The sequence below is a fragment of the Motacilla alba genome, chromosome 10 (genome assembly GCF_015832195.1).
Source record: "Motacilla alba alba isolate MOTALB_02 chromosome 10, Motacilla_alba_V1.0_pri, whole genome shotgun sequence".
Taxonomy (NCBI): domain Eukaryota; kingdom Metazoa; phylum Chordata; class Aves; order Passeriformes; family Motacillidae; genus Motacilla; species Motacilla alba.
This window is the reverse complement of record NC_052025.1, coordinates 3,989,273-4,228,010: the sequence shown is the minus strand read 5'-3', so window position 1 is coordinate 4,228,010 and position 238,738 is coordinate 3,989,273. Positions and strand designations below refer to the sequence as shown.

At 52.3% G+C, this 238,738-nt stretch overlaps 1 protein-coding gene across 8 annotated transcripts; it reads right to left on the bottom strand.

The window, feature by feature from the left end:
• Window positions 1-45,372: 45,372 nt before the first annotated feature.
• LINGO1 (leucine rich repeat and Ig domain containing 1) lies at window positions 45,373-200,504 on the bottom strand. Of its 8 annotated transcripts, XM_038146996.1 has the most exons (6): window positions 200,270-200,504; window positions 185,729-185,900; window positions 149,291-149,333; window positions 108,456-108,613; window positions 104,069-104,154; window positions 45,373-47,691 (listed from the first exon to the last, which is right to left on the bottom strand). In XM_038146996.1, exon 6 carries the CDS (start codon window positions 47,677-47,679, stop codon window positions 45,838-45,840), a length of 1,842 nt encoding a protein of 613 aa, XP_038002924.1. In that variant the 5' UTR covers window positions 47,680-47,691; window positions 104,069-104,154; window positions 108,456-108,613; window positions 149,291-149,333; window positions 185,729-185,900; window positions 200,270-200,504; the 3' UTR covers window positions 45,373-45,837. The 8 variants fall into 8 exon arrangements, with proteins under 8 accessions (XP_038002924.1, XP_038002925.1, XP_038002926.1 ...); XM_038146997.1 differs by lacking the exon at window positions 108,456-108,613; XM_038146998.1 differs by lacking the exons at window positions 185,729-185,900; window positions 200,270-200,504 and adding an exon at window positions 173,201-173,336.
• Window positions 200,505-238,738: the final 38,234 nt, after the last annotated feature.

Here is a 238,738-nt window from a genome sequence, read left to right as displayed (position 1 = left end):
ATTCTGAAGGATTAGCTTCAGAAGAAGGCTGAAGGACAGCTGGGGAGAGGTGTGCAAGCAAGGAGGAATTGGGGGAATGGTTCTGATGCATTGCTTCATCTTTAGAGGAGAGAAACCTCTGCAAAAGCCTTAGGACAAGTATGGATGTTGGATCATTTGAACAGGAATGGCTCAGGAACTGAAGGTACACTTTGCTGGGTTTGTTTTGGGGGTGGTTGTGGCTGGAGAAGGGGCTCTCCTAGCCCTTGTTCCTCTCCTCTCTGTCGAGTTGGATTGTGATGATGGATGGAGCGACACCAGCCCTGTAGCTAGGGCTGGGTGTGGGCTGGGGGCTGCAGGTGCTGGCTGGTGTCTGGGGACAGAGGTTCCCTGGCCTTGGAAAACAGGGAAACACAGGCTCTGCCTGTGCTGTGTCTTCAGAGGACAAAGAGAGCTGCACTGCCCAGGGCTCTGGGCTTGCTGCTTCCTTGGCTCAGAGCAAACATGCCTGTTTTTCTGTGTTTGTGGAAGTCACATTACCAGCTCTTCCCTGGGAAATGGCCTGCAAATTCAAAGAATAAAGAGGAAAAAAACTTGTAAAGTTATTCTATCTGGCTTGCAGTCCTTTAAGGGCCACTCTTTCCCCCTGTAGCCATGAGGATTAGAAGCATCCTGTCCCCTTCAGTTGATGCAGAAAGTGAGGTTAAGTGCAGTGCCAAAGACTCCAGGACCTGAGGATATGCAATTCCCTGAACTCATAAAATCATGACTTGGCAAAACTGTGCTAGCTGCAGAGCTGTTCATGCTCTTAACCTGTATGTTCCCTAAGCCAATTAGGCTGAGTTTCTGGAGAGGGCAATAATGGCTGGGCACACTCCTTTGAACCAATAATGAAGGTGGCTGGAGCTGACGAGGGGCCTGCTAATGAGGCAGTGCTGCCTGCTTGCCGTGCATAGCTAATGACCCGGGCTCCAGTTGCCCACGGCCAGGCAGAACAAAAAATCTATTTCCACCCAGTCCTTCGTTACAATCCAGCTGCACTCGAGTGAACAGCTTGTTTGGTGGGGAGAGGGGACAACAGCATGGCTGGTTTTGGGAGGGGTAGAGTGGTTTTTCCTGGGTCAGCCTCAATTCCTCTTTAGGCAGTGCTGTTCTTTCCCCTCCCTGCCTTTGCAGTGGTGTTACTTCAGGGATGGTGTCGGGAGTGAAATGGGTTGTGATACATGCTGCAGGTTATGGTGGAGAGAAGGAATGCCAAAATACAGACATTTTAGGGCTCCAGTTTGGAGATGCCTGCCTGGGTAGTGTCTGTCACCTCTCCAGCCTCTTCCCAGGGGATAATACCCTTCTGCATTCGGGAAGGGAGCTCAGGAAGTGGGCAAGCCCCCTGCCAAAAGCTTTGTAGTACTTGTGAAACAGCGATTTCTCCAGGATTGGTCCTTGTCTGGTGAAACCAGCCCCAAGGGTACAAGCAGGCCTGGGCTCGTGTGCCTGGGCTGGGTGTGCTCCCATCTCTGCAATGGGAGAAGTGCCCACCTCTGGAGCTGGGATGGTCTGGTGTGGTGCAGGGGCAGGCACTGGTACCTGTGTGCAGAGCCCGGGTGTGCAGGAGGCCGTGTCAGCCTCCTTGGAAGGCCTGGGCTTGCTGAGTGTGAACCTCCTGATGTGTGGTGGCAGGGAGGGTGGGTAGGTGGGCAGGGTACAAAATCTGCTGAAAGAAATTCTTCCTTTCACTAGATTAAACTCTTCTTGCAGAGCTCCTGTGCGTCTTCCCTCCCACTTGAAATTATAAATATGTTTTTTCTGTGAGTTAGTGAAAAATTCAAGCTTTCTGCTGTAAAGACCCCATCTTCAAACCAAGCCCTGTGAGATGTACATGTGGCAGTTGATTTAGCTTCATTGGGCTGCTGTGGTTGGTACAAATGTATTGAGATGCTTCCAAGATGCTAAAGAAACATAAATGATTGCTGTTAGGCTAATTTATTACCATTTAGCAGAGAACAAATACATTTTTAAAGGGGTAATGGCAAATTAAAATTCCTGTTGGGCAAATTTGCTTATCTAGTACTTAGTAAGAAGTTGGGCTAAGATCCTACAGTCTCTTAAATGCACACACAATCTTATGCAAGTGTGTAGGCCCAAAGAAATCTTCTATCTCTGTAGGATCAAGAGCATGGATATTAAATAGAAAGCCCCCACCAAATTAGTCTTTTGCTCTTGGCACTGCTAGTCTGCTCCTTACTCACTGCCTTTGCTTGGAAAATGATAGTCAATGAGGTCAGTGTTACTGCTGCTTCTAGTCAGTGTCAAATGGTTGCCCTCAGCACTGGTTTGAGCAGGAGTGTGGTATTGATCCCACCTCTGATCAGCAGCCAGGGGGACACAGGCAGTGCCTGGGTGGGCTGTGCTCTCCCTTGGAAGTGCTCTGGGGATCTGCAGGATGTGATGCTGTGCCCTCAGTTACACCAGGAAGGATTTGGGGAGCTGGCTGCTGCCGTCCAGCACGGGTGGGCTGTGCAGCCCAAAGCATGATTCACTAATGAAAGGTTATCCTGAAAACTCTTTCCTTGGGCTGCTGGATGAGCACAGTAACCTGCTTCAGCTGCTTCTTGACTTACCTGTCACAGCCTGTGCAGCCCAAAGCATGATTCACTAATGAAAGGTTATCCTGAAAACTCTTTCCTTGGGCTGCTGGATGAGCACAGTAACCTGCTTCAGCTGCTTCTTGACTTACCTGTCACAGCTCTGCAGCAGCTACAGCTCCTCTTCTGCTCTGAGTCCTTTCCACATCCATGCTGAATGAACTAAAAGGGTGAGAATTTTGGTGAGGCCATGGCACAGGCTGCCCGGGGAAGATGTGGCTGCCCCATCCCTGGAAGTGTTTAAGGCTGGGTTAGATGGGGTTTGGAGCAACCTGAGGAAGGCGTCCCTGCCTGTGGTAGGGCACGTGGAATGATTGGATCTTGAAGGTGTCTTCCAACCCAAACCAGTCTGGGATTCTATGATTCTAATTAGTAGAAATTGGTCTTGCTTTCCTTCAAGTTCTAGTTTGTACTGCAAATCAAAGCAATTGCCTTTCTGCACTCCTGAATTGGAGACTGGCATTTATTTATTTTGTTAGCTACAGTTCTTCATGTGTCCTGATGCAGATAATGGAACTGACATGGTTTGCAGTTCAGTTGTGAGCAGGCTGCTTCTTGGGATGGGATGTCACAGAGGTGGCCCTGCAAGGGACTGGCTGAGGTGTGCTGGGACACCCCAGAAGTCAGCACAGGTCTGTGCAGGCATGAGCAGTGCAAAGCTGGAATACTGCTGGGATTGGTAACCCTGAACCAGGGAGCATATCTGGAAGTGTTTGAGCAGGGATGTGTGCCTGGGGTGCTTTGTTGTGAAGGCAGCTCAAGAAGGTCCTGTGTGCTTGCCTGGGTTCCACTGGAAGCTGGTAGCTGCACATGAGGGCAGGAAGGAGCTTCTGGAGGGGCTGTGATTGAACAGGAGCTTGTGGGGGGAATTCCAGTGGGCTTTGCATGGCCAGAAGTGGTATGGTCTGCACCTGCACCCTGGGATTTGTAGCTTGTGGCTGGCAAGAGCTGACATCTGCTGAGACCTTTTAGGTGATATCTGGCCTAAAAAAGGAACGTGTAGAGCAGTGTCGTAATACGACATGAAAAGACGACACGGACACTGCTGCTCTCCAGGTGAACAAAAAGGAGGGACCTTTATTTTCTGACTCCAACATTTATAGTTTTCCAAAAGTGACAGTGGATTGAAGGGTGACAGTGCCACCTCTCCAATGACACTGGACAGACCAAGAGTCCATCAATTCTCTCCTCCTCCATGAAAGAATGCAAAACATAAGTTGTTTACAGAACTGTGTGTGAGAAAGTTTGTTACAAGAATGCAAACATCAGAAGGCTTAGCAAAGTCTTAAAAAATCAGGGTGACAGAGCAGCCCTTATTTCCATTGATTGGAACATGAAATTGTGGGGGCAGTGTGAGTAAATGCTCACCTGAACCAGCCACTTACCTGTGCTCTAGTCCTGGTCACCAGCAGATTGCTTTTCTCCACCTGAGCCTCATTCCTCGCAGATCTCGGTGCTCGCTGGACCTGTCCCATTGTGCCTGTCACGCCAGGTGACAGTCTGAGGCAAGTCTGCCCTGCCCACACGGCTGTGGGGGCTGCTCCCCTAAGATGGGTGCTTACCAGCTCTTCATTAGCAGTTGACTTGATGAGGAAGGCCTGGGGGGAGCCGGAGGCAATTCTCGCCCCAGGCACCCACGGTTTTGTGCCTGCTCTGACCATATCACAGATTTGAGATGGGTAGTGCATGTTCTGGTTGGAAATGACATGTGCTATAATTCCTGTAGCAAAAAATATACTTGTGAATGTGTTCCTTGGAAAAAGTGGTGAGTTCAGATGACGACGGCTTTCAAAAATCCTTCCTTGCTACTTGTACAATGACTTCTATTTATGTGAAAGTACAGCTTCTGTGAGGACCTTAAATCTGAGAGGGGTTTGGTTTTTTTCAGCAGAGAGATGAATTTCTGATAGTCAAAACACTTTGTTTCAGATTTATGAAGAAGTTCTAAATTACTTTTTTTGTCCAGGTTTCCCTGGAACGGCTCCTTTCTCTTGGACATGACATAGTTTGGGGAAATACTTGGATGTTTTGATACACAAATGTTTTTCGGTTGGGAACAGCCTGAGGTGTTTTTGGGAAGGGAAGCATACTCATTCAGCAGTCAAGGATTAATATAGCTCTGCCTGCATCCCTCTTCTCTGCCAACCAGTCACTGCCTTCCAATTCCACAGCAGTGGTTATCCAGGCAAGGCAAAAACCACAACATCTGAAGTGACCCACTGCAGAGTGTAACTACTGGACCCAGCTTCATCAGTGTGATTCTTACCCGGCTGCAGAGATGCTGTGTGGCCCCTCATGGCCCTGGTCATGTAAGGACTGTACCTTAAATTTCAATTCATGGTAATTCAATGTGATAAAAGTCAAACTTAGAGATATTTTGATGCACAAATAACACCTTTCTATGAAAAGGAACCCCTCTTTTTATTTTTTAGTGTGCAACAGTGTCATTGCAAGTGTCTTTGTGATGCTTTTGTTGTGATATATCCACTGGGCAAATTTATTTCAAAACAGACTTTTCTGTGCTATGGGCAGCTGTTAGCCTTGGTGTGCAGGACAGCAGAGAGAACTCTTGTGGGGAGAGCAGGAGGCCGTTGGTGTCTGTGTCCTTGCCAGGCTGGTGGGGTGGGTTGTTTTCCGGGATGTGGGAGTGAGGTAGGTGTGAGTCATGCCTTGCCCTTGTCATTCCCTTGTTTCCTGAGCCATGCTCGCTCATCTTTCTGAGCACAGGATGTGGTTGGCTTTATTTGGAATGTTACAAGCATCCCCGTCTGAGTTAATTGACCAAGACAAATTTTGTTAAAAAACCTTGACATTAATAATGTGAAATAAGAGCTGGGAGGTAAAATACACACTCTCTAGACAAGCATTAGCAGTAACCCCACCCTTCCAGACTCCTCCTGAGGTACTGTGGCAGAGAGCTTAGGTCAGTTAGTTTTAAAATTAACTTCTAGTCCTCAAGGCAGCCTTTAAATAGAGTATTTGAGCTGTGACTATTGCTAGTCTTTTTTGGCTGTGTAAGGGAGAGTGGAAGCGTGTAAACCCAGAGAAATCCATAACTGCTGGTGACTGGTCTAATGACTGATTGTGGGCAGACCCTTCATCTCAAACCCCCTGGCCCTGCAAGCTGAGCTGGGATGTGGTGCACTAGTTAGCACCAGGAATGGGAACGCTCCTCTCTTCCAAGGGAGAGTCTGCACATGCTGTTAGTCTGCTCTTTGCAGCTGGGATCCATCAAGGCCTTGCTGTGATAATGCAATCCAAATGGATGTTCCTGTTTCTCTCACCCTGGGCAGGGGTGTGCTGATGTAGCTGTACAGAAGGCTTGGCCTTGCATGTGTGTGGAAGGACCCACTGATCCTGCTTTGGGTACCAAACATGCACTGAGAAGCTGCATCAGTCCATCTGAGAGGTGCACAGCTGTTCCCTTCTCTTGGAACAGTGGGCTAAGCCCAAGAGATATGCTGGTTCCTTGCCTGAGATAATTTTAAGGTGGAAAAATTAATCAGGTGTAAAGGGGAAAAAACAAAGTACCAGATACTCTGAATGCCTGGGAAACAAGGTGAGAATCCTGAAAAAACACCTGTTTCTTGGCTGGGGCAGTGATGGGACAGTCTAAGCTGCAAGGACTCAGTGTGTCCTGTGTCAAAGCACGGCAGCATTCTTCTTCTGCCTCTTCACCTTCCCTTCTCGTGGCGAGGAGTCTCCAACAGGACAGGTGGCTGCTGTGCTGCAAATCATACTTTTCTCCAAGGAAGCAAAGCTATCCCTGTTCCTGCTTCCCGACCCAGACAGGACTTTGTGCTGAAAAGATACTCCTGAGGCTATCAGGACAGCAGCAAAAGGAACATCTTTATTTGCCTCTGCAAGCGGGCAGAAGCTCAGTGCCTGGGATAGCTCCGGCCCGGAGTCGCGGCGCTGTCCTGGCTCCTCCTGGGGCGCTGTGCTCCCTTGCCCTCGCCGGTGCCGTGGCCTTGCAGGCGATCCATCAGCCGGCGTCTGTGCGGAGTGGCAGGGCTGCAGCCGCGCATCTGATCGATACCGCCCAACCTTGACACGGGATCAGTCACTCGCGGCCAGCTCATTACTGCTGCCGAGCCGCTCGCCTGCAGCAGCCGCTTAATAGCCCTGCTCGGCTGCTGCCGAGGCACAGCGAAAGTGTTTGGCTGTCTTATTTACATGCAGCATTTCACAGTCCCTCCTTCCCTTGCTCGCAGCTTGCCATCTGCTCCGGAGCCTCGGAGGAGACAGAGGTTGCAGAGTGGGGACAAGAGCAATCGTGCCTGTGCTTTGTCTCTATGGTGACTGAGTGCTCTCCCTTGTGGAGACTGGGGGGCTGGTCCCAGGCCTGCCCGTTTTAGGCCTTATCCGCTAAAAACCTTTCTTGTCCAGAAGATTTTGGTGCTGTGCTTGGCTTTTATTCTGGCTTTGAAGCTGATTTTACTTAGAGCTGTTTTAATCTGCTGTGTGTTTCTTGTCTCGTCACTGTGTTTGCACTCTCCAAGGGGTGGCAAAGGCTTAGGATAGTCTTCCTAGACAGCAGCTTTGAAATGGCAATTTATTATTTATAAATTAGGGGATGGATGAGGTCTGGGAGTCGAGTTCCTGTGAGTCTATTAGCTGGGCAGGTTGTGCCCTGTGTCACTGCAAAGATGCTTTCCTCTATATCAGCAACAAAGTCGTAGACTTGACTCCTGACCTTGGTCATGAGCCATTAATGATCTCTGAAGGAAGAAATGCACTGACACATGCACTTTGGGGGATATTTGGTACATCTGCTAGCATGCCATTGATTTCCATGAGCAAACTCAGGAGGACAGGTTTCTTTTTAAATAGCTTTTACTTAAACTGGAGTCCAGTTCTTAAACAGGAGATCCTCTGATTTTCCTCGGAAACAATTTCACCCTGGGGAGCGAGGATATGGAAGGTGGCAAGAAATGAGGTGTGTGTGTAGCAGCAGGGCTGGAGAAGCAGCTGCACCTGTTGGTTGGTGGCGCACTGTCAGGGACCTCTCCTCTTCCTCCTCATGCAGTCTCTTACAGGGCAGTGTCACAGGCTGAGGCAGCTGTGGCAGATAACACAGACAGAGCAGTATGGGTGTTTGCTGCTTTGCTGGCTGTTGTGGTAGTTGTGATACTTATGAGACTGGTGTGAGAAGCCCAGTCTCCAGCACTGCAGTGGCACAGAAATGAGGTTCAGCCCTGCCCTCCAACTCCCTACATGAGCACTGAGGGTCAGACCAATGTATGTGCCGTGGCTACCAAATAAAGTTGAGGTTTCTGTGACTCTTAACTAGTTCACTAAACTATTTCAAGTGATTATCCTGTTTCTTTCCTGATTAGGGAAAAAATCTTTAAATACATGAGACTATTCTTAGATGTTTGGGGAGGAACCAACAGTGCTGTAGAGTGAGTTGTGTTAAAGGTATCTTTAACTGGAATGAACACAGGAAGGCTTGCTCCAGGAAGCTTATGGGCAAGGAATGTTTTCTAATCTTGTGTTTAGATCCACTATCTTAGGGCCTCTGTTTATTTTCGGTGGTGAGAAAGAAACGAGTGGTTCAATTGTCTTATTTCAGTGTGTTGTGGTTTAACCCCAACCAGCAAGCAACCCGGGCAAGCAGTGTCTTGAGTACCGAGGTGCCCTGGCCAATGGTTTAATGCCAGGGAGGGAGAGGCCCTTTGCCCAGATCTTGAGCTTGGTGGGGATTGGAAATTGGAGAAGGCTGGCAGCTAAATGTTTTCCTCCTTGTCAGGGTTTGTGGTCAAGCAGCTGGCAGACTCTGGGAGCTTGATCTTTGTAAAGGATCAGAACAGATTTCTCCCTTTTGGTGGGGGACAGCCCCTGCCAGCAGCATGTCTGCACTGCACTCAGTGCACACCACAGACATGAGGCACCTGACTGGGTGAAGGGAGGTTTTCGTGGCCATGCCTTCCCACGTGGGGGTAGACACAGTGCTCCTGGGAAAGCTGGGTCTCTTGGAGTGTCAGCCAGTACTGCCAGCCTCTGGGGATTTCTGCTTGTCCGGTACAAAGACCAGGCTTGTGCAGAGGCCATGCTCGCCTGGCTCTCTCTGCAGAGCCTTGGAGCTGGGAGTGCTCCCGCCAAGGGAGAGGCTGCGGTGGGAAGCTGTACTGTGTTAGCTTACAGGATTACAGAGAGGATTATGGAGGGGACACTCTGAATGCTGAGATCACAGGAGCCCTTCAGTCAGCATTTGTGCTTCCTGCCAGGGCACTCATTGAGAAATGGGGCGGGTGCAGGAGATGGGGCTGAGCACGGTGCCCTGAACCTGCCTTGGTCCTCTTCTCTTACCTGTCTGCCCTGCCCTGAAGGACTCTCTCTCACATCAGATGCTAATGAAGGAGAGTTTTGTGTTTCAGAGTAAGATTTGTAGGCCTCTGTTTCCCCTCTTGATTTCAATAGCTGGATATATGGTTTCACAGGCAAGGACTTTGTGCTGGCTTCTTTTGTGTACAAATGCAGCTCCAGAGACTTGGAGGACAAAAGCAGCCTGCAGTGGCTTTGCAAACCAACTTCTGTGCAGCAAAGACTGTCTGCAGTGAACCAAAGCTATTTATTGTGTTTCTTTCCAAAAAGTTTCCCCCATCCAAGTTTGAATTAGATTAATTTTCTTTTATGTGGGAGAAGTTGGAGCTTCTCTGTGGGATGAAGTAAAAATAGATCATTTTGACTTGTTGCATCTTGCATAATTTCCTGGAATTTGTTCCCCTTGGAAAGGTGGTTGGGAAAATAAAACACTCCTCCTTGGCTGGCTGAATGGCATGAGGATGGAAGGGCTGGACTGGATAGAGAGAAGGCCAGGCTAACAAATCCCCTTGCTTCCCTGGAGACTAACTGAAGGTTGGCCAGCTGAAGTGTTCTGGGAATGCCAACAACCTCATTAGTGGGCAGCAGTAGGTGGAGGAGGTTGGAATATCTATATATATTTTACTTTTTTTATTCCAGGGTCAGAAATTAAACAACCAGGTTATTAGGCTTCAAATCTTCATGGTGCCAACAGCTGGATTGGTACATCCTTACCTGCAGGCTGGGCACTCTGGATTGAGTGGGGCTGCAGCAGCACAGATAACACAGAACTGGGGTGTAGTGCTCTTCCTCTCACTGAGGCTGGGGAGGTCCACGCAGTCCTGGGAGCCAAGACATCAAGGTCTGAAAAGCTGCCTCGTCCATCTCCTCCTCAGCCAGACCTCAGCTCCCTCCACTGCAGTAATCCAGATGCAATCAATCTGGCACTTTCAAATATTTATGAATCATTGATGGATTTTTTTGAAGTTTGAAGTTGTAGCTTTCATGGAATTTGGTTTGATTAGCTGGAAAGTCAATATTTTCACTGCGCCGTGGCTGAGCAGCATTAATTCCAGCCCAGGCAGCAGCAATAACAGCACTGCAGTGCTAATGGCTCTCTGCTTGCCTTGACTGGTATTTAGGTAGCCTGGGATGAGCTTGGAGCATGTGGAGGAGCCTAAGAGAGGTGATAATAAAGCAATACAGCTCATGGTGAAAATTGGCAGAGGCAGGTAAAGAAAAGGTCTATAGCAACATTTGGGAGTCTGCAGGGTGAGGTGTTGAGGCTGCCTTTCTTCATAAGTCGTCTGTTCCAACACATCCAAACAAGGTGGATTGCTTTGTACCTCAGCTCCCATTAACTTGTCGTAAAAGGATAAGGCACCTTCAGCAGAGTGAATCAGAACCTCATGGGACCAGACCTTTATTCTTTTTAGCTGATGCAAATAGGAATTTGATAGGTGAGCCAAGTTTTCCTTGTCTTTACAGATGAAGGAGCAGAGCCATAGGGGAATTGTTTGAGCTCAGAAGAGGCGCAGACACTACATCTTTCTGTCACTTCATGCCATGATAGTCATTGCTTGCACTGGAGAGCCCACCTCTCCCTTCCATGTCTCTAATACCTGTCCTGTTCCAGATAACCTGTCCCAGCCCTGTTCCAAAGGAGCCAAACAACTCCCATGCTAATTTGATATGACTGAACAGGCTGACTGAGAATTTATAAGCTCTTTGCTATTAGTGTGGGCTGCAGACAGAGCTTCCTGTGCTCTGAGGATGTCTATCTGAGAGATTTGAGTTGTGCATGACAGTGAATGTGTCTGCATCTGTCAGGGTCTGGATATTTCAGTGTCATCCCAGGGGTTAAGTGCCTGCAGTGGAAACTCATGTTCTAGGATATTTCTTTTAAATCCGTGTCATGGTGCATCTCTGTCACACCAGGTAGCACAAAGAAACCCAGGGGTTTGCAGCAGGAGATGTCTGATAACCCGTGCTCCCCGGGCAGCAACAGCTCAGCAGGGACTGAGGAGGTTCTGCTGCGTATGGATGGGATCAGCCCTTGGGATCCTGTGGCACTCTGCGGTGTTCCATGCTGACTCCATCCTGGGAGGCAGCCTTGCCTCTGCTGCTGAGGCCACAGGGACATGAGGGCCAAGGCCTTGGATCAGATTCCTCCTGGATCAGGACCTGGGAGGCAGCTGACCAGCACAGTGTGGAAATGGGATTACAGAGCACTCAGGGTGCAGGGCATATTTCGGATAGAGCTCTTTACACACTGCAGGGCTGTCACATTGCTGTGGTCTTGCTGAGAGGTGGCAAAAGGCACGAATAGCTGTGGCTGTGCTGCTGTTCTCAGGCAGGAATGAGCTGACATGCTGGTGTTAATGGTGTGGATCACAGGTGCTCTGACGGAGCTTAATGGCAGCAAGGGATGTGAGGAAGCCAAGAGATGAACTGACTGCGATGGCACACTAACCCTGCCTTCCAGTGCTCAGGGCCATTTTTGAGGTGAATTTACATAGCCTGTACCTTCCATTCAGCTCCCAGCTGATCCTGTGTAAATTCCAGGGCACCCTTGTGGTGTTGGCATCTGTGAGAATGACAAAAGCATGACGATCCTGCTTTAAACTTCACGGGCTTTTTGGCAACGCTAATGATGCCCAGTCTCTTCTGAAGGACAAAATGCAATGGCAGGCTGTGGAGCCTCACCAGCCTGTGCCAAGGTTGTCAGTGCTGTGAGCCCTCAGTCTGAAGGAGAGTGATCAGATGTGTACATGCACAGCCCATCCTTCAGGAGAGAAACCACAATAAGTACTGGTGGGAGAGATGGCAGATGCTCACAGATTGATTCTGACCATAGAGGTGCTAATGCCTTGCTTTTACACCTTGATCTTGTTTCTGTCTTGTGGGGGGGTAATAAATACAAGCCACTTCATCCACTTTGTCTCTTCTTTGGACCTTTCTTTAAATTTGGTCAAGTTCCTGATGCATGGATTGTCTTGACCTCACCATGAAAAGACCTGCCCTGGGATTACCCTGAGTCTCACTATAATTTCTGCTGCAATGCTTTATTTCAGTCTTCATTTTGGAGGGATAAGACTGCATTCAGTCATGCTTCACACGGTGCTAAAAGCCTGTGGTCTGGGTAATGCTCCAGTGGAGAGGGTTTTGCCAGCTGACTGGGTACTTCTGAACCTGAAGCGCCTTCCCTGACATGATTCTCCTGCCTTCATTTCAAGTATTTGCTTCCCATTCTGGGTTCTTGGAGGGCTTGGCAAAATGTGTCCATGGGAGACACTGTACATGTGGGGAACATGGTGCAAGGATTGCCTCCATTACATGTGAGGGCAGTGTCTCTGTACTAAGGCAGCTGTGGGGGGCAGTGCCATCGAGTCCTCTGCCATAGCTGTGGGATCATGTTCCCGTTAGTCACCTCCACAGGAGCCAGATCAATCCCCTGCTGCTTTGCAGTCTTCCCTGCAATTGCTGCCAAAGGAAATGTCACTTACTTGGAAACTCTGCTTTCTTATTCTGACAGTGGATGAACTTACCTGGAACATCAGAGTTCCCAGGGCTTCAAGGTCCACTTCCCCACCAGCTCACACTGAGATAAACCAAATGTGCAGCTGAAGTGAAAGCCCAAGGATCATTTGGAGAATGGCTGCAAGTGTATCTTGCCTTCAGGCTAAAAATGCAGCTCATTGCAGGGGCTTGGCCATGGTTTTCCATAAAAAGACCACATGTGGAAATGCTAGCTCGTTATTCTTGTGGGGCAGTTGTGCTTTGCTTGCTTCCAGTGGCAACTGGAGATGGGAAGTCCTTGTCTTGCAGAGTCTGTGGGTTAAAATGCTGTGAACTGTCACAGGGAAAGAGGAAGGGCACTTGACAGCAGAGCTGGGTGCAGCTGGTAATGAGGAGGGTTTGGGCAGGCAGTTGGGACAACTTTGTGAAACACGTATGGCATGTACAGCGGTCAGATGCAGCCTGTGCTTGGCTGTCATGATTAGCATGATGTGCTGCTGGCACAGCAATGCCTTCCCTGCTGAAGCAAGAGGCACTCAGTGTGCCAGTCGCAACGAGGTGACAGTGATGCAGGAAATAAAAAGCAGCCTGGGAGTGGGAATTCTTGTTTTCTGATCCTGTTCTGGGCCTTAGAGCTTGATACTGATTGTGTTTGCATGCTGCCAGGGATCCCTGATGCCTGCCTAATGCAATGTGCCTTGAACCCTACATGGTACTGTCATAGGGTTAAGGGCAAGAGGTCTCAGTTCCTTGCAGCATCAGTAACCCTTGATATGCAAGAGTGGTGAAGCAAGACCCTGAAAACTTGTTCTTTCTATTTGGACATTTGTTCTTGGACAGCTGATTATTCCTGCTGGAGAGAAAAACCTGGCCCTTGTATCTGCCTTGGGAAATAGATGATTTCTTAAGATACCAACATTTTCTAATCCTATCTTATAAAAGAACCTGCCAGTTCTTCCCACCTCCATGCTACCTGTGAATTTAATGAGTTTCCTTTCTGCGCCTTCATCCAGCTCTGTAGCAAAAGCTCTGAAGAAGGCAGGTGTGTGACAGGCTCCTACAGAATCCTGTTTGTCAATATGCTCTGCCTTTGAAGCAGAGGAGAGTGCTGATATCTGCTCTTTACACATGGCTCTCTGAGCAGTTTTGTGCCTGCCCTGTCACTGTTTCTCTTAAGACCCCATTTTGCTGGCTGATGGGAGTGGCAGCCTGGGCACTGTCAGAAGCCTTACTGGAGTGGAGGTGTCTGGCAGGGAGGGCTCTGCCCAAAGCCTGTTAGGCTCTTGGAGGAGGGAGATAGATGGGAGTGATGTGATTTGCTCTTGACAAATCCATATTGGCTGCAACTCATCTCCTTGTTATCTCATTGATTTTTGGAGGGCTTGGAATTGGGTCTTTGAGGAAACAGGGCAGTGTGTATGAACGTGCAAGAGTTTCCTCTCTGCAGTAGTGTTGTGTTGTGTTGTTGGCCACTGCTCTTGAAGGGTCTCTCCTGTACCCCCGATAGCTTTTTGCTCCTCAGCACCCCCGTGGTGATGGGGTGGGTGGTTGTCTGCGTCTCCCCCCGGTGGGGTTTTGTCACACCCTAGTGGCCTGATGGCACAGTGGCCATCAAGTCCCCTGCCACAGGCTTCAAGGGGACTTGCTTTTCTTTCTTCCTTTGGAAGAGTGGTCTGGGATTCAGTCCCTTCTTGCTCACAACATGCCTGGTTGTCTGCTTGGGAGCACCACCAGTGTTCAACCCCCAGATTATCCCGCCTACAACATCCCTTGGGGTGCTGACCAGCTGTGCCAAGTGGAAGGTGAGCTTGTTTGTGCTGCTGTAGCTGCAGTTCCTTTCTCCTGTGTTAAAGATGCTGCTTTTCTCCCTCCCTCATGAAGAGGCTTGGTTATGGAAAGGCAGGATGAGGTATGATTTCCTTCATCCCTTTTTTCTGAGTTCCTATCATAGCCATTACAGTGCCGGAAAGTGACTCCTGACAATGCCAGCAAAAATGGCAGCACCAATTCCTGTCCTTTTGGAGGAAAGTCTAGCTAAGACAAGTTATTTACTGTTCTGTGGCTGCTGTGGGATCTTCTGCATGGTGCTGGGTGAGATTCCCATGGAGGGGATCTGCTGAAGGCTTGAGGGGCTGAACCTAAAGCCCATTGCTGGCTCAGGACTGTTGTAGGGAGAGGATGGGGACACTTGTACATGATCAGCTGATGGGTGGGACCTGGTGGTCTCTGTGCTTTACCAATCCTGGCCTCTCCAGGTCACAAAGCAGCAGAGGGATGCACAAAGCTAGCTTTGTTATGTGGGTGTTAATAGCACGAGGAGTGCTGGCAGGCAGTGGGGCCCATCTCTGAGAGCTGGAAGTGACTAGATCCAGGGGCCTGTGGGCAGCAGGGCAGAGGAGAAGGTCATTCCTCTGTTTTTTAGAGTCTCAGAAATGTAGCTGAATATGGGGCAAAACATTTGGGCTGTGCTTGCTTTGTTTATGCTTTTTCCTACCCATATCTGTGATCAGAAGCACATGATGCTCTTGGCTAGAAGCTCAAGCTATGTCTTCACACAGGTATCACCAGTGGTTCAGGTTCCCTCAGAGATGGCTGAGGTGACCTGGCAGACTTGCCCTGCAATGGTGCTCAAAAGAAATGTCAGCAGCTTCAGGGTTAGGGAGGCTTCCTGCTGTCCCCTGTGGGGTCAGTTTGTGGGCTTGCTTCCCTCTCCTCCTTAGCCACTGGAGAACAAGCAGAAATTCTGCAGCTGCCAGCCACCAGGGAAGGAAAGCACTGGAATACTTAAAAGGCAATTAATGTTTGCCACCACACACCTAGCAGAGCATTGCTCTTTCCAGTGGCATTCCCTGCCTCTGGCCCCCTCACCACCTGCTGCATTCTGTGGGTTTTCTTTTATCAGTTGCTTTTCATTTTCACTTGAGCTGTCGGTGAGAGCTGAAGTTCAGATTAAGTTGCAGCTGAGATGTGCTTTACTGGGGATTATGGAGCTGGCTCTGTGTGTGTCGCTGCCAGGTAGGGCTGGAAAAACAAAGCTTTTCAGCAGGCTCTGAGCAGACAGAAGCCTCTGCTTTCCAGGGCTGAAAATGGTGCTCCCAGGCTCCAGTCTGGACTGGTGAAACCCAGTACCACTTCCTTTATGGAACTGGTTGATTCAGTCTAAATGGGACAACTGGTCTGTGCTGGGATGGTGAACTGGAGCCTCTGGGCTAGCCCAGAGAGCTGCCAGCACTGGTGGAGGCTCAGGCAGCACCTGGAGAAGAGCAAACTGCTCCCACTGATGCATTTTGGTCTGATGCAGGTTCTAGGTGTAGCAGAGAGAAAAACTGAGGCTTAGACATGTATCTCAGCTTTATTTTTTTTTTTTTTTTTTTTTTTTGTTTAGGTGAGTTCAATTTCTCTAATTGCTTCCTCCAGGAAGCTCTGTGGCTATGTCTGTGAGAAGATGAGGCATCACCTGAGGCATAAAATGTAATTGCTATGATCTGTGAGGGCCAGAATGGGCCAGAGCCATCCATGTAGAGAGATGGCTTGGACACCAGGAAATGGACTTGTAGGGCTGATCTGAATTCGTGGAATGTACTGAGTTAAAATAACTAACACTGAGTGGCTGTTCTTTTTCAAAATCTTAAAAATATCCCAGATTCTTCATAAATCCAAGGGATGCAACCACAGTTGCCTAGCACAAGTGTGGATGACTGTCCTCCCTCAGAGCCCTGGTGGGAGCTGCAATACTTGTGCTGAGTTGATATTTTAAGGACCCTTACAGAGTAAATTGTCTGAATCTTTAGTTGGGCAGCTGAGCTGACCCCAGTGAGATGAAGAGCAGGGGTTCAGCGTGCCCTGCTCCTGCTGGGGACAGGGTGAACTCACCTCATTCTTTGCTCTTATAGGGCACAAGTCCACTCCATGAACTTGCATGTGGCTGGTGCCACATGTTTTGGGCAGACTGCCATGTTTCCCAAAGAGTCCCACTGACTTGTGAGAGCTTTGCCATCCCAGGGCGGCAGGCCCAGCTCTCAGGTTTCCCATCCCACTTCGCCCACTCTGGGGCTCACTGGGGTACTCTGTCACCATGCCACAGCCCTGGGGTTTATGTTGCTGCTGTATGACAGGAGCACAGTGATGCTCTGCCGTAGCTCTCCCCTCATTTCTGTTGTGTCATTGCAGCCTGTTGCCAGTGTCACTGGCATCCCCTCTCTCTGAGCCCTGGATGATGGAAGCCTGATTTCCATCCTGCCACCTCCAGGCCTTGCCTTGCTGCTCTCATTTCCCTGAGTCTCTCCAGGAGAAATTCACCAAGGAAGCCTGCTGTTGCTGGAAGGACTGCCATTTTCAGAGCTGTAATCACCCACCTGCCCTGTTCTGAGCTCCCAGTGTCACAGGCATAGCCTTGCTTGCTGGGATGCACTTGGCAGGAATGCTGCCCAGCTTAGCAGTGGCCAAGGTGATCTCTAAAAGCATCTGTGTGTTGTAAGATAGCACTTATCTGTTGGGAGAGAGTGAAGGAGTGAGCAGGCCTGACCTCCAGAGCACAAATGAGACTAAAACCTCATACCTGAATCTCTCAGATGATCTCCCAGATCTCCTTCCACCTACAGAAACATGCAGAAAATCAGTAAATATGATAGCCAGCTGCTAAAAGATGCTTGGTGGAAAGATGCTTGTGCTAATGGGGAGCAGTGTGAGGTAGTGTGGTGCTTGCAGCCACAAAGGATGCTATAAATTGGGTCCTGTGTGGTGATGAGCCACTGTCACAACATATGGCAGCCAGTGTGGGCTGTAAAGTCTGAGCCCCTCAGCAGGTGCCTGCTGCCACCCAAAATGGCTCACAGCCATCTGCTGGGACTGCTCCCACCTCCTGCTGGAGGCATGGCCTGAGCCTGTGTTTCCTGCTTGGAGCCTTCACAGAGCAGCTGCATCCTTCTCTTGGAAGGGTTTGGGAAGCTGGATGCCCAAATGTTTCATGTAAACCTTCATGTCAACAGCATGTCCACATATCCATGTGCTGGAGATGTAACAGATGCTTCCTGCCCTCCTCAGCTGTGTGCTCCCTCCTGGAAGGGGCTGGGGTGCTACACTGAGGGTTCATATCCAGTCTGAAATTCCTCAAACAAGGCACAACAGTGAAAGTTTGTTTAAAATTCCCCACCATCTAATCTCCCCAGATGCTGGTGAGATAACAACATTTTTTGCGGGGTTACTCAGCAACGAAGAAATATTTGGGTCAAGTTGGGCTGTTTACATTCATCTTGGTTTATCCATCTTGTAGGGAATGAAACAAGTTTCTTGTTAAGTTTTTCCCTCTTCATTTTATTTTTATCTTGATGCTTTGTATAAAAAGAATTCCATGTGAATCATGGATATTATGATTCCAGTCATGATGAAGGCCTTGTGACATCTCTCTGCTGTGGTGGTGGTACACGAGGGATGAGTAAGCTGTGCTTAGTGTAGTGAGACCAAGCCTGGTGTGCATCTCCTGCATTTCCTTGGCCTTCTGGTTTTGAATGAAGAAGCCCCAGATCGTGAACCTGTGTTGGAAATAGGAGTACATTTATCTCCTGTCTTCTAATGAGGTGCCCAGCGCCTCAGGGTTTCACACGTGGTTCTCCAGTCTGTCTGTGAAAATGCTCTTGAGGGACCAGACCTGTTCTTTACACTCATATTATGTTTTCATGGACTCTTCACTTTCTCATTCAAAGTGAAGGTTCAAATAACAAAATGTCTTTCAGAAGTCAATTTCTGATTTTTGTGTGATCACTAAGTCCTGAAAAAGAGACTTACCAAAGGATTGCTTGTGCTGGGCCTGCTCTTATGGAAGGCTTAGTTTTCTATGGGGATCCTAAAACCCATAATTTGACTGAAGATTGTGCCATAGCTTTAGAAGCAATATCCTATGCCTGTTCCATGTATTGGCCTCTGATTTGTGCTCTGTGTCCTGGGGCTCTGTTGGTCTCATTGAATTACCGTGATGGAGGCTGTAATACTAGAAATGAAACCATCACTGAAGGAGCTCATCCTGTCTGTGAGCCCTCTGTGCTCACCAGCCTGGGAAGTTGTTCCTTCCTTTGGGCCTCTTTGGAAGTGTTGCCATTGAAAAGGATGGAGAAAAAGCCCCCCAAAACCAGGCTGGAGATGGATGATGCTGCAACAACTCCAAGGAAGTGCCAGGCCTGGCTGAGTAATCTGAGAGTGTTTTGTGGCATTTAGGTCAAGGCTGTTATCCTGACACCCAGGGGCCTGCCCCATGCACTGAGCTCCAGGAGTTGCCCCAGGGTTCTGGGTAAGGGGTGGATGGCTGCTTCCAGGAATACCTGGGACTGCCATGGGAGCTGAGTGTGTCACATGCATAGAAATGGGAAGTAGGTCAGCAGTGGGGAGCAGCTCTTTGTGTGGGCATTAATATGTTTGTGTGACTCAGGGAATGAAAAAAAAACCCTACCAAAATTGTGTTTTGTCCTTTCCTTCCCAGTGCGTGCTGCGAAGGGAAGAAGGGGGATCTTCAGGGACAGCAGGACAGATCCTTCTCTGGAGCAATTCTTTGTAGCTCTGTTGATTTAGTTGGCATTTCACTGATTAATACCAGTTGAGAATCCAGGCTGGAGTGTTTTGTATGCTTGTAAATAATTGAACGCCATGTGAATACAATGATGTAGGGGAGGATGGGAATAAAGCAGAGACACTGAGAAATTTCAGATTTTTTGCAATGAGGCTTTTATGTGGAAACACATTGGCATCTTGGCTGTAAGGCACTATGGTCGAGTGTGAGGGTTTTTTCATCGTAATTATAAGGACTAGAGCTGGAGAGCTGTTGAAAATGTGAAAAATGGCAAGCACATGTCAGATGGGGAGAGGGAGGCTGCTGCCAGCTGTTTCCCCCTCCCTCTGCCTGACTAGGTTTGATAAATATGCATTATTTTTTAATACTAAAAATGAGCCCTAGCTCTGGCAAGGTGCTAAGTTGGGAAACCTGGAGATTAAAGCCCTTGATATCCAGGGTGAAGCAGCAACTGCACAAGCCGCCCGTGTGTGCTGAGGGACCAAGTTAATGAACATCTGCTTCAGTGGAGGCCAAGAGATGCTACTTGTGGGGATGGTGTTTTGTGGTGTGGGCTACAGGCTCCTTTTACACACTGGCTGCCAAATCCCCAACCATAAAAGATGTCTTTTAACAGCCGGGGTTGGTGGAAGCTGATGTTCACCTGACCCTCCTCACTGGTCTGGGAGCAGTTCCCAAATTCATGCCTCTCCTGTTTGCCCTGTGTAACATGGCTGTGACAGCTCCAGTCCCTGCTCCCAGGGAGATGTGAGGTTAGGAAATCAATGGATGTGTTTAAATCCATCCACAAGTGTGATTTAGGGGCAAGACAGGAGCCAATGCAGTGGCCTGGGAGCTGCTGGCTGCCCTCGGCTGTGACTCAGGCACTCGAAGGAACCTGGATGGAGGCTGCTACTATGTGGATGTGTGCTTCAAAGCCTGGAGGCTTCCCAGGAGCTCCCATGGGAGGAGGTGAAGCTGTGAGGACTGAAAGTGGGCCTGCAGATCATGTATGAGATTCCTAGAGCTGTGGGTTCTGCACGATCTGGTCACCCAGCAAAGAAGGGCGGCATCTGCCTTGTATCACAAACCAGGAGGAGGAAAATGTGGGTATTTGGAGAGAGTTAGTCTTCTTTCTACAGATGAATGACCGAGTTCCAGAAAGACTTGGGTTTGGTTGGAGCCTGTGGGCTTGTCTTTTTGCCCATCACAGAATAGAAATTAATGTCCCTGATTGCTCGTTCTCTCCTGGGCTGGGGCTGAGCCAGCTGTGCAGCAGCACGAGGCAGGAGCTGGCTCTGCCTGCTTGCAAGACCTGCTGCTGCCATTTCATGTCTTGCCCCGCTCGGGCTGTTGGTGAATTTCTGTGCTCACTCTCTTGGGGAGGCTTTATATTCTTCTTTTCTTTGTCACTGTCTAGAACTTGAAATAAAAGTCAGTTGGGAATGAATGAGGGATTTGTGCTGGGTGTGGGGCAGTGTAAGAGTGGTGACAGATGCCCTCCGTTTTTTGGACGATGGGAGCAGCTTGATGCCATAAGCCATTTTTATCCAGAGCTTGGAATTTTCTCCATGTAGTATTTATCAGTTAGCTATTCATTACATGGCAAATCTCTTTCTGCTGCAAGATCTCTGCTCTGCTGGTCTCTGCGTTGGGACAGCCTGCAGAGACTGTGGTGGCCCCCCTGCTGTCTCCAGCCCTTGTCCAGGAGGTGCTCAGGTGGGAATGGAGTAACACAGAGTGGTGAAGTCAAGATTAAGATGTGTTGGTGACAGATCCTGAAATCCCACAGATGGTTGCCCTTGGGATAGTGGTGCAGCAGGAGATGAAGGAGCAGAAGGGATGGTGCTGTGAGCGCAGACTGCAGAGCCCAGGTGAAATCCCAACCCTGAAATCCCAGGTGTGATCCACAGTTCTGCTGGAGGTCAGGAGCTTTGCCTGTGTTCTGAGGGGAGGTGACACTTTGCACTGCTCCTTGTGTGGAAGCAGCAGTCCTGTTCCAGGCAGACAGGATTTAGGGGCTGCAGAGGTGGTCAGACCTCGAGCCTGTCAGAACATTCACTACAGGGGTGAAACCAGAGCCTGTGGGGAAATGTCAATCAGCAATTGTTAGAGAATATGGTGCTGGGAAAGAGCTCAACCGTTGCCCTGCAGACTCATTCCAAAACACGTATTTAGAGTTACCTAGACAACTTTAATACCTTCAGCAGTGGGACCTTGAGAATCACCTGGAGAGCAAGGTACTTGCAGACAGTCTCCAGTGCTGGCCACTAGCACTAGCCACAGAGTAATGTGCTGTATCTCTCACCTTGGCTTCACTCTGTTGCTGTAATCTGAGACCAAACCAGCATCAGGTTCAGCTCAGAGACTTATTGCTGCTTGGGGGGTTCTGGTGAGCCATTGATGCAGCATTGAAATATTTATTTCATAAGAATCCACCAGGAAAACTAAATTTCCAAACAAGCCAGCCCTGTGGGGGTACTCTTCAAAGGACACTGAAGAAAATGTTGCACTCCCTGAAAAGCAATTTTTTTTCAGTGGTGTTGGGACCATTAAGTGGTCCCAATAGGGACAAAGGTGGGTGCAAAGCTGCCTGTGGCAGGAGTGCCTACCTTTCCCTGAAAGGCAGCAGTGAGTCCATGGGCCAGGGGGTTCCTATCTAATTTAAATATATTAAAATGCAACTGGGTAACTAAATCATCATCATGACATTCCTCCTATAGCAAAGACCTGATTTCTTTCTAGGGATCAGAGTGAAACACCAGTGGGAATTCTATGCCTGAAACATCAGTGCTAGGGCATTGCCTTGGCAAGGAAGGAAAACAGCAGTGAAATGCTAAAATGGCAAGAGCAGCAGTGCTTTCAAACCCTCCTTTGTAACTGGTGTTTCATTTGTCTCAGGCTTCCTAGGGTCTGCCCTGCCCCATGAGCTCCCTGGGGTACATCAGGCTCATTCACTGGCCAAGGCTGGGGACAAGAGCCTGATGTGTGTGTCCTGTTTGTCACCTGTCTGTGATTTCATCAATGAGCCGCTCTTAGGAGTCCCTGGGACCCACCCCACACTATTGTCCCCACAGGGGAGGGACACTGGGGTGCCTCCACATAGTTTGCTTGCATTAAAGCATCAAGTCAAAGAGGGGATGCTCTGGGCTGGTTGATGGAAGGGCTGTGGATATCCAGGAGGGTCTGTCCTTGTGGTCCTACCTGTCTCCCAGGTTCTGGCAACCTCTTAACCACTGCTTGCCTACTGCTGAGAGATGGTGGAAAGGGTTAGGAGCTGGAGGAAGGCAAAGCTTTTTTACTGAAATAGGTTGAAAATGCTCAACTGGTGATGTTTTTATGCCTGCATGTTGCATGGGCACTTGTAAGAACACTATTAAAAAAAATCTTTCTAATCTATTATTCATTCAGGAAACATCATTTCAGTGTAAAAATAAAATATTTTCCTTTTCTACCTCATTCTTAATATACTCTCTTCTCTCCTCCTCTCTGCCCTGCCTCCCTCCACCCTGCAGTGCTCCAGGGAACAGTGTGTATGAAATTATTTTGTAAAATCCAATAAAAATTTTAATCAGGTCAACATCGTTACAGGAAAGGAAAGTGATGGAGCTTTCCTGATCCATAAAAAAAAAGCATGTAGAGGAAAAAAAGCAATGTAAACATGCAGTTGTAGAAAGAGGAGCACACAGCTTCACACCTGGACACCATGCAGAGCCTTCTCCTCCTCCTGTCTCCATGGAGCACAGTCTCAGTTTCAGCCAAATGCCTGCACACATCTCTCATCCCCTTGCACATACACCAAATATATGCCAAAATAGGGAATCAAGGCATATTCTGAGTAGGAAGGGATTCATAAGGATCCTCAAAGTCCAGCTCCTGGCCCTGCACAAACATCCCAGCAAACCCCTGTGCCTCAGAGCACTGTCCAAATGCTCCTGGAGCTCTGGCAGCCTCGGGGCTGTGCCCATTCCCTGGGAAGCCTGGGCAGTGCCCAGCACCCTCTGGGGGAAGAGCCTTTTCCTGATATGCAACCTAACCCTCCCTTGGCACAGCTCCAGCCTTTCCCTTCGGTTTTGTCACAGAGAACAGAGATCAGTGCCTGCCCCTTGTGAGAATGCTACAGACCCCATAAGGTCTCCCCTCAGTTTTCTCCAGGCTGAACAAACCAAGTGACCTCAGCCACTCCATTCATGGCTTCCCCCTTTAGACCCTTCTCCACCTTTGCAGCTCTCCTTTGGACACTTTCTAATAGCCCTATGCAGGCAAAAGTCTTTGGCCAGTGCCTTCTAGGAGAGCACCCACCTCTACCTGGGGGTCTTTACAGACCCTGTGGCCTGTGTGTCCCAGTATTGGTTATAAACCAATTTGGTTTGGTTGGTAAAGCAGAGGGACCAGCCATTGCTGTGGCAACTCCTCTTTTTAATCCCTGTCTCTCCAATTACCATGGAGGGGAATTAAAAAGCCCTGGTAGCACACGGTCATGCTCTGAGGATTTGCATAGTGTATTAAGGTTTGCTAAGATCTCCTTGTCCTGACATTTACAGAAACTGCAACTGCTGAGGCTCCTCTCCATCTTCCCTCTTTCAGATTAAATCTGAACTTCTGAATCTGCCGGGGGGAGCAGAGGGAGGGATTGGGACTATAACTGCCTCACCCTGACCTGGGTTTGTTCCTGCTCTATGAAACGAGGAGCTGGGCCGAGCGATAGAGTGATGGATGTCCATGCAGGTCAGAACCCCTGAGGGAGGGGACAGACATACCAAGCCCTAAAAGTAATACACTGTTGACTTCAAGGGATTTGCAAAAGCCTCTAGGAATGAGGGCTTGGAATAATATATTTTTTGCCATTGGATTCCTTAAGTGCAGGAGGGGCTGGCTACCTCCAACACCCTTCCCGCTGAGGTCAGGGTGGTACTAATGGATGAGAATGGAGCTCTGGAGATGAGAGCCATCCTCTGAGGAACCCACCTATGGAGGGAGAAATGTGATTCCTAAGATCAACACAGCTCCTGGTAGATATGCCCATCCTTGCACTGCAGGGACTTCTCCCATGGAGTGCTGCTTTCCTCAGGGAAGCTGGGACCAATTAAATAACCACAGACCCTTGTGCTTTTCTGATTCTGCTGGGACAGAGGATTGTCCTGGAGGACTAGGGATGGTTTTTGCAGTTCAGAGAAGCAGAGATGGGAGTTTTAGCTCTTGGGAATGAGGATGCCTGGTGTTTTCAAGCTGGAGACAGTTGAGGTTGAGTGGTGGTTGAGTTTACTGGCAGGGTGACATCAGCAGGAGCAATGCAGGGACTGGTGGGACTATGAGATGCCCTACAAAAGGTGGATGAATTCCATCCTGGGGTAGGAGGTATCTGTGGGGGCTGTTCCCAGCAAGGGTTAATCACTGAGGTTTGTCTGGTGCCAGCACTGACTGGCATGAGAGCATGGAAGTGTCCAAGGTGAGGCTGGACAGGTCTTGGAGCCACCTGCTCTAGTGGAAGGTGTCCCTGCCCATGGCAGGGGGGTGGGATGAGATGGTGCTTCAGGTCCTTTCCAACCCAAACCAGTCTGTGATGTTATGTGGTGCAGTTCTTCACATCAGCTGTCCCCTCTGTGCAGTGGTGTCCCCCTGCATGGTGGTGTCCCGTGTGCCTTGTGGGGACATGTGCTTGAGCCTGTGAGCTGGAGCCTCCACTCTCTGCCGGCAGATGGGCTAAAACAGGAGTCAAAACATTCAGCGCTTTGGAAAGAAAAATAAACTCCCAGGCAAGTGCCAACTGCAGCAGCCATTTTGGCAGAGCCGTGGTGCAGGGGGATGGGGTGACAGCCTCGGGGTCCTTGGGAACCTCCCTGAGGGGAAGCAGCCCGACCCAGGCTGTGTGCCCGCACCCACCTGGCAGCGCCCGGCCGAGCGGGCGGAGGCGGGAGAAGGCAGCCCGCCCACGGCACACGGGCTGGCACCTCGCCTCCTCCCCGGGAGGTTTCTTTGCCACCCTCCGAGTACACATGCACAGGCGTCATATGGCTCTGACGTTATTCTCCTTGGGTTGCTGCGAAGGACTCAAAAATGTCCATTTTAGGGTTTTTATATTTTGGGAGCCAGACTGAAAAATTTTTTCATGGTCAGTGACAAGCAGCTTATGGGAAACAGATGAACAATACTCCCAGGAATTTCTCTTATTGCTGCCCGTGTTTAAAATACAAAGTTAGAGAGGGAAGGGAGGAAAAAAATAAGTTTTTTAGGCTGAATTCCAGTGGAGTGCTGCAAGATGTTCCCTGCAGTTCTCCGTGTAAGGATGTGGATCTCAGATGATGGAAGTGGGCATGGAAAGCTTGGCTGGGTACAGATCTGATTTGGAGTGAGGCCCTGCTTGGCTGCTGGGAAGTAGCTGGTCTTCTCGAAGTGTTTGGTCTTTCCTGGAACTCAGAAAGAAAAGGCAAATGCACCCTGAGGCCAGTGGCCATGGGAGTCTCTTCATGGTGGCCACAGCCAGGCCTGGTGGCTCTTTCCAGAGGAGACCACGTCCTTCTGATCTTCCCACTGTGGAGAACTGATTTGCTTCCAGAGGAGCTGGTGGTGGTGGAGGACTTGGTGAGCACCCTCAGCTGCCACTGGTGCCTGCAGCACCAGTTTTTCACCTGCACTTGGTTTTCACCTTTCCCAGTGTTGTAGATGTGGCTCTGCAGGTTCTACAGGATCAGTGTAGAACCTGCCTTGTCCTGGAAGCTGGAACTGATTTCTAAGCCCTGTGCTGCTGCCTGCAGGGCTGTACTGGCTGTGTCCATAGGCTGCAGCTCCCTGTAATAGATGGCCAGAGGGACAGATGGCCCAAGGGGTAAATAAATCTTGTGGGCTGGGTGATATAACAAAGCACTTGACCTTTGCCCTGGTGGTTTATTTTGTAATCAGTGCCTGGCGATTGATTTATGGGATAATCAATCTTTGCCTCCCTCCCTTCCTCTGGCCTTGGCGTTGCCTGCACCATGGTCCTTGCTTTTGAGTGATGACTCCAGGCTACAAACAGGGATGAGGCTGCCCACCCCTGCCTCCTTCCTTCCCCCATGCCCAGCCGTGCTGTTTGCAGCCCCTCCTGCCCAGTGAGCCTTCATGAGGTAACTCTCATCCCTCTGGCAGGGGCAGTCCTCCCCGCCTTGCCAATCTGCAGCGCCCCTGGCCTGACAACTGCCTTCCCGGCGCCTCTGTTTATAACTCCTGCAACAAATTGTCCTCAATGAAAGGCTTTCATGCCTTGTGATGGATTTCTCTCACATAAATTGAGGCTGTGACCATCCTTACTCTTCTCAGGGATGCATTCCACTGGGAAGCTGCAGTTGGAACAGTAGGGCCTGTGCAGGGGTAGAATTCATGCCCAGGAGATGCTCGTCCTGATGCTGGTGTGTGTTCAAAACACACCTTCAGGCACCGTGCAAAGCCAAAACCTGCTCAGTGACAGGTAAGTAACTTCTTCCCTGGCTATCATGCCAAATTTTTCATCTTTGTGCTGTTATTCTCCATTATTTTGTACTGGCTTCTGTTTACTCAGCACCATGCTGCCTGATAGCTGCATGAAGCTGTGCTGTGGGCTGGGGGCAGGCAGAGAACAACTGTAGTGTCCCTTGGGATGGGGCTAGAGAGGGTGTGTCCCACATCCTTCACTGCTACCCAGTAAATCTGTCCTTCCTGGGCCCTGGCTCTCCTCTGCTCCCTGCCTGAGAGGCTGACTCGCTGCTCTGAAAGCTGCTGTGCCCAAGGCTGCCCAAGGGGTTGATGGGGACCGTGGAGTGATCTCATAAATATGGGATTGGGAGGAAAGAACAAGTGAGGGAGCTGGGCTTGTAGCGGGTGTGTGACGGGGAGCAGGTTCACCCAGTCAGCAGTAGCCTGAGGAAGGCGTCCAAGTGTCAATTCCAGCAGCAGGCCAGCTGTGATAAGCCACGGAGATAGGAGCTGAGGAGGAAAGCTCTGAATCTCATCAGGCTTTACTGGAACAGAGGTAGCAGGGCCAAGGCTCTAAGTTCTTGAAAAGCTCTGGGAAATGCTCCCCAGTTTGGATAGCCTTAAATTTTGGCATTTCTATCAGAGGCCCATCCTAGCAATGCGTGCTGACTGAGACACCTGCACATGTCCCACCTGCCCTGAGGAAAGGATGTCGTGGACCCTTCTCTGAGCAGCCATGGGGACATGGTGGCACCAGGAGAGCTGCTGACACTGCTGGGTACCTGAGGGACAGACTAAGGGGAGCTCTGGTAGTTATAAAGTGCCTCAAGCGGGAGGCTGCTGGAAGAAGAGAGCCCCAGTCCCTTGGCATGTAGGGCCAGCTCCGTGTGTATTACTGCCTCCATATTCCTGAGGTGATGCTGTGTAGGATGTGGGGCTGGGCTGGCTGTGATCATTCTAGTGATGGCACCTTTCCTCTAAGGTGTTTTTAAACATCTCCTTCTTCCCTATGGAAAGTCTTTCCTTATAATCTATTCTTGTCCTTCTCTTATTTAAGATCATTCCTTCTTGTAATGCATCATCCTTGGTCAGCCTTAAAGGTTGGCAAAGCCTGAGGGAAGAGAGGAAAGAGTTATAATGTCTGAGGGACTAAAGGTTTGATTTGGATGCAACCACATTTATTCAGCAGCAAATTACATCTTCAATCAAACCAATGCAAATCAGGCTCCCAGTTCAGTCTATTTGTTTGGACTTAGTGAGTGCAGGGGGAATAATTATTTCCTGTGCTTCCCCCATCCCTTGAAGTTCCTATGTGCTTGTCCAGACCTCGCACACTTGCCTGTAAACCCTCTTGCCCCAGGGTGCTGTGCTGTTGGGAATAGGTACATGATGATCTCTGGGTTTGGTAGAGCCTGTATCCCTTGGGAAAGCAGTAGAAAAACAGCAGTTTGCACCCAGTGTGGTGCTGCACCAGGGAAGGGAAGGGTACCTCGGAGCTGCAATTAGAGCTCTCTGAATAATTCAGTTTTTCAATGTGGTGTCTGAAGTAGAACAGTTAAAAGAATGTCTCTGGGAGACTGACAGTGATCCCTTTCTCCTCACACACACCCTGAGGAAGAAACAAACCATGAAAATCCATTTCATTTGTTTGGGGTCATTTCATTTTCCTTCTTGTTTGTGCATGTCTGCTCACTTCTTCAGTGAAAAGTCCTCTATTTTAGAAACATCCAGGAAAAATAAGTCAGGGCTGAAAATTTCGTTTTAACTTCTTTTTTCTGAAGTTTGTCTCCAAATTTGACCTGTATGTCTTTGGATTTGAAACTTGCATTTTAAGGTGTAGAGGTGAGAAACGGTAAATCCATTGCTTTTATGAACAATTTCCCTTGCCTTCGTCCCAATCTGCCGTGGACATCTGTGTGTCTGTCCCTGCCTGAGTCTGCTGAGACACCCCTGTAAGTCCTTCCTGTGTACCTCATGCCCTACAAGAGGGCTGGGGACTTGTCCAAGCCCTGAGTGGGACCATGGGCAAGCCATCCATGCCATCGGCAAGCCATTCATGCCATGTGCAAGCCTTCCATGCCATGAGGAAGCCATTCATGCCACGAGCAAGCCATTTATGCCACGCTGCAGCCATGCTGACTTGGGAGGCATCGGCACCCAGCACGTGGATAGGACACAGCCCAAACATGAAAGCAGTGATCTGATTTCCCCTGGGCAGAGGGAGGCTTCTTCCCTTGTAATTGTCCTTTGTTTCTGGAATGGCCATGGCAAGTGTGTTCAGAGAAGAACCCATTTGTGGGTTTGTGCTAGATCTGCCCTGACACACCAGGGGAGGTGAGCTGGGTGCCTGCTGTGTCCTGCAGTGCTTTCCAGCTCCTGGGTGTACGTGTTCCTCCCCAAAGCCCTGATCCTGCACTGGCCTATGCTGCTAGATTCAATAAAACTTGACCAGGAAGGCTCAGGAGAAGGCTGCAAGGTCTGCACTGAAAGTGGTAAATCCTTTGAGGCTGGAGGCATCTTTATGCTGTATGTGTGTCATGAGGGATTTTTGTTCCTGCTTGCAGCCTCCTGTTATCTTGCCTACCAAGTCCAATCTGGATTCACTGCACAGAACGTTTTGAGCTGAAAACAGCTCAAAGCACCTCCTGGAAATGCTAGGAAAAATTTCCATACGGGGGATAATGAGCGGTGAGTGCAGAGGAGGGACACAGCGGGAATTCCTTACTCCTAGAAAGTTGCTCTGAGCCTGCATTTCAGTGCCACAGAAACCTTGGAGGATTTAATACATGGGTCTGAGTTTGTTGTTTTTGTTCACTCCTGAAATGGGTCAAAAAGCTTTGCATTTTTTCATGGATCCAAAATCAGGCAGTGTATTCTCTGAGAAACACTACAGCTGCTGTGTGCCTGGTGCTTTCCCGGCTGCCAGGGCTGCTCACGGCTTTGAGACCGGTTCCTTGGGGTTGGTGTTGTCTGGCAACGATGAGTTTTTCAAAGATGTGTTCAAGCAGTGCCAGGGAGGCTGGAGGCAGGGACACTCCTAACAAGTACAGCACACAAGAGGCTGAGATGTTTGCCCTCTCCTTCAGCTGAAACCTGCTGGTACAAGCAGGGTGGTGGGTTGATCAAGCCTGGCTTTCATGCGTGAGCACAGAGCTCCAGCTGCTGGACCTTGGTTCCTCCATCATAGCCAGGTTGTCTCCTGGCAGAAGCAGAGCTGAGGTCACCCCCTGACTGTCAGCAAAGCCCACTGTGAACATCAGGTTCTGCATGCAACCAGCTCCAAGCTGGCCTGTGACAGCTGAGAAAAGACCTCAAAAGCACCAAACGAGTGCCAGTGCTTTCAGAGGGGCACGTGGCTCCCAGTGTCAGCTGGTTGCCCAAGTCCCTGGACCCATCCATCTTTCCCAGGGACCTTGCTTATGTGGGGCAAGAGGGGCTCTCCGAACTCCTTGTCTCTGTCCCAAGCAGCCTAGAAGTTGTTTATCTTTTGTAGATTCTCTGCCCTGTAAATATTTGCATGTAAAGCCAGAGTTATAGACCGTGTTATTTATGTGGAGGAAATGGATATTTAAGGCTGTTCCTTTGTTATTGCCCACATTATTTTCAGGATGCCAGACCCCTTTTTGTAGGGGAGCTGCTGCTCTGATCAGCATTTCAGAGCTGGCTGGTTTAGGGCTTTAGCTGCTGATGCCTCTCAGCTGGTGCCTGTGGGAGGCCTGGCTGAGCTTGCAGAGGGGGTGCAGTGACTTTTTCCATTAATTGGAATTTCCTACCTCTTTCCCCTTTGATCTTCCCTTCCCAGACAGGCTTGGAGTTTTTTCCCTTTTACCTTACACCCTGTCCGCTCTCACACACCCCTTTCTTCCCCCCAGTTCCAGTAGGTTTTTGGATGTGCTGTCAGTGCCTGGTGGCCATTTCTGGTCCTCTGGTTCCAGCGCAGGGCTGGCCCTGTGCCCTGCTTCCCCTGATACTGATAAGCTCTCCTTGGCAACAGCTCCACACTGGCAAAACATTTCCCTCATCCTGCAGACCTCCTGAAGACCTGTCCTGCCTTGGTAACTCAGATCATCTTTCCTGGTTTTCTATGTACCTCTTCATTTGCCTTGTCTGCCTGAGGACCCTTATAATGCCACTAAGATGGTTTGGGTCAGGGATGGCTCCCCAGAGCCCATCCTCTACCTGGACTGGGATCTCAGCATCCATGTGCAAGCACCCCATGGGTACCTGAGGGTTACCCCTCTCCCAAGGGCCAGCGAAGTGTTGTCTGTGGAGGGGGCTATGCTGGCCTGCCTCGTTCCCTCACCTCAGGTTGCTAAGGTACAGCTAAAACTCTCATCCAGAGTGTCATCATCTCACGGCTCAATTCCTTCAACATCCTTTTCTCTGGCCTTGACAAATGCAATCTTCTCCCACTCCTGCCTGTTCAGAGCTCTGCTGCAAGGATCATTTTCTGCGCCTGTCATTTTGCTCATGTCACCCATGCTTTACTTGCTTTTGCTGATTCCTGCTGGCAAACAGCAGTTACCTGTATCTGCTCTCCAGCCCTTTCACAGTTTTCTTTGCTGTTAACCTTGTAGTCCCTTTCCACACATGGTTTCTCACTGTCACTCACCCTCTGGTGACAGCCTCTGCCAGCACTCGCCGTTGTCTCCCAGCTCTCTGCTTTCTGCTCCGGTGCCTCTGGGAGCTCCTCTTTGAGCAAGAAGAGCCCCTCATTTGCCAGCTCCTGTCCCAAATTGGTGACAATGGCTTGGGTGCAGGTGTGGGAACCACCTGTCTAGGAGACGGTGATCCTGGCTTTTTGTGCTATTCTTCCATCACCTGCTTAGTCTGATGACCTTTGCAGCAGAACTTTTCTTTAGCAGTGTTTGCCTGCTAAAGAAATGCAAGCTTGCAAGACCCTTCTGGCTTTGTGCCTGTGTGGTGTGTGCCTGTCCTGCTGCCATGCTTTGTGGAAGCAGTGGTGAATTCAAGCTGAATTTGGCAGGCTGGGTGGAGATGTTATGTGTAGATGCTGGAGAGGGACCTTCTCTGGCAGCCAGGCTATGGAAGCTGGGTTTGTGCTGGGTTTGTACAGCTCAGTGCTGATGCGGAGCAGGCTGAGCCCCTGCCTCATCTTGCTTGATGCCTGCTCCACTGTGCTTGGTGGTTGCCCAGGGGAGCTTTCCTGGTCCTGAGCCTTGCTAGGAAACTTCCCTGTACACCTCAGGGCAGCATTTGCTGTTGCAGACCAATTCTGGCCCCAGACACAATGTACCTGGACTAATCTGGAGCAGGGGCAGGGGCAGGGTGGTCCTGAGGAGCACACGGAGCCCCGCTCTGTACTGCAAGTGCAGGAGGGAGAGAAAAATGCATCAGTGCCTTCATCTGCCCTTATGGATTTTTCCACCATATTTTATAAGCATTCATTTTTATTTATGTGAGGTTAAAGTCAGTCCAATTTAGAAATCAACTTGTCTAAGGAGCTCCCCTCAGATCCTATTAGCTTCATGTTGTATTCCTATTCATTTTTGCTAATGCCATTCACCAGGCTGGCTGCGGTGGTGGCTGCAGGAGCTGATAACTCTCTCCTTGCCAAGCTGCTGGGGCCGTGAGCTGGTGGCTGTGGGGACAGCAGGATCTGGCCATGCAGTGAAGGGCTGGAGCTCCCAGGTTTTCAGCTTATAATAGCATGGGGTGGTCAGTTTCTGACCTCTGCTCTCCCTTGCTACACCCTGCATCGCCAGGATCCCACTTATCACTGCAGGCATGGAGGGCACTTCACCTGAAAATCAGTGGCTGGTTTGGACAGAGAAGAGTTAAGAAGTGCTTGGGCTATCCTTGTAATTAGAGAAATTCCTGGAAGAAAATAAAAATAAATCCATTGAAGGCTTTTAAAGGAGAGATAGGATGCCTAACTCAGGAAGTCTGTCAGCCGCAGATTGCCGGCGGCTGGAGGAGTGTCCTGGGGAGGTATCAGTGCACGCTTGGCCAGCTTTCACACCCATCCCCTGGCATTTGCTGCTGGCCCCTGCCAGGGAGGGATTGGCAGGATGGATCTCTGCGCTGGAGCTGGATAAGCACCGTGCCCTTTCCAGAGGCCACATTCCAGTAACCCCAAATCAGCTGCCAGGATTGCAGCATGGAGGCGGGGGTCAGCACCAAGCAGGAGCAAGGGTGGCTGCCAGGATGGGATGCATCCCTTCTTTCCATTCCTATTTGTCCGTGCAGGTAGCACAGCCCACCTCTCCTGAAGCATCCTGGCTGCACTGTCTCCCCCCTGCCCTTAATTATTTATTGAAGTGGTCTGATACCAGGCGACTGTAATTAAAAGAAGAAAAATACACACAATAAAATGATTTCTAAAATGGCAACACACTGGATGCAGTGAAGCAAGCAATGTATTAAATATTTATAGCCACTGGTCTGCTGGGGGGAAAAAATTAAAATTATTTAGCCTGAGAAAAGCATTTTAATTATTTAATTTGAGGGGAAGCCTCCCCCACAGTCCTCCTTAGTAGTAAGCCCCAGACAAATGACAGCATAATGTAAGGTTTGATTAAAATCTGAATGGTATAAGGGCCTGGAGATTGGAACAAGGAGATAGGGAGCCACGTGGTTATCACACGAGGCAGAGGTCTCCTTGCTGTGCTGTGGCAGGTCTGTCTGTGTGATCCTGCATCTTGCAGGGGAATTCTTCCTCTCCAGGTGTGGGCCGTGCTTGGCAGCAGTTAGCCAGGGGTTCGCTCTGTATGTGGGAGCCTGGGAGCTGGGCAGGAGTGCAGGGACAGGGTGAACCATCATGGGGTAGGACATGGAAGTGAACTACCGTGACCCACCCCTGCAGAGGGAACTCTGTGCCCGTGGGTTGCTCTGAAATGCCTTGCTGGGCCAGGAGCTCTGATGTGTCTGTCCCAGCAGTGCAGCTGCACCGGGCAGGTTCTGCTGGGCTCCCCCCACGCCAGGCACAGGGCTGCCTGAGCCGCCAGGTCTCGTGGCATTTACACACTGCGTGTGTGCGGCTTTTCCTGGGAGTCTCCATGCCCCTCTGCAGGAATGGTGCTGCGGCTGGCATCCCTTTGGCACCTCCAGTCGAGGCTGGAGCAAAGGATATCCCAGCTGCATATCAAAGATTGAGAAGAGCAAAGCGTGAGGTCTGGCAGAGGCTGACTGTTTGCTGAGAGAGGAGGGGCTGCAGTCTTTTCCCTTGTGCCTCCAGACTGACAGTCTCTCATTATTAGCCCCCTAGAAACAGGCACTTTGACTGAAAGAGCCATCCCAGCCTTCGCTGTAACAATCAAAGCGGCTCAAGAATAAACATGGCTTGGCAAGAATAAACACAAATTGCAGTGCTTGCTGTGAACAGCGATATCCAAGGGAGCAAACATCAAATGAAGGATTATCCCTGTTTGCAAGGAAGCTCTTTGAGAAAGAGATTGAATAAGGACCATCTGCAGCCCAGAGCAAAGGGACTACCAGGAGAACCTGCTTGTGCCATCAGGAGCTCTCCCCTTTGAAGCCCACATGGTCTCCTTTAGGCAGTGTCTGGTTTAACTTCATATGCTCTGTCAGCTGCTGGAGCCCTGAGCTCTTGCAGCCACCTCCGGCTTGCAGACAGTGTGGGCAAGCCCAGAAAGCACAAGGAGGGGTGTTAAGAGGGTCAGAGAGGACGAGGAGAGCTTCCCTGATGTGGGCAGGTACTGGACCTGACAAAACCTGTGGGAAAAATGCAAAGCACCTGTAGGAGCTGGAGGAAGATCACATCGGCCAAATGCTGCAGGAAGCTCTGCTCTCTGCCCCAACACTAATGCTGCCAGTCTTAGAGCAGGAGCCCTAAAGGCAGCTCTTAACCAGTGACTTTCCCCTCACTGTCCATGGGAAGTGAGCACGAGCAAGCCCTGCTCCCCAAACCCTTGCTGAGAGGCAGCCCGCATGGCATAAATCAAATTTGGAGGCACAGAGGTTCCATAAACAAGCTTATTTTCTGAAGCCGGGTCCCATTATGTTATCTGTCACTTTATTGGGGTTTCTGAGCCGTTTATTTTTATGTATATACATCAGAGCTGGTGAGCTGGCGTTGGCCTCAGAGTATAAAGCTGACAAGACACAGTAGCAGCGTGTGAAACCTGTCAGCAGAGCAGCCGCCTGTGAAATGAACACCGGAGCCGATGCAGATGATTTTATTTATGGGGAATCTTGGGTAGTGCGTGCTGGAGTGGTGGTGCTGTCCCTGGCCCTCTGAGAGGGACCATTGCAGACAGGGATAATGTCTCCAGGCAGCTGGTAATTAGATTTTCTTCTTAAGGAATGTCTTAAGCTGCTGAAATACTTTGGTAGCCCAGAATCTGTATAAAACTGATAGATTTTCTTGGGATGGAAAGTTGTGATGGAAGGTTCTACAACCCTTTGCTTTCTGGTGTTGTTCATCTTGGTAATTGTTCTCTTCATGTTTTGTTTGTTTTTTTGTATTTAAGATAAACTCCAATTCAAGGTAAGTATTTGTTCTGAAATAGAAAAACCAGAGTTTCTATATTAAAAAAAAAAAAACGAGAAAAGGAAAAGGAAAAAAGTAGGGTTTTGAAATGTTTTTGAAACTTTTTTCCCCATTATTTTGCCCCTGGAGCAACATTTTGCCAAACTCAATAGTCTTTACAAAAGCCTAAATGAGTAATTGCTTCTGTCATGTTCCAGGAAAAAAGTATTTAGCTCAGCAATTTTTCCTCTCAGTCAGAGCAAGCATTTCGGGTGTGAGATAGTTTTATGGGTCATTGACAACCCTACAGAATTATCTGGATTGTTATCAGGGTGATGGTACAAAACACGGACCCTGCTCTTGAAGGCTGTTGTGACCTTGCTCTGAGTCCTCTGCTTTAGCACAGAGAGGATGTTGCTGTCATGTTCTGGTCCTTCCACAGGCAAGAAGGGCTCAGTGCACTTGGAAAAGCAGCCAGAGGTTGTCAGTGCCATGTTGCACATGGAAGTTGGTGCTCCCTGCCTACTCTTGCCAAATGTTCAGCCTGGATGAATAACTTAGGCTTGCACTGTGCCACGTGCCAGCCCTGCTGCCCAGGGAGAGCAGGGACCCTGTGGGGCTGCTGCTGCCTGAGCATAGGTGCATAAAACCCGGATGCATTCCGTTTGGCAGGAATAATGCTGCAAATCTTAATCTAGACTCCAGTCTGTCGTCATGGTTCACAAGCAGTAGCAATGCTACTGGAGCAATTCCTAGAGCTGTCCAGGGAAATACCTCTGGGTTGGCTATGTGTCCCATGGCTGCCCTTGGAGAAGGCATGGGTTAGATGGTGGCATGTTTCTTCCTCGAAGCTGCAACCCCTGACCAGCAGTAGGAAGTTTCTGGTACTGCTATATTGTCTGCTGAAAAAACAAGTGGTATTATTTTAATCCTCAGCTCTCTGGTTTGTGTGAGGAGCACGTTTCCTTCCCTGGTTTCACTCACAGCCTGCTTCACCAGTGTATCTCCTGCTGGCCAGATGCAGGAAAGGCCTCTTCACCCTTCTCCGTGAGCGAGACAGGCAGCTCTGCCTGATTGATCTGCTGCCTTCCAGCCCGGATCATTCCTCTGCAGGTCTGTCTCTCACCTGCCTGGGTGCTGCTAAATCTTCCCTGGAAGGAAGAACTATTTGTCAAGTGAAATAGGAAGGTTCAAGTCTCATGTTCCCCAAGGCCACTTAGCAGGGCTCTGGCTGCTCTCTGGACACTCTCCTTGTTATGCTGGAGTGGCATGAGCAGGAATGAGGGCCACGGGGCTTTTCTGCCTGCTGTCAGCACCGCTCCTGTAAGCCCTCCTGGCAAGCGCTGTGTGTGTCTTGTCTTCCCCAGCCTGTGAAGGTGCAGCATGCCTTGGCTTTGCCCACTGTGGAGCGATGCCTGTGGTCTGCACGTCATTCTTTGTGCTTCTCTGCACCAGCCCACTTATTGACTAGGAGTGTAATTGTGCTGCATCATGTCTAATTGGTTTGCTGTGTCGCTCTCCATTTGCTTTCCCTGCGTGCCCCCCGCTCCCTCCGTCAGCGCAGCGAGCTGTGAGCGTGAGCGGGGCACAAGGCCACGCTCCTGATTGCTGCAGGAAAACAAGGCACCCAACTTCCTCCTTTCTTCTCCTAAATTCAAATGACAAGAAACAGAGGCAAACCATTTTGCCAACCCTTGGCAGAGGGCCAGCGCTGATAAAGAGCCGTAATTAATCTCCCCAGCTTTATTAGAATATCATTACAATTAACTCGGCAATCTTCTGTTGATCAAAGCCATTGTTCCCTGCAGAGCAGAGAAGCCAGCGTGAGCCTGGATTGTGCTGTGCTTAAAAGCACCTAGAGCTGGATCATTCCTACCAGCCCAACAGCAGCTCCATCCCTCTGGCTGGCAGCACAAGGGCTGGCAGAGCTGTGGGCACAGACCTCTGTCCTCAGCTGGCCTCTTGAGCCTCTTGCAGCTTTGATTTATTTTTTTTAGCCTCTCTTTTTTGTTGAGCTATTATAGCCCAGCTCCTTTGCAGGCACCTGTGAGTCCCTGATTCCCTGTGCAGATGTTTTTGGGTCCAGCCTTCTAAGCACCAGGTTGAATCCTTTGTGTGTGTTCATAGAGCTCTTAGCATGCTTGCTTCTTAGGCTCAGCTGGAGCTACAGTGACTGCTGCAATGATTCACCTAACAGAGGCAGAGCGGGCAAAGAAACCAGGGGAAACGTTTGTAGAAGCCACATCTGAAGGAAAGGAGAGCTGTCAGAATCAAGCTCCATAAGCTCTACAGTTAAATAGCCCAAGATGTGTGCTGTAGAAAAGTAGGGAAAATGAACACCGTTAAACTTTCCTCCCTTTCAAACTGTTCTTTTAATATCGGGTAGTTATCTGTAATTTAAGCCTGTGATTAGTTTTATCAAAAAGATAGTTCTGAGGCAGAGATCTTAAAAATGATTAGATGTGTGTTTGAAAGAAAAGAACAGCTCCACTTGCACTGCAGGATAAAGATGTCTGTCTGTTTGCTGCCTTGAGCATCCGTCTGTGAGGGCCTTGCGCCAGAAGAAACCTCCGGTTCCCCACAGATCCCAACCCATCTCAGGCTTTCAGGGCACTTTTAATTCTCCTTAAAAGATGCCAGAGCAGGATCCTTCTGTCACTGGGCAAGATTGTCTCAGGTGATTTTATGTCTCTTCTTCCTCATCACGCTTCAGCTTTTGAGGAATGCTCTCAGCTTTGGTGCTGTTGCTGGGGTCCTGACAGCACAACCTTGCTGAATGTTCAGTTACCTGCACCTGGAGCCACCAGCAATGTGGAGACACTGGCAGGCTGGCTTCCAGAGCATCCTGTCAGAGGGGTTTACTCTAGAGGGGGCTGGAGGGCCTGCAGCCCCTTGCCCAGTCAGTCCTGCACCTTTCTGCCTGGTGGCAGCCCTCTGCCAGGCTGGAACAATGCCCAGGGACTCCTCTTGTGCAGAACCAAGGGGGTTTGCTCCCAAAGCAAACAGCCTGGCCCTGCCTCTGCTCTCAGCTTGATGTAAGATGGCTCAGGTGGAGGTTTTATCCCAGAACTGACTCTGCCACAGAGGATTTACATGCTGTGAGCAGACTCAGTGGATGTGAAAACATGTTATCCAGGTACACAGAGAGAGAAGCAGGGGAATTTAAAAAGCTCTGGGTCTCTTTCCCTGTGGCTTGTGGAGCAGGTTGCAGTGGGCCACTGAGCTGTTGTGGAGCAGGCGATGCTGAGCTGCCTTGCCAGCCAGCCTGGGAAGGTTCTTAGATGAAGGTGTTTGAATCTCTCTCACTTTTTGTCCTGAATTCTCATCCGTTTGAATAGTCAACACTTGTGAGCCCTGGGAGAAAGAAACGAGAAAGAAAAGGCAGGCCCAGGGTTGGGTCTAATTGACCTTGGCATTGTCCCTTTAAGCAGCCACCCAGGAGAAGGGAGCAGCTGCTCCAGTCCATTTGAAGGTGCAGATATAGCATATCCAACCTTGCCTGTACTGCCGGGCTTCACCTGCTCTCTGCAAATCCTTAACCCTTCAGGGCTGGAGAAAAGGGAGCTGTATTTGCAGTGTAATTTTATCTGCACAGTGCTGGGTGTGCTGAGTAAATGCACCTCGCTGGTGGCAGCAAGCACAATCTGGGGGTGGCACCCACTGCCACAATTCCTGCTGCAGGCAGGGGCATGACTACATTACAGAATGCGATCACATGAGGGTTGGTTTGATGTAGGCCGCCAAGTTAGAACCCTCTTCCCACTTCTCCTTCCCTGCCCCTTCTGTGGCTGGGGATCTGAGGCACTAGAAAACCCTAAGAAGAACAAACCAAACCCAAGAGGCCATAAGACCTCTGATGGAAGGGGTTGTGGCTCTGTGTGAAGTGCCAGAGTGTCTATGAGGTCCTTTGGTGGTTGGTCCCTAAGGAGAGAACTTGTCCTTTTGGCCACCAGCATTCCTCACCACAGGCGAGGGCAGGAGGGGCTGCTCAGCCGGCACTGAGCAGGTTCAAAGGGAGCAGGAACTGGAGAGGCTCTTCCAAAGGGCTTTAAGCAAGGCTTGTCTCCCCATGCCCTGCTGCACCTTCCCCTGCTCCTCCACAAATGGCTGAGCATATTATCAGGCTCCCTCGGGTCTCTGGGTAAGATGTAGGGTCTGAGTGTCAGGTTGTTATTAAATGTCATTAGTAAGTGCCAAAACTGTGTGTAGCTCCTCAGGCACAAACAATGACGGGAGGAGGGATGGTTCACAGTGCCAGGAGATGAGTGAATGCTGAAGGTCAGGGACACCTCAGTCTGGGCTGCCTTCAACTCTCATTACCTGCTCATTACCTGGTAGAGGCAGGAAGGGAGGGTGTGTGTCACCAGGGAATTCCTTGTGCTCATGTGAGGATTCCCAGCATGGTCTGTTGTGTGAGGAAGAAGGACATGTGCAGCCTCCAGATCCTCCTCTTGCATCACTCTGGTCTGTAGGGGCTCCAATATGGGGCAGGGCAGGCTCCTGCCCATCACAGTGGAGCTGCCCAGGGGAAAGACTGTTTTAGCCTCTCTTCTACCCAGCAGAGGCAACTGAAAGATAAATTTTGCAAATGTTTTTCTTGCTATTTTCCATGCTTGGCTCTGTCTTTCCCCCAGAGAGAGCTGGAGATGGTGCACTGTTGAGGAGGCGGCACCAGCATCTCCAGGAAAGCTGCCTGCTTGCTTTTGTGCCTGGCTAGCTGTGGAGATCTGGGGAGGAGCTGGCTTTAGGTGTAGGGACACGAGCCAAAAAACCCAGAAAGCACCTGCCTAAAGGGTGAGATGGAGGCAGAGGCACCTCTGGTGAGCACGCCTGGAGCGGGAGCCGAGGGACGGTGAGTCGGTAATCATGTGCCCGAAGCAATCGCGGCCGTCAGCGGAGCACAGAGACGTTGGCTCGCGTTTATTTAAGGCGAGATGCCCTAGTTCTGTGCTTTCCGTGGAGTCCCTAATTATTCCTCAATCTTTGTAGCGAGCTAATTAGTTTCGCAGCACTCAAGGCTAGGGAACACTGATAGGCTTGGGAAGCACAAGCTGGAGTGATGATGAGGAGAAGAGAGCTGGTGGGAAATGGCTGACTGGCAGATGGGAATAGCTGAGAGCAGAGCAGGGTTTGGAGAGCTGGTGGAGGATGGTCTGGGAGGATGATGGAGCAGGGAAGAGCCATAATCTCTTCAGGCAGGGTGCTGCAGTGTGACAATAGGGAAACAGCGATGAAGCGGCAGGGGGTAATTGAAGGGGGCTGGAGGTGGGCAGGGAGTGAGAGGGATGGCCTGGGGCAGAGCAGCCACAAAGCCCAGGGCGCAGGGTTCAGGGGAGGATGGCACTGAGCAGGGCAGCAGCTGCCCCCTTAGGTGGGTGCCTTTCCCAGGGTGCTGCCTACAGGACCAGCAGCCTTTCCTGACTGTCCCATCATTTTGCTAGCTTGGTGGTGACACTGAAGAGCTTTGCTGGGAGAGGCCAGCCTGGTCTCCAAGCTGGATGCTCACCATTCTGCCTGGTCAGAGACGCTTCTTTCAGAGAGAGCCACCACAGATAAGGCAGCCTGCACTGATACGCAGGTGCCCAGTGTTCCCGTGTAGATGTTCCCCTCTGGCTGGTCTGTGTGCATGGATGCCTCGTTGCTCTGACACAGGGCTGTGCTCCAGAGCCCACGCTCCCTACATCTGCACTCTGAGCCCCAGGAGCACAAAGGTCTCATTCCAGCTCTCACTGTCATTGGGAAGTTCCCAGTGGCCACCGAGTGCAGTGTGTGACAACTCTGAAGTGCCCAGGTGGCCACAGATTTATTAGGGTATTATTCTACTAGTGCTGCAAATGGTGTCATCTGTCTTCTAAACTTTGCACTTTATTTCAGGGACAGAATTTAGTATATCCAGGCAATATGCTGTTGCTATAGCATATGATAAAGCCCTGCTGGGAAGTGTAGTTTAATTGATTTTGTTATTAAAGTGCCACTGGAATAAATTTGCTCATTTGAATGAAATGTCTTATTACCTGGATCGTAACAGGCACATGATGAAATCTCCAGAGGGGCTGGAGCTACCCACTGCCTGGTGGTAGAAGCTGACATGGAGCAGCTGACAGGGACCCACATCTGCTGCCCTGTTCACTGCAGGCTGGTCACCCTGAGACCCTCATCACCCACCCAAATCTGCAGGGAAAGTCTGCTTGGAAACCTCAGGATGGGCACAAACCACAGTGGCAGGGCAAACTGTGTTTTAGTCACAGTTTGTGTTGTTCCTCTAATCCTTTTCTCAGGTAAGGACATTGTTTTAAAGGGAACTGAGGAAAAATCTCTTTCACAGGACAGTATTTCTTCAGTACCACCAATAATGGGGGTGGATTGAGAAATGAACCATTCCCCATTACACTGGGACTAACAGCACAGCCCATGCTTTCCAGTTAAAATTTGATTGCCTTGAATCCTGAGGATTATGGAAAATAAGAAAAAGGCCTAGTAAAATTTATGGGTTTTAATCATAAACTGATAGAATCACAGTAAATCTATCATAAGCATGCAGATACAGATTCAGGATAAGGAGGGGAAAGCAATAGGCTTTTTTTAGAGGAGCTATGTGTACCTTGGCAGAGCCAGGGAGAGGGGAAACAGGGCTGCTCCCCCAGCCATCTCCTCTGGGGCTTTGAGCCCCTGCAGCTCAAATCCCTTCTCCTCTGCTGTGTCCTGCAAAAGCCTGGAAGCAGGGATTGCACTGCAATGTCCCTGCCCTGTCTCATGGCAAACTGGCTGGGCAGGGCTGGAGAGCCCATGTGGAGGTGGAAAAAGAGAGACAAGGCAGGAGATGGGGGAAGAGAGGGAAGGCAAAAAGGAGAAAAGGGAATCAAAGCCCAAAGATCTTTTTTCTCTCCACCTCTCTGTGTGCTGCTCGCTGTGGTGGAAGCAGGATGAGACCCTGCCAGGGGAAGGAGGGAGGCAGAAATGTGGGGGAGAAACCTGTGTGCAGAGAGGACTGCAGGAAGCACAGCCATGGTGGAGACAGGAGAGCTCTTGACAGAGAGAAATGGCAGGAGAGCGAGGGAGCAGCACAGAAGGCAGAAAGTATTTAAAAAAAAAAAGAAAAGAGCGATAAGGAAGAAAAAGGGAGAGAGTAAAATATTGGCTCTGAAGCTGAGATAAGAGAGAGAGGGCAGTTAGTGAGAGAAGGAGTAAAATTAAGTGTGATAAGGTCTGATAGAAGTAGGGGAAGGCAGCAAGCCCAGGCAGAGAGCCAGGGGGCTGTGGCAGAGCAGAGGGACTGTGGGCAGAGCTGGGGAGCTGCAGGCAGAGAGCAGAGGGGCTGTGGGCAGGGCTGGGGGGCTATGGGGAGAGCAGAGGGGCTGTGGGCAGAGCTGGGGGGCTGCAGGCACAGGAAGGTGAAGGGCCAGCCTGACCCCTCTTCTCTGGTCACCCTTACCCCTGTACATGCTCTGTGTACCTCTGGTGATCCATGGAGAGGAGCTGAGTGGGCACAGGGATTCCTGGGGAGGGTCAGAGAGTGGGTGGGTGTAAATGTGTCCTGCAGGGTGCTCATAACTCTGCTCCTGCCTCAGAGGCAGAGGGCAAAGCTGACACCTGCCTGCCAGGCACCTGCCAGCCATGGGCCCTGGAGTGGGGGAACACATGGAGCTGGTGGGGAGGGAAGGGCCCGGGTGGGTGATGTTCCCAGGCTGGAAGTGCTGTTTAACTACTCATCTTCCTCTCTGCTGTGTCCCCACACACGCTGCCTGTCATGAAGACCCCCATGGGACTCCCAGTCTCGGAAGAAGAGGAGGTAAGGCATGTTTGCCCTCCATGCCCTAAGCACAGCTCCCTGAGGTTTTTTTGCTACCTATTTTAAGCTGTTTTATAAAGGGCTTTGTATTTATTGTGATTCAAAAGAAGCAAGTGGAAACTGCTGTCTGGCTCTGACACATGGGCCACGGTTCCCTGAAGAGCAGTGCTGGAATCCAGCCTCTGCTTTCTCACCCCTGATTAAACTGCAATAGAAACAGACTGTAAATTTCGGCAAAGAGAGAGAGTCTATTCTTTGGGTTTGGTTTTTTTTTCCTCGTTTTTACCAGCTATGAAAATGGCTGAGCTTAGTCGCTGGCCAGTCTGAGATGCTTTTCTTCTGCTCCATCCATCTGCTTCAATCACATGGTGACTGGAAAAAAATTATCTAGTTCACAAAGCATCGAAGATTAAAAAATCAGTGGGGGTAACAAAGTGTGTGGCAGTGCCACAGAGCATCGGGCATAGTCACTAATGAGGCATTTGAGCAGCAGCTTGGGATTTAGGGCAGCAGAGTGGCCTCCCCCAGGAGGGTTTGGGCAGCAGAGGTGGTGGGGCCAGGGACAGGTGTTGGGCTCTGTGACAGGGCTGGGCTGGGAAAATTCCTGAGATGTTCTATGGAAGAGAAATAATTTGCTCTTTTTTTTAACCTATCTTGACAGTGAAAGACTTGGTTTCCCCCTTTGATTGCTGGGGCTCTGTAATGTGTTGCAAATTCCTCATTGGACTTGGTTATTAGTATTTTTTTAAGTCTATGTGTGTGGAATTAACTCTTTTCATTACAGCATTAAAAGTGAAAACTGGAGCCAATTAAGCAGCTCTTTTGGATGGCCAGTGCCTGTAGCTGTCCAGGGTCATGGAGACTCCTATCCACCTCTCTGCTGAGCCACTGGTTGAGTTTGTGTCAGTCCTGACATCCAGGCTCAGACTGAGCTTTCTGTGCCTACAGTTCTTTCTTGCTGGGCTCCACTTGGCTCGGCATCATCCTCCAAGGGCTGAGGTCCTTGTGCATCCCTGCCTGTCCCAGGGGAGTGCTGCTCTGAGCCCCTGGAACAGGATCTGCAGGCTCTGGAGCCTGCCTTCAGCTTCAGCCCTAGGTTTGTGTGTTGCTGTTGGCAGTTTTGTGTTTGGCTCACTGGAAATATTGGTTAAACACTGGTGGGAGGGGAAGCTCATAAAGAGCATTTTGCTTTGGCTCTTTTAAAAAGCAAAACAAAGCCAAAGGCTTTTAAAAAAATGTATTGGTTTCAAAGTTACAAAGGAAGGATGTGTTGGAGATGAGGAAAGAACAAATCAAAGCCTCTGAAACTTGCTGTGAAGAAAGAAACATGAAATGTTTTGTTTGAAGATGAACAGAAAGCTGAAATCAGCAAAAACTCCCCCTCCCCACAGCACAGATGCTTCAGGTTGGCTCCTCTAGGATGGCACACTGCTGAAAGAAAAGCAAATCCATTCTTTCCCCTCTTGGGGCCCCAGGTTCCTGGCACTTACATTTTACCATCTTGTAGTGCCTTTGACCCCTGGAGACTCCTTAGGTGACTTACAAATCAAGAATGAAAATCTGGGCTCACCTGCCTATGAGGTGTCACTGAGGCTGGGTGGGCCAGGGGGGGGATCAGTGTGGTGCCACCCTCTTGGTGGCCAGTGGGAAGGTTGGGAAGCCCCTGCTTATTCAGTAAGGATGGTAAAACCTGCAGTGCTCATATTGACACCATTTGCAGGGATGTTTTGTGCTTCCAGCCCTGGAAGCCCAATGGCAAATTTAACCCCTATTTCTCTCCCCTTTTCTTGTGGAGATGCGATGGTCCTTGAGGTCTCTTTCAACCCAAGCCATTCCATGGTTCTGTGAGGCAACACAGACCTTCCAGACCTGATCCAAGTCTCAGAGCAGAGCAAAGGCAGGATGTTGCTGTGACCAGACCCCATGGTGATTGGCTCACTGCTGTTAGGCAAGGGCAGTGTGTCACAGCCTGTGCCTGTTCTCTGCCTCGGCCTATGCTTGCATCTACAGACCTACGGAATTCCATTATCAGACAAGGTCTCCTGTGAGCCTGGAAGCTGAATTCCCTTGGATGTGCCTGAGGGTGCTTGAGACTCTGGCTGCCAGTGATCAGGTCCTGAACTACAGGCAGGTGGGAAGCAGTGCTGGAGCTGCTCTAGACACCAGTTGCTGGAGGCACCCAAGTGGATGCTGCCAATGGATGTGTCACATCCCTGTCCATGGGGACAGCTGTGCAGAGCACAGGAGCCAGCTTGTCCCCTATAGGAGAGGAGACACCCTGGTACTGCTGCAAAGGCTGGCAGAAGATACTCTCCCCACGTAAGAAGCAGAAGGATCCCCAGCCCTGCCCAGGCAAAGCCTGTCCCCCTGGCTCCTCACCTGGAGACTAGGGGCAGGGCCAGCCTGCAATGGAGCTCTGCATCCTCCTCCCACACAGAGGGCAGGAAAGAACAGCCCTGCTCCATACTGCTCATGGACATCAGTGTCACAGCCCTGCTCCACAGGCTTTGGGGATGGGCAGGGGGACTGACTATAAAACCAGGAAAAATAGTCAGACCCGCCTTGGTGCCACACCGGGCACTGCGGGAGGTGCCTTTGATGTCAGCATGAGACTCGCCCTGGCCTGGAGCTGCTCTTGGCAAGGCATCTGGGAAGTGCCTCTGAGGCAATAAAGCAAGCGCTTGCCAGGTACAGAACTGGACAGATCAAGAAGTCAAAATTTTTCATTCCAACTATCTATAGGAAATAGGGTTTTTTTATTATTTCAAGTTTTCATAAAAATCCATAATTATTGAAATCAAAGTTACAGAAGAAAGTTTGTAACTTTTTTATTGATTTTATTTCTTTTTTCTTTCTTTTTCCCACCCGCCCCCCCCCCTCCCCCCCGTTGTTTTTCCCCTCTCAGAGTTATATCTGACACCAGAGTCCATCAGACAAAGTCCTTACAAACACAGGAGTCCTGAAGACATCGGCTGAATGTTTTCCTGGTATAAAGAAGAGGAGGAGGAGGTGGTGACAGTGCGGGCGCAGTGAGTTTGGACAGGGGCAGAGGGCACGGTGGAAGGAGAGAGGTCGGTATGTTTGTAGCAACATTTGTTAATTATTTTTTATTTGTTCATTTGTTCTTTTTTTTAAAAAAAACAAAACAAAACAACACCATTATTATTTGCAAATTGTTGCCTGGTTAAATCATTTTCATATTAAACTTGCGCGGCGCGTCGGCAGAGCTGATGCCCGCGTCAGACTTCCGTGGCACGTACTCGATTTCAATATTGTGCTTGGTGTTGCCTTTCCCACGGCTCCAGAGGAAGAGGAGCACCAGACAGAAGAGCACGACGCCCAGGAAGGAGATGAAGCCCATGGTGGTGGCGATGATGAGAGTCTTGATGTCAAAGGGGAAAGGCACGGTGGCGCGCGTGCTGTTGGCATCGCTCTCGTTGGGCTGGTTGGAGATGAACGCGAAGGTCTTGTTGGGCTGGTGGGGCCAGTCTGGGGAGTAGCTGCGCACGTGCAGGTGGGCCAGCATGGTGTCGTTGCCACCCGCGTTGCTGGCGATGCATAGGTAGGTGCCATTGTCCTGGATCTGGGCGTAGCGCACCTCCAGCGTGCCGTCAGGGAAGACAGTGAGCCGCCCGTTGGTTTTGGTAGAGATGAGGTGCTTCCGGGGGGAGAGCCACATGATGGTGGGCGGCGGGTCCCCATCTGCCCGGCAGACAAAATGCACCGTGTGGCCTTCGTCCACGAAGATCTGCTGAGGTTTGCGGTCCCGTATTCGTGCTCGGCGGCAGGTGAAGTAGTTGGGCAGGAGGACGTCAGGGAAGTCCTTGAACTCCTTGCCCTGGACGAACTCGGGGGTGGAGCAGGTGGGCTGCTGCTTGTTGAAGTTCAACCTCCATCGCCGCCGGAAAACCCAGAGCAGTCGACAGTCGCAGGCTAAGGGGTTGTTGTCGAGGATGAGCGTCTCCAGGTTGCCCACTGAGTGGAAAGCTGACTCCTCCAGGGTGGTCAGCAGGTTCCCTGACACGTTCAGGATGCGCAGGTAATTGAGGCCGCGGAAGGCAAAGGGCTCGACCGTGGTGAGCTGCCCTCCCACCAGCTGGATCTCCTGGAGCCTGAGCAGGTCATGGAGCATTGAGCCCTCAATGGTGACGATGGGGTTGTAGGACAGGTTCAGGAACCGGAGGTAAACCAAGTGCCTCACCGACACATACGGGATGGACGTCAGGTTGCAGTGGGTGATGGACAAAGAGGTCAGGTTCAACCCATAGAGGCAGTTGGATGTCATAGTATCCAGATAGGGCCAGTGTGAGATCTCGAGGACCTTGAGCCGGTACAGCCTCTTGAATGAGTAATCCCGGATGGTGTTGATGTTCAGATGGCGCAGCCGCAGCACGATCAAGCCGTGAAGGTGAGACAGGGCCTCCGTGGGGATGGAGGTCAGGTTGCATTTCTCCAGGGTCAGCTGCTCCAGGCTGTTGAGGCCACTGAAGGCCCGGTGGGAGATGTAGACAAGGTCGTTGTCACCCACCTCCAAAGACTTCAGGTTGTACAAGTCCTGGAACATGTAATCTAGGAGGATCACAATTTTATTCTCACTAATGTCTAGCTTGGTAAGGTTGCTGAGTCCAGTAAACACCCCCAAAGGGATCAGCTTGAGTCTGTTACTCCTGAGCCCCAGCGTCCTGAGGTTGAAGAGGTTGTTGAAAGCCCCAGGTTCAATGGCACTGATAATGTTCTCGTTTAGCTCCAGCTCCTCCAGGTGAGGGTAGTTGGCAAATTCATCCTGGTTGAGCGTCTTGATGCGGTTCTTGCCCAAGTCCAGCAGCCTGGTCTCGGTGGGGATCCCCTCTGGCACGACCATGAATCGCTTGCGGTGGCACAGGACGGCGCGCTCCTGGGCAGAGCACTCGCAGCGTGGCGGGCAGCCCGTGGCAGAGCCGGACAGGATGGATCCCAGCATCAGGAGGAGAATCGGCTGCCAGCAGGCCAGGATTGGGCTGCGCATACTCGCCTCCCCAGCTACCATCCTATCTCTCACCTGCAGGTAACAGCGGGAGAAAGAGCAAGGGGCACGTGAGCAAACAACGGGCACAGCCAAGGTAAAAGGTCTGGTGTCCTGGCAGAGGTGATGGTAAGGCAAAAGGCACCACCGATGCACAGCACAGGGTCTAATTTTCCAGCTGAAATGCAGCCCTTTGGCTTCAAGACCCTCTCTCGTCACCACTCCCTGACTTTCCACTTGATGACTGAACGTGCACAGAATTTTGAGTGGAAGGCCTTGAGGAATCTGTGTCATACAGCTTCCTCTGCTTCTTAAAAAAATAATTTAATATGAAACACATCTATCTACATCCTATTTTAAGCTCTTGAAATTATTCCGTTCCCTGTAGATGGAGCCTGAATATAAAGGCTGCTTTGCAAACAGAGGAGCTGAGCAGAGGATGGAGCATCTAGGGGAACCCTGCTTGGGGCGAGCAGCATTTACAGCTCAGTGGGAGCCAGCTCCCTCCTTCTGTGCTCCCCCTGGCCCCAGCTGCTCTCAGTGCGTCCCCAGGGCCAGTTCCTTGCCTCCCACCATGCCAGCCTGCAAGGGCAGACCCAAACCATTTTCACCCCACCCAGAAACAGCAACTGGATAGACACTGCCTACAAGAGCAAGCTGTGGCCTCAAGTCAGGTCCAGGGGGGCTCTGGATAACGAGGGAACTGCCTGGTGTCAGCAGGGAAAGACCCAGCCTCCTGCTGATGTCCCTGGGGAGCGCTGGGAGACCTCCCTGGGGGCTCATGTCTGGCTTGTGCCCCAGCCCAGAGCCATCCTGGCCCGGCAGAAGCGGATGCTCCTTGTCACTCTGCCTTTGTTGCATTTATTTCCTTGTTCAGGCTGTTATGTGGAATCAAATCATATCAATATTGCATATTAGATCTCCAGCTACTCCAGCCCTTGTTTGTATCTATTGTTATGTTACTCTCTGCACTACTCCCACTAATGCTATTTATGGCTATCACCAAACACACCCAATCCATTACTTCCACTGGCTCCGTTTGTATCCATCACTGTATATCCTGTCCATTACTTTCCCTGCTCTAGCACTATTTATGGGGCTGGTACACGTTCTGCACATTCCCGCCATTGCATCTGCTCATATTCATCATTTCATACAGATATATGACCCAAGGATCACTTTTGTTCCCAAAAAATTATTCAAAATTTCTTTGTAAGATACATGGATGGGAGATGATGGACTGGCCATAAAAATGTCCACCAGCACCATCTTGGAAACCACCAGCCTCAGCACAGCTGGTGGTGGGCCTGGAGTGTCCCCAGAGCAACCCTCTGTGGTTTCCTCCCATTTCACTGTCATTTTCCACCCCCCCACCCCCTTTCCCTGCTCCCTCCCAGTGAGGCTACTCCGTGGGGATCACACTGAACACATCACCCCAAAGTGAAGGGGTGCAGGGATGGGAGCTGGTCCTGCTGAGCTCTCCTGGCCGTGATGCTGAGCTCCCTCCTGCTGGCCCTGGGCCAGCATGTCCCAGTCCGATGGAAACATTTCCAGTGGGAGTGCCTGGGCCCCAGCCAGGCTGCAAAGAGCCATTTGCTGGGTATTTACAATCCATCATCTCCCATGTCATCACCTCCCTGGTGCTGGGCAGCAGTACAGATACAAGGGGGGTGCTGCTACCACTGCCACGCCGCTGGGGTAGGGCTGGGACTGGAGCAAGGGTGGCCCCCTGGTTGGCATGGCTCAGGTTGTATATGGATTTGTTTCCCAGGCTCGTGCTGCAGCCCCGGCTGGGGCTGGGCTGCCAGAGGGTGCCCATGGCCAGGAGCCTCTTGGGCGCTGCTCTCCCACCACATGCTCGTTACTGAGCGCTGGCTCGCCTGCAGCCTTTTTTCTCAGAAACCGATTCCTGCTTCTCAAAGCCGTGCTGAGAAAGCCATCAAAGACAGCAAAACACGGCATGCAAAACAAAATACAGTCTGAGGGGCTTAATTATAGCAGGACTGAAAACACTCAGCTCATTAAGAGTGCCAGGCACCAGTCTTGTTTGTGTGCTGGGCCAAAAGCTCCACTCTGCCTGCATGTGCTGCTCTGTTCTGGTCCCTGCTGGGCATGGGGAGGGGGCAGAGCTGAATCCTGCAGACCAACTTCCCCCAGGCTCAATTCTGCCTCTCCACCAGCAGGAAGGGGATTGCACCTCCAAAGCACCTTGTCCAGTGCTGTCATCCCTCAGCGGAGCCAGAGCTGTGCAGTATCAATGAGTAAAAAATCTGCAAAGAGGCCATAGATGAATGAAGCAGAATCTGTGTGGCGTTACCAACGAGCACAGCCCAGAATTAAAGTCTAGACACACCTCACATGTTATTAGTTCTCAGCTAAATTTAAATCCGTGATAAATACAATCCCTGACAAAAACATCCGTAATCTTAATAGCCAGAGTCACAGAAGAGCTTTGGGAGAAAGACAATAAATAAGCTGGAAAATTCTGAGCTAAGATGAGCTTTAAATCACTTCTGGCTCCCATTTACCTCTGCCTGATTCGGAGAGAAATAGTTGTGCCTCAAGGTGATGTGGAAATTAAGAGATGCCCTTCTAAAAATGACTCAAACTGTGATTTTTGTATGAGCTGTGGGCCAACAATGCATGCATGGCTTTACAGCCCCTGCACAACTGCTACCTGCAGGAAGGGCTTTCCACAAAGCCCTCCCAGATTTACTCTGAAGAAGACCCTCAACATGCCCAAGCTCCCCTCCAGGGTGCCGGCCATGGCCCAGCAGGAGCTGCCAGGCAGGAGCAGAGCATCGGGCCATGGCCGTGATGCACAGCCCAGCCCTTGGCATGAGCGTGGTTCTCCTTCTCAATCACAAAAAAAGAATCGACAAAAAAAGCAGCAGCTGCCAGACTCGCTGCCTTTAGGCGACGAGCAAACCCAGTGCAAGCCAAAGCAAAACTCATGCTCAGAGCCATGGCAGCCACTGACCCCTGTCCTCACCACCTGCTGCCCAGGGCTGAGGGCTCCGAGTACAGTCTCTTCCCGCGGGAAGGTCCCGGCCTCGGCCCAAGAGGCGCAGATGGACGCACCAGAGCGCTGCCTTGGTGCTAAATACAGCAGGACCTGCCCAGTGTGTCTGCCTGGGCTCAGTGCTGGGAGGAAAGATGCCATTCTGGGCCTGTGCCTGGAAATGCAGCCTGGGGCCAGACTGAAGCGCTGACGTGCGTGGGGTTTGCTCCAGTGAGACAGGCACAGGCTGCCCTGGTGTGGGAGGAACAGCCCCAGAAAGCCAAACTTGAGTGATGACCCAAAAGGGAGCCCTGGCTCTGCCCCTGAGGATGCCCCAAGGGGTGGGCAGCCGCCTGGCCGTGCCCACCACTGTCACTGCTGTCCCTGGGCTGTCCCCTGCTCCCCACCCCACCGAGCAGGGAGCGATCTGCTGTGCTGACAGGGAAAGATCGGGAGCAAAAATCCCCGAGTCAGCTCTAAGCCCACCTGGCAGCCATAAATTACGGGCCGGGAGATGTTCACCCTTGAACCAGATGCTTCTGAGAGCATCGAGCGACAACAGGCAATTTAGGACAGAGCGAGCCCTACCCCAGCAGGGAGGGGGGCCCACGGTGCTCTGGGGGCACAGTGTCCCCATCCTGTCCCTGCAGGAGCCAACCTGCTGCTCCCAGCTGTGCACAGGAGTGAGTCGGACAGTGCTGGGCATCCTCACTGGCCTGCAGTGGGAGGGTTCAGCCACGGGCTCACCCCATCTCTGCCGTGATGGCTTCGTACAAAGCCAATGAGACACAGCTCCCTGAGTCCATGCTCCTGTCTCCTCTAAGCTGCTCCAGCTAAATCAAATTTTATTGAACTTCACTACATTTTAGAGACAAAGACTCCAGGTTTACAAATAAATATTTAACAACCTTTCCTGCTGCTTGAGGACTTTCTTATCCAGGCCCCAGGCTCTGCACAGTTTCTGTAGCTATCTGCAAAGCAGCAAAACAAAGGGAGCAGCTTTAATTTGCCAAACACGTTTGTGCCCATTTCCTCCTCTCATCATTTCCCCTGTGTCCAGCGTACATTTGTGGGCCCTTTTGCTTTGTCTCTCCCTCCTCTCCACCCTATCTTCTCCCTCCTCCTCCTCTTTTCCCAGCCAGTCCTAGAGTACAGGCATTGCAGTAACACCCTTTTCCCCCTGCTCAAGGATGGGCAGCAATGGGTGGGAGCATCAGGCAGAGGAGGTGGTTTCCCCTCTGGAATCACCATGCTTCACATGGGGAAGAAGAAATCAAAGAGGGAGAGCATAAAGTGATTCCTGAGTGCTGTCAGGGCTGGCGGGTGGGCACAGCCAGGGTGGCACAGCACTGGCCTGGGCAATGGAGACCTGCCACCAACACTCCTCTGGACCTTCATTAATGGATGGGCGTCTAGCAAAGGATTAGAGGGCTCTCCTGTGTCCTGGCCTGGCCCCAAAATCATCCAGGAGCAGCACAGGAGGGTGAAAGAATGGGGTAGAAATAGGCAGAAGATGAGAAGGACCCCTCAGGGTGGTGGGGACACACGAGCAAGTTGTGCAAGTTAAGCAAGTGAGCCAAGGCAGGTCAGCCAGAGGAGTGCCCACCCCCAGCCCACCAGCCACCAGCTGCCGGGGTCACCGCTCCCCTTCCCACAGGAAGGCACAGCTCTCCAGCTGGGAGCTCTTGCTCAGCCTCCTGGAGTATCTGCTTTCAGCAGCTCCGAGGTGGGAGCCTGGAATAGGTGTGAGGCAACCTGATCTGCTCTGGCAGCTGCTCTGGAGCTGTAAAAGAGCACGAAGAAGTACTGAAGATGCAAATCCCCTTCCGGCACTGACACCGCCGGGCTGGCACCAGATTTCGGCCATGGCTGGCCCATGGGAGTGCCCTGCAAAGGCATTTCCTCATGGAAACAGGCTCTGCCACCCAAAATGTGGTGTCCCCAGCACTGCAGTCAGTCAGGAAAGCACCAAGCCAGAGCACAAGACGAGCAGAAAAAAAAAAAGATGCCATGGGGAGAAGAGCAGTTCTAACATGGGCTGAGGGGCTGGAATGCTGGTAAGGGGAGGCTTTGGCCCAGCTGTCTACTGGTTTAAACCTGGGCTGTGGATCTACCTGACCCCATGCAGGGACAGCTATGTGCAGAGGAGGGACAGCCAGCAGTGGCCCAGAGCCAACCTGGAGAGTGGCTTCCAGGAGGGTTACTGGAGCAGGACGACGGGAAAGAGATCCTGGTTGTCTCTGCAGGACACTGAAGCTCAGTTTTTGCTTAGGCTGTTTCTTGCTGTGATCACATCTGTGCAAGAGCTCCTCACCCTCCTCCTACCTGTGCTCCTTCATTTTGAGCATCTTTTCTCTCTCTGGCTGCACATGCCTCAGCACCCCATCAGCAGAGAAAACATCCTGACAAGGGATCAATAAGTAATTGCAAAGGCAGCTGTGGATGTCAGGGGGTGTAAAGCCCTGAGCCAGCACAAGATAAACAAGGGGGGTGAGGGTGCAGTTCAGAGTGGGGCTGGGGCTTAGGGCCAGCCATGTCCCTTGCTCATGGGCAGAGGTGGCCAGGACATGGACTGGTCACTGCTGCCACAGCCACTACCTGAACTGGTGGTTCAGTGCTTCCCAGGTCAGGTGAGCCTGGAGAAGGCTCATTTTTTATTATTTATGTGAGCCAAAGAGCAGGGGAGCTGTGTTTGCCAAAGGAATAGCTCCCAAGGGTTGGCTGGAGACTTCTAGGGCTGGGTCAGGAAGAGATGGCTGGAGGCTGGTAGAAACTGGGAAGGACATGCACCATTTGAATGGGGATTCCTTCTTCCTTTATTTTGGCAAATTTTGTTGGGATCCCTACCTCTGTGGATATGGGCTGGGTCACCAGGATGTTTTAAGGGCTGACTGAAGGCAGGCAGCTCACCTTGCACTCTGATCCGTGAGCACTGTGTACAGGAGGCTCCAGTGTAGCATGAGGGTCTCCCTAGAAGGTTCTTTTTCCCTGCCTGTAGCTGGGAGAGGGGGATGGAAAAACCCCAGGCTCTTCTCAGGGCAATGGAAACACTTGCCCTGAAGGGGTGAAAGAAAGTCTAAGGAGTGTGCCTGCTGGGAGAGCCGCCAGGGTCACAATGACATTGCAAAGGCATCCCCTGCGACGTGCCCATGGCCCAAATGCTTCTGTGCTTCCCTGAGCTGCCCTGAACCTCCCTGCACGGGGTGGCAGTGCTGGGGCTGGAGCTGGAGGATGGGCACAGCCCTGCAGGCAGCCCTCCCTCCCTCCCAGCAGCCCCGCAGGGCTCAGCACACGGCCCCAGTGCTGCTGAATCAGCCGGAGCCCAGCTGCACGGAGCCTGAGCTGGACCCACGTGCAGGGCAGCACAGCACCTGACATGGCATAAAAGCAGCTGGAACAAAGTCACCCCACTGCCAGAGCGCCTCTCGGCCCACCAGGAGCAGATGGCATCTCTGTGTGGGCTTGCCTTGAGGGCTGGGCAGGGGACAGGGGCTTCCTGCTCCCCCAGACCCAGGCTCCAGCCTGGGCCACGGGCAGTGCCCCAGCAGCGAGGAGGACACAGCTCTGCCAGGCTGAGACACGGCTCCTGGCCACCCACAAACCACACCTGAGGGCACCAGGAAAGACGAGCTGCTCCCTCCTATTGCTCCTTGCCTGGGAACACCCAATCCCCTCCAGCTACCCAAAGGCATCCCATGGCTCTACAGCTCCCTAGAGCTCTGCTCAGTGCCCACAGAAGGGCTGGGGCACCAGCAGCTCCAGCAGCACAAACCCAGGGCTAGCAGGCAGAGCTGGGGCAGCCCCACCAGTGCCTCCTGCCCTCATTTACCCAGGGCTGCATCAGGACAGCAAATGCCAAACCAGCCCAACACCCTGGTCCCAAGGGCCAGAGAGAACAGCGCTGAGGGTTTGGGATGTGACTCCCCCTCTAAATGCCACCACTCCAAACCACTGTGTCCCTACTGCATCCTTGCCACTGCTCAAAGGTTTAAACCCCAGATCAAAGTCCCAAAGGCTGGGGAACAGCAGGTGCAGGGACCAGTCCTTACATTTAATTTAAGCTAAGACTGTACTTACAGCACCACTTTGGTTCCCAGGGCACATCCCTTGAATCCCCCTACAACCAGCACAGGATACCAAAAAAAGTACAAGGGCTGCTCCTTTCCTCTGGAAACCTTTGGGATAGTGGCAAGAGAACTTCAAAGGACATAGGACATAAGCAGGCAGCTTTGCTGACCTCAGTGAAACCTGCTGATTTACCCCTCTTTAGGACAAGCCCTGGTATTTTTATACTGCTGCCTAAAATAAGTGGCCTGGGAAACCTTTGGGAGAAGCCAAGTGCAGCCCAGCCCAGCAGAGCTGGCTCTGGGATCACCCACCAGTGACACAAGTGGCAAGGGTCAAGGGCCTGTGTGTGCCATGCTGCCAGGGCTCCCAGGAGCACCGGTGGCATCAGCAGAGCTGTCCTTGCTGCACACCCCACAGGGACACGGCGCAGAGCAGGGTGCCAGGAGCACAGCCGTGCTTCAAGGCACTGCGAGAGATGGAAGCCCCAGTTCACTCCATCCACCTCATTTCCCAACTCCTTCCCGCAAGCCAGATCTCTCTCTCTCCCCCCCCTCCCATTTATTATTAAGTTTTGTTCACATAATCACAAATTTGGTGCCGCAGGAAATTCTAGAGAGAGAAATGGAGAAAAAAGGGAGGCAAAGAAAGCATGAGCAATAGCAAGTGCAGAGGGAAGATTCTTCTTCCCAGCCTGGTTTTCTCTGGGCTGGTTTTACATGTATAATTCCTTTTTCTTTCCCCCTTTCTCACTTGTTTGATTTTTGCATTATTTATGGCTTGTCTTCAGGGCCTGTATTTGCTGTTATTGTTTCATTCAACAATAAAATGGATTAGATAAAAACAAACTGTGCTGAGCCACGGCTGAGCCTGCCCGTCCTCCCTCCAGCTGAACCCACACAGCCGAGCAGGGCAGGCAAGGGGCTACCAGCCCTTCCCAGCCCAAATCCTGCAGGAAGGAAGGTGCTGCTGGATGTGGTCAGGACAGGGTTCGGGCTGATAGAAATCCTTGGCAGGTGTGGGGCTGTGCAAGGCACAGTTGTTCTAATGCCCATGACAGGGGGTGTCAGTGTCAGCCATGCCATTCCTCAGCTTTTCCAGCACACACTGAGCCCATGGCCATAGAAAAAAAAGAGGGAGCTACCACGGGGTTGGAGCAGCTCCCCACTGCCCTCAAAAGAAGGCAGCTGTGGGGTGGGTTTGCTGTGTTGTGCCTGAGCTGAAAGCAATGCTTTCTGCCCTTTCTCCTCTCCCAGCACTGTGGATAATGACACGGAGCCTGCGCTCTGGGCTGTACGTGAGAACAAAAGTAATCACGGGGAAATCCAGCGCACGGGAATGCAATCGGAAATGCGAGGCCAGGGTTTCCATTTCGCTGCCGCTCCGGTGCCGTTTCCCATTGAAGAGGATAAACAGGCTGAGCACAAATCAGTTTAATGGCAGCACCTAATGGCAGCGCAATTCTGCGGTTCCCGGAGCGAGCCGTAGCTCAGGCCCAAAGTGGCAGGGAGATGCCAGCTCTGTGGGACGGCCACCCCACGGCACAGCCCCAGACAAGCACTGGGGGTCCCCCAGGACTGGCTGTCCTGGGCAGCAACACCGCGATCACCCGGTCCACCACGGCACAAGGGGACTGGCGTCCCTCTGCAGCCCTGGGCATGTCCATGGACTGTTGTCTGCCCAATTCCCTGCAGAAAAGAGGCGTCCCTGTGGGTGTCCCTCACATCCCCAAGCTGCTCAGACCCACGGGGGGGCCTGTGGAGTGCCGTGCCTTGCTCTGTGCTAGAGCACACAAAGCACTGGCCAGCAGAACAAGGCACCAGGCCAGTGCTCACTGTGATGCCTCCCCGGCTCCTCAGGCTGACATTTTGGGTAGACCAGATGGATCTGGCTCTCTGTGACTATTCCCAATCCAAAGGAGGGGTGGAGAAAGGCTGGGTTTGTATACGGGAGGGAGAGGTTTGGCTGCTGGAGGGTGAGAAGTACCTCTGGAATGCTCAGGCTTTGCTCACCACCCCCAGGTTGCCTCTGAGGTCTAAATCGGTTGTTTCCCATTTCACACTCGACATCTCAAATCCAAACAAAGAGCTGAAAGAATAGATCACGTCAAAATATTTCTGCTTCTCCCTCCTACGAGAATTCCCCATCAGAGACCAATCCAATTAAGGTGCAGGTTATGAAATTAACCATAATTACCAGAGCGATATTTAATGTTTTGCATTCTGATGAAGAAACATAATGGAAATGACAAAAAAATGAGTAATTGTGGGTCCTACTGATATAACTAAGAGCAAAACTGGGGGGGGGGGAAGGGCTGCTAGGGAAGTGAGGGCTGTGTGGGGTGGCAGGGGCTGGGCTGCATTAGGAACCCTACAACCCCAAGGGCAGGGCTGGGTGCTCAGGGGCACATCCCCCTGGGAGCCATGGCCAGCCTGACCCCCAGAGCAGAGGTCAGCCCAGTCTGATGGCAACCACAGGCATTGTGCTATTTGAGCATCCCTTGCACAATGCTGGACCACAGGAATCATGTCCTGGAAGGCACAGCCCAGTCCTGCACCTCCTCACTCTGTCCCCTGCTCCCTCCAGCTCACCCAAGGACTGTCCCCAGCTCAGGACAATGACCACAGCCCTGAGACAAAGGGCATGAGTGCTTCCGTGGGGAAAGCCTTTGGCCTCTGCCAGGACACTTCTGTGGAGCCCAGGAGAGGAAAGCTCGTTGTACACACGTCCACTGCAGGATGCCAAGGCACTGACCAGCACTGACATGTAAATAAAATGATGGAAAAAATCATGCAGGATGGTTAAACAGAATCATGCCTGTGCTTCACCATGAGAATGAGCAAAACAAAGCCAAGCTCCCCAGCCCCTGTGACAGGGACACCGACCTGCTGTCCTGCCTGATCCTTACTCAGGTAGGAGATGCTGTCTGGGTGGGGCATGGGCATGGGAGGGGCAAGGGATGGTGGCCAAGATGTTGGTGAGGCCAGAGGGAGGAATGAGCCACTGGTGGGGCTCATGGCAGGGCTCCCCCACCATGGCCATGCTGCACCAATACACTCCATGCGCCCCATGCAGGCCCACACAGGTCCTGTTGGCCATTCCTGATCCTGCTCCTGAAGGTGGCAATCACCCAGGATTTACCCTAGCACAATGCTTGGGCTCTCTGCTCAAGGCAGGGCGCTCCCCCCACTGTCCCCCCTTCCCGAGCCACACTGGTGGGACCTCCTGCCCCCAGGGATGGAGAGAGCCACACACTCCCTGCCTGGGCTAAAGGGGAGATGATGATGTCACTCTTGGTGACATTTATCAGCATTTATTCAATTGCCCAGGTCAAGTTGACAATTAATGCTGCTCAGACACAGACACCTCTGTGTGACCCAGCCTTCTCCTGGTGACAAAGGGACAGAGGCCACGCGATACTGCTAACAGTGCCTGGGGGCTGGGAAAGCACTGGGAAGGGGGGACTCTGGCTGGTGTTTGTTCCCCTGCCCACATAAACCCCATCCCCAGACACCCCTGTCTCCCTCTGTATCACACATGCCCTGGCACCGCCCAACAGGCAGCAGGTTCAAACAGCCACCAGCACTGGCTGTGAGTAAGGCATGTCCCCAGGCATGGTCACAGGGTGCTGGGACACCCAGCAGAGGCACAGAGATCTCTCTCCCCACAGCCATTCCCTGCCAAAAGCTCCCATTTTTACTCTCCTGGATGGAAAGAAAGTGGAAAAAATTGACTAAGAAGAAAATTGAGGTCAAGGCCTTCCGTTTCTTTCTCCCTTTGTTTTTCTTGGGTTGTTTGATTTGAGTTAAACATTTGGAGCCCTTTTCTCTCTCATCCCAGCCTTCCCTGCTACCTGAAAAGCTCTTCTGGCTCTTTTCCCACCAAAAACCATTTCTGCTTGAACCCTGCTCGAGGCTCAGCAGAGAACAAAGGAGAGCTGCTGACTCAGTGCACTGGGTGTGTTGGAGAGACCAAACACCCATCCTGGCCAGGCTGTGAACATTTGGGTGTTTTCCACCCAAATGCCCACAGAGATGTGCCCATTGCCAACTCTGCCTCCAAGGACAGGGTCCCACCAAACAGCAGCACCCAGTGGTCATCCAACGTACCTCACTGAGCCCCAACAGGCTGTGTTATGTTTTATATTTCAACAACCGTAATTACACTATAATTGTGGTGTTATTATAAAGTGATTTATCAACCCCTGAATTAAAGCCTCAAGTTAGAGGATTTTATACTTGTCACTTACATGGAGCAGCACTAACTTAAGCAGTGCTACTGTGGCTGTGTGAAGCAGGACACTAAGGGAAACAGAAGTCCTTCAGTGATGCTGTTAACCTTCCAGGAAACAGTGGTAATTAGAGGTATCACACAGTAATTACATTACAGGTGTAGAGTAACTGCAGCACAGTACGGTGTTACAGTGGTACAGCCATTTGTTGAGTAATTAATCCGTCCACAAGAAGGCCTGGAAAACCTGATGCTTCCCCAGGAGCCGTAAAAGCAGCTCCACTGTCTCTTCCAGTCACCTCCTGCCCGTTCCATGAGACCCAGCGAGAGCTGGGGCTGCCGGAGCCCTGGAGCAGGCAGCTGCCATGGGGAAAACGCTCTGTGGGAAGATGTGGAGGCTTTAGCCCTGGGGCACATCTCCCTCCTGGGCTTGCTCATCATGAGAGCTCCAGAGGCCCCCTCTCCTCCATGGCATTCAGCAGCTGTGCCAACGAGATCCAGGAGGGAGCCAGGAGCAGCAGGTGACCAGGCACAGCCACGTCCTCCGACCGTGCCCCAGCTGACCCTGCTGGGAGAGGGAGCTGGCCTGCTCCTGGCACCTGGGACAGGCACGGCTGCTGCGGCCATCTGACCTGCAAGAGGTCCAGGGCGGGGACACAACGTGCTCTTGGAACCAGGGGAACAGACGGGAAGAAGCAGGGGGAAGAAAGGTTTGGGCAGTGATGCTGGCTGGGATAACTGGTGTTAGGGTGGGTAAGGGCTGGATAGGTGCTGTGGGGTGCAGACAGGCTGGGATAGCAGCTGTAAGGTGCAAATGGGCTGGGGCAGCTGTCATGGGGTGGGGATGGGCTGCTGTGAGATAGGGATGGGCTGGGAGAGGGGCTGGGATAGCTGCCTTTGGGTGGGGATGGGCTGGGATAGGGGCTGGGATAGCTGCCTTTGGGTGGGGATGGGCTGGGACAGGGGCTGGGATAGCTGCCTTTGGGTGGGGATGGGCTGGGACAGGGGCTGGGATAGCTGCCTTTGGGTGGGGATGGGCTGGGCAGTCCTGTACGGTCCGTGCAGCCCCTGTGCTGGAGGAGATGGCCGGAGGCACGGCCACACTGCTGCTCCAGTGCCATCCCCAGCATGCGTGAAGGTCAGGTCAGGGCTGCTGCAAGGTGCAGAGCAGTGAGGAGAGGGTTAAGGCTGGCAGGAGGGCTGGGACGGGGCTGTGGAAGGGGTATCATTGCAGAGCCACAGCCGGGCTCTGGAAGGTGGTGCAGAGGAACGGGAGATGGAGGGAGATCCATAGAGTGGGGCTCTTCCCGGGAATGCCTGAACTTCCCCCGGCGAGCCGAGACCCCGGAGAGCAGCAGGGCTGTCACACCGATCCCCTGCTGCCGGCCAGCGGCGACAGTCGCTTGCTGGAGAAGGTGTTTGCTCGGAAGGAGCGCGGATGGCGATTGCTGGGGCGGCAGCTGGGGCAGGGACAGGCAGGGAGAGGCAGCAGAGCCTCGGCGACGCCAACCAGCCCGAGCAGACCCGATCCCACCAGTGCCCACGCTCGCCCGCTGTCCCTCCCTCCCTCCTCGTGCAAATCCCTTCCGCGGCACCAACGCTCCCATTCCTTCTCGGAGGTGGCATCTCCAGCACCTGGATCGAGTCGTGCCTCTCTACCCATCACTCGGGCTATTTATACATCCGAGGCACAAGGTGAAAAATCCAATAACCTACACGCAGTAACGGAGAGCAACAAGCACCGGCACCACCCGGGAAGGCTCCCAGAGCCCTTCTGCCAAGCAGGCTCCTGGGCATCCCCACAATCCCCACAGCCCTGTGGAGCTCCTTTAACATTAACCACTTATTTTTTTCTGCCAGACACAAACCGAGGGCACAGCCCGCACCCGCAGCCTGACCCTGGCCCAGCATCTCCAGTTCTCTGGGTTGGCTCCTGGCTCCGGGTTATGGAGCTGAGCCCAGGCAGTGGAATCCTTAAGAGTCCCCCGAGCCCTCCTGGAGCCTGAGGAATCACCCCACTCGGCATCAGGTCCCCACGTCCCCGACTCACCTATCTCCAGGCTGGAGGACAGGTGACAGAGAGGTAAACCCCTGCCATGAAAAAGACCCCTTCCCCATGACTCCTGCCTCCGATCTCAGGGCTGGAGAGCTCTCCCTGCCCGTCTTTAACCCTTAATACCTCTGCTTTGGGGATGGGCAGAGGAACAATTCCTCCTCTCGAGTTAACCCTTGTTGAGCAGGAGATGAGGAGATGGGCACGGCCAGCTTGAGGCTGATCCCTGCTCCCCTGCCAGTCCCGGAGGGTAGCGCTGTCCAGACTATCCGTTCCCTACCTGAACAAGGCATCTGCTCCAGGCCGGCCAATTCACCCGGGAACTACCGGGAGAGGAGGAGGATACTCCCCATCAGGATACAGCCTCAGTCCCGCCGAGCCCCAGCCCCCCCGCTGGGACCCCGACCCCGCCTGGTCCGTAGCTCCCGCACGGGCTGCGCCGATGCTGCGGGAACGGTGCGGGGAGGAGACGGGCAGAGGGGAGCGCCCGGGCAGAGAGGGGCGAGGAGGCGGCAGCATCCGCACCGGGGGAGTGGAGGGCGGCAGCTCCCGGACTCACGGCTCCCCCGCACCCCCCGGGGCACGCACCAAGTTCCCAGCCCCGCGCCCTCCGCACCGGCGCGGGTCCGGCCCCGGGGCAGCGCGGCGGCGCCGTCCCGGGGCCACGGAGCCCCCCAACCCCGCCGGTCCCGCCAGCCCCGTGCCCCGCTCCGGTCCCCGGTCCCGCTTACCCGCATCTCATCCTCGCCGGCGATCTCCTTCGGTCAGAAATGGCATCTCCCCCGGCCCCCCCGCCAAACCTCCACCTGCAGTAGCGCAGCTCCCCCCTCTCCGCAGCGACAGCACACGGAGCGGCGGCGGCGGCGCTCCCGGGGCCGGGCCGCCCCCCAGTCCCGCGCCCGGGGGAGGGAGGGCCGGGCCGGGCTGGGCCGGGCACGGGGCCCCGCCGGGGGCCGCCCTAGGGCCGCGCGGCCGGCGGCTCCCTGCCCTCCGCGCCCGGGCGGCCGGCGGCGCTTCGGGGGCGGCGGGCATCGCCCCCGCGGGCGGGCGGGCGGCTGGCTCAGCCCGGGCTCCGCACGCCCGCTCCGCCGGCCGGGTCTGCCGCGGCGGGGCCGGGCCGGGTGCCGCCGGCCCCCGCCTCCCCTCCGGGAGGAGCCGCCGGCGGGTGCGGGGCGGTGCGCGGAGCGGCGAGCACGGCAGCGGCGGCCGGTCCCTCCTCCCGCCGCCGCCCCCGCTCCTCGCGGGGGGTGCGGGTCCCCGGGGCTGCGGGGCGGGGGGGAGCGGGGATGGCTCCCCCGCCAACCGGGGCCGCTCGATGGATGGGGGCCCCCGCAGCCGCCGCCTCGCCGCCGCCGGTGCAGCCTCGCTGCCCGCAGAGGACGGACCAACAGAGCTCTGCCCGTCACCGTCGCGTCGGTGCCCAGCCCTCCCCGCGTCCGCCGGGAGACGGTGTCGGGCTACCCTGAGGATTCCGGAGGGTCCGTCCTACAGCAGCTACCTCAGCGCTGCGCTTTGCTCCTCTTTACACTGTCCCCCACCCCGGCGCATAAGAGGGAAAGGGCTGCAAGCGCTGAGGGGACGCCTCCGAGGACAGGTCTGGGAGCTGGTGATCCCAAGGCCCCCTCGGAGGGTCCGGCGCATGCTGAGCCGATGTCCTTTCATTCAGGACTAAGTGCACGACTTCCCGAGCACTGCCCACCGCTTCCCCCCTTCCATAATGGACACTCTTCATCCGGCAGCGTTAGATTTGCCCGGCGCTGGCTCTCGCAGCTGAGACTAGTTTCTCCAGCAGTAATGGACACAAACTTTGCTTGTAACGTGCACTTTCCCTTCCTGCTTCCTCTGGGCTGGGCTCTCCTGGGGTGCTTCCTGCTCTGTCCTGCTTCTATCCAGCTGTCCCTGGCTGCCGGCCAAGGCAGACCCGAGGCAGGGGCACCAGGGCGCTCTGCAGTGGCACGGGCTGGGGCCACGAGTCTCTTCACTGGGTCCCATGAGCCTTCCCTTGAACGGCTCTTTGAGCAAGTGAGAGCTATTGAGCCGGCCCCAGGCCTCTCCTGTGCGATGGCCTCCCCTAGCCTGCCATGGAGCACAGGAGAGGCCATCCCAAGCTCATGTCCCTGCAGTGGGCTGTGAGCAAGCCCCGGGAAGCTCGAGCCCCTCCTGGCACTCAGGCAGAGGCTGCTGCCTCCCCGGAGCCCCGTTATTCTCCTGCTTGGCACAGGCGAGCTTTTGAGCAGAGGAGGAATAAACAAAGGGTGGGCACGGTGCACTCGCCAGCTGAATCACTGCAGCTCTCTGCTCCCGCTGCTGCCCACCGCTCGGCTCCCGCAGGCACAGCCCCGGCTCGGCCGGGAGGGTGGGTACCCCTCAGGGGTGCATCCCTGCGTGGGCTTGGGCACCGCATCCTCGTGGCAAGAAACACAGTGGGGTGACAACGCGTGTGTTCGTGCACGAGCTCTCCTCCTGCCACCAAGGAAACTCAGCCTGGCCGCTCTCAGTGGTCCTCAGACCTTTACTCAGTGCGGATCGATGCCTCTTATTGTTACGGCCGTGGCAGCAATGCCATCGATGTTAATAGCACTTCACAAACACAGACAAAGCCGGCAATCTGAATGCGGCCAGAAGAAAACAAACAGAGGACAAAAGACAGGCTAAGAGCTCTGAATGCCGTTTCTAATGCTTCCGTTGCCCCCGCCCCGTTAAAGCCCCACTAAAGTGCAGGGCACCGCGTATTCAGTAGTAACACTCGGGAATAATTCCTGGAATTGTTGGTGTGTGAGGGGGGGAAATTTCACCTCAGCCCTTCCACAAAGACACGGCAAGTACGCCATGCACGCAGCACTGGTGGCGTGTGAGAGTGATGCTATGCACTGCCTGGAAGCAGGGGGCCTTCCAAGACCGTCTTTCCCACCTCGGCTCCGACGGCCATCCCGCCCTGGGAGCGAGCCGAGCGGCAGAGGACGGGGGACTGGGTGTGCAGGAGCAGGGATGAGCTTTTGGGCTGAGATGGCATCCGTGCACACCTCTGCTACAGAACAGTCCTGTGCAAACCCTGCCTATTGTGTACCCTCAGCGTGTGATTCCCTACCCTGGAAGTGTCCAAAGCCAGCTTAGATGGGGCCCTGAGCAACCTGGCCTAAGTGGAAGGTGTCCCTGCTCATGGCAGGAGTTTGGAACCAGAGGATCTTTGAGACCTCTTCCAATGCAAACCCTTCTATGGCTCCATGATTTTGGACCTGTGTGGAGGGACCAGGGGCAGCAGGGGAGGTGAGGGCAGCATGGGTGCCCCAGGAATGGCAGCCGGGTACAGCCCTGGTTTGCTTTGACAGCTACACTGTGCATTTTGGCCAGCAGAGGGAAAGGATGGAGAGTGCAGGGAGCAAAAAACATCACCTAAGAGCTGCTCCTCAGCTGGAGCCCCAAGGCCCTTGCCCACAGTGCCAGAGTGTAAAAGCAGGCAGTGCAACCACCCTGCCCAAGGAGCAGCACTGCCAATTGGGTTTTTCTCTCTTTGACTCTCAGCCCACCTCATGGGCAACACTTCCTCACCCCAGCAGCCTCAAGGACACTTTGGGCAAAGGCAGATCCTGGCAGCAGTGAACCCTGCCGGTCTCTGCTGGAGGAATTGTGTTGGCCCCTGCTCGGAATCCCCAAAGGCTCTGATGTTTCTGCATTTATTAACCCGTCATGACTGGTGAGCTTACTGTTCATGTCCCTGAGGTGTTGTAGCATGGGTGACAGCGTGCTGGGGACAGCCAGAAGCCCACAGCCAAGCCTCACTGGAAGTACCATCCCCTCCTGTCCCCACTAACAGCCCACAGCTATGTGCAGCTGACAGCTTTGCAGCTAGCCTGCCTTTTTTTCCTTTCCCATCACCTTTACTGGCCTCCCCCATGTTGTAGAGACCAACTCCAGCTGTTTTGGGCCAACCCCTCCACTGGGTCAACCTCCCTTTTGCAGCACGGAGTGACCCACAGTGCTCCAGCCCTCCAGGTGCCACTATCCTGTGCTGACCTGTGTGCAGCCCCTGGATGCTGCAGAGCAGCTCACACGCCCTCGTTGAACATGTTCCTCTTTAAAACCTGCAGGGAATGGCAAGAACATTTGGGTGTCCATCTGCAGGGGCTCGTCCCTCAGACAGATGCTCCAGCTATTTGCCACTGCCATCCTGGGATGATAACGGGCTGTGGCAGATGGTTCCCTTCTGCTGGCATGAGGCAGGAGTTTATCCCTGCTCTCAGCTCCCTCCTGGGGAGGCAGCACCTGCACACTGCTGAGGGACCTGGGCAGTGGGCGCAGACCTGCCCCTCAGGGGAGAGACTCGGGACCTGCTCTCTCCTTTGGTTTCGGTGCACGTGTCCAGGAATGCCCAATAGGTCCAGAAAGGGCCAAGCTGGCAGAAGGGAGATGGATTTTAATTACTCCCATTATTATTATCGTTCCTTTTCTTTCAGATTTTCACACTTTTGTTGTAACAAGCTGAGCTGAGAAAATACACGCAAATGCCAGGCAGAGATAAGATGTACCACACCTTGAAGTACTGCCAGCTCTGGGAACGCCAGATCGGCTGTCTGCCCCTCCAGCCTCCTCCCTCTGGCAGCAGGAACAGGGGAGGGGCTGTCCCTGCTCTGCCCCTGCACATCCGGAGAGGAGGGTACCTCACATGTCCCTGGGCTCGACCAGCAACCAGCTCCTTGATCCTGCCCAGTCCAACCAGTCCCTGGAGAAGGCACCATAAACTCCTGGCTGCTTGGGACAGGGAGGAAAGGTCATCCTGATCTCTTGTGCATGCCTTGCACATCACATGGACACAGACCTCCCCTGCCCTCCTCAGCACTGCTGGCAGCAGGACCTGTTCCTGAGGAACCCTCGTTGCTGAGGAACCCCTGTTCCCGAGGATGGCTGTTCCACTGGGCCCCTGCGGATGCAGTCAGGGGGAAACGTGCTCCCAGATCACGTTCTCCCTTGGAGGTGGTGACATTTCAGGGTGTGTGGGGGGAGTGGGATGAAGAGGCAAGGCAGGATATTCCTGCTCCCCCGTCCCCACGGCCATCTGGATGTGTGCTGATGCCTCCTCACAGCAGGCTGAGTCAGTCCAGTGGCTTCTCATTATCAGCTGGAGGGAATCCAAATTCTGCATTGTATGGCTGCTCCTCAGTGAAACTGAGGATCCTTATCAAGTATCATCATAATGCTTTCTCTCTGTACTGTCTTGTACTGCTCCCTGCTCTGGTCAGCTTATTGATTTGGAGCAGAATGACCCAAAAATTCTTTGACCACCAGCCATTCACTTGGGACAGCAGTGGCAGGAGCCACAGAATGTCCCCCTGGACATGGGCTGGGGCTGTGAGGCCATGGAGGGGATCCCTCCACTGTCCCACCCCCAGCCTCACTTGCTGGAGGCTGCAGGGGTGTGGCTGGACCCATCTCCAGCTCTCTGTCCAACTGAAAGTGAGGTGAGAGACAGGAGATGCTGTGCTCATGCCTCGCACCTCCGAAATCATGACATGACCTCCACGAAGCTCTGGAGAACAGGGATAAAGAGGAGAAAAAGCCTTTCTGTAGGCCCCCTCAGCAAGTGCTACTGAAGATTGGGTAAGTTGCTGATACACAGGGTCTGCCCCAGCTCAGCTCATCCACGTCTCTGCCAGGGCACTGTCACCATCCTGACCCATTGGAATTCTGGATGTGGAAATTAGGCCTTTCTAGGCAATGTTCTGGAATGGAGAGAGGCCACATGTCCTCGTGTCAGCCTGAGTCAAGCACTGATAACTTGACTGCTCTGTCAAGCAGCCCAAACACGTGGCATGAAGGGCTGAGGGAAAAGGCTCCATTAAGTTCTTAAGCCCATTGACACATATATAGAAGGTATTAATAATATCAAGCACCTCAGTGCCTATTGTTGCCCACGTTCAGGAGATGAAAGATAATTTCTGGGACAAGAAATTTATGACAGTGACAGCTTTTTAACAGCTTGGTGTAAGAATAGGAGCTGCACAACAGGACAAAGAGCAATGATTAAAGAATTTGGCACAAAGGAGAGAGGGCTTGGAGAGAGCTGTGAGTGTGGAGGACAGGAGAGTCCTGTCAATTGCCCACACTGAAAAAGCAAAGGCTGTCCTGGGCATGGAGGATGGGGAGGTGATGTGGGCACCATTCTGCTGGGGCTGACTCACAAGTACTTGGCAACTAAGAGAAAGGGGGCAGGGGGCCTGAAGGCGACGAAATGGGCTCCTCATCTTAATGCTCAAAAGAAGTTTGGCCCCTGCCTGGTGTGGCAGGCCGAGATGGGCAGGGCTCAGCTGGGGCTGCAGCCGCACTGGGGAGCGGCATGGGGAGCAGGGGGGAGCTGGGCTGCACTGCACAGGCCAGGGAGCAAACACGTCAGTCAGGGAAGGGGGGTCTGGCATGGGTGGCAGGGTAAGGAGGGAGCTCTGCTCCCTGAAGGCCAAACTGGAGAAGCAGCAGTAGCAGACCCAGCACCAGGACACTCTCAGGGTGTAATTATTACTAATATCTTCAGCGTTCCTTTGCACACATACGTGCTCCCCTAATGTACACTGCACATGTAAACAGCCTCCTAGTGACATTTGCATGCCCAATTACATCTGCATATAATTGATTTGCATGCCCAGTTGGAGGGCGTTTAAAACACTGGAGCCTGCTCTGCTCTTTCCCACAGCCACCTCCCCGAGCCCACATGGAGGAAAAGCTCCTCATGTGGGGCCAAACCCCATCCCAGCCCCACAGGGGCCGTTCGTGTCCCTCGCTGCGGGGTGTGCCACGTGCCGAGCGGGATGGGCTCACAGCCATGCCCCTTTCCTGCATCTCCATCATCTGCAGTGACCCCAAACCCAACCCCAACCCAGCCACAGCGCTTGCTGTTTGCTCAGCTCCTGTTAGAAGTGACTGGCACCATTCCAAAAAGGATTAAAAGCAGGGAGTGAGAAACATAAAAGCTCATGTAATTACGTGCAAAAAAGCCCCTTAATAATTTATAGAGGGAGAGGGTAAATATCTTCGTGTGTTATTCAAGTGTAGCTCATTGTCCCGTCTGGCTAATACCCAGCGTACACGCATCACAGGCTTTATCCGGGAGGCTGTTTTGCCTTTAATACCTTTCATAAATTATTGAATTTATAAAGAGGAAAGCAGGTGTCATGTCACTCCTATAAACAGCTCGTTAGTTAAAGCTAACGAAGTTGGGGAGCAACAGTTTTCTCCTGGCTTGTCTACCTCCCACCTCGCTGTCTGTGCTGTCACCTGTGATGCACAGACCCTGAGCTGGGGCAGGCCTAAATTTGGCTAAAAAAAAAAATCTGGCAGCAGATAGATGGCCTGTGGCAGCCCTATCCTCTGGCTTTCTAAGCCCTGCTTGTGCCCTCGTGGAGGTGTGAGGATGCAGCTATGGAAAGGATCCTTTTTTCCAGCTTGCCTGCTGCAGCATCACCACTTCCATGTCACCCACGCTCTTCTGGGTGCAGCAATGGACAATCATCAGCTCCTGGGGGTACCTGAGGATGCTCTGGGCACTGCTCCCGGCTGGAGAGCTACACGAGGGTGAACTCTGAGAACAGGACAGGGCAGGAGGCAGAGATATCTATGGCAGGAGGGCTGAGCACAGACCTTTCTCACTCCAAAACCCACGCCTGTCCCATTTCCAGCAGCCGAGGGCCAGGACAAGCAGCCCAAGAGTGGCTCCTGAGTGCAGGGGATGTGTTTTCAGGCTGGCTGGGGGAAGCACAGCATCTCCCTGGTTTCTGCTGAACGAGGCAGGGTGTTAGAAGGCCGCCTCTAAAAACAGCAGAGGTGTGACTGAGTCAGCAGCACGTGTCTGTGCGAGGGAGTCAGTCCAAGCTCAGGAGAACCAGCGTGCGAGCATGGCCACGCAGCCCCCGCCGGGCAGCCGGGCCCCCCCAGGCTGTGCCCCCCATCCCTGCGCTGCGGGACGGAGCTGCTCAGGGAGCAGCTGCTTCAGAGGCTCTGCTTTTGCTTTCACACCCAGGAGAGAGTCACCAAACCCCCACACGCAGCCTCTCCAAATAGAATACATATGCATTAAAGAACAGCCACAGAAAGGGGAGCCATCAGAAGTATTTTAGACAGTTTCGAGCGAGTGCCAAATCTGGATGAATAAGCTGAACGCAAAAGGACCCACGCGGAAAATGCTGCCGGCAGCGCCGGCATCACGACGGGCACGGCACGGAGACGGGGATGCACAGAGCAGCCCAAGCTGTGACTGCAGCAGCGAGGCACGTCCCAGCCTCATGATGAATGCTGGCCCCCGAAGAACACCCAGTAGGGCCTTGTGGGCATGAGGAGAGGGAACTCAAACTATTGATAATCAATTAACTCCTTCAATTACAGCAGCCTAATGAGGTAGCACCAAGTCAACTCTAATGAACATCAGTTTAATAGAGGCAGTTCCTCAGGCGCTGGTTTTTGACTCAATCTCTACAAGGTAGGAACACTGCAAAAGTATCGAGCAATGAATGTCACAAAATGAACACGCTCTGCTCTCCGCAGAGCCCACAGCTCCTGGGGGGCTGTCGTGGCACGGGGTGTCCCTGACCCCCGGGGAGGTCCTGCCTGTGCCCAGCTGGATCCCCTGTGGAGGGACGGGCTGCGAGGCCGCTCTGCTGGCAGCACGGAGCTCGTTTGTCCCGGCACAGAGCGCACGGTTCCTGGGGATGCTGCCGGCTGCGTTAGCTGCTGTGAGATGAAGCGAATGTCACCAGGCCCAGCTCTCCCCTAGAGGCAGCTATTTTTTAGGGTTTTTTGGTGACGACAGCGTAAGTGACAAAACAAATGTCACTGCCCGCTGGCCCCAGTGCCTCCCTGGAAACCTGCCGGGTCCCATGTAGCGCAGGGGGAGAAGGGGGAGTGGAGGAGGGCTGCAAAGCACTATCCCTAACACGTGCCTGTCACGGGGGCTGTGCCAGCACCCCACTGCACCACGGCTTGCAAGCAGGGCCTGGGGAAGCCCCTGCCCAGCAGGACACTGCTGAGCAGGAGCTGGGGTGGGGATGCCCAGGAAAGCCGGGATCCCGGAGGTGCCATCCCTTCGGAAGCACCGTGCTGCACCGTGCTGGGGAGGGATTTACATACTAAGGAGCCTTCAGTGCAGTAAAGACAACCTGACATCTATTTTGGGTCTCAAAGCCAAAGGCTGTATTTCAAATCCACTAATCAGGTGAGAATACAGCAAACCCATGCAGAGCAGAGCTGGGAAGGAGGGGGAGCCTCTGGCTCCTTGCAGCATTCCCCACTCCACAGCAACGGCCCCATGGAAATGGTCCCCAGCATCCCACCAGCACCCACCAAACTGGGCTTCCAGGGGAAAGGACCCCTTGTTCTGGTGGGGGCTGAACCTCAAACTCCTGCTGCACTGGGTCTGTACAGAGGGGCCCTTTCAGCACCTAAACCTCCATGGGCAGGGCCTGCCAGGACCCTGCCTTCACCCAAGGCTGTCCAGAGCTGAACTGAGCTGCTGGAGGGGCGCTGGTGGTGCAGCCCCACTCCCCACAGACAGAGCAGATGGAGGGCACAGGCCGGCTCCCCAGGCCCAGGTGTGTGCTGCAGGGGCTGCCTGTGCCTCTGGATGCCATGGCAGATGGAGGTGGATGTGGACTGCCTGTGCTGCCTGCTGGGACCACACAGGGGCTTGGCCACAGCCTCCCTACCCTGCTGATGGGCTTGGGAGCAGGCTGGGGGCACTGTGGATGGCTGGAAGGGCTCAAATGACAGCAGAGGCACAGGTCAGGTAATTCACCCACGTAGATGCGTTTGTGAAAGCTTCGGGGTCTGAGCACCGTTCCCAGGGGTGCAATGTATGGGTAGACGACCTTTGGTCTAGCTTGGGGAGGGTAAAGGAAAAAGACATTCCTTCTCTCTCTGCCATTCCTGGGCAGAGCTGGGCCACACTTGCATGGGAAGAAGGACCCAGGAGGCCCAGGATCAGTGGAGCTGGCCAGGATAAGCCAGAAGGGAAGTGCAAGGCAGAGGACTGGAGGGAGAAGGAGAGACATGAATAGATACACAGGGAAGGTAACAGCCCTGCATGCCTGGTAGACCCCCACAAAAAACTGAATCTGGCCATCTCTAGTTCCCATGAGCAATTTATCTGAGACCAGTGTAACCAGCAACAGCCCTCAGCTCTTCCCAGTCTAACAGCACTGACTGCAGATGCCAACCTTCCTGTGCCCACGAGGATCTGCACAGATCCCCCTGGCCCTGTCCAGCCCCTGGATGAGCAGGGGGGGCTCGTCCCTTCCAGTCCTCCCAGTGCCCATTCACCCTGCAGTGTGGAGGGGACACAGGCTGTGGCTGGTCTGCCCCAGAGCACTTTGTCACCATTCCTAAGGGCCAGAAAAGCTGCTGAGAGTGTCCTGGGAGTGTGAAACACTGGGGGAGATGGGTGCAGGCTGCTGCACTGAGGATGCTCACAGAGCTGCTTTAATGAAACAGCCCCGCAGCTCCAGGCACCGGAGATTTATTCTCGTCTCTTTTCTTGTTTGGTCGACTTATTCAAAGACTACTAGTGGATTAACTAAAATTCTTATGATGCTGGAGCAGCATCTTGGCAGGGTTTCAGGGAGGTGGAAGGGGCAGTTTTCATGGGCAGCTCTCATGTTACCCTGGAGCAAGTCTGCAGCTGGACAGGCTTGCCAGAGGAACAAGAAGAGGCTCAGAGTCCTGGCAGCAGCCGCTCTCTTCTCCAAGCTGGCAGTGCTTGAGAGGAATTGTCTGGAGGGCAGCAGTGGCTGGCACGCCCTGTGGTCCCTCCTGCTCTCTCATGTTTGTCTTGCAGCTTCTGGGCTCCATTTCACAGGGAGGGCTTGAGAACAGGGGACTGAACCCCGGGATGGGGGAAGTCTCTCCACACCTTCTGTTGCTACAGTTCCTTCCCACAGGTAACTCCCCCATTGGGGCTGTTGCTCTTACAAGCTCTGCTTCCTCGTCCAGAAGGTCCCAGGCCCATGCCCTGGTATCCCCACAGCCCACAGCCAAACGACCTCGCAGCATCCCTTGTTTTCCCAGGCTGCCTCGGCGCGTGTGGCAGAGTCTTCCCCCTTCCCACCCCCTCCTCATCAACTGGCAAAGCCCCAGCGGTTTCCCCCAGAGAGCGCGCGGTGAGACACAGCATGAAACAACTGCACATAATTAGAGGATTGAATGGGGTATGGGAGCAGAGCAGGGAGCTTGCAACATCCATAAATAGCTCGTCTTGCCGAGCTGCTTAACTCCTTGCTTGTTCTTGCCAAAGTGCAGACCCCAAAGGGATGATGCCTGTGCTTGAATAGGGGTGGAAAGTTCAGAAGCGTATTTTTAAACCATTCAAGCTGTACTCGAGCTGAGTGATACCTTATTGTCTCTATGTGTCACTTGAAATGTCTTATGAATGCAAGAAATAAAAAAAAAAAAAGCCACCATTTTGCCTCTCTACACTCCCACCCCTCTGCTTCTACCCAAATAATGTCAGGCTAGAGCTGACAGGCAGAAGGAAAGCACCACAGGCTAAAAAGAGCTGAAAAGCTCTTCTCTGGCAGGAAGAGCCCGGCTGGCGGGGCCGGTGGGCAGCAGAACTGGTGGCAGGCACAGGCACCCGCAGGCAGCAGTGTGCCAGAGCCTGCCAGGACAATCCTGGGGTCCCCAAAGAGTCCCCAGCAAGGACAGCAGGGCTGTGTGTCTAACAGCAGGGTGTCAGGCTGGATATCAGGAAAACGTTCCTCAGCCAGAGGGTGGCTGGTCACTGGTACAGGCTCACCAGGGAAGTGGTCACAGCTCCAAGCCTGACAGAGCTCAGGAAGTGTTTGGAAAACACTCTCAGGCATCTGATGTGACTCTCGGGGATGGTCCTGTGCAGGGCCAGGAGCTGGACTCAATGATCCTTGTGGGTCCCTCTCAACTCAGCATATTTTGTGATTCTGTGACTGTGGGCCAACGAGTCTTTACTATTGTCCCGTAAGAACAAGGGACCTACCTTTGCTACCCCACCGGGGTCAGTGTAGGGTGGCATCACCTCAGTTCTGCCCATCCTGAGCTCTGAGGCCCCTCTGGGTGGCTGGCACTTGGTGACAGTGACAGTCCTCAGTTCCTGGGGCTGGCAGCCAGCCTCAAGCTGTGGTTGGAGACACAGATCCCAAAGAGCCTGACAAACAGCTGGAGCCATGGTGAGATACAGTGGGACAGAGGGAAAACAAACCAGAAACTCACTGGGAAATCATTTTTCTCCTAAATGGGGCAGATATAATTAAGCAGCACGGGCTTTATGAATGATACCAGCTCTGCCTTGAAACACATCATTACCCCTCTCTGTTAGAGCAGTGGTTTTAAATACATATTTCCTCTTCCAGTGCTAGAGGAGAAGGCTCTGTGTCTCGGATCTGGGATCTTTTGTTAATCACCTCTCATTTCACCAAGTGGCCAGGAAGTGCCGAGCTCTGGCTTTCCTGTGCACACACCTCTGCTCCAAATCACTTCTGGCCACTCTGCCCTTCCTCTCCTCTGCCACCATGGATACCAGAGGGGAGGACGGCGCTGAACCTGCATCCTCCAGCCCCAGAGGGTTTGAGCCTCCCTGTGCCAAACCTGCCTGGGATCCCAATACCAGAGGTCACCCCAAACCCCTCTACCCAAGCTATGTGAGCCCCTCAACATATTGTTTTCCTTGTTTTACAGAACCTGGGGCTCCAGGGGATGACATATTTCACTGACTGCTGACACAAGCTGGTTTCCCCCATGGCACCCTCTGCACCCAGCAGGGTCTGGGTGTTCTCCTTAGCTTGGTGCAATTTGGGCCTCTCTGTTCCCAGATGAGTCCCCAAGCCCATGCCATGTCTGCCATGAGTGCTCACTGCAATGGATTAGAGAGACCCGAGCAAGAACGAAGGGCTTTTGTACTAGAAATTGAAAGTTGATGGAGTGTGTCATAGGAAAATGACAACAACCTACTGTACCTCGAAAGACAATTATTTTTCCCTCATTGGAAGTGATTGAATTTTTCCATCAGTGACACCACCAACATCAGTGACACCAATGGCTCTCTTATGGAAAGGCTCTTTCCCAGCTGTACACCTGAATTTTCTTACACCTCCCTTACCTGCTCTGCTTCCTGTGCTTTGGCAGGACATGCTCAGGTCACAGCCAGTACAGAGACCACCCTCAGCTGGGTGTGCTCTCCCTCCCTACCCCTGCACTCCTGCAGACCCTTCTTCCCTCAGCTCTGCTCCTCTGGACTAATTCTGAATATTCTGTGATCCTGTTAATATGCCAGGGCTGGAAATCACACAATTAAATCCATGTTGCTTCACTGTGACCAGCCATGGTAGCAGGACCCGCACTGAAGTACTGGGGTCATGCTCAGTGTCTGATGTAGGTACTCACACTGGCAAAAAGAAAGAGCTGGGAGACATGGTGACCTCTCTAGAGCTGGGGAAAAGGGTCAGGCAGCACCTTGATCCGCTGTGGGATTGCAGGGTTTGACAGCACCCTGGAGAGCCTCTCTGCTCTCCCTGCAGAACTGGAGCACTGTGTCCTGCTGGACACTGGCCTGGGGACACCCTGCAGCCACATCTCACCCCAGGGTGAAAGGTACAGCCAAAAGTCCCTTCTCTGAGTGATTCTGGCCCAGAATCAGGCGTAGCACAAGCCCCAAGGGCTTTGGGATAGGTTCCTGCGTGTGCCTGGAGCACAGCTGTGCTTTCCACAGGCTCCTTCCCATTCCCAAGGTGCTTCCCCCACATCCCAGCCCGGGTTGCTCCCCGCTGGCAGAGGGCCAAGCTGGTTGATTAAGACACACGAACTAATGAAGGAGCCACAGTGCAGCACCAGGAGCCTGCTACATCCCACTGCACCCACCTGCACTGGGAGCTGTGCAAGGCTCCTCACAAGCCTCGTCCTCCTCCCAGCACAGACCAAACCCTGAAAGCCTGGGAGCACAGGAGGGTGCCACCACCCCACACACCGTTTGGGGGACAGCGGTGACAGCGGGACCACGGCCACGCTGTGCAGGGTGACAATCCCAGCAGGAAGGATTGGGAGGGCAGTGGCAGGTCGGGATGAGCGGTGAGGCTGGCACAGGCAGGACATCACCCCGCCCGCTCCGTGGGCGCCACGCGCGCCGGGGCTGAGGAACGCGCAGGCTCCAGCGGCGTTCAGAGCCCATCTGCTGTGTGGGCTGGGAGCACATATGTTAGATACACACACATCTACGTGTGCCTGCGTATATATATACACAGACATACATGAGAGAGACTATTATAGATACACATTTACATATACAGTCAACACCAGCAATTACTGCGGGATTTTGAACAGCAGAATCAGCCCCAAATATCAGAACATGCCTATCTTTATCCCTGCCCTCTGAGCCTGTGCCTTTGGTCGGGCTGGCGAATGCCACGTGCCAGAGCCCCAGCTGAGCAGGGTGCTGGGGGGAAGCAGGGCTGCCCACCTCCCACACCTGCACAGTGCCCCAGAAAGGAGCAAAGCATCTTCCCTGGCCGTGCACAAATCCTACAGCCCAGCAGGGATCCAGGGCGATACATCTGCCCATACACAGCCTGCATCCATGGACAAGCTGGATGAACTGCTGTATCGCTAATGGAGAGAAAAGGCCTCTCAGGGGCAGGATTAATCTTGTTCTAAGGTGGCTGCCTGAGAAAGGTCAGATGAATTTTGCCTGGACGTGCCTTTTTTCTCCCTGCTGACTATAAATGTCATCCAGCCAGTGGGCTCCAAGGCAGGTACCTACAGAGAGGCCACATGCAGACAAGTAACAGGGATTCAAGTCCATAGTTGCTGCCCTGGATCAACCCTGGTGCTGCACGGATCCACAGGCAGGACAGGGAGACAAACCCGGCTTGGGATTTGAGACCCTGAGATTTCCCCCAGACACACAGCTGAGCTGGTAAAAAGTTCATCTTGGTAAGTGAAACTTTTCCATTCATCGTCTGCCGTAGCCCCAAGCAGCATCACCCAGCTGTAAAGTACCTCAGAGTTGACTCAATGTCACATTTAAGTGCTGGAGGCATCAAAATTCAGGATGCTTCAGAAAGGTTATGTAAACCATTACATCAAATCCTAGGAGAGTTATTAAGGTGAGCGGCAGAGCATAGGAGAATGGGTGATTATCTCACAGCAGTGCTGTGGAACCACACCAGCAACGGCCAACAGAAGGATGTAACTCATTCTCCTTACAAGCCCAGTTTTGTTTCCCCCTAATGTGTCTTAAAAAAAAAAAAAAAAAAATCTGTCCACCAAAGAATTCTCTGCTCTGGAATATAATTATTTGAGAGAGTTTCCAATGAAGCAGCTAAAGCACTAGGGAGATAAAAAGGTATGAAAAGGGGAAAGTTTCTAACTATTGGACAAGTCTTCTATTCCCCCTCCCCATTTTAGAAATGTCCTATTTCAAATTCAGTGTGGTCTATTAACTCCAAATTTATTTTATTCATCTGAACTTGTGCCTTTGAGGGCTTAGGGAAGGCGTGTATGGTTAACTTTGGAGTTATTTGCTATGGACTCATGAACCTCTCAGAAGTGCCTGGGCTCCCCAGGGAGGTTCTCCAGTCGGCAGAACTTGTCCTTAAGGACATGAATGCATCTGCAGGGGCCTGCAATTTTTCAGAGTTTGGAATAGACCCAGCCAGATTGAAAGACATTTAGAAATCTTCAGGATCAGCAAATGTATTTTGTAAAGTACAGAGCTGACCTGTTTGGGTTAAATAATGGTAAGAATTTTGTGGGGGCAACACAACTGGGAATTGCAGGCCCAAAGCAGCCAGCTGAAGGACTAACATTAAGTCAGGAGTCATCACACTGAAAACCTGTGGTGCTGGTGGCATAGAGCAGCCAAGAAATGCTAATTATAACAATATCCCTGATGGACATCCTGCAGCATCCTGCCCAGAGTGCTCTCACATGGCAATGCTGCCTCCCCCTCTCGAAAAGCCACAGAAACCACAGGGAGACAGCCAGAACTGTCTCGTAGAACTCCTAATCCCACAGGATTTATCCCACAGGATTAACACACCCCATCTCCATGCCAGCAGCCTGCATCCTCCGGGTGAGCCACTGGGATGTTGCTGAGTGAAACGAGGAGCAGATCCTGTGGCAGACTGATCCATACCTAGCACACAGCCCCAGTCCAAAAGCTTTCACATTGGAGTCTGGGAATGCAGGGAAGCCCATACTGGAGTCTGCACACAGGAATGGGGACAGGGTGTGTGCTGGCAGGCACGGCAGTCCTGGCAGCGTGTCCTGCACAGGACACAGAGGCTCTGCAGTCACAGTCCCAGCCCCCCAGGCAGAGGAAAATGAGGCATTGCTGAGTAACTGGGTGAATTCTTGTGCCAAACAGGCAGCAGGAGGAGCACCGGGGTGCCACGATAAGGTTCAGCCCTAGGGCTGTGCTGCTGTCACCCCCTCTGTGGGTTATGACTGCAGCACGTGCCACTGGCTTCCCTCCTCAGTGTGCTCAGCCGTGCGTGGCCGGTGTCAAACACGGGGACAGTGACTCACAGTGGCTCTGGCAGCACATGGGCAGTGTCCGGGCTGAGTGTGACAGTGCTGGAGAGCTGTGCCTTTCAATGCCACCGTAGTACTCCCCAAATCCTGAATAAGCTGCTACTGAATAACTCCTGGACGTGAGCTTGGCCCAGCCATGCCCGAGTGAGCTCTTTGCAGGGTGCTGGGGTCCCAGTCACGCTGTGAGAAGGTGCTGTTGTAGGTAGCTCACCCAAACCCTTGAAGAGGGACATTTGTCCCCAGAGGTGACAGGGGACCTGTGCCTTTGGGACACATGAAGGAGCACCTAGGTTGGCATCAGCCTCAACCTGCTCTATGCACAAAAGGAGCCCTGACTCTTGGGCTACCAGCTGGCACCTTTCACTGGGCTATGCTATGATGCTAACATTCATTTAAGAAAAATTACAAATACCCCCAACATGGGCTAATTAGCTAATGACATTATTTTGGCCTGATGTGCCATATAATTAAACAACTAATAAACGGCAAGAGTCCTGTGTTGCCGAGGCTCCTGAGTCAATACCATGCTATTACCACGGTGTAATTGAGTTTACTGAGAACCTCAGCACAGACATCCCAGAGCCCATGCAGGAATGGTATTGAAACAGCCACCAGAGACCCACCTGCTGGATAAAGGAGAAAGACAAATCTTTTAATCTACAATACAGCCTGGAGTCACACACAGAGAAGACAAGTTTGTGCTTCACACTGTGGTAAATGCATTTGCTAGAGGAGGGTACATGCCTCCCAAGAGGGGCTACCTGTGCAAGAGCTGCTCTGGCAGCACAAGAGGCTTCCACAGCTCCAGGGAGGGTGGGATGAAATGTAGCTTGTCCTCACTTCCAGACTTCCAGAAACCTATTTCTATTTCATTTTTCTCCATCAAAAAGGTGCCTTTTTGGATGGATTTCTGATGACAGAACCAAAGGGTGCTCTGGGGCTACTTGAGAAGTCTCAGAGGTGGCTCAAAGCTTCCTCCTGCAGCCCTGACCTTTGTAGACCAAGTGCCCCAACCTAATACTCTGCTGGCAGGCTGCAAATGGGCCAGGAGCTGGATTTAGGGCTGCAAAACCCTCTTTGGGTTATTTTAGCACTAGCAGGGAAGAAGGAGAGAAGTAGGTTGGCAACCAAGCTCTCATTTGAGTCATGAAGCATCTACAGATGTCTCAGTACAATTTGCTGTCCCTGGGGCGGGGAGGGTGATTTTGAGGTGCTCAGAGGTGATTTTGCTGTATGGCCATGTTGTCAGGCAATGACCGCGTGACCTTTGCGCACACACACACCGCCCCGAGTCCAAGCTCCGCTCGCGCTCCCCTCCCCGCAGCCCTGCTGCCGTGTCCCCAGATGCACCCGTGCTCCAGCTCGCCTTCCTCTTTCTCCCCACCTCCCTTCCCTGGCAGTCCCAGGCAAGAGCTCCTTCCACTCCAGGCAGGGCCCAGAAGCTTTGCTGGCGCACGGCAGCATCTGTCATCCGAAGGCACAGGCACAAGGCTCTCGCCCCGTGCTGCTGTCAGGTCCCTGCATGGCAGCAGTGGGCAGAGCCGAGTCCTGCTGGCAGGCTGAGGGCTCGATGGCCCCGCAGTGGCATCTCCTGGTGACAGTGCAACAGGAGGACAGGCCACTACAAGGAATGGATGCGGGGCTGCCTGGCCAGGAGCCACGGCAGGGCTGGGGATCTGCACTCTTCACACAGGGTGAGACAGTGGCTGCAGCTCAGTAGGCGCAGCTCACATCCAGCACCTGCATCCCACACTGGATGAACTAAGAGCAGCCCAGAGGAGCAGGAGCCTGGGCAGGCAGCCCCATCCCAGGGGTTGCAGCCACAGTCGGTACAGCCTCAGCGCTCCTGGAGAGTTTCTGGGAGTATGAGGAGGACTGACAGGCTGCAGCTGATGGGCTGGGTGGGCAGCACTGCTCTGAGCAGGGCCCTGGCTCTGCTGCCACCTGCATCCCACCATGGACCTGCTCTGGTAGCTTGTCCTCATCCAGCAGAGTTCCTCAAGAAAAGAGGGCTAGAGACAGAGATGAGAGCCCAGAGAGACCACTCTCAGCCTATACTCCCAGCTCTTGCTTAGCACAAACTACACCATCCCCAAGCAGCTCCGCAGCAAATCCATAAGTGTTCCTCATTTCACCCGCTGCCAGTATTTAAAGCAGACAACTTCAGGAGTGAGGCTAGAAGCAGACTAAGCCTTGATCCTGGTGCATGAGGAGCTCCCCAGGACAGTGGGAGAGGGATGATGGCTGGGGGATGGTGAGCAACAGGGCTACATGAAAAGAGGGGCAAAAGCTGAGCTTGCAGGAGGGCAGGGAGCGGGTGCCTGGCAGCACCGTGGCTGCAGGCAGCAATGCGAGAGGTGCCAGGAGCAGAGGCTGGTGGAGCCGCCTGCAGCTCCGGGGAGAGGTGGGTGTGCAAAGGCTCAGCGACGGCAGAGCTGCTGCTGACAGTGAGAGGCAGCTCCTGTCATGAGCGTGAGCCAGGCGCTGCCAACACAAACACCCAGACTGCTGAAAACAAGATGTGCGGCCACGCGTCTTGGCTGTCAATCAGCAGCACGCAGGGAGCGCGCCGCGGCCGCTCCGGCTGACACGGGGGAGGGCTCATGCTTTCCCTGAAATGCCTCCCTGATGGTCGTGGGCAGCCCCTTCAGGCTCTGGCCAGGGGACAGCGACTGTGCCCAGGGGGCAGGAATGGTCTCCATCCTCCTCACTGGTCAGGGAATTCCTCGCAGCTCCCTGGCTGCAGCTCGGCCGCTTTCCTCCCATGCCACAGCTCAGGGAGGGAGCGAGGAGGAACAAGGAACACCCGCTGCTGCTTTGGAGAGGTGCTTGTGTGGAGAGTGGTTCCTGCAATCGAGAATTACTCACAGAGCACTCAAAAGCCACGCCGAGGGCAGGCAGGGCGTACCTGCACAGACAGGAGCCCACCACGGCGGGGCCACTGCCTGCCAGTCCCAGTGGCTGCAGCACAGGACAGCCTTGTGCTGGCAGAGCAAAGAGGCTCAGGGCATCCAGGGCTGCTTCCTCACATGCCAGAGGAACACCAGGTGAACAGAGACCTCCTCCAGTGCTGGGGTGGACATCTGATGTGACCCCAGGGACCCACCTGTGCCAAACATCAGGAGTTCAGCTCCTGGCGAGAAGATACCCAGACTGCAACCCGCTGGGATGGATCCTGGGGAAAACAGATGGAGAAGAGCAGGCAGTTTGCACACCAGTGCTGGCTGGAAGTCACCACTGGAAGTGCACCCATCACAGGGCAGCATCCAGACCCCTGAGGCACCACCAACAGACGCCCCCAAAATGGCCTGCTCATGGCTGAGCGCCAGTTCCTTCCCACTGAGCCACACCACTCTGCTTTGCTGGGAGTTTTTATTTTAAACTTTGCAAAGTTTAAGCAGCCCCTGTGTCTTCCCTTTTATCTTTCATTTCTACGCTGACATTTTGAAGGAAATTTGCTCTCCTCCTTGAAGTACGGAAATCCGTGTCCAAGAGCGCTCGGGCCCAAAAAAGCTGGGAAGATAAACATATTTGGACGTGTGATTTCACAGCAGCTACGTTGATAGCTCTCAGAGGTCGGGTCCTGTCCATCAATTACCCACAATGTGCATCCAGACGTGATAGGGGAGAACAAAACTCGACTCATTAGAGGGGAAGAGAGGTGAGTGAGCACCAAGACTGGTTAAAGAGAGCGGCTCATGTTTCAAGGAGTAAAGGGAGGAACTTTTCTCCTGCTCTTTTTCCCCACTCCAACAAAAGGCTTCAACATCTGGGAGACACAGCCCAGCCTGAACAAGCCCACCATTGCCCGACAGAGCATTGCCATGTGGTGTCACCATGACACAGAAGGCACTGGCAGAGCTGACTTTTGGGCATGAGATGTGGCATGGAACAGAATTTGCAGAAGAGACTTTGAAATGGAAACATTTAGAATGGGATTTTTAAAGATATTCAAGCCCCCCTCTCTTCCCTCTGGCCTGCAGGTACTTAGGAACGCTTTGCACATAAAGAATTATTTGTCTAATATATCACGTTAGAATGCGAGATGACATATCCAGGACAGACTTTTGTACAAAGCAGACTTTTAAAAGCAGAATTTTAGCAGTCCCAGGCAGGACCAGGGCATATAAAGCACGCAGTAGGACGAGCAGTGATTTCTCTTTAGCCCAGGCAAGGATTTTTGTTTGAATTCTCTGTCCCTAGGAAAGGCAATTATCGCTGGCACCTCTGAGTCCAGTGCAGCCCCAGAGGGAGGTTGCAGAGAGCTGTGGTGGGTGCTGGGGTGGTCCCAGGGGGTCACAGCAAGGTGGGGGGAACTGGATGATAATTTCAATGCTTTACAGATGGGAACAAAAGGCAGGGAGTGATGGAACTGGCTCTGGTCTTCCAAGCCCCTTGCCTCCCCTTGGGCTTCCAAGAATCAAGTGCTAACTTGACAGCAGGATTAAACAAAAAGAATAATCAGAGTCTCAGCCTCATCACTTTTCCCTGAGGATGTGACAGGTGATGCAGGATAGACCACCCTGTGCAAAAGGGCCCCACAGAGTGTGGGTGGGGCTGCCTGGCTTGGGGACTTCCCAAGCAGGGGATGGACTCCAACCCCATCCCCCTCTGCCATGGGGGGAACCTTCCCTTCCCCTCTGTGCCTTGGCATCCCAAACCTGGGGCCAACATGGCCTCAGTGGACCCCCTCTGCAGGTCTCTCCTCCTGCCCTGCTGCCTCTTTCTCCTCTCCCACAAGTGCTTCTCAGGGTGTTATTTCCTTTCTAGTATGCTAATCCCTCTCCTGAGTACAAACTGCTGCAGTCTTCAGAGGGACAGGGAAATATTTCTGTTCTGCGTACTCCACAGATCCTCCTCTGCATGGAAACGGACACTATCATTATTGGGATTTCTCTTTTCTACATCTCGGCTGAGGAAATTCTTTGTCCTATTGAGCGTTTGCTAAGCAGAAATGAGGGAGAAAGGTGTAAACCAGCCAGGCTCCTGCAGTGAATCTCTTTCCTGCCACTCCATAGGGAGTCTCCACTGCTTTCAAGGTGGAATTCTATACTGGAGGCGGCATGTGACATGCCCTTAGGCCCCTGACCTTGTGTGGGGACAGTGTGGACAGAGGACATGAACGTGCCCAGGATGCTGTGGCAGGGCAGGTGGGCTCCAGGGCCCTGCCATGGTCCCAGCTCCTCAGGGAGAGTTGGAGGCTGGGATCTTGCTCGCAGACCCTCAGTGCAAGGTGCAAGGGGTCCTGACTGAATGGCACCTGGAGTTAAGACGTTTTAAAGGCCGGTCCTGGTGGGGATAATGCTGTGTGAGGGTACACTTTATATATACACATATATATATATATATATATATACACACACATATATATATATATATATATATATGAATTATTTTCCCATTTACCTTTCCAGGGAAAAATGGGAAAACAATCCTTACATATATATATACACACACACTCTCTCTATATACATACATAGAACTGAGCACTCAGACCAACACAAACCCACAGGAGCCCTCCCCTCATGCCAGCAGCCCCCCAGAGTGTGGACAAAGGCTGCCCTGCTTTAACAACCATGGCACCAACCTAGATTGCAACTAATTCATCAGAAAATGGACTAATTGGTTGAGGAGGAATTGAAATGAAGCGATTGCACACATCCAGGCTCAAGGGCCCAGGGTCAGGCAGTGCTGAATGGTTTTGCCCGTTCTGGACCTGCATGGATTACCCTGGCCAGCGTGGGGATGGATTTACTGGAAGAACACCCAGATCCCCACCTGGCAGGGAGCGTTTTGCAGGGATGGCAGTGCCTGCAGATAGGCAGGTGGCTGGTTTGAAGTTTTGAGCTTCTCAGGTAGAGGATCATATTACTCTGGAAATGGAGGATCAAATTATTCCATTATTCCCCAGGGAGGGGATTAAATTACCCTGGAATTAGAGGATTAAATTACTCGCCAAGGGAGAGGATTGAATTACTTTGTGAGTTGTGGGATTAAAACACTCTGCAGGTGGCAAGCTCAAAATAGACCTTCACACAGAAGGCAGGATTAAATTATTCTATGGCTGGTCAGGGAAAAAAACCCCAAACCACCGTACTCTGGAGGAAGCCATATTAAATTATTTCTGGAGATTAAATTGCTCCACAGGCTTACTGGATCCCAGTGCTGTGGAGCAGACCATCTGCTTGGGAAGGTGTGTGGATACCCAAGCATGAAGAGCCATATGATGGGGTCCCGCTGGTGGTACCCAAGCGCCTCCTGGCACGGCGGCACCCGGCGCCTGACAGTTTTGACTATATTTATTTGCACGTCAAGGTTGGGAGCCTGGCAGGGCTGGGCTCTGCTCCCCCGCACCATCCGGGAAATCCAGGGGGATCCCAGGTCACCTGGGAGCACGAGGCAGAGCCGGGGAATTGAGCCAAATCTTAATTTGGTTTCTTAAGGGAGGTTTTATCTTCTTTTCCTTTTTGCGTTGATGACTGCCTTGAGCAATGGCACCGCTGCGTATGTGGGGCAGCAGATCAAAGCCCTCCTTGCTACCAAGCAGGACCAGCTCTCCTCCCCAAATTCCTCACTTCCAGCCATCACCTCCTCTCCCCTCTCATCCGTGGGCTCAGCTCTCCACCTGGCATCTCCCACGGGAGCCGGTCAGCGGTGGCTGGAGCGTGCCGGCGCTGTCAGCCCTGACTCACTCTGCTGTGTCTCCTTTCCCGGTGCCTGTCACTGCCTGTTCCCAGTGATGGTGACAAATTGGCATTTGAAACTTGTATTGGTATTTTTTATGCTGATTTCTTTCTGAGGCTCCACTGCTGAGAGTTCGAGAGAGAGAAAGAGAATGAGCATTTTAGGATAATCTTAAAAGCAGAAAAATTATTACATGTCAAACACCGAATGGGGACTTTAAAAGGCTCCCAGGTGGGCCGCAGAATTAAATGTTTGGAGGCTTTTTTTTCCCCCAGTGAGGTAAGAAATGGCAATATCACCATAGCAACTGCAGGGCACATTCTGGGCAGCAGCTCAGGCATCGTCAGGAGCTGGGGCCGCCCCAGCCCCTCTGCACAGCCTGAGGGGATGGCTCAAACCCTCACACACCTGAGCCCTGCAGCCAAGGTGCCTTGGGAGCCTGTGGACTGACTGGCATGAGATGCACCATGGTCAAAGGCTCCCAGAGACCCATGGGATGGGGTCTGTGTTCCTGGTGAAGGACACCCCTGACCACCTCAGCCCCTCCTGGTTTCTCCATCCCACCTGCTCCGTTCCCTTGCACCAGGGCTGGATACTCCCTGTATCCATCTGGCTGGGTTCTTCCAGGGATGGAGAGGCAGCTGGAACCTGACACTCCTGACTCAAAGAGGGGCTCCAAGGTGCCCCAAATCATCAGGGAAAAGCAGCTGAAGAGCTCAGCTGTGTGGCCTGGGATCCCTTGGCTTTGTGGCTTACAAACCACACAGGAAAGTTGTCACCTCCCCAGCTGCACAAGAGGCTCATCTGCCTCCTGCCTGCCACTGTTTCCTTGTTGAATTTCTGATGCTGCTGTGAACAGGGGAGATCATCACGAGCAACCAGGGGTTAATTGAGTGTTAGTTAACTCCTGGTGCTCTCACCGGGCCTACCAGGGTTGTGGTAATTAGCACAACCTGAGCTGGCTCATTAATGAGCTTTGCAGGAGAGTCACAGGTAGCAGGGGGGTTAAACTGGCTTGATTACTTCTCTTCTCCATTAGTACCAGCCACTGAGAAAGGATTTGTGGGAGGGAAACAGGTTTCTCTCCGGATGAAGCAGGATATACCCTGGGAACAGGGCTAATCCCATGGGAAGGGACAGGGACAGGGACAGCAAAGCTTTGCCCATGGCTGGTGAGGAGGGCTCATAACCAGCTCAGCTCTGGGCTGACAACTGCAGTGATCCCTGTCAGAGCCACAGTTTAGCTGCAAGTGGTGATGATGATGGTGATGATGATGAAGGAAAATGTTCAGCAGCTATGAAGGGCTGTCATTTTCCAGGGGCTCCAATTCGATTTGTGATGTGCACCCAGGAGCTCGCACGGCAACAGCAGCATCGATGGCTCTGACCGTGGCAGTCCATCAGACAGAGGGATCACTGCCAGAGATCATCCTGACATCCAGCTGGTGGCCACCAAGTGAGGAGGGTGGCCCAGTGCTCCACAGCTGGTGGCCTCCATCACCACCTTCCTCCTTCCCCCATAACACATGGCTCCACAGGCTCCCTGGGAAGCTGGATTCCAACTCCTCTTCTGCCTGCCTTGGACTCAGATTTCCCATCTGCTGGGAGATGACCCCGAACTCTGGGTCTTGTGGGGCACTCAAAGCCATGCTGGATATCCCAGACTCACTGGATCCACCACCTGGCCCCAGCAGTTGCTCCCCAGATCCCAGGTCAGCTCCTCTGCTCTCCTGCCCTGCTGCTGCACACCCTGGCAGGGGCTCACTGACCCCAGGAGGAAGCTCCCCAAGCAGCACAGGGGGTGTGGCAGAGCTGGGAGCCAGCAGGGCCAGCTGCTAACCCAAATGCTGCCCAGCAGAGGCAGGGAGTGAGTAAAGCCCTCCTTCCCTTGCAGGTGTCTGGGCTGGCCAAGTCACGCAGGATGGATGCTGCTGTCTAGAGGCGCAGGGAAGGTTCCCCTCAGCACCAGATTTATAGAGAGGCTGTAGATCAATAATCAGCAGCCTCTGACCTTGAAAGCAGAAGCACAGAGGACTGTAGAGTGTCTCCTTCCTTTTCCTGGGTAGGAGGTGCCCAGTCAGGAGGTGCTAATCCATGGGAGGGCTGCCAGCAGGAGCCCCACAATCCCTGGAGATGATGCACACACAAAAGAGGTTTCCTCACATGCTACACACACACACACTTCTCCTTCTAGCACCCCTGTACTCTTGTTTTCCTCCTCCCTCATGCACCCAAATACACAGACTGGCCCCACATCCCGGCAGGGGCAGGAATCCAGCTCCTGAGCCTGTTGCAAAGCAACTGACTGAATGATGTGGCACACAAGGAGACGAGGGAGCAGGCAGAGAGAATCCAGCTTGGCTTTACCTTCCCTGAACTTGTTGTAGATGCCAAGGAAACCTGATTTTTGGAAGGGGGTAGAGTTCCAGGAAGTCCAGGAATATGCCTGATGAAAAGGGGACAATTTGATTTTGTGAAGACTCATCCTAGGGTGAAACAGTTATCATTTGTTTGAGAAAGCAAGCACTAGCCTTGGTGCCAGCAATGGGCAGCTCCTGATTCCAAGAGCATGGTGGAAGCACAGAGGTGGGCATCTTCTTGTATGGATGGTGGGAATGCCATCCCTTCTCCCAGCTGAAGGAGGGGATCTGGCACCCAGCTCTCCCCCCCTCCACCTTCTCAAACACTGGGGCCTCAGCTCAGAGGGCTTTTTTTTCCTCACATGGGCAAACAAAGTGGAAAATGAATTCCTTTAGATAGCAAATGAGTTTAATAGAAATGGTGATGGAGTTAGCTGTGCCAGGAATGTTAATCCCACACCCGATGTGGCCAGACTCTCAAGCAAGGCAGGGCGGCAGGAGGAAGGTTGTAATTAAGAGCAGAAACGTGAGGTCTGTGTCCAGAGAGTATCCCCAGCTGCTGGCCACACCTTGGCAGGTCCTGGGGAACACCAAGCAGGATGGGACCCAGCTCTCCAGCCACTCCTCCTCCACACCAAGGCCCGATACACCGAGACAAAGGGTGACAGCTCGTTGGTGCTTGTCTGTAATCAGTGAATTTTGTACGGAAGGGTCCAGAAGAGAAGTGAGTCCCAGCACAGCAGGAGGGACACGGGGCAGGCTGGGAACTGGCCCTGGCAGAGCCTGTGCTTCCAAAGCCTGGGGCTGCTGGGTCACCAGGGAGGGGACTTGTGTGCTAAGTGGGAAAACCCACTGCGTGGAGCACGGCAGCTCTGCCAGCTCACAGACAGCTCTGGAGAGCATCCAGATCCACCCCAGGGCAGCTGAGATTTCAGCAGAGGTCTTTGTAAACAGAGTAACACAAAAACAAGATGTGAATGTCCCTACTTCTACTGCTCACTGAGACGTGACCCGAGGCCAAGGCTGAGCACAGCCCCAGGGCTGTGGAGCTGGCCAGGCACTACACATCCCCTGGAGCATTACACATCCCCTGGATCCCCCTTTGGGAGCAGCAGGTTAAACACACCATGGGACACACAGGCTGCTGGGGACACTTGCTGGACCTGCAGCTGCCCTTCCCTCTTAGGCAGACACTCTGCAAACCATCACCTGAGAGCAGCCTCCAGCCTCACCTCTGTCCCAGCACAGACAGATAACCTCAACCCTCTGCTCCTCCTGCAACAGCCCTGCTCTGCTCCAGTCCCAGCCCAGGAGTGGGGACACAAAGGAGGACACCAGGGAGTGCTCCCCTTTCCCCTGCAGCTTCTGCTGGCAAGGTGACACATGTCCAAATTCAATAAAGCCTTTCAAAGGTGGGCTGGCAGTTCTCTGCACGTGGGTTTTTTTTACTCATCCTTTTTATCTGGGTAATTTATTCCCCCTTTCCCCAACACAGCCTTAATTGAGTTCCCAGCAGGATCTCGGCTCTGGAGCAAAGAACTGAACACCACCAGCTTCCCCAGGCAGGGACCCCACAGAGAGCTACTGGGCAAGTGCTGTGCCTGGCCACATCCTGGCTCCTCGTGTGCCACTGGGCATCTGCTGCCTCTCCTGGCAGCCCCCCCAGGCAGGGCAGGAGCCACTCGAGCTGCCAGGGCAGCACAGTTTGGCACAACCTGGGGCTGGTGACACACAGACCTGGTGAGCCCCAGTTCCCCCCCAGCTCCTGCCACACTGCTCGGGATCAGGCCAAGCACAGCCACCCGCATCACCCCTTTTCCAAGCAGCCCTCCAGGGAGCAGGAGCCTAGGGCAGGACACCCCCATGCACCAGGGAATGGAGGAGCAGGAGCTGCTGCTGCTTTCCTCTCCATTCAGAGACACCAGGAAAAGCCCACGCTTCTGCTGACAGAGTATATTTGATTCTTCTGCTAACCTGACCTTATTTAGTTCATTATAAGCCCCCAGGACATTGCAACTGTAACTTAAAAAGAAAAAGAAAAAAAAAATAGCCTAACAAAAACACAAACCTTTCCTCTGATCAATAGTGCAGGCAACTGGAAAAGGTATAATTCAATTTGTCAGCACACAGTTATTAGTTACTGTGATGGAGCCCTTCCTCCCAGCCCCACTTCCCTTCTGGCTCCCGATGCCGCTGTCCCCGGGGCAGGGGAGCAGCCCATGATGTGACATGGAACTCGGGGAGGGCTGAGACCCAGCACAACCACACAGGAGCTAATGGAGCTGTGCCCTGTGAGCTGAGGCTTCACTGCACCTGGGAAAAGGCAAGGAGACAGAAGCTCCTGTGTTAAAGGCAATGCTGACTGTTCTTGTTCTTCCATCGGCTTTGCTAACTCCCCTCCTGGGGCACACACAGTGTTGAGGGGTTCCCACACATCCATCCCAGCCTTTAAATCCACTGCCCTTCCCAAGTGTGTCAGTGTCCCCTGCTTCACCCCTTTGTGATGCTAATAAAGCTGCATCATCCTCAGCAAGAACCATGGGTCCTCCTCAAGGGCTCTAAAGCTCCCCCCTTCCTTTTTCCAAGGGGTGGCAGGGGCAAGAGCCAAAAGAGGGGAGAGAGCCAGGGTCCCCACACGGCTTTGCTGTGGAGCAGCTTGTGGCCAGTGAGAGGCCAGCAGGAAGGGAAACATGCCAGAGCATGCACGGCCTCAGAGGAAATCAATTACCACATGAAACAAGGGACCAGAGGCCTCGGGGAGCCTTATCACACACCTTCCACAGCTCTCCATCAGCAGCCTAGCCTGAAACTACCTCCCCTCTCTCCTGAGACCAGTGAAAGTAGAGGGCAAAGATGCAGAGCCACGGGTAGCTGTGAATACCAATGCCTTCTGTGTGTGCTGATCCTACTTGTCCACCCCTTGGCACGGTGCCTCCTGAACCACCAGTCCCAAGAGGCCACCATGGAGCCGAGCGTGGCCATCGGTCCCCACGGCCCCACCTGAACCCTGAGACAGAGGCACTTCCAGCAACGCTCAGCTCAGCTCCCTCCCCCAACTCCTTCACCAGGGAAACCTCCAGATATGCATCCAGAGATGTCTCTTTCCATTTGTTGATGTCGACAGGCGTATCACACACACATTCATTATTTAATCTACCTTTGAATTGGGCTAAATAGTTCTAGCAATAATTACAGAGCATTTGTATTTATAGAAAACCGTCGTGCTCGATCTGCGTGCGCACGGATAACGCCGCTGTGATCTATAAATACGGAAGGGATGGTGTGGGAAGGCAGACGATGCTTCCAGGCGCCATGAAATGCAAAATGCACGGATGGCCCCACACACAGGGAGCTGTTACGGTTCCTCTCCCTCAGAGCACGCCACAAACGGAGCTGAGGCGCAGCTGAGCAGCCACATAGCATCCAAGGGACAAGGAAGGGGGCAGGAACACACTGCCATGGGGCACAGGGGGGCCAGAGCAGCAGAAGACAGCCACAGGGATGCAGGACAGGGAGGGGATCAAAGGGAGCAGAAGCAGAGGGAAATGGGATGCACTCAGTGCTGCCTGGCACAAAGGCTCAGAGCTCTGGAGGGCGGGCAGAGCCAGAGTCGGGCAGCAGCATGGAAGGAGAGAAGGGAGAGAGGGAGGATGCGCTGTTCCTCTTCCCACAGCAATAAAAGTTTTACAGCAGCGTAGCCAGCACTTACGATTTTATTGCCAGCATTACAGAGGTAGAGCTTCTCCAAGCCCCAGCCCCTGGAGTCAAGTTAAGACACAGGAAGCTTGGCTTTCATAAGAAACCAACAGAAGAGGAAAGAGGCCAGAGCAGGAATGCTGGGGAACGTGCAAACACCCAGCTCCAACTCCAGGCAGCAAATAAAAGGAAGCCATCATTTTTAAATTTATTTGTTTTTAAAATAATTTTATGCCCCTGGAGTGAAGGCGTGCAGAGAGCAGGGAGCTGGACATTCCTGTGATTTGGGAGGACTTGCAAGAGGCAGCATTAGCACTGCCTTGGTGAGAGACTCTGCACATCCCTGTGGTCCATGTCCACCTCTCAACCTCAAAATCTTTTGGCATTTCTCAGGTTTTAATTCCCCACTGGCACAGAGCCCCAGCTCAGGTGTGATGCAGAGATACCCCAAATGAGCCATGAAGCTGTTTCACAGGTGAGCTCCAGAAGGGCAGGACCATATGGAATGCTGCTCAGCACCAGATCAGGTACACTGCCTGTGCCCACACAGGCACACACACAAATTACGAGTACTTCTATTGCATTAGTGCCTGGAAATTTCATTCCAGTCATATCCCATTCAGTGAGATACTGCACAGATACAAGACCAAGCAGCATTTTTTTTTTTACCTAGAGAGAAAAGCTGTTTTTCTCTGCATATTGGTTTAAAGCAAACACAGCCAGAGGCTGCACACGCCTGAGTAATGGCCCATGACTGTGCCAGTGAGGAGGGGAGAGATGACAGAGCCGTGTCCAGGCTCATTGGCTTTGAGATCTCCTTGTGCTGCCCCCACAATGGATCCACCCAACCCTGCTCTGCAGAGACCATCCTGCACAGCAGGAAGAGTCCAATCCAGGCCCTGGGTTTCTTCAGCGTAGGGCTTTGCATCGCCTGTTTCCCATTGCTAATTTCTAAGCAAATATTTGGCCATCTGGCAGCCCTGTCCAGCGGGCAGCAAAGCGAACGCTCGGCTTTGCTGCGGAAAGGGCAAAGCTGACATTAAACTTCCATCCCCGAATGCTGGGCACCCCCTTCCGACACGGCTTCCACCATTTGGCAAACCGCTCCTCTGCCATCTGCCTGGAGAGCTCTCCAAAGGGCATGGAGCCTGCTAAATATAGCCCAGGAGCTTAGCAAACATTTGCAGCCAGTCTGAGAAGACTTCTCTCAAAGTTACATCTCCCCCGGCCCATCTCTCTTGCCTCTGACGTCTCAGATATCCTTAAACCACCTCTGCGTTTTTTAGTCCCATTTCCTCTTTGGAGCCTTTCCCTTCCCCATTCCCTTCTCACAACCACTCCTCACCTCTACTTTTACAGTTGATTTCTCCTAACACTTTCCTTCACGCTCAGAGGAGGGCTCTAGATGATGCCAATGCTCCTTTCCCAGCCCACGGATCCTCAGATGCAGTGGGAGATTGCAAAGCCTGTGGGCTGACTCTGCATTCGCTTTTCCAGAACCAACTTCTGCACACAGCACCCCAACTTTCCCTGATAGCCCCATACAACCGACATAGGGTGCACACCATGTTGGCATGGGCACCCCTCTCTCTGGTGACCCAGCCAGCAGCAGGCTGATGATCCCACCTCAGCCTCACCTTCTGTCTGACATGGAGTGCCACAAGCCCTGACCATCACATCCATCCACAGCTTAGCAGCCTCTCACTCCTTTCTTTCCAGGAAAGCACAAGCCCAGCTGTCTCCTCTCTGGCCCAGTTTTAACCTTGCCCACCAAGAACAGGACCAGTATCCCTCATGGCACTGCTGACCTGCTAAGAATGAGGAAACCTGTTGTGTTGGGCTGAACCACACTTACAGACTTCAGGCAGCTTGATCCCATCGTATCTGTTCCCTGGAAAAGGAAGAGCCGTCTACTTGTGTTTTATCATGGCAAACAAACTAAGCAGAGAGGAAAAAACAAGCACTCATCATCCTGAGCATGGACAAACTCGGCATGAAGACAGCCCTTGCTGTTGCATGGGGTTGTTAACAGTGCAGCACCTGGAGTTTCCTCCTTGGGGAAGCAGAGAAAGGGAAAAACCCACAAGAAAACAAACCCCCTTTAACAATGAACTCTCGTGTTCAGTCATACGTGAAAGACAGGAGAAGGGGGGAGGAGAGAGAGCGAAAGGGAAGGAGGAGAGACAACGGAAGACAGAGTACTATTTCTTCTTCAAATATTTATTTTCAGGTCTGCCTTGGAGTGCTGCTTATTGGGATACAGAGCCTTGCTGTGCTGCAGCCTGTAACCTCCTGCTGCACATGTTCATGGCACTGCTTTAACTGGAGCTGCAACCACTGGGAATTCCCAGCGCCCTGCGCCAGAGCCCACAGAGGGCAGCTCTCCTTTGGGTCCCACTCACCCCCAGGCATCCAACCATGCTCTCCAGCTCCCCATCCTGAGCCCAGCACCACGGGTCTTCACCTCTTCCAGCACTGTGCTTGACTCTACCTGGGAGCTCAGAACACACAGTTCAGCTCCAACCCTTGCTGTCTTGGCCAAGGCACACGGCTTGGAGCTGGAGCCTTGAACTGGCACTCCTCAGTTTTTTGAGCTCCTTCAATACTCTCCACTGCCCTCAGGGCCGGCAGAGGTGGCCTGCAGGGAGATGAGAGACTCTCCAGCCAGTTATTCAGGTGAGCTGAAAATAGTGACCAAAGCAAGGTGGCAGTGAGCACCAGCCTGCTGGAAGTGACAGGTCTTGGAGGAGAGCCAGAGCTGACATCCAGATCACAAATAGCAATTAAGAAATTAAGCTATCAGAGAGGCTTTTTGGGAGGCGTGAGTGTCTGTGGTTTGGTCAGATGCCAGAGCAGGTCAGTAACATTTGTCCTTCCCACTGCAGATGGAGATCCTCCTCCACCCCTGATCCCGACACGGTGGCACAGCTCCCTCCTCCCACCACACTGCATGGAGGAGCAGAGAGGGAGAACACCAGAACTCTGCAAAGCAGTGACAGAGGGGAAAGAGGTTGGACAGAAACCACCTGGAGAACTCAGACCTGGCAAAAACAGCTTCACCTTCCCCTGAACTACAACCCCAGCTGTAGATCCCTTCTGCAGGGAAGGACAGGAATCTTCAGCAGTGCTCCCAGAGCAGACACCAGGGGCCATTCCCCACACAGCCTATGTCCTCTGGGCAAGAGAAACACCATGGACAAGGACAGCCATGCCCAGGATACACCACCATAGGCCACACAGTGCTGCATGCAGTGCACCCAGATCAGTCCTTGGGGGGGACAGCAAAAGCACCCCATCCATTCCCTATCTCAATCACTTCCATCCTCCAAATGATGGGGCCTGTGGGCCCTTGGAAAAGTCCTTCACTCTGCTAGAATCCCTGATTATTCCCATCTTCTGCACAGCTCAGCTCCACACACCAGGTACCAGAAACCAGGACATGCAGAGTGCACCTGCTCTGCAATAAGCTCACAGCCTCACACTGGCCACTAAATTACACCTCTTGAAATGGGAACAACTGTGTTTCCTTCTCTAAAAGACTGTGCTGGGAGCCCCATGGAGGGAAGCCCAGCTGTGTCACACACCTGAGTAGCATGGACTCACCCCGCAACAGCTCTCCTGGAGCAGCACACAGCACTGGCACTGCAAACACCATGCTCTTCTCCCCACCCCAGGTCTCAGCTCTGCCACCCTCCCAACCCCAGCCTCCTGTGTGTGTGCACATCTGCACTTGCACGCCTGCAGCCACACACAGACAGCTTCCTCTCTGTGCCAGGCATGAGAAATATTGATTTCTTTCCCCCTGCAATATTTCGCTTGGCTGAGCAGATTTAGAATTGAAGAGTCAGACTCTGCCTAGAGACTAGAACCATATTTAATTCCACGGTTTAAGAAGCCCTAGAGCAGGTTATTCTTATTTTAAACTACTAGTGCATTTAAAAGCAAGTGGCATTTCAGGGGGGATGGGGTGGGAGATGGCTGGTGGCCTCTGCCTCAGTCCAGCCAGTGCTGGGAAGAGTTTTGCAGCTCTGCTGCATCCCCACAGCCCCATCAACTGGCCTGTGCCAATGAGAGGCGAGGGGTGGTGGTGAGCTACCCAGCAAAGCCCGGGAGACCTGCTTCCACGTCCTCCTAACTGAGGAGAAATCATGGGAAAAAGAGAGCAGAGAAAGGCGAGGTGTGAAAACCTCTGATGAAAATTGCTCGGTGCATTGAGGTTTCAGGATTCATATTGCCTGTTCCTGCACCAGGCTCTGCTCATAGAGGCCTCAGTAAGCAGAAATTTGCAGATAGAGAACAAAGACATGGTGCCTTGGCCAGAGGATGATCCCTCACGGGGCCTGATCATGGAGCAGGGCTGCTGGAGGGCAGAGCCACCCCCATCCACCTCCTAGACAAACACACTGCTCTCCACAGGCACACAGCCTCAGCACAGGCTCCAGAGGAGATGCAAGGCACTTTTAAGGGAGAAGGGGGAGAACACAACAGCAAAGGCTTACCCAAAGCATCTGTGAGCCTCTGCCAAGTCCAGGCAGATGGGCACACACACTACTCCCTCCAAGCCACATGGAGCATGTCTGCTGCCCAACACAGTGGCAGAAAAAAGCCAAGTGTCCCCAGGATGACGGGTCCAGCTCAACAGAAAGGGGTCCAGGTGAGATAAGCCCTGCCAAGGAATGGGTGAGAAGAGGAAGGGAAGCACAGATCCCTACACACTGCTCATCTCCCCACATCACATCTCCAAGGACTCGTATCACAGGTTCAGCTACACAGCTGTCACCCTGCCCTGGCTAAGGTGGTCTGAGCACACAAGCATCCACTGTCCCCTCTGCCTAAGGGGACATCTCCTGGCCCCTGCCAGTTCCAGCCAGCCAGTCATTCCCAGTGGCCCCACAACGCGCCCACGGAGCGACAAGCAGATTGAGATGCTCTTCTCAGCCTCTAAATAATGGAGATGAAGACACTGGGTGCCAGACACCTCAAGGGCGCTCTGGTATGTGTGTGCCCACGTGCACACCCCCGTCACTGAGCAGAAAGAAATCCCTGACATGGCAGTGCTGCTCCCAGGGCCCTGCGGCGGGCTCAGCTGTGAGCTCCTGGGGTGGCTCTCCGGAGAGCTGCTCCCCTGGCTGGAGTGGAGCCCGGCAGGGCTGCAGTTGGCAGCCTGGGAGCTCCAGGGAGCCAGGATTCACAGCAGGGTGAACTGTGGGCTCCGGGGACTGCAGCGGGGCCAGGGAGATGCAGCGCCCACCGCAGCAGCCATGCATTGGCTCACTGTGGTCAGCCCTGACATTGCACTCTCTTAGCTGTGGCATTGTATTTTGACTGAAGCAGACAAGCAGGGGAATGAAAATGGATCCTTTTATATAAGGACTTTAATATTCTGCACATGCTGTAACAGCTCTTGACATCTTTGCCCACTGTGTTCCTTGCTGGTACTCACGTACAGGCCAGGCTAGGATTGCACAGCGAGTGCAAACTGCTCCCAGCACTGAAAGCATCCATTTGGGCACTGGGCTCACACCCCACGGGGACACAGGCACAGCATGCCTTGCTCAGGAAGGGGACAAGAAGCTTGGCTTGGATCTGATGCCAAAGACTGCAGGCATCAACGCCACGGGGCTCCCAGCACAAAGGTGTGTCCTATGGCACCTCCTGGAAGCAGGTCCAGCTTAAACTCAGGCTCATCTACCTGGATAACACCAGGCACTGGCAGCTCCAGCGAGATTTGGTGAGTTCAGTACACAACAGGACCAGGGCTGCTGCAAGTTTGGATGCTAGGAGGTCACATATGGGGTGCTGTGTAGGGACCCACAGTGCCTGGGGAAAAGTCTGAGTGAGGAGGAGGCAGGAGGAATGGATGAGCACAATTAGCTGTGGTAAAAGCCAAGGCTGTGAAAGCCCATTACCATTAGAGTAATTATTGCAATTATTATCTTTTCATATTTTTGACAATTCAGTAAGAATTAGCTTAACAGAAGAAAACATTTTCTGCTAAGTGCTGGTGAATCTAAAACAGAGAAGTAAAATGACGTTTCACTTTACATCTGGACATTTCCAAGGATTTACCCAGCTCTCTAAAACAAAAGTCAAGGAACTTCCCAACCAAAGTTTTCTTATCAAAGGAAAGTAGCAATTAATTAATAAAGAAAATAGCACAATGAAACCCCGGGACATTATCCTTTTTCTGCTTTTCTGCTGCAAACAAACAAGTCAGCAAAACAGAGGCAGGTCTCTGGAGACATGGTTTAGCAGTGGGTTTGGCAGTGGTGGGTTAGTGGCTGGACTCAATGATCTTAAGAGGTATTTTCCAGCCTAAACAATTCTGTGATATCTTGTCCTGATCTGCTGAGACAGGCTTGTGTCACCAAAGCTACTGCCAGCTTTGGCACGTGGGTGCAGCTGGGGCACCCCCCTCCTTCCCCATCCACCCAGAGAACCAGCACTGACAATAAACACCCATAATGAAATGGCCTTAAAGAACAAAGTGTATAGAAGGACAAAGCTGGAATGAATTAAAAAGAAGTATATAAAAATAACAAAAAAGAGAGCATTGCAATTAGTTAAACTGTTAAATGAATAAAAAGGTATTAAATAAAATTTCCTGAATGTCAAGTTGACACAGTTTTTTGCATTCAGGCAAGGAAATGAGTCCCTTGAGCAAATCTCCCTGCTCCAGGGCTGGGCATTAAAGGCTTTCTGGTGGATGTTGCTGGCTGAGGTGCCTTTGATCTGGGCTGCTGGATGCAGCTCACATCTCCCAGCCAGCGTAGCCCTGAACACAACCCCTCCTTCCCACCCTCCCACCCCGAGGACAGCACTGCAGGGCTGGCCAAAGCCAGGGCTCCGTGGGAACAGGGAAGCTGAGCCTCTCCAATGCCATCCAAATGCCCCCAGCGGGTCTTTTCATCAGGGTGCCTTTACATCTTGCTTTGCCAGCTCTCCTCCAAGTAGGACAAAGCAGCAGGGCTGCTCTCTGTCACACCTCCACCTTCACCTCTCCCGCAGGCACCAGCAGCAATTTTCCCTCTCTGGGGAAAGCAGCTTTCTTTAGCAGCACGTTGCCTGTCAAAGGCTCTTCCCTCAGTGCCTCCTGAAGCCAGTGAAACCTTTCTTTTTGGGAACGAGGGGAATGCTCCCTCCTGTGGCAATCACAGCGGCAGCCCCGCTCCCTGGCGTGAGGAGCCCCAAAAGCTGCCTGGCTCCCTCACTCCCCGGACCTCCAGAACAAACATCCAGCTGCACAGGAGCACCACGCAGGCTGGTGACATTATTTGCTGCCTGCAAGGTCATTCATGGGAGATAACCGTGGATCCCGAGATGTACATACGTATGTATATCTGTAATTCTCATGGGCTTTGTATATAATAATAAATATATAACGCAGGAACTTAACCAGTGAGGTACCAACAAAGACATCAAACGAAGCAATTTGTCTCAGACAATTGCCTGAGCTGCCTCCGATGTCGCTGTCTCGCCACTGACAATGAGAGGCTCTTAAGTGTCCTGGAATTGTACTGCGAGCTCCCCAAAGCTCTCACTGCCGCCCGCCTTCCCCTCCCTCGAGCTCCTTCCTGTGTTTCTCCAGCAAAACACTTTCTTACGCAAATAAACATGCAGGGAGGCACAAAAGGCATTTTGTCTAGGATTTCAACACTACCACGTATTTCTCATTCAAATATTCAGCTGTATCCTTCAGAGATCAAAAGCACAGCACTGAAACGAGGCGAAGCACGAACATCCCAAGCCAATAGCTCAAGCTTTCCTTTCATTCCTGTTCTGGCTGAGGAAGCAGATGAGAATTCCATCACTGTGGTGGCTCCCAGGTGTCACACAGGCCCGGGACTCCTGGGCACGCAGGTACAGCTCTCACACCACCCATCTCTGCACAGAGCTGCCAGTGATTATATTAATGGCCATTAAAGCTTTCATGAGCACTGCCTGTACAACCAGCAGGTGACCTGTGTGCTGTGAGATCTCCAGGGAGCTGCAAGCTGGGGCTGGCACAGCCTGGACCAGCTGGAGAAAGCTCACTGCTCCCAGATACTGGAGTGGGGTCTGGCCCAGGGAAGGGTGCCCCATGCTGCACCAGCACCCAGGGAAGGCACAACTCACTGCACAGCATCCTCCAGCACAACCAGCACCAAGGCATCCCTGCCACCTTCACACAGGGGAGCTATAAAGGAGGAATGGATAAAGTAGTGTAAGCCTGACCCAAAACACGCCCACAAGCCCCTCCTGCACCCCTGCTTTTCAGCCAGAGACTGTGCACACCTGTACTGCACCACAGGCTCAGGTTTATTAACAGGGACCAGCTTCCCTGCACAACCAGCTCCCTGACTGCAGCCCATCTCCCATTCCAAAGAGCCTTTCCCCGTGGGAACACGTTGGGGCAACAGGGCTGAGCCCCAGCAGCTGCCCACTGCTCTCCCCACCTTGGTGATGACGGTGCTGAGCAGGAGCCACGGGCTTGGGCATGTTTACTGTGTAATATATGAACTCAGACCAGTTTTATAAGCCCCTCCTGGCTCAAACCACATTGTAATTCCAAACAGTCTTAAACTCATTTAAATCCTAATAAAAGCACCGCCCTGCATTTGCATTCGCTGCTTGCAGGTCCCTGCGGCTGCCGTGACAGCAGCTCCCGTGGAATTGGGAATGCTGGATGCCATCCCTCACAGGAGGGGTCAGGATGCACACTGAACAGGACAATTAAAAACACAGATGCAAGAAATGGACCTCCAGACTGCCCCAGGATGATTGGCAGAGCAGTTGTGTGTCAAAGCTTTCACGGTAACACGGGAGAGCAGCAGCAGCAGCATGGAAACCTCAGTGTCCCACCTCCTCAGGAATCCCAGAGGAGATCCAGGCCAGATCTGTGGACACACAGGCACAAGGCACTCGCAGACTGCACCACAACTGGGTTTAAAGGAGAACAGGGAATGACTAATGAAGCACCAGGAAACCAAGCAAGGCTGCAGGTGCTGTGGGAAGTGTGTGCATGAACCACACAGGTGCCCTGGGGCAGGTGGGAACAGATCCAGCAGGAATCTGCCCTGGCTCCCCACATATCCCAGTGTGCTGGAGATACAGGGGGGTTGCTGCCACAGTCTGGGGGCACATCACACCCTGGGGCGGGCTCTGGGGTTGCATCTCAGCACATCATCCACCCCAGCACCACTAGCACCAAGTGCCAGTCTTGCCCTTCCCTCCCAGCACAGCCCAGCTGTGCTCCAGCTGTGCCAGAGGATGCAGCGGGGGCCTGGCTGGTGGCAGCCCCATGAGGCCCAGCTCCCCTTACCAAGCCCATACAGCTCTCTCATCCCACCACAGGCACAGCAGTGCTGACTCAGGCCCTGCCCACTGTGTCCCCTCCCCTGTGCTGCTGTCCCACTGTTCCCTGCTCCACAGCCTCTCACCTCTCCTCCAGGTTCAGCCCTGCTCCATTCCCATCCCTCCACCCCAGCCCAGTGCACTGGCTCTTGTCCAGTGCTTTATGCATGCCTGGTTTTGGCAGTGACATTAACAGGCTCCCCTGAAACAGTGAGATTATGAGCTATACCCATCCAGCTACAGAAATACTAATTATTAGTAACTGTATGAGATAAATGGAAATATCAATGATGAAAGTCAATATTATTGCCTCCTTTGTTCCTGTTTGTTTTATTTGTAGATGAAAGGACCACTCAGGCCGTCTCCCCAGGATGTGGCCAGGAGCTGGAACGGCTCCTCTTGGCAAGCTCCTCCAGAGCTGTGCTCTGATAAGAAATCACACTGCACACATGCTTCCAAAGGGCTCTCTAAATCAGCAGCCCTCAAAAGCAGCCATTGTCTTTGATTGATTCATAAAACTGGAGCTGCTTCCATTCCCTGCTCCAGAACCAGGCAAGGGAGGATTCAAGGAAGGGAGTAGGTGTAATGTGGGTGGCAGTGATTAATTGTGGAACATGGCACAGCACTGGGAACGCTCCATGGTTTGGCTGGCTTTGATGCTCACGCCTTCATCCTCCTCACTTGGTGGTTTAGGCACCAAGATGGGAACCAAGGACCCCTCCCCCAGGCTCTGCAAGAGATTCTCAGGCAAGTCCCAGGGCCCTGCTGTGGCCGGGTGAGCACTTACAACATCAACATTGCCTTAATCAGCAAGTCTGCTCCCTCTGCATGTTCTGAGTCAGAGCTGCTGATTTTGGTGACAAGAGACTTTTTTTTTTTTTTTTTTTTTTAGCCCTATTAGCCTTGCAGAGCTAACACAGCTAAGAGCAAGTGAATGGGATACTAATTTTGGATCACACCTCACAGCACTGGGAGAGCACTTCCTAGAGCAGCCTGTCTCCACAGGCAAGCCATGTGCTCCCCACAGCCATGGGAGGCAGGACACAGCCAGGAGGGAGCCATGGGGTGCACCAGGGACACTATTCTTGCTCCTAGTATACCCTAATATGTCACTAAACTGCCTCCATTCCCTTCCAAGCCCTGAGCCCATCACCAGCAAATATCCACAGGAACAAAGCAGCCCTCTGACTCCCAACTCACCATCTCCAAGGTCAATCTCCCTGCAGTGAATACAAACCATCCCAGCCCCTCAGTGCTAACCAGGACAAACACTCCTGCTGCCTCTCTCCATGTGCAATGAGATCAGGAGAAGCGGAAGGCTTGCAGGAGTAATTAGAACAGTCTTTAAAAAGCAGTCAGGCTATCCTAAATATTTCATGGAAGGTAATTTTATTTTTTTGAAGCCGCTTTAAAACCCCTCCTTGCCCCTTGGTGTATGTCAGGGTGCAATTAAGCAGAAAGTATCAACGCATAAACCCAAAGAAACAAACTGCCAGGCACACCCACCTCCACTCTCACTTCTTGCCTGTGGTTCACATTGATGTGACATCCCAAAGCTGTGTGTGCACACGACAGAATCTCCCAGCCCAAGACAAGGGAGAGCTGGCTCAACTGCTAGGAAACCTCAGAAACCTCCCAGCATCACAAACACAGTGCCCACATTGCTGCCACAAAGAGTCTCTGATGGTCCTCACCAAAGCTCACGGGTGCTGGAGAGCCCTGAGCATCAGACACTCTGTAAGATCCCACCAGTGAGCTCTGCAGAGCTGCTGGACAGTGACGGTGACATCCAGCAAATCCCTCGTGGTGCCACCCTCGGGAGGGCAGCCTGGCTCGGCAGATTTTCTCAAAATTAGGAATTATTTTTAATAACAGAAAAATCTCTTAATAGCTTTGTCAGCCCTCAGAGGGAGATGTTTGAGAAGAAATCTGTTTTAATCCAGAGAGTCAGGTGGGAACCAGGTAAGACACAGACCAAAAATTCAGGGCTTCCCTTGGCCCTACTGGGGTGAAGAAGTCGACCTGCCAGAAGGGACCACAGACACCCTCCCTCTGGGACACTCCTTCCTCCAGCCCAGCTCTCTCAGCTCTCCCAGTCCCACTGTTTAAACACAGCATTTGGGCCAGCTGAAGACAAGAGTGGTCCTGGTGTCCCCACTGTCCCTGGGGACGGCCCCAACACTGCTGCCACTCCTACATGTCCCCCCAGCTCATGGGGACACCAGGCTTTTGATGTAACCTCAGCACCAAAAACTTGCTTTTCAATAGAATCCAAAACATTCCACAGGAGCTTGGTGGAAACCCTGCTGCAAGTCCGTGGCCACATCACCAGAGCTAGAAACATCAGAGAGAACATGGGGGATTTTTTGGGAACATTTATGGCACATGCAGTCAGAGAGGAAGAGAAACATCCCTCGGAAACCACAGCAGTTCAAAGATCTACTCAATTTCAACACTAAAAATTCATGCATTAAAAATCCACTCAGGCTCAGAACTAAAAAAAGCCTCTGACCACATCATCCAGCCCAAGGTTTGCAGGTTCCTTGAGGAGAGAGCTTATGTGCCCGCTGGATGCTCAGGCTGAGATCCCTGCTCCCAGCACCACATCCTGCTTCCCTCCCGGCTTTTGGGCAGGGCAAGAGTCTGTGGGGTGTTTGGGACCCCAGCTGTGCCTGGCTGCCCTCCTCTCGCACTGCTGAGTGGACAGAGCAGCCTGAGAAACTGACCATACACCACTCCCCTCCATTATCCCAAATTCCCTAGGAAATAATTTCTCCTTTTCTGAAAGGAAAAAGCAGAAGGAAAACCAAAACCACCTCATTTTCTAAATACTGTTCTTAGGAAAAACCTTCAGTTTTTGCAAAGAGCACTCTGAAAGAAAACACCCAAATCCAAACACAGAGCAGATGGTTCTTGGTGCTTACATTTTCAGGAGGACTTTAACCAGCAGGATCATTTCCCAGCAGAATTTTGTTTTAAGAGACAATCACTAAAAATAAATGCACTTCAGAGCTTGCTGTTGAAAAGGTATTTTCACAGAAAACTGCTATTTCCATGGTCCCTGTAGCTGCTCTGTCAGCCCTGACACAGTGGGAGCTCCTCCTCGGAGCATCCTTCACACACAGCTTCTCCCAGGGTCCAATCCACACAGAGCACCTGTGGGAGCAGGGAGGGATGTCTGGGCTGCTTCCTGATTACCATAAAACAGGAAACAGCAACAAGGAGCTACAAACACCTCTCTGCAAAGCTGGAAATGCCTTTCCACATGCTCCTCTCACACAGGAATGTGAGGCAAGGTAAGGACAGGTCCCTTTTTTGCATGCATCGGGTTGAGCCTATGCAGCCTGCTCTTTGCTTTGAGCAAAGAACAACATAAGGGAGAAATGACATATCTGAGTGTGAAAGAGTTCTGTTCTGATTCTCTTTTCCCTGAACCAGGCATGGAGCACCACCCCCGGGCAACCCCAAATGAGCCCCTGTGCTCTCCCCAGGTAGGAGTGCCCCTCCCCGTGCCACCACTCCTCTTGAACAGAGATCCCAGCACACTCCTCCATCTCCTACTACCTTGGACAACATCCAGTTTCAACAAACCCTCCCCCAGCTGTGGCAGATGAAAGATGCTTGAATCATCCTAATTTTTTTTTTTTTTTCATTAGGAAACCAAACTCTGCTCTTCATCGAGAGATCCTTTTTATTCTCTCTCAAGGACTGACATGCTGGGAAATTGCCTCAGCCCAGTCAGCTCTGATGTTTGCTGTCTCACGCATCTCCCGCATCAGGCTGACAGCTCCCAGACTCAGCTGAGGATGGGGATGTGCAGAACAAGCCAAAACCTGCTCCTCTGTCTTTTAACTGTCCCGGCAAGAGCGTGGGGAGGAGGCTGAGCCAGGGGGAACGTGCAGAACCGTGCAAGGAGAACAGAGCCATCCCCAAAGCCACTGCTTTTTGAGGACCCTCTCGCCTGCCCTCTCCTGGAAGATAAAACCACTCCTGCCCGGCATTCCCAAGCTGCAGCGTCTGGCTGCCCACCTGAATCACTCCACGTGGGCAGCGCTTGTCCCTTCCTGATGGGGAAGGACAAGCTGGAGCAAACCCTCCTAAGGAGAGCCACACAATCCCATCACAGACCCTTTTCTCAAAAGCACCACCATCCAAATACTCCTTTCAGAGGCCTCTCCTCCTGGTAAAACACTCCCCTTGAACAGGCACGATGGACTGACTGAACACCTCCCACCTGCCCCAGATCCCAGCTGGAAGCCATCCCCACCAGGAGGGCTGGGAGGCAGACACCCAGCTGCCTCACCCCCACCAGGAGGGCTGGGAGGCCACCCCAGACTAAGGGGAGAGGAAAAGGCATTTTTACCACACTTTTGGCAATGGAAACCAGTCCAGCCCTGGCCTCAGCACAACAAATGCACGTGATCATCACATGTACCAGTGCTCAGAGCTGGGTGCACCTACCTGGGTCAGATGAAGGCAGGATGCTGGGGGATCAGATGCCAGGTGTGCACTGGGCTTTGGCCTCTCCTCTGCTTTCCACTCATGCACTGTGGGCAAAAGGAAACCAAAATTAAGGCTTTAAACCTGGCATTTGAGAGGCAAGCAGGAAAGAAATTAAAAAGCTGTGAATGCTTTTGCCTCTCAAAACTGAGCTCGGGGAAGCTCAATCTTCATCCAAGCTGATATTTAAAAGTTATAAATCAGGCTGTAACAGACAGAAAAACACAACTACCAAAATTTAGCGGCCCTGCTGCTGGAAGGCCCAAAATGAACTGCTTAAGAGAGCCATTTTCCCACGGAAATAGAGCAGGTCTGTACTTAGTAGAGCATTGATCTGCTGACAGCTACCAGGACAGATCTGGGCCAGAGCACTTGGGAATCATTTGCAGTGATCTCTGAAGAAGCACATGCATGCAAAACCCCTTGGAAAAACACTGTTGTAAGGCACTGCTGCAGCTGATTACGAGTCTAGATGTCACTCACTGGTCAGCACAGGCTTACACTTCCTTCCAAAAGCATCCCCAGGCAGCTCAGTCCCTGCTGCATCCCTGTATCCCAGCCAAATGCTTCACAGAGGACTGGAACTGCAAAACATCACCAAAGAGCCGAGCTGCAAAAGGCTCCCACAGCTCAGGACCCCAGCAATGAGACACGAGGCTCAAACTGGGGACACTGCACCCCAAGGACCCAGGGGGCCTGAGGGCTCTCCCACAGATGTGCTGGGATTTGGAGATGCTGTGTTACAGCCTTCAGAACACTGCCACAAGTCCTGGGGACAACAGGCTGGGCCCTGAGAGATGCCAGGAGCTTGGTCCAGCTGAGGGGTGCACAGGCTGCCAGTCCTGGGGTGCCCCAATTTACCTAGCCTGGGGCTCCCTCCCACTGCCACCACAGCTGAGACGTGTGCTGCAGGTAGAAGAGCTCAGCTGCAACCCTCCTGCAGGTGTGGGAAGAAGTGCCCCACATTCACCATCTCCCAGCACAATTTTTGCTGTTTCAGGAGACGAGGTCAAAGCAGGGGGATGTATTCCTCCTTTCTTGCCATAAAAAGCCATTTCTCTGAGTCCTGAGCACACACAGGGGGCACAGAGGAGCCTCCAGGAGGCATGAGCACTGCCGGAGGTGCTCCAGTCCCACATGGGACTCTGTCTGTCCTCCCAGCACAGGGACACAGTGTTGGGCTGGCCAGGAGCCTTTCCCTTGCCCACCAGCTTTCCTGAAGCAGTTCTCACCCCCAAAATAACCCAGGAAAAGCTAAAGCATCTGATTTCCAGAGGTGTTGAGTGCTCTTGGCTCTCACTGGCTTCAAACCCAGGTGTTTGTGCCCCAGCCCTTGACCAATTCTCACCATCCCAGGCACCCAGAGCAGCAGATGACCTGGCAGACAGGTGGGCAGGGAGGGCACAGGAGAGGGGGAGGCAGTGCTGGCTCACCTGTCCAGCCCCTCTATGTACACAGCTCCTGCACAGACAGGATATGTGACACCAGTTAATGGTTCCTTGGTTTTTTGGGGGTTATTCCTGTCTACTCCTCCTTAGGAAATGATACATAAGCAGATCTTGCAGCAATCCCCAATGCTACCAAAAAAAGTCCATCTGTGTCAAAACTGGGAGCACAAATGCCTCTGTTTTAGGGGAACAGAACCTGCCCAATCATGCTTCAAAGGACATCTGAGGTCCTAACACTGCTCAAGATCCTGCAGAAGGCATTGGAAAAATGGGAAATTACTTATTTGGTTTATTTTTTGCTTTCACACATCACTTATTTTAAAAGACTAAAAACATGTTTATGAGTTTAACATATTTAAATGGATCAAAATCTGTTCAGCAAGGATGGAAAACAACTCTCCCACCCCAAACTTCTTGTGGGCTGGGACCTGCTTTTCAATCTTCCACCCACAGCAAATATTTCAGATCCAATTTTAAACTGAAATGCTGGGGACAGATCGGGGAGAGGACCCGTGTGGGGAACTGTGCCACCGCTCTCCTCATCAGCACCTCAAGCACCCCTCACCTAAAGTCACTCAGGGACACCTGGGCAAGGGATCAGCTGGGAACAGGGGACAATAGAGGCATCTGTGTGTGGGGAGAGCATCCAGAGAAGATAAAATGAGAAGCTTTCCTTCCTCCTCCTCCATCAGCAGCTTTCCACAAGGAGGATCAATGCAGCCCACTGTAACTGCACCGTTGTTCCATTTTTAATTAATGAAAGAAAAAACTAATCATTGAATTAAACTTCTCATTACTCCAGCTGAATACCCTCTAAGTAAATTTAATTACTGTACGAATTGGGTTTCTCCCTGCCTGTTTCATTAGCTACTGATAAAGATGGAGGGAGGGGGGAAAAGAGGGAGAAATGAAAACAGAGAAGGAGAATGGAAGGTGGGAACAGTAAATGTAAACCCAGAGGTACACAATTCTGGCATTTCAGGGGCTTCCAGTAAGGGCTTGGGGAAAGACTCTCCCAAAGCAGGGTAGAGGGATTCCCTCTGGGGTAAACCCACAGGGACAAGGTGCTACCACCCTCTCCAGCACTGCCACTCACACCCTGGGGTCATGGCCACCTGCAAAAGAGCCAGCAGAGGTTTGGGCACAACCAGCTCCCCTCCAAACAAGGGCAGACACTGATTTCAGACCTGCAGCAGCCATGATCCCTTCTGATCTCAGGTACCTCTGAACAGCCAGTTTTTTCCTTCTGCAACAAAGGCAGCAACCCCACAACACTTCAGCAGGGAGCCAGTGCTGACAGGAGCACGGGAGCACGTGTGAGCAGATCCTGAACACCTGCTGTCCCACCATGCTCCCAGCCACCTGCCTGCCATGCTGTGTTGGAGCCTTCCTGCCGGAGTGGGAGTCCTGCACACCCAGGCTGTGGGCAGCCAGGATGTGCCAGCAGCACACTCCTCCCAGGAAATCAGCCCAGGAAGCCTTCCTGCAGCCCCTCGCGTTGCTGCACAGATTTTGTTTATGGCATGGCTTTGGGGCTTTCCTATCCTCCTCCTATGATTCAGCCCTCCATTGCTCCCTTCCTGACACAGGGCATGAGCCAGCACAGCCCCATCCAAGGAGTCCGGCAGCCCCCACCAAGCACAGCCCCCTTCCAGCACTTGCCTCCCCCATCCAGCAGTTCTGTGTGGCTGGGTAGGGTCACATTTGGGCTAGATTGGGCTGGGAGAGGGCATGGTAAATAAAAAGCACAGCTGTTTTCTCCAGCTGGGTAATTTCAGCTGAGCTGGGTGGTGGAAGTGCTACCCAAGTGCCAGCCACAATGGGATTTGGGATATGGGTCAGATCACCTCCTCCCTGCCATCAGGGGGCTGAGAGGAGCCCATGGAGTTGTTCTCCCCCCCGTCCCTTCCTTCTCTCCTCCATCCCCAGAGTGATTTCCCCTGCTCAAAAAGGTTCTGGGCAGAACGGAAGGTCCCCTCTGCTTCCCATTTATCTCCCCAAAGTGGGCTTTCCCAAAGACCAGATGGGGAAAGCAGGTAACAGGCACACCTCTGCTCTGCAGGGAGGGAATGGCACTGGGTGAGACCTGCCACGCACCTCTGGCACCCAGCACAGCTCTGGACACTGGGGCCACCCCCAGAGCCGGGGAGGGTGCTGGCTCCAGGTGGGCTCAGCACAGCACACTCTCCTCTCCAGCACGAGCTTTCTGCCGTAGCTAAAATTGGCTCCCACAGGCTTCTGCCATCACCAAAGTCACTGGCACAGCATGTTCTGCCACCACAGGCTCTTCCCAAGCTCCCACTCAAAAACCCCCAACGCTGCGTGCTATGGGCCCCGCAGCTCCCACTCCCCCACACGCTTCTCTTTTGTCCTGGTGATTAAGCAGAGAAAAGAAAGTAATTCAGGATGACCAAAGTAATTTTTTTCTTTGCCAAATTTTAAAGCTCCAGTAATAATTCGGGGCTGAATGAAACATTTTGTTTGGGCTGAAGTGAAGCTTTCATTTTGTTTGTAGGTGGCTTCCCCTCCACCCTGGGAAAAAAAAAAAAAAACCTAGAAAAAAATCAAAATGAAATGTCATCTTGAAACAGATGGCTGAAAGGTTTCATTTTGAAAATGTCAAAATCAAACTTTTCAGTGTTTCACTTTTTTTTTTCCAGCCAAAGCCACTTGCTAAATACAACCTGAATTCGTGAGCTGAGTCTGTTGACTGAAACCTGAATTTTTTTGGTGCATAAGCTGTTCCCTCAGAGCGTTTTTTTGCAGGCTGGCACAGGTCCCCTACGCTGTGACCCCACTGCAGCCGGGGACGCACACGGAGTCAACAGGAACAGTGACCTGGAGCAGGTCCTTCTGCAGGGGGGTGTCCTGGGAAAGGAAAGCCAGAGGCCAGGACTCACCGTGGCAGCAGCTCTCCGCAGCTCCGCTGTGGGGTCCCGAGCAGCGGGGGCAGAGCCGGGCGCTGCGGCCCCGGGCGCGAGGGACAGGGGGGTCCTGCCCGTCTCATGGGACCCAGAGCAGAGCAGGGGGCACCTGGCTCAGCCCCAGACACACAGCCCTGCAAGACAGGAGGAAGGGGACAGCGTCAGCAATACCTTGGGTTTTTTCTGTTCTGTTTTGGTGTGCAGCTTTAGCTTTATTTGAAGTGTTCCCAGGATCTTTTCACAGGATGGTGAAGACAAAACAATCCTATTCTAGCTGGAGACTCAAGGACTGGAGACTCTTCAAACTTCAGGCCCAGAGCATGAACCGCTTGAAAAGAGAGGGCAAGCAAGCAAGGAGGATGAAAATTCATCATTTGAAGCTATTAACTGGACAGTTAACTCCTATATGCAAATGGACTAAAACTTAAAAAACTGTGAGATCTCATGACCAAGCCTTCCTTTGCTCCTATCTTGGAGCCATCCGGGTACTGCTGGGGTGTGACCCTTGAAGGCACTTCAATAAATCTCCACTTTATTCCCCTTAACTCCATCCAGCCTCTGCTCCAGCTCCCTAAGGCATCAGCAGCAGTGTCCAAGGATCTGCCCTCTCCATGAGGGACTGCTCACTCCCACCCCTGGCCAGTGCTCCCTGCAGGGAGCCCAGCCCATGGGAGAATGGGCTTTGTTCATCTTGCTCCGGGAGGGACAATGTCCATCCCTAAACTGGTCCAAACCAGATCCCCGGGATGAGGTCTAACAACCAGGTTGGTGCTGATCAGATCTTACCAACAGCAGATCTAATAACCTCTCTCCCATGCCCTGGGTCCCCACAACTGCCTTGTGCCCGCACTGCTGCCAGGTGACTCTGTCCCCATGCAGATGTCTGGGTGACAATGTGATAATGGAGGGCAACCACACACCAGGCTCCCATTCTCAGCAAGCAGGAATCAGGTTTTGATTGCCAAGTTCAACAGTCCAAGGGTTTTCAAGCACATTGTGGCACCTCTAAATTCTGCCTTGAATTTTGGGCCTTGACACACAGAAGGGCACTGGAAACACTTTAAATCTGCTTGACATCTGCTATTGATTCCCAAAGAGTGACAAGATTCCCAGGGTACACTGGCAGAAGCACAACAGGCCAGATTCATGAGGGTGCTCTCAAAAAAACCACCCCAAAGCTTTAATCCAACACACAGTCAGTTATGAAAATCTGATTTATGCTCCACAAGAAGCTGGATAAGGAAATCACATGCCACAAAACCCTATGAAAGCAGGAGTAGACACCTAATTCCAAAATCCACCAGCGTTCAGGTTAGAAACGTGTAGGTTCATTTCCTTTTCTCTTTCACCTCTGGTTCAGCTCAGGAGCAGCAGCAGAGGTGCAGCAGGACCATCACCCTTCCAGCACAATCACAAACCACAAAATGCCGAGGCTGGTGTCGGAAAACCTGTTTGTAGGAGATCACCAGCCTGATAGCTCCCTGAAAGAGGATTAGATGGAGCTTAGACTAAGCATCTCAACAGTATCAAGCCATAAGAAGATGCTCAGCCGCTGCCACTGCTAAGGTAACATGGAGACGGATTTATCCACTGAGAAGGAAAATCTTCCTTCTGAGAGCCTCTCTCATCACAGAGAGGGCAATTTGCCGGTCCTTGGCTCCATGTCCACAGGGCAGGGCAGGCAGGAGCCTGCTGGATGGACTCATGTGGAACAAGAGGCAGACTGGCTCCAAACTCAAGCCTCCTCCCAAGTTCAGGGGGCGGCAATCGGAAATTAAGCCCATCTGTTCCTAAAACACTGCACTAGTGGAGAGGTGAGGAGGCTGAGAATCTGAGCTCCAGAGAAACTAAAAACAGAGAGACAGAGCTGCCTCTGAGGGGAGGGATGCTGCCTCAGGCTCACCACTGCAATGAGTTTGGAGATCTAAACTAAATCTCTCGAGCAAGGGAGGTGCTGCCAGCACCATGTGGGTCTCCCCGCACCATCCCACCCTGGTGGAAGGGAGAGATGAGGCAGCTGAAGTGCCCCAAACCTCATGGAAAAAATACAGACAAGGGAAGAATAGATTACATATTAGGAAGGAATCCTAATCCTTCCCTGTGGGGGTGGGCAGGCCCTGGCACAGGTTGCCCAGAGCAGCGGTGGCTGCCCCATCCCTGAAGTGTCCAAGGCCAGCCTGCACAGGGCTTGGAGTGCCCTGCTCTAGTGGAGGGTGTCCCTGCCCATGACAAGGGGTTGTCCTTGAAGGTCCCTTTCAACCCAAAACACTCTGTGATTCTATGAAGAGAAACTGAAGCAGGCACCAGGGGTTCAAGGAGCTACCACAGCCAAACCCACCAGCAACAACTGGAAAAAATTGGAAAATTGGCTTTGTCATATGGAATGGTTTCACAAAGAGTATCAAGCGCTCCATCAGCATCAAAGCAGCCAGGTTTTATGTGTTTGAAAGGAAACATTGCCTTTTTTTCCCTCCCTCTGAGCCCACTTTTCATTTTAAGTCTCCTCATTTCTTCTCTACCCCAATCTAAACCAACTCTGCTGTCAAGTCCTTGCATTTCTGCCACGTTCACTCAAATAATTTCAAACCAAACCTCCACATTTTCCTCTTCTCCCTTGAAACAATGATGCTAAACCAGGAAACAATTTTTTTTGCCCAGCTCCTGCTAAAAGCCAGGACAGCAGGGTGTTGGCTGGGAGCAGAGGCATGGGAAGTAGCAGCCAGGTGGGATTTGGAAGTGTTGCCTCCAAATCACCTCTAGGTTCCAGGATGTTCAAAAAAGTAATTTTGTGCAGATCCTTTATCCCTGAGAGATGGAAATAACAAGGGAGCAGAATTGGATCAGGCATGGGGAGACAGGGATATTTAACAACCCGAGCACCACTCAGGTTACCCAGGGTCAGGGCAGCAAAGGAGGCTGATTCCCCCAGCATCAGAACAGGGCAAGAGTACCTGGTCCCTCCTGCTTCAAGTAGTAAAAATTCAGATTTAGTAAAGAGTATTTATGAGTATTGAGGGGGAAAAAAAAAACCCCACATGCCACAGGGAATAACAAGGCTTTCTTGCGGCTGGTGGCTGAACAGAATAAATCTATCCACTGGGTATAAATTGTTTAAGCAAAAAATCCCTCTCAACTGGAATATTTTGCAAGAAAAATAGCAACAAAAAAAAAAAAAAAGAAAAGAAAAAGAACTCTGAACCCTCATTTCTCTCCTCAAGGTCAGAGCTGTTATCCTCTTTCATGAAGGAGAAAAAAACCACCTTTCACCAGGAAGTTTAGCCAAAAGAATTGAAACATTTAGGATGTGAGTGCATTACTGCCTGGACTGGCCTGCCCAGCTGACTAGACTAAATCTCTCTATTTTACAGGGAGTTATCTTTCAAAAGCACGTGGTGGGGAGGCTGAGGCACCCAGGGTAAAGGAGACATCAGCCCCTGGGACTACAGCAGTCAAGGAGAGCACTGTGTGTCAGAGCTCAGGATCTAGAGCCTCTCTGGTTATTATGCAGAGGCTGTGCTAAGGTTGCTGCTTTAGTGCACTGCAGGCACTAAATTAAGGGGACATTTACAACCCACAATGCAGAAGCAGCTGCTGAAGGTGGCCATGGTGAGTGACTTCACCTCTGGGTGAAAGGCTCTTTGAGAGAAATCTCAGCCACAAAGAACTGAGATGGGAAAACGAGTCCTTCTATCCACTCGCTGCCCTGCCCAGCAATGCCAGCACATCTCTGGGCACCGGTGGCAAGTGGGGACCAGGAGCAGCCTGCTCTGCCCAGTGCCAGCCAGGGGGTGAGACTGCCCAGTTTGGAGGGGATGCAAAGCCCACAAAACACTGAAGCTTGGCCCAGTTAGCAGAGTTCTCATGCAACAAACTGCACCATCACCACCAGGGCAGCACTCCAAGGGATCTGCTCCCCAGGTAAACTCCCAGACCAACCCCTGCCCAGAGTGTGCATGGCACAGACCAACAAGGCAGAGCAGCTACAGCATCGAGCACTTTCTGGTGGCAAAACAAGTCCTGGCGCCTGCTCAGCCTTTTTAACTGCACTTGATGGCCCAGCAGGCTGGGGCTGCCAAAAAGGGGGTGACACATAGTGACAGCTCCTGTGGCTCCTCCTGGGAGCAGTCAGCACTGCCCCTTCCCTCCTCCCACACCCATGCCAAGCCCAGCTCACCAGGGCTTTCCACCCAGCACCGCTCCTTCCTCCTCCTCCTCCCTGCTGGGCAGGAACAGCCAATTTCAGCACAGGCCAAAACTCAGCGTGCTGGCACAGATGAGCCAGCCCTGCCCTGTGCTCCTCCTCTTCCACTCCTGTGGAAGCACCCAGCCTGTTTCCTGATGGAAGTCACCAGGAGCTTTTCCTTGCAGGTCCAGGGACGTCCTGTACTGGGCTCAGCCATGCAGAGAAGGGGATGGCTCTTGGTGGGAGCTGGCACAGACCTGTTCCTGCCCAAGGCACAGGGCCCAGAGGCAGCCACCTCCTGGAAGTGGCCAAGAGAAGGGGAAGCAGAGGAAGAGCAGAGATGATCTGACAGACGTGCAAGCAAGATGAGGAGAAAAGCATTCACTGGGAGTAGATCCCAAGGTCACAGCACACACCTTGGCTTCTGTTGAGAATTCCATCTGCTGCATTGAGAGCTCAGCTGTAGAGGGGCTGCAGTTGGGAGCAGCAGGAAAGGGTGCAAGCACACCCCTGAACATAAGCAGGGCACATCAGGGTGCTAAGCCCCAGGGAGACTGGCCATCCAAAAAGCACAACTGGCATCATGCTGGCAACCCTGCAGCTCACAGATCCTTTTGAGAAAGTTTACTGAATTAATTTACACCTAAAACCTCCAAACACTGGGGTTTCCTGCCTGTAGGGATTTACAACCACTGTAACCACTCCTGTTTGCTTGGAGGCACCACGTGTTGGGGAGATTTGAACTTTCAGGCACCAGGACCAGCCCAGGCAATGCCCATGAGCCTTTGTGCAATCAGGCAGTGACACCCCATGCAGGCCCAGGCACTCTGGGAGCACCCTTTACTCAAAGGGATTACTCCAAACAGCCCAGCTAGGAACAGATGGGAGCTTTGTGGAGACCTCTGCTGCCTGCCAGCAGAGCCAAGACCCTGCAGCTCCCCTGTCTTTGGGAACCACGTGCCTGAGTGTGCCCAGAGTTGCTACACTTGACAAAGCAATCAGCCAGGGACAAGTCCTGGCTTCTGTTCCAGAGCAGGTCAGACCACAGTCATAAATCTGCTCCTCTGGCCTTTAAATGTGCAACAGGTAGAATTCAGAGGTCTTGAACTCCTCTGATAGATGAGCCCTGAGCCTGGAGGGCTGCCCAGAGCAAGGGATCCTGCCATCTCAACCCAAAGCCTCCAGGTGAGCACGTCGCAGGGTGAGCATCCGATGAGCTACAGGGAAGCCAAAGTCACAGCCAAGGCCAGTTACAGGAATAGAATTGGCTCAGACTGAGCAAATGTAACTTTCCATCACTTTGCAATCAGCCATCCATCCTGGAGGCCAGCTGGCTGCCATGTCAGAGCACCTCCCATCCATTTCAACTGTCCTGAGGATGCCAATGCTTCACAAGACTAGCTCAAGAAGACTTGGGAGAGTTATTATCCAAAGCCAGGCGGCTGGACTTGACCCAAATCTTAGGCAAGTGATTAGAATGATTGGCATTTTTTTGGAAAGCAAACTGCTGTGCTGTACCTGCCATCCATCTTCAGAAAACTATTAACTGCACAATCACCAAACCAAGCACACCTGTAAGGGAAAGTGCCTGCAGACTGATGAGGCTCATCCTCACCTGCAGCTCTGGGACCAGCCACCCCTGTATGCTCCAAAAATGGGCTGCTTTGGCCAAGATGCTCTCCTTGAGCATTGTGGTAGCATACCCAGCCAGCTCTTGCTGCAGGATCAGGGATGGGATACTGAGTCATGGGGATGAGTGTAGAATTGCTGGACTGGGATGACTTTCACCCTGTGGGTGATGTGATGAGTCTATTCTGGCTGGGAACAGATTGTCACAAAGCTGCCTTTGCTGAAGATCTGGAGTCAGGTCTTACCCAGGCCCCTCTGCTGCAATGGGACACTGCAGCACCATCAGCCAGCGAGGTGTCGTTCTCCCCCTTTGACTACACATGCCAAAAATAGTCTGTTTTCTTTCAGAGCGAAGGACACTAAAAGCAGCAACATTTCCAGGTGAACAGAGCACAAGAGCAGCTACTGAATGACACCAAGCAGCTCCCAGCCTCTGCCCAGGGCAGCCCCAACATCCCCCACTAGTGCTGTCCCCACTCCAGGGCAAGGTCAGGAGCAGGGAATGCTAAACCCAGGCACACTGGGGTGTCAGCCCAGCTTTCCTGCATGCCAGAGCAGAGGGCTACCCACTCACTGGTTCAACACCAGAACCCCAAACCCAGCTGTTTCAGGTTTGAAACCTGATCCCAACCCCAAAATTACAGATGAAGGGAATGAAGAGAACAACAAACCCCATTCAATGAATCAGAGCAGATCCAGCACCCCACATCTACAGTTTTAGCTTGAACCACATCGCCCAAAGGATGAGCAGCCCAGGATTTACAGACTGGGGACACTGTGTGGACTCAGGGTTATTTTGCATGTCCGTGTCCCTGGAGAGTCCACTACCCAGGAGCCCTTCAGGAACTAAGGGAGGTCATACAGGTTTATGTCCTGCACATCCCTAACCCATGCCAATGCTCAGCTGGGGCACCAGCACAGGAGCTGCCAAACTTGCTGCACCAAGAGGTTGAACTGTGCTTAGATGGGGATCCCAAACAGGGTAAAATCTGCATTTAATACCTATTATCCTAACATCTCCCCATCTGTCCACATCCCTCACATGCCTGTAACTGCAGTGTGCCAGGGCTGCCTCATATCAATGGCACTTTAATTTCATCATTCCCAACTTATTTAGAGCAATTAGGAGGCAATGAGCACACGCCAGGGGCCAGGATGCACTTGAATAGCATCCAAGGGTTACCACAGTATCACAGGAGACTTTCAGATGGAATTATCAGCCTGAAAAAAAACTTAAATAAAAAGGAAGGCAGTCCCCAGAGGGAGGATAAGGTTCTTCTTGGTCCGACAGGTCCCTTTTTAATTTGAAATCAACTGACAATTACAAAGAGGTGATATTCCTCATTTAATTAGTGAAGAGACAGCCTCTCAGGTTGGAAGACAGAGATAGATGCTTTGCCTGGGCAACTGGCTGAAGAAAGGATTAGGGGAGGAAGGCTGGGGTTCCTGCAAGGGCAATCACCTAATCCCACTTCAGGCAAGCAGGTTTTGCTGTTGACTTTTCCGGGAGAAAAGGTAAAAACCTGAGCCCTTTTGGAAACTCTGATTGGAAAGGCAAAGCAAAAAGTGAGCTGCTTCTCTCTAGTGATTTCTGCTGGGTGCTGGGAGCAGCCCACAAAGCCAATGTCACAAAGCAAGCTACCAAAAAAAGCCAGCCAGCCCGCAGCCTGGCTTCCCAGTGGCCCCATTTTGTGGAAGGCAGGTGAGGTGCCAAAGGAGGGGACAGCTCCTCACTTCTGATTTAGCCACAAGCCCACACTCCTCCCTCACAGGCTCTTTAAATGCCTGCCTGCGTGAGGAAAGCAATGGCCTATTTTCCTCTGAGCAGCTCAGTGCAGCCTCCACCTCGGAGCACAGTGCTCAGAGTGCTCAGGTCTTATTTAGGATGCTTCAGACACATCCGGAGGGACTCTGGGAACAGTCTGTGGAAAGAGAAGACTGAGTGGGCAACCTGAGTCACTTCATTGCTTACAGAAGTGTACACAAGCATCTTCCATTTGAGCAAAGCCCAGCACAGCTCCGCTGGCTCTGGGGACCAGAGGGAAGTGCATCTTCTCCAGCACACTCCACCAGTGCAGAATGACTGCACAGCACCTTTTCCATCCAGGCTTACAGAAAGAGGGATCATCTCCCAGAGCTACAATCCAAACCTCTGATCCTGGCAATCCCTCTGCAGCACCAGAGGAGCGGGGAGCTGCTCTAATCTGCTCTGATGGTGAGGTCTGCAGAGAGATTAGCTTCCTCCCGAGGAGGAGGAAGCAGCACAAGCATGTGAGGGGAGAGGTGCAGTGCACATGCCCTGGAGGGATATTTTTACAGCTGGCTGCGAAACTCAGCTCTGAACCCCTTGCCAAAGAGCCTGACTCATGCAGACAAATCAACCCAGCACCATCTCCTGCACGTGGGGAGAAGGAGACAAGCACAGGAGTAACTGGAGTCCCCAGACAGAACACAGCCAGCCTTTACTCTGAGCCCTGGCCTCAAGGAAGTCACTTTGAGCTGTCAAACAAGCACCTCTGCAGAGGCCCCAATAGGCTGAAGCTGAGAAGGATTGTGCTGAGGCAAAGCCATGCCCTGCCATGAGGGGCCCCTCACATTACTCTTCCTCCTCAGTGCAGGTAAATGGTGCTGTTTGGGCCCAGAAAGCTCAAAGCCTCTGCTCATCTGCCCAAAAGCCCAGCCCAGCTTACACAGGTGTGCTCAGCATCCTTCCAGTGAAGCTGTGCCTTCATCCAGGACAGGAGAGTAGCCATGGGCTCCCACCCTACCTCACTTTTCTGTTCAGGCTGGTTCACAACAGCACCATGCAATGTCTGCCTGCTTGGACACCCTGAGCCAGCTCAGAAAGAAGCTGTTCTCATAACTGCTGCAAGATGCCAAAGGCTCCTGCTTCTGCCCTGCAGCAACCAACAGCACTCCAATCTCCTTTCATTCATTTCCCATGGGATAAAACCACTAAGTGACATCCAGCACAGGCAGGATCATCTCACAGGAACACTGATGCTGTCAGCAACCACATGCACAGCAGCTCCCTGGGGCAACAGGGAAGGGAGCTCGTGGGAATCCATGGAAAGTGCCAAAATATGAACTGCTAATAAGATGTATTTTCAAATATCACCACATTATGATCTATTGATCTCACACTAGAAACTTGACTTTTTCTGTGTAACATTAATTTATGTCACTTGCACATTCTGGGAACAGCAGATTGAATGAGTGCCATTACACTAAAATTAGGTACTGCAGTTATTAAGTGCCAGGGGCCCAAATTGTTGAGGCGCCAATCCAGAATAAAAGCACCTCTAGAACCCAGAGGGAGCACCCATCCACATGGGAGTCCCAGTTCCCCCAGTGCTGAGTGTGGGACAGGGGCACAAGGCTCACCACAGAACGGCCTTTGCTCTTGGGTAGCAGCCCTGCCCAGGACCAGCCTACAAGATGGGCACAAGAGCCAAGTCCTGCCCTGAAGCAGGGGAATGCCAGGCAGGGCAGCATTCCCAACCCCATCCAACACACAGCTAAGGCCTGGTGACACCTCCTAGTCTGGCTAAAGTCCCATAGAGCACCTGCAGCTCCTCACAGAGGTGATCTGAAACCCAAGAGCCCAATTCTGGTAGGAACTCTAGAAACAAGTTGTCTGGCAGAAGGTTTTCACAATAGCTGAAAATGCTCCAATGGGACTTTGGCCAAATATTTTGCTCCCTTTTAAAACAGGGCCAATCCACAGTCATTTCTAATGATCCCACTGCCTGCTTTTCAGAGTGCTCACAGAGACAAGTTGTCACCTTTAGACCACTATATCATGGCTGGGAGCATCAAGTGGGGAAGATGATGGGCTTGGAGAGGAAGAACATCCTTCCTTTGCTCCACTTGAGCTGCTGATGGGTGTGCCAGAGCTCTCTAAATGGCATTACATTAGTGCTGCATAAAAGCAATAAAGCCCTAAAACACCCCATTACATATTTACTGAACTACACATCACAGAGACTGTCCCCAGGACACCACACCAACACTTGGCATAACAAAGCCAAGGGCTGTAAAAAACACCAGGCTGGGCAGACATCCACAGCGCCCACAGCTGGGGTCAGAGCACACACAGGAGCAGGGCACACAGCTCTGGGGAGCCCACAGAATAATCCAACCATCACATCTAACCAAAGAAAGCAGCATAAAGCACTGTCTCCTCTGCCAGAAACTTGCCCAAGTCACAAATGCTGAGCACAGAGTCTGCAGAAGAATCAGCATCCAGGGTGAGACCTGCTGCTGTGCCAGTGCTCAGTCCTGGCTGCTGCCTGCCTGGCACCAACATGTACTTTCCCCCTGCCGCTCTGGTTTCACTCCCAGAACTTAAATTTTTACTGTTAAGCTCAATGAGTTGTCATTTCCAAATGCCTCCTGCCTACAGGAAAGGGGGCTGCACAAAGTGCTGTTTGGTATTTCCCAGTAGCCAACATTGGGGCACAGGGCTGTCACGAAGCCCTCAGTGTTGCATTGTCATGACAACTTTGGTAAGGTGAAACGGTGTGATGGCTTTTAAAAGACCTTTTTCTCCCTCTGCTCCTGGCACCTGGCATATGGCAAGATCACTGGCCCTGCTCTGCCACCACAGAGGCCATCAGAAGCACCTTGGCTGGAGAGGTGAGGTCTCCACCAGCCAGCAGAGGAGAGGCAGAGGACAAACTGACAGCTGTGTTGGGACAGAGCTGAGGACTAAAGGGGGTCAGAGACAGAAAGGGGAGACTCCCCTTGGTGCTAACACTGGAGAAATGGAGTCAGTTTGGGAACTTTTGGATGCATGTTCCCCACCCCCCCATAAGGCACGGGTTTGCTAAATCAGCACAGCTTTGCATGAGAGCTTTGCCCTTTTTAGCAAGTAGGAGGGGCACAGGAAAGCCACAGCTGACTCGGAATGCACTCCCAGCTGCTGGCAATTAGGGATGCACCCTGAGCCCCAGCAAGTACTCTCCAGAAGGTCTGTGGTCTCTGCCTGTGACACCTGGGACACAGATCTGGAGCACAACACTGAAATAACCTCAAACAGGCCCCTGTCACCCAGCTCCCTGCTGCTGGAATCATGGCACAAACCTGCCAGCAATGCCAGAGGACACCCGGACCACAGGCTCACCTCTCCCTCCACAGAGATACAAGCAAAGCCCAAGTTCTGAAGGCTCCTTCTGGACAAGGGTTTCTCCAACCCTTTTTGCAGAGGTACACCCAATGTGCCAACCCACAGAGGTCCTGGCACAGCTGGAAAGCTCAGCCCTGCCTCAAGAGCACAGGCAATGCAGCCCCCACCCCCTGCACTCGGGCACACACCCAGGGGCTGGCAGCCAGAGATGCAATGCCCGAGAAGTTTGGTGAGTTATTGTGTCCCCACCAAATAGCTCTGACCTTTTCAATATTCCATATTTTTATTGGCTGCCCATTTTCCCCCAATCCCCACAGGCTCATTAGACAGCGAGCAGCTCCACAGCCAATGCTATCGCACAACACTGAAAAGGTCAGAGACATCGAGGCTGAGAGAGCCCTCTCCAGAGGGTGCTTGGAGCAGGACAGGAACACTCCTCAGCCAACACAAGCTGCACACCAGAACCTGCTGCCCAGGGACCCTCCGAGGCGGAGCTCCTGCTGCAGGGTCCCTGTGGATGCACCACACCCATCCCTGCTCCCAAACACACCAGCAGGTGCTGCAAGAGAACCTGGCCACCCTGGCACAGACCCTCCAATGAAAACCTCCTGTCACAAGAAAGCACAAGCCAGGGCTGTGCTCCTACAGCACAGAGGCCAGCAGGAAGGCTGTAGAAATGCCCTGACTACTGCCACAGCCCTGAGGCTGCTGCCTAGGTAGGGGAAGCACAGAGATCCTTTTCCAGAGCCTCTGGCACACACACACACAACAGAGAAGGCAACTACCCAAGGTGGTTATTAGCAATGTTTGGTAGATGTAAGGAGGAGGCTGTGAGTCCAGGCCTCCCTCAAGTCATTCAGGGGAATGAAAAGAAAAACCAGCCCTGCTGGCAGGCAGCAGGGCAAGCACAGCATGCAGCAGCAGGGACAGCACACCTGCTTCCTCCTAGCCTTTTCTTCAACTCCTGTCCAGCAAAGCCACTTTACCCAAAATAAAGTACAACTCCCCCTCTGTGTCATACAGGCACCCCCCCGCCTGCTCCCCAGGCAATGGGGAGCCCCAGGAGTTAACCTTTCTCACAGACAGAGGCTTCAACAGCAGGAGCTCCCCTACTGTGGGGTCAAAACTCACCAGCTGGCTGCAGAAACGCGTCCCCCGAGCACCAGGGTGCAGCGCTGGCTGTCCTGTCAGGGAGGGCAGCCCAGGAGCAGAGGGTGCCCTTTGTTCTGGGGCACATGCCCATGGCTCCAAAAACAACAGGAGAAGGTGAGAGCTACAGCCAGCAGCAACAAACGAGGCCCCAAAATCCACAGGCGGGAGCCCAAGAACACATATCCACCCACCGTGAAGCTCTGGAAAAGACTGAAGGGGCCAGTCCTGAGGTTAAATAGGGCTCTGAGCAGGAGTGGGGCAGCTCCAGGTGTGGGTGATTAGGGCAATTAGGGCAATTAGGGCAATTAGGGCAATTAGGGCAACAACAGCTGTGCACAATTAGCTTGACTAGTGCCAGCTGAGCTCTGGGTCCTGAGCTTCTTTGTAAATACCAAAACACGCCCAAAAAAAGACCCCGACCCAGAGGTAGAAATAATAAAAGACAGAAATAAAGAAGCAAAAGTCAGAAACACTCCAGGAGAGAGCAGGAGAAGGAGGTAGAGCTGCCCAGTCGGGGCAAAGGTGGGGAAAGCCCTAGGGATGAACACCAGGGGTTAACACTGCAACATCTCCTCAAGAAGAGAACATATCGTTGCTTGTACTCAGATTTTTCTAAAATAAGGTAACATTTTTATTTTTTCTTTATAAAAAATGGATCTGGGCAAAGGAGTGCCTTGACATTAGTGACAGATGGCATCGAAAAATTTTTGTTTGGGGAAAAAAAAATCTTCATTTTAGTCACACATATGCAGAAAGGAAAAAAAAAAAACTTAACCCTTCCAGGCTCCCTCCAGGGATTAGCTGTATCATGTCAGCAAAGAGCCAAATCCCAACAGACTTCAGGGACACACCCTGCCCTTCACATCACCGGAGACCACAGCTAGAAGGAGCAGAGATGGGTGTGCCCTACAAAAAAGGTGGTTTTTTTTCCTCACTGGAAGATGGTGAAGGCAAACCCTCAGCCCTCCCTGTCACACCAGATGGTTTTGCTTGGGAAAGTTGTCATCCCTCAGCTGTGACGGTGGCATGTCCCAGGAGCCACATCATCACCTTCTTGGCTCCATTTAGCCAAGCCCAGCCCTGAGTGCAGGGACCACAGATGTAGAGAATACATTGTTGAAGGAATTGATATAAAGTTCATTGTTGAAGAACTTTATATTAAGTTCCAACTTTAGTTAAATGTTCTATGGTTATGTAAATCCCTCTTAGCTGATTGTTCAATATTCTTTAGTTGTATAAGATCCCCCTTACTTGATTGTTAGATGTTTGTAGTTATGTGAACCCCTTTGCCGTTGGGTATTGCCCCCAGTGCTCCCACTGTCATCTAAAATGGCGAACCACCCGAGACCATAAAGAAGAAGATTACGTCACCTAATAAACAAATATGAAACTGCCATAAGACTTAGCAGAACAGGATTACCTAGCAAAAAAACCTAGAACAATGAACAAATAAAGAATTGAAACAACACCTCTAACCAGAGAGAACATAAGACAACATCAAAGACCCTGGTCAGAACTTTTCACCTTCATCACCCTAACCAGAGCGGGCGAGGAGCAGTATAAAGATGAGGAATCTGAAACCAACAAGTCTCCTCAGAGACTCTTGTGAGGAGACCCAGCTCTGCCAGACCCTCCACGCTGTCTCGGGAGCAGCGGTAGTGAGCGCACACCCCCACGGGTCCCCTAGCCTGTTCCCAATACAGCTGAAATCACTAGAGCTGCTCACGTGCCATTCATAACAACAGAGGCCGTCTGAGAGCATCCACGGTGAGAGCTCTGCTGACACTGCAGACACCCAGAGCTTCAGAGACAAGTCCTGGGGAAGATGGGCTTCGCCTTGGGAAGCAGAGCCCCATGAGCAGCTGTGTTTGCCCAGGGAAGGCGTGGAGAAAGGAGGAGTGAGGGGCAGGGGGAGGGCCAGGATGAGGAGCGGCGCAGGGGAGGGAATTACAAAGTGTTTGCCCTTGTGGCGAAAACGGCTGGAGATGATCTCCCACTGCTCCTGTTTTGACAGCCCAAACGCACTTGCTCGCACAATATCTCAGTCTCGTTAAAGGTAATTACAGTTCTTCCTGTGTAATGAGATGGTTTTTAAAGGCCATTCAAAAGAAATTTTCTATAATGAGGTTAAGGGTTTTATGGTGTTATACATCAAGGGAGCTGGTAATTGGTCGGATCCAGGCAGCATCCTGAAGCAGGGAGATAGGAGGTTCTGTGAATAATAGGCTAGCACGGAGTGCAGAGTCCCCAAAATGTTTTGGTTTTGCAGAGGAGGGAGAACAGAAATGAAAGAAGGAGGAAAGAAAAGAGAGAAAGGAAAAGGCAGAGAGATGCCTCCGGCTCCTGCAGGACTGCGGTGGCTTCTTCCATCTTGTTTTGGGTGGGTTTTGAGGAGCCCCGTGAGTGGAGAAGGTGCAGTGTGCGTATTTCCTGGCTGGGAAGTACTGCCCTGCTGGCTGGCACAGAGCTGGCTCGGTGCCGGGCAGGCAGAGGGACAGGGCAGGCCTGCCTGCAGCACAGGGCAGAGCTGTGAGACCCGGCTGATGCACGCTTGCAGCCACCCCCACCCACTCCATCTGCAGGGATGTGACCGCGCAGGGATGTCCCTGCTGCACACAGAACATGGCTGAGGTGGGCACAATTCCGTGTGGGTGGGGTGTAGCTCCTGCTTCTTACTTCCCCCCAACAAATCCCTGATCCCTCCTGCAACTTGTGCAGGAAAAATCCCCTGCAGACAGCAGACCTGTCTCCCAGCCCTCAGATCAAAGCCTTTCGCTGCTGGATTGCTCCTCGGTTATTACTGCTGTTGCTGCTGCTTCCGCTCCCTCCTGTCTCCTCTGTTCTCCAGGGCCTCCCAGCAGCAGGATCATTATTCCAGGGCGTTTAGCAGCAGCTCCCCAGCGTAGCTGCTGAAGGCCTGCAGCATTTCTCCATATTTAGAAGCAGCTGATGGTGGCTCAGACACTGCTGTGGGTGAACAACAGGGAGCTGAGCTGGAAGAGTGGCTATTTTGGTGCCACCCCCAGCACAAGAGCCCCAAGCAATAGCAACTCCACAGCAAAGCTTCTTCCCTTGGGATCTTCAGGCCACTTGAACTCACTGGAGTGGCATCAGAGAGACAAGTACCTGAACTCTGGGCAGCTTGAGTGCTCCTCTGATTGAAAAATCGGCCTGTAGACGTGCAGAGGTTCACCCACCACTTGTGCTGGTGACACTGGAGTAGTTGTACACATGCGCTGGGGATGGCAGGGTAGGATGCTCTTTGCATCACTGCCACCTTCCCTGGGAGGGCTGCTGCTTAGAGGATCATGACTGAACCCCAGCTTCCCCTAAAACCTAAATATGCTGTTCCTGCACAGCTGAACCTCCAGTGAACTTCAAAAGGTAATTGTTTGTTTTTGTTTTCCCAAGGGTTACCTGCCCGTACACCCACTGCAGAGTCCATAACTTGCCCATGGCCAGGCTGAAGCTTTTGACTGTGATCTCATGTCTTAGAGGGGCAGTGGAATTGACTTCCCAAGGCATGGACTGACTCCAGGACAGTGGTGCTGTAGCTGAAGCCCTCTGAAAACCTGTCACAGCTGGAGGTGGGAATTTGCAGGCAAATTCTGCAACATTCTGAGCAGATGCAACTTCGCAGTGCTGCACTGTGCCCTGGGACTCAGAGCCCTAATTTGGCTCTGTGGCCTTATTCCAGTCTGAACTTCCCAGTGCTTTTTGCCCCCATCTACTACTGTATATGGCACAAAAACTGCTGGACCCTTAGGAAACAGTTTTTAATGGCTGGAATTCCCACCTCCTGCTTGGCTGAGGCCACCGACGGAGGCTGGAGCAGGAGAACCTCTGGTGGCCTCATCAGCCCACACAGTGGAGGGTGTGTAAGGAATCCCACATCCCATTTCCAAAGTGAAAGTCCCATGTTTGAGCACCTACAAACTCCATCTGGGAAACAAGAGCAGGAAACACCTCCCAAGCCCTTGGTTTCAAACCACACTAAAAGTGCATTTTGCAGATGCCACCAGTCGTGGGTAACATTCATTACCCGCCTTACTCTGCTTGAGGAGTTGCATTTAATATCCTGCCTATTTATGTTTTTTAAAGACCAATTAAATATTAAAGGCATTTATCAAGGTTTAAGGCTGCAGTGACTCCAGCAGCACGGATGCCAGTGATGCCAGTGCTTGTGGTTTCTGTGGGGAGCTGTTCTGCTCCATGGCTGGGACACGGGTGGCCCAGGGGACTCAGGAGGGGACAATGGCACCCTTCTCAGCTCCAGGTCTCTGCACAGAGCTGGAAAAGTCCAAGAAGTGCCCATTCTCAGAATGCATCCCCATTCAGGGTCTAAAGCTCCTTGTCATGTACCTAAACCATCCTCCATTGTGCTCTGGAAACCTGAAATCACCGTGGCTGGTTTGGGAATTTGTCAACTCATTGTGTTCTCAGCAGTAAATATCAGTTTGTTGAAATTCAAAGCCTCTCAAAAAAGGATCAATTGTGACAAATTACCCACTTCACAAAAATCCTGGAAAAAGGTTCAAAAAGTCAAAATGTCCCATTTTTGACATATTTGAAATAAGAAAGAATCAATTTTTAGGTTAATAAATCTAAGATAATTTATAGTTTGCAAAAAAGAACTAGAAACGAAAAGCAACTATCAAAATGTTTTGAAAGCATATAAAAAAAACCCTTATTCAGTGGAATCAAAAGGAGGGCTTTCAAGATTTTTTTATTCTTTTACTGATACTGGAATTTTTTATCTCTGCTGCTGGTGGGAACTCACTTCTTTTCTATCTCAGGAATTGCAGGGATGGGAAGACGCTTCCTGAGCCACTTCTGGCCTCACTCACATGGCCTCAGTTGGATTATGGCTGTTACTGCCTTTTCCAGATGCTGGAGGCCCCAGGTGAGCTTCTCTGCAGACATCCAGCCCTCTCTCACTCAGAGTGTCAGCCCTGGTGGGAGTGAGGGAGAGCCACCACATCAGCTGTCACTGTCACCACATGCTGATGGCAGGGTAGGGTGCCATGGAGCCCTGGGTGTCCCTGTGCTCTCCTCAGCAGGCAGAGGGACAGGCAGAAAGCCTCTGGAAGCCAAGCAGATGATGGTGCTGTGTAGGGAGCAGATAAGGGAAATGCTTTCCTTGGCCTCCCCCTCAGCCTGGCTGTCCCCCTGGATTTGTAGCATCAGACCCCACGTTGGAAAGCAAGACCAAACTCCTGGGCAGCATAAAACCTGCAGGCCTAGGAAGAGGGTATCCTGATCACCACCCCTGTGTCTGTCCTGCATTGTAAGATAAGGTTTGGGGCTGTGTATTCTATTTCCCATCTGTCAGAGGTGGGCAGTTCTCCTCTGTTCCTTGGGCAGTTTTCTTTATCTCTTCCACAGCCAATCCTCCCTCCAGCAGATCTCTTCTGTTAATGGGCCATTAATTATTAATTATCTTCTGTCCATGGGCCAGTGAGTGTCCCTGAATGGCTGATAAAATTCCATCATCCCATAGGAGAGGCTCTGCCCAGGGGAGGAGCTGAGCATTCCTACCTGGATACAATCTGACCCTGGGAACAGCACTGCAGCCTCTGCCACTGCATTCCCAGGGGAGCAGCTTTCCCCTGCCCTGCATTCCCAGGGGAGCAGCTTTCCCCTGCCCTGCATTCCCAGGGGAGCAGCTTTCCCCTGCCCTGCATTCCCAGGGGAGCAGCTTTCTCCTCACTGCATTCCCAGGGGAGCAGCTCTCTCCTGCCCTGCATTCCCAGAGGAATTCCAGGCCCATCTCCAGCAGCCCTGGAGCTTCAGAGGAAAACTCCACCCTTGTGCAGGATCCCTGCTCCAGCAGCAGCACAGCTGGCACTGCAGGAGGGCTGCAGCCACCCTGGAATGGCACTGCTGTCACCACCCTGACCCACAGGGTGTCAGGGCCTGTTCTGACTCTGGGAGTATTTTGGGTTTGCTTGGGTTGGGGTTTTTTGTTTGTTTGTTTGTTTGTACTATTGCATTTGTATTTTTAATTTTCCTACTAAAGAACTGTTATTCCTATTCCCACATCTTTGCCTGAGAACCCCTTAATTTCAAAATTACAATAATCTGGAGGGAGGGGGTTTGCATTTTCCACTTCAAGGAAGGGTCCTGCCTTCCTTAGCAGACTCCTGTCTTTTCAAACCAAGACAGTGTCACATTTGGCTCCCTCACAGCTATCCCACCAAGGGCCCTGTACCACCACTGATGTCCCCGTGCTTTGGGCTGTGCCAGGGCTGTTTGGGGCTGGGGGGACAGAGTGCAGGTGGGCTTTACAACAGGCACCCATGCAGAGATGAAAGCAGCAGAAAGGGAAAATAAGGTGATAGAAATAAAGGAGGCTGAGATAATGAAGCAACAGCCCATATTTCCTGTGATGAGTAAGAGGCACCCTGTTAGGGGTACAGTGAGAGAGGGAGACAGCCGGTGCCTCCCTGTCCCTGCACACTTCTTCCCCCTCTGCCCCCTCCTCCCTTGCCCTGTTCCCCCTGAATTTATCTGTCATCCAGAATAACGTCTCTCTTCATAAGGAGACAAATAATGAAATATTTCACGAAACTACAGTCAATCTTGCAGGGCCCTTCTGTTGACATTTCAAACATATATTTGACATTGCTTTCTCATTCCCTCCTGGTGGAGCAGGGAGCTCTGCAGAAAACCCTCTGCAGAGAGGGGACCCTGTGGGCTGTTCCAGCCACCCTCATGGGGAATGAGATGGAGGAAGCAGCCCTTTTATCTCCCTTCCCTTTCCTTCTCTCTCCCTCTCCCTCCCCAGCTCCGCAAGACCATGGGCAGCCCCTGTCCTCCACTTTGGCCCTTCCTTCCAGCAAAAGTTGAGCTGTCCCCTAGCTCCAAAACAGGACCTAAAAGCCACCAGTTCAGTAGTGCTAAGGTTTGATAAAGCTCCATCCTGAGAGAATCCCCAGCCCCTCTGCTGTGTGGTACCTGTAACAGCCCTTCCCTACAGGCACAAGGCAGAGGTCACACAAGGAAGAGGCTATGGGCTGGGGTTCCATTCTGCTGCCACCCTCTACATGTCAGGTGGACGTTGCCATCTCTTAAGGAGGTTGATAGGAAACCTTCTCCCCCAAATCTATATCCCCTGCCACCAGAGAGAAGGAGGCTTGAGAAGCATGAAGCCAGTGTTAAGCAGCAGCAGCAGCAGCAGCTACAGAGTCTGATTGCTCCATGAGATGAGTCAAGGTCGCCTTGCCAGCCCGCTGGGGAAGGCTGGGGAACTGCCAGGAAAAGCCTGGAGCTGTGCCATTCCCCAGACTCCTTGTGCAGGGAGTCTTCCTCACAGCTGGAGCACCAAAGGGTGGGGAACCCTCACCCCCACGCAAGAAAGAAGGGAGAGGAAAGGTGGAGGGACATCCCTGTTCCAGCAGCAGCACATCCAAGTGCCTGTCAAGCATGTAAACCATCTTCAAGAGCTTCCCAGGTGCCAGAAACCCCAGCTGCTCTCTGGGCTGCTTCCAAAACCTGCAGTGTTCCTCTGACATCCCAGGAGACATGAGGCTGCAGCACGCCGAGCGCTCGCAGCAGGGCTGGACAGGCTGGGGGCACATTCCCACTCCCAGGGCGCCACGTCCCAGCTGTCACCCCTGGCAGTGCTCCTCTGGCAACCACCCCCAACCCCTGCAGCTCCTCACTGTCCTCTCCAGCCTGCTCCTGTGAGAGGGGAGAATGGCAGAACCATCCCCGTGGCCCTTCTGCGGCACCTCAAAACAAGGAGGTGAGGAAAAGAAGCCACTTTGCAGCAGGGACACAAGGTGGTGCTTCCAGAGCAGAAGGAAGATCACCCTCAAAGTCACACCTCTGACCTAAGGCATCCACTGCTCTTTCCATCCCTCCCACTAACATGAGCCTCACGGGGAAACTGGGAAAAGTGGGAGAACCAGAACTGGTTATGAGGAGGGACCCTGACTGCTTTTATATCCCACATCACACCCCCAGGGTGCCAGGATGCAGCCTGTGGGGCCTGCGGGCCGGTCACTGCTCTATGGACACAGCAGTAAATCACTGCAGACCAGAGAGAGAAGAAAGGTTCAAAGTTCTTCAGGAAAACTGGATGGATTTGCAGAACATTCTCCTATTTAATGAGGTTTTACAAATTGTTTCTAAGGTTCCTACAACTCCTCCTGTGTGTCAATTGAACAAATCCCTTTCTTCTTTTTAAGTTCTGTATTTAAAGATACATTTAATCTTCCTGTTAAAATATTTCCCATTTCCTCGTAAAATTACAGAACTAAGATTTTCATCTAGCTCTACCGCTCTGACTCAAACTCTTGCTGTAATCTTCTACAGATCAACAGAGGTTGATGCCTGCAGATCAAAAAGAAATATTTATGATCACTGGTGTTTCCTTCAGAAACACCCACGACCCTCACAAGCTTGCGGAATGAGATCCAATGACTCCAAGTCAAAGCTAGGCAATTCCAGGTGGGAAGAAGATGTCAGTGGTTAAGAGCAAAGGAAATGGAGTAGCAGAGCTGTTGGCTGAAGAGCACAATCTCCTGCCCTGCAGGACCTCTGGGCCTAAGGCAGCATTGCTAAAAGCCAAGCTCTTCCCCTGAGCATGCCCCAGGGACCCTGGGGAGGGCAGCAGCACCGGCACCCCCCAACACGTGTTCTGGGGACCACAGGTCCAACAAGCCACCACGGGGGGCCCAAAGCCTGGCTGAGGCCCTGCAGTGAGCATCAGGCAGGAGGTCAGCTGAGATCTCACATTGATTTCTGCTGGCATTAAAGCTCCAGGAAGAGAAAAATACCTTACGCTGCAAGGAAGCATTCTGCAGTGAGGCAGTTACGTGCCAGTTCCCTTCCCTGCTAATTTTTGCTTTGTCAAAGCCACTGGAAAGTATTTCTTATGACTGACAAAGCAGTGGGATTTATGAATAGGCAAATTAAGAATAAAGAGGGAAGAAATAAGTCTGTTGATAAAAAAGCTGAATAATTCAGTTGAGGATCAGTTACTTGAGTCGATTCTCCCAGAATTTGAATGAAATATTTTTTACTTTAAGTAAGTTTGTCTTTTGGTTTGAAACCCTGTGAGCCGGAAAGCAACATATTTGCATTTTGCTTTCCAATACATAAACCGAGACTTCATTTTGTAGGCTTTCTTGTTGAATAATCTGCTCTAATTTAATTGAAACTTGAATCCTATAAAAAGTATTTTCTGCTTAGTTTTCTACTGATCTTGGGTATTGAGATTTTGTGATCTGAAAAAGCAATATGTCTGCGTGTGCTGATTACCATCCTCGGAGGAGCTTCATTGTTTTTGTGTTTTCTGCTGAATAATCTGTTGAATCTAAAATGCAGTTTTGACTTAGCTCCTTATTGATATTTTTGTTTTAAAATGCTCTGATATGAAGAGCAATTTGTTTGTATTTTCTGCTGGGAAGTATTTCCTGTTGAGGAATAGGAGAGCTGATTCTGTCAATGTTTACAGGAATAACTAAGTCAACAAAATTGCTCACACAATTAGTTTTGCTTGGGTCTAATGGCCAGATATTGAGACATTTAAACTGCAGGTCAGTGTCTATGGGGCAAGTGAAGAGGGCATAGCCACCACATCTTCCTCAGCTTTTCTGTCCATCTTTAACTGCCTAAGTACCTAAGATCACTGAACTTGATACCCAGTGTCCTTTCCAACTCAGGATACCCTATGATGTTGTATGATACCTTTATCATTCCAGCCCTAAGTTCATCATTCTAAGAAAAACGGGAGAGGTTGGAAAGAAATAAGTGACAGTAAAGTTTGGTTTTGTTTCTGGATGCCCAGGAAAAGCCACTTGCTCCTTCAGGGCTTGGAGCAGACAATCCCAGGGCATGGGGACATCTCGGCATTGAGCTCAACACCAGCACTCAGACACACCAGAACTGAAACCAAGGAACTGTAGGCACTGAAATCCCTCTGCAGGTCTGGGACAAAGCCCTGCATGGGAAAACCAGTCCTGTCTCATCTGTCAGCCTCACTGAGCCAGGCCCTGCACATTATCTCTGCCATGGCTTGTAGTGCCTAATCACTACTAGGCTACATACAACCTGGCACATCCTTTAATCACAGCAGCAATCGTAAGAAATTAAAATAAATTTATATATGTAATAATCACTCAGCCCCGGGTTATCAATAATAAACGAGCAGCTTGTGAGAGAGCAGGCAGATGAATGAATGCATACCCCAGCCCTGCTCTGCCACAGCCCATCAGAATTCCCAGCAGCAGGCAAGCACCGCTGCCCGAGCTGCTGCTTGGAAACAAAACGGACAGCAGGAGGGCTGGGGGGAATATAGCATTTCATTCCCTGCATCAACAGAAATGGATTAATATAAGACAGGGATCCTCTGAGCAATGGCTGGGTAAAATATCACCGTGAGGACAGGAAAGCTACATTGACCGTGAAATAATTCCAAAGGGCAATATCATAATTTTGGTATCCCTTCTGTCCCCTGGGTGTTATTTCACCACTCCTGTCATCAAAACAATGCTACAGAGCAAATTCACAGCACTGGAGACTTGCAGACTGATTCTCCCAGCCAGGCCGTTGCACTTAGGAGCGTCTGGGGGTCCCTGCTGCTCCCCTGTGCGAGCTGGGGTACCAGGGTGGAGTCAGCGTGGCCTCGGCGGGCACTGGAGATGGGCAGGTCTGGGTGTGGGTGAAGGGCACCAGCTGGATTAGCCAGATGCTGAGGGCATTGTGGCATGACCTTCAGCAGGGGAAGAAAAGACAGATTTGGCTCTCTTACAGGCAGCCACAAATCCCCCTGACCTCGGCAGCAGCAGGGCAGCCGTTCTTGCAGGGCACAATTTGATTTCCAGAGTTTAGGAGTTCAATGCCAACTGTTCAGACATGCATAATCCCCCACTTAACTACGGGCAACCACGTGCCGGCGTGGCCCAGAGGCCTTGGCGGGAGGAGCCTGGGATGCACTGGCTCTCAGCGGATACAGATCCATTGGAGGGCTGTGCTGAGCCCTCTGATGTGCCCCTTGTTGGTGCTGCAGCAGTGAAATCCCCCTCCAAAGCCATCCTGAGAGCCCCTGAGCTCATGGGGCTGCTTGTTTGCCCCAGGTTTGCTTTTCTACCTGCTTTGAGAACCAGATCCTTCTGCTGCATCCCCGGAGCCTGCCATCTCCGGCCACCACCCATCCTGCTGGAACCCAACAACACCCCAGGGTCTCTCTAAGCGTGAAGGACCAGCCCCTGGGCATGAGGAATCACGCTGGGAGCACACATTCATTGTGCATCCCTGGCACACGGGTGCACACCCAGCTCTGCAAGACACGGTAGCAGAAAGCCCGTGCTCCAGACTTCAGGCAATAAGCAGATGGCTCCCCAGCACTATCATTTTACAACATTACAGCTTCTGCTCTGCTCATGCAGTAAACATTTTCTGGCTTATTGCATGAAAAAATGTGGCTACCGTGGCTTTGCAAAATTCTACATTTTCTACATTATTTTTTTATCAAATGCTTTCAGGGTGGAGAGAGGGAAGAGCATTTCTATTTTCAATTTACATCCTGCAGGACACAGCGTTTTCCCTGGATCCCAGTGGGTTTTTGCTTCTTGTTTGCCTCCTTCCTGATTGTCATAGCTCTGTCACTGTTTGTGGGGAACTGGGAGATGGAAAGCTGTTATGCAGACATCAAGGGGTTGCAATTGCATGCCGGTAAACATGAGAGCAAGAGGGATTTCTGATGGTATTAGAAACCACAAGATACCTGCAGATGTAAGTGTTCCTGGAGGCAGCAGGTCTAGCTGTTAGCAGAGCAATTAGACTCCGTGTTATTCCCAGCCCTGCCGGTGCCCTGTGAGTCACTGCGGAGGAGGGGACAGTGCCTTCGTCCCCACCCACCTGGTGGCAGCTCCATGGCACATGTGGGTCCCTGTATCCCACCCTCCAGCCAAGGCACTGCTTACTTCCACCTAGGCCTTACAAGCTGGGAGAAGGGGGAAGGAAATGATCTGAAGGATATGGCACGGTGCCTTGCTTTACATGTACAGCAATTACCATTCTGGCATTTTCCCTGTGTTCGGAATAAAAATGTCAATAAGGAACAAGTTATTACACCAGAAAGAGGGTGGAAATGGCAAAAGCTCATGCAGGCTCGAGGGCCTGGGCATTACTGCAAATGCTGCCCATTCCTGCTGTGTTCCCTGAGCTCTGGGATCAGACCCATCCCTCCCTGCAGCACCATGAGACCGACCCAGCTGCTGCTGCCCAGTCCAAGGTGGCACTGGAAAAACCGGGATGGTCGGGGACTGGAGCACACAGTGTACAAGCAGTTGGGTTGTCAGCCTCCAAGCAGACCTTACTGCCCTCCTCAGCTCTCCACAATCCTGAGGCTGCCACAGTAAATAAAAATGTATTTTTCTCTTTCAATGAGACCTTTCTGTCCTTTTTACTTTTGCCTTTTCCTTTCCAAGGTGCCCTGCTGAGCTTTCTGCCTCCACCAGCCCCTCCAGAGGCCTCATAAAGGAATGATGTTCCCAAAGGAAGCAATGCAATTCCATACTGAACCTCAGGGTCCCTGCATCCAACAAGGCTCTTGGGAAAGGGCACCCTCAGAACTGTGAATACCGGAGGAGACCCAACCATGACATGGGATGAAGGAGGAGGGTGACAAGGGGAGAGGGATGCTTATAGCCAGTTTGCCCACACAGAGCCTGGCAGGGAGGATGAGAGCCAAGGCTATGGGCAGGAATCTTCATGCCCGTAGCCCCAGCAGCAACTACAGCCCAGCCCATGGAGCAAGGGCAAGCAAGGCACCCATGCCCACCCTTCTGACCATGGATGGTGAATCGATTCTGACTGTACCTCTGCTATCCAGCACTTACACTGCCTTCCTCTCCCTCCTTTCAATTATGAAAGCAAAACAACACACACCAAAAAAAAAAAAAAAAAAAAAACAAACTCAAAACAAACAAACAAACAACATTAAAAAAAAAAAGCCCTCCAGGAATTAATTAATGATTCATGTTGGAGCCTTGGCAAACCTCGCTCTGCAGAAGTTCAAAGCAGGAACAATAAGTATTTGGCAAAGAAGGGGCAGTGGGCTCGTGCTTGGCGGCGTGTGGTGCGGAGTGCTGGCAGCATCCTTCCCCCACGGAACCGACACCTCAGGGACCACAGGAAAGGCTCTGCCAGGCTGCTCCGAGCCAAGTGTCACATCCAGCCCCAGGGATCAGCCACAACCCAGCTGTGAATAACCAGGGACAGGAGCTTGGGAGGAACACGCCGCTGCTGCCTGCAGTGGCTGTGCCTGCCCTGCCTGCCTTGAATGAGGTGCATCACACACGTGTGCCCTCCTGAAAACCTGGGCCTGAGCCACTCCAACTTGGCATCCTGGAGATTTAGGATAATGAGAGATCTTTAATGCAATTAATAGATGTCATGGGACATGGTCTTGTGAGTCTAGAGCAAATGAGGCTTGGATAATTGGTGCTGAAACACATATATCAGGGAGATGATTTTTTCCCCCCTGCCAGAGCTGGAGGCTGGAACACGCTGTCGACTGATCCTGTACAAATGTGTTTGGCTATTCGCTGGCGGCAGCTTCCAAAGTTCTAGTGTGGAGTCTCTGCCAGGCAGGCCTGCAATCCTAGCAGCAAACAAGCTGTCATTTGGTTGTTAAAAGAGCTGCCTGGAAAGTGGCTTTATCCCCACATGCATGCACAAACAGCCGCACACGTGCTCACGTGCATGGAAGCAGCCAGCAGGCACCAGCAGCAGCAGCTCTTCTGCTCGCCTTCAGCTCTGCCTACAGCTCCACTTCCCTCAGGGAGGTCACTGGGGGTGCAGAGCAGGCTTTAGTCTGTGGCACCCCCGCCCGGTTACGGTGTCAGCGAGAGCAGAGTGGTCTGTGTGTCCCACAGCAGGGGAGAGGGATGCACCCCATGGCATCCCACCAGAGGGATGTGCCTCCTCCCAGCACCATCCCCAGCAGTGGACCCACAACAGCACAGGACATGGTGCTCCCCAGACACCTCCAGCCCTCGGTGGTCCTGTCAAAGCCATAAATCAATCTACCTCTACATTGCCTCAGCAGCACCTCCAAATACCAGACAAGGCCACATGCTGCTTCCCCAGATCCCCAAACCTGCTCCAGGTTTGTTGCCAAGGCACATGGAACCAAAAAGCCATGAATTTTCAGAAACTGCCCAATAGAAACCAATATGTGGTTTGTGCAAGGTTCCTAAGTTTTGTCTTGCACTGAACTCAGTGAATCAAAATCACCTGCAGGACAGGACTCAGGAAAAACCCGAGCCCTGGCATTTCACTGGGAAATATTCAGGAATTTTGCCGCAGTAAGGGAAAAAGTATTTAATTTCTCAAGCACGAACCATAATAAAATGTTAAATACAACCTGGATATTAAATTAAAACATAAAAGTCAAAACACGTCAAATCAAAAAGACACATTTGAATTTCCTGGACACTGTCAACAGACAGAAGCCAGAATTACTTGCTTCAATATTCTCCCACCTGAATGTCGGCTCCATGGCTACATGCCGATTCTGATAACGTAGTTTGATAAAAAGTACATTTCCCAATGGAAAATTTTACCCCAGTACCCTGTGCCTCCATTTTCAGAGTGTCTGATGGATGATGCAGGGGTAAGAGATGGTGTCACTCCAGGACAGGTCCCCAGCAGAGAGGGGACCAGCCTTGAGATGCTGCCCCACGCTTGGCTTGTGCATGACCAGGGGAAATGGACCCAGCCTTGCCCCTTAACGAATGGGAAAGCATTCCCATGGGTTATTAAGCATTTGTGTATGGGTTTGGAAACTGTAGCCCTGTCACAACAATGTAATTAGGGATAAACACAAGGAGGGCCATCAGAGAGCAACTGAGCACAAGGCGGGCAGAAGGGCCCTGCTCCCTTCCCCTCCCTCTCCCAGAACTCACTGGGAATGAAGGAGATGGCACTGGGCAGTCTGAGCCATCAGCTCTGCACCAGAGCAGCTCTGCCAACCAGCCCTGGGCACTCCTGGCTTGCCAAAACCACGTGGGCTGGGGGCCAGGCTGTGCCAAGGCAAGGACGGTGAGAACTCCCTAGGGACAAATCACTTCTGACAGCAAAAGAGGGAATCAAACCCTGCCTGAGCCCACTCCTGGTTGTCAATGGGCACCTGCAGTGCAGTCCCAGCTCCTGCAGATGTATCTGTGGGGCTCCAGCCCCCAGGAGCAAACCCAGAGCATCACAGACAAAAAACAAAGGTGGGGAATGGCATGGCCTTCGTTTACTGCTCTGCAGCCCTGTGCTTCTGTGGCAGGGGAAGGGTACCAGGAGTTGTGCCTGGCTCACAGAGCATTTAATGAAGGTGCAGCACTTCATTAGGCAGCCATGGAGCCCTGTGAAGCCCATTTCTGCTCTGGATCAGCAATGCCAAGGGCACCCAGCTGGTGCCAGGGTGGGGAGAGACCAGAGGGCCTCGAGCATCCAGGGCCCAGGACATGGGGATGCCAAAGCTGTCCTGCCTGGCAGGGCTCCCCACAGGACACTGGTGTGTCCAGCCCCATGTGCTGCTGGCCCAGGGGACCCCCCCTGCCCACTGTACAGCAGTACAGCACCAGAGCCCACTGAGGGGAGCAGAGCCCAGGGATGGCTGCTTTCTGCAAGGCCAGGGCTTCCCCAGGGCCCTGGCACCCCACGCTAGCACAGCCCATGGGCACAGCCTGGCTCCAGCTGCAGAGCAGACGAGGCTAATGCATGCAACACCTGGGAGTCAAAAGTTAAAGAGCAGCTGAGAGGCAGCTCTGTGGCCATCTGCCAGGTGATACAAGCAGTGCCTTCATAATTCAACATGCAATAAAGTGTTAGAGCAAGGTAAGGCCAGCAGCCTGTGTCAGGGAAGGTGTCTTGTGAGCAGGGCTAGCACCTGAATCCTCAAGCCTGCAGGTGTGGACATGCAGAGGGGAAACGCAGATCTCCTGCAAGGATCCTGCAGACCTTGCTGCAGGATCAGATTGTCTTAGGTTGCAAATGCAAGATGTGCCTGGGGTTGTGTACTCTATTGCCATCTGTTAGAGGTGGGCAGTTCTCTTCTGTTCCTTGGGCAGTTTTCTTTATCTCTTCCACAGCCAATCCTCCCTCCAGCAGATCTCTTCTGTTAATGGGCCATTAATTATTAATTATCTTCTGTCCATGGGCCAGTGAGTGTCCCTGCATGGCTGATAAAATCCCATCATCCCATGGGAGAGGCTCTGCCCAGGGGGGGGAGCCGAGCATTCCTACCTGGATACAATCTGACCCTGGGAACAGCACTGCAGCCTCTGCCACTGCATTCCCAGGGGAGCAGCTTTCCCCTGCCCTGCATTCCCAGGGGAGCAGCTTTCCCCTGCCCTGCATTCCCAGGGGAGCAGCTTTCTCCTGCCCGGCATTCCCAGGGGAGCAGCTTTCCCCTGCCCTGCATTCCCAGGGGAGCAGCTTTCTCCTGCCCCGCATTCCCAGGGGAGCAGCTTTCTCCTGCCCCGCATTCCCAGGGGTGCAGCTTTCTCCTGCCCTGCATTCCCAGGGGTGCAGCTTTCTCCTGCCCTGCATTCCCAGGGGAGCAGCTCTCTCCTGCCCTGCATTCCCAGGGGAGCAGCTTTCTCCTGCCCTGCATTCCCAGAGGAAGATCAGGCCCATCTCCAGCAGCCCTGGAGCTTCAGAGGAAAACTCCAGCCTTGTGCAGGATCCCTGCTCCAGCAGCAGCACAGCTGGCACTGCAGGAGGGCTGCAGCCACCATGGAATGGCACTGCTGCCACCACCCTGACCCACAGTGTGCCAGGGCCTGTTCCGACTCTGGGAGTGTTGTTTTTTTATTTTTCCTAATAAAAGAACTGTTATTCCTATCCCCACATCTTGGCCTGAGAGCCCTTTAATTTCAAAATTATAACAATCTGGAGGGAGGGGGTTTACATTTTCCATTTCAAGAGAGCCTCCTGCTTTCCTTAGCAGACTTTTCAAACCGAGACACAGGTAAAAGCAGGTGCTTCTTTAAAGGATTAGATGTTATTGAGATGAATGAGAACAGGAAATAGAGTTGGGCTAATGAAGGCAGCAGTGTGGAAAGTCCTCAGCCCTTGGGGGTTTGGCTGAATAGCTGGAAAGAAGATTTACCTGAGATCTGCCACTTTCTGTTAGACCCATGGTGCAGAGCACATTTTCCTGCACTGGATTCATCATCCGGCTGCCGGTGAAAGGGACATGGGATGCCTTCCCGAGGTGCTCCTCCAGTTCTGCCACAAGTTGTTGGCAGAGCAAGAGTTCCCTGTGCAAGCAGCAAGGAAAAGGCTTTCTCTGGACATCATTCCTGCAGAGCACAGTTAGAGGTCCTGGATTTTGCAGTATCACAAAGCCATAAAGATGGCACTTGGCTGTCCCATCCTGAGGAGCTTTGGAACAGCCTAGGTCTCACTGGGTGACTTGCCAGACCCAGACATCATGCTCCCCACTCTCTTCAGGCTGCCTTCCTAATCTCTAGCTCTGCTGACCCAACGAGGCATGGGGACCAGTGGTGACAGAAAGGTAAAGAAGGTGGCAGCTGGAAACCATGACTTAAGATATACCCAGAAACCACCACTTAAGATACAGCCCAGCACGGGAATCCCAAAAGCCTGACATTGCCCAGCAAAAGGGTGATCATAGTTGGCACAGGCAGCTCTCCTGCCCAGGGAGATGGGAAGCACCAGGAGAGCCTTGGAGGCACAAGGAGGGTTAACTCACAGCCATGGGAGCAGAAAATGAGGTTCCAGTTATTAGTTGATTTATTGGTCTGTCCTCAGTTGGCACTCAGGACTCAGAAGAAAATGTTCCACTCCAAAGCATTAAGCATCTTCAAAGAGCAGAAGCATTAAAAATTGAAATCATAAAATAGACATGTAAATATAGCAGAGGTAAACGGGGCAGCGAGGAGAGGAGCGGAGCAGAGCCAGCCCCAGCCGAGCCTGCAGGGCAAGGAAAAGGTTGTGCCAGGGGGCTGGAGCCATGCTGGGGTGGCTGCAGCCCCTGAGGCTGGGAGGATAACCTGCAGGGAAGCTCTGGATAGCTTCCCTGAATGACTGCACTGCTCACCAAGATCTGCGGGTTGCAAACACCAAAGGGCAAAGCTGCCTTGCTGGATGTGTGCAGGAACCTCACCCCACAGCCCCTCCCCTGGCCTATACTCCATACTCCATACCTCTAAGGGTTTTTAGTCCCCATCTCCCATACCAATCCGTCCCAAAATACTTCAAACGTGCCAAGAGAGGGGGAATGGGGCTGCCTGCCAACAGTTCACCAGATAAAGCAAACCCAGTGTGGTCAACCAGCTCTACATCAGGAGTCACAGCTTGATGGCAAACTAATGCTTTAGGCAAGGGCTGTTGGTCACATGCAGCATTTCACAGGGTCAGGGACAAGCACTCACTTTCCTTCTCTCCTAGAGGAGCAGGCCACAACAGACCCAAACTCCTCTGGCCAGCTACCTGCAGGGCAGAAAGATGGGGTCACCCTTCCCAAAGCACCTGCCAAAGCAGAGGGCTCAGCAGCACTCCCCAGACCTGAGGAGGGGCTGCTGAGGTGCTGGATCCTTCCTGGGCATAGAGGAAGGGAAGGGACCCAAGGTAAGTCACTCCCCCTGTGTAAGAGTCCCTTGCTGGGCCTGGGAAGTAGGGGCTAAGAACTGCTCCTGTTGCTCCAGCATCTGGCCCTGCCTAAGGCACCAGCTGCCAGCAGGGGTGGCAAGCCAGGGGAAAGGTGCAGAAAAAGGAAAAGGGAGGGTGGGGAGGACACAAAACCTCCTTGACACAGTGGGAACATGCATCTGGCTGGGGATTGACATTTGTGGACAAGTGTGTGGCAAACCCATCCTCCTTGTGAACACTGGGCTGCCTGTTGATTATATTTTCAGAGCTATCTGGAGAGATACCAAGCCCTCCCAATTTACCACTGCTTTTCAGGAGGGTGCTGGATGCTCAGCCCCTCTCCAAACCCACTTTGCTCAAGGTCCTTGAATCTCCATGAGCAGGAAGTAAACCCCTTCAAGGACCAGCAAACCAGCCAAACATGAAGCAGCCACACCAGTGGTCAGATGAGCTTCTAAGCTTTCAAACCTCTGGAAGCACAACCATCATCTTGGGAAAGGTTTCTGGTAAGGAACTGGGAAATTACTACATCCTCCAGAGTGCTGGAGTCCCCAAAAGACCCCATCCCATGTGTGGTCAGCAAGAGGGACCCACCACCACTGCCCCTCACCACGCTCTGGCACAAACCCAGCTCTCTTGGCACCCATACCTGCTTTTCCTCTGCACACAATTTTTTCTTAATTGGGAGCTTGTTAATTATCGCAATACTTTGCAGAGGAAATAAACAGCAATTAGAGAAATAAGTGGTATTTTTATTCCCTGGCACTCTGGCAGAGCTCTGTGACGCCTCCCATCCCTCGCTCCCACACGGGCACATGTTGCTGCCTGCTCCGGCGTCGCTGCCCGAGTGCTCTGCTCCGTCTGTTCCCCACGAGCAGGGCACTGTGCTGGTGGGCTGCCTTGCTCTCCCCCAGGGAGGAAGCGTTACTGTGTGAAAGCAGCAGGCTGTCCCACTCTAATCTGTTTTAAAAGTCATAAATTGCTGAGAAAAGCCAGTTTTCCTGCACAACAGAAGGTTAGCGTGTTTAAAGAGAGCACTGGAACTGTTTTTATTAATCAGAACTGCCATAAAGAAAGCATTTTAATTAACATAATTATCCTGTTTGAGAGAAGCAGCCCATACCTCACAGATACTTTTCAAACTAAAGATGCAGGCTGTCACAGTCAGTCATAATTAAGCAAAATGAGCTGGTTTTCCTTGCTCTGCGTCTGCCTCTTTCCAGCCACATGCTTCCCCTTTCCTCTTACACTCAGTACAAGGCAAGCAGAGACAACATCATGGGGGTGGCAGGGCAGGTCTCCATGCCTGCGTGTCAGTCTCCAGCATGGAGCAGCTGGGGTTAATCTCCCCCAGAGCCAGCGGTGCCAACTCTGGGCACTGACCAAGCAGCAAACCATCAACCTGGAAGATGGAGGTGGCTATAAAAACCCACAAGATCTGTACGACTCTGTTTGCAGCACAGTCTCACAGTCAACAGATAAAAGATTTATTCTCATTGAAAACGACAAAAAGAAAACCATAAAAAGCCTGGCACTGGGCTGCCCGCCAGCACCGAGAGAGAGGAGCGGGTAAAGGGAATAAAAGCTGGCACGGGCAGGCAGCTGTGTGGGTCTGGGTTTCTCTGAGCATCCCAGACACAAAGCTGGCCCCTGGAGGGCTGCAATTCGACCAGGAACTGCAGCCTTCAGCAGCAGCCCTCATGCTTCTCCTCCGGCCTGTTTCTGCCTGCAGCATGAGGCTCCACTACAAGCCTTAGGCATCTTCCATTCCTCCCTACACAGTAAGAGGCTCAGTAGCTCCCTTGGCATAACCCTGCCCACCCTTTGCTCCCGATGCTGGTGTCCCCCTTCCAAAGGGCAAGACAGGGCACACAAAGCAATCAGGCATCACCTCCAAACCCGATGTTGGCTGCTGCAGCCGAGACATCCTGCACCTCCTGCACACCTCCAGTGCCCTGCAGCAGGACACAGGCCTTTGGCCAACCAGCCAAAATCCCTTAATGGCAGCACCATTCAGTATTTTAACAGGTACTTTCAAGAATTCTCTGCTATTTGGCAGAATGTGCAGTGTACTAGACTGTTAACAATTTGTGGTTTTAATTGAAACCTCCTTTATTTATAAAAGATGGTTCTGAGTTGATGGGTTTGCCCTGAAATAGCACAGCACTGCTGGAGATGCTCGTGTCACATCCTTCATTCACACCCGATGCCATCTCAAAGGGACCAAAGTCACCATGCTGAGTTCTCAGCCCTGTGTCCCCAAGGGCTGCAGGGACAAGGACACCCATGCTGCCCACACAGCACCCAGTGCTGGGTGTCACCACCCTAAGGCAGCCCACATTCCCTTACTGCCAGTCAAGAGCTATTTGCAGGTAGAACAAGGCAAAAATTTTGGAAAGAGGTATTTTTAGATCTTTTTTCCTTTTTTTGTTGGTGTGGTTTCCTTAAGAAAACAAGTCTTGTGCCATCACGTGCTCCACGTGTTGTCTGTCTACCCTAATTACTCTCCGACTCAGCAGTCAAATTCAACAGCTTGAGAGTGACAGCTGAAAATCTCAAAGTTATTAAATTCCTGGAGGTTTCATGGAAATATCCAGGCAGACAGAGTGGAAAGGTCTTCCTCGGCTCAGCTGAGCCAGGCTGAAGCAGGAGCCTGGGTCTTGCAAGGCACCAGAGGATCCACATCAGAGAAAGGAAAAGCACAAAAGCCCTGATGATGCAAGGAAAAGGCTGAATCAGAGGATGTAGCGTGCTAGATACTGAAATCAGTCAATCTTCAAGTATTAGCCCCTGGAAAAGCAGCCTTCTGTAGTGCTGAGTGGCGTGTTAACAACCTGTTTTCAAACAGGAAACACAATTTCCATGGGAGAATCAGGTTTTCTGGATGGAAGAATTAAAATATTCAGGGGGAAAAAAATCATCAAGCACACTTTTCTTCTTTGGCTCAGCACAGACTGACACATTTCAGGTGACTAAAAAGACATCTGGGACCCACCACAGAAAGTCTAGAAGCATCTCCCGCATCAAATTTTGCTGGGCAGGGGTCAGAACTCGTGTCAGCCTGCTCTGTGTGCTCCCAGGAGAGCTGGCCAGGGACACAGAGCAAAAGGAGAGCACAGAGTAGAGGCAGCAGGGCAAAGCCTCGGGCTGGCTGCTGTGAAGGGCTTTGTGTGGCGCATGGGAGGGTTTTATTTCTACACCAGCTATGAAGCACCCACTTAGAGACGTCTCAAGACCTACTTGTAAGACCAAATAAAAATATCTCTCCTGGTTCTCGATCGTGAGATCTGGGAAGGAGGCTTCCAAAATTGGGTTCTCTGCCTGCCTGCGCAGAGGACGGGGTTGTGACACCACAGAGAAGCTGTTTGTAGGTCTCCGTTTGCAGGCAGGCAGCCTCACCCTCCCTCAGCCAGGGCATCTGCCTTGCCCAGCTCCCAGTCCCCGGCAGAAATAGGACTCCTTGCTGGCAGCGTGCGGTCGGTGGCACTGCACTGCATTGCAGCGGCTCTCGCAGCCACGTCCCTTCCCTCTGTGGCCCTGTGGCTGCCCGGACAGAACCCGGACAGAGCCCGGACAGAGCCCGCACAGAACCCTTCCCCTCTGCAGCGCCCTCCCGCTCCCCTCGTCACAAACCAAAGCTGCAGCGAGAGGAGGCGACGCTTCTAAACTCCTTAGCAGGGAAGTGTTAATGAGCGCTGAGCGGAGGGTGAGAAAAGCCTTTAATCGCATTAGCTCCGCTGCCGGAGCCGATGAACGTCCCCCAGCCGGAGCGCCCCGTCCGTCCGGGAGAGCCGGGCCGCGACCGCTCGGGGCGAGGAGGGAAAACAGTCCTCAAAGCCACACTGATCCCTGCTTAACCTTAGGAAAAACACCTTCTGCGAGCTGATAGTGCCTACGCCATGGGGCTGCGGGATCCCATCCCGCCCATGCTGCCGGGAGGGGATGCTCCACATGAGCGGGAGGCCGTGCCGTGTGTGCCGCAGCCGCGAGGAGTCCGGGCTTCCGCTGCACGAAGAAGTCACGCAGCAGGTTTTATAGTGGGAACTCGGTTTGGGCTTGTGTAACTCTCCGATGATTTTCTGTTTGTTTTTTGGGGTTTTTTTTCCCCGTTCTTTCTTTCTTTCTTTCTTTTTTTTTTTTTTTTCTTTTCTTTTTCCTTTTTTTTTACGCGGCCAGGAAAGTGCCTTATAAAGTGTAAGTGTAAAAATAACGATTTTCCTCAGCTCAGCAGCCACGTGAGCGGCTCCGCTTGCGCCGCCCTGCCTCTCGAACGCTGTGTGCACACACATGAGTGCTGCTCCGTGACACACCGGGACATTTGTTACGGTGACAGCCTGCCGCTCCCCCTTGGGGCGAAATGTGGTTTAATTTTTAGTATAACCTTAAAAAAAGGAGGCTAGCAAAGCTGCTATCCCATAAATTTTGTAAGTGACATTTATTTCTCGGTGCATTATCGCTAGTGATGGACAAATCTGGAATTTAGGGGAGCAGCCATCTTCTGCCAGCTCCAGTGTGATGAGGTGGTTATCCTTAGGCTCAGCTCAGGCATTGCCTGGAACATCTCCAGATGCTGAGCCCGCTTCTCCTTTCAACATCTCAGCACAAAATGTAGCCCCTATGTGCCTTAGGGGGCTCTGGGTACTTCTTTTGGTGTCTGGAGACCCCATCTCTAAGGAAGCTCCCATGGGCTGGACACCAGGGGTAACACAGCAGAGTTTCCCACCAGCTCAGCCCATGAAAGCATCTCTGGCGTGCTCAGATCCTGCCCATCCTGGCTGAGGGATGATGAGTTTGCTTTAAGAGCTCAACAGATCTTCCTGGTCTCCGAGGTGAGCTCCCTGCTACCTAAGCCTGCCAAGTCTCAATTTGAATACAGATAAAAGATCTCAACAGCTGGGTGTTTAATGACAGGGACTAGAAATCAGGCTCTGCAGAGTCACACCAGGTTATTTCAGCTCCCTGGAGCTGGCTTTGGAGTGTGCCAGGGAGGCTGGTGCTTCCAGCTCTGACCAAAAGTGCAGTGGTTCAAGGAAACACAAACCATTCCAAACCCCACACAAACCATGCCCAACCCCCAAAGGCTGAGCTTAGAGGAGCACAGGTGAGGATTCACAGCACAGCCCTCTCCAAAATGTGGGTGCAGGGGTTTTGCACCACTGGGTGCCAGGCTGAAATACCATTATTTGTGCCCCAACTGAGGAAAACGCAAGATGCCACTAAATCAATTACATCCATATGGATTCTACAAGAGACAGAGGACCAGGAGATGCCCAATTTACTACCCTGGGGATGGACTAGACCCAAAGACACTCTTCCAGTTCCTTCACACTGACAAAAGAGCAAAGGAGCAGTTGTTAATGGATAGCTAGGTCTGATGTAATTTGTGGCGCAGTTATTTGCACCTAGGAAAAAGCAGGCTGGTGTCAGCCCTGCCATGACAAGTCCTTGAGTGTTGCCCTGCCTGCTGGTACACAGGGATCTGCAGAGTCAGTTACTCTGAATTTTCAGGGAACATGTCCTTTCAGAAACTGTACTCTGAGTCCTACAGACTTGGGCACCTCCAACTGCAAAGTGGTTCAGAACAGCCACAACAGGCTTTCCCCACGCTCTCACAGAGTCTGGAAAAGCCTTTTGTTCGGGCAGACAAGTGTTTCCCTCTGCCGAGGTGGCTCAGCATCCCTGGAGCATCCCATGTGCTCCCGGGGCTGCCTCTCTCAGCCATTCCTGGTGTTTGGGCTCCCTCCCAGCCCAGGGGATGGTAAGTGCTGAGCAGAGCCAGCAGTGGCTGCCCAGGCCTGACTGGCAGGAGGTCCTGCCCTGTCCCAGCCACCTCTGTGAGACCTGGGACTGACCCTCAGCACTCCTCCTCACACAGCCCGAGCAATGGCATCTCTTGGAGTCTCCCAGCATCAATGTTCTCTGCTCCAGGCCCTGCCTTCCACCCTCTCAACACACTCTCTGGAAACCCAAGCTGTAATTTCCTAGGCCGTGTGACCAATTATTGCTCTGGTGTCACCACACAACTCCAATTCCCCCTGTCACGTCTCAGCTGCTTCCCAGCTCCTCCCTGCCTCTCCACTCAACAGCAGGCACAAGCCAGTCCTGTTTTGGCAAAGGACCTACAAAACCTCAGCTACAGCCCTGACTTAAAAAAATAAGAACTTAGGGAAAAAATAAGGCAGCTTCAACAAGGCTGAGCAGTGCTGACCACCGGGACCCATCACCATGCCACCAGGGTTAGGGGTGGCACCCATGGGAGCCCATGCCTTGGCAGCAGCTCACTCTGAACGTGCAAGTGAGCCAAGAGAACTGTAACTCTTCCTCTATGCTGACTGAAGGCTGCATCATCCCTCAAAGGCCCTGGGGGAGTTGAAATAAGGATGAACATCAGGTCAGACATGTCTGCTGCTCACAGGCATGCACACATCTGCCTCTCCAAAGAGCCTGGAAAGAGAGCCACAAGCACAGCCCAGCCCCAAAATCCACTCTGAAGCATGCAGGTGAGGAGGGAGGAGAGCTCCTGGGTCAGCACAGCAGGCTGCAGGGTCTGAGGATGAGGCTCAGAGATGCTCAGACTGAGCTTTCCACTGTCTCTTGCTCAGCTGTCCATGACTGCTGGTGCCCAGTGGCCAGAGACTCCATGGGGCCCTCACAGGCACAGGAGACCAAAACACCCCTTCTCCCTCCTCAGAACACCATGTTTATCTGTACACCAGCTTATGGCTGACCTAAGGGAATCCATGCCCTTGTAAGTTAAGATTTAAAGTTTTAACAAAAGCCACTCACTGTTTTGTCTGGGCAAACTGCTGGGAGCACCACCAGCTCAATTTTATGGATAAAAGCCTCTTTTCTCTAAAAACATGGGACCAGTTCTCCCCATGACAGCAAAATGTGAGCAACACAGAGCTTCAGACTGCACAAGACAACAGTTTTCCAGCATTTCTGCCAGGCTATGAGGAAAAAACCCACATCCAACAACATCTGCAAAGAGAGTTGGTGTGAAACCCTTAGAGACCAGTGGGCAGAGCAGGTTTCCAGCCTCTTCCAGCAGCTGGGAGCACAGCAAAGGATGCCACCAGTCACTGTGTGGGCCATCTGTGTGTGGCTGTGCTTTGCTGTCCATTATTATGCACCCCCAAGGAAGCACCTGCTGTGCTGCCAGCAGCCCCCTGCAGTTCCAGGAGAGCAGCCCCAGTGGGTCTCTTCCAAGGTGCTCCTATCGACCATGGGGGGACAAAGCAATGAGGAAGCAGACAAGGAATGGATGACTTTCCCATCGTGCAGGGACTGCTGGGATTTGCTGGAAGGCATCCAATTAGTTAACGAGCACTCCAGAGCTGAGTCTGGTCTGGAATTAGTAATTAATTACCACAAGACAAGCAAGGCTGTCTATACTGGAGAAACCCACGTCTGTCCTAGGGATGGACTTAGCAGAAGAGTTTGCCCAGCAAACCCACAGTGACATGGAGAGGAGCAGCTGGCAAGCAGAATGATGTGGATCCCAGAAAGATGCACAACACCAGGAGCAAACATCACAACAGGCCCCCATTCTTGATATCCTTTACCAGGAACTGGCCCAGCTGGAAGCCCTTGGCCTTGGAGCTGGTTCTCCACGCTGATCCCAGCCCATCACAGGCACCACGGGCACAGCCAGTGAGCACTTTGCTTCTGATGAGCAAAACTGGAGCAATGAAGTGAACAAGACACATCCGCCTGGCTGGGTGCCTCCTGCTTCCACCATCCACAAAGACCATAGCTTTGGAAATCCTGGAATAATCCCCTCATATTCATTTCCTTCATTAGTCTTCTGCTCCGGGTTCCCGAGCATGCTCCAGTGCAGGAGGACTCGTCAGATTCCAGGTCTGAGATGGCTCAGAGGAGCCGGGCTGTCGCCAGCAGTGTCAGCCCTCCTGGGCACTGGCAATCTCCCACCAGGTTCTCCTGGTTGAAAATCAGTGGCTGAGCTCTGGGGAGGAGGAGAATGTGTCCTCCTGAGCATTCACTCCAGGCCTCACAGCTCCTTGTCACCATCTGCCTCTCCGGAGCATGTCCCCATGCGGCAGGAGCTGCGGAGCAGCTCTGCATCCAGCCCCTGTGATAAATTAGCCAGGGATTCAGGCATTTCAGTGCAGCTGCCTCATCCTCTGCCAGCATGACAATGTGATTAATTTTGGGTGCAGATGAAGCTCATTTATCAGAGGCACGTGATGGCTGCGCAGGCTGCAGGGGCGTGCGGGGAGCCCCGGGGTGCGGGGCAGAGTGGGAGCTGAGGCAAAAGGCAGGAGGCAGGGAGGGAGAGTGGAGAGCCAAGCCCGGGGCTCCTCTCAGGAAGGCTGTTTGCCACGTTGGCTCATGATTAAGCATGCTGGGGAAGAAGAGCCCGTGTGGGAAGAGAGCTTTTATCTCTGCTAACACACATGGCCACGTCTGGGGAGAGATGTGCAACCGGAGGGGTGTAAGAGGATTGGGGAAAAGAAGCCATGAGCTGATTACGTTGTGTCAGGACAGGCACCTCTACCACCATGGTCACTTCTCCCCCACTGCCCCTTCCTCCAAGCCATTTTCCACTTTCTCCCCTTTTTGAAGGACCAATGGGTCCTGTCTTGCGTGTCCCCACTCTGAAGCTATTGACACTTGCTTTTTGCTGCTGGAGGGAGTGCGGCCAGAGCTGTTCCTGCAGGAATTGTCTGGGAATACAGAGCTATATGTTCACTTCCCAATGTAACACAGCCCTGACACAGACAAATCTCTTGACTGGTTCATCAACCTCTTGGCTGGAGTTTCTCCACGTGCTGGAATATGGCAGTGCTGCTACCTCAACACAGCACAGCTCTCCCAAGGTCCTGAGTGGTCACAAGCAAAGCATCACGGATGAGGAGTCTCTGCACAGTTTAGGAGTGAGGAACAGCTTTTGGGCTAAGCACACACCCTGCCCTATGCCCTCCGGTGAGATGGATGCACACGGAGAGGGCATCAGGGCAGTTCCCTAAGCACAACCTTCATTTGCCCCCTGCCATGGTTAGATATCGGTCATGCCAGCAGCACCCCAAAACCCTGAGATCACCATAACAGTCCTCCCTTCAATGATTTTAGGCCCCAAGTAGTGAACCATTTGCAGCTAAAGAAAAGAAAACCCTTCAAGTTCAATGAGGCCATGCAACCTGGGACATCGGTGGCAAATCCTTGAGCACATGGCTGATGTCAATGCCTTCCATGGGACTTCATTATCAAACCAACAGATAGCATCAAACAAAGAGGCTGCTTTTTTTTGATAAATGCATACTTTTTTTAAAAAGCACATCAAGGGGACAAAGATGAAGATGACACAATACATGGTAGCCACGCTGATTGCAAGACATCTCTGCTAATTTACCTCGGCACAGAACCAGGACCCTTTCTGCTGTGTTAAACGGTAAGGTTAGAAAACCCATGGGGACTTTAGAAGTGTGAAAACATCAAACACTGAATAGCACAGGGACATGAGCCTGAGAAAGCCCAGAAATGTGATCCTTCTACCCACTAGTCCCCCAGGTGAGTCAGCTGGGTGACTGGTGGCAGAGAGGGTGGCCTGAGACAAGCACACTCCTGGAAAGGTTACAGGTGACAACACTAGCTTGCAGCCAGGACTGCAGCTTCTGACATTCACATTTCTTCTAGGGCCTAAATGCTCCTCTAAGACTGTCTCCTGTGCAAAGGTCCTCAGGCAGGTTGTGCTCTTCTTCCATCCATCAGTTCACCTTCTTATTGTTCTCCTGAGGTCCCTGAAGTCACACCCAGTGGAAATACCTCCCAGCTTCTATTACAATCATTATGTCAGTCACCAAAGTTTTCAGTTCCCATCCAACAAAGATTGCCCAGAAAGGATTAAAGATGCCCACACTGTTTCCCTTCATGGACTATGGGAGGACACTGACAGACACATCTCAGTGTATTTTCACACACAGGGGAAATAACTCTGGGGTGAAGTGCAGCAGGAACTGGCTCCTTAACAGGGGCACACTCAGGCTCTTGGTGGTGCCCAGCCCCAGTGCCCTTCCAACCCCAGGCGACACTTTCACAACAGACTCAGTGAGGAGAAAGCACAACTGCACTTACCAGAGCTGATATCCTACAAGGACCTGCTGGTGAGGCAAAGAACCTGGAAAGGAAGAGAAGAAGAGGTGGTTCAGTGGGTTGGCTGTGGACAGCAGCAGGGGAGTGTTGGTGTGGCCCAGCCCTGAAGGGGTGGATGGGGCAGCACATTCAGACAGGGCTGTGGCAGTGACCTACCCTGGCATTGCACCGGGACCATCTAAATAGATCAGGGCCACTTAAATCCACCCAGTCCCACTTGCCAGCCTCTCCAGGTGCTCAGCTGGTGCTGGCAGAGCTACAGCTGCTGCAAACCAGAGGAATTCACCAAGGGATTAAGGAGCCATTTCCATCATTACCATCCTGGTATGAACACTGGGCTGCCCCATCAGTGTTTCCCTCTCATCAGCTCCTGGAGCACGCCATGCAAATCCGCGCAAAGGAGTCACAACAACGCACCTGGGAAACCATAAATATCTGTGAAAAATCTCCCCATAAATCCACGGGAAGGGGAATTTATGGCGCTTTCTTTGGAGATTTCTCCGGGTGTTCCCTATTAAGCCATTGTGCTTGTTTGCATAAGTATTCCTCAGACAGTAAAGTCTTCTCTGCCATCAGTTATCAGCTCTGCAAACAGGAGCAGCACCAGACGTGGGACATACAAACACCCAGCTGTAAAGATGAGGGACTGGCTCCTCACCTTGCGAAGAAATAAAGGGTATTAATTGCTTACTGCAACCACGGCACACTCCCAGCAAGGACAGGGTGAACTGGCAGCCCTGACATGTACAGAACAACTGAGAAAAGGGAAACGAGCCAAAAAACTCTTTGTATGCTGTCAGGGTATGCCACACAATGGCAAAGCTATGGAAAGAATGAGGATTTTTCACATCATTGGAGGGAAAAGTATCAAGTGGAGAAGAAATACACAAGTGGTAGAATCAGCTCCAGCTACCCAGAGAAATTGCTGTATTGTCCAGCCACATACCAAGGCCACTACAGAAGTTAGGGAAGGAAGTGCCCTGCCTGATATAGCAGCAATGAATACATTTGTTAGTGATAATACATTAGCTACCAGGCTGGGTAGAAGCCTTTCCCACAAGAAAGGTTGACACAGGGCCTTATTAAAGAAGGTAATACCCAGTTAAGACACTTAATGACACTTATGACACTTAATTCATCTGATGAATGGTTGACACAATACATCATATATATGCAGAAGGGGTTTGAAAATAACAGAATATGCTCACACCTCTGGAAATACAGGTCCATGATATACAACTTGGAGATAACACTTTAATTAACATGTTCTCATGAAAATACAAACTGGAACCCAAGTGGGAAGCACCATATACCATCTTACTGTGTTCCTATTTTGCTGTTAAAAGTTTAGGAAAAAAAGATGGATACGCCATTCTCCCATCAAGCAGGTGGTAACTAGCCAGCCAGCTGACAAATGACTGACTCCTGGAAAAACTCTCACATCAGCTGAGAATGAATGGGACATCTCACTACTCCTGGTATTATTGACTCTGTTACTGCTACAGCATTGCTAAGGATAAAAATGATGGATGATCCGGATTAGTGGAAAGTTAACAAATCCAAAGGAAAGATAGTTTTCCTAGATTATATCGGAACAAGGTTCCCAATTCCTGAAATACCTGACAGGAAGGCTCTTGCTTTCTGTTGTCCATCAGATAAGGTTGATAATTTAGCCTGGGCAGAGGTAAGCAGAAGGACAGGTCTCATTGCTTTGATAATACCAGCTGCTGCTCATGACTTAATACCAGTTGTTGTGTGATGACAGATAATAGTTTAAGAAGTAATAGTATACAATTAACATCACTTGTGAAGTGTTGACCCAGGAGTGATTACCCTTTCCCTGCTCATCCCCCTTCAAAGCAAACAGGGAGGGATGCAACCAGTATCACAGGGACAGATTGGGAGTCCTAAATGGTATAGATGTTGAAGTGCTCCTAAATAAACGAAGTGCAACAACAAGTGATTTAAGCAAATTAGAGCACCCATTGCAATCCTCTCTATTAGCACCGGGGACTAATCAATGGCTCTTGTCTGATATATTGCCTCTGTGGGAGAAAATTAATGAGAGAGACCACCAGCTGATTGTAGAGGCACTTGGAATGGTCCAGGGCAATCTTTCACCAGCTCTGAGATGTATCCACACTCAACTGTGGATACAGTGGCAGAAATTACAAGGGTAGGCAAAAGCAGCACCTTACCCGCAGAGGTTTCAAAAGTAGCTTGGGGCAACACAACTGGGAGAGAATTTAAATCCTGGTGGTATATGGCAAATTATGACCCCATTAACAATAAGGTCACAGTTTCTGTCCTAATAATAACATGCTTCAGTATACAGCACATAGTCAGTTGTTGCACTAAATCACAATACAATCATCCTCTTTCCCATAGAACATAAAGTATGGATACCACAAAGTGGACACAGGTGGGAAACAGTATATGGGAACATCAAGGATTCAACTGTAACACCCTTAAGCCCCGAGACACGTCTTGACACTGAGCAAAAGGTTTGTCGTTTTGAAACACATGCCGATGAAATCCCTGCAACTGCACTTATATATATTGGAAAAGGATATGTTTTCTAAAGGACCCTTTGTGGTTTTATATTAGGAGGTGATATTATTGCAGATACAAGTAATCATTCGAATATTTGCATTCGTAACTTTAGTGGAATTATAGGGTATGATTTTAATTATACAGCTCCTGTTACGTCCTGCCAGTTGTTACAGTCTAATTATACACTAGGTAAAGACTTGTTACCTACTTCAACTGGAATTAATCTTAATGCTGGTGAGGAAATTATCACAACACGATGACTTACATCAAGTATTAAAACATATCTGAATATATAAAAAGAAACTATAATCACTGTCCACCATAATGGGGATGAAATGTGTTGTGTGTTCAAAAGAGGAAAAAGAGACAGAGAACATCACTGGTGGGAAACTCTCCTGGGGTGGTCACCTACAGCCACAGGAATTTATAACCTCCTGCTCCACCCAGTGGTAATCGTACTAGCTTTGAGTCTATTAGGTCTGGTGCTTGTGATCATTCTGTATATAAGATTATGGAAGCTGATCATGCTTTTTGAAAGGCTTTGCAAGCTTTGCTAAATGTATTAGCAGGGATCCTTAATAAAAACAAAGGGAGGGCTGTAAAGAAGTAAAGGATATTAATTGCTTAGCATAACTTGCTTAGCATTAGTAGCTAAGATGTGCTGAAGCTTTAGGCCCCACTTTGAGCAGATTTCACCCTGCACAGCTTCTGCAAGGCTGCCTGGGTTAATTGCCAGGAGAGCAGGTTGTATTCTAGCTATGACATTTCTCTGCGTGTTTAACGTATCCTTATCATGGCTCCAATGTACTTCTGCATAGATGGGTGGGAGACAGGGGAAAATGAATAACACGTTCTCTTCCAGCATGAAATTGTGAGAGCGTCCTCCACTGAGTGCAATTACTGTGTATATGACTTCTGTAGGCTGGCTAATACTGCTAAGTATACTGGAGATTAAGGGATTTGGGGCTGTAAAGTCCATTTCATCCATCCAGGCCTGAGCAAGGCAACGAGAGCAGGGAAAACATCTTGCAGAAACCACTGGACCAAGCAGGGTCTGGCCTGCAGGTGACCGTCCCCCCACATCCCCTTGCTGCTCTCAGAACTGTCCCAGGCAGCTGTGAGCTCTGTGGAGGACATGAAGGAGGGTGAATGCAGATGCTGGGGCCAAAGCACCTGCAGTCACATCCCCAGGTCTGACCACTCACCAGTGGCTCCCAAACCCAGCACACCCTATCAAGGATGCTCCTGAGCCTATGCCAAGCACTGCTGTCATGTTCCTGGATAGCTGAGCCCTCCCCAGGGTGGCATGTCAAGGACACAGGGGAAGAGGGAAGGACTTAAGCAGTCATGATGCTGCTTCTGAGAGTGCTCAGGAGGCACAGGAGAAGAGCTGTTATCCCTGAGCCGGAGACCTGATAACAACACTGGAGCATTTCTGCTTTGGCTGAGGCAATGGTCTCTCCCTGCCCCATGGAGAGGGAAGTTGCAGTGCTTCCCATGGGGCTGGACTGTGCTGCCAGTCCCCAGCCCTGTGGCACCTTGGCTCCTCATCAGAGACTTACCCTGGGAGTGCAGGCTGAGCTGATGGGGGGAATATCCTACCCCAGTGCTGGAAAAAAGGAAACCTCAAAAATAACTCTCTTACGGAGCCAGCATCCTGCCCAGTTCAGAGCAGGCAGAGGCCAAGCCCTGCCTCCACTCCTGCCCAGAGGGGAAGCCATGGCAATCTCCCCCCAGTTCTTCTAAGCCAATGGAATATGAAGCGGAGCAAATACTGGGTTGTTGTGAGGGCATTGAGGAGTGAAGCAGAGCAAGGAAAGAGCTTTGAGTAGTAAAAGCTGCCCTTACTTTATGAGCTCAGACACAGCCTCGTGCATCCCCAAGCAGCAGAGGAGCCATCTCCACTTTGATCTGAGTTTGATTTAAAATGGAGCATCTCCCTCAGCATCACCCATGGGGCAGCAGTGCAGCAACCTCATTTTCCTCTGCTTTATCCCTTTTGCCACCTGCTGTGGGCCCAAGGTCCCAGGGCCACAAACTCAGGCTCCCTGCACTCCCTGGCCATGATGTTCTGGGGCACAGCCCTCAGCTGTGGGTGCATCCTGCTCCCTCTCTGCTCTGGGGTGGGGATGAGCCAGCACAGAGCCAGGGAAATGAGAACTTGCTGGGGCAAAATGCCAATTCAATGCCCATTAACTTCCCACAAATCCTCTGCTCCATGGCCTTATCTTCCTCTGCCACGTCCCCTTGCTCCCCCTCCTCCTCCTCCTCCCAAGCTAATGGCCCTTTTGGATGTGCAGACAAGCTGTGTAGGTACTCTTGGCTGTGCCTGGGAGCCCTTCAATGGCAGTATCTGCAGGAAGGTCTGATAGGAGACATCCCTGCTAACCCTTGGTGACAGCCCTGAAACCCCAGGCACCCACAGGCCATGGGATTGCCCCACACTGCACAGCTCACAGCCAAATGCTCTCCTGCTCTTGCAGATTGAATATCAAACTCTGAACGTTAACTTTTACATCATAATATATCCTGCACCTACCCACATTGCCAGGAGGTACCCCAAAGCCATCGCCTGATCTGGATGCAAATGATTGTTTAAACACCCCACACAGTCCTGTGCATACGGAATGGACTTACTGTCACTTCTTGTAAAATTAGGAAGGGATAAAACCAAACAGCTGAGCAGCAATGTCTGCTGGGCAGGGGGGGAGCAACACCAGCACAGCTCAAGGGCTTTGGTAGAAAGGGAGCTCCAGAATTAACACCAGCACAGCTCACCAGGAGGCATCTTTGCTTGCAGCTCCTGCCCAAAGAGTGGATTTGACCTGGGAGCTCTCCTGACCCGCAGCAGCCTGGCAGAGCTCGTTTGAATCAGCACTTTCTGGAAGCAGTCATGTTTCAGTGCTCCTTCACTGCAGGGCAGGAGAGACAGGAGGGGCAGGAGGGGCAGGAGGGGCAGGCAGCTTCCCTGGGAGGTCCAGTGAAGTTCCTCAGATCAACAACAGATGAGGAGCACTGCCAGTGGAGCTCAGCTCAGCTGCCCTCACTGCCGAGGCCCTCACTGCCCTGCTGGCCTTGCAGGAATTCAGTGGCAACACAGAGCCAACAGCAGCCCTGTCACTGCCTGGGAACAGCTTCAGGTCCCTCCATGCCCCTTGGTTCCCCTTGACCCGAGCTGTCTGCTCTCCACCTTGTTCCCCTGGGAGCTGCATCCATGGGCTCACAGCACTGGTTTTGCAGAGGAGAAAGCTCACCTTTTCAGCAAAGACCCCATGTTTTACACAACAAATTGAACTCAGCCCAAGCCTTAGTATTCCACCCGAAACTGTTTGCACAGGAAGTTTGCGTCCAGTCCGTTCCATCAAGAGGCACAGCTTCCTACATGAGGAAGGGCTTTGGAAAATGGAGCGTTCCTCGAGGCAGCAGATAAATGCTGGACCAGAGTTAATGGCTGGAGGCTGGAATCTAGGCAAACTGAGACTAAAATAAGGCTCGACAGCTGGACAGTCACAAGGAATATTGCAGCAGCTGAGTTAGGAACAGGAGGAATACTGAGCCTTCAGCTATGTCAAGGGAAAGCAAGGCTGTTTCTCCAAAGGAGGTGCCACAAGTAACATCCCAGAGTTATGAGTGGAATACAACTGTGGAGGGGCTGGTTTCCACCAGTGCTGCAGAGCTGTGACACATGCCTGGGGATGGCACAGCCACCATGGGCTCAGGTTTGGCACCAGCCTTTGCTCCAGCCAGCAGCATCCCTCTCCAGCCATGCTGAGGCTGTGGGACAGGATGGGAGAGGAAATGCATTCCCAAGCCCATTTAACCTGCCTATGAGAGCTCATGGCATCCTTACATCAGTAACCCAAACTCCGCAGGATCTCCCAGCCCTTCCAGTGAAGGGCAAGGAAAACTCTCCTTCATGGCGGCTCCCATCTTTTATCTTAAAAAGCCACAACAGGCAAGGTTAAAAAAAACCCAAAAAACATGATAAATAATCCAAGGAAAAGAATACAACAGCCTTTGAAACCCCATCCTACAGTTGAAAGGGAGGGATGGAGGCAAGGCAAGAAAGCCAGTGTAAAACCTCATTACCATCAGAAATCCTCTCTCCCTGCCCTTACCTCCCTGCTCATTTCCATATCACAGGGGACACAATACCTTTCTTCTCTTGAAAAACATCCCATTTTTGCAGAGACCGGCTGTCCCCACCCCCAGCACTGGCTTATGGAGCTGGGGAACAAAAGCCGGGCTCACACCTGCCCCGGCAGGCAATGCCAGTGTGTGAATCTCCAGGCCCTTATCAGCCTCTCAGGAGCAGTTTTTACCATTATTATTATTAGTCTACTTTATCTTTTTTTTTTACCTTTAGCTTCAAGATCCTTTAGTCAGTCAAATTACACTCAGAGTAGCAGAAGTGGCAGAAAATAAAGCATTATAAGGAGTTCAGGAAGTTATTTTCATCTCAAGGAGCAGGTAAGAAAGGTTGACAAGTCTTTATTCTGCTCTTATGGGATAATCTGTAGGTTCCCAGCTGATAGGGGGGAAAAAATTAAAAGCATCAGAAGAAATTGCAAGAAGAAGTAAAACTGAGGCCTCTGCATAAATTGAAGTAATGTGCAGCTTGGCTGACAGCTGAAAGCACTGGAGGGTGAAATGTCAGTGCCAGGAAGGAAAGGGGCGGCCACAGGGTGCGGGCAGGGCTGGACAGAGGGTGCTGGGTGCAGGGCAGGAGGGTCACTCAGCCCCCTCCAGCTGGTCTTTCCTCATGCTAAGTGGACCTGTCACATCTTTCCAGTCCAGAGCATCACTAACAGAGCAGGCGGAGAAGGGAGGGGAAGCAAAGCAGCTCAGCCATCAGTTGGCATCCCCCATACTGCCCTGGATCGCTGGATTTGTCCTGCTCCTCTCTGGCTGCTCCAATAAAAGCTACAAGCATCAAGTCAGGCACAGCAAAAATTATCTGCCCAGACTTTAGGCTCTCATATTTAACCACACAAGGCAGGGCCCTCGGAGCTCCCAGCACCCACCCAGCAAGCACTGAATGCTGGGCTGGGAGCGGAGCCAGGGTGCCAAGGAAGGGGCCAGGATCACAGGGAGACGCACAGAGGGGAGAGAAGAGGTGGGACCATCAACTCCTCTCTGAGCCATTGGCCCATGGGGATTAGAGATTGATGCAGGGATGCCAAGAGAAGCAGGGACAGGCTGCAGGCCGGCACGAGATAGCGGGGTCCTGAACAGCGCAGAAAAGGTGCACGAATGCATTTGTGGTGTGAGACAGCCTTTCCCCCAGCAGCCATGCTGTGGAGAGGCATGGGGATCCCTCTCCTCCAGCCAGGGCGTGGGGGTCCGAGGCAGCCCCCTCCCAGGCTGGCAGGGCACCCAGCCCCGTGCCTCTCCGGCTGTTGCGCGGCTGAGCCGCGCGGTGCCGAGGCGGTGCTGTCACCAGTGATTGATGGCATGGTTCAGGAGGAAATAAATTCCCAGGCTTTTGCAGGAGGTGAACTGGGGGGTGTATCCATCTTAAAGATGCTTAATGAATGTGCCACAGCCCGCGGAGTGGCAGCAGATACATCTCTGCAGCCAGCATTCCCCATGCTGTTCCTTGTGAGGTTCAGGCTCAATTTAACAGCTTCTTATTGATTTTATTTATGTTTCCTGGGCCCTGGCAGTGTCTAGATTGCCCCAGTCCAAGAAGAACCCCATAGTCACAGAAGCAACTTGCACTTGATTTTCCCATCCTGCTCCTCAAGCCTGGGGACAAAACCTAGTGTTTGGCCAGAAAAGATGGAGTTTTAGGCTCACGTGGATTTTGGCTTCAAGAAAGAGGATGGTGCAGGACAACTGGGGTGATGGTGAGCACTGGCACAGCACTGGGGCAAACACTGCTGCCACCCACCCACATCACCCAGCACCAAGCTCTGGGTTGTACCTTTGGAACTCAAAGCAAAATGAGGACCTTTCCAAAGACACCCTTGCAAGATGGACTTTGGAAACTCCTAGCTTTTACGTAGCTTAGCACACCTTAATTTTCAAGGCAAGAAAAATGGCAATCAGCAGTTCTGGCATATGACTTGGCTTTGTAATTCCCTCTTCCCCTTAGGGTAAAAAAAAAAAAAAGGAGAAAGAAAGAAAAGCAGCAAAGAACAGCAGAGACCCAGTTGACCTTTCCGGCTAAGAGACCTTGTCTGAATCACTGGATGGTAACAATGAATGAAATGCCAGTGCCCTGCCTTATAAATACCAGCTTCCTCTTGGGGTGAAATGCCATCTTCCAAGCATGGAAAAGCTGCAAAGAAAATGTCACCCTCGCCAAGGTGTGAAATGCCAGCCTGCTCCAAGACCCCCAGCTCAGCTGCGGGGAGATGGGCAGGCTAATGCTGCTGGATCTCCAAATTCCTCCTGTCCAGGGCCTTCTCCAAAGCTCCATGGCATGAAGGGGACAGAACTTCAGTGTGGGACAGCCAGAGCATGAGTCCTCCAGCATCACCTCCAGCATCTCAGCAGTGAGCTACTCAGAAGAGCTTCCTTGAGGATTTGGGTTATTTCCTTTTTCCAGTGGCTGTGAGTCAGAGGGCCAGTAGGACAAACAAATCACCTTTCAAGAATGGTTGCACAAGCCAAAACAGTTATTTCCAGTTTTACCAGTGAGATGAAAAAACAATTGAGCACAAGGAGATTTTGTCATCTAAAAAGTTTATCACAACCCAAACTCCTAGTTCCCAGCAAAAGCTTTTGTTGCTGGGTTTAATCCTATTTATTAAACACGGGAAATCATCCAACATACTGTCCTTGTGTGAAAAAATGCTTCCAATGAAGCGGGTGATATTTGCAATATCTCCCCTACCCTTCTCAGGGCCAGGTTTGGCTTAATCAAAGCCATGTTTTCCAGAAGCTCATCCTCCTTCTTCCCCCCATTTGGCATCCTCCTACCCCAGTTTCCCAGTACCAAAGCCCCAGTACCAAACCTGTTCCAGGTCAGGGCAACACAGCAGGAGGGACAACTTGGACCATCTCTGGGAACTGCAGGGCTGCAGAAACGTAACCAAGCCTTCCTACCTGATGAAATTATGTCGGGAAATGAATGAAGTTGCTTTTTGTCTTCTGGGAACTGGAGCTGTTCTCTTTCCCCACACCCACACCTTCTTTTTTTTTTTTTTTTTCATAAATGTGTGAAATAATTTCACCACCATTTTTTTTTCTTTCAGTTACTCCTCCTCCCCTCAGATCTCGCCTTTCCTGGCATTTGAAAATAGCTCATGAAAAGGAGGAGGAAGGAGGGGAATGAAAGGAAGTGTGTGGGGATGCAAGATGGAAGGGAAGAGAAGGGAAAAATACATGAATACTGAAAATACATGTTTTTCAAAGCAAATCAGAATGGCTGATTGCTTTGACTCCAGAACCCATTCTGGGAAAGGGCTGATAATCTAGGGAGTTTTCTAAGGCTCTCTACATCCTCTCAGTTGTTAGGCAACACCTAGGAAGAAAGTGGCACAGCACAGCTGCCTGCACCTGCCTGTACCTCATGTGCAGGCAGCCATCCCAGCAAGGAAAAGCAACCTTCCAGGGACCCAGGTACCATCTGTGCTCAGAGCTGACCGGGATCACTCTGAATGGATTTGTTCTGACCTGTGCAACCCTTGTGGCTGGAACAGAAATGGCTGGAGAAACCTCCTCAGGTTTGATAACCTGCCGACGGAGCAGCAGCTCAGCCCCACAGGACCCAGGGGCACGGTGAGGGGAAGGGTCTCAGTCACCTCTGGCCTCAGAGGGGCTGCAGGCTGAGGGCTGGAGGGCTTTTTACTCCAGCCAGCACCAGGCTGATGACCAGGATGGCCCTGGCTTGCTGGGCGAGCCATTAGTGCTGGAGCAGTTCCAGGGACAGGTTTGTGCCGACCTCTCCCCCTGCTTGCCTTGTGCAAGATCTCCACGGGAAATGGTTTTAATGCATCAGCATCCATGTGCATCGCATCCAGGGCCTTCCACCAAGTGCTTCTCTGTAATGGATTTAGTCCTTGACCTGGAGTGATGCTGCTCTTACAGGTTCCCAGGGAATCAGGATTCCAGTTGCTCCACAGCTTTCCTGCCAGGAGAGGCAGTGAGGCAGCAGCACTGCACCCCTAATGCAAATCTCCTCTCAGCCTTGGCTGTGGTGGAGCTGCCAGCACAGGGGGAGGGATGCTCACTGCTAGGGGAGGCAGCCAGGGCAGTCTTTCCCTCCCACACCCCTCGTCTCCATTTGATATTTCTTCTCCCCCTGCATAGCACTTTCCCCCTCCTTTCCTGCTCCTGTTCTCTGGGCAGCAGCTCTGGGGCCAAAGGCACGCTTTCCAGCTTTTTTCTTTAAAAAGCCCCTAAAACCTGCGTGTCCCTAAGCCACTGCACGTCTGTGTCTGACACAGAAGGGACTCAGGGATTTATGTTAGTTGTGGCACCAAGGGGAATCTGCAGCTGGATCAGCAGCAGGAAGGCTGGCAGCCACGGGCATTGCCAGCACGGCTGCTGTTGGAGCCCTGGGAGCCACGCCATGAGCAGCACAGCTCTGCAGGGATGCACTGCCAACTCCAAAGGATGCTTCCCATCCCAATCAGGAGCATGACGAGCACTTCTCGCCTTGACAGCGTCAGAAGCCAAGAAGGGAATTAAGCCTCATTCTGTGCCATGCACACCAGCACTGGGAAAGCCGAGTTGGGCTGAGCCTTGGGAAGTGGCAGCACACTGAGGAGAGCCTCGCTGCTCTAGGGGGCTTCAGGCCAGGCAGGAGCACCCGCACACCCCCCAAGAGTGAAGATGGGGGGCTCTGCCATTGTGTGCAGCTCCCTCGGGACCTTGGAGGGGATGAGTTGACCGAACCCGACAGGCAGTGCTGCCCCAGCCCTACAGAGTCTGCAGGAGCCCAACAGAACCACCTTGAGATGGCAGTGGGACACTAAACATTGCTCCAGCTGAACTCCTGAGCCCAGCAATCCGCTTCTTTCCTCAGGAGATGCCACCCTGTGATGCTCTCTCTTCCCACCCTCCCACAAGGACGCTAATTTTTTCCAGCTGAGCTGAGGAACAAACAAATCATCACCCACTCCAGGTAGGTGGGCTGGCCACGGCCAAGGAGAAGATGCTTTGTGGTTGGCGATGGTCCACAGAGCTAAGTCAGCAAAGCCAGATGACAGGCAATGAAGCCACCCTTTCCAATAACAGCACTGTGACATGCAGATCGCTCCTGCTCCGGAGGTCTCCAAGGGCTTAGTGTGAACTCCATAATCCCCCAGTTTCCAGCACGCAGGAATGCTGCTTGCCAAGCTAATCATCTTCTAGGGCATCTCCATTAGCCTTAGAGCACTCTGCTTCTGGCCTCCTGCATCCCCACTGGAGGCCCTGGGCCATGTCCTGCTCTCGTGTACCACAGTGTAAATGTGTGCATCCACACCTGAAATCACATGATGGATATTTCACTGCTGTCCAAACATGCTCTTGGAGGCTCACAAGGGCACCGCTCCTTTTCACTTCCAAGGTGACAAGCCTGCAAGACCCTCAGCCCACCTTGTGGATGTAACCTGGGCCTGACACAGTTCCTTCTCCACAGCCCCACCTTTTACCTCCAGCAATCTGCAGAAATCGCTCCTCTCCTGAGCTCAACATGAGGCATTTCAGCTACTGAGCCTCAAAATCAGACACAGCACATTTTACCCACACATCCCTGCATGCCACAGACCAAGAAGCAAACACTGAAATACACCTTAATCCTCACTCATTGAAACGCCTCCTTCCAGAGCAGCAAATTATTTTATTATAGGAAAAGTCCAACCAGGGACCACACTGAAAGCCCTCACAAGCCATGTGCAAATAACCACACATTAACAGCCAGGCAGGCACTGGAGAAAGGCAGAGCAATGTGGGCTTCACGTGGAAACACCAGCTCTGCCCAAGGCATGGCTGGCACTGGGCTTTCCATGAGTAATCCTGAGCCCCCCATCCTCCTTCCAGCTCCCCAGCACCTGCCAGTGGGGTTCCTTTGTGTTTTACTCTGCTCTGGGGCTGCTCACAGGGCTGTTCATGGGGGCAGCTCTCTCTAGTCCAGCCCTGAGAGTCCACACTCCTCTGCACCAACGTGGGTGCATCAAAAGCCTCCCACAGGTTTCAGTACAGAGTCCCACGAGTGTTTTAGCTTGGCCAAATCAGATTTTTTCCAGGAAATGAAGTTTTGATGGACATTTTCCAGCCAGCCAGCTAGTGCATGCCAGCACTTGCACTGCTTGGGTGTTCCGCAAGGGTTGGGACCAGATCTGGCACAAGCGTAAAGCAGCATCTACCCTGGCTGGGAGGAGACTGCCTGCAAACCTGGCAGCTCAGCCTTACAAAACTAGGCCAGACATGGGGTTTCCATACTCCACAGCTCCCAGCCCTGCCGTGTTCTTCACTCAGGATGTAAGAGGGCAGGGAGGCACGACAGCCTCGGATGAACCCAGCTGTCCCACCACCACTGGGCTTGGATGTGAGGCTGATTAGAAGGATTAAAAACCAGTTCAGCAGCAGGCAGCAGGAGGGATGTGCTGGCAAGGCCCAGGCTCACCAGCCTGTGGGATGCCATAGGAGATCTTGAAAGGAAAGAAAGATCTGAGCGGGCATCGCTGCCCGGCTCCCTCTCTAACAAGGGACAGGAACAACCCACAGTTCTCAAAGAGCTCCCAGATGAAAGCAGCTCCATCCCCAGGATCTTATTATTTCACAGATGTTTCTCACATACCTTTTCTTTACTGTTATTTTTCTGTAGTTACTCATTGCTCTAGATAAATGGGGCCTCTGTGGCTGCAGGCAGTGGGTGGCAGGAAAGGCAAGGCAGCTCTGGGGGGCTGCCCATGGCACTGGCAGGGCAAGACACTGCTGAAACACACCAACACCACTGCTAGGGATGTTAAAATGTGCCATCAGCAGGTATACCCTGCACACGACCGCAGTCCACCTCCCCAGCTCCTTCTGCTCCTCACCAGCAGGATGGGCTTTGCAATGGCTAGTTTCTCTGGGAATTGCTAAGAAATCCCACCATGAAAAGCATTAGCAAAGTGCAAACTGTTGCGACCCAGCCTTTACCTCTGCCTCCAGGCAGGATTGCCATAAGACAATCTGAAATCCAGGCTAAGGAGATCCCGCCTGGTCTGCCCCACATCTGGCAGTAAAAACAAAATCTCCCCCTCCTTGAAAAGGTAGAGCTACTAAAGGGCAGCAGGCAAAGCTGTGTCTTTGCAAAGCAGCCCTGAGCAGGACAGCCTGAGCCAGGGCCACCGGGCAGAGGGACCACGCAGGGATGGGTTGTCTTGCTGCTCTAAGCTGGGCATGCAACCTGGCCCTTGGCCTCTCCCAAACCCTGACTGAGCTTTTGCAGGATTAGTGTGATGGCTGAGTGACAAGAGAAGACTGAAAGGGGGAAAGGGAAAGGATTAAAAATAGATTCCAGTTTTGTTTCAAATATTGTAAAATAAAAGGTCGTGCAGCAACTATTGTGGAAGCAAAAAGCACGCCTGCATCTCGGGCTGCGAGGCAGCTCAACAGCAGATGTATTTTTCATTAAAAGACTATTTAATATTGCAGGTTCCAGCTGAAGACCTGCTTTCTTGGTTCTGGCTGATTGCCAGGGAGACATTTCTTCCCCTCTCTTGCCTGGAGGAGCAGGGATTTCCTCTCACAGCCCTGAGCAGTCCCTCTTGCACACCTCCTTGCCTTGACATCCCCAGGAGCATCTCTATCCCATCAGCATCCCCAAGCACACACCCAGCACTACAAGACAGCCTCACATCCAGCACACAATCCATGTATCACAGCATCAACCTGGCAAGCAGAGGTAAATAAGAAACAAATTATCAGGCATTTTAAAAAAAGCCAAATAGAGGGCAGGAGCAATTCCAACCACACAAGCCCTAGGACTGGCAGTAAAGGGAACTCCTTTCCCCCTAATGAGAGACATCTAGACTTTGTTGACTCAAACTTTCTCATTTATCACCTTTGCACTGCCTCTGTCTGCCTCATGGCTGTCAGGCCATGATAATGTAAGAAAAATAGTCATTTATCCCTCAACATCTCACTCAGTACAGACACACTGTGCTGTGGGAATGGATTTACCCCACGCCCAGTTCAGCTCCCAGCACAAGAAGGCTAATTTAGATGTTTAGCCAAATCCTCCTTTCTCCTCTGTCCTCCTTTTATTTTATTTTGAAGCCAGCAGGTGCTGGGCTCAGCAATTGGAAGTGACAAACAGCTGCAGGCAGAACATTGAGTGAAAGCTTCTCCTCTCCTGCCTGCTTCCCTGCCTGTGATGTCCCCTTGGACACCCATCCCAGGTACTGGCCCCCTGGGGGACCACACTGGAGCACCTGGTCCTGCTTGTGGTGTTTTCTGGGCTCTGAACAGCAGCACAGGAACCGCTGACACACGGAGGCATCTTAGCAGTGGGGCTCAACACAGGCAATGACCTCTCTCGGTCCCCCTGGAGCTGGCTTTGGTGTCCCCATGTTTCCCAAACACGCTGTATTTGGCTGGAATCGCATGCAGAGTGCTGGCTCTGCCTCCCACGCAGCTGCTGATTGTGCTGGGCTCTGTTTGTTCGAGATTTGCAAGAGGGGAGGAGGGAGCAGCAGGCAGCTCTGCAAGTGGATATGTGGCTAGATCCTGCCATTTTCAAAAATTAAAGAAATTGCCATTAATTAATTCTTAATTAATTAACAAAGGTTTCAACACTGAGAGATGCAGAATGCAGAGAAGGAAAAAAAAAAGGCAAAACTCCCTGGCTGCTGGACCCATTTCTTCTGGCAGAAAAGCTTTTTAGGAGATTAAAAAAAATTCACGTTCAGATGATTTTGGAGGAGGCACGCAGAGCTGCCCCGAGCCCTGGTGGTGCCACCCCCATGGGTGCTGCCCCTATCCTGTAGGCTCCTGGTCCTGCAGCCCAGCCCATCCCTCTCACAGGGACGCTGCCTGCGATCAAAGGAGCCACCCACCCAAGTCCCCAGGGCTTGCCGGCCTGCTGGGAGAGGAAATATCAAACCTGTCTGGAAATCAAACAGCAGAGTCAGAACAGAGGGAAGAAAAGAAGAAAACACAGGAAACGAAACCTAAACTGACACCCTTTGTAATTGAAAACACCCAATGCGGAGAATCATCGCTCAGGGGACAACACGCTTTCTGCAGAGGAAATCCAAAGTGACTCCGACCCTGAAGCAGCTTCCCCAGACACCGCCGGCCATCAGAGAGGGCCTGGGATGAGGACTGTCACTGCTCTCAGCTGCAGCTTTCTGGCAACAAGCTCTGAGCGTGCAGATGCCACCGTGTGTGTGATTAAAAGCCTGTGCAGCTCATGCCAGGAGGAGCGGAGCCGGCAGCCCATGGGCTCTCCCACCACCAGCAGTGGCAAGGCAAACACCTCCCTGGGGACAAAGAGCCTGGCCACTGGAAGAAATCTTCCTTAGGGGTACCCAAAGCTCTGATGGAGCCCAAATCTCGTGTTTCAGCCTTAAGGTGCTGTCCTCTCTCCTACCCAGCTGGCAGCAATGAGCAACGAGCCAGAGGTTCCAGCAAACCAGCAAAGCACAGAGGAAAACCAGCCAAAAACCCCTGAGGATGCAGATTCCATGGCTCACTATACCTCATTTGAAGGCATTATATTATCCTGAACTTTAATGAAAGCAATGTAAAATAACAATAACAACAATAATAATAATAATAATAGTAATAGTAATAGGCATTCAAATTGAAAATGGGATGCCATTTCTCTGCTCATCTCTGCTGTGATCTCTTGCTGATCTCCAAGTGGAAGCCATACTTTAAAAATATTCATGTGTGCCAGGCACTCTGGAAGCAAGACCTCTAGCAATTTGCCACAAAAGCCCATACAGGAACTAGAAATCACAGGCAACAGAATGCATTTGCAGTCCTACTGGGAAGACCAAGGCAGGTAGAAACACAAAGTGAGGAAGGAAGGACAAGGCACATGCTCAAGTTCCCTACCCCAGTCTGACCAGCCAGGGGCAGGCACCTCCAGAGCAGAGCAATGTGACATCCTTGGAGTGCATGAGGCACCAACAGGGACTTCACAAAGGCTTCTCAAGCCCACAAAGGAAAAGCATGGGAGCTCTTACCATGACATGAGACTTTCCACCCTGGCCTGCTCACAGCAGGCAACTGGAGGGTTTGCTGCTGGGCCAGATCTGAGCACAAGGAGATGGCTGCAAGTGAAGGATTCACAGCCACTGTCCTCAAGCAGCCCTTGCTGCCCCCACAGCTCCATCCCCAATCTCCCAGAGTCACCACCATGGCATGGGCAGGGATGGGAGATGCTCTGCAGGCGGGCAGCCAAGGGAGCTGGCACTCATCCTCCCTACCCAGCTCCGTCCCAAGCAAGACAGTGGAATTAAGCACAAGTTATAATTAAGACTGGATGTTTGAAGAGAAACATAATCTCCGTTCCGTGGGATTCGCCGGCACAACAGTAATTAACGTCTCATTAACATTCGCCTAATTAAGCAGTTTATGAAAGTGGATAGATTTGCATACTGCTCCACTTCAGCTTCAGTGCATCCAGTTATATCCAGGCACCAGAATTAACCCTTCCAGGGCATTTCCAACCAAGTTCCCAACCCTGCAAGTCTTCCCAGCCTCTCCCTGTGAGGACACAAGCTGCCGTTGCTGCACATCTCACTGCACAGTGCTACTCTAAACCTGGTAAAACATCTCTCCATCACCTCTTTTCTAGCCAAACACCTCCTTCCTATTACCTCTTTTCCAGACAAACCCACCCTAAACCTCTCCAGCTTTCTTCATATCTGTTTTTAAATCCCTCAACTGGTTTCAACGCTTTCCCCTAAGTCCTCAACACATTCATAAGGAAGTAAAGATCTGTAAGAGTTTCTGAACATAGGGAGAAATGTCTCTTAAAACATTTCGTGCTATACTCATTCCCAAATGTTCTTTAATGTTTAAAAACAATGACTTCAAGATTAAAGAGATGCTCCAAATTCTGAACACCAGTTTAAAAGCAGGATGCAACAGGAGTTTCCAAAAGGGTTTTACCATAGGGAATATGTTCCCCCTCTTTGAGAGTCCTCCTGTGATTGAGAGGAAAGGCAAACCAGCAAAAGCAGTGACAACACCCAGATGATGCCCTGTCCCTCTTGGGGACAGCAGGACACCATTCCCGATGGATCCTGGAGCAGCCCATCAAACAAGATGCATCACACACACTCCCCTTGGCAATAAGTCACTGGAACTGCTGGACATAACATTTTCTGCCGCTAATACCGGCTTTCTCTTCTGATGCTGGATTAGTAAAGCTGCTGCATCCATCACACGCTTAAAAAGACCATGTGCAAACCTGCCTCCCCCCGGGGCAGCTCCTGGGGGGCGAAAAATGAGCTCTCTAGTTAGTGGTTAATGCTTGGAGACCAGATGCAACTTTCCAGCAAATACAGTGGGAAAGAAAAATTCATGACACAGCCTTTCATTGAAAATCAATAAAGCCCAGACCTGCCTGTGATGTACACACTCAATTTATTCCTCGCTCAGCTCATTGCGTCTTCACCACCAGCCCTCTCACATCAGTCAGGTCCTTGCTGCAGGACACAGTGTCCCTGCCCACCTCTGGGTCATGGCACTGGTGTCACCAGAGCCACGTTAGCGTGGGGCTGTCACCTCCCTGAGCCTGGCAGTCCCGGGCCCCTGGCTGCAGCAGGCCATGCTCCTGTGGCTGTGATCCAGCCCCACAGCATGTCCAGGAGTGACAGCCCAGCTGTGTCCAGTGGCAAAGGCAATTCCAGAGTTTCCTTCTGTCTCCCAGAAGACAGAAGGTCCCTATAGCTACAGCACACACTCTGGATTTGCACTTGGAACACCTCCGTCTTGAAAACACATCTTAATTTTCCCCTCTCCCCAGCAGCCAAGAAACCTTCCTGAAAGTGATGATGGAATGAGCCATCCTCCTGAGCCAAGTTAGGACATCCTCCAGTCCTGCCTGAGTCCTATCCACAAGAACCCCATCATTTGTCCTGTCCTGCTCCCCCTTCCCCTCTGAGGAGGCTTTGAAATCCATGTGAGACACCCAAAATCCCTGCAGATTGAGGCATTAGCCTCTGCCTTTAACCATTTTTTCTTCCTCCCCAAATCTCCCTGACAATGCAGAAAACAGTCCCAGAAAGGAAGGGGAGGGGTTCGTGTCCCTGAGCTTTGCCCACCCTCAGCTAGTGGGAGACCTCAAAATTCTGGGGAGATGGAGAAACAGCTGCTCCTTTCTGATGCTGGGGTTGCACCCTACATCCCTCCTGCAGCCAAATCCTCACTGGATGCAGGAGAGCAGCTGAGGGATGCAGGCAGGGGAGAGGCAGCACAGTCTCCCCTCCCTCCCGCTGCCCTCCCTCCAGCTCTGCCTCTCCTCCTGCACAGATCCCACACTGCCACCCTCACCCAGAGCCACCACAGCAGGACCGAAGAGCCGCCCAGACACCGGGGTGAGGGGCTGATGCCAACCCAGCCCCACAGCGGCTGCCTCTGGTGCGGGGCCCCGGCTGTGGCTGGCTGTGAGCAGAGAGCGGAGGGGATCTGGGGAGAGGTGGGTGTCCCGCTGTGCTGGGGGCTCGAGCCGGGCTCTGCAGCACAGCCTGACCTACTTTCTCGGGCGGTACAGTCACACCAGCCGCAGCGGCAGCGCGGGGTTTCTTTTCTCCTCTACCACATACACACGGCTTCTTAAAAACTGGCGGTGGCATCACGGCAGGGTCCCCTCTGTGCCACCACCTCGAAGCATTGGCTGTCCCCTCCCTCACCTCCAGCCAGTCCTGCTGCCTTTGAATGGGCGCCCTCCTTTCCCTACCCTTTCCCAAAAAATTCACGGCACATCTCAGCCAAGAGGAGGATTTATTGATCGTCTTATCTGTGTCTAATCCCAGCCGGAGCGCTGCGATAAACGAAGCCGGCTAAATAAAATGCTTTCCTGCAAGGTCTCTGTGTCGAGAGCAGCTGGCTGCTGGCGGGGTGCAAAGTGGGGAGCAGTCCCCAGGGTCCCCAGACCCACCTGTGCAGGGAAGAGCAGCCTATGATGGCAAAGGACTTGAAAGAAGGAGCAATGTGCTGTGAACACCCATTCAAAGCTGAGAACAGGGGTGGGGCACAAACCAAACCCCAACTACTCCATCTAATCGATGGTAAGCAGTTTAAATGCTCTTTCACTGCAGTTCAGGGAGCCCTAATTCCAGGCGTGACCTGAATCTCTTTAAAAAGAGAAGGGAGGGGAAGCTGGCAGGCAAGGAGTGGGGAAAGCCAGAAATGCCAGGGATGCTAATTTGTCCCTGTTTCCTCTCTGCAGAACAGCATCTGGGAGAAAAAGCACCTGCTAAAGAGAAGGGATCCCCGTGGAGCAGAGATCCGGAGGCGCGTGCTCGCTGCAATCCCTGTTACCCAGCCTGGACTGGAAACGCTTGACGCAAGAGCAGGATGACGGATGCTTCTGTCTTTGTGAGAGCAACCTGGGGTGCCAATGAGCACTGACAAAGCAGCCCACCCCAGCACAAGGAGGGAGCAGGGGAGTTCAGCCCAAATGCGGTGTGGCCGTATCCAGGTCAGCTGGTGAGCCTGCTGGGAAGTACGGGCTATAAAAAGCACAGGCAAGATGCTGGGATCATCCCGGAGCAGCGAGGAAGAGGTGAGGATGGCCCTGCCCTGTAAGTCAGCAGTGCCAGGGTGGCAATGGGCTGCAGAGGATGGCACTGGCCACACAGGACTGTGGGCAAGCACCCTTCTCCCTGGGATTTCCAAAGTAATGGTCCGTGAGACAGCACTGACTAAGAGTTACTGCTGGCTCTCCAGAGGGAGATGGGGTGTGGAGGAAGGGGGACTGAGGTGGCCAACAAGGCAGGGCTGGCAGATGGAGACAGGCAGTTTGGCACCCCCAGCCCTGACCAAGGAGGCGGAAGTGGAATTGCCATCCCCTGCATCCTTCTGTGCTTGTTACACAGTGGTTGTGCTCTTTCAGCAGGGAGATGCCATGGGGAGCACCAGCCTGGGACCCCATTCTGTATGGAAGCAGACATCCTGGGCACACTGGAATGGGGACAAATCCAGACAAGCCTGTTGTCTCAGCCAGGCATGTGCCTGGACAAGTCACATGCATGTGGCCAAGAGCTTTCCTCTAGCTCAGCCTAGCCCCAAATCCCCTATAGACAGTGGACAGAAGCAGGGCTGGCTACACTGGGCTTTCAGCTCAAGCTGTTCCCACCCTGCTGCTCTCCTGCCACCCAGTGTCATGGCGTTCCCTCTGCTCTCCCAGAGAGAATCACAAATCTGCCTGCAATTCCTCTTTGGAGGCCTGAGCTTTGCCAGACTCTCTGCCAAGCACCACAGACCAAAGGGTTAATGGGTGATGAGGGGAAAAGGCTGTGATGCCTGTTCCCCACTCCCCACCCGGGGTCCCCCTGCAACAGGACCTGGATGGGCAGCAATCACTGCAGCCCTGCCCCCCAGCCCCAATTTCGGTAGAGCCTGGCAGGGCACACAGGGAGCTGTCAGGCCCTATCATGACTCACACAATCATTTCTCCCTTCAAGCCAGGAAAAAAAAAAAAAAAAAAGACATGATAAAAAAAAAGTCAGACAAATGTTTGAAAAACTGGAGATAAACAGAGGAGAGAAGAGATGGAGGCAGCTAATGAGGTCCCTGGCCCCGACAAGAGGTGTGAGGAGAGCACAGATGCTCCTTGGCCGGCAGCGATCCCACCCGTCGGGCACAAGGAGCACACGAGGGACAGCCCTTCCTGGCACAGCCCTGGCAGTGACCCGCGGGCAGCTCCGGGGAGCCATCCCCAGGGTGGCACAGCAGCCAGCCCTGGGGCCAGGACCCCCAGCAGCCCTCGGGCGGTGTCTGCACAGCCACACACAGCAGGGATGGCAGGATACCCTGGCCCAATGGAAACCTCACCGAGCTGCAGTGAGCAGACTGGGGGCACTCCCAGATTTATTTTTCTCCCCCTGCTCTATGAAACACCCATAAGCTCATAAATGCTCAGTCAGGAGGAAGCCAGAACCCCAAGCCTGTTCCCATGCAGACCCCCAGCTTCCCTATGACTTAGCCAACCCCTGCCCTAAGGAATAAAAACAGAGAAAAGCCAAAAAGTCTTGATTCTTATAGCTAAAACCAAATGTGTCACCTCAGTAACAAATTGGCCTGCCTGCCTGGCAGAAATTGCTCTGTTAAAATAGATATCCATATTATTCTTTTTGAGCTGCCTTTCCCAAATCTGTTCAAGAATGGGGAAGTTTTCAAGTCCCCATGGACAGCAAGTCTTTCTGCTCCCTTCCCAGCACCCAGCAAGGTAATTATCTGCCAGGTGCCCTGGGCTGTGCCGCAGCTGGTTCCACTGCTAATTAGCAGAAACAAGCCAGTCCCCTGGGGCACACCCAGGTCCATCCCCATCTCTCTCTGCCTTCTTCCTCCTCCTCCTCCTCACCCTGGAGGGCATAGAAGAGCATCTTGTGTTTAGCACTGGGAGGGCCTTGTACTCCTCCCCTGGGTGCCAGAGGTGCACAGGTACTCCTGCCCACCCAAGGGACAAGGGACAGAAGGACCCCCAAAACACCTACTGCCAAGAAGATGCTCTTGCCATGAGGGAACCAGGCATGTGAGGACACTGTGGAGAGCACTGCTTCTGCTGGTACCAAGAGACTTACAAAGTGCATAACTTAGAATCTGTTTTAGCCTTTTCTGGAGGGATACCTAGGAAGTGGAGGCTTCCCAAGAAGTCTTCTCTTCCCAAAATGAAAGGAAAAAAAGCTCTGATCTTGGAGGCATTTAAATCTACTCCCTGGACTTCTCTAGTTTTTGCTCCTCACTAGTTTCCCTGTCTCCTCACAAGGAAAAAGTCACATTTAAATAAGCCATCGGCTTTGCCAGGAGAAGGGCAGAGCTGCGCGCTGCCAGAGTGAGCGCCGGGGGGCAGGAAGGGCACGGGGGGCAGAGGGGCACGGGGGGCAGGAGCGGCACGGGAGGCAGGAGCGGCACGGGGGACAGGAGCGGCAGGGGGGGCAGGAGGGGCACGGGGGGCAGGAGGGGCACGGGGGGCAGGAGGGGCACGGGGGGCAGGAGGGGCACGGGAGGCAGAGGGGCACGGGGGGCAGGAGCGGCACAGGGGGCAGGAAGGGCACGGGGGGCAGGAGCGGCAGGGGGGGCAGGAGCGGCACGGGGGGCAGGAGGGGCACGGGGGACAGGAGCGGCACGGGGGGCAGGAGCGGCACGGGAGGCAGAGGGGCACGGGGGGCAGAGGGGCACGGGGCGCAGCCACGGGCAGCGCTGGGAAGATGCCCCTCGTGCACGTGATGCGTCGGGAGGAGCATCCCCCAGTGCCTGGCCCAGCGAGATGGGAGGGAGCAGTCAGAGCCCAGCCACCCTACCAGTATGGCTTCAGGCTGCCAGGATGCCACGCCATCATCCTCCTCGCCAGCAGCACCAACGGGAGCTCGATGGAATGTGCAGACGGGCGTGTTCCCTCCCCACCCTTGGATCACAGAGCGTACACCGGATCGCTGATCTGAGGAACGCGGACGGCACCTTGGGCTCTCCAGATTTACACCCATCTCTTCCCGATGCTTCGGTGCAAGACGTCCAAAGCCCCACACCACCAGGAGCAGGGACCTTGGATCCCAAGGGAGCAGCAACAGCAAGAACTGGCACTGAAAGCTCCCAACCTTCACAGCTGAAGCTACTTATCCAAAGCTATACCAGGACTCAGAAAGGAACTCCAGATCATCACTCCAGGGAATCCAAGACTCTGCTGGACTGTACACAGAGGTTGTTCTCCATCCCTCAGAGGTTTCCTGCTTGGGTTGGATGTCCCACCCTGCCCTAGGGAGCCCTGGGTAGGGCTGAAATAGCCCTCAGCTAGCCAGTGCAAGCCCAGAGCTTGTGTGTTCCCAATGTCAATCCCTGCTTGTTTCAGCTTCCTGCTTGTTTCAGCTTCCCCAGAAGATGCAGAAGGGGATGAGGCTTCCCCACAGAAAGAAATCAGTGGGGCATCTCCTGCTATTAATGGGCAGGATACCAGGCAGCCCCTGGAAACACCAAAAGTGGATTGAGCACAGGACTCATTCCCATCCCCATAGGTAAGACAGGACTACCCCCTCCACTAATCCCCCTCTTACTGCACGACTCTGGGGCCCCCAAATGTGTGGAGCTCCTCAAAGGCTGCCCCACCCCAGACGGACAGGAGGAACAGGCACTCACCCGGGTGCCGTTCCTGGGTAATTCAAGCTCCTTTTCCCATTCCCCCCACTCAACCAAGAGCGAGACCAGCTTGCAAGCCAGCACCCGCTGCTCCACGCTCACCTGTGCTCTGCCCCTCTTGGAGCTGCTCAGCCTTTGCAACAAACTCCCTTCCGCAGCAAGACATCAGCCTTTGGGTGCTGCCTGCCCCTTCCACGCGCTGGCTGCTCTGCCTGCCTTGGGGATTTTTTTCCTTTTTTCCCTTCCACCCCGTAGCATTTTGAACGTGCAGATGCCCCAGCTTCTTAAAATTCAGCCTGGGGGCGTGGGAAGTGTTTTGGAACATGCCCAAGCTGTCTGCTCCGTGCGTGCACGCTGCTAAAAACGATCCACCTACTGCCCCCATCTCCTGCACCGCTTGTCAGCGCCGCCGTGCCTTTCCAAAGATAAGCAAGTTTACACACGCAGCCGGGGAGCAAAGCCCTGGGAGCAATCCCATCGGGGCAGGGGGGAACTTCTCTGCTCAGGCACCAGGCAAACTTTCCGTGTAGCAGTGGACAAGGAGCAGGGTGCCAGGTCTAGTGGAAGGTGTCCCTGCACACGCTAGGGGGGTGAAGCGAGATCTTCAGGTCCCTTCCAACACAAACCACTCCATGATTCTATGATGGACAGCCCTGGGAATAATTGCCCTTGAGCCAGCACTACCTCCATGCCCCCGTGTCACAGCAAGGATGGAGCACCACTGCTGGCACAGGGAGAACACATGAAAAAAACCAATTTACTTGCTCTTGAAGGATGCAGTGGCAGGGGAACACAGCCACCCTCATTACCATGGGGGCAGTGTCATGGGCTGCACTATAAACACATTTAGGACACCCAGCTCAGCAGCCCTGCCCGACAGCTGAGCATGTGTGTGGTGGCACGGTCCAAGGGAGCGTAACGCATCTCCTCCCCAGCAATCCTCAAGGGCTCCACCAACAAATAATCGAGCTACAGAGATTTGACAAATTAACCTGTAAAACATTGCTGGCAAAGCCCAGCTTGTCTGAGACACCAGCAGGCAGCTCTCAGTGGGGCACCCAACCAGGGCAACGGAGCAAGGCCAGCACACACCAACTCAGAGCCTGGCTCCAGCCACCAGCATGTTTAAAAAAAAAGGGTATATAAACCAGTGAGGCTGGGGTTTGGTCAGGAGAGATGGGCTGAGCCCTCCTGCCACATGCGCAGTGTACAGTGAAGGCTCCAGGTCCCCAAGGGAAAAGGACAGCAGGGCCAACTCCAGCCCAACAGCCTGGCTCTGGATTCAAACACAAGCTGCTCAAAATCAGTAACAAGGTTGCTTTTTCTTTTGCTTTTAAACCCCTCTGCCAATCTGGTCTTCAAGTGCTCATCAATCCGTTCAGGGCCATCTACCCCCCCACCACATCACCGCTCTGCAAATTTCACTGAAATTGATATTTTCCTATCAGAAACATTAATTTTCAAACACACAGAACACTGGATTTGAAAGCTGACTTTTGTTGGGAAGGTGCCTGTCTCTTTGTTCACAAAAGGGCTCATTTTTCCTGGAAAAGGGCCCAGATTTTGAGTGAAAGATCAATAACATGCAGAAAATGGGTCCTTTTATTTAATTTTGCCATGATACTAGAAAGAAAAGAAAGAATCCAATGCTGAGACTGAATGACTTCAAAATATTTTGCATTTGTTTATCCCAGTGCAATGCTGGAGCATCTATTCAGAGGAACTCCATGGGAAAGATGCAGCCTTTGGGGGCTCCCCTAGAGCATCCCTTTATCACCTGCTGCTACCTCACTGGGACAGCATCCCTGGCACTGCTCCAGTCCAACCCCAGTCCATTTTTGGGAATGTTATTAGAGATTTAATTGCTGTTTCCTCTGCTCTGCCTTGTCCAAGGAGCTCTCTCACCACAGTGTTCAAGGATGACCTTCTGCCTACACTAATTATGAGGAAGGGTGAATCAAACTTAAATTGCAATTACAGCCGGGGTGGGGGGAATAAAGGAAAAAAAAAATACACCATGAAGACACAGCATTCAAGATGCCGTGCAACAGTCATGACATGCTGCATCCTCCCCATCCATATGGGGGAAAACTAACACTTTGGCAAATTTATGAGGATGTGTGAAAGTGATTATATTCCTGAAAATATCTCAAGTGGAACGGCCTACCTGGCATATTCTGTTAGTCATGAAACACGCTCCTTCCACCGACTGTAGTTTGTAGCTTTCCATCTGCTTAAATACTTTAAATATCGAAACTTTCTCCTTTTTTTTTTTTTTTCCCTAAGCTGAAATAGCACGCCAGCAGCAGAGTGCTGACTCAGGGGCACGGGACGAGGACATGCTCACCAGCAGCCAAGGGATGCAGAGGATGCCATGCCACAAGGGCAGGAGAGCAGAGGATTCACCACGTGGGTGGTAAGTCCTGCCCCTGGCCAAAAAATCCAAGAGGTCAGCTTGTGTTAATTAATTAGCTGAATTAATTGAATTAGTGTCCAGCAAAGGAGCACCAAGAAAGAATATTATTTTGGATCAAGTATGGACATGAAAGGGAAAAGGTTAAAGGAAAGAAATGGCACTGGTTGGCCATTTTAATTTCATTTGGCCAAGAAAAAATAGGCAACAATTGTAAAGGTTACAGGTCACTGCTGCCAAGCCCAGGTTTTAGCAAGATGGGGTTTATGGACACTTGCTCCAGGGCAGTCAGCACCCTGATCCCCCCAGTTCCTGCTTTCATGGGGAGTGATGCCCCTTTTGTCCTGGCAGAGCTGGGGAAAAGGCTCCAAGGCATCAAGGGGATCCAGGGCTGCTTCCCTCCTGCCCTCTCCTGCTCTTTAGCTAAGAGTTTCTATTTTACAGCCCTGTCTGGAGCTTCTACGGCCAGAGTGGCTGAAAGTGGGATGGGCGTGCACAGGGATGCTGCCACAGCTCATCACTGGTCCAGAGAAAACCCAGCCAAGACTCCCAATATCAAAGGAGATGGCAAGGAGCAGCCACAATAGCAGAGGAACATCCCCTAACACCCCATTCCCACCAGGAAGGTGCCTTTTGGTGCCTTTTGATGTGCTTGAGAGTAGTGAGGCCCTGGCACAGGGTACCCAGAGCAGCTGTGGCTGCCCCTGGATCCCTGGAAATGTTGCAGGCCAGGCTGGACAGGGCTTGGAGCACCCTGGGACAGTGAAAGGTGTCCCTGCCCATGGCACGGGGTGGCACTGGATGAGCTTTGAGGTTCCTTCCAACCCAAACTGATTTTACGATTCTACTATTGCATACCCTGGAAAAACTTGGAATATCAACACTGTGATTTATCCGCAAAGGGATCATTTTGAGTCATCGAAGCAGTTATCTACTTGTTGCATGAAGCAGTGGCAATTGTGCCCCTCAAAGCAACAGTGAACAGCACCCACGGTCTAACCACAGTGCAACAACTACTCTTTGCTTGATTACAGAGAATGATCCAAGTACGGGAGCACCTCGGCAGAATCACCTCCCCCCGGGGCGTGCGGGCTGCAAGAGAAACCCCAGCCACAGATACACATCAGCTGGAGCAGGGGAATATGATGAGCGTTTTCCCAAATGGCAGCGCAAAGCTGAATATTAGGTGATTTGTGGCAGATTTCCTGCAAGAGAAAATCTCTCCTACCATGGTGGTAAGGTTTTCACAGCTCATTTGGCTTTTCATTTGCTGAACGGCTTTGAGCCGTTCTCCCTTGCAGGACAAGGCCTCATCATTTGTGTTTTCTAACAGGGGTTGGTTTGTTTTTTTTTTCCCCGCCTAGGAGAAAACCATCTCTCCTCCTGCTCTCTGTGAGCCTAATTCTGCATCTCCAGCTGACATTCAAGGGTTTTGGAGTTACTCTCACTTTTCAGGGGGATAAATAATCTTGGAGGGCAGGGGTTTTTTTTTCAAGGTCCAATACCCGGAGAAGGAGTTTCTCCTTCCAAATGCAGATAGTCCCTGAGAGAAATAATCCCATGGGAAATAATCCAGTACAAAGAGGGTTTATTGCATCTTTTCACAGGCTCTTTCTCACTGACAATTGATGAGTTCATAGCTACCAATATCCATTAGAGGGTTTATTTTATTTCTTGTTAGAAAATAAAAAAGGCAGAGCCTAAGAAGAGTAAAACCAGCCACAGAGACTGAAGACTGACAGGAGCTGCCTGGCAGACAGTGAGTGAAAATGCTCTGACAAGATGAAATGTTTTTTCTTTCATTGAAATCACTCCCTTTCCAAATGACTAATACACAGCTATCGCACCATGGATATTTCCAGAGTGATGAGATGTTTTTAAAATATCTCACTGTGCCTCAAAATATCTCACTCTGGCTCAATAGATCATCCAAAACACCACCCACGGAAATCATAAATAAATAGATACTATAGTGCTGTAAAAGAGCAGACTGGCCAGGGCCAGGGCAGCATCCTTCATCGGGGAGTTCAATGAGGCCACTGAACCCCTGCCCTCGGCACGTGGCTCCTGCAGCCAGGCTTTGTGGAGGTGGAGACACCGAGCCCTTGCAAATAGAGCTGGGCACCTCCTACTCTCCCAGCCCCTTCACAAAGCTGTCCTGTACAGCTCCTTGATGACACAGATATCTCCTTCAATGAGCAAACTGCATATAAGAGGTACAAGGGACTCCATGGTCCACTCAACCGCCCACACTCAACAGCACAGCGGCCACCAAGAAGGCAGGTGACATTCTCTGGCATATGAGCCACCCCTGGAAATCCATGCGCCCTCTTAGGGACCCCCACTGCCTACACAACAGCTTCAAACCTCAAGTTACAGCAACCAGAAACACTCCCTCCTACTCCCTGCCCCAAAACACATCGCTCCCGTTGGGAAAGGGACACCCACACCCTAGGAAGAGCTGGCGCTGGGTGACATGCTGGAGGGGGTGACTGCCAGCCCAGAAGCCTCCACACCACCTGGGTGGCAGGGACCAGCCCAGCACAGCACCCACTGCAGAGCCAGGAAAATCCCCTTCTCCTGACAAAGGGATTGAACCAAGCCAGGAAGCTCCTGCTCTCCTGACAAGGACTCCAAGGGATTGAACCGAGTCAGGAAGCTCCTGCTCTCCTGACAAAGACTCCAAGGGATTGCAAGGACTGAATGGTTGCAAAGCCACCCCAGGCAGCCGATTTTTTACACATTTGGATGCACTTGCTCCAGGCTTGGAGAGAGAAAAAAGCAGCAAAATGGCAAGAAGACATCAAGGAGCAGGGCTGACTTGCCTTGCATGTCCTCCAACCATTCTGTGTTCAGAGAGGACTCGTGCCAGATCCCAATGGCACTGTCCTCCCTAAAAGGAAGAGACCAGAATCCCATCCCAGGCTGGGATCCCGGTACAAGGACAGCTCTGCTAGGTAGCTCAAGCAAAACTCCCAGAGAGTTGGAGTGCAGAGTTATTTTTGAAAGCTCCCTGGATTCTGGTGCACATAGCTTAGATTCAGCCCAAGGAGAGCTGTGATTCCCAAAACCTCAGCCCAGTCCAGCCCAGCCCCAGTTCACTCAGCAGAAGCTGAGTGTCCTTCTCTTCCCTAGGAATCAGGCAACACTCTTTGTTTTGCTGATTGAAAGCAAAGAGAGCGAATCATTCTGAGGAACTGAAAATGGGCTCCTTTGCTTTTCTCTGAAGATAAGAAAATGGTTCAGATCACCCAGTGCTATTCCTAAATTGTTTCCTCATTAGTGGCATTTACTGAAGTACATTTTGAAACTTTGGGTGATGAAGCAGCTTTTCAGAACAGGAGTTAGAATAGATCCTTTGGAAACCACAGACAGTCTGATATTTGTAGTCTTCTTTTCAAAAGGGTTGAAGCTACTTGTCCAGCACAACAGGAATTGGTAGATTCCCTGGGTTCAAGGAAGGAAAACACCTTGCCACAGAAATTCAATCCTACTGCTGAGGTACATCAGAGCATGGGAACCCAGCAGCAATGCAACCCTCACAGATCTCTGCCAGCTCCTGTCCTTCCTGTCAACCTCTGCTTGGCTTTTCCCTAAATTTCCCCTTTTTCCCACTGGGAACAGGCAGCACTGAGAGGCTGCAGAGAGATGACAGAGATGCTGCAAAGGCAGGAGGGAGAAAGACAAGGCCCTGCATTTCCAATGAAGATAGCTCCAACATCTGTCCTCAGCCACAAATGTATTCACCCGCACAGACACACTCATCAGATGAGGCTCTAAAATATTTACTGCCCAAATATCAATCCTCATAAAGCCAGGCAGCCATTTGGGCTTGGGGAGGGGGAAGGAGCCGGGGCGGGTTGTCAATAATGTCATAACCACGGGCAATTTTATGTATCTCTGGAAATGGCCAAGGAACACGCAGCTTGACAGATGTGCAAACGGGTAATGCAGGCTCCCTAGTTATGAGCATGAGGATGTCAAGAGGAATAGATGAGCAGTAATTCAAAGTATATTGGGCTTAGAGAAGTACATGGGCACCGTAATGAATGCGGGATGGGCACTGCGGTGGAGGGAGGGCTGAAGGAGGATGAGGAGGGAGCGGAATGCTGGCTGGAGAATGCAGCCCCTGTAGTGCTCGAAGGGACAGGGGACCAGGCTGGGCGTTTGGTGACCGGAGTCACACTGCCATAGGGTGCTGTTGCACCAAGGGATGTGTCAGCCTGTCTGCTGCTGCCAGAGGCTGGACCAACCTCGAGGCTCCTTCTTCCTCCTTCACGGCTGCATCTCTACATAAACCTCTCCCATCATTGTGCCACCTTTCCTTTCTCTTGCTCTGAAACTCAAAGTTTTAGCCAAATACCTATATTTTTCACCAAGAGTCAAAAAAACCCTCACCAAGGAACCAAATTATGTTTCATCTCAGCAGAACTACAGCTTTTTTTTTGCCTTCATCTCCAAACTAGAAAACAAACCCGACACCGCAGCAAGGGCTGCCGCCGCCCCCGGCGCCCGCCTGCGAGGCGCAGGCACCGCTCACACCTCTGACTGTGCCTCGCCCGGCATTTCCCCATGCCACCCCGGCGGGCTTTAAAAAGCAGTATCACACAGACGCACACTACGCCCCCGGCCGCACGCTCCCGCCCCAGAGCCACGAATCCCAGGCGCACGACGCCACGGAGGCTGGCCAGCTTCCAGCGTGAGGGGCTGGAAAGAACGGAAGACCAATTTAACTAGGGATGGATTGCTGGGACACTTCTGCTCAGGTGTTTGGTTTGCCGGGGGAGTGGGGCAGCACCGTGCAAAGAGGACCATTACCGGTCCCAGATGACCTCGCTAGGCCAGCCCAGAACAGCACACATGGACATCTCAGCTCCACTCATTTTTCCATGAGATTCGCCTCCTTCAGCACTTCTGGCAGTGAAATTCCCCCTCTCCCACGTCCTCCAATGCTCTTTGAAGGGACGCAGTCATTGGCTGTGGCGGTGGAGCCACGCACACCCTTCCTCCCTCTCAGCTCCTGCGGAGAAGTTCATCATTTTTCCACACCCTGGTGCTTTCGGAGCTGGGGGGAATTACTCATGAAGGCAAGCAGGCACCCCACACACCAGCGATCACCATAAAGGTGGTTTTTCCTGTGGAAAAATCCATGAATCACTGTACAAGTCAGGCTCAAACCAAGCCACACTACTCACCATTGTTTATTAAAAAGAATTAATCACCAATCTTTTTCTTGGCCGATTTTATGAAATATGACTTATCCCAACCATTCACTACTAAGTTGTTACAATATCCAGCTGCAAACATCTTCTGTGTGTGCTCTGGCAGCCTTCCCCATGGCTCACAGAGTGACACGCAGTTCTGTTAGGTCAAATGACCAATGACTGAAAAAGCTTGAATCTTGAAGGAATGTTTCCTACAAGTCTCAGGCCCCAGATTTTCACTCAGGAGACACACTGCTGGCACTGGCTGCTCCTGCGAATGTACTGCTGAGTGAAAAGTCCCGCTGGAGCTGAAGAGCCCTGGGGTGTTGCAGCCCTGGGCAAGGGGTGACACCACCAGGAGGCCAGGGCAGAGGCAGAGCAGGAGCTCACACACACACACACACACACACACACACACACACACACAGAGCACAGGTCCTCTGCCTTCCATAAGAAACACTCTGCCACCATCCCAACCAAGCCACATGCAGGCAGGTACCAGGATGGGGAGGCAGGGGCTGGGATGGCTCTGCATGGGCACAGCAGCTCTGAGCCAGTGAGGCAACAAAGCAGTAACAAATCCTTAATGAAAAACAATCTCTTTTTCTTTCCAAAAAAAGTCCTTGTTATAATTTCTTTCTCCTGGCAGCACCCTCCTGTGCACAAGAGCTTGGCCATGACATGGTGTAAGAGCAGGAAACTTCAATGCCCACAGTTGTGAGAGCAGAAAAGAGAGATAATTGCACTTCTTACAGCAGCACTAACTTATCTTGGGGAAACTTTCCCTACTAATGAGGCCGTTCTGTTCAGACATTCAGCAAGAGTTGAGAAGGCTGCTGCTGCTGCCAGCCCATCCTGGGTGCAGGCAGAGGACAGGCAGGGGTGTGAAAAGCAGCCCAGGAAACCACCACCATGGTCCCAACCTCATCACTTTGCAGCTTACTGGAGCTCAGTTTTCCTGACCTGGCTTTGATTTATTTCTCTTCAAAAACAACAAAAAAATCCCACTACGTCAGCTATTGTCTGCTCTGCCTCCTCTTGCCTTTGGCTACATGCTGGTTTCAAGGCATGTCCTGGTAAAGCTGCACCTGCCATCCAGTCCTTGGCCTCTGCAAAGTATTTTCTTTCTGCTTCGGTGCCCACACCCGTACAGGTCCTGGGGAGCCCGTGGCTGGCATTGCCAGGGGCAGCTGGGGACAAGCCTCTGTGTTGATGAGTGCCAGCTGCTGAGCAGGATGCCTGGGCTGCAGCAGCTGGAGGCAGAGGTAGCGATTTGTGTACTCACCTGGAAAGGCAGACATCCTCTCATCCCTTGCAGAGCTGCTGAGAAACCAGCTCCTGGCTTTTTTCCTACGAGTTTAACATCACCATACTCCAGCTACTACGAGCAGATGCAAAATCCTCTCTCCCTTGAGTCCAGAAAACCCCACAGCAGGAGCAGAGGTGAGACAGCTCTGCAGGACAGCCAGCTTCCAGGAAAAATGCTTGGAAGGTGGCACTTGCAGCCAGATGGGATTGCATCTCTTGTTTTGAAGGGAACCATGGGACAGTGCCTGCAGTGTGGCTCTGCTTTGGCACATCCCAGGCTGAGCTGCCAGCGCCAGCCTCGCTCCTCATTGGCATGCCAGGCACATGCCTCCCAGTGGCATGGGGCTACTCTTCCTGCAATCTGTGTACCCAAGCAGCAGCACCAGGAAGTCTTGGAGAAGTACAGCAAGAGTGGAGAAAAGGAGGGAAGGGGGCCGAAAACCACAGCTGAGCACAGCACCGCAGCTTAGGCTGCAAAGCCAAGGCTGGCCGTGTTGCTCCAGTTGCCTGCACGACCTTGACAAGCTGCAGGGAGGAAGAGGAAAGCCTCCAGTTTCAGCTGTGTGTCAACAGAGACAGGGGAAGTCAGGCAGGGGACAGAGGGGTGGGTGCCATTTGGGATGTGCCACCCCAGGAACAGAGCACATCAGATGGACCAGGCTGCTTTTACCTCTGTCTCAGCGCCAGAAAGGCAGCTCACAACCCACACCTTCTTCGGACAGCATTTTGTGGGTCTTGGGTTTGTTCCCATGGGAGCACATGTGTAGGAAGAGGTGAACACCTCATGTCACTCCTCTGGGATCCAGCACAAGGCAGTAGGAGGGAAAGAGTAGGCTCTGCCTGTGCTCCTCAGAGGGAAGGGCAGCCAGCCCTGTTCTGCCAGGCAGAAGATGCTACCAACACAGAGGCAGGCCCTCGAGATCACAGTGTGTGTATCTTGAGAGCTCAGAATAAATATTTAAAAGTGGAGGGAAAAAAACCCTGCTTGTCTCTGTGTGCAAGTTCTCTGTCTTTGCTCTGGGATTTGAGACAGAGACAGAAAAATGACAAAGGAGACGCAGGTTTCATCAAATCATGGGCACATCAGAAGCGATGGCTTTCAGATGCCGGCTTTGCTGCAAGACAAATTCTCTCCCAGCCAGATGCCTGACAACCCCGACAGCCCTCAGGGACTGCAGGTCTGTGTTCCCTCAGACAAAGGGGCTGCAGTGAGCCCACTTTCTCCACTCCAGCTAGGGATGGAAGCCAAGCTGTTCCCCAAATCCCTTTCCAAGACATTAAGAGCTGGTCTTGACCTGTGGGGACATGTGACCCCTCCTTGCCCTGTCCTGAGAGGATGTACAAGGTGATGGGCTCTGCATCACAGTGTTGGACAAATGTTCCCAAATCCCTGTCCCCACAGCAGAGCTCTGCCAGAGGAGCAAACCGTGGCTCAGCTTTCTCAATGCCTCACAGGAGCAATGGCTGGGGGGAAGGATGGGAGGTGACAGATCTGCTCAGCTCCCAACAGCCCTGTGCTGGGCCATTGCTCAGAGGCAGTGGCCAGAGCAGCCACAGAGAACAGGATGTTCTGTATCACAAGGCTGTCCTTAGGATGCTTTTATTTCCAGAGAGAGCTCATTAGTTCTGGTTGTGCAGGAGTTCAGGGTTTTTTTCTCCCTGTTACCAAGAGCTGGAAAACTCCACTGAATAACATCTCTGAGCACGGGTGGAACAAAGACAGGGCATGGCAGGGAGAGGAGCAAGTAAACCAGAGATAATCAAAGCTATTGCTGCAGCCTCACATCACTTACAATCTCCATCTCTTTTGGATTTCCCAGCTGGACTGGTCTCTGCTTGCTCAGCCCCACTCACCATTGTGCCAGGGCTGCAGGGCTTGGCTCTACTCGGCTCCAAGGGGAAAGAAGATGCAGAGGAGAGTTTCAGATGGCAGGGAACTGGGCTCAAGGCAGCCCACTGGATCAGATGGGATGCCAGGAGCTAAAGGGACTTCCAAATTCACCAGGGAAGGAGGAAGGCTCTGTCTCTGGCACTGTCACAGGAGGGGTTTAATTCAGGCACATCCTACCCAGGGATGCTCCAGCTGTGATGCCTTGCTGCCATCAGTCTGGAGCAGCTGCCTCCTTACCAAGCCCTGGCACTCCTCTCCCATTGCCACACAGTTCAGCACATGCTGCAGGAGATGCAGCCAAGAAATCACGTACCAACAGCAGGAGATAAGCCACCTTCCCAGATATGATCACAGGCTCCATTATCTCCTTAACCCTTATGCATTCACTTATCCATCCCAGATCTATTCCTCCTTATCTAAATTCTCCTCCTGTTCATTCCCGTCTCTCACCATGGTTGGTCTCGGAGCATCGTGGCCTCTCCAGAAGCAAGGAGGCAGCAGGAGAGCCCGCTGCCCCGGGCAGCCACTCACCACAGCTAATGGGATAGGCTCTGATTGACTGGCCCCAGTGACTGAAAGTTAATAAAATGTTAAAAGCAGCCCTATAAATCACCCATGCAGGAAGTGACCTGGACAGGAGGCCTAACGAGTTAGCAGAGGTTTTATTTAAAAGCCATTTGTCTGAGAAGTGCAACACAAAGAGTCAAATAACTCTTAGGAAAACAGCAGTGATAGAGCCACTGGGAGGATTAGAGCTGGCTGGATATTTACAGCCTGAGGACGTCAGTCTTCCCAGTGCTAATTGGCCTCTGCTTCCCAGCTGGAGCATCCCAGGTAGGGAGCTCCCAAAGTGAACCAGGACAAGGCAGGTCACAGTTCTGACTCGTACTTTTAGCTCTCTGGGTCCACTGTGACTTTCTCACAGACATCTCAAAACAGGAGTCTCATACCCATGTCCAAAGCTGGTAGCATGCTCATCTTCCTCCAGGCTCCAGCTTCCCTGCCCATGTGTGGAATCACACATGGAGAAGCTGCTATTCTCATATGCTACTGCACACAGCTGACATCTCTGTTTGCATGGAGAAGCTTGAAAACAAGAGGCCCCAAAAATCTCAAACTGCAAAACCACCCCAGAAATCATGTTTTTGGTTTCTAATCCCGATTTCCTCTCCTCAGCCATGAATACTGATTTTGTACCCATTAGGAGGGCAGCTGGGCCACATAAGTCTCTCACTCCCCACAAGCTGAGCTCTACTTTTTTAACTTTAAAAAAACCCTATTGCCAAGTGCAAGGAGCAGATGAGGGTGTTTCCCTGGGAGAGGGACTTGGCCCCCACCCAAATGCCCTGCCCCAGCCATTCCTTATTCTCCCATCGCAGGAAACCTCCAATACCCCAAAGGCCTTTCACAGCTGGGAGGAAAGGTGGCTCGTGCTTGGGAGGCCTCCAGAGCATCGTTAAGATGAAAATTATACACAATTATCCTCAGAGGTGAATCAGGGAAGCAGAGGCAGTCACAAAGCACCGGCCCCACCCAAGCCTGGCTCCTTGCAGCAGCAGAGTAGTTTCTAAAACTATGAGCAAATTCCAGTGGGATACAGTCTGCAAGGAACAGGCTTCACCAGCAGCTACCTCGCCTTCAAAATCACCTTTTAATTGCAAGAGAAGTTCTCATCCCCAGGCCAGCACCTTTCCTCTCAGCAAGACAAGGGGGAGAGGAGTAGGTAGGAGATGCAACGACACAGCAACCACCTGATTGCACTTGAATTTTCCAAGCGAAATTGGGTCGCCTTTGCTTTTCATGGACATCCTTACCTTGGGAGGGATGCAGGAGGCTGGGTGCAGGTGCAGCCGGTTCTCCTGGCCAGTGATGAGCACCTTCCAGGGGAGCAGGGAAGCCTAAGAGTGCCGGGGGCCTGTGGCTGGGAGGCTGCTGCGGCGGCTCTGCGGGCACTGAGGACAGCTCATGGCTCCAGGGCACAGGGGGCTGTGGGTGGGAAGGCACAGAAGGTGTCAGTCTGGAAATACACGGGCTCAAGCACACACCAAGCAAACCCAGCCCCACAGAAAGGCTGACTTGAAAGTTAGGAAGGTGAAGAACTTAATATATTGATACTTTTCTGTATTGCTCTTATTTCCCCACCTCCCCATCATCAAGGAGAGGAAACCAGTGGGATCTGCTTAGATCTGGACACTAAGCAGATGTGGATACCTGAAGAGACCAAGGGGCTCCTTCCAGGTACAGGGGGATTCTTGGGAGCAGTTTCCCAGAGGGTGTTATATGCTTCCAGCATCATTAGTGGGGAAGGAGAGGAGAGAAGGCACAGGCTCACCTGGGCAAGCAGCCCTGGCCCATGCTGATGCACACAACCATGAACATGCGAGGGAAGGACCCCCCAGCTCAACAGGCCCAGCCAAAGGGGCTCACAAGACAAGGGGAGCTCTCTCCATTCCTCACAAGTCAAGGGGTTCCACTGGCACCTAGGAAAAGCTAAGAGAAAGCAGGTCCTTGACCCGCCAATCTGTGATCACTCCTCCCGAATTCAAAACTGAAAGGGAAGCAAGACCCTTTGCTGATGGAGATGGTACATCCACCCATCCTCTAACCAGCTTCAGTTTCACATGCAGCACTCTCCTCTCCAGCAAGAGTTTGATTTGATACATTTATTTAGTGGTGAGGTCCCCAAGGCAGAACTCACATCCTCTTTCTGCGTCTCAGTTTTGAGCAGTCAGTGTTTAACAAATTAATAATAATGTGATGGCACCTTGAAAAATAGATTGTCCTGTCCTCAAAAAAGGGGCCACGTTTCCCAATTACTTCAAAGGGCACTGCTTCAGACCTCGCTGAGCAAACGGCATTTAGGCGCAGTCACCTTTTAATGGCAATGATGTGATCCTGCTACGGCTGCAGTCACAGAACTGTTAGGGTTCAAAGGGACCTCTGGAGGTCACCTAGTCCAAGCCCCCTAATTAAAACAGACCCTTAAAAATTACTAAAAGCACTATTACGCATCTACCAAATGACAGTATTACTGAAAATGCAATGAAATAATCCCCACTCTGCCACGACGAAGGTGAACAACGCTGGGGCGGGGGTCGGGCACAGCGGGGTGGAGCCCCCCGAGCCCGCAGGCCCCGCTGTCCCCTGCAGCGCCGGGGGCCCATTGGTAGCCAGGCCCAAACTTCGGGCCGTGGGGGCCAAACCCATCCCCGCCGCCTCCCGCCCACCCATCCACTGGTGACATCAAAGGCCACCGCAGCCCCGCACGTCCCTGTGGGGACCCTTCCCACGCTCACCCCGCGCCCCACAGAGGGAAAAGCGGCTGTGGGGTGCTCACCCGTTCCCCCCATCCCACAGCCCGCAGGGGCCACGCTGACCTGCGGGTGCAGAGTCGCGGTGTCGCCATGCCCGCGGGCTGGCCCTCACTGCCACATGCACCATCCAGCACGGGGGTCAGGTGTATCCCATCTCCACCTATCTCCATGCTGCACAGAGTGAGGGCAGGGGACAGGAGGGGTGGAAGCAAGTTAAAAAATACCTCTTAGCTCTGGTATTTTTTTAGCAGCCATCCCCTACCCAACGTCTGCCATCCTACCCCAAGCTGGCAGCTAAGCTCAGCATCTCTCTGTCATGAAAAGTATTCATGAGGTTTGCGGTGGAGGCTGGCAAATATTTGCCAAGGATTCTTCCAAATCTCCAAGCCCACCATGAGCTTGCTGCAAATTTGTTTGCTGATCGTGGTCCTTGCACTAATTTGCAAATGGAGAGCAAAGAAAAAGGCAGCTGTACTGTGTAGGGGAAGATGAACAAGCAGGATCCTATTCCATGGGGAAGGCAACCCCACTGACCCTAATGAGGGCTCATTAATTAACACCTGCAGCACTGGTGCAACACCCAGCTCCTGATGCTGATTGTGGCCAGGGAAGTGATGTCTCAGCAAAGGCAGCACCAGGGAATGGGAGGATGCTGCTGGGGATGGCAACAGCAGCACCTGCAGGCTGTGAGACCAGTGCTAGCCCCAGTCTGACCTGTTTGTGTGGCAAGTCGCAAAGAGGTGCTGGGAAAGCATTCTCTCCCCTTCCCTGCTCCCTCCCCAAAGCAGTTCCAATCAAGAGTTTCTCCTGTGGCTTTGCCTCTGATTTTGGCACCTCACCAAGTTCCAGCCCAGGCCAAGCACATCGCTAATTAGCTGCACTAATTAATCACAGTTTCCATTGTTTATTCTTTTGTTCTCGCACAAACGCCCATGCTGCCCGCTTTGGTGAGCTGCCATGGCATTCATGGAGCACCAGCACAGCTGGTGGAGCTGACCCCAGGGAATGTGGGTCACTGGCTGCTGGGCTCACTGCTGGAGACCAGAACAGAGCCCATCCCTCGTCCTGCTGGAAAGTGAGTTAAAAGCCAAAGCCATCAATTCTGGCCTGAAACAGAACGAGATTCACAACCCCTCACTCTTCCAGCCTGGAATTCCTCATGCCAGCACAGCTCAGACCATATTTCTGAAACTTCCAGGAGGCCAGGAGCTGCTGATGGGTCATTTAGTCCATTCCTCCTTTGGGAACTAGGATTTACTGTGCCTAAAGCATGCCCAATCATCAAGCCTGGCCTCCAACATCTCCAGCAAAGCCAATTCTACAGCCTTCCTTGGCTTCCTGAGGCTGCTGCCACCACTGTCAGGGCACAGTGTGGGCTGCAATTCACTCGCCACCATCCTTGATCCCTCCTGCAGCCATCAGTGCCACAGCCCATTCTTCCTCTCTGCAGCCACGGGGATGGCTGCCTGGCTGTCCCTCCATCAGATCCCCCCAGGGAGACACCCCACACTTGCTCCCAGGAGTGGGCACGGCAGCCGGAGCTGGCACACAGCCCCGGCGCAGAGGCAGCCATCCATCCGCCTCTCCCCGGCTAATCCCACCGAAATCCTGCCTTTGTGCTCATCACATCCACTGCCTGAGCATTAGGCACCCGCCGAGCCTGAGCTAATCTCCGGAAAGCTCCCTCACCCAGGGGGGTTCCCCTTCCCTGGGCAGCCCTGGTACCCCAGAGGCACGGGGGGACAGGAGGACACGCTGGCTGTGACTCCTTGCCAGCTCGGCATGATGTGCTGGGAATGAACCCAACAACCACTCTGCTTGCTCCCTCTTGTCAGGGATTTTTTAACCAGATAGTCTTTGAAAAAAAAAAAATACACCAAGGGGAGAAAAAAAGAACTGTTAGTCCAAGGGAGTCTGTGCTGTTAAACACAGAGAAATCCAAGTCTGAAGTCCAACAGAGGCCAAGGTTTCTGGGCTTTGACACAGCTGACAAGCTAGAACACAATGAGAAAATACACACACAGAAATAGCCAGGCAGGATAAAGGATTTACTGCTCCTTTCACAGAAAACAAAAGAATAGGCTTAAACACTCCATTTAGGAGTGGTAAAAAAAAATAAAAGAAAGATAAAAACCAGATCTGCAGGAAGAACATTTGAGTACAGGATTACAGGAGGTGAAGGAAAACCAGATCCTGCCTGTCCTGGGTGCAGCAGGGCAGCAGCATCCCCAGGGACCCTCTCCCAGGCCCAGGAGCAGTGTGTGTGTGCAGTGAGCACACACACAACACGCTAGGTCTCACCTCAGAGCCACCCAGTCAGTTCCCTCCTGCCCTGGGTCAGAGCATCCCACCACAGCCCACATTCCAGCACGGCCAGCTGTCATGCCAACATCTGCACAGTCTCGCCTCTGGAGCATTTCTCCTGGGCTGATTCTGGCTGTAGGAGTGCCCTCTTCACTCAAATCCCTCTCCAGGGTCCACTACTCCAGTGCCAACCACCCCAGCTAATGAAGCTGAGGCTCCCTGCCTTTCAGACAGGCTTCTCCATGATAGGAAGGCTCCAGGTTCTTGGCTGCCCTCCCTTTCATAAGGAAGGTACCCCAGAACACCTCTTGGGACCTCAGCTGAGAAGGCCTGATGGAAAGAGAGCTAGGGCTGGCAGGGGCTTTGGAAACAGCTTCCTCCCATCATCTCTCCAGGTGTGTCCTCATTGAAGAGGGAAGTTTTCAGTTCCCTCTAAGTTTCCTCTAACTTGTGATGAAAGATAAACTCTTTGGAGAACAGACAGGAACCCAGTTTCCCTGATGAAAGTACCGCAGTGGGATTTTTTGGGTTTCTTTTCTTTTGAGTAGCACCAGCCAGAACAGAGCTTTGCAACCAGGCAGGCAGAAGGTCTTACCCTTTCCATGGCAGGAGGCCAAGTCTCCCAGCTGGAGACCAGGACAGAAACCACCCCTGGTCCTGCTGGGAAGTGAATTAAAAGCCAAAGCCATCAATTCTGGCTTGAAACAGCATGAGATTCACAAACCCACTCGCTCCATCAGCCTGGAATTGCTCGTGCCAGAGCAGCTGAGACTGTCTGTGTGGAACTCCCAGGAGCCCAGGGGCTACTGGTGGGTCATTCAGTCCATTCCCCCTTTGGAAACTGCCTAAAGCACACCCAATGGCTACGGTCAAGCCTGGCCTCCAACATCTCCAGCAAAGCCAATTCTACAACCTTCCTTGGCAGCTTACAAGCTGCTTAATTGCCCTGATAGTTATGCATTGAGGGTTTTTTTGTAAAAAGCAGCTGATTTCTCAGCAGCAACAAATACTTGGGAAAGCTTTCTCTCTGGCAAACTCTCTCTATTGTTCATCTCTTTCACATAAAACGTTCCTAATGAAGAGGGAAAGCAGGATCTTGGCTTCTTTCAAAACAATCTGAAATATTATATTAAAAACATGCGCTGAGTGTTGACATATTTAGTGCATTGCTTTATAAAGCAAATTGCCCGAGCTCATTCAGAGCTTGACACCATTAAGACAACACAGAACTACATGACTGGGAGGATACCACTTCAAGAAGTGCCACTCTGGGGAGCTGTGGAGCACCTTGGAGCAGCCAGACAGTCTTGACTCCATCCTAGTGAGAAGTGGAAGCCACCAGCATCATCCCCTAAGAGAGGGATGCACAAGCACCACTCAACATGCTAATATGACAACTACAGCAGGTTTCAGACTGTGAATCCTGCCCACCCAAACCCTCAGCTCTTCATATGGGCATCTCCAAATATCCAAGGCTGAGAGGACATGGTATGTACAAGGCTCTTACAGCGGTGGACCTGTGCTGTGGGAGCAAAGCTCAATGTCTCCCTCAACACACTAAGCCAAATCCTTTGGAAGTAGGAAGCTGGCCGTGTGGCCAGCCAGGTTTCTCTCCACGCCTGACATCGGCAGGGTCCCTACAGAGCCCCCTCCTCTCCTGCAGTGTCTTTGAAGTGCTCCGGGCTCTGCTGCAACAGGATTTTTCAGACATTAAACTGATGCTCAGAAAACAAACAGACATATAGAAAGCTTTCATTACAAGGCTGGTTCATGTCCAAGAGCAGCCCAGGGGCCAGCTAAGATAGGCAGTGGAGCTTTAACAGCCTCTCACCAGAGGCCAGTGTGAGCTATGGCTCCCTGTGGACTCCCAGTCCACGCCAGCTCCGCACTCACTTTGCAGGAGCAGGGCAGCAGAAATGAGCAGGTTTTATGGCACATTGGCTCTCCTCCAGGGACCGAAAGCTTTGATGCTGACAAAGCCACTGCATCCTCTCCTGCTGTGAGGGTGCCCAGACAAGACATTTCAGGGTGCATCTGGAGATGCTGCTGGCTTCTGTAGGGACATGCCAGGGGTGATAACCACCAGCATGATCCCTACCTGCTGTGGGTGGTGGTCCTGGGGATGACGTCTCTTCCTCCAAGCAGGAGATCAGCACCTTAGGGGGTCTGAGCTCAGGGCAGGGAACACTGCAGCCATAGTGTGTTGTTGTTCAGGAGCATGTTCGGGTTTGTTTGCCTGTGACATCACTCCATCCGCAAGGTGGGCAGCTGACACAAGAGCTTGGCTCCCCAGGACAGGTTGGTGCAGAACCAAAGACAATTGCTTCCCCATGCCAGAGTGACACTAAAACCCCCCAAGCAGGGCACAGACCTTTGGAAAACCTTGTGTGCCTCAACCTCCTTTAACTCAGGACCCTAAACCCTCCAGGAAGGTCCAGCAACTCCTCATAACTTCCACCGTCTCCAGCCCTCCTTGGGTTTATCAGCACCAGCGAGCGGACAGGCTCGCTCCCTGCAGCAAGATCCACTGAGCACAAGGCATCACAACAGATCAGAGAGACCTGGGGCTCCTCCTCATTTATATTCCCCTCCAGCCACAGCCTTCAACATGGCTGAGGAAGGCAAGGCAAGACAAGGCCTACAGAGAATGCCTAAAGATTATTTCTCTTGGATTCCAATTTATTTTCCATCATTAATGTCTTTGAAAGCCCAACACGTCCTGCGGACAGAAAGAGCATGTTAAATGTGCGCGTGGTGGAGCTGCAAAACTGCGGTGAACGCGTGCCTGGCACAGGTACCCATCCCACCAGGGAGATCGGCGCGGCCAAGGAAAGGGCTTTGCTGCCCGAGAGCATCGCCCTTGCTCAGCAGAAGCTGTGGTAGAAGCCACTTTTTCCCCGCAGAGAGGTCCCCACCACGCACCACCTGAGCCCAGAAAAGCGGGAGCTTCATTTGGGAAAGCGGAGCTACCTCCAGCCCCAGTGCTGAGCATTGCACAGCGGAAGAGAGAAGGCAGGGCTGGGGGAGAGTGACTTGCATGAAGGATGAGAGGAGCTGGAGTCTTCCGTAATGGAGAGAAAATTGCTTTCGCCAACTATCTGCAGTTTTAAAGCAATTACATTTGGGGGGAAGCCGAGAGCATGTCTGAGCGCTAGGCGCGTGGCGGGCGTGTTTTGAAATACAAGAACCAAGTCAGGAAAAAATAGAAAAAGAAAATGCCATTTGAAAAAAAAATATTTGATGCAGTAGGCACTGAGAAGATAAAGTATTTATAACTCAGGGAGGGGACAGATACTGGAAGCAGCCAGACATCCCAGCAATGGGACAACTGAGAGAAGGTGGGGCAGCTTGCTCCTATCCGTGGTCCCCTTCCCCTTGAGAATGGGAAATCTTCCTTGGGAAGGATTTCCTCTGAAAACACAGCAGCTGAGTGCAGCCTGGTCCAGCAGAAATAAATAATATTTGTTCTAATTAAAACACTGCTCGCCCTCCGCTTCATCTGCTCATGCAGTAGGGACAGTAACAAAAGTCACTGCAGTGACATCAGGGTCAGGTCTCCATGGGCTGGGAATGTGCTGCCCTCAGCCAAAACATGGAACCAACCGCCTTAATACTTCCCCTCACAGACCTGGAGGCTGACCCAAAACCCTGTAAGCACCCAGCAGCTACCAGTTAAAGCCTTTTCAGAACCATATTCAGACTGGGAGGCAACAGCTTGATTTGGCCACAGATAAGAAGCTCCTTCAAGCTGTACGAAATACTGCTGATCTTCCCTGCAAGCCGTCACCTTTCACCACCATCCTTCTCCTCTAATCTGCTGGAATTAGGAAGGATCCCAGGCCATAAGCACATCTCTTCTAATGACCAGGGTGGCAGGGCCCGAGCTGCCCTGATCCCCAGAGCTGCTGCACTGACTGCTGCCGGCACTGCTCAGACATCCAATTTATCAGGAGGCTGTCCCTTTTGCTTTCTGGCCACGCGCCTTCCCCTTGTCTTTATCTGCTCTGGGGACAAGTGTGGGAAGCGGAGAAGTGGCATCCAGGGCTGCTGGTGACAGAGTTCCTTTTCAAAGGATGTTGTTCAGCTGTTATTACCAACTCTCACCAAGTGGAATTGAGACATGAAGTAGATTTGTGCCCAAGATAATGGCGTTTATTAGACAAGCTATTGAGGAGAAAACAAAAGCTAACAGTGGAGAGCCACTAAGAGCAACGCCTAAAGAGAATCCATCACGAATACAAAGAGAAGAAGTGCTAATAGTTAGTGCTTCCCATCAATGATTTGAAACCTCAAGCAGTCCCTTAACGACTCCAGGAGAGTGAAGGTTAGTGTCACCCAGCAAGAGGTGACAAACAGCACCAAGGCATCCACACCCTCAAACAAAGCAGCATCCAGCCCCTTCTGCTCTGGCCAGATGTGGCTGAGCATCTCTGCCCCAGGGTGGCAGCCCTCAGCTTGCGCACCACCCTTCCCCTCACCTGTATCAGCATCACATAACACCCATACAACACAACACCTATGCTATATGCTCCTAATGCACACAAGGATGCTCCCGAGCAAGGATCCCAGGAGGACTGTCCCACACATCCTGACTTCAGCAGGATGGCAAGGAAGGAGAATTCCATCTCTGCACGCCCCTGCAGCAACCTTTTGGTAAAGCTCCCTGGGAAATGCTTTGAAAATCATGGGTCCATCTAGATTTTCCTGTTGGAGACCATCCCCTTCTTTCCTCACCAAAGAAGACATGCTCCTGCAAAACCTTCCAATAAAAAATGCATTTTTTTGGGAATGAAAGTCTTCCATAGGATCTTCACTGGCATATTGGTTCACTGCCAGCCAGCCCAAGCCCCTGGTGAGATTAGCTGGAGCCTGGCACAATGTTCACACCCTGAGGCACAGCTGAGATCTTTGGGAAAACACAACAGAGATCATGGCTGCTAAACAACAGCTTGTCTGGGTCTTTGACAGATTTCTGCTTTTCAATTTTCAGCCCAGACAAACAATATAGGAAGCCCCCCACATCCTCAGCTTTGAGATCAATTGAGGCTAGCCCAAAGAGATCACCAATTTCACACTCTTCATCCCGACCCTCCTCTCCTTTGCTCAAGGGCCGGGCTGGGGCAGCAGCACAGGGTGATGTGGAGGAGGGTGAGCCAGGCAAGAGCATGAGGGCATCCACACAGCCCAGAAGCTCCTGAGAAATTTATTGCTTGTGACACGCTGTCAAAGCGAGGCGCGTCTCATTAGTCAGAACCAAAGCAAATGAGAGGGCTCCTTAGCCAATTAAAAATTAAATAAATAAGGAAGGGATGCTCCGTGGGGCTCACCACCTCCCGTTCAGCCCTGCTAGCAAGTGGGAAACCCAAGGCAAGATGTAACACAAGTCTGAGTCACAGCTTCCTCCCTTTCCAAGATGGTGAATTCCCCACTTCCAGTGAGCAGCTGGGAGCAGCCAGCGACCACCACAGCTTTGCTGGATGTGGCACAGCCAGATGGAAAACAACAAGCTTGAGGAGCCACACCTGACACTCAAGGAGTTGGAAAAGGAAAGACTTCTTTTCACAGTCCTTGGAGCATTTTGTTTCCCAGCTCTTGAAACGGAGTTCATTGACTCCTCTGAGTGTCATTCTCTGCTAAAAATTGCTATTTTTAACAGCTTTTCTTTTTAAAATGACGTGGTTTTCCTTTGAGGGTTAAGCTGAGCAGGCACATGACTTTTTTGTTGGTTTTTCTTTGTTTTTTTCTTCAAGATTTATCAGCCATTGAAGCAAAGGGCATTACAACTCTTCTCCAGCTTGACGGCAACAGCAACCCTCTGGAGTCTTAGACCGCCCTCCTCCACACCTCCTTGCAGCATTGAGGAGTGGGAGAGCCCATCCCAGACCCCCAAACACAGGTGAAGGAACCATTTTGAGCAGGCACTACAGGGCAAAGTTCAGTTTCCCCATCACGAGCCAGACTGAAATTGTACAAGAGCACAGAGGTGCCTGTTAGCAGCAAACATCCCAGCTCACCACATTCCAAAGGGGCACTGGAGGAACCTGAGGGCTGCAGACAGATACAAGGGTGTTGGATGGATTGGTGGGGGCACCTGAGCAGAAAACAGGTCTCACCTCCCAGGGGAGGCACCCTGAGAAGAGCCCTCTCTCCTCCACCCATACAGGACCCAGCGAGGGAGGGAGCGACCCTGAAGGATGCCACGCCCAGGAGAGACCCTGGCCCAGGGCAGACAGAGACACCGCCTCTTCCCACAGCACTCCCAAAATGCACCCCTTAAAAAACAGCACAGACCTGAAACATGAGCCCAGCCCAGCAGCATTTCCCAAACCAAACAATAAACAAGGAGCCGTTCATTGCAGGTTTCCTTTACGCTGCAGGTCCAGATTAATCCCCACACTAAACACAAAGGAAGAGAACCACCCTAAGGGGGATGCTGTCTGTTTAAAGGCACAAATGGATGGTAAAAGTAGACAAAGAAGCTGAGCAGAGGCATGGCAAGTTTGGGAGCAGGAAGGAAATGGGGAGAAGCTCATGGGCTCCAGTGTGGGAAGGAAGAGCAATAGGAATTCTGCCAGCCATGCCCAGCAGCCCCTAACCCCTGGAGCCATCCTACAGGGTCTGTCACCCTGGCAGGAGGGGGCGTCCCCTCACCACCCCAAAACATCCCAGCCCAAACAAACTCTTGCCTCCTAGCAGTCCCCAAGGTCAGGCAAGTTGGTCGGGGCTCTCAGGACACAGGCTCTGGGGGAATGGTCATGCAGCAAAACACCCCTTCCTCTTATGGAAAAGGGCCATGACCCTGGAACTAACCCCCTGTGCCCAGAGACTAATGCTGCACAAGGCTGGTTTAACAAGAGATGGACATTTGAAGCATAACAGCTCTTGCCAGAAGATTCCCTCCTCTCTTCCCGCTGATGCTGCTTCCCATACGGCGCACCCAGCTAATTAATTACAGAGCACAATCCAATCAGTCAGGCCATCCTATTGCAGTTAAAGGCATTTAAGAGATAATGCCATGAAACTCCAGATGGACTGGCCTGACCCCAGACTCTGACACCACTGGGGGGCTCAGGCGATGCTGTCGCTCCAGCTGACATCCCAGGTCCAAACACGCTGGGAAAAAACCTTCAGCCTTGCAGTGCTCCCTGTGGGCTGGGTTTGTGAGTCCCTGCTGACTTTACCAAGAGATGTGCTGTCCTGGTCCACTGGCACATCGCCCCAGGGCAACCTGGTGGAGCACACACCAGCCTGGCTCAACACAAGCACCAGTGAGAGAGATGCCACCTGCCCTACTTCTGGCTCAGAGTTTGCTTTCAGCGTGGCAGAAGGACAGATCTGAAGGCCAGATGCCAGCCCATCTTCTCCCCGTGCTGCTACACACACCCCACACAGTCAGCTTCAGCAGCGGCTGCTGAGGGTATCATGCACCACTGATGCTGATGTGCCAGGACAGCCTGATCCCTTCACACCTCACCATCCACCATCCACCTCCCCACCACACCAATACAGAGAGAGGATGGCCCCTGCTCACCAGCAGCAGGGAGTGGCCTCACTGGAGAGGAGCTTTGGTGGCAAGTGGATGGAGGAGAGTGGCTAGAGTGATGGGATGCTGTACTACCAGCCCCTTTACTGTTCTTACTGTTGGCACTGATGTGCTGATCTGTAGATAGGATGTTTCCAGGTTTGCAGGGACAGCCTAAATCTCCTCCCTGGGCTAAAAGTGTGGGTGTTTTCCCTGCTCAGCACTTCAGTTATTGGTTGAAGTTATCAGACCCCTTTGACAAAGGTGGGGGCTTGCATTAGCTCAGCCCATTTGGTCCTGAATGAGCCACTGTGCTTCGCAGAGCCCCAGCAATAGTTTCATTCAGTGGGTGTCCCCCGTTCCACAAGCAGCCTTTGTTTCTCCATCACACCCATGTGAAGCCCAACCCCATCCACGTATGGCTGGGATCCCTGCTGATTGCCAAGCTGCTCACTGTAAAGGTATTAAAGGAAAAACCCATGGTGCCAGGTCCTGATCAGACTCCCAAGGACTCAGTGTGGTTATGCAGCTCCATGCTAGCTGTGTCCCAGCCCTGATGTTTGATGATGAAAGTGGCTGATTCTGTGATTTACTGATCCTACCCTTGGTTAGTTTTTCCTACCCAGAGTGAGGATAAGCTCTTGGATTTGCAAACATTTTGAGGATTGTGGTTTTAATTTTTTTTCCCCTTATTGTGTATGCAAGCATCAAAAGCTCTTACGCCTTGATCCAAAGTCAAGGCAGGGGATATATACCAAGTGTAGATATATTCCTGTCACAGGCGGCACCAAAACATTGTTGGAGTTGAAATGAGTGAGGGTTCTGCTCCTACTTGGTCCAGCCCATCTCCCAGATGCTTGACCTCCAAGGAGAAGTGAGGAGGAGCCTCTGCTCCTCAGTCTTACCTGCAAAATGCCTTTGTCAGAGACTCAGGCACAGTTAACGAGGACAAAGGACAGAAAGCCACCTCTCAGAGCTGCCCTCCCTTGAGCCACAGCTAGCCAGATACCCAGCACCCCTGCATCAGGGCCAGCACCACACAGGTCACAGCACCAGGAGTATCCACAAGGTTTTCACCCAAGCAACAGCCATCCAGTTTCACTAATACAGGTTTGCAAAGGAGGGATGTGACTCTGGCTGGACTGGAGCATGGCTCCAGCAAATAGCAGCGTTCACCAAGCACAAGCGTGAAGGGAATGATGCCAAAATGGCATTTAATATCTGGGTCTTCCTGAAAACACGATCTCAGCACAACTACAGAACTCACCGAGTTTACTGAATGTCCTCTCACAGTGTCAGAGAAAGACACCAGCAATTAGCAAGGGGGGCTAGAACATGATTGCTGTAGATGAGACAGGGCCAACCCCAGACTTCTAACACCAACTGCTGTTTTGTGCTTGTAGGAACTGCGTGAGGGCTGGCTCGTTGCACCCAGCACTGGAATGAAGTACAGCTAACTCATTATGTTGGACCCTAAAACAAGGACCCTAACTACAATAGCACAACACTGTGACTTCACCAGAAAATCAGGATACCACGTCCCCTTTCAAGGAGCCAGAAGAGATGGGGGCATGGTTTCTTTATAACATCTGTCCCATGGTCCCCAGGGAATGAGCACAGAGAAAAGCTCAGCATCTCTTGATAAAAAATACAATGAAATAAAATGAAATAAAATAAAACATCCTTCTTCCTTGTGCTGGAGAGTCCCACACCAGGCTGATTACAGGGTCTGGACATAGAGAGGTCTCATTTTGTGGTAGCAATATGGCCATTGTGGGATGTCACAGCTGGAGGAGGTTATGCGACTACGGCTACAGCCCAGGAGACAGCCTCAGAGTGCCCTGGTTCTGGAGTAATTCACTCATTCTCAGCTCTTGGACGCCCCATAAAACAGGGCACATCTCCCAGTGGCCCTGCAAGGACTCTCGTGGGAACCGACTGAAAAGCTGAGAAACTAAGTGAGACTGAAAACACATCAGCATCTCGCAGGTCACAGGACTTGAGGTTGTGCTACCAGCCGGAGCACCCTCTCTGCTCCAAGCCCACGAAACAATGCACCAGAGAAAGTTCTTAGCCTTCAGCATCCATCTTCCCTTCCCACAGCTGCAGCAGCAGCAGGATCACTGCTGGAGCCTGCACCGTCCCATTTTCTGTACCCTGATATGAACCCTTCCAATTAAACCACTGAACTGTTCCCAGCTCAGCCTCCCATGCATGAAAACGTCCTGTTATTTTGCACCTGCCAAGAGCTGTGTCCCAGCAGATCTATCTTGAACTGACACTTGAGGATAATTAAACCTCTCGCTCCTCCATTGGCAGCGCAGCAGATAAAAGGAGAGCCCTGGGGCCCTCGAGTCGCTGTTGTGGTGGGTTGATCCTGTACAAGTCGAGGAACGTGAGATGAGACTCAGTCTCTCAACAGAGACATGGGCAAGGGAGCAGGAGGCCAGCCTGGCAATTTGCCCTAATTTAGCAGGGGAGCAAGATGTCAGAAGCACGCAGGCAGCTCCCCTAGCCGGGCAGATCCTCTGATGAACAGAGAGCTGAAAACAAAGTGTCTGGCTGGGATCAAATCAAACCCCTGCTGTTGCTAAACCTGGGGTATCATCCGTCATGCAGCCAGCAGTCCCTAGGGACCCAGTTGTGACGTTCCAGGCACCCTTGTCATCTCCTCTGGCTTTAGTCCGAGCAAGGACTGGCTCCCATTGCCCCCACCAGCACCACTGGGAGCCAGGTGCCCCACAGCATCAGCCCAAAGTTGGCTGGTTTTGGGAACCAGCGGCAAGATGGGAACCTGTCACCTCACACCACACACTGCCTATCTCCTGCGCCAGCTGCCTGAGGTTGCTGGATGCATCCAACCTCAAAGCCAAGCTTCGATCGGGGTGGTTTTGAGGTTGGCACTGAGCATCTGCCGTTGCTCCGAGCTGGGCCTCCAGCCCCTCGGGGCATTGGGGGGGCCCAGAGCACGGCGACCCTGTCTCTGCCTGCCCCACAGAGCTCTTCGCGCCGGGAGAGCCCTTCAGTCCGCGGGGGGACCTTCCTTCATCTCAGCCCCGCTGCGAGGGGATCGAGTCCCACTTGCCGAGCGATGCGCTGCAGAGCCGCAGGTCCCCAGGGACTATGGGTGTCTCCCCCCCGCCTCCGGGGGGATGGATGTTCTCCCCCCCACAAAACCCCATGCCGCTGCCCCCGATCCTCTCCGCCGCCGTTACCTGCGCGGGCTGGGGCGGCGGCCGGGCGGGACGCGCCGCGCTGCAGCTGGGCTCGACTCCCCGGGGCTCGGCGCATCCTCCGCCGCTCGGGAGGGCTCGGCCGGGCTCCCTCGCCCCGCTCCCCGCCGCTCTCCGCCTTCCTCCGCGTTCCTCTCCCGCTCACCCGCATACCCCGGGGCTGGCGGCTACTGCCGGGCTCCGCTCGCCGCCGCGGCGCCGGCCACCTCCCGCAGCAGCCGCCGCCGAACCGAGGCGCCGCGCCCCCCGCCCGCCCCCGCCTCCTCCCCGCTCTCGGCCCCGGGATTGCTTTAAAGGGAGAGCGCCTGCATAGAGGGAGCCCTGTTTGACATCCCCTCCAAGATGCACCGCACCCCCCGTAGCTCTCCGTCACTCCCTGGGCGGCTGGGTGTGCCATGAGGCTGAGTCCCAACAGCTGGACCCAGTGATGGCCCTCGTCCCCCCTGCAGAGCCCGTTTTAGTGAGCGCATTTGTCCACTCATCCAGAAAATTCTCATCCCACTGGCTGAGTTTGCCTTACCCCTTCCCAGGGCTGCAGGGAGTGGAGCCCAGGGCTCGGCACAGCAGACCCTGTCCAGGAAAAAGCTGTGAACCCCTTTCCCGAAGCTGACACCCTGCCACACTTCTGCTTCAGATATCATCGGATGTTTTCATTTTCTCCTGTCAATATTATCCTCATCCTTATTCAAGCGGGAGCCGAGGCTTGCAGGTCTGTGGGTTTTAATCAAAACTGGAATTCTCTTCACAGAGTCACTTATCTCTATTTGTCTTGCCGGAATGAAGCAAGGCATTTTAGATCATTTCGGGGTGTGAGTGCATCCCTGCCCCGAGCAATTCACAGTTGCCACAGTGAGGGCAGGACACGGGGCAGGAGCAGGCAGACGTGCTGGCAGCTGGCTCAGGTGTCTAGAGCTGGGATCAGGGCGGTGGAATTGGGCTCTGCAGCATCCCGCAGCCCTGACGCTCGCTGCTTTCCCGCTTGGTGTTTTTCATCAGCGAGCACCATCTGTACCAGAGCCGGCAATTGTTATGACCTTTAAGGCTCCATCCAGTGGCCACTTTCTTCAGATGCTTTTGTGTCTTACTACGATCCCAGGCACGCTGCCAAACTCTAAACGCACAATAAAGGCAGGGAACATCTTTCCTCCAGTTTCACAAAGGAGAAACATCACCAAAAAAACCTGCCCAGATGCCAGGATTAGGTCTAGAATTATTCCTGTTCAATTAATACTAGAGATGAGTGAGATAGGAAAGCACACCTGGTACGAGGATTGTAAAATAATTAATGCATAATGTTAATAATGATCTTATTCCAGCTCTGCTTATTACCACAAGCTTTGCTAGAGTCCACCATGATGTGCTGCATAAAGCAGATATCTCCTGAATCTGATTTCCTGTCTGGAGATGATCTCTAGCTGAGAAATTACCTGCTCTCAAAACTGATTAGAGTCCTCATCAACAGATTCTTCACCCATCCTTTAGGCAGGCCCTAGAATATACAGGGAATTGAGAATAATTTCATGCAGGAGGTAAAATCTGGAGTTGGTGGCTCAGCTGTGTGCCATTCCCAGTGAAAATCCAGACCAAGCAGTGATGGCAGCAGATTCCCAGCCCTAATCGAGGTGCTGTGAGCTGCCCTGCTCCGATCAGTGAAGATTTTGCTCCTATGGCATCTTCCAAGCTGGTAGATACTGTTTGCTGCCTCTGGTTCATTACCCCTTCCACCCCGAGCACTTTGGGGGGCTGTGCCAGGTGCCTGCCAGCCCCTGAACAGAGGCAGGCTGGTGTCAGCAGGCCCTGCCTGCAGGACCAGTGTTCCCTGCCTTGGGGAACCTCTGAAGTTGCTGTCTGTGCACCATGCACCCAGTCACCCTGCAGGGAGCCTGGCATGCCAGGAGCCTGCTGGCTCATTCCCCAGGTCCCTGCAGTTGCAGGCAGCTGGCTTTCTGCTCTCTTCACATGGTGGTCCAGCTCCATTTGGAAAAGCAATGAGGTATTTTTCCTCCTCTGCTTCCCATGGTTAAAAACTGTCTCCTAATTTCCAGCCTACATTAGCCAGTTTAAGCCTATTTGTTCTTGTGCCACAACAGTCTTTTGCCTTAAATGGTTCCTTTCTGTACCTGGTGTTTATTGGCTTGATATATTTATGGAGAGTAATCATATTCCTGTTTTGCCTTTCTTTGCTGGGCTAAACAAGCCAAGTGCTTTCAGCTTCATCTTACCAGACAGGCTCTCCATTCCACCCCATGCTAACAGCCCTTCTCTGCACCACTCCCAGCATGAATCCATCTCGCTGCAAGATCATGGCTGTGTGCACCTCCCAGTGCTTGGCGAAGCCACCAGTGCCCATCCTGCCTACATTGGTGCCACCCCAAAGCAGGCAGCCACAGCTCCAGGCATGGTGGTGCTGCACATCTGCTGTCACCTGGATGAGGTGACACTGGCAGGAGACACTGCCTTCTGCCTCAGGCTGGCAGCAGAAAGGCCAGGTGTTCCTGCACACTGAGGAGAGCTGGTTTCTCCCCTCTCTGCCACACTGCATTGGTGCACGCGTGGAGCTCTCCCACAGGGGCTTATAAACTTCCATAGCCTTCAATGAAACTCACAGAGGGCGCACAGACTCATCCCGCTAAACGCAAGAGAGAGATGGTATCACCATGCTCTGATGGTCACTAATAACTTTACCTCTCCTGTGCTATTCTCAGCAGAGATAAACTTCCAGTGTCTGATGAGCCAGAACAGAAATATCCAATGGCTTTCTGTTCTTTTCTATTTTTGCTGCAAGCTGGTTAACCCCGAAATCCAATTACTGCTCATTATTCAGTGGAACTTGCCTCTTATCAAATGGACACACTGCAGGGCTGCTATGCTGACTCCCAGTGCTAATGGAGCCACAAATTACTCCTGCCACGCTCGTGGACCCATAGGTGTGAGCCCGGGGATACAGCATCAGCACTCCACACACATGCAGAGCTCCAGGATGCTCACTCCTGCATCCATTCCCGGGGCAGGCAGCCCATTGCTGCTGAGCACACTGCCGTGGGATAGTGCAACCACACGCTCTCCAGAGCTGCACCTGGCTCCCAAGGTCGGTAAGGCATGGTCTTGCTGGAGTCACCCTGCCCAGCCACCCATAGGTGACAAGGGCCAGTCCCACTCCCCGGCACAGGCTGAGCAGGCAGCGAGCAGCCTTTAAGCTCCGGGGGTTACACACACAGTGTGAAATGCCAGAGGCTGATCCAGGCACGCCTGCCTCGGATTAGCCTGGGAGGCTCGGAGTGCGGGAGTCTGGCTCCCTGCATTAGCACGGGAAGCGGGCGCGCAGCCAAGCCCAAACGCCGCCTAATTCGCATTCGGTGCTGAATTCAGCAGGTGGGGAAAGGGAAAAAAAAAAAAAAGGCTTTGCAGTTTTCTTTGCTGATTAAAGTCATGGCACAGCAAGTTTCACCTACGTTCGTTATCAAGAGGGGAGGGAAGGGGATGTTCCCAGCAGCAGCTGCTGTGATGCTCCCCATGTTCCCCCAGCATGGAAGAGGCAGCAGGCATAGATCAAACCTGCCTGTGACCCCGTGCTCCGTGGGCTGGATGCAGCCCCAGGGCCTGCATCAGTCTCTCTTTCTCTGGCATGGTCTCAGGGACAGCTTCTCCGGTCAGCCTATCTTAAATATGTTCCACAATAGTCTCTTTTTCTTTCAGATGGTCAGTCAGTCCTTCTAAAAGACAGTTTAAGCTGATCCCCAGCAGAGACAGATGATGGGAATGGCTGGGGATACTCCCACTGAGGCACCCTGATGCCTGCCACACTTTCTGGCACTCGCTGCTGCAGCATCACTGGGTTGCTGGTGAGCCCTTGCAAGCCCGGCCTGCTGCTCCCTCTCTCCCCACTTCTCCCTGCCTGCAATATCCACCCTCAAGTTTGTCTTTGACTGGACCAGTGAGCGATCCGGTGGGGATCCAGACCAGCCATGGGCACAGAGCAGCATCACAGCCTCATTACAGTGACACAAAGCCCCAGACCAGTGTTCACTTGTTCATTCTCACTGCAGAGCTGCTGCTGTCGGCTCTTCTCTGCCTTCCCTGGCTGCAGCAGCCTTTTATTCATTGTGCTGGCCTCCCATGCCCTTCAGAGAGGTGCTCATGTGAAGTGCCATCCACTCACACCCGAGGCTTCGTGGCTGCTGGAGGATGGGAGCAGTGTGATGGATGCTTGGGCAGGATCATCCCCAGCCAAATTTCAGCTCCTCCACCCAGTCCTCTGCTTCCACTTCCTCCTGCCTTGTCAGCTCTAATTGTCCTTATTACAGCTGATTAATTCCCTGTGCCACCCTCCCAGTTGGTTAAAGAAATTAGCACCCTGGGAATGACACCAGGGATACCCAGCAGTGGTCTCCCCTGCTGTTCCCTGTTCCATTGCAGGGAACTCGTCCACACCTGCTGGGCATCCACAAGAACAAAAGCCTTCAAGGTAGCAATCTAAACTCCTGTGGGACACAGCAGCTCCTCTTGGTCCATGTCTGGTTCACAGTCTCCAGCCCTGGCTTAGCTTCCTTCTGCCCCAGCCAAAGGCAGAGCATCTCAGGGATCTACCGGAGGGGGAAGGAGACGAAGAAACCAATGCAACCCAGTAAGTGAAAGATTAAACATAATGCCAAGTAAATTAATATACAAGGAGGGAAGGCAGGTTTTAAATTAACTCATTATACAGCCTGGTTTTCCAAGCCATTTATTTATCCCATAGGTCCTGCAGCTTCATATGGAAAATGGCTTCTGCTTGACTGCTATCAGAGCCCAAACGCAGCACGATGTGGCTGCGCAGCGGCCGCCCGAGGCTGGCAGGCGACACCTGAGCGTGCCCACGGAGATGTGTGGGGATGGGTAATTGCACATGCAAAACGTTCGGCTGTGACAGCAAACAGGACAATTGAGCAGAGAAATGGGAATCCATTTCCATGCACAATTACCTGGGGAAGGCTAAACCATGGCTCCAGGAGGCAACAGAGATAGGTCCCCCCCTTCTCCCCCTCCCAGAGCCACCTCCTCTCGGTGCCTGCCTGTTTCCCTGGGGAGCAGGGCACTTCCATCCTCCCAGGAACCCGGGGATGCTGTGCCGAGCCGGATGAGCCTGGTGCTTATTACTGGGTTAGTCTGATTACGGAGCAGACGGCTTATTGAACAAGCTGTTCTTTGGGGTGATTTTCTGGGAAAAGGGGCAGGGAAGGAAGTGAATAGTCAGAGCCCCTTTGTTTGGGAAGTGGCTGCGATCAGGCAAGGCTTTTCTACGGCGTCTCTCTTATTCAGGAATTGCTGTTCCCAGGTCTTACTGATGAGCTGGAGCTGGCTCTTAATAGAGAATAAATAAAAGAGCAAGGGGAAAAAAGAAAAAGCCCAGACCTCATTCTCTTCCCAGTGACTCCTCTTGAGCTGGCAAACAAAAGCCAAGCTGCATGGCAGGATGCTCGGAGCTCTGCAGAGGTGGCTGGTGCTGGAGGCAGATGCAGGTTTCCTGGGGTCTCTGCAGGCCAGGGGCAAGGTCTGGTGCTGTCTCTGCCACGGGGAGCAGTAGGGGCCAGGCCAGCAGCCAGCTGGCAGCCTGGCTTTGTCCTCACTCCTGCCTGCTGGCTTTACTGCACTACAATTCCCAGCAGCCTGCAGGAATTGTACGCCTTTGCCTTGGAAAGCAGCATCTGAGCAGGTCATGATAATGCACTTGAGGGGCAGCAGGCTCAGTGCTGACTGATGGAGGTGGATGCAGGCAGTGACACAGCACCAGGGGTTTTTGAGGGCAGAAACAGGGCTTGGGGACACAGTTCTTTCCCAGCAGCACTGCAGTGGGCAGGGCAGGACTGAGGGCAGGGTGACAGGATCACCCCTTGCACACTCCCACCTCCTCCCAGGATGAGGGTGATGCTTTGTTTCACCCTCCAGCAAGAAGGATAGGCTGCTCTACTGCCTGGACAGGGAGAGGAGATGGTCCAGATGACCCAGAAAAGGCTTCTCCTGGTCCAGTCTGGGGGGCCACCTCTGTGTCCAGGCTGAAGCAAACCCATCTCTTCAAGCACTCTGAGGTCTTTTGAGTCCTGGATTCACATGGGAAATCCTGGAAGGAGGCAGCCCCCAAGCCCCCTCTGCACGTGCCTCTAATTATCACACCTTCAGCTCCAGGAGCACCAGTCCTACTTTCCCCCATTCATAATTCAGCCTGACACAGCCCAGCAAAAATCAATTCACTCTTATAAGAAAGTGCCAAGGCAAATTATTTCCCAAAGCCTTCGACAGGCCTTTCTTCTTTCCCAACAACTGTATCTTTGGTGTTGAGTCCTAAATTACAGATTAACCCTTTAAGCTCTTCCAGTTTGCCAGGGAGCACAGCCAGACAGGTGACTAATGAAGCCCTTGGCAAGAGCACCTTGTCACCTTGTTGGCCCATCTATTAGAGAATGGGCCCATCTAGCTGTGAGTCCATCCATTTGTCCTTCCCTAATTCATCCCTCCAGACATGCTATCAGCTGTACAACCCTTGCCATATGACCTTGGCAGGGAAGCAAGTGAAGCAAGGACTGCCTCAATTCCTAGACAGGCTGTTCAGGCACTTGGGTCTCTGGAGATCCCTGTCTGGCCTTCCCCAAGGCAGTTTGTGGCCATCAGAGGTTTTTTTTCCTTTTCACAATGTCCCGGTAAAGTCACCATAAGGGAAAACCCAGCTTGGCATCCCTGCTGTCCTGAAAGCCACATGCCTGTGGCAGGGTCCAGTCCTCGTGTGCTCTGCAGCACCCCAGGTGACATCCCTGGGAGTACCCACCAGCTCCATAGCAGACACGGCAAGAAAATACCAGAATGCTAAAAAGCCTTCAAATCTGCTCAATGAAAAGGCTTTCCCCAGCCTTGGACCACAAAGGTTAGAAATCAGAGGGAGCCCATGAAAGAGCAAATCTAATAAAGGGAGTTCTAATCAGAGCCAAGAGAAGGGGGTGAGAGACTGGATCAGAGTTGTAAACTGGCTGAAAATCAGTCCTTTCGTTATCACAAACACATCATTGGAACTTAATAGTATTTGACATCTCATTAATTTAAACCAGGAGTCTGGGGAATAGAGAGAGAAAAAGAAAGAACATTATTAATTTTAAAGACCTCCTCCTGTAAGAGTTCACATTGAAAAAGAAAAGAAAAATGTCAGAGGAAAATTATTTCTTTATGTTTTTCCTCACTTTCCTGCCCTGTTTTTTTTTTTCCTATAGCTTGGAAGAGGTTGATAGGCATGGGCATGGAGAACTCTGGTCGAGGCTTCCCATACCTTCCCCAGCCCCAAGGGGGAAATGTTCAAAGGCCAGCCCAGCTCTGGGCTACCATGGGGTGGATGTGGGGGTGGGCTATAGGGTGCACATGGCATAGCCAGGTGTCCCTAGAGTCACCTGGCTATAAACCAGCAAGAGCCATGTGCTGTGGTAATTCATGGACAGGCTCACACAGCCTCGGGATGCTGCCCAACAGCATCCGTCTGTCCTGCATCCACATCCTCTCCTCTGCTGGGAGAGGAGCTGAGGACTGAAATAGCCATCCCCAAATCCAACAGTGTCCTCAGAAGCTGTGGTGAGGGGGATATCTGCTCCCTGCTCCCCTGCCAACGAGGAGCGGAAGGCAGAGCTGCCAAAAATAAAACGATTCAGGACACCGTCTCTATTGTAAGGGCAGATGGAAGGCGCTGGGGCTGCGCTTGAAAAGGCAGATCTAAAAGGATGGAATTAAAGAGACTTTGGAGAAAGAGAGGCTTTCTGCTAAAGCCGATGTGCTGCTCTGCAGATAAGGCTCCACAGGTGGAGTGGCAGGCACTCTTTGGATCTAATTGGGAAAGGGAAAAACCCACCTCAACTGTCCCCAGATGCCTTTGGCAGCAGGAAGGTGGCTTCCCTTGCTCCTCCAGCTCCCACTGCCAACTTTTTAAAGAGCACTTCTGCATCTTGCCCTGGTATTTCAAGAGAATTCAATAATCTTAGGCAATTATTTCAAAGGATTTTTGAAATTGTCCTATTTTTTCCCCTTTCAGTGTGGCTGCACATCACAATGCCCGAGAAGGCCCAGCTGCCTGCGGGGTGGCCAATTTAGCTCCATGGATTTTGACTGCTTTCTCAAGTCCCACTATTGATTTTCTGCTGGGTCCAACTGAGAATTCAGCTTATTATAAAAATCACAACTGGGGCAGAGAAATGTAGCCAGTGCTGCCTCTAGATGAGGCTTCCACCTTTCCTGAGAGCGGGTCCTGCTGCCCTGCGGGTCCTGTGCTCGTAGGGCTGATGGGGTGATGTGGCCTGTTGATAAAGGAGAGACATTTCCCTGGCTTCCCCAGCAATGCCCAGGGTTCGCTCTGTGCTGGCAAATACCTGTTTCCTGTCTCATGCCCTGTTTAACAGCATTCACTCTCACCTGTTTCCTGCACAGACAGTTTTAAGTCCTCAATTTCTCTCTTCAGCCAAGGACTTCATTCGCTGCCAATGAAGCTGGTGGTTTCAAGAGCTGGGCCAGGTGACTTGCCTTAAGGCAGATGTTCAGTGTTACTCAGCCAGCTGAAAATGGGGAAATAATAGGAAAAACAATGACTTCCATGCTGAGCTGCTTGTACTGGCTCCCAACGTCACCATCTCATGCCCAGAGGACACCCCAGTGCCACCATCTCCCCCCAGTTAACAGAGTTTTACTCCTCATTGCTATTCAGCATGCCCTGGAAGGGGTAAGGAGGCATCAGAAATGCTGAAGCCACCCCACAATGGCTTTGGCTTTCGTTCCCTGTTATTGCTGCTTCCTGATGGAGCAGGAGCACATAGGGGATATTTATGAGCCCTACCAGCAGTGGGCTTGGCTCTGGGCTGTGTTTAAAGCATCTCCGTGTTTTCCCAGCTTTAACCACCTCCCAGATATTTACAGCGTTTGACAGCTGGAGACAGAGTCAGGCTAAAGTGCTCATCTGCTTCCATGAACGGCCTTGCACCTCGGGGGGAAATTGTTAGGGGATACTGGAGGAGAGGGGAGGGAAGCTCCTGGATGGAAACATGGACATTTCTCTACCACAGCAGGTCCCCCTCCCCAAATTCCCCAGGTGAGCATGGCCAGGAGGAGCTGGGAAGGGACATATTATACCAGTGTGAGGGATCCCCTGGTCCCTGGCTTCGTGCATAGGGGCCAGGCTGGCTGGGGTTTAGCAGGTTCCCTCTTGCCTTCCCTCTGCTTCCCATCCCAGCTACAGATCTGCCTTGTTTTTCTCTCTCTCCCACACCCCCTTTATCTCCTGTTTATTTTTCTTCACTGCTTTTGCATCCTATTCATCTGCCTTTCTTTCCATCTCATCTCCCCCATCCTGAAAGGCTTGTCAGGAGAAGAAAGAGCAAGCCCAGCTTCTCCCAGCTCTATTTGCCAAATAAGGCCTAGAGTCAGGTTTTATTTAACAAAAGGAAAATGAACTGAATGCAAGTAGGCCAGAAGAAGCGCCCGTGGATAAAAAAGATGACGACAAAGAGAAGGATGAGCGCGGCAGAGGCAGAGCATCCCCTTGGGGTTCTGGACACAAGCTTATTGCCAGAGCCCAGCTCCAGTGCTGGGGCAGCCGCCGGCCACAGCCGTGGCTGTTGTGCTCGTTAGTGGTGCTAAAACAGCGTGACAAATACGGGAGTGTCACAGGAGGTTGGGGAGCCAGTCAGGTGGCTAATGAGCTGGGTTAGGGCGTCGTTATTTGAAGCCAAAGCAGTGTTTTCTTTGCCCCCATTGGCTATAATGCAATTAGAGAGGCAGCAGCTATTGGGAGCGGCAGCAGCAGATGTGGGGGAGCGAGGAGGGGGAGAAAAGCTGTGGAAACCCCTCCCGCTCCACGCCATGGTGTGCGAAGCACAGCCTTAAGGAAGAGAAACTGCAAGTGGAGCTAGAGGATGGTCTGTCTCATCAGGCCCCCAAGGACATGGAGCATCAAACCCCCTGAACAACCTGAGGACAAATTCAGCTCAGCCCCAACCTGCAGCACACGTGTCCAGCGCATTCCTCTCTGTCCCTAAACCTCATCTCTCCTGGTGCCTCCCTCCCCAGCCAGGGGTGTCTCTTGGTGCTGGGGATCCATTTGCCCTCAGTAAGCACTGGGCACAGAGGGAGCTTTGCCTCACCTGATGGCAAACCCTTCTCCATGCCCTGTGGGCTGCAAGGCATCCCCCACTTCCCTCCAGCCTTCCTCGGTGATGCTGGGAGAGGGCAGGGCTGGGGGGCCTTACAGGGCCCTTATAGCACTCATGGGGCTCCTTTAGGGATCCAGAGGGGGATACAAGGCCAGCTCCTCTCAGCCTGCACCCCCTCCCTCAAGCCCAGCCTTTCAGGGTTCTTTCTGCGTACAGTTCACTCAAGCAGGCTCAAGGCAGCTGAATCAAAAGCAACTCAAAATACATTTTTGCAGCCTTTCTGGAAAAATAGCCTTTAAAGAGGGGCCTGGCCCCGTGCCCAGGGAAGTTAACTTCAATTGACTCGGCTGCATTTTGCTCCAGGCCCTCTCTGATTTTTCTGGAGCGCCTTGTAATATCAAAGTGCTACTGTGAGGAAATTAAATCCACTGCACTTAGCACCAGTGTAAGCTCTTTCCTCCATGCCACACTCTTACACAGGCACCAGAGTATCTTTACCATCACCTACCTCAGTCTGCATCACTGCAAGCACACATCCCACAGCATCTGCAGGATCAGGTACACAGCTCTCCTCCAGGAATTTGCTGGTTATTCACACCCATGGCTCCTGGCTGCACATCACTCGCCAGCCTTGCTCCCAGGATGGCAGGAAAAGAGACCCACAGCAGAACACTACTGCATAGAGCTTGTTGTTGGGATTTAGGGTTTCTCCTTGTGTTTCTTTCTCTCATGGAATTTCATCCCATCTGTCGCTAAGAAACCAAAACGACCAGTACTTAGAGACAAAAGAAGTTGCCACGGGAAGAGTGGGGCTTGCCACTCTCTTATCTGAGGGGTTTCTCTTGGAGGCCAGAGATCCCGTGAGCTCTGTCTGGGGGAAGTGCACTGGGTGCAGCTCCTCGCTGTCTCCTCTCCCGTCCGGCGGAGGGGAAGCAGGCTGTGCTCACTGCGGGGAGAGCTGGGCAGCGCCGTGAGGCTCCGTCTGCTGCTGCCTTCTGCCACCGGGAGCGAAGCTGTGCTTGTGGAAGCGGCTGTTGCACTGGGGCCTTACCAACACCCGACCTCAGGAAAAAAGGACCCTTCACCATCTGCTCGGGTGCCTCAGGGGGAACCCTGGAACCCCGGGCCCTTTCCCCCTCAGGGGAGCCTCTCCCAGCTGTGTTCGGGAGCCAGGCCCCGCCATTTCTCTGCCGCTGCTCTGGGTTTTTGCTGTGCTGTAGCCACACACCCCGTGCTTGCGGGGGCACCCCATGGCTCCCGGCACAACTGTCCTGTTTCTGCCGCCTCTTGCTCGCTGCCCAGGTGAGCCGTCCCACTGCTCCGGCCGCCGCCGCGCCGCTCCTGCCGCCGCCATCACCGCGTGAGGGAGACGCGGCTGAGCCCGCGCACAGCGCCCCCTGCTGGCGCGGGGATCGCCGCCCGCCCTGCCCGGCCGGGAGCCAGCAGCGCCCCCTGCGGCCGTGCCGGGAACTGCAGCACGGGCAGCGCTGGCCGGGCCTCGGCGCGCCCGGGAAAGGGAAAGGGAAAGGGAAAGGGAAAGGGAAAGGGAAAGGGAAAGGGAAAGGGAAAGGGAAAGGGAAAGGGAAAGGGAAAGGGAAAGGGCTGGCACCACCACTCCAGGTGGACATGGAGGGAAAGGCAAATGCAAAGGGCTGGCACCACCACTCTGGGATGGACATGGAGGGAAAGGGAAAGGGGAAAGGGGAAAGGGGAAAGGGAAAAGGGAAAGGGGAAAGGGGAATGGCTGGCACCACCGCCCCGGGATGGACATGGAGGGAAAAGGAAAGGGAAAAGGCCAGCACTGCTGCTCCTGGCATTGCATTCCCATCTTCCCCATTCTGAAAGCCAACTCTGCCTGAAAGCCCCTTCATTTCAAAGTGTGAAAAACACATATTTTATGATTTGCTTTTCGCAAATATTAGGATGAATATTATATGTGTTATGTTAGAAAGTTATGCTGTATTAATTTTCTCAAATATAGTTTTAGGTTCTAACAATGTTAAAATAGAAACTATGTATGTGCGATATTTTGTTAGAGAAAGGAATGAGATACTCGCACCAGATAGCAGCCACAGGACACCTAAATCTTTCAGAGAAAGAGGATTTATTGCTCCATTATCAGAAGAAACTAACTTCTTCCCACCTCGCTCAGCCCTGAAGATGCCGTTTAGGATTAAGAGGAAGAAGTTGATGCTGACCAGACAGAATCCTTTGTTTGAATGGAATTTATGCATCATGTATGAGGTGTATGAATATGCAACAGGCTGTTGTTTTTGAGGGTTAATCCTCTGTTAACGGGTGTCCTTTTTCAGGCTTATTTTGCCCAGAAAACTGTCCGTAACTCTTTGTTCTTATTGTCTCGTATTGTCCTAATCTCAGTTGTTCAAATTTTTATTACTCTAATTATATTACTATTTTTATAACCATTTTATTACTAATAAACTTTTAAATTTTTTTAAAAAGTGATTGGCATTTTTCACAAAAGTTACAATAATTCAGAGGGAAAGGGGTCATATTCTCTCTTCCAAGGGAGGTTCCCGCCTGTCTTTCAAACCAAGACACTTGTACATTATATATTTTATATTTCCTCCCCATGTGATTCATACCTTCTCCCATCAATACACTGAAATGGGAGCCTTTGGGCTTCCTTTAACCTAAACCCTAATTTACCCAAATAAGCAAGTCTTAGATGCAGAGGCTGCTGAATTCCCGTGGCTTGTTCCCATTCCCACTCTTATTTGCTGTTCCTGGCCATCACCAACTAACTGGCCCCTTTGGCTTGATTTTCTGGGGGAAAATACAAGCCTAGAGCCCTCATAAGAAGACTGACACGTGATGCAGCTTTCAGATAGTTGGAGCAGTGGGGCTGGGGGACATCCCTGGTTGTGGGGTCTGGGATGCTCTTGGGGAATGGATACTGGCCCACTGGAGGTGCAGCGCCCAGAGCCTCCCATCAAGGAAGGGGCTGCATGACCAACGGCATGTGCTCCCAGGGGAACCTGGTGTTTCCTTTTACACAGCTGGAGAAACTGCCTGGCCAACTCTCTGCCTTGCCTGAAATGTAGCACTCCTTTAAACAAAGGCGTTTGGCCTTAAATCCCCTTTTACTCCTCCTCGAGACCAGCTTTGCTCTGGGAGCCGGGTGCGCTCAGCAGCAAACCCACGTACAAGGAAAGCACATCAGCTCCTGGTGGGAAAGTGAATTATTGAAGCCAAGGGAAGCTGTGACGAAGCAATCAGGGTGGACTGCCGTATGCTCCCAGTGAATTATTCAAAGCCTAGTTTTAAAGCAATTCCTGAAATAAAGATGACAGAGAAATGGGGGTGAAGGAAAAAACCACTGTGAAGGGCCACTGTGATGCCTCCCTAGGTGTGGGGACCAGGCTGTCCCCTCCACAGGGTGCTGCTGCCTGGTAGAGATGGGCACACACACAAAAATACATCCTGAATGTATCTTTTAATGCTCTTTTATCCTAAAGTCAGACAATTTAGTCTGGATGGGCTGGTTTAACCCCACTGGCAGGAGAGCCAGGCAAAGAAAAGTCCCTGCTTCAGAGGACATCCTGTGAATTTATTTGATTTCAACAGACCTGAAAGCAGAAGAGCTAGAAGAGACGTGCAGTGCAGGGAATGGGGAAAACCAGGCTGAACTGCCTCGAAGGCTCCTAAAGAAAGCCAAACCACAAAGGAAAACAAGAAGGAAAGAGAAAATACTTTATTACATCTGTTTGAAGTGAGGAAGATACAGGAATGAGCAAACACTGAACTGTTTTGCTTCTGCTCACAAATGAACACACCATTGAGCCTAATGGGATTTTAGATTAAAAGTTTTAACAAAAAATAACAACCACCTCCACAAATAGAGTTTCATAAGGTCAAATAATAGATGCAGGGGAGTAAAAACCACTGCCAGTGTTTTACCTCCTTCTACAGGGATCCTTCTCCCAGCCTGAGCTCCTGTCTTCAGGTGTCCTCCTCTAATTCCTGCATTTATTCTCTCATTGGTTGCATTTCCTGCTGAGGATGGCTGGAGAATAATCCTCTGGCATCCTGTTTTGGCTGCCTTTTCTAGGCAAGGCTTTACAAGTAGTTTGGCTCCCATGAGCTAAGGCCACCTTTGGGGAGCAGCAGGGCTGGGGACATGCAGCAGAGAGAGCCTGGGTGAAAATAGGATGCTCCACAAGGGAAGGCACTTTCCCACAAGGTTTCCCAGCAATGCAGGGCTGCAGTCTGCCTTGGCATCAGTCCAGGGATCGCTCCCCAACACCCAGGAGGATTCTGATACGCACTGACACCCCCTTTGCTAATAGGAAAGTGTCCATTCCACACGCAGCCTGGCCCTTTCACCCACCTATTTCTGCTGGGCATCAGATGCACATGCCCCGTGACTCATTCTTGGAGGTGTCAGGTACTTTCAGCAACAACCGACTTCAAGGACGTTGGGGGTTTGCAGCACCCTTGAAAAATTAGGCAACTTCTGCACGCCTAAATAGATGCTTAATGACAGACACTTGTGGGTGAGCTGTTGGCAGCAGCCCAGGGCCGCGCTGAATGAGACAGCGCCAGGATGGGTGATGGGTTTGTCCCTGGGAGCTGCTCCTGCTGCGCCCCGCACCCAGCCCCTCGGCACCCCACCCGCCCCGGCAGCGAGGAGGGGCTCCTGCAGACCGCATCCCACCCTCCCCAGAGCGGGATCACACAAAGAGTGGGATCGCGCGGCGCCGTCCTGCCGAGGGGAGCTCAGGCGCAGCACCAGAGGATCCTCTCCCCAGCCCGGGGTGCGGTGGCGGCCGCCCCGCGTGGGTCGTGCCGGGGAGCGGATCCTCTCCAGCAGCCGACCCGGACCACCGGGTGATTGAGAAGCACCGCTGGCCTCTCCAGCGCTCTCAGTCCCCCTTCTTCCCCGCTGATTGCAATCAACACCTCATTCATACGCCTCTGTTTACCAATTTTCCGGGAGGTATCATGCTAATGAAGGGAGCCAGGCAATCAAGCAGCCTCCCAGAAGTGGGGAAAAGAAGGAGGAAGAAAGAAAGGGCTGCTGCTGGGGAAAAAAAAAAAAAATAAAAAAAAAAAAAATAAAAAAAAATAAAAAAAGAGGGGAATGGGCCAGGCAAGGCTGGGAGAAGGGAGGGAAGAACCAAATGGGGTTCACTCTGGCCCTCGACCAGCCCTGCATCCCTTCCTGGTGCAGCTGTGACGAGAGAGATGCCATTACCTGTTGGGCAACATCTGCAGCAGCCTCGGCAGAGGTGCTGAGGTAGCTGGGTACCACACTGAGGAAGATGAGGGTGCTGGCCACAGCACTGCAAGGAAAGTTTATGGCTTCTGGAAAGTTCAGCTCAACCTCTGGAGTGCACGGTGCTGAGGCAGGGCTCACGGGCTGTGCGCTGCAATAATATTTGCCCCAGGAATTACAGAAGTGCTGTACAAGCAAGGGCTCCATGCAGGTAATAGAGTTCAAATTGAGTGCCAGGTCCTTCAGGACATCCTCTTGGCTGCCTGGAGGTGGCATCACCAAAGCCTGTGCTGGGATCACCACTCCACTCACCTGGTACAATGGTGAGATAGGTAGGACAATTTGCTCCCTTCTCACTAAGATGCAGAATAAGGGGTATGATCCTCTACCCAAAATGCTTCTCTGGCAGGGAGCCTGAAGCCCCCTGGACCAAGGGGATCCCCTGGCTGCAGGCTGCATCTCCATCTAGCACTGAGGCTGTAGACCAGCAGGTCCATGCAGGCCGAGCTGGCAGCAGCAGGGTGGTTTGGGGCTGGATGGAGAGGCCAGAGGAGTGACAGGCAGGGCTGTGTCCCCTCCATGTCCCCATGCCTTCAGCTGTCTGATTCATGCAGGCCTGGAGTGACGGCCTTGCCAGACACGGCAGCTTTGGGCTGGCAGCACCCAGAGCCCTTTCCCAGCTCCCAGTGTGCTCACCCATCAGTCAGCAGGGAGGACAGGAACAGGCAGGGCAGGACTGCTCCCCCCAGAGCCACCCAGAAACAGGGTGTCCCTGTCCCACAAGGTTTGGTGCTGAGAGGTGCTGAGATTACCCGTAGGGTGTCTCTCCCATAACAGCACAGCAGCCGTAAAGGATTGTCCAGCAGGGTTTGCAGACCCCAAACTGCCCATAACATGCTCTTTACAGCCTGTTCTTGTCCCTTGGGCGAGGCTGTGCCCAGCTGAGTGCCTTGGGGCAGGGTCCAGCCCCGGCCTCTCCGCAGATGGGGACAGGCTCTCCATCACCTCCCGCTGCTTGCTGCAGCGAAGCTGCCCCGGGACAGCTGCCCATTCCCTGCCTGCTGGCTCCTTTCTGCCAGGACTACACGTTTAGGGAGGATTTTTGAGGCAAGGTCCTGTTTTTCAGAGCAGAGAGCTCCTTGGGGCAGGATTTCCAGCACGGGTGGACTGGGATCCCACGTGGGGAAGAGGGACCCGAGGGCGGTGCTGAGGCCGCGCAGCTGAGGACATCTCCTTGCCAGGAAGCCAAGCAGAAAGGATGGCTTACAGGTGGCAATCGGGCAACAAATAACACCGTGGAAGACAGACGTGATTCCAGCCAGATGGAGAAACAGCAACAAACAATCTGTCTCCGGCAGAGGGGCCCCGACAGCCCCAGCCGCCACAGAGAGGGGAGCACCCTTGAGGAGAGGCGAGCACCCCGGCATCCAGCTGGCTTTGGAGCCCACCAGGACTTTAACAGTTCCCCTCCGCACTCTAATCCCAGGGCAGCAGCCCTTTTCCCGCAGGAGCTGGGGTTTGAGGCATTGAGAGCTGCCGGTGCTCCCCCCTTGCCTGCTAAGCCCCAGGCGCAGCTGATTGATGAATGGGCTCTCGACATGATTGATCTCATTGACAGTGTGAAACATGGTGATTACCTGGTGCTGGCAGATTTTCCTAAGTGTAGCTCACGCAGCTACAGGACGTTTGTGCCATTATCATTATTAACTCCATTGTTAACGACTAATCTGTGCAAAGATTTGGCCTGGCCTCTTTGAAACACAGGAGGCGGCTGCTGTGTTCATGCTGGAGACGGACCCTGCAAGAGGAAAGGGGATTTTTATCCATCTAATTTTTTTTTCTTTTTCTTTTCGGAGTCTATTTATGGAGGTGAGCGTCCCCCAGGCATTCCTGCTCTCTCCCTTGTCCCTTCAGCCCTGGGGGCTCAACATTTCTGGGTGCTGATGACAAGGTATTTCAGGAGCGCTGCCCCATCCACTCCCATTAAAATCCACCGCAGGTCTCAGCTTTTCCTGAGAGAAAAAAAGTCCAAACCTCTTTTTAAAATGCTTTCTTCCCAAATATCTACCATTTGCCAAACCTAAATTTCAGCCCAGAAGCTTAACCACAATAAATGAGCCTTTTGCTTGCAGACCCCCCTGGAGCACAGTCGGCATTTCCTCCTTTGAAGGCAGCAGTCAGCTGAGACCTAATCAACGTCTTTCCAAAGAGGGAAGGAAAAAATATAAATAAACCCTGCACCAAGGCGTTGTTGCTGATGCTCAAGTCAGGGGATCATTTAGGGGATGATTTATTGAATAGCAAACAGGTAAAAGGGAGATTGGGCTAAGGGGGGACAGGCACAACAAAACAGGAGGGATTCAGCATGAAGGTAAAAATAGCCTAAAAATACGGCAAATGAGGAAATAGCGACAGTTGCCATCCCCACAAGGATGAGTTAAAATCCTGGCTGGTGTAACTCAGCAGAGAGCCCGGGAAGCCAATGGAGCTGCAGTAATTTACAATAACTGCTAGTTTGGCTCAATTTAAATAGCTCCGCTTTATGAATACCAGGAATACGTGTGCGAAAGAGGAGAGGAGAGTTGGGAAGGTTTTATTTACACTGCAGCTTAGAAGCTGCTTAAACTGATTTGGAAGCAGGTGAATAATTAATTGCATCTTTAAGGAATCGAGCTGTTAATAATACTCCCCACAGTGGCAGTTTATAAATGTTCCTGTCAGGGTGGAACATGGAGCATCGCAGAGGGAAGGTGGTGAGGGGAGGAAAAGCCTCGAGGAAACTCTTCCCCCCCCACTCCCCTGCCTGCAAAATGAATTAAAGTTGCCATTTTTTCTGCCATCCAGCTGTTTCTGACACCTGGATGTCAAATCAATATTATAATGACAGCACCACAGCCAAAAATAATTTTTAAAAAGGAAATTTTTAAAAAACTCCTATTACTACATGGAAAATATTTGTATTGCCTCCCACTCTCCAGGGTACAGCCTGTTAATTGGGCACAAAGGGTAGGATCTGCCTGGAGCCTGCAGAACCCGTTAGGGAAGCAGCTGGTAATGTTATGATAGAATGGGGTAAACGGGTTCTGCAAGGGGAAGAGGGTCCTGAGTGGTGCAGGGGTTGGTCCTTCCTGCTTCTGGACAGCCCAGGAGCTCCTGTTGCATCCTTCCCTCTCTCCTGTTCTTCCTTCCATCCATCCCTATCACCAGGAGGTGCTTGGAGAAGGAGGATGGATGAGCAAACAGGTGCCTTCACACCACTTTGCCCAGTTAATCTCCCCCAGCCAAGGGAATCCAAAGCTGGAGCAACCAGCACAGCCAGGGCTACAGGGATTAAAGCAGCAAAAACCTCCAGAGCCAGGAGTTCTGGGAAGAATCTAAACGCTTACACTTCAGCGCAGGAATAAACCTGTAATAAGGAGCTGGGAAGGAAAAGCTGGGAGAAAAGCTGTTTCCCTCAGGGAATCTTAAGCTGAGAGAAGGATTTAGCCATGGAAAATGGTGCAAGCAGCCACAGCAGGGCAGGGGGTGGATGGGGACATCATCAAGCATCCCCAGCCCTGGGGTGGCTGCAGCCCCTCCATTCCCACCCAGGATGGGAGCAAGAATACCCAAGGTTTTACTCATGCTCTCTTTCGGTGTTTTCTTGCCTCTTTATTCCAGCTGGGGACAAACCCATCACTCACCTCTCCAATCCTTCCAGCCACATCCCAGGACCTGCGGGCAGGGTAGGGGGTGGCAAGGGGAGCTCCCCTGCTGATGCTCCCAGCCCACCTCTGAGGTGGAAAATCAGCACCTGCAGAGCCCTGCCTCATTTTCCATGATTAATCAGTTTGCTTGGGAGCAGCAGGACTCCCACCCTCATCCATCCCCCCCGACAGCCACGTGTGAAGCCTGACGTTAATCAGATAAATTCCTTTGCAGTAGCACCAACAATTTTTCTAAAGCACAGTCTCCCTGGAGCTACTAATAATTACTCCAGATCCAGACATTAAAGCACCACCAAAAAAAATGTTTTTAATTAAAAAATTAATTTTTCTGACAGACCCACTGACGCTAAACTTGGAACAGCGCAGCATCCATCAGGAGGGAAAGGAGAGGGATGGCAATGACCTGCTCACAAGCCTCTGCTGGGAAAGGGCAAGGGAGAAGAGCTGCATCCCACAGGGCTTTGGAGAAGCTATCCCATCTCCAAATGCCCTGTGATGCCCCTGCTCTGCACAATCCATCTCTAATGGGGCAGAGTTAAGGCGATGCCCAGCTCAGTGATTGCATCTTTCCCAGAAATCACCTCTGTGCTGCTGGCAGGAGGAGCCAGGAAAGACCTGCATTTCCAAGTATCATCTCCCTAAGCCTCAGGGAATGACATCCCACTGGCAGGACACCCTCAGCCTCAGCAGGTACAGCAGGAACCCTACAGAATCATCTCCTTCCCTGAAGGCACCTGAACACTCCAGCCAGGCTGCATTCATTATCCCTGGGCTGGGAAGGGAAAGGAGGGGAGAGAATGGAAATAAAACATGTCATCATGGAAAAAACATCCATTACCTCAAAGGGTTTTTGATAGGGAGAAAAAGGTTCAGATTCTCTCAGGCCCAGTTTGGGTTGCTAAACTGAGATGCAGCCACAGTAATACAGTGCTAAAAAAAAAACCCTGAGATGATGCTCTGGCAAGAACCGTCCCAATTCCTGGGGTTACAGCCCCAGCTTTTTCTGCCTAACCACAGCAATGCTTGAGCTCTCCTTCCCTCTGGCTGCCTCTCATGCAGGGGGCTGAGGCTCAGACTATAATGAACCTCTTCCTTTGCCCTTCCCAGCACCAAGGTTTGCAGAAGAGGGTAATGAACGTCCCTGTCCCGCAGGGTCTGGGGATCTTTCACACCAGCCTGGCAGAGGAGCGCGGCCGGCAGCGCGCCACTAACAAAAGAGGCTTTATTGCAGCAGGATGAAAGGCAGGATGGATCCAGGCAGGGGCTGGATTAATTGGATATGGGGAAAATACCTAAATATATACATGGGGGGAGAAGCAGCGAGGTGCTCCTGCAGGACTGAGCTCAGGAAAAGCCAAACGGATGCGCTTAGATAAAGATGCGAGAGCTGAGTCCTCAGCTGCAAGTGGTGCTGCCAGCCCTCTGCAAAAAAGGTAAGGGCAAAAAAGTCCCCAAAACTGCTTAAAATATCCCCTGTACCTTCCCAAAGGGCCCCAAGGCATCATGGCAGGGGAAGAATACTCACCTCCAGGGATGAGCCTGGGGCTCAGGCAGGACCTTCCCTCCTCCTGGCCTAAGAACTCGCTAATGAATTCAATGAAATCAGTCCAGAAGATCTGGGGAACACAAAAGGTTGAATGAATTTGAGTTGCTTAACCCAGAGAAGAGAGTGTCAAGGGCAAAACTGAGTCTGCAAATGCAGCTGGTGATGGCTGCAAAGCGGGAGAGAGAAACCTGTACCCTGCATCCAGTGTGAGGAGGAGAGGAAGGGACAGGTTAGATGTTAGCAATCCTCTTTCCAGCAGCACTGAGGAGGACCTGGGCAGCCCAGGTCCCACCAAAGGGTAGCTTTTATTGAGCAAAGCTGCAATTTTTGCAGTTCCCAAGGCAGGTGGAACGCTGGTATGTTGTGTAATTACACCAGTACATCTTCCCACAGCATCCCACAGCCAAACACAGCAGCTTGGCCTCTGTCAGGGCAGGGAATATGGAAGAGGAATGGAAGAGGAATATGACTTGATTTTCCATCAGCTCACCAAACAGGTGAGAAAATAACCTGCAGAGCCACTGCCCTTCACATACAGTGAGCAGAGATTAATGGGGATTTATCTCAGCACTCCCCCTGATAAGCAGCCCCCTCTCTGGGCTGGAGAGATGCTGGGTGCAGGGGAAAAGAGAGGAAGGCAAACACCTGTGGGACCTTGAGAACCACAAATCACTGCTTTCCCCCTCTCGCTGAGGATAATTCAGTGGCTAGAGCTCTTTTGGAGATCTCAAACCCATCTCTGCCTTCCTATGTCTCACTTCTGCCTTATTATGGTGCATTTTCCTCTTTTTCCCTCAAAAAAAAAAAAAAAGGCAAAAAACCCCCACCCTAACCCTTCAGCTTTTCTGTGACAAGGCAAGAATGTTTCTGCTCACCTGAAAGCTTTCAAAATCAATACAGAACTTACCTGTAATAACCCCACACTTCAGAAAATTGCTTCAAATCACATCTATTTGGGGGAGACAGTAATTTAGACTGGCTTCCCCCAGGAATTTCTCCTCTGGAGGCGCATGGCTCAGTCCTGGGAGCAGCAGGTTGATGGAGCAGGTACAGAAACACCCCTGGATAGAAGCCTGGCCCCGTGTCTCACCCACCTCACAGCTGGCCATGCCTCTCCTGGCTCCAGCCCCAGCTGATTTCCAGGCCTCCATCACTTCTCAACACTTTTATTTTTTTTCCCCCTGGATTCTTGAAATTAAATGCTTCTAATTTATTTTGCAGAAAACTCTGCAACCTGCTGGTATGTCTCTGCCAGCTGTGACCTCATCCCCCAGTGATTGGATTTTGGAGTAAATTAATAGAACCAGTTCATTAATTAATTGCAACTAACTTGTGCGGTGAACTGGACCCATCTCTCATGTTCCCAGGCTGCCCAGGAACTGCTCCAGATTCCAGCTCAGGAAGCACTTACTATGTTTTAATTTCAGCTGAGTGGTTTGGATGATCACTTCCCGGTGTTCCAGCTGTTAGCAAACAGCAAGCCTTAAATTAGCCCCTGCTCAGCTCCTGCATCCCACCCCCCCAAAATAAAGGGGGAACCCTGAAAAGAGCATCCCCAAAGCTTCTACAGCCAAGGATAATACTGAACATCTACATCCTATTGTAGACAGGAGCTGGCAGCAAGTGAATGCTCCAGCGAAATCTCTAAACACTGCACATATATTTTGGGTTTATTTGCTGGGCTTACCACTGAATCTTATTTGCTGGCGTGGTTTGGGTTGGTTTTTTGTTGGTTTTTTTTTTTTCTCTTCCTTTCCTTCTTTCTCCCTGGGAGAACTTAATAAATCTTTGAAATCATCAAAAAGAAATGCAGCTTCAACACTTAGAGAGCACGGTTAAGTTACTTCCTGGCAATATAAACTAAGGCTGTAAAGTCAAACATTTCCATGCCATAACACAAGGCAAAAACGAGGGTTTGGGAACAGAAGGAGCAGGAACAGCCCAACCTCAGCTCTGCCCTCACCCGGGGCTGGACAAACCTGGAGGGCTCACAGCTGGCTGGAGGTGGTGATAGGGATGTCACTGTCCACCCCCCCCAGTTTTGCCATCGTTCCCCTCCTGCCACATGCAGAATTTCAGCTGTTCTCCTGTCGGGGGCTGCCTTTGTGCGACCCCACTGCGGGGCGGGGCAGCCGTGGTCAGTCTCACCTGCACCGAGGCACGGGCAGGGACAGAGGGAATGACCCGGGGGTGTCACCTCCTCCCCTTCCCTCTTTCCATCTCTTAACAATGCTTTGAGCAGTGTTGGCAGAGATGGGAGAACCCCTCTGGAGCCCCCAGGGAGGAGCCTGGTGGCGCTCACCAGCTGCAGGACCAGGCTGGGATGCACACAGGACACAGTCAGGACCACGGCAGGACCAGGGATGGATGCAGGCAGCATTTCCATGGCAACACAACAAAAAAGCAGCAGGGCCACAGCTCCAAGAGGAGAAGGGGGTCAGGAGAAACTTTGTTGCCATGGAGGGCACAGGGACACAAGCACCTCAACACCAGGGAAGAGCTGGGGTTCCACCTCAGGATGCGTCACCCACCAGCATCTCAGGGTGCTATGGGGACCCCAGCTGCAGGTCCTGGTGCTGGGGTCCCTCACCCTTTCCTGGTGCCAGGGAGCTGGGGGTAATTGTGATGCAGGGAGCTGAGGCTGTACTGTGCCCTTGATTTACTCTCTCCAGCCTCCTGCTTCCTAAATCTCTCTTTATTAGTATCACCACACAGCAGAGTGCAATTAGCAGTATATTAGCAATAAAAAAGCAGCCAGAGCCAGAAGTACTGCAGGTTATGGTTTAAATCCTGCCTCTGATGGGGTGGCTGTGGACATAAACCCTTCCTGTGACCCCAGCCTGGGCTGCCATGCCACCCATGCCCACCGAGCAGGGGAACCCCAGCACCCCTCTAACAGCTCATCCCCCCTCTCCAGAGCTTTTATAGGTGCTGCAGCAGGGCTGACACTAGTCCTGGCCACATTTAACCATTTATATTGATTACCCTGTCAGCTCATTTGAATAATTAAAACCAGATGGAGTCCTTCTAAGCATTTAAGGGAACAGCACCGGGAGCATCCCCGGATCTGTGTGGTTTTGGCAGATGGGTGCAGGGGAAGCTGGGCAGCTTTTGCTGTCAAACCTTCCTCTGGGTGACATCTGCCACCCTGTGTGGTATCTCCCATGCCCCCGCTGTCGGGTGTGGGGTGGTGGAATCAGCACAGTTCCCACCCCTGGGCAGATTGGAGGGAATAATTGCTCTTGTACACTGCTACCGTTCCTTATATAAACAGCATTAAAGCTGCCAGCCAGCCACAAGCCTGATTAACAGCAGCAAATGAATGGAGCCAGTGCCAACAGCCCAACGTTCCAGTGTGTGTAGGGAAGGGGGGCCCAGCATCCAGCCCCACCTTGGCATCCTGACCCCCAGCTCCTGTTCCAAATCTCCCCCACCTGCAAAGCTCTTACACCAGGCCTCTTGCCAGGGACCTCTGGCTTCTTAAAATGGATGGGTGCTGCCAGCTCAACTCTGGTTACTTGTTATTCCATCGTCTTTTCAAAAGGAGTAAAATATTCCTGGCGTGGTGCTGGTTATGCACTCCTGCCATCAGGCAGGGATGAGTTATCTTTACAGAAGGAAGCATAGATTAATACGTCAAATGAAAATGAACTATCGGCAGAATAAGATGAAAATGCAATGGCCAGTGACAGGGAGAAAAAGAAGAGAAAAAAGAAAGCCAGGCTTCTTGGGAGGACAGGAACATTAAAAACTGAGGAATTGATCAGCATTGGTGAAGTTGGATGGAGCTTGAACACCCTGCACAGGGCAGGGACCTTTTCCTCCTGCCCAGAGCAGAGCTCCACAGCCTCACTGTGACTGGAGTTTGTCCTGGAGACCTGGTCCCACCATCCCCAGCTCTGCCCTGAGGTAAAGGGTGTTTCCCAGGGGTGGGTGAGCAGCTCTCCTCTTGCAGCACAGCACCCCTGACCATGGATCTGCTCAAAGCCTCATGCTCCAGGCTGCTTTGAAGCTCCTGGACCAGCTGCAGAAGGTGACCCTGTCACTGGGTGTCCATCCCACCATCAGACATGTGCCCCCTTTCCCCCAGAACCACCCTGCTCCCTGCTCTGGGCTGTCCCTCGGCTCCTCTATGCACCATCCAGCCCTGCCATGATTTCCCAACCACCAGAGATAAACACCACTCCAAAACATTTTTCCAAGGAGGAATGGGTGTGCTCCAGGAGTGCGTCACAGACGCCTCACAATTTACAGGTGTTTATTGTCTGGGATGAGCAGTTGAGCCGAGCTGGTTTTATTTAGACATACTTCCAGTACCTGGAAATAGCTATTTATACGTCCCAGTGTTTTGACATGGTTAGGTGCCTGGATTCTGATGGATCAAACCATGAGCAGCAGGCTGGCAGGTCTCTGTTTCCTTTCCTCCCAGCAGATTCCTGTGCTCAGGCATCAGGGTGGGAATGGAGAGCCCCTCTGCTGGGCAAAGTCCAGCAGCCTCCATTACTCTCCAGCTCCTCAGCATGGAGAAGAGGCCAGAAAGATCCCTTTTCCTGCCTGCTGCTCGCTGCCTCTGTCAGAGATAAGAATTAATTACATTTCCCTGCCTTTGTAACTGCCTGGGGGATTGTTCAGCTCCCTCCACCACGGGGTCCACCTGATTTAAGGGGGGAACAGGGATATACTTGGTTTCACGCGTGCTAATATTGCAGATGGGATATCACCCCTGAGCACCAAACACACTGCAGCAGGAATATTTGCAGAGCTGCTTCTCCATTCCCCAATCCCTGGGGTGCCACAGCCCCCTCCAGCAATGCTGGAGCGGGAAGGGCCCAGCTTGACCATAAATCCCACAGGCCTCCACCACCTCAGCCAGGCTCTTGGCCAGGCAGGAGCTTACACAGCAGAATAAGGGATGGTTCCCTCCAAAAACCCACCAGTAATCTGGCTTCTCCTGCTCTCTGGGCCTTTCAGAGCTGATGGGACCCACCCAGAACCACCCACACTGCAACACCAGGAAAAAGAAAGAGAGACTGCTGCCAGCCCGAGGAAAAGGACCCGACTGTCCCATCCCCATGGGACAGCTGATGCCACTCAGAGCCACCCTGTTCAAGGGATTCAGCCCGTGGAGACCCAGCGTGCCTGGGCAAGCAGTGTGCCCCCGGCTCAGCACAGGCCACCCCTGCCCTCGGCCCTGTCCTTGCCTGCCCAAGGGTGGCAGGGCTGTAAATGCTTTTGGTGGAGGGACCTGCCATGAATCACTCTGGATTTACAGCTGAGCTGCAGGAAAGGGAATTATATAACTCTCAGGAGACAGGCTGGTGTGGAAGGAACATCCATCAAGCACAAATTCTGGGTTATTTACCACTGCTGGATCTTGCCAAGAGAAACACCCCCTGGGCCGGAGAGCCTGTGGATGGATTCAGCCATGGGGGACTGCTCAGCAGATGGAAAGTTTCTGTCCTCCTTGTCAGAGGACATTGGGATGTTTAGTCCCCTCTCTGCCCATGGGATGAGCCCAGTGCCCGGCAGAGGATGGGTCTCAGCTCGGCACAGCCCCATCTGGATCACAGATCCTGGAGCCAGAGGAGTCTGGCAGCAGTGCCAAGCAACCCTTTTTATGAGCAGCACTTAATTATTCACCCTTTAAAAACGTTTTGCATCATAAACCTGGAATGGAGCAGAGGAAGGTGATTACTGTGCCACTTGCTCTCCCCTGCTGGGGACCAGGGCTGTGCGCTGGGAACGGTGGCCACAGCCTGGGGATCCCATCTAAGCCAGCACCCAGCCGTGGTGACACCTGCAGGGTCATCTTGCACTGAATCAACACCCGTACAGGGAGATTTAGGGAGGTGAGATGTACCTCAGAGAGGTACCACAGATCATCAAATTCCTTGTGTCCTCAACACCAACAGCCTTAAATAAAGGCAAGGGAAGGGGGCAGGAGACACTCCCCAAAGCACAGCCTGGGTGGCTACAGGGGTCCCTGTGATTTACAGGAGCCATCTTTCCAGACACAGGCTGTATTTTGTTCTCCCTAGGTCCTGGCCATGCCAGGCTGTTGATCCCACCTTTTGGGAATATCACTTTTCTGCTTGGCTGGTTTAGGAGCAGACCAATGTGATGGCCCAAGAGCTAAACTAAACCTTTGTCACATAAATAGCCCCCTAATTGTGCCCTGTTATATCCCTTGAACTTAAGGGAAGTGTTTCCTCAGCTAGAGGAGGATTTGAGCTTCACTTTTAAGGTAGGACTTGCAAATCCCAGGAAACCTGAGCACCCTGGTCTAGTGGAAGGTGTCCCTGCAGGGGGATCGGAGCTGGCTGATCTTTAAAGCCCCTGCCAGCCCAAGCCATTCTGAAATTCTATGATGTGAGCCATCACAACGAGCTTCCCAGACTCCTCAGCCCTTGCAGAGAGAAAAACAGATTCGATCTGCCCAAATGCTGGCTTTTTAGGAGGGATTTTGGATCCTCTCCCAACCTGGGAACTTTATATCAGTTCTTTGCCGTTTTCCTTAAATTGGCAGTAAAAATTGAGGGAGACTAAAAGTCTGTGATTTGTACTTTGCACATGGGGAGCGGAACAATCTTTTGTTCATTTACTGTGACAACTGCAGCTCAGATTTAATTATTTACGATAATGTTCCAAGGCGCATTAGGGAATGTTCTCCGAGTTCATAAAAAATAACAACGCCTTGGTGCTGAGTGGCACCTAGCTACAGGCTCTGCTACTGCACTGGGGGAGGCACGTGCAGCTCCAGGAAGGGAGCAGAACCCTCTGGTCACACCTCATCTGCCCGGTGGCTCCTCGGCTGCTCTGCCAAGCACAGCCCCCTGAGCCATCCAAGCCATTCCCACTTGTCACACTCCCCACCCAGAGGCCAGGACAGGATCACTCCACCAGCACCCTGAGCTGCTGCAGAGGCTCCTCTCCAACAACCCCAGCTCCCCTGGCTGTGTCTGTGGGTGTATTTTTATTCCCCTCCCCTGAAATACAGCCTGGAAACCCTCCTTCCCTCCTGAAGCTGCTGGCAGCCCTCGGTTCGTGTTTTCTCTTTGTCCTTGTCTAAACACCCCCTGCCCCACCTCAGTCTGTCTCCCAGCACTTTTTACCATGTCCTTTTCCATTAGTCACAGGAATCAGGGGAGACAGTTGGTATTTCATTATTAAATGTCTCACATCCAATAAATAGATCATTATTCTCCTCTGATTAGCAGCTCCACTTCCATCAGTTCAGAATAGTTATGGGTTTTTTCCCTTCCCATCTTCAAGGAGCAGCACAGTTTCTCCTAAGATCTGTTATAATCAAAGGATTAGAGCTCTGGAAATGTCCTCTGCATACGCAGGAAGGTTTTTTCCTGCTCTCCCTCTCTCAGAGCGAGCGTGCTTTGAAACTCTGGCTCCTGGCTCCACGATCCTGCCTGTACCTGACCTGGTTTAATTTTAGTCTTGCCCAAATCTGCCACCAGCTCATTTAGCTGCAGCACTGAGAGCTCTCTATGGAGCTGGCCACAGGTCAGCTCACATACTTTTATTACAATTGCAGAGTCCAAGCATATCCTGCAGCTCTGACCTGGCTCCTGGGTGTTGGACACCTTCCCTCTGAGGGCTGCAGACTCCCTCTCCTCCAGCCAACCAGCAGCACTGCGATGGGAGGCAGGAGCTGCACCCTGGGCACAGCTCCTCTCTTCTCACACTACAGGCGCCAACATCAGGCTTCACATCATACCCACAGCTTCAAAGGCTGCAGAGAAAATCAGAGGTGGATGCTGTCTTTTGGGACATTTACGGTGTTTCTGACACGGCAAGCGGTGCCCCGGAAAGCGCTGACCCAGCTGCCCGGTTACAGCCATGATGGGCCAAGCAAGAGCACGAACATTCCAATGAATATTCATTTCAAAACTTGCTCAAATATTCCCAAGGTAAATGTGGCTCTGTATTAATTCCACTCTGAACACTGAGCACACTGTTATTGCAGACAGAAGGCTGCACAACCAGATAAAAATAGGTTTGGGGTTCTCTCACCAGGGCAGGACAATTTTAGGACCCCCAGGATTGCAGTGCCCTGCAGCTCTCCCTCCTCACGTGCTGGAGGACCATCTTCGCCCAGGCACAGCTCAGCCAGGACTGGAGCAGCAGATCCCACCAGGCTCAGAGGAGAGGGCAATTCCCTTTCAGCTTGCATTTTTCCAGAGGTGTGGAAAAAGCCCACTCTGAAGAGAGCCACGTCATGGCTCTCGCAGGACATTCAGCTCAATTAGCTCTGCCGACCTCAGGGGCAGGGCTTCAGCTGAGCCTCACAGGTCACAGGAACAGGGCAGCACAATTAGCCAGCGCAGTGAATCCCAGTGGGAAGCAGATCTTCCCCCAATAAACCCAACCACTCGAGCTTCTCCTTCAACCCCAGCTCCTCCTTCACCGAATCTCTGGCTTTTCAACACCTGAGGCCTCTCCGTGCAGCAAACCCTGTTGTCCCACTCTGCTGACACCCCTTCCATCCATTCCCATTCCTCACGCCCTGCAGCTCTTCCCAGGCCATAACTGGGATGGTTTGCAGACAAGTCTGTCCTCGAGCTCATCTTTCCATCCCCTCCAAAGCACAAGACCCGCTCCTGTGGATGCATCCATCATCCCTGCGTGCTGCTCTGGCACTGATATCCCTGGGAGGGGCTCTGCACTGCCTGGGAGATGACAAGTTTGCATCTCCAACAGCTCCTCCAGTATTTGTACCCGGCTCCATCCCCGCCTGGCCGGATCTCTCCCGTTCCAGGAGGTCTCCAGGCGCTGTGTGAGGTGTGGGTTCAGCCGCTGATCACAAATCACTCTGTCACAGCCAGGCCCTCCAAGCGCCACCTCGGGACCGGCTCGCTCCGGTGCCATCCCAGACAGCTCTGCACAGCCCCAGGAATGGGGGTGAGGATGGGAGGGAGGGGCACAGCACAGCAGGGACCTCCGCGTTGATGTTTTTTCTCTTTCACGAACGGGGTGGGACTGCTGGGGTACCTTCCTTGAGCTTCATTCCCAGCATCAGCCTCATCACATGCTTGAGACAGCAGGAGGAGGGCAAAGCTCACGTACAGCAGCAGCAGCCAAAGATTTCTTTGTTACAGAGCATCTTACAAACTTTTTAGCCCACAGCATATTGCTAAAGCTTACAGACAGTTGTTTTAGCCAATTACTAAAAGTACACACACACCTGCCTCACACAATGCTTGCTGGTCTTCTTTTATTAACAATACACAGTACTTCATTATTAAGTTTAAAATCTTTCCATTAACAATACACAATACTAATTATTAAGCTTAAACCCTTCTCTCTTAAAACTGAGATTATGAGTGTGTAGTTTCAATAGAAGTGTGTAATATCACATTGTGGAAAACTTAGGGTTTAAAGTTTTAGAATATAGTAACATATATAAAACTAAGATAGAAGTTTTAAGGCAGTGACTAGTCTTTCCTCTTCACCTTCTTCTTCATGAGTTCAAGTAGTGTTGTATAATTAAACAGGAAAGTCCACATTACAAAACACAAAAGATTAGTTATTGAGTTAAAAGTGAAAATAATTTAAATATATTTTCTTAATTAGTTTAAAAACCTTATAAAAATAATTGATAATTTTATACCTTACTAGTAAAATACTACAAAACTCACAGCTTACAAGTCTGTGATATAAATAAAAAATAATAAACACCCTAAATTTAAACACAAAACATCTTCTCAAACACTTCAATGCCAACCTTAACAAAAACAAAACAAAAAAAATGAGAATCAGCATTGAGTGGTTCCCCCAGTGCCAATCTCTGCCTTCTCCTCTCAGTGCTGGAAACCAATCCCTTCCACACTCAGGGCCAGCTGCTACGTGGCCCTTCTTCATTCCCATAAATCACAGCCCCCCCCTTTCCATCTGTAAATTTGGGGAGCAGCACCTTGTGCTCCACGGGTTAAAAGACGCCATGAACTATTTGGGATGGTGGCTGGGCCTCTCCATCCTGTGCCAGAGGGTAGAGGTGGCTACCCTGGCTCTTCCCACATCCCATGAGCACCAGGATGAACCAGCACTGAAAAAACAATGCCCAGCCCGGAGGGATGTGGGGAGGGGCCAGGACTGAGCTGCCCCCAGCCCTCCCTCTACCCTGGTGAGGATGCTGCAGCTCTTTCCTCATCCCACTCCTCGTTTAGTGGCTTGTTCTGCTCCGGGCTCTGAGGGTATTTCAGCCACCTCAGTGCTTCTAATCTCTTTGGGAACATTGCTGAGAAACACAATTTCAAGCCTCCCAAGATGTGACATGACTTATAATTTGAGGCAGAGGTGAGAGCCTACCACCCAAGGGACAGCAAACAAACTGCCTCTGCACGATTCTGCTCCCAGGCCTCCTCCCTGTGATATTCCCCTTTCCAACCCGAGCCCCAAAATCCGGGGTTGGGGTCTCTGGGCAGCCCCCTCTGGCCTCCTTCCTCACACCCAGCGTGTAAAAGAGAGCAAAGCAGAGGCTGGAAGGCGCCTGGATGAGGAGCAGGATTTGTGGGGCACGGGGAGGTGCAGGCAGCGAGGGGGATGGAGGGCAGGGCTGGGGCCAGCTCGGGGGAGCCATCTGGGAGCAGCCCCTGCAGAGCAGGAGGCTGAGTGGCACAGCCTGGAGTGCCAGCTGCTGGCACCCAGCCCTGCCAGGAGCCCCCAACACCCAGAGCAGCATCCCAGAGCTCCACCTGGGTTCTCTCTCCATCAAAAGAGCTCTTGGATCAGATCAAGGCCTCAGCTCTCAGCCACAGTCTCTGTCTGAGCATCTTGTGAGAGCACTCCCCAGACTGGGGCAGGGGCTGCCCACACCAGCAGCAGGTAATTCTGGTACATTCCACCCCAAGTCCCAGGGCTCTGGTGGCTGATGCTGAAACAAGCGGAGAAATAACACTGCCAGCTGGTCTTCACATTGCTGGGGCCAAAACAAGGTGAGGCAGAGGAGTGGGAACAAATCAGACATTCATCTCAGCACCAGGCAAAGCCAGTAGAGCATCCCAAATTTCACTCTTTAAAAAACCAAAAGGAAATCTATTATTGATTTTACCAGAGAACACAGGTATTTTGCAGATCCATGGATGAGTGCTGGTAGGACATATCCATGGATCTGCAAAACCCTCAAGCCCCCCATGAGGGCATGCCTGGCTGGCAAAGGCATGGAAAGGAAATGAGTGGGATGGAGCTGGCCATGCTGGCACATGTGCCTTCGTTTCACATCAGAGGAGGAGATAATAACCACCTGTGATCCTGTAAATTTTGATTTACACTCCAGCATCCCAAGCAATGCTCTGTTCATGGCTCAGGTGTTAATTGGGAGATTCCTCCTCATTTGTGAATGTAGGAGCTCTCCAGCTTCTTGGCTGGGTGATGGTTTCATTATCATTTCCTATATGTTAGCTTTAAATCCCCAATAATCCCACACGGCTGGAGCCCATTCCAAGTGAGCAGTGAAATCCAATTTAGGATCCTATTCTCTCGGACTGTGTAACCAGAGCCTGCTTCGTGCGGGCACAAAAATCCAATTCAGCTTCTTTGCCTCTCAACAGCTGCCCCCATGAGACTTTTCCAGATGAAAAAAGCATAAACACAAAACCCCACAAGCCAGACTTGGAGGTCTGAGCCCCTCTGGGAAGACAGGCACTGGGGGAAGGGGGTGTGGGGCTGCTGCTGCATCCCTGCCCTGCCCCCAGAGCTTCTGCAGGGTGAGGGATGTTCTCTCAAATCATCCCCAGCTCCATTTCCAGGCACTTTCCAGGTAACACTTCCCCCTTACAGCCTATTCCCAAAGCAGTTGAGTCCTCTCAGGCTTCTCGACCATTCCCATTTAATTTCCATTAATCCCCATTAACCACACAACACTCACAAGTCACTCCAGTGCAGGATATTTAAAGATTGCCCAAATTCAGTGACTTACCTTGTGCCAGTGCCAGGCTGAGGATGTTCCCTACGTCCCAGAGATGGAGCCATGCAGGAGCTGGAGTTGTCAGTGACAGCACTCCCAAAACCAGAATTTGGGCAGGACTGAGTTTTCAATAGGACTGAATTTCCAGTTTCCTGAATGGCCTTTTCAGGGTCCTAGATTTCGGACACTTTCTTGCTAGAAATGATAGGAAAAGGCTTTGTCACCCAAAAGGGCTGCTGTCCTCACTGCAAAGACAGAGGTGGCCAGGAAGGGCTACAAAGAAAGAATGGGAGCCAAACCCACCCCAGCAGCAGAAATCCTGACTGGATTCAGTCATCAGGCTTTGAGACTTTGCTTTTTTTTTTTTTTTTTGGTCTTTAGATGTTGCACAGCAAACTCACATTTCCCAGGCAAAAAGTCTTTTGAACCAACTCTTCAGTGTTTTGGAAGCTTACAAATCACGGGAATGGACGTTTTGGAGCATTTCTGGATGCCTGCTTTCAAACTGGGGAGATTTATAGAGCCTGACCTTCCCCACACACTCTGTTTGACAAAGGAGCAGTTCCAACAAACACAACCCAAAGCTACTCCAAAAAATCCATCCTCACAGCCTCCCTGCTCCTTTTTTACAGCTGGCTCAGCCTTTCTTCCTCGTGCCTTACTCTTCCTCCTCCAAGCTGAGTTCTTCCTCTTGTGGTTAATTCCCCCAGGGTCTGTGGGGATATTCTGCATCCACACGAAGATTTCTTGATCCTTTCTCCACACACATCCTGGCAGCCTTGGCTTTCACAGGAAAGTCTTCCGGTATGTACCTGGCCCTTCTAGCAAGCTAGAAAATAAAAATAATGGTGACCTGTAAAGGAATTAAATTTGATATGCCTCCCTGAGAGTCTGTGGAATGAGCAAAGTCAGCAACGAGGGGGAATTTTCATCCATTTAAGGGGACAGGATGAGGAGAGGGATGGGTAGTTTTGTGGAAGCAGGTACGGCTCCTTAACAGGGGGTTCTGGTGGGAGTAAGAGAGGCTGGGAACATGCATGGGGTCAGCTGGAAAGGTTCAGAGGATGTAGGATTAGTGGGGGGAGAGGGACATTGACTGGAGAAGGCTGAGGAGGTGATGGAATGGCTGAAGCAAACCTATGCCTCAGGGATGGGGGCCCTTATCTCACCTTAAGCATTTTTACCCCATTTCCTTCTCCAACCAGTCAGTCTTTGGTGGTTCTTGTCCCATTTCTATTTCCCTGTCTCCATCTGCAGCGTGGCCCGGGCGCACTCGAGTGCACACAGCCGGGGGTTCACCAAGAGCACATCAAGTGGAAACACAACAGAGGAGGTTTTGTCTGTTTTTTTCCAGTGAAACAGCTCTATTTGTGCCATGTCAGTGGATGACAGCTTTCCAGGGGCTCAGTGAAGCTGCTGGTGGGCTGCAGGATCCTGGCAGGAGCTGAGCTGCCAGTCTCCCTGACATTTTTGGTATGCTTGGAGAGCAGCTCTCCCACATCCCATGGGCACCACCTGAGGTCTCAGCGGGACTCCATGCACCTTACTGGGTGCTCCAGCCCCACCAGCACCTCCCCACGCACAGCACATCCACGGTCCCACCACTATTTGGAGCTCGAAGAGGCTCCAGCCACCTCAGGATATTTTTCGTGGGTAAACAGACCCTTTTTCCTCCATGTCACTGGCTCAGCTCCAGCCCAGGGTCAATGGAGACAGAAAGTCGTTGCCAGCTGATGAATTCATGCAAGGGAATAAGGCATTGGTCTCACTCTAGTTATGAGGAGACAGATGTCCACGTTGCAGCTGCTCCTGGCACACCACAGCTAACCAGCACCTTCTACCCAGGCCAGAAGTTTCCCTTCCCACCAAGACAAGTCTAAGTACCCACAAGGGGATTGTTTCTGGAGGAATCTTCTCCACTGTCTTGTGCCTTCACAGCAAAAAGCCAGTGGCTGGTTCCTTCCCACCAGCACGTGGCCTGGATCCTCCACATTACCAGTTTTTATTGGGAATCAGCTCTGCCTGATGGGGCAGAGAATGTTCACAAAAGCCCTGCCTGCTTTGGGGAGAAACTTCCCCCCAGGACCTTCTCTCAGACTCTTTCCACAGGTACTGTATTAACAGGAAAGTGTCACATTCTGGGGTTCACAGCTGGCCCTCATCCTCATTCCTGCCATCTAGAAAGTGCTGCTCACCTTTGTGGACTGAAACAGCTCACAGGAACTCCAACATTCCACCCTCCAGAAGGAACAGGCAGTGACCCAAGCAGAAACCACCCTGTAACCTCCCTGTCACGTGAGTGTGGACACCAGAGAGTGCCCACATGCACCTGAAGAGGCAGTTTCTGCCCCAAAAGCCCCAGCTTTGAGCCCTGGATTTATGGGGCCTCCTCACTGCAGGGCTTAGGTCCTCGGAGCACCCGTCCAGGTGCCCTGGGGGAGAGGAGGAAGGGGCACGGAGAGGAGCCAGGCAAGAAGCCAGCAGGTGATGGGCTAGGGGAGGCTGCTGTCACAGAGAGGAGGAGGGCAGAACACACGGGTGTCCTTGAGGACGCTCCTTGCAGGACACGGCCCCACTTTGCCACGCAGCCAGGGGGACAAATCCTGGCAGAAACCAGCCCTTGTTGCTATGGTGATTAGTGCTGCCTGGCAAACACAGCCCTGTGCCACCAGCTGGCTGTGGTGGGCGAGCAGACAGGCGAGGGATGGTCCCAGGCAGCCGAGCCCTCCCTGCTGGGCACAGTGCAGAGGAGACTCCTGGCAGAGCCCCCCTTCCACCCCCCAGCGACACAGCCTGGGGTTCCAGCTGACAAGCAGGTTTAATTGAATGTTTCTCTCTTTATGTTTCTCTTTCCAGCAAATAAAACCAGGGCAGGATGAAAATATATGACGCTTAAAGGGGACACTGCCAAGGAATTTTTATCTGTTTTAATTTGCATTTTACTCTCCGTTTGTTTGCAGCGCTGGGGCTGCAAAATCGCGTTTCTTAAATCTTTTTATTGCCTTTCCTGAGCTTTGTCATGTTTCCAGCTGGCAAATAGTGACTGAGGCCCCTTGTACCACTGCTGTCCCCGGGGCTGCTCCCACCCAGAGAGAGGTGCAGGTAACCCTGCGAACCACAACAGGGTGATGTGGTTTGTCCCAGCCTTGTTGTTATTATGGCTTCATTTATACCCTGGCTCCTGGAATTAACAACTGGAAGGAGGATATTTGCCTTTGGATAAAACCCCAATGCTTGAGAGATCCCAGCTCTTCTGCCCTGTAAATTTTGATAGAATTTATTGCTCTCTGCCGCATCAGGACCTGAAGGTGGAAATCCAAGGCTCTGGTTTTCTTCTCAGGAAAAACTAATGCCAACTAGAAATAGTCCAGCTAGAATTCCCCACAACCTCTGCTCAGAGCTCCAGGACAAGCCCAATTTCCCTCCTCCCTGCCCGGGCCCTGCTAATTTCCCCAGCTGCCGTGATAAATGGCTGTGCCGGCGCAGTGACATCTTTCTAATCTGCTCCAAGACAGATGGGTTCCTCTGCCGGGAGAGAAATCCCACGGCTGAACCTGACTGCGAGGGAAACCACGGCACTGGATGGAAGCTGGAGCAATGTGAAAGGGGGAAGTGCTGGCGTGGTGGCAAGGCATCTTCCTCTGCCTGTTTATCCACACATTAGATGGGGAGGAATAAGAGCTTCGGGGGCTTCAGGCACCATGAGCTTTGCTGGGGATGGAGAGAGGGAGTATGAGCATCTTCCCTGGCCAGCTCAGTGCGCCTGGAGCAACCACCACCTTCCCAGGTAAAGAAGACACCTTCATCTTCCTCCGAGAAGCAGGTGAAGCAGCAGCCAGGGCTTTCCAGGGCCAAGGCTTTGAGCTGCTGCTGTTCTGGTGCTTCTCGTGCTTCTGCCAATGTGCGTTTGGGAAGGCAGCACCTGCACACCTCCCCGGGCTGGTTTTGTCACAGCAGAGATGGACAACAAGGGGCCAAATAGCAGCAAGGTAAGACCCTCCCAAATTAGCACGAGTGAAGACCAGGAGGAGAGAGATCAGTCCCCACCCGCTTGGACCTGGGAGAGACAACGGCCCGAGCTGGCAGTGGGGTCTGCACGAGTCCCAGTGCCCCCGGAGCATCCCTGCCTCCATCCCCGCCTGCCTCCCGCCGCGGGCCGGGCGAGCGCGGAGCGCTGGTGCCATCTCCTGGGCTGCGGCCGCTGCCAGCGGCTCCCGAGCCCTGCCCCTGCGGGAGGCTCCCACAGCCACCTTCCCTGGCACACCGAGGCACCCTGGACACAGCCAGCCGAGCAGGGCCGCCCCAGCCTTCCTCCTGCAGGCACCACCTGCATCTTCCTCAGCTCCCAGCCTGCTCCCAGTGCTCCACCACCCCAGGCTGCCCTGGTTTTTGTGGGCTTTAGCTCTGGCTTGGTGAGGAAGAGCATTTCTTCAGACACTGTTCTTGTCACATGGAGTGATGGGACAAGGGGAAGGGTTAGATTGGACATTAGGGAGAAATTCCTCCCTGTGAGGGTGGTCAGACCCGGGTACAGGTTGTCTAGAGAAGTTGTGGCTGCCTTACAAAAAAGTTCAAAATCTGGTTGGGCAGGGCTTGGAGCAACCCAGGATAGTGGAAGGTGTCCCTGCCCATGGCAGGAGCTGGATGACCTTTAAAGTCCCTTCCAACCCAAACTCCTCTACAATTCTATTATCACTAGGTCCCCAAGGCCAAGCCCAGTCCTGCCACAGCCCAGTTAGATCCTGTGAGCTCACTGGACACACAAAATCAGCCCGAGCAGCCAGCACAGCTCACCACTGCTCTCCCACGTGCTCCAAGCCCTTCCCATGCCCTCAGAGAATTCCTCACTCACACAGTGGGGCATTAGTTCCTTGAGAACACATCAGTCAATATCTACCGAGTGTTAAAAGCTGGTTCCTCTGTCTGACAAACCCTGGAGAAGATGGTGAGCCTGCCGCCTCCAAATCACAGCTCAGTTCCTCTTCCAAGGCGTCCTAAATCCAGGCTAAAAATAAATGGGCTGTATTGATTTCCTTTTTAAAACTAATGCTGGGGAGTGATGTGCTCTGTGCCCAAGGAAGAGCAAAAGGCATTAGTCACAGGGAAGCACAGTCACAGCCCTCCAAACCCCCCACAGGTGTAAATAAAACTCACCTCGCATCAAACCCCTTCACAGGCTCTGGGGGAGCAGCAGCAGAGCTGTGGGGCTGGTCCAGAGGGGTTGTCCCACGGTCCAGCACAGCTCCAAAGCCACAGCACGTGACTTTTCAGGGACTTAAAACCCCATCCCTGTACAGAGGCTGGGTGTGAGGCACCCAGGGGGCAACAGTGAAGGGGCAGGAGAGGTTTACTCACCGTGCTGGGGACACAGCCTCATCCTCATCCCATCCTCTGAGGGGAAGGGACTCCCCCAAACTGGGTAAGGGGTGCAGACCCCCTGTCCAGGCCTAGCATCTACCCAGCGCCACAGCACAGCTGTAGGGAGAAGGAGCAAAAGCTGAAGGCACCTCAATTTAAGGGCGGCCAGTGGAGGGTGTGGTGAGAGCCCAGGGGCAGCTTGTCAGGACCATCAGCACCCCCTGCCCAACTTAAAGTAGCAGCACCACAAGTGCCAAGTTGGGTTTGTTGGTGGTTGCAGACATGAAACAGGCTCTGGACTGTGCTTCTCCCATCTAATGCACAGGCAGGCAGCATTCCCAACTTCCCTGCAGCACCCCCAGCTGTCTACAGCACCCCCAATGCCCCGCAGCATCCTCTTCCTCCTTGACTTCATCCCGAGACAGGACAGGCACGTCAGAAACACCAAACAACCCCTGTGACATCCCACTCTATTGCCCTGGGTGAGCCCAGCACATCTGCCCAGCTGTTCCCAGCCACAGGCACAAGGTTCACGT

Excerpts from the sequence above, each read along its gene's own strand:
- LINGO1 (XM_038146993.1), bottom strand. Across the intron at positions 47,692-104,068 it reads CCTGCCTTCATCTGACCCAG|GTGAGAGATAGGATGGTAGC; the intron begins GTAGGTGCACCC and ends TGTTACCTGCAG.